The sequence below is a fragment of the Desmodus rotundus genome, chromosome 6 (genome assembly GCF_022682495.2).
Source record: "Desmodus rotundus isolate HL8 chromosome 6, HLdesRot8A.1, whole genome shotgun sequence".
Lineage (NCBI taxonomy): Eukaryota > Metazoa > Chordata > Mammalia > Chiroptera > Phyllostomidae > Desmodus > Desmodus rotundus.
In genome coordinates this window covers 102,152,165-102,423,687 of record NC_071392.1, presented here as the reverse complement: position 1 = coordinate 102,423,687, position 271,523 = coordinate 102,152,165, and the positions used below count along the sequence as shown (strand labels likewise).

The 271,523-nt window shown below is 49.5% G+C and overlaps 5 protein-coding genes, 2 long non-coding RNA genes, 3 other non-coding genes and 1 pseudogene across 11 annotated transcripts; 7 read left to right on the top strand and 4 right to left on the bottom strand.

The window, feature by feature from the left end:
- Positions 1 to 3,492: 3,492 nt before the first annotated feature.
- DDX27 (DEAD-box helicase 27) lies at positions 3,493 to 20,742 on the top strand. The gene is made up of 21 exons (XM_024559636.3): positions 3,493 to 3,660; positions 5,351 to 5,497; positions 7,286 to 7,345; positions 7,596 to 7,758; positions 8,352 to 8,398; positions 8,524 to 8,610; positions 9,256 to 9,361; positions 9,869 to 10,042; positions 10,697 to 10,847; positions 12,868 to 12,967; positions 13,084 to 13,225; positions 14,023 to 14,176; positions 15,017 to 15,098; positions 15,208 to 15,385; positions 16,758 to 16,864; positions 17,057 to 17,159; positions 18,723 to 18,817; positions 18,913 to 19,036; positions 19,574 to 19,661; positions 20,254 to 20,328; positions 20,616 to 20,742. Exons 1-21 carry the CDS (start codon positions 3,568 to 3,570, stop codon positions 20,632 to 20,634), a joined length of 2,295 nt encoding a protein of 764 aa, XP_024415404.1. The 5' UTR covers positions 3,493 to 3,567; the 3' UTR covers positions 20,635 to 20,742.
- A 1,110-nt stretch (positions 20,743 to 21,852) lies between these two features.
- Positions 21,853 to 45,966, bottom strand: ZNFX1 (zinc finger NFX1-type containing 1). The gene is made up of 14 exons (XM_024559355.3): positions 45,899 to 45,966; positions 43,981 to 44,095; positions 39,287 to 41,089; positions 36,087 to 36,218; positions 34,622 to 34,770; positions 33,865 to 34,014; positions 32,461 to 32,575; positions 31,103 to 31,353; positions 29,445 to 29,584; positions 28,074 to 28,228; positions 27,545 to 27,690; positions 26,408 to 26,518; positions 25,987 to 26,082; positions 21,853 to 25,340 (listed from the first exon to the last, which is right to left on the bottom strand). Exons 2-14 carry the CDS (start codon positions 44,039 to 44,041, stop codon positions 22,899 to 22,901), a joined length of 5,751 nt encoding a protein of 1,916 aa, XP_024415123.2. The 5' UTR covers positions 44,042 to 44,095; positions 45,899 to 45,966; the 3' UTR covers positions 21,853 to 22,898.
- A 1-nt stretch (position 45,967) lies between these two features.
- On the top strand, positions 45,968 to 50,160 carry LOC112303935 (uncharacterized). Its single transcript, XR_002974691.4, has 5 exons — positions 45,968 to 46,554; positions 46,889 to 47,002; positions 48,349 to 48,488; positions 48,897 to 48,975; positions 50,028 to 50,160. It is a non-coding gene; the product is annotated as an uncharacterized lncRNA (long non-coding RNA).
- On the top strand, positions 46,724 to 46,816 carry LOC112304260 (small nucleolar SNORD12/SNORD106). Its single transcript, XR_002974712.1, has one exon. It is a non-coding gene; the product is annotated as a small nucleolar SNORD12/SNORD106 (small nucleolar RNA).
- Positions 48,186 to 48,276, top strand: LOC112304258 (small nucleolar SNORD12/SNORD106). The gene has a single exon (XR_002974710.1). It is a non-coding gene; the product is annotated as a small nucleolar SNORD12/SNORD106 (small nucleolar RNA).
- Positions 48,558 to 48,650, top strand: LOC112304259 (small nucleolar SNORD12/SNORD106). Its single transcript, XR_002974711.1, has one exon. It is a non-coding gene; the product is annotated as a small nucleolar SNORD12/SNORD106 (small nucleolar RNA).
- Positions 50,161 to 64,871: 14,711 nt separating the features above from the next.
- Positions 64,872 to 81,639, top strand: LOC123479616 (somatomedin-B and thrombospondin type-1 domain-containing protein). The gene is made up of 5 exons (XM_045194546.3): positions 64,872 to 65,115; positions 71,727 to 71,921; positions 74,612 to 74,690; positions 77,174 to 77,350; positions 80,885 to 81,639. The coding sequence occupies exons 1-5, from the start codon at positions 64,872 to 64,874 to the stop codon at positions 81,000 to 81,002; spliced, it is 813 nt and encodes a 270-aa protein (XP_045050481.2). The 3' UTR covers positions 81,003 to 81,639.
- A 17,837-nt stretch (positions 81,640 to 99,476) lies between these two features.
- KCNB1 (potassium voltage-gated channel subfamily B member 1) lies at positions 99,477 to 185,929 on the bottom strand. Of its 2 annotated transcripts, none has more exons than XM_053926795.1 (3): positions 185,605 to 185,929; positions 183,656 to 184,388; positions 99,477 to 110,023 (listed from the first exon to the last, which is right to left on the bottom strand). In XM_053926795.1, the coding sequence occupies exons 2-3, from the start codon at positions 184,220 to 184,222 to the stop codon at positions 108,014 to 108,016; spliced, it is 2,577 nt and encodes an 858-aa protein (XP_053782770.1). In that variant the 5' UTR covers positions 184,223 to 184,388; positions 185,605 to 185,929; the 3' UTR covers positions 99,477 to 108,013. The 2 variants fall into 2 exon arrangements, with proteins under 2 accessions (XP_053782770.1, XP_045050716.2); XM_045194781.2 differs by lacking the exon at positions 185,605 to 185,929 and adding an exon at positions 185,162 to 185,220.
- On the top strand, positions 136,016 to 140,882 carry LOC123479639 (uncharacterized). The gene is made up of 3 exons (XR_006655311.3): positions 136,016 to 136,117; positions 138,361 to 138,650; positions 140,116 to 140,882. It is a non-coding gene; the product is annotated as an uncharacterized lncRNA (long non-coding RNA).
- A 10,913-nt stretch (positions 185,930 to 196,842) lies between the features above and the next one.
- PTGIS (prostaglandin I2 synthase) lies at positions 196,843 to 235,175 on the bottom strand. The gene is made up of 10 exons (XM_053927055.2): positions 234,833 to 235,175; positions 225,411 to 225,534; positions 223,813 to 223,991; positions 221,455 to 221,598; positions 218,777 to 218,928; positions 210,783 to 210,964; positions 205,174 to 205,342; positions 203,971 to 204,152; positions 202,417 to 202,568; positions 196,843 to 199,599 (listed from the first exon to the last, which is right to left on the bottom strand). The coding sequence occupies exons 1-10, from the start codon at positions 235,042 to 235,044 to the stop codon at positions 199,455 to 199,457; spliced, it is 1,641 nt and encodes a 546-aa protein (XP_053783030.1). The 5' UTR covers positions 235,045 to 235,175; the 3' UTR covers positions 196,843 to 199,454.
- A 5,593-nt stretch (positions 235,176 to 240,768) lies between these two features.
- LOC112303772 (small ribosomal subunit protein eS21 pseudogene) lies at positions 240,769 to 241,542 on the bottom strand (annotated as a pseudogene).
- Positions 241,543 to 271,523: the final 29,981 nt, after the last annotated feature.

Below are 271,523 nucleotides of genomic sequence, written 5' to 3'. Positions count from 1 at the left end.
ATAGCCTCCAGGTGTGAATGCTGTACCATAAACCATAAATAGACAGGTCATACAATAGAGTTGCATCTTATTGGGCACATTGCATAATAAGGTTGCATCTGATTGGTTAATTCTTGTTACCAGAAATCCTTATATACAAGTATAGGCACCTGATTTTTCAAAAAGTCACTGTGGAGTAAAAAGGGTAGGTAATTACTACTGTTATTCTTTGTAAATCAATCAAAATTATACCTAATTTTTGGTCAGGTCAACAAAAAAAATTTTTTTTTGGTGTGTTGCAGAATTCTCATCATTGGTTTATGTGTGCCATGAGATAAAAAAAGGTTGAAAATTGCTGGTCTAGGAAATAACACTCAGTGAAGTGGCAGTAGGTGTTCTTCATTCACAAGAATCTGGGTCTGAGTCCAGGGTATGAAATTTGCCACCATCACAACCACCATTAAAATAGATCGGAGGCTATAATTTTAAAAAAAGGAAAATAATAAGTATTGGTAAGGGCGTGCAGAAATTGGAACCTTCATACCTTACTAGTGGGAATGTAAAATAGTGCAGTCATTGTGGAAAGCAGTCTGGTGGTTCCTTAAAAAGGTAAACATAGAATTGTCCTATTTCCCAGCAATTTCACTCTTAGGTATATGCACAGGAAACATCCCCCAGGAATTTAACCATGCTAGCAATATATACATACAATTTTTTGACCTATGATGATAATTTACAGTCACCCATAGACAAACACGTTGTGCAAAACAGGCCTGCAGGCCCACACCCCTTGGTCTTGTACAGAGACCTGTTGGGGAAGGAAGATAGAAAGGCCCGGTTGAACTATTAACTTGGGGAAGAGGGTATGCTTGCGTTTCCTCTCCAGAAGGACCTTTGGAGCTGCCAGGGAATAGGGTGAAGCCATATCATAGAAAAGGCTTCTCCAGTTGAGACCCACCTCTGCTCCATTGGACTTCCCCCATCCAGACCTCTCTAAGCTGTGTGTCATCCCCCTGAGGTGGAATTCCAGTCAGCATTCTGGGGCAGATATTCGTCATCACCTGCAGGGCATGTTCTCTATCCATCTCAAAGGACAGACTGATCAGCTCCAGCTTGAGCTTCACCAGCAGTTCAGTGACATCAAACACTTTACTGAACAGAAAGTATTCCAGACCCTCCACGATCATCTACATAAGAACTGGTTCGATGGACCGAATTTACGAGTTTGGGTCATGGCAGCCCTTGGGTGCCTCCTTGTCTTTCTCCTTATTTGTGTTTTACGATGTATGTGGAGGTTATTTTCTTGAGATCACATTCGGGAACAGTAAATAGTAGGTTTCACAGGCTTAACAACTACAATTGCATTCACAAACAAAAAAGGGGGAGATGTTGGGAAACCGCCCTGACTGATTTCAGAAGCTGAAAACCCCCCATGGCTGAGGCTGAGTAGAAGACCTTGGGACCATAAGCCCCTAACAAGACAAAGCTTATCTTCCTAGCTTGGGCGTGCCCTCTGCCCTCTTTACTTCACCCTGCTTGGCCCCAGGCGGATCACTGGTTAGCCAACGAAGAGTAAGATTCCTCAAGGGAGAGTCGACCTAAGACAGGCATGGTCACGTTAGAGCCATCAGGGAAGGACTTGGGGGGCTATAGAAAAAGGGGGTGATGGACCCTCACTCCTTGGCTTTGACCTAGCCTGAGTCCTCATTCTGTCGGCAAGAAGTCTCCTAATCTCTTGGCTTCGTTACTTCCCCTACCTGACTTAAGCCTGAAACAATGTCAGAGGGTGGTGCAGCCCTGGGCAGGAACAGGCAGTTCCCTGGGGTGATCAGGCCTAAGAAAGAATGCGTAAAATCCTGTGAAACCTGCTTTGCTAAGAATGCTCTCAATTTTGTGATAAGGGTCCAGTCATAAAATGAGTTGGTTTCCCAGAGTTTCCTGGCCCTTGAGCTAACTGACCCTGACTCAGAATAAGCCCTCATAGTTCTTTGAATGTTATCTATTGTTTGATCCTTACTGCCTGACAATGATTGATGAGCTTTACCTGTATTCCTGAACAAAACTGAACCCAATAAAAGCCCATTGAGGAACAGGCTCAAAGCCCTTCTCCTTTGAGAGATTGGCTACCTTTCCTCCCTAAGCAGATCATGTCTTTGTAGACTTACTCTCATCTGTGGCTGGCCTGGAGGGCTCTGCGGGTGGAGCCCCCGACAAGTGGTTCCTCAAACACGTAAACATAGAATTTTCCTATTTCCCAGCAATTTCACTCTTAGGTATATGCATATACCCAAAGGAACTGAAAAGAGGGACTCAAATATATCCGTGTACGTTAATGTGCACCGCAGCAGTCATTATTCACAACACCCAAAGGGTGGAAACAACCCAAGCGTCCATCAACAGAAAAATGGATAAACAAAATGTGGCATGGACCTACAACAAAATATTATTCAGCCATAATGAAGTTCTGATACATGCTTCCACATGAACCTTGAAAGTGGTATGCTAAGTGAAATTAGCCAGACACAAAAGGACCAATATTGGATATTGCAACTTATATGACATATCTAGAATAGGAAATTCATAGAGACAGTAAGTAGACAAGAGGTTGGGAAAGACTGGGGAGAGAGAATGGGTAGTTATTGCTTAATGGGTGCAGAGTTTCTGTTTAAGCCCATGAAAAACTTTTAGTGGTTAAAAAAAAGACAATTGAACCTACGTTATGGTACAACTACAACTCTGTTGCAAGTAGAAGGTGTTTCTATGGAAGGAGCAAATATCTACTAAGGAGGATGGGCAATCCAGGAGGGCTTCATATAGGAGGTGATATTTAGGGAACATTATCTAGAGGAAATAATTACAAGCGCATTTAAGAGTAGTATTTCCACAAGCAGACACGAGAAGAAAGGTTTCTGGTAAACCCAAGACCTACTTTCCTAAGGACCCTGGAGCCACTGCCTACGTTATGAACTTGGCTCAGTTATTAACTGTCTCTATGACCTTGCTACCCCTCTGTGCCTCAGTGTCCTCATCCAGATGGCGATAGTAATGGTAACTTTTGCGGGGGTTGCTGTGGGGATTAATGTAATACATGGAAAAGAACTTAGCAATACTTGGAACATAGTAAATATTCTGTAAGTGTTTTAGCTATTCTCATTTCTTTTTTATGAAAATGTTTATTGTGGAAAAATCTAAAAAGAAAATAAAAATCACTTATAATTCTACAATCCAAGAGACAATCACTGCTGACGTTTATCGTATTATCTTCCACAATTTTTTGTACATAAATACACACATACAGAGCTTATCCACACACCCCTTAGAACTTTCTCGCCCCTCGCACACTCCAACGTTTCCACCGCTTTCTCAGTACCAAAACAATGAAATTTGACTAAGACAGAGCCCCGCCCCTTTGCCACAAGAAACCACGCCCGGTATTACCGCATGCGCACTTAAGAATTCCGGGCGCGGTGGCTTGGCCGGGACTTTTTCAAAACGGAAGTGACATCACAGCAATGACAGGAAGGTCGCGGAAAAGTAAGGGCCGGCCTGCGCGCCGTGCGGGTTTCCGGAAGTAACCGTTGCAGCAACATGCTCGAGGAGCTGGGTTTAATCGGCACCATAGGCGACGATGACGAGGTGCCCGTGGAGTCCGAGTCTGACTCCGGAGACGAGGCGGAGGAGGTATGAGCCGATCGGGGGTCGGGGCGCAGCGGAGGGCAGTGAAATGTCCTCCACTAGCTCCCCTTCCCTGGGATTCCTCTGCCCCCGCCCCCAAATCCTCAGCATCCCCCAGCCGGCCAGGCCATCCTGTGTCCACAGAAGGGTGTCACGGGGACCCCAAGGTCTTCCTCGGTTTGCTCGCCACAACTTTCCCTCACCTCTGCACCGTGCCTGTGCCATTCCGTGTCGCCTTGGTGAACTCAGTACTCATTCACTGAACTGATATTTAATCCAAGCCTTGTAATAGAGATCCAGAGGTGAAGCAAGGCCTGGTTCCTGCCCCGGGGGCTGTGGTTATCCATTCGTTCTTTACGCCCGTACTTATTCAATATTTCCATTTGTTACACCCAGTATTAAACACTGGGGACATGGCTATGAACAAGATGGACAAGGACATCACTCTCCTGAAGCTTATGCTGCAGCCGGAGTGGGGTTACAGACATTAGGTAGTATGGCAATTAAAAAGGGATGAGTGTCATGAAAAAAGTCCTCGTTCTTCAAAGATCCATCCGGAGTGTTTTCCCCTCTGCGACCTCGGGGTCTACTGACACCGCCATTTGAGTGTCCCATGGCTCCCCCAAATTTAACTGCTCCAAAGCTGGACGCTAGTCTGTCTCCCTTACCCTCCCAACCTGCTCCATCTCAAGCCAGAAACCTTGGAGCCATTTTTGACAACTTCTTCCTCCTCTCTCCCCTCCATTGTTCTGAAAGCTAGTTTAGGAATCTGTCTTAACCTTCTCTCTCTCTCTCTCTCCATCCGCACTGCTTCCTCCTAGTCCAGGCCATTGACATCTTGTGCCTGGGTACCTAGAATACCTGGGTATCCAGGGTGTACTAACATACCTGGTCTCCAGCTCTTTCTCTTGCCCCCCTCTAGTGTATTCTCCACTTAGCCACCAGCATTAATTCTTGAATGGAAAACTGTTATAAAAAAGGAGTAAAGCAAATATGGCAAATGGTAATGCAAAACTCCACGTATGAAGTGCTGTGCAACTATCAGTAATTAAACGAGGTTCCTGAGAAATGATCATCACTAACAAGGAAATCGAGGGTCAGAATTCTTATGAGGTTGTTTAAGTCCGGAATAAAAGTCAGTGTAGCACTTTCTAGTTGTCCAGGGTTTTTCTTCTCAATTTATCCTGAAGCCACAGATCAGCCCGTCTTTCCTTTCCAGGTTCCTAATTTATGGGTTTTTAAAGTTATCCTTTTGTTAATGGTTCTAACCTAACTGAATGGTGGTCGGAGAACAGAATCTATATAATACTGATGTTTTAGAAACTTACTGAAGATTTGCTTAAAGGTCCACTACATTATTCATTTTTGCAACTATTCCATGTGTGCTCAAAGAATGTTCGTTCTCTCACAGTAGGTGCAGTCCTCTCTATGTGTTCATTGAAATGAAGCTTGGTAATTGTGCAGTTCACATTTTCTACAGATGTACTCATTTTTTTGTCTGCCTGATCGATCGTTACTGAGAGAGGTGTGTTAAAATCTCCTCTAACAATGGTAGACCGGTTGGTTTCTTCTTGTCATCTGTCAATTTTTGCCTTGTAGAGTCCTCTTCTCTCATTGGGTCCCCTCATTTTCTTCTTCCTTTTCCTGCATTCTCTCATCTTAGTCCCAGAGTTACCCGTCTTTTCCCTCTTCTCAGGGGCCCATCGTGCTGGGCAGAAAGCAGAAAGCCTTGCAGAAGAACCGCAGTGCCGATTTCAACCCCGACTTCGTTTTCACTGAGAGGGAGGGGATGTACGATGGCAGCTGGGCCATGGCGGATGTCATGAGCCAGCTCAAGAAGAAGGTGAGGCTCATAGCGACAGGCAGTCCTGGACCTTGGGCTGTTAGGGTTGGACAGTGTGTTAAGGAGTCTAACCCTGGGCTCACCGCCTTTTGCCATCTGCTTATATTCAGCAGATATTGCAACTCCTTTGGAAATACATGGTATAGTTTTGACGGGGTAGGGAGAAATCATAAATTGCCCACAGTCCTGATTAAAACCAAACAAGTGCAAAATGTTGCAAAATAGATTTCTTGCAGACTTTAGTTATAAACACATTCGTTGATCCACAGATGATATTTTAAAATACCAATAATACTTGATTGCCTTCATTAAAATGTCTGTGGCAGCTTTTCCTGGAGGAGGGGATGGTGAGCTCAGACTAACTTTAGTGTATATAACAAGAGACCCTTATTGATTTTATAGACATTGGAAATGTGAAAAAAGTCTTAGAGGGAACCTGATAATACTAGTTCAATGGTTTAGAAATACCAAACGTTGCATATAAATTGATGTAAAAAAACCATACAAAGCTATGTTAAAAATGGTCTCTTTTTTTAGGTATTCACTCCTTGTTTTGAAGATTAGAAAGAAACCTTTGTAATGAAGAACAATCTAGCAGCACCCTTGGTAGAGGTGTTTTTTGATAGCTAGACTTTGCCCCACAGATACTGTCATTTCTTTCACTTGCCAGGTAATCTCATGCGACCTTACTGTTTAGAGTCCCTGGTTCCCACACAGGATAGTCAAAGCTCCACAGATGTCCTTGTCATCTGCGTGTTTGCCGAGATCCCATACTTCTCTTTGGGTCTGATTGACAAGCAAGAGGATGCATGAAAGTTGTTTTCTACTTCATGCATTTCAAAGAGAAATAGCGCCTGCTCAGAGCAGTCTAATCCAGACTCTGCCGGTCCTTGTTCTGAATGAAGTAAAACAGCATTGCCTTTTCTAGGTCATCTTCAGAGGGCATTTCTTTTTTTCCTATTCATATGGACCCAGTGTAATGAAAGACTTGGACTTACAAAGCTCACAGTCCAGCAGGGTAGAAAATAACTAGACAAGGATTACCCAGTTAACAGTAGTTGTGGTAAGGGCCTTAGCAGTTCAGGGAGCTTTGAGCACGCATGGAGAGGGCCTTCCATTACTTAACCCTTTCTAAAGTTTTAGCACTATCCAGCATTAGCTGAATTTGCTTGGACTTAAGCTTTTTAAAAAAAAATATTTTATTTATTTTCAAAGAGAGATTTTATTCACTTTTTTTTTTTTTTTTTTTTTTAAGAGAGAGGGGAAGGAAGGGAGAAAGAGGGGGAGAAAAACATCAGTGTGTGGTTGCCCCTTGCGTGCCCCCCTGCTGGGGACCTGGCCCACGACCCAGGCATGTGCCCTGACTGGGAATTGAACCTGTGACCTTTTGGTTCATAGGCTGGTGTTCAATCTACTGAGCCACACTAGCCAGGGTGGATTTCAGCATTTTAATTAATAGGTTATATTATGTCTGATTGGTAAGGGGAAGTTTTTCTAAGTAGCATTCAGATATAATGTGACATCTCTTGGTAGCTGTATTATTCTGAATAGTAAATACCTTCTAAAATGTGGATGTTCTCATTGGTTCTAGGTAATTCAAAGTTTTTTCACAAATAGACTACTTAATTAATGTTTCTTTTGGCTGTGAATAATCTATGGATTGGTTGATCTTCCAAAGGACAGACAACCTTTTCTTATGTTAACATCTGAGATCCGACCCTCAGAGAAATCTTGTTCTGTCTCTTTCCCATATGTATGTTCTCTTCATTTCTGTGTTTTTATCTGCAGAGGGCAGCCACTACATTAGATGAGAAGATTGAGAAAGTTCGAAAGAAAAGGAAAACAGAGGTGAGAAGGCAAAGCAGTTACTTCTCTTCATAGAGTAGCCCGCAGCTGTGCTCTCGACAACACCCCCCCCCCCCCACCGCCCCCCGTTTCTCTTCAAGCCTGAGTTGAAGTCCGGCTGGTGTAGGCAGGTTCCTCCATGTGTCCATTCTTACTACTCACCAAGAATCCACAGAGCATAATGTTGCTCTTCGTAGGTTCTGGATTTCCTGAAGCTTGTAGTTGCCTTGCTTTATTATACACTTTTTTCCAGGATAAAGAAGCCAAGTCTGGGAAGCCAGAAAAGGAGAAAGAAGCAAAGGAGGGCTCTGATCTGGAGGAGCAGGGAGACCTTGAAGGGAAAGATGAGGAAGGCCCTGAAGATGAATCGGAGACCGACTACTCTTCAGCCGAGGAGAACATCCTCACCAAAGCAGGTAGGCGACGCTGTGGTGCTGTTGGAAACAGGAACAGGACATTGGAAAACGTCTGCCTTTACTTTGCAGGATTGCCTATGCTCTTTTACACAGTTAAATTTAAGCTCTCCCTGTTCAAGTCCTTTCTTTCATCTTCTCTTTTTTCTTGCCATCTCGTTACGGTTGTCCCTTGTAGGCAGAGTTGACTCTTTTCCTCATCTCCAGCCTCACACGACTGCCAGCGCCTCTGTGACTCAAACTTACTTGGGTGCTAGGTCTCCCACATCCCACCTCAGATGGGTCCAGCCACGCAGTGGCTACCCCATAAACATCTACTGCAGAAATGAGCGCCAAGGCATCATAACACAGCAGAGTGGCCGAGAAGCTACTCTCTGGGGCTTGGCACGTTTGCTGCCGGTCTGACCTCAGGTGAGACCCTGACTGCGCTGCTGCACAGTGACCTCGTCTTCGAAACAAGGCTCATGACAGTCGCGCCCTCACGTTGTTGAGTGGACTCGGTGAGCTAGCTGCAGAAGGCACTCAGGACGGTGCCTAGCAGATGGTAAATGCTCAGTAAGGAGAAGCCCTGATTGTCAGCTCTGTTTTTCTCACAGACACCCTCAAAGTAAAGGAGCGGAAGAAGAAGAAGAAGAAAGGACAGGTGAGCGTGGGCTTGGAAAACGGTGTGCAGTTTGACTTTGCAACCTCAAAGGATTTTAAGGTCAGCTTGTTTCTTTGGGCCCTTTTTGCTGAGTTCTCATTCTGTCCTTTGACTTTCCGGTGTAGGAAGCAGGAGGATTTTTTGAAGATGCATCTCAGTACGATGAAAACCTCTCATTCCAGGACATGAACCTCTCCCGTCCTCTTCTGAAGGTAGCGGCTCCTTCTGACAACCACGGATTATTGCAGTCGCCCTGTACCTGGGCTCTTTGCCTCCCTAAACTCCGCTGTCCACACAGCTGCCAGAGAACCCTCTTCCACAGAAAGTTCCATGGTGGCCTGTAAGGCCCAGCCCTTTCTGGGTGCCCCTGATGATGTCTCTGAGCACTCATTCTGCTCTGGCCATACTGCCACCTCGCTGGCCCCCAAACATGTCAGGTGTCTTCCTCCTCAGGGCCTTTGCCCTGGCTGTTCCCCCGCCTGGAAGACTCTTTCAGAAGTCTGCTTGCATTGCCCCTTGCTTCTTTCTGGGTTCCGCTGCTCAGTGGGACCTTCCTGACAGCCCCACTGTGAACTGTGCTCCCTCCCTCCCCTCCTGCCTTCTGCATAGCCACCATGTTCATAGGACTTGTGTTCGCTGTTCTTTTTTTATCTATCTGATTTGAAGATTCCTCTTCTTTTGTTTACTACTGTATTCTCAGTGCTTAGAACAGTGCCTCACACACAAGAGGCACAATAAATGTTCGGGCATTGAATGACTGGGAGGGACTGAGATACCCCTTGTTTGGGAACCTGCTTTGTGTGTTTCATGCTGAGACTCCCCCTCTGCCGCTGTCTAACTCTGTCTTTCTTCTTCAGGCCATTACAGCCATGAACTTCAAGCAGCCCACCCCGATCCAGAAGGCGTGTATACCTGTGGGACTGTTGGGGAAAGACATCTGTGCCTGTGCAGCCACTGGGACAGGTGAAAAACACAGGGACTTGGGAGGGGGGAGGCAGGAGGAGGATGTTCAGCCTGGAACAGGTTCTGGGTTGACTCACCAAAAGGCCACTTTGCTAAATACACAAATATAATTTTTAATGTAAAACACCGTATATTCTGTTTGGTAGCTCCCTTTTAAAAAATGCACTATATATTTTTCTATTTCTTTAAATACTCTTGCCTTTTAAAAAAATGGTTGCAGAGTATTTTATTAGATGACTGTTTTTTACTATAAGTTAACTGCACTAATATACAATGTTGCATTCAACATCCCTTTATAAAAATCTTTATTCCTATGACAAGGGTCTATCATGGAAGAGACAGGCGGTCCTGGTCAAGGAGACACCCTGATAGAATTCAATGAAGAGGACCCTCACTATACCTGCTGCAACCAGTGACCCTTAATGTATTTCTGTGCTCAGGTGAAAACCTAAAACCTTGAAGGGAATGAAGCTCTTCTCCTTGCTTTCTTCCTGCCCTTGTCTCCAGGTAAAACTGCTGCTTTTGCTCTGCCCATCTTGGAGCGCCTGATCTACAAACCCCGCCAGGCTCCAGTAACCCGCGTGCTGGTGCTGGTTCCCACCCGAGAACTGGGCATCCAGGTGCACTCGGTTGTCAAGCAGCTGGCCCAGTTCTGCAGCATCACCACCTGCCTGGCTGTGGGTGAGTGTCGGGCTGAGGGCTGCCAGCCCCTGAGATGCCATGATGTGGCGGAGGATGCATTTGCCCCATCATCTGAGGTTGACAGGTGCCGGGGAAGCCTTTACGTGATTGAATCCACTTAAGAACTGGACAGTGTGTTTTTACAGTAGATAGTGGGGAAGGGGAGGGGCAAGGGCTTGATGGAGATTTAACCAGTCTTACAGAATGAACCTTTGAAATTATGAAAAAAAATTTTTCTTGGTACTAAACCAAGAAAATTTAGGATATAATTTCTGCTTTGCATGAATTCTGTTTGGGGCGGAATTTTTCTGATGATGTTATCTAACCTTCATTTCACCCTCCTGCCATGGGACGTCAAAGGCGATGTAGAAAGACATCAGTTTTGCAGCTTCTCTCAATGCTTAGATGTGTGAATCAGAAGATGCCTTTTTAGATGCCTTTTTGTCATTGTCTTCTTTGATTTTTGCATTTAACACAATTATAATTAAATAATCTGTCTCTCTAAGCAGATTGTAAAATACACACACATAGGACCTTTGTCAGTTGTATTCTCTGCTGTTTCCTCTGCATCAGGCAGAGACCTGGCAGGTGGCAGGACTCTGTCAGTAGCAATGAATGGCTGAACTGCCTCCCTGGTGGGGCTCTTCTCCGTAGGCGGCCTGGATGTGAAGTCTCAGGAAGCAGCTCTTCGGGCAGTGCCTGACATCCTCATCGCCACCCCGGGCCGGCTCATCGATCACCTCCACAACTGCCCTTCCTTCCACCTGAGCAGCATCGAGGTGCTCATCCTAGATGAGGCCGACAGGTACTCCTCCGGGTCCCAACGGGCCCCAGCCCCAGACGGGAGCCTGCCACCCTGTATTACTCTACGTGGCTCTCACCAGTTCAGCTGCTCACGTTGGGGCCTTTGTCCACCCTTGGCCCAGACCATCCTGCTCTCTTTCTCCTTCTGTAGTGTGATGGTTAAAAGGGAAGGTAGATCACATCCCACCACTTCCTAACTGAGATTTGGAAACATCATTTAGATCCTCAAAGAGAACGTTTTCTGGTTTGTCAGAGGGGATAAGAATAGTAGCAACCTCATGGTGTTGAGGGTTCAAGTGGGAAGTTGGGTTAAGTGCCAGTGCACACAGAGGATTCCACAAACAGCCTCTGTCACTGTGACGAGGGGCTCGCTCGCTCCCGCCCTTCCTCTCTCCCCTCTGTGTCCCGTCTGCTCACCTCTTTCCTTTAGGATTGAACAGAATAAAGTCGTAAAGACCTAGACTAATGAGGGAGGTGGGGTCAGGGGAAGGAAGCCACAAAAACCCCAAGGCTGTTCAGGTTTACTCTCAAACTGCAGCATCTCCATTAACCAAGCTCTGATCCGTATGCCCCTCCCTCCCTCTTCCCATCTCATAAACGGCAACCAGTTCCTTCCGGTTGTTCCAGCCAAAATTCTCAGCGTCACGCTTGCCTCCTCGCTTCCACACCCACAAGACATCCATCCATAAATCCTGTCAGCGCTCGCCCACTTTGGGGTTTCTGCACTTGCCCTTCCCTCAGCTTGGAGTGACTCCCTTTACCTCCTCGGGTTTCTGCTCCCATTGTGACTTATCTGAGGGGCCTTTGCCGGTCACTCTCCATAGCAAGTCCTGCCCTCCCCCCACACCCCTGCCTCTACCTCCCCTTCCTACCTCACGTTCTCAGAAATGCTAGGCCTTGCCCACCTCCCTCATCATTACCTGAGTGCCGGTGTGGCGCCTGTGTCTCACCTGTCCCCTAGAGCGTCATACTCGTCAAGGCCAGCTTTGTGTGGCTTGCTGCTGCACCTCAGTGCCCAAGGCCACATCTGGAACCTAGCAGATGCTCAGTGAGTGTTGAGTAATTGACTGACTGACAGAAAACAAACCATTCTTGAAGCAAGGAATTAAAGGGAACGTGGTCTGATTTAGGTTTTAAAGGGAAAGGGAATTGTATTCTTCAAGCACATCAGAGTCATTAAAAAAAATAATGTACAAAAAATTAAATTAAAAAACCCCAAATCAGGTCAGCATCTCAAAAGGCCAGGAAAGGCTGTGGAAGTTTCAGGCTGAAGTGACTAAGGAGACAGGACAACTAAATGTAATTAATCCCTGATTCTCAACTGGAGCCTGACCCAGAGGGGGACTGTGTCAGCCAAAAATCAAAGTAATCTCGCAGACTACTGTTACGTACAAAGAGAGAAAACTTCTTTTACCAGTGGTGAGTGCTGGCAGATCCCCCCTTAACCAAGCGATCACATCACATCAGTGGTACTGGGACCCACCAAAGACCTGTGTCTCCTGATGCATATTCTTCCTGCTGAGGGGACTTTTCTAGACTAAGGGGACTAAAGAGACATGTCAACCAAATGCAACACAGGGACTTTGCTTCCTAGACTAAAAAAATTAGAAAGACAACTACAAACTGGTATTTGGGGACAGTTAAGAAAATTTGAATATGGACTGTACTGTACGTGTTATCCGAACACTTCAAATTCTTGGGTGTGATAATGACATTGTGATTCTGCAGGTCATTGTTCTTTGGGAATGCGTGCTGGAGTATTTTGGCGAAAGGTGGCATGGTATATACAACTCTTTGCAAATAATTCAGCCAAAAGAAAAAGAACAAAGATTAAACAAATGGGGCCAAATGATAATTCTTAGCGAATCTTGTTAATGCGAATAAAATAAGTAAATAAATGAGCCTGAAACATAACCAATGACAACATCAAAACATTGCCTGTCTGATGTTCTCTGGCCCTCGCTGCGACAGGAGCGGGCTTAGCCCCCTTCTCTTGATTCCTTCCCTTCCCTGCTCACCAGGATGCTGGATGAGTACTTTGAGGAGCAGATGAAGGAGATCATCCGAATGTGTTCCCACCACCGCCAGACTATGCTCTTCTCGGCCACAATGACAGATGAGGTGGGCTGTGGGAATCTCCGGCCTGGGCTGGGGAAGATACCTGGGGTGAGCACAGGCTTGCCTCCCTCTCTGCCCCCTGGCAGGCTGGTGAGCATCCCTGTCTTTGTGCTTGGCAGGTCAAAGATCTGGCTTCTGTCTCCTTGAAGAACCCCGTCCGGATATTCGTGAACAGCAACACGGATGTGGCCCCCTTCCTGCGGCAGGAATTCATCCGGATCCGGCCCAATCGGGAAGGGGACCGGGAAGCCATCGTGGCAGGTGAGAGCCCTGAGTGGTACTGGGCGGGTGGGGTGCCCAGTGCCATGGCCTCATGAGTGCCACACTGGGGCAGTTGGGTTTTGCCCTGGAGCCTCCTCCATCCAGCTTCCACTGACTCAGTGCATGGTGTTGCCATTCCTTCAGCTAATCATTCTTGACGTGGGCCTTTCCTCCCTTTCTGCTATCTCCTCACCTCCCTCCCACCAGCCAGTCCTGCTGAACTTCCAACCACTTCCCCCCGCTGCCCCTCTGGGCAGTAAAATCTTTAAAAAAAAATGTTTACAGATGAGCATTTGGCCTGTTACTTCCTTATTTAAAGCCCTCAGGTGTCTTCTACTGCTCTTAGACTAAAATCCACACTCCCTGGTGGGGTCCTATAAGCCCCTCTGTGTCTGGCCCCTTCCTGTCTTGTTACATTTGCTCTTGGAGCTGCAGCCACACCTCGCCTGCTTTCACTTTCTCAGACCCACAGGCTTGTCCTCCTCACGGCCTTTTTGTCTGCTCCCTCCTCTGCCTGGAGTCTTCCCACAAATTTTCTGCTGGGTGAGCCTGCCTTGTCATTGAGCTCAAAAGAGGCCAGTGCTGAAGCTACCACCCCATTCGCCCTTCACCCTCTCACCTGCATTTATCACCCTCGGGAGTTGGGGACCTGCTTCTCTATCTGTGCCCTGGAATGTGAGCTTCACGAGGGCAGGGACCTTGCCTGACTCCCTGGTGTCAGGCACCACGGCACTTGGCAAGCAAGGAGGGAGTATGTTTCGGAGATGGCTGCTGGCTCACTCTCCTCTCCCGGCCAGCTCTGTTGACAAGGACCTTCACCGACCACGTGATGCTGTTCACCCAGACCAAGAAGCAGGCCCACCGCATGCACATCCTCCTGGGGCTCATGGGACTGCAAGTGGGCGAGCTCCACGGCAACCTGTCACAGGCACAGCGGCTGGAAGCCCTCCGGTAAAGTTCGGGGTGGGGGCTGGCTCCCGTCCACCCTTCTGTGGGCCCGTCACAGAGTGCGCTTGTCATTCGAAAGAGGGAAGATTCCCCCCCCCCCCCCCAGAAGTTGTGTTAGAGCAATAACGGACGCAGGTAGCACAGTTCCCCTGGAAGGTCACATCTTCGATACGTTCAGAACTCCGACTTCGTGGTCTCACAGAAGATGATACTCAAGCCCCAGGGCTTGCGCGTGGGAGCCTTGGAGTGGGGCCACGGCAGGAGATTCTGAGTGGGGACAATTCAGCCTATGTTGTTCTTTACGGCTGCTCCAGAGCAGTGGACAAACCTGGGCCTGATAGGAGGAGAGCTGGAATCAAAGCTGGCCGCTATTTCTTGACCATTTTCCTTGCCAGGCCCCGTGCAGTGTGCTTGCACGTTGGATTCCTCATGTAATTCTCACAAAACGGAGTCAGCCTGGCAGGCAAGGAGGAACCCTTTAGAGCTCTGCCACGACCCCTATTTATCACAGCTGAGAATTGTTTTTTAAAGAAAAGCTGCTTTGAATGCTGAGATATCTGCACATGCCACATCCTATAGTCTAGCTCTGTGTTTCCCACACTTTCACGGCTATAGGAGTCACTGCATAAGGGGTATTCACAAAACGATACCTGCTGCACTTTATGGACCAAGGGGGAGTGTAAGTATCGATGGGCTGACGTTTAGGATCTGTCCCCGCTGTGATAGTCTGCACTCTGCTGCTTGACTCCAGATGGATTTGTGTTCTTTCTGCTGGCTCAGGCTCCTGCAGAGCATTGCTGGGGCTGGGAGTTCGAATGAACATCTTTTTGTGGCAATTTCCAGGCGCTTTAAGGATGAACAGATTGATATCCTTGTGGCCACAGATGTGGCAGCCCGTGGGCTTGACATCGCAGGGGTCAAAACGGTGAGCAGGCTCCATCTCCATTGAACTTTTGGTGGGAGTCTTTTTGCCTCCTTGTGTCCCTTCTTCCCTATCTCCCAGGTATGATTGCTGATCTACTTTGACCTTCCAGGTAATCAACTTCACAATGCCCAATACCATCAAGCATTACGTCCACCGGGTGGGGCGAACAGCGCGTGCTGGCAGAGCTGGGCGCTCGGTCTCTCTGGTGGGAGAAGAGGAGCGGAAGATGCTGAAGGAGATCGTGAAGGCCGCCAAGGCCCCTGTGAAGGCCCGGATACTTCCCCAAGGTGAGCAGGCGCCACCGCAGCAGTTCGGAGTGTAGAAGGGGCATGCTCCTAGGTCAGACCCTGTGTCGGGGGGGCGGGGCCAGGAGACAGTGGGTCGGAGCGAGAGCTGTGCAGTCAGGAGCCAGCTGTGAATCTCTGCTCTGCTGTTTCCTTGCTGAGTGACCCCAGGCAGGTCTCACCTCCCCCAGTCTCAGTCTTTGTGTGTGTAAAAGAGACTCATGATAGATGTGTGCCCCAAGTGCCTCATTCGTAGGTATTTTCCAACCTTTGGGGAAAGAAGCTCTCCTTGGGCAAAATCCCCACTGATTTCCTTCTGTCCCGCAGTCCTTGAGGGGCAGAGGGTAGGGAGGAGATCAGCACTCATTCTTTTTGGATATCTTGTATACCTTTTGTTCTTCTCATCCTTAGGAGTCATGTAATACACATCCTTTTTTAAATGTTTTTTAAAGTTACAAAGATAATGCATATTCATCATTGGAAATTAGTAAATAAAATAGCAAAAATGTAATTGTATGTCGAGGAACTCACCACTGTGGTATTTAGATATGTATCTTTTTTTTTTTTTAATTTTATTTATTGATTTTTAGAGAGAGGGGAAAGGAGGGAGAAAGAGAGGGAGGGAAACATCAGTGTGTGCTTGCCTCTTGCACACCCCCCCACAGGGGGCCTGGCCTGCAACTCAGGCATGTGCCCTGACTGGGAATTGAACCAGTGACCCTTTGGTTCGCAGGCTAGCCCTCAATCCACTGAGCCACACCAGCCAGGGCCATACATATCCTTTCTGATGTTTTTTCCATTCGTATATGTCTGTCTTTTTCTTTCATTTAATTCATTCAACCAGGAAACAATTAAACAGCTGATCCTTTAGTGGGAGAAAGACATAATAAATAAGCTAATAGAAGTGATTGAGAACTGTGGGGGGAGGTGCCTACTTTAGAAAAACTGTTCAGGAAAGGCCTCTGAACAGATGGTATTTTAAATGAGTCCTGGTTGACAAGAAGGAGGTGGCCATGAGTGGTCTGGGGACAGTGTGTGAAGCAGAGAACACCAGGGCAAAGTCTGTGAGTCAGAAACAGACTTCGTGTGCCAGAAAAAGGGAATGAAGGCCAGAGGGCCCAGGGCACGGTGAGCAAGAGGGAGACAGAAAGTCAGAGAGGTCAGCCAGGGCCATGCTTAGGAGTTTCAAATTTATTTAAGAGCAACATGAAAACTTTGGCTGGGCCTGGGGGCTTGTTAAGCAGAGAAGTCACACATAAAATAAACAAACAAACAACCCAGTTTTCTAAGTCACTAAGTACACATCTACATTATTATCATCAGCTATATAGTCTTCACCCTTATTTTAGAATCTTTTTTGTTCTCTTCCCTTAAGATGTCATCCTGAAATTTCGAGACAAGATTGAGAAAATGGAGAAAGACGTGTACTCAGTTCTACAGCTAGAGGCTGAAGAAAGAGAGATGCAACAATCGGAAGCCCAGGTGAGGCTGTGTGGAGGGCCCTGGTCCCCAGCGCCACTCGGTAAGCACACTGCATCAGCCCCTCTGAAATCTGTGTCTGCAAACAGATCACCAGAGCCCCAAGCATTTGCAGACAGTGGCTTCCTGCAGCTGCCCCGCTCTACGTTACCAGATAGAGGTTCCATGGCAGGCACCCTCTTGCTATCCCCACAGATCAACACAGCAAAGCGACTCCTGGAGAAGGGGAAGGAGGCACAGAACCACGAGCCTGAACGGAGCTGGTTCCAGACCAAAGAAGAGAGGAAGAAGGAAAAAAGTATGTAAGGGAGGGTCCTCAGAAAGCTGAACATAGAATTCGTAGGACCCAGCAATTCTACTCTTAGCTGTATACCCCAAAGAATTAAAAATGGGGACTCAAATGGATACTTATATGCCAGTGTTCGTTGAAGCAGTAATTACAATAGTCAAAGGGTGAGAGCGACCATGTCCATCAACAGATGACTGGACACACAAAATGTGTATACATACAATGGAATAGTCTTCAGTCATAGTGAAGTTCTGGCGCATGCTGCAAGTATGAACCATGAAAACATGCTGAGTGGATTAATCCAGACGCAAACAGACAAATATTAATGATTCTACTTACATTAGGTACCTAGATAGGCAAACTCAGACACAGAAAGTAGAATAAAGATTACCAGGGGTCAGGAGAGGGAGTTATTAATGGTTACAGAGCTTCTGTTTGGGATGATGAAAAAGTGTTAGAAAATGGTTGATGGTTGTACCATATTGTGAATGTAATTCATGCCTCTGAATTGTACACTTGAGAATGGGTAAATTGGCAAGTTTTGTTAGATATTTTGCCACAATTAAAAAGAAAAGTCAGGAAGATATTTTTAGATACTCTGTTCCACTCTATTTTTAAAAAGCATAAATGAATTCACATTGTTCTATACCTTGCTTTTTTCAATTAATTTTATAGCTTGGAGATAATTTTCTACAGGCACATATATAGCCACCTTCTCTTTCTTTCCCTCCCTTCCTTCCTTCCTTCCTCCCTTCCTCCCTTCCTCCCCTATTGAGGGACATTGAGGTTTTTCTAGTGTTTTGCTGTTATTAACAAGTCATGTGAATAATTTTGTACAGATGTCCTTTCACAATTAAGTAATTATATTTGATTTGCAGGATAAATTCCTTAAAGTAGATTCATAGGTCAGAGGTTATATGTATTTATTATTTTGTTAGGGATTGTAAAATTACCCTCCAAAGAGGTTGTACCAATAATTTAAGAAATACTGTCTATATATGATGGGATAAAATATTAGGATGTATGTATGTGTATTAAATTTGTGTTAAAAATAGAGTTATAACTACATTGTGGGAAGGCAGGCAGGGGAATAAGTGAACTAAATCCTCATCTTTCATGACAGATGGTAGATAGATAGTGAATATCTCAAATGGATTAATCCAGAAATAGGGGAATAAGCATGTTATTCAGTGAGATGGAGCTAATTACCAAGAAAGGAAGTGATTGCTGTTTTCATTTTAAGTCCTTATGTACCATATTAAAATATGTGCACTTCTGCCCTGACTAGTGTGGCTCAGTGGATTGAACGCTGGCCTGTGGACCAAAAGGCTGCCAGTTGGATTCCCAGTCAGGACGCATGCCTGGGTTGCAGGCCAGGTCCCCAGTTGGGGGCATGTGAGAGACAGCTGATTAATTTCTCTCACACATCAATGTTTCCCTCTCTTCCTCCCTCCTTTCTCCTCTCTAAAAATAAGTAGATAAAATCTTTTAAGAAAATGTACATTTCTTAGTGTAAGTTTAAAGAAAGATACAAAACAGTACCTGAAATCTCATGGCCTCTTCTCATCCCAGTTGCTAAGGCTCTGCAGGAGTTTGACTTGGCCTTAAGAGGAAAGAAGAAAAGGAAGAAGTTTATAAAGGATACCAAGAAAAAGGGGGAGATGACGGTGAGTGGCTTCCCCTTTGGGGTTGAGTCCTTGCCCAGTGGAGTGGGTCGAGGCTGCCTGGTCTGTCCCATACTCACACGTCATCCTCTCTCCAGGCAGAAGAAAGGTCCCAGTTTGAAATCCTCAAGGCACAGATGTTTGCTGAGCGGCTGGCCAAGAGGAATCGCAGAGCCAAGCGAGCCCGGGCAATGCCTGAGGAGGAGCCGACGAGAGGCCCTGGTAGGCATATGGGGAGCCCCTAGGAGCTGGTAGGAAGGTTCTGTCTGAAATCTGTGCGTATGGTCCGGGAGAAAATGAAAGGGATGATAAGAACCTAGTTTTTGAGTAACGACTATGTACTAGTATATACAGCTATACTTTTATTGGCTCCAAGTGGTAAAGTGACCCTGTGGTCAGTGGGAATAGCTAGGTTTTGAAACCAGGCCTTTTGGACACTGGAGCCTAAGTCCCTACCAATTGCCACTTGGAGGTGCATGCGGGTCAGGGTAGAGTGAGGTGAAGATGGTCTTTGGCCCATTTCATGTGTAAGTGGTCCATTTCACTTTGGACTCTGCAATCATGCTTTGGAGTGGTTCCTTCACATCTGGTATTACTTACTCCTTATTGCTTTTCTCCCAGAATCTGATATCTTGCTTTCATGTCAATAAATCATGAGTCCAGAGCATCCACTGAACTTGTAACCATTACCCTGAGCTTAAGGGGACTTAGGAGCTTGGGCCAAAGAGGACATATCTAACCTGTTCTATCTGTGCACAGCCAAGAAGCAAAAACAGGTGAAGAAATCTGTATTTGATGAAGAACTCACCAACACGAGCAAGAAGGCCCTGAAACAGTATCGAGCTGGGTAAGGTTTTAAGTCATTATGAAGCTCTTGGTATTTTGATGAAAGCTGAGTTCTCTCCCTCCTTCCCCACTCCCAATTTTCATATACCTATAGCTTATAATTTCAAGGGCTTCTGTCTGCCCGCCCACTCACCAGCCCATCTATGGATCCCAGGGTGAGAACAGGAAATAGGTGTTGAGGCCCTTTTGCCTTGGAGGTGAACAAGCACATTTTTGGTTCAGAAATAAGAGCTTTCCCTCAGGAGAGTGATAGAACCCCAGTGGGTCCTGGTTTGCTCTTGGGAATGTTTTGTCTACTCCTCCCAATCCCCTGGGCCTGGGTAGGGGTGGGGATAGACTATGCTTCCCAAGTACTGTTATTACATGTTGTATATGAGAAGGGAGGGCCTCTTCCAGTCTTGTTTTAAAGCTGGGCCCTGACTTCCACAAACCCACATTATCAGGTGGGAACACACAGACCGAGCACCTCAGGACCTGAAAATGATGCATCCCTTGTCCTGCTGCTTCGCGTGGGAGCTGGATGGGGTGGGGGTGAGACCACCCACTTTTCTAACAGCTTGCCATTTCAGCATCTCGTCCTCTTTCACCCACAGCCCCTCCTTTGAAGAAAGGAAACAGTTAGGCTTGCCCCACCAGAGACGAGGAGGAAACTTTAAATCTAACTCCAGGTAATGTTTGCAGTTTTGGAGGACAAAAGTTTATGATTCTTTGAGATTGGAAAAGAAACCTTTCATGGGAAAGGAGCTCCTCCTTCCTCTTTCTGGCCTGGAGGGTTGGTCTCTTACTCTGTTGATTTTTTAAAAATTACATTTATTGGTGTAACACTGGTTAATAACATCATGTTTCAGGTGCACCATCCCATAATACTTGTATATTGCCTTGTGTGCTCACCACCGGAAGTCTAGACTCCTTCTTCCATCGCCATGTATTTGACCCCCTCTAATTTTCTTAATAGGTACAAAAGGAGGAAGTAGCCGTGGTGGCCTGAAGAAGTTCGTGGGGTGGCCCTTCGATCCCTTCCTTGTGGGAAGTCATCCTGGCTTGGTCTTTTCTCTATTTGTAAAAAAATTCTTTAAACTTGAGTCTGTGTCATTTGTTCATTTTTTAAGTCGGTCAGCCAAAGCTCCCTCTTGCTGATTGTTTTTACATAAAGAATATACCAGATGGAAGAAGTATTTTGGGGCAGGGATAAGAAACCAATCTGTTTTATTCCTCTCTTCCCTCAATAGCACAGTCTGCCCCAGACCACTAGTTTGGCCCTTGCCACGTGTCCTTGGAATACATCTTTGTGCCTGTAGAGAAGCTAGATGTGCGGCGAGGAATTCTCACTCTTCTCTTGATGTCCTAAAATGAAAAGCTGTCACTTAGCATGAACTGTGTACAAGACATTCTACGTAGTAAATGAAATGAGCATGGCCTCATTTCATTCACACGCCTCTGTGAGGCAGGTACTAGTACCCCCATTTTGCAGATAAAGAAACAGGCTTGGACAGGTGAATTAACTTTCTTGAAACCAAGGTCTACCTGAATCCATCTTAAAAAAAAAAAATTTACCCCGAAGATTGATGGCTCTTACCCTTTTCTGACTTAGAAGACCCTTTGAGAATTAGATGGAAGCTAGGGGGCACCTCTTGAGAAAGTGGTTTATAATTTCAAGGAGTTGAGAGAGCACCCCCCACCATGCCACCCCGAGCTAAAAAATTGATGTTATCTAGTAGCACATACCTTCACACTGAAGACTGCTCAAAGCTATTCATTTAGGCTGCACCTAACAGTCGCCAACAGAGGGTTCTAACTCAGTAGATAATGGCACACCTGCATGATGGTGTGTGGTTCAGACTCACCATCTGTATGTGCTTACAGAAAGATGCCCAAGTTAGGTCATCAGGCTAAAAAAGCCAAATGCAGAACTGTATTTTTGTTCATTCTTAAAGGCTATACATTGCATATGCACAGATTATCTCTGGAAGGACTCAAAGCTTTAACAAGGTTGCCTCTGGAGAAGCAAACTTTAAGTATACATACATACCCTTTTGTACATGTTGAAAAAAGTCTCTTACCAGGAGTAAAAATGACTCACCAGCTACATAAAAACCCCAAATTGCAGAAACAAAACTGCCCCCATTCCCATCCTCACCATCTCAAGCCACCTGAGCTGTTTCTAACAGTTGAGGACAAACACGGACCACTGATTTCTTGCCATCAATTTTTATTAATTAGCTTTAGAGGCTAAAGTGCATAGTAAAGACAAAAAAGGAAACGCATACATAGGAAAGATATTTTTCTTGCCAACATTAGAAAGACCTGAGATGCCTAAGTGTTCTAGGAAACAATGGATTGACAGACTGTACGCAGGAGGCAGGCCTGGGGGGCTGGTTTCTGGCATGGGTCTGGGGCCTGCAGAAGCTGTTGGCATGCTAACCCTGCACAGGCAGAAGCTGCAACAGATGGCGTTGGGATAAAGGGTCACAGGATAGGTGTGGCTGATACCAAATGTGAATTTAGTTCCATTCAGGACCCCAGGGAACCAGCACTGCTTACTAAACCTTTCCTGTTACATGCAAGGAAAACACCATCCCAAAGTGCAAGTCACAGGAAAGGGTATGGGATGAGGATCACGCCTTAGTTACCCTGGGCTTCTTGCATAAGCACCCAGCTGTGGGTAGTCGCATTTTTCCCACTCTCAGTAAATATGTAACTGGGTCAGAGTTAGTGAAGTCTGTCTTATCACGTGCCTCATCTCCTAGAGTGAGGGTGCCTGAGAAGGGCAAGAGGGATTCTTGTGCTTGTTGAAAGGATAAGCAGTTCATAAACAACTCCTCTGAACTTCTGTTTATTAAAATGAAAGTTAGTCTGCAAGTTAAGGCCTGGCACTTAGAATGCGTCTTCTTCACCGAGCTTACACTCTGTCCCCAGAGCAGTGCAGAAAAAACATCTGATGGAGTCAGGACCCAGAGATACCAGTGTGTAGCCCCAGACATGCTCCAGGGAGTCTGTCCACTAACTTGCAGGAGAGAAAAAAAGATACATCTGTTAATTTTCTTCCCAGTTCTGGAGGTAAAGTGCTTACTCTAGCGCAGGGGTTAATCTAGAGACAAATGAGGGCAAGCCCTAGAAGTGGATCCTTAAGTAGGTGCTAAGACTAAAGGACGATAAAAAACAAACTTCGATTCCTTCATAAAGGAGCCAACCCCAGCTGTACAGCGGTCAGGGCAAAAGGCAGCAGTGTGCCATCCTCCTACATCATCCTGTGGATTTCCTCAAAGTTCATCAGGTTGTTGGCCGTGTCGGACCAGGCAGCATGCTGGGCTCCATCCATCTCAGAAGCAAGCTCGTTGCTCCTTTCCAGAGTATGATTCACTCCCCCAATCACTTCTTTACAGTCAGGACATGTGCTCCTCTGCATGGCTCCCCCGCAGTCGCCAATCACATAGATGTGGCCATTGGGGCACTTGAACCAGTGGCCAAGAGGTAAACCTATGGCTTTGACGATCTGTACACGCTCTCTCTCTGAGATGCCCAGGCCAGAGCAGGGAAGGGTGGCTTTCAGAGCTTCCATTTTTTTCTGCACAAGCTGCTCATCCTCCTGGGTGAATTTACATGTTCTCTCAAGGATTCTGCGGACATTGCAGACTTCTTCTGCTACAGTACCACTCACTTTCCCCTCCGCCATTTTGCAGCGGGTCAGGAGGTCCACCAGGTATGTGAGCCTCTGGATTTCACCTTGGAGGTCATCCAATTCCTGGCTGGTAAAGCTCAAACGCTTCTTGGCTAGCCACTCATGGACCTGGTCTAGTCGAGTCCTCACTTTGCTTTGTTCCGAGAAATGCACCTTTTTCAGGGAATCCCACAGCCCAGCCAAGTAGTCATAGAAGTTGATGTAATTCTCAACAAGGCCCAGGTCCTTCACTGACAGATTTTTCTGGGCCAGCTTCTCTGTCAACAACAGGAAGTCTTCAGGAAGCATCTGCTGGAGGAGACTCTTCCCCTCCAGCAGAGCCTTAAGTTGTTCCTGGCTGGTTGCGATTTCCCCTGCGGAGCCCTGGATCTTTTCTTTGACTATTTCAATCTCTTCCAGCCGCTGTTTGATGCTGGTTCCATATCTCAAGTTTTTACGGATGGGCACCTGGCACATTGGGCAGACTTTCAACCTGATGGCAACTTCATCGTCCTTCTGCTCATTCATGTAGTGGTCCAAGGCCTGTACCTCAAAGATGTGGCTACAGTCTTCTAGCTGTACAAAGCGGGCATCAGGCTCATCTTCAAAGCCAAAGAAGATTTGGGTGACTTCTTCCTGGTGGCAGACACGGCACTTCTTGGGGCACGGCTCCCCACACAAACCAATGCAGGGGTGGCCACAAGCTAGCGGCTTAGTACAAGGCACGTAGCATGGGGGTCGATTGCAGGGCTCAGAGCAGAGTTTGGTGCACTGGTAATGCTGGCAGCGCCAAACGCAGGGTTCCACGCAGGGGCTGCACAGTTCCCCACACTTCTTCTTGCACTGGCTGTGGACACAGCGGTTCTGACAGGTCCGCTGGCAGGGTGGGCACTCGCCAATGCATGGCTCCTGGCACTTGTGTGAGCAGATGAGCAGACGCTTGCAGGGCTGCTGACAGCGCTCATGAAAGCGCCCTTCGAAGCAACTGTGGCAGGAGCCAGGGCAAGGATGCCCACAGTCCAAGATGATGCCACACTTGGTGGTGCACTTGACTGGTAGGTCATACTTGAGGTCCTCCACATTACCGCATTTCACCTGCTGACTGTGCCCACACTTGAGTTTTACGGTGACCATTTCTGAACACAGCCGCACACAGAGCTCACCACACGGGTGGCTGCATCTGTGCCCACATTTCAGGACCTTGGAGCAAGGCTCTTGGCAGCAAAAATCAGACTCAGGCAAGGAACAAGGGACCATCTGTTCATGGCCACACCGAAGAATGATTTTGGGCACCTTCACCTGACAGGGCTGACATTCCTGGAAGCAAACAAGGGGGCACCGATGTCCATCTTTGCAGATGACCTTTTGGCACGGCTTCATGCACTGGAACTTCTTGTGCAAGGGGTCATAAGGGTGGCAGGCACGGGTGCAGACATGCCCACAATCCAGTCGGAACTCACAGGGTAGGGTGCAGCCTCCTTCAGGCACTCTTTGGAAGTCAGAAGCTTTGGATACTAAAGTGTAGGTATCAGGGTGGTTCTGGCAGCAAAGCCGGAGCGTTTGGCCTATCTGATTGTTCTCTCGGAGGGTATGGATGATCTTGCTCCACAGGGGCACCTTGGCCAGCATCTGCATGTTTCCAATGCAGTACATCCCCTTTTTGGCGCGGGACAAGGCCACGCAGATGCGGTTGGATATCTGGAGAAAACCCACCTTGCCTTCCTGATTGCTCCGTACTAGCGAGAGGAGGATGATGTCATTCTCTTCCCCTTGGTATTTGTCCACCACATGAACCTTGACACGAGCAAATGTCTCAGCTGGCATGAGTTTGCGCAGGCAGAACAGCTGCCCAGTGTAGGTGGTGAGGATGGTGATCTGGGAAGGCAGGTATTCCTGGCACAGGAAGTACTTGCACAGCTCTACCACAAAATGAGCCTCATGCTGATTCTGGTGGCTTTTGCCTTCTTGGATTTCCTGCTCGGGAAAGTTGTGTTCTATAAAGAAAAGGTTGGAAGAGACCCCCTAAAAAAGAAAATAAGTGACTTGTTAGAAAGTTCACTCATGGCAGCTTTTTCTTTCTATCTCCACATTCATTGACTACTGACCCTGTCCGGAGAGAGGGAGACCCTGAAGGCTTTCTGTGTACTCTGTACCACAATCTTTGATTCTGTAGTCACCGTGGGCTTTGTTTTGGAGAATTGATAAATAGTGAAATAGATAAAGAATTTATGTGTATTTTAGATACTTGATATTAATATTTATAATAGCCATCCACAATCCAACCATTATAGGTCAGGGAATAAGCAGCAGCTATGATGATGAGAGAGGAGCTAACTTATAAGCATTCTACTGTGCTGATGGCTTTACATACCTCATCTCCTTCAATCCCAGAATGTGATGAGGCAGCAGCTATTATCTCACTGTATAGAAGAAGACCCTAATACTAAGAATTGGTATATAACTTGCTAAAATGTAACACAGCTACTAACTGGAAGAGCTGGGATTCAAAACCCAGGTCTATACTATCAAATTTTATAATATTCCTCCTCTTAAAAACTATTTTTAAAAAGCTGGCTCAATGCCCTTCTGAAAGCCCCTGTTCATCCTAAGGAAAATACAGGCTCTGAAGTTGCTGACAGCAGCATAAGATCAGGTAGGGCAGACTCACCTTAATCTTCTCGTATCTGAGAACAGAGGGATGATTCTCTAGATCCTGGTAAATGTGGGGGGTCAAAAGCTGGGCGATTTCAGGGCGCATACGGTGCTGAAACAGGACATGTATGTCATCAGAAACATGGGCAGAGAATAAATGCAGTTTTTCTAAAGAACAGGTGGAAAATCTGGGGAGGTAACATTTGAAAATAATAATAGGGAAAAAAAGAGCAGAATATAAACAGACTCCTTCATCCAATACAAACTCAACACAAGCTGATCTTGTTGTATTTTAAAACAGAAGACAAAATAGTCTGACAGAGTCATTTCATTACTAAACCAGTTTTATTTTTATGAGAACTTTCTTGCTGGCAGTTGGCAGGCTCCCAGGAGCCTTCTCCTAGACATTTTGTAATAACAGAGGCCCAGCTTCTCACCTGGTAATTCAGACGGACAAAGGGAATGTTTACTTTCACTAGCCGTTCAAAGAGGGACACTTCAAGGCTGAAATTCTTGGCCAGATCATATACGTTGGCACTGGGGCGCAGCTGAGAAAAGAAACATGGCTGAGAATTCTCTACTGAAAACATAATTCATCCATCATCCACCCATCCATCCACCCACTCATCAAATATTTTTTAGGTACCTTCTATGTACAGGTACTGCTATTAAGTACCGAGAAACTAAGGATAAAGAGTGCCAAGGGCCATAGAGGCAAGAAATAATGGCGATGTGACACAGTGCCCAGGGGTGCAGGTTCTTTAGCTACGCCTCTCTGACTAGTGACACCTGAGTTGATGCCAGCATGGAAGAAGTTGCCAGTCATTAGAAAAGCAAGCCATGAGAGGGAGCAGGAAGGATGGGGGTGGTAACACAGTAATCACATGAGACAACGGTATGAAGTGAAGTCAGAAAAGCAGGCTGAACCCTGAGAATATTGTAGGCAACTTTAAGAAACTTGATTTTTAAAAAATTTATTTATTTATTTATTTTGAGAGAGAGAAACATCAATGTGTAGTTGCCTCTCACATGCCCCCTACTGGGGACCTGGCTTGGAACCCAGGCATGTGCCCTGACTGGGAATCGAAATGGCGACCCTTTGGTTTGCAGGCTAGCACTCAATCCACTGAGCCACACCAGCCAGGGCAGAAGCTTGATTTTTATATTGAGTGCAATGGGAAACCATTGGAGAGTTTTGAGCTAGGAGTGACATGATCTGAGTTACTTGTTTGTTGTTGTTGTTTAAATTCATGTTGGCACCTTTATTAAGAATGGATTAGAAGGTGGCAAAAATGGAAGCAGGGGGACAGGAAACGTGGCATTTCAACAGTCCACTTAAAAGGCCATGGTGGATAAGAAATGTAGTAGACAGAACAGATGAAATGGATGATGCTACTTCTAAAATATACCCCAAATTTAAGAGCACCTACTCTTAGATTAAAAGTAGAAGGTAAAGGAAAGAGTAATCAGAGAAAGCCTTAGGCTTAAGAACTGTTGAAGCAGAGAGGCCAGAGTCTTCCTGATTGATTCTACCCCCCAGACAGCAAGCCCATATTCAGGGGCTCCAGCCCTACCTGTTGGTGGTCCCCAATCAGAATGAGGTGCTGGCATGCTTTGCTCAATGTGGCAATGGTGTGGGCCTCAAGGACTTCGGCGGCCTCTTCCACAATGACAATCCGAGGCTCTACTTTCTGCAAAATCTGGCGATATTTGGCAGCACCTCAAGTCAAGAGAGAAGAGGCTCCTCTTAGATGATGTACTGGACCCACCAGGCCACTGGGCTTCTGGGTCTGTGACAACTGAGCCCCTCACATTCATCCAGGGCTATGGTGACTACTGAATGAGAGAAAAAGTGCTGCCGGATGGTCACCAGAGCATCGTACCCATGTCGGTCATTACTGGGGTTCCAAATGCAAAAGGAACAAGTAGATGGATTTCACCAACAGTTCCCTCAATACAGCTTGCTTGCTTCCAATAGCTTTTCATGATATTTTCCCCTAACCTGCTAAAGAAGCTTCACTTTACCTGTCCTACATCATCTGAGAGGAGCCTGGCACCAGGAGTGAATGGCTAGAGCAGGTAAATTTACTTATGTTTTCTTACCTGTGGTCGTCATTCCTATGACCTGGGCGTCTTTCAGAATGTGCAGGTCTTCCTGGAGTCTCAGCTCAGCCAGTCTCTCTGCTGATGCGCGGTACTGGTGCTCATAGCTGAGGATCTTTCGGCGGGTGTCAGCCTGGTACCTCTGTAGCCACAGCCTGAAGAATATGAAGAACCAGGTAGAGGGAGCCATGAGCTCTTTGAGAAAGCAGAAGAACCCTCTTCATTGTGCCCTGTGTGTGAAGGGAAACCTAGACCACTGAGGAGCTTACAAGCCACAGAGAAAAAGAAAGACCCAGACGTGAAGGGACCCAAGAGTCTAAAATGCCCAACAAAAACATGTATAGAGACATGTATTTAAGAGGTGAGGAGCTAAAAAAGGGGGTAGGACAAAGAACAGAGGTTAAATATTGGAAAGAGAGTAAGGGACTTCAAAAGCTTCAAGAAGAGCCCTGGCTGGAGTTGCTCAGTGGATTGAGCGCCGGCCAGTGAACGGAAGGGCTGCTGGTTCAATCTGCAGTCAGGGCATATGCCTGGGCTGCAGGCCAGGTCCCCAGTGGGGGGTACATGAAAAGCAACCACACATTGATGTTTCTCTCCCTCTTTCTCTAAAACTAAATAAATAAAATCTTTTAAAAAAAGTTTCAAGAAGAATTTCTCCAAATTCTTCCCGCCCATCCCTGGCTGAGTCTTCTCCCCTTCCTAATTCTCCAGAGTCTTCTTTTATAAGTAAAAGAGATAATGTCACTACTGTGCTGTAAAATCTTCCAATGGCATTTTGATGCTCTTCAGATAAAAGCCTTGGTCCTCACCTTAGCCCTTTTGAGGTCTTGCACTGTCTGGCCCCTGCCTACCTCTCTGACTTGACTTTGCATTTCTCTGAGCCACAGCCATTCTGGCTGCCTTTTTCACCTTCTCAAACAGATATGCTCCCTCTCATCTCAGAGCCTTTACCTGTGAGGTCCCCAAAACCTCCTCTCCTCTTCCTTCCCTACTGGCCTTACGATGACCTACTCCTCTTTCAGAGCTTGCCTCCAACGTCTTTTTCCTGGATACCTCAGACAGAGCAGCTCAGATATGCATTAATATTACTAGTACTCCTTGCTTTCTTTTCTTAGTGTTTATGCCCACTTGTAACATTTTATTTGTGGAATTAACTTATTTGTCTGCTTGGATAAGACTCTAAACTCCATGAGGAGATAGAGCCAAGTGTCTTCTATCCTATGGCTGCACTCCCCAGCACTCAGCTCGGTGGAGTGGCTCAGTCTATCATTAGTTAGGGGGGTCTGGGGGGTTATATTCTAGGAACAGAAAAGGAACCTCCTGTGGAAATTACATGGGCTAGCTGGGGGAGGCGGGTGTTGCGCACAGTACCTATAAAGCTGCCAGCGAGAATTCAGATCCAGCTGCCAAACATCCTGGATTTCATTGGCCTCGGCCTCGGTCATGGTGTTCAGTTTGCGAAGCTCATCCTTTACTTTCTTCTTCATTTTCTTTTTCTGGTTACGCTGCATCTGTTGACATCAATACCAGCCAGAGTCACCGTATGAGCAGAGGTGGGCCCTGTTCTAAGCCCTAGATGGGGGTCACAGCACATAAAAACAGGGACCGCCGCCTCTGAAGAACTTCTTTAAGTGTCTCACACTTTCTCAATAGACATTCCATTGCCGAGTAGCTAAATGGAGCTCTGGAGCCAGTGTACCTGGATTCAAAGCCCCATCTACCTTTTACTAGTTGTAGGACCTAGAGTAAGTTACTGAACCTCTGTGCCTCAGCATCCCTTCTATAAAATGAGAATAGTAATAGTACTTCTTCATAGGATAGCTGGATTGACTGAAGGGGTAAATACATGGAAAGCGCTTACAATAGTGCTGGCACCAGTTATCACCAAATATCTTTTGACCACAGTTTGTTTCTCATTCCTAAAACACGTGTCACGAAAGTACAGAGGTGAGCCTTTCTTTCTGAATTCCATACAGGGCCTGCTAAAATGGTCCCAACACCATCGTATCGTGATAGTATGTTTAACAAGTGGATTAAAGGCACCATTTTGGAGACACTGCTTTCCCTTGGATGTGTCACTCAATCTGAGGCCATGAACCATTAAAACAATTGGCACGCAAGACAAATGTCACAAATATTATGGACCTTGCCCCACTTCAAAACCAAACAAATTCCTCCTGAGGCCACGTGGCAGAGAGATGCCCAATCCATGTTTCAAAGTACTGGGAGCATGACTCTGTCCATCATTTATAGTGATGTTGAACTGAACTAAGAGATCAGGATCAAAGCCATCAGACTGGTAAAAACTGCATCCAAAGTTACCTTGAGAGTCCCCTAAGTAAACAGTGGGGTTCAGAAAATGGTATTTTGAGTATCTAGTCCTCCATTATCATAGCAATACACGGTACATTCTGAGGACTTCTGGGTCCTAACCAAGGACGGAGCAAAGGGAAAGTCTGTACGCAGCCATGCTGCATTCACACTATTCTGGCTTTAAGAGAAACATCAAATTCCAGGGTGAATGAAGTATCCTATCCAGTTTGTACGGCTTGCTTCTTTCCCTTCTACTTGAATCCTCTAAAGTCTTAATGCACGTTCAGACTTGTTTGTAGTTCTAGTTGGTAGAAGGTTAATATCCATGGAAGCACCAAGCACTAAGACCATAAGCATTTGATCTGACGCATGTACTGCATTTTTCTCAAAGTTCAAGGGAAGCACTTGGCTACCTGATTCCTGTCTTTCTAAATTGGCCAGGGGCCCATTTCTTGCCAGGGCCCCTCTGAAGGGCCATAATTTTTATACTCTTGAGAATTAGACTCATCCTTATATACTGGGGTCTGGTTGTAAATGTGTAAATTCAGCTCATTGTGAGGATGAGGTGAAAACACTGCAACAAAATGAGTGATAAAAACAGGCTGCAGTTCTGGTCAGAACTGATGTTCTCAGGCCTATTTCAGGAAAGTCTAACCACCCACCAGGCAGAACTCCCATTCCCCATTCTGTTAAGGCTTTAAGGGAAGTGAGTTTACCTCCCACTCTCCTTCAGCTTGCTCCTGCCCAGCTGCTGTCCCAGGGCCTTCGTTTTCTAGCCTCATGGCCAGAAGCACTTTAGCCAACTCCTGGATCGCCCCATTCTCTTCCTTCTTCCGCCGCCGGGGCCTCACTACCTCTTCCTCCTCAATCACCCGGTCTGCTTGAATCAGGTCGGCCTCCTCTGCGATCTCAATCAGAGAACCTTCCTCTTCCCCTTCTTCCTCCTCCTCCTCCCCTTCTGCCTGGGCTAAGAGAGGAGAACAGGCAGGACAGGAATGAGGACTCTTGAAGCCAAAGGATGAAAGAAGGCACTGACAAGAGCTAGAGGATGGAAACTTAGGCTTCCTTATACACCTTTTTGTTACAATTTTGTATCACTTATTGCCCCCTTAAAAAAATCTTTATCATATACAGGGTGGGAAAAAAGTAGGTTTACAGTTGTTCATATGGAAAATAATAAGACATAATAATACAAGAATAAACTGTTTCGCATACTCACAACTGTAAATCTGCTTTTGCCCCACCCTGTATATAATGTATATTACCTCTAAATAACACATTGCCTAGTCCTGACTCTTTGGAGCTCTATATAACTGAAATCACGTCGTATATACAGGGTCCAGCAGAAGTAACACCTGCTTGAGCATGGTTGGTAGGGTAATAATATGTGTGTAATAATTTATTATTTTCAATTGAACATTTCACCTAAAATATGATATGGTATGCTTGAGTGTGATATTATTATGTTACAGAATTACATGCTTATGATCTTGTAATACAAAATGGGCGTTATTTGTGCGGGCCCAGTATTTTCCCTCAACTTGCCTTTTTTATTCAGCATGTTTTTGAGATTCATGTATGTTGCCACATATCCTATAATTCCTTTTCACTATTATACAGTATTTCATTATCTGAATAGATTATAATCGATCTATCCATTGTACAAATGTTGATAGACATTTGAGGCCTTTCTGTTTCTCTATTCCATAAAGTAGTTGTGCCAATTGCTATTCCCACTAGCCGTAAGTGTATCAGGGCTCCCACTGCTTTACATTCTTATCAGTGCGGGGTTACATACAACTTTTTATTTCTGCCAGTCTGGTGGGTGCGTAACAGTACCTCATTTTGGTTTTAATTCCTCTAGTTTCTAATAAGCACCTCTCATATGTTTATTGACCATTAGGATTTCCTATTTTGTCACGTGCCTGTTAAAAAGTGTTTTATCCGTTTTCCTATTAAGCAATTATTTGTTTTTTCTGATTCATTAATGCTCTTTACACATCCTGAGTATTTTAAGTTCTGCTCTTCTGGTTTTTACTATATTCCACTTTAGAATGTGACATGTACTTCTTACCTATATTTTCAGGTCCTGCTGGAGCAACACTTTGGGTGAAAGCAATCACACCCAGACCCAGCCATTCCAGCATCATGGAATGCTTCCAGCTTTGGAAAAAACCCCATTCACCATCCTGAGGAAGGAAGAATGATCAGTCATGAGAACTCTATGACAACTGGTGTGAACGAAAAAGTCTCCTTGACAAATCAAAAGTAATTCCTTTAAAATTTAAAGGCTGCAAATTGGCAACTCTTGGGCAACTGGATTATTTAATATGACTTGCATAGATTTGTTAAAAAAATTTTTTTCTTTTATTGATATAGAAAGAGGGGAGGGGAAAGAGAAAGAAAGGGAGAGAAACATCGATGTGAGAAACAATGATTGGTTGCCTCTTCTGCGTGCCCCAACCGGGGACTGGACCTGTAACCCAGGCGTGTGCCCTGACAAGGTAATAAACTGCCAACCCTTTTGGTTTGTGGGACAACGCCCAACCAACTGAGCCACACCAGTCAGGGCTTGCATAGACTTTTAAAAATAAAAATTTCCTGCCTCTCTTAACAAAACCAGGAGCTATGGCAGCAACGAGGCTGCATTCCTAAATGGCAACAAATAGCTAGAAGCGAGTTGCTGCCCCGCCTTTTTCTACTTTGCCACAGTTCTCTCTACTTCCCAAAGTCTCACATCTAGCCTGCTTCAGTCATTTTTATAGAACCTAACTGACCCCCTTTTGGCTTTTGGGTTTATTACCCTGGAATTCCCAACCTATTGATATAACAGGGTACCACTTCACTAGGTTCCTGGCCAGTCACTTTACAGAAATTGTGTTAGTCACTTTTCATAAGATTTTTTGAAGGCAGGCATTATCATTATCCTTATGTGAGTGTTGAGGGATCTGAGGATCACATTAGCCCAAGTCACACAATCAGTCTATGTGACTTAGGTCTGTTGACCCCAGGCTCTCTATACAGGCTAGCTTGTCTTGTTATGACATTTCACTTAACAAGCATTTATAGCATACTTATTAAGAGGATTACAAATATTAACTTGTTTTTCCAAATAATCCTATACGAATTAAGTCGATCTGTTAAAAACTCCACTTCTGCAAGTCAAAATTTCAAACACTGGCAATTTCATATGGTTCAACTTAATGTTGTTTTTATCTCCAGGGTATAAATGAGGAAACAGGCATAGAAAAACCAAGTAACTTGCCCAGAGCAAAATCAGGATTTTAATCCAGCAGGCTAGCTGCGGAGTTTTGTTCTTGACTAGTATACTCAGCTGTCTCTCTTGAAATGGAAATTCTAACATTATGTCAGCATCAATTTACCAAACAGCTAATGCTTTGGATCGCTGCTTTTGCTGAAGGCTCCTTCCAAGTGCTGCATCAAGACATATGCTTGCGCCCCCCAGGACGACCCCTACCTGCATTGGTCCATTCATCAAGCTTTTCCAGTGCTGGGAGGAAATGTACTTTTCCAGGTGCTGTTCCCGTACGACGCCATCCATGGTGCACTCCAGGGTCTGGGCCCCTTGATGCAGCTCTTGCTCTGACTCTTTCATTTGTGTCATGATCTGCTTAGAACAGTGGAGAAGAAATGATCAGGAGGTATCCTCACCCCCCAAACTCAGTCCCAAACTCAGAGACAGAAAACAAAACTAAGGCAGGAACAGCAAGAGTGGAGAATAAACCAATTTCCCAAAGCACATTACCGTAGTCTTAAAACCAAAAGTTTATTATCTAAAATGTCTAAAAGACTCCAACCAATAAACAAGGAAAGAAATAATACTATAGAGAAACAGGCCAAATATCCTGTGGTGCAGACTTCTCTCTTTTTCCCTCGGTAGTAACTCAGAATTTTGGTTGGCATACGGCTGCTCAGCTACAAGGTGGTCAAAAGGCTGTAAGAAGAAGTGCTGTGGGAAGTTTGGAGGAATTAGCCCAAGGTTCCGGCAGGAGCGGGGAGGGGGCAGCATGCCCTTTTTGGTCCTTTCTCCACGTTGGATTACAAAGGCAAAGGTCACACCACAGGATTAGCAGAATGTAGGGCTGGAATGAACCTGGGTCCTTCACAGCTTTGTGGAGCTTCCCTATCTACCTCAGACTGCCTCCCCAGAAAGCCAATGCTATCTGGTTTAGTTGCCCCTCGAGCGACCCCCAATATCCAAAGCCTGGACTCACATTCATGTACGCCCTTTGGAGGTGCATGGGGAGGTTTCGGCGAAATTCCCGCTTGTTCCTCAGCTCCCTCAGGGTGAACTGCTTCAGTATTTCACTGTTGCTCCTCCCACCCACCCTCACGATGCTGGTCTTTTGACACTTGTAGATACCTGCGGAGAGAAGTGGAGCACAGCAGAGTTGAGAGGAGCCATGCTGGGTTCTCTCAGGTGAGAGCTGTATGTGCTCGGGGTATAGTGTCCGCTGGTCCCTGAGGGAACAAACGGGTGCTTACGGGAAATCTGCCCCTTTAATGAGCAATATGGCCCCAGAAATGATATGACCCACAGAGCAGTAAAGTGTGGTGCTTAAGAGTACAGGCTTTGAAATCAGATAATTGAGGACCCAACTTATTGGCTCCGCAACTTACTGCTATGTAACCTGGGCATGTTACTTAACTTGATCCTCAGGTTCTTCATCTGTGATTTGAAAACAGTACTATTTTCCTTATAGGACCACAGTCTGAATAAGCTAGAGAGTATCTTTATAGCTCCTAGGTAGGGCCTGGCATAGAACAAGCTCTTAGTAAATGTTGTCTGTCATTCACTCTCTATATTATATTTATGGATTCCTTTTATGTGCCAGACATGGGCTAGGCTCTGAAGATATAGCTGTGAAAACACAGGCTCAGTTTCTAATTTGTGCTCATGTGTCACAGTCTGGCAAAGAATATACACACAAAATAATTTATACTGTAGTGCAAATGCAGTTAAGTACTATAAATACATGATGCTGCAAGTGTGTAACTGGGGGCCTTACCTAGTTTGGATGAGGTAGGGATCTAATTCTTGAGGATCTAATATTTGAACTGAGACTCCAAGAATAAGGAGATTTAATCTAGGTGAAAGGAGGATATAGAAGAATGGAAAATAATATCCTAAGCAAAAGGAAAATCATAAACTTTTTCACTCATTAATGTAATCAGTATTTTTTCAGTGCCTAGTATGTGCTAGGATCTGTGAATATAGCAAGAAACAGGACCAATTCTCATGGTATTTATAGTCTAGGGTCCAGCTACATAAAAATAAATTGTCTCTGAAGGAAAAATACAAAAGGAGACTTAACTTTGGCCTAGGGCAACATTAAAGTGCACGTGACGAGATATTTAAGGTGAAATCTGAGGAATGAATAGAGTTGGAACCAGCCAGGCTGGATGCAGTCAAGATGGACAGAGGGGTAGAGAGAAAAAGTACATTCTAGGGAGGGGCACAGCATGGACCAAGAAGAAGCTGAGGAATTCAAGGAATTGAAGACAATGGGAAGAGGTAGGAGATGAGACTGAGGGTGGGAGGGTGGTACGGGCGATATATAGCCTTGCAAGTCATGGTGAGAACTGTGGACTTTTATTCGAAGAGCAATAGAAAGCTACTGAAGTTGCTGATGGTTCAACTATAAATGTCTTGCTAGAGAACAATTTTGCATACATTACCTTCCAAAAACTGGTCCAAAGCATGATTAGTGTAACACACAACCAAGATGGGGAACTTCTGGTGGCTAATTTGCCAAACAGGGTAATTGGTTAGAAGGGCCTGAACAATTTTTAGACCCACATAGGTTTTGCCTATGAAAAAGAAAAAAGGAGAGTTAGAGAAATTAAGAGACCTACTAAAAGGAGTAGTTAATTATAGAAAATTCTTATTTTTTAAAAGCCTTCTTGCTCTTCTGTCCCTGAGCCACCCCCTTCCTGTTAAAAGCAACCATGTCACCAGTTTCTTGTGTGACTTTCCAGAGACAGTCATCAATGCATATACGGGCAAACATGAAGACGCATAGTTTTTCCTTCTTTTCTTCTTTCTCTTTCTTTCTTTCAAATAGCAGCAGACTATTTTCACTGTTCTACATTTTGCTTTTTTCACTTAAAGAATCCTCCCTTCTTGTTTTTCACAGATGTAAGGGGATTTTTTAGCATTTCCTATTGATGGGTATATCATTTAAATTATGAATTACCCACACAATGGAATATTATAAAGTCACATAAACGAGAGGGAAATACTACTATGTATGAATGAGAAAGGAGCAAAACAACATGCGGAAGAGTGTTTCTAGCATAGTGGGTTAAAAAAAATGGGGGGAAATAAATGTAAGTATACATTTGCTTGAATATTCATAAGAAAAACTCTGGAAAGATACACAGGAAAATGACACTGTCTGCTTTAGAGAAGGGAAATGAGTTAGGTGGTAGAAGGAGGGAGACATGGAGTTAAAAACTTTTTTGAACCATTTTTTATTAAAACATAAAATTAATAATGGGCCAACATTATTTCTAATAATGAAATAGATTTCTAATCTCTCAGATTAGCAAAAACTGCTGATCAGAAAAAAAAGAATGAAAACATACAATAATGCTGGAAAGAATGTAAGGAAATGGCCCTGGCTGGTGTGGCTCAGTGGACTGAGTGCCAGCCAGCGAACCAAAGGGTCACCGGTTCGATTCCCAGTCAGGGCAAATGCCTGGGTTACAGGCCAGATCCCCAGTGGGGGATGCCTAAGAGGCAACCACACATTGATGTTTCTCTCCCTCTCTTTCTCCCACCCTACCTGTCTAAAAATAAACAAATAAGATCTTAAAAAAATAAAAAAAGAATGTAAGGAAATGTAAGCACAGTCATTTTGGTGAAAGTACAAACTGGTACATTTTTTAAAAACCCTCAAAACATCACTTTAATCATGCATATTTTTCCATCATATAGGTATTTATTAGAAAGAACTTCCCTTCTGTTGCATTCATTTTTTTATCATGAGTTGCCATTACTTTATCAGTGTTTTTTAAAGACCTCTTCCTGTTTTTGTTTTTTTGTGTATCCTTTTGGGAGGCTACAATTTAGTAGTATCCAGTGTAACTATTAATGTGAATTCCCATTTGAGGAAAAAAAAATTACAAGAAATAATAAGCAGAGTACCCAAAAGATAAACACACGCACAGATATAAACATATGGATTCTTATTACATCACTGATGTAATAACAAAATATATATATATGGTACATTCATACCCCACAGTGAAGGCAGGCATAGTAAAGAGTGAGGTACATTTCTAAATGTAACTGTAGCATAAAGAATATAAAAATGTTCATAACATGTATAATTTATATACCTATATATAAATTATAGACCAATAAAAGAGCATGATTCCATTTTTGTTATAAAAAAAATAGAAAAAGTATGGTATGTATATAAACATAAATACACATACAAATACAAAGAAACATCAGTGCTAATCTTGGAGAACATCTTAAAAGATACTTATCAAACTGCTAAGAGTAGTTATTATCCCAGAGTAGGATTAGAGAATGGCACATGGGCAAAAGGGTATAGGGAGGTATATTTTCATGAGAAGCAAGTAGAGGGGAGCCAGGACTCTAGAGTCAAAATGCCTGAGTTCAAGACCTAGGTCTGTCACTTACTACCCATGTGAGCTTCAACATATTACTCAGATTCTTCGCCTTAGTTTTTTCGTGTGTAAAATTGAATGTTTCTACCTCACTGAGTTATTGTGAGGATGCAATGAGTTCACATATGTATGGTATGTAAAACAGTACTTAGCATATAGTACTATTATTATATATAATAAGTCCTTGTTCACAGGTTCTTGGAAACTGAGTCTTTAAGCAAAATGACATATAACGAAGCCAATATTCCCACAGGCTGACTGACAGAAACAAGAGTAAGTTTCTATGGCATATTTCTGGTTATAAAAACATCACCAAACTTCTAAATAAAGAACCCAAGTACTCCTATTAAAAACTGAAATAAATGGGAACTACATACATACATTTAAGAAAGATGAACAAAAACAAGTAAGAGAATTCTTTTCCAACCCACTTATCCCAGTTCAGGGTTGAGGACGGCTGGAGGCGATCCTGGCAGCTCAGGGTGCAAGGCAGGGCCCTCCCTGGACAGGACGCCCTTCCATCACAGGGCGCACTCACACACTCACGCAGACTGGGACAATGTAGACACATCAGTTCACCTCACGTGCACGTCTGTGGGGTGTGGGAGGGAACTGGAGTCCCTGGAGAAAACCCGCATAGACGTGGGGAGACCGTGCAGACCCCACAGAAAGTGGCCCTGACTGGGAATTAATTTTTTTTACTGATCAATATTATTTAAAAAATGATGGTGAATGAAATAACATTATTCCAGGACCTGCTATACTTGACATTACTTAATTAAAAGTAATATAAAAAACAAATTAATATAGCCTTTGATGAAGCAGAGGTAATCTTCTGAAGTTTGTACCCTAACAGTCTTCTCTAACCTTGTAATTTTGGTTTATCACTATGCATTACTAATGGGTCGCCACTGAAAAATCACTATAAGCAGCTTAAGTTTGATGCCCATTTCCTGGGAATGTTTCTTTTTTACAAAATTGAATTTATTGGTGTGACACTGGTTGATAAAATTATATAGTTTTCAAGTATATAATTTTATAATATACCATCTGTATATCGTCCTGTGTGTTTACCACCCCAAGTCTCCTTCCATCACCATTTATCCCCTCCATCCCCTCTTCGACCTCCCCCACCCCATCATGGGAATGTTCCTATTCGAGATATTCTAGAAATCTAGAGTCAAGCATCCCTTCCCTATCTCCTAAGGCAGATGACAGGTGCTCTGAAAAATTCTTACCTGTTCCAGGAGGTCCTTGAATAACAGCCAGTTCTCTCGTGAGAGCAAACTGCAAAGCTTCCATCTGGGAGTCATCCAGCTTCAGGACTTCTTTGGAGGGCCACTGGCTGGGGTCTAAGACATTAACTCTAGAATACCTCAAGCCATCCTTCAGAGACTCCTTGGTTGCTGAGGGATTATTTACTAAGGGAGTGAAATCATACCTGCCTCCCATTACCAAGTACCTTGGCTCCCTCACATGAGAGTCGCATTCCACAATGTTTCTCTGGAAAGGGACATCTTCCTCCTGGATCTCCTGGAGTCCTTCCAGGACATGCCTATAGGCCTCAAAGTATGCTGTTGTCTCCACCATGAGGAATGAGTCAGAGGGCTGGACCTCTGCTAGCAGTTCTTGGCTCTGCTCATTGAAGCAGAGCTGGACAAATCCTTGGCGGAGATCCTCTTGCTCTCGGTTAGACACTGTGGCAAAAAGAAATGTCTCAAAATTGTCCTTGGACATGCACACCAAGGACCCATAGAGCAATCGCTTGGAATTCTGCCAGCGAACATTCTTCAGTGGTTTTGTGTCAAAATGCACCTTATAGACGATGCCTGATGATGAACACACAGGGGTGATAATCCTGGTATCAAAGTAGATTCGGATGTCATCGAACTTTCTCTTCCTCAGGCCTTGGTCTTCAAAGCTCTGCAGAAGTTCCAAAATGCCTTCTCGTAGGGGTCTGACAAAATCCTCTCGCAGCAGTCGGAAGTGGGTGTCCAGATAGACAGCAGTGCTCTCGTATTTTCCAGCAATGATGTTGGGGCGAAGGAATGGCTTCTCATCCAAGTGCACTTCATTGTAGGTAGGGTAAATGGGCATAGTCCGGTAGCTCTCAACTTGGTCTTCTGCCTTAGTCTGTACTAAAGTGTAGGTATCCTCTCTTAAAGTGCCCTCTCGCCTCTTTTCCTGCAAATGTTCGATGATGGTCTGCACCTTTTCCAGGTTCTTCTCAGTGTCCTCTTCTATGTCAACACCAGAGGCTCTCAAAGCATTAAGAGAAGTTGGCAAGAGGGAAATGAGCATGGAAGTTTCCTGCATAGAGCTGGCAGGGAAGACACTTACAAGCTCCTGGAGGAGGGAGATGATGTTGCTAATGTGTTCTGGATACTGGTTTCGAATATCAGCAGAGGGTTCAGTGATCATCCCTACCACATAATTCGGAAGGCAGACTTTGAGGAATTTTGAGTTCTTCAATATGCCCAGGACATGAAGAATGCTCTGGCGATCCATTTTGGAATTGCAAGCCTTCCGAAGAACCTGGCAAATGAGCTCGAGGAGGTTGGGTTTCATGAAAGAATGAGACAGAAGCTCCTTCAGCCCTAAACTCGACGCAAGTGTGATGACCACCTCAGAGGGGTCTTTCTGCAGAAGACTTTCTAGGAACTTATAGCCCAGTTTCTTCACCTGCTGTGGCTGTCCTGTAGGCTTTTGGTAGGGGGTCCGCCGCTGTTGGAAGTTTTCATCAGACCATGGTGGTCTGCGGTTCCTTCCCTCCTGATTGCCATTTCTCTGCCTGGTGTCATTCTCCTGACCATGTCTTTGGCCTCTCGGTTCTTCATTGGCATGTCCCCCACGGTTCCTCCTTTCTGGATGTGGGTTCCTTCCCATTGCTGCAAACCTTTCTTCTCTTTGCCAGTAAGGAACAGGATGGTTGTTGGCCCTAGGATGTCTTCCCAGCAGGTTGGCTCCTCCTCTGAGAACATTGGCTGGTGGATTATTGGCCTGATTTCTAGCTCTTGGTGGCAATTCACCATCAATAGGCCCTAAACACAATGGGAATTTCGGGTAAGTACAAAAATCAAGGTGCAAGGAAATCCAGGAGGACAAAAATGAAGATGTTCTCATTTTCCAAAAAAACCAAGGAGCTAAGGTTTCATTTCAAGAGAACTAAGGTTTTCTACCAAGCCATATAGTAAATGTAAAATCGATTACTATGTTGCTGTATATATTATAAAAATATTGTTGCCTTGACTGGTGTAGCTTAGTGGATTGGGTGTCATCACGTAAACCAAAAGGTTGCCAGTTTGATTCCGCGTTGTGGCACATGCCTGGGTTGTGGGCCAGGTCTCCAGACAGGGGCGGACAAGAGGCAACCAAAAGATGTTTCTCTCCCTCTCTTTCTCCCACTCTCCAAAAATAAATAAATAAAATCTTTAAAAAATATAGTTTTTTCCCCCCAGAAGAAACAAAAGGGAAAAGGAATAAATATTTTTGGATGTCTAGTACATGCTAGAGAATAAATGCTTGTAATGTATCACTTAACCCTCACAAACTGGGAGTACTTCAGAGGGTCAAAAAGATCAGCTTGCCCTGACTGGTGTGGCTCAGTGGATTGAGCGCCGTCCTGTGAAGCAAAGGGTCGCTGGTTTGATTCCCAGTCAGGACACACGCCTGGGTTGCAGGCTGGGTCCCCAGGGGGGCCCACGTGAGAGGCAACCACACACTGATGTTTCACTCCTTCTCTTTCTCCCTCCCTTCCTCTCTCTCTAAAAATAAATAAATAAAAACCTAAAAAAAAAATTAAATGTTTATGAGAATGCTTAGTATAGTGTAGCACCTGACATATATAAAAAGCTCTCATTAATGTTAGTTATTACTATTAATGTTAGTAGTTATTGTTATAAGTTATTATAACTAACTGCTATAACAGTTGTTATAGCATTATAACATTATGATGTTATAATAACAGTTAGTTATTATAATATTAATGTTAGTAGCACTAATAATAATTTTCTATTGGCCCACCCTATTGATTTTAGAGCCATTGGTTCTGCCATTAAACAATTACATCATAGGCAACAGAGGCATCAAGTGAGATAAAACTATAAAAGGGCAATGCTTCCTAAATTTTGCCCAGAGAGCAAAGGGGAATATGGAGTTTCCTTTACTAAGATGTCTTTGAGCTAACTAATAGACTATAAAGGAAACCGAAAACTGAAACTCAAGTGTTCCTCCTTTCTGCAGCACGAGTTCATGTACACAGTATTTATCCATTATTAACACTCAGAAGAGAAAGGATGTGTGCGGGGGCGGGGGGGGGGGGCAGCGGTTAGGTGACACACCCAGTATCCACATGAAAGCTAACACCACGCCATGGATGAAGCCAAACTTGTCTTCCTTGATCTGCCACACATTTCATAAGTGATCTTGGCCCACAAACCCACGCCCAGTTTTTTTCACTTTCCTTTCTTCTAAAAATGATTCTGGAGCTGACCCAACTAGCAGAATGACTTGGAGATTTTAGAAACAAGCAAATAAAAAATAAGACTGTATACAGTAATTTGATGATAAAAAAATTGTAAAAATTTCAAATGCACACCATATTCAAAATGATCATTTCACTTTAAATGTAAGTCTACTTATGTACATTTTTCTTTGTTTTGCATTAAAAAAATATTTTATTTATTTATTTTAGAGAATTGGGGAGGAGAAGGAGAGGGAGAGAAACATCAATGTGTGGTTGCCTCTCACACACTCCCTACTGGGGACCTGGCCCGCAACCCAGGCATGTGCTCTGACTGGGAATTGAACTGGCGACCCTTTGGTTCTCAGATTGGCACTCAATTCACTGAGCCACACCAGCCAGGGCTTGTTTTGCATTTTTCAGAGAAAATTTTAATGTGAAACATACAGGAATATTTGGTAAAATATAAATAGTGTATACTACTGAACGTTAAATTTTTATAATTAGTACTTTCAAATTCCCAAGATATCAGAAGAAAGTCCTATTTCTAATATTCTGATCTGATCAGAAAACTAGACATTTGGGAAGAACGAAAAATTGATTGTTTCTCATTCTTTTCAACATTCATACAGCTCATAAAATAAAATTCTACAGTTCTTCGTCATGTGTTCTACAGCTAAACTCAGATGACATATTGAAAACTGAGGGAAAAGCAAAAATCTACTTGGCTGTTTCGTTTTAGAAAGCTCTTAGCAAACGGAACAATCACGGTGGTAGAGTAATGCTTTTGGAACTAACTTTGCTTTGATGGCTAAGACTCTAGACACAGGTTATCAAATACAAAGCCGCTAGGTATTTGTGGCTATTAAGTATCTTAAGTGTGGTTAATCTGAATTAGGATGTGTAAAACAACACACAGAATTTTGAAGACTTAATACCAGAAAAAGTTAAATATTAAAACTTTTTATACTGATAAAATCTTAAAATAATACTTGAATATATGGAAGATAAATAAAAACATTAAAATTATTAAAGTACTATGATAATACTACATTCAATTATAATAAAACATTTGAATACATTGGCTTAAATAAGTACTAAATCATTAAATTGTATTAAATTAGTATTAAACTTAAAAAGTGGATTTTACCTGTTTCTTTGTGCTTTTTTTAACAATGCTACTGGAAATTTTTTCAGTTATATTTTGGCCTTTATTATGTTTCTACTGGACAGTGCTGCTCTAAACCAGAGCGCTACTTCCATTTCTGACACCTCGTCACTATCTTTGCTCAAGTGCACCCATCCGTCAATTCTCTTGGGGGAAAGCGGAGGGCTATTTCTTCAGAGTCAATCATACTGTAGCTAAGAAAAAAGCCATTCTTTACTTGAGAGAGGCAGCCAATCGTCGGCGGGCCTGCTCCTTCACCGGGAGCTCAGTTTCCTTCCCATTAGCTGGAAAACCTTGCTCACCTCTGTGGTTGTTATGGGGATTCCTGGGCCTGGCATCTGGACAAGGTCTTCTGTCCTCCATGTCTGAGTCACTAGAATTCCTCCACCTTCACGTTCCTTCAAATTGCCTGGAAATCTGTACAGGTCAAAAGGAATTAATGCTCTTGAAACATAGCATGTAGCAGAAAAAACCCAAAACAGCATTAAGTCAATCCTGCCTGTACATCTTAATGATTTGTTAACCAAGAGTGAAAGGCAGATTTTTAATCATGGACAGTGCTCAACTCGGAACACTCAATTATGATATAAAAACATTAAATTCACAGTTTAGGTGACTTCAAGGGGTCACATTCCCCCCTTCTCTTTATCCCTGCACTTTCTCGCGGGAGAGGAAGTGTCGTTAACTCCCATTCAAAACTACTGTTTGGCTTACGTCTTTAGCCCGATCACCTGACCAGTTGTTAGGGTTCATTTCCCTTCCTATAAAGCAGATGAACATGGTTGCCGCGACGGAAAGAAGTACGTTTCTATTAATCCAAAAACTGTGAACGTACCACCCCATTCGGCATTTATACTGCACAGCATTCTACCACTTACAGCGCTCTGTAGTTTGTGAATAATTATTTCGTGGTTACCCCTCATCCTACCCTTCGCAAGGCAGCCAGACGGACTGAGCTCCCCCTTCCAGTGAATCAGAAGAAAGAAAATGACGCGTTTGGACAATCAGGAGGCTTAGCGTCTGCGGACCCGCAGTTCTTTCCTCCTCTTTCTACCGTGACTTTCGGAGGCAGGGAAGCGCCTCTAAGGGAACTTCCCGACCACTCGTGCGCGCCCTGGCGGCCAGGACGAGGCCACAGTGGGTGGCTCCGGGTGCTCCGCAAGGGGATTTTTGAGACTGGCCCTCTCGGTAAGTTTTAAATATTCACGGTTGGAAACTGTGAACAGACTCGGCATTACGTGACGAGTAGCTCTCGTCCGCATCAGAAGGAGGAGTCCCTTTCCTTCCGGCTGGCAACATTTTTGGCCAATCTCCTCCTTCATGGCATCAACCCCCGCTCTCCTGGCCTCGGTTCAACATTGGGCTGTTTGGTTTATGATCATTGTTTGCATCAAAGAAAATTCCCAGGGAGACATTCCGCCTTCCCCTTGTGGAAAAAACACAAACAGAACAGCAACCTACAGCAGAAACTCCGGAATTTTCGGAGACAAAAGGAGAGGAAAGGAAGAGAAAGGCTGGGCACGGGAGGGGCCGAACGAGACCGGAAACGCTCCGGCACCGGCGGAGCGCGGCGGGTTTCTCCGGGAACCCAGGCCTGCAGGGCCGGGAGCGGAAAGCCTCGGTCTGCCAGGCTGGAACGGGGACCACAGGGGAGGCGAGCGGCCACCACCAGCGTGGGACGAAGGAGGCCGAGGCCAGCAGCCGGAGCCGAACTCGGGGGAAGCCTCCAGGGTCCTGGGAGAGAACGCGGAAGGATGGCGGCGGCACGCAGGAGCCCCCCGGGGTCCGGCGGGGACCCGAGGGGTTCAGGGAGAGCCGGGGCGGCGTGGAGGCACTAGGAAGGCCCCTCAGCCAAGCCGATGCGCGGAGTGGGAGCGGTGGTGGGGAGAGCTGAAGGGGTAGGGGGACCTGGAAGCAGGGGTGGGGAGTATAGCTATGGAGAGTGCTCCGTAGAAACCGCGCGATGGCCGCGGTGAGGACAGAGCGGGGGGCGGAGGCAGAAAGCTGGGAGCAGAGGGGCTGCAGAGGCGGGGGATGAAGATGATGGGGGAGCCGAGGGGGCGCCGAGCAGAGGGAACAGGGGCTCCGAGGCGGAAGATGCGGGCGCCGAGAAAGATGGAAGTCAAAGGCAGTGAGAATGGAAAGTGATTAAAGTGACAGGTGCTGAGGAGGGTGACCGGGGGTGGCGGGGGGCCGGGACGCGGGGCAGGGGTCACTCACGCAGCTCCGGCGTGTCCTCTCGCCGCCGCCTCCGCCTGGTGCTGAAGTTCGGGTCCCAGCAGGTCCGCCCAGAACCGCGCACTTTCGGTTTCCTTTCCTTTCGCTTTCCAAACACGGGGCGGGAGGGGCTGGCGGGGAGAGAAGGCCGCGAGGACGGAGGGGAAGGAGGGGCCCTGGCACTGCTGGCTTCCCCGCCCTCAGACCCGGCAGGAGCGGGCTGGCGTGGCCTCAGCTTCCCGCGGCGGCTCGGGCGGGCGCGGCTGAGGGGAGGGGGCTGCGGGGGGCCGGTGATCAGCACCCCAGGCCGTCTCAAGCCTCCGCCGGCCCCGAAAGAGGGGAAACTCGACGGAATTCTTGGTGCGTGTGAAGCGCGACATGGCGGCCCACTGGGTACAAGAAGGGGGCGGTGCTAGCGCGGCCTTGACAACTAAGAAGTACCCTCCGAGACTACATTTCGCGGGCGGCACCTCGGGAGCCGGAAGCGCCTGGGGCCCAGCGCGCAGGCGCAAAGCCCCCTCCGGTTATATAAGGACGGTTCCGGCGCTCCACGTTCTTTTGCGTTTGCAGTTCCTTCCTGGCCACCTTGGTTTGTTCTGCAGCATCGTCCTCATCCGATGTCATCCAGTCCGGAGAACTCGGGGTTATTACCGTGTGTGGTGAGTTTAGACCTGTTTTCTTTTCTAGATCCCCATTTCTCCCTTTCTCTTTTTGCCATCGCCTCTGCCCATGGCTCCTCTTGCCTCTGACTCTAATAGGCCTTCGGGCCTCGTGGGAGATGAGAGGTGGAAAAACCTGTTCCCTATGTACGGACCTGAGGAATTCTTGGCTGGTGAAAATGATGACTTTACTTTTTTTCCCCATCGGATCGACCATGCTGATATCTTTTGAACACTTGCCAGTTAGTTCTGATACACCAGCCTCAAAAGGTCCGGCCGTGTTCTTTACCGACTGTGGGCAGGTGGGGATTGATGCCCTCTCTTTGTTTTGCAGGTTAGCGTGATCAAAAGGTACAGAATGGATCTTGAAGGAGAGGGTCTTTGCCGGGCCTCCAGGGGAACCCCGATGTCGTGTAGACAGGGAGAGCCTTTGGTCCCCTGACCTCTGGTAAGCATGTCTTCTGGCCTACCGTGGGAAGCACGTGCTCTGAGGAGCCCCTTCCTTTGCTGGCCTAGCTCGGAAACGGTTTAACCATAGCCAATTCCTATAAAGCATGTGTTAGGTGATCCTTAAAAGGCACTGAATGCTTTATTGTAATTCCCCAAAGTGTACCTACTATGAGTTTATTGGAGCCAAATTGACTACATAGGCGTGGGAAAGCAAAACCGCAGTGGCGGTGTGGAGTGTGTTTTATACATCGGAGCAGCGACTTTTGACGTTTTTCATCTCGTGGCACACGTAACCTAATTACTAAAATTCTGCGGCACGCACACAAAATATACTTTTTCTGATCTGTTAAAAGAAATGGGTATGATTTTGATGTATTCATACCGGACGGCTGTTGTTGTGTTGGCTCTTGTCATCTTTTTATCTGACAACTTTAACAGGAAAGAGGTCCCTGCTCCTCACTGAGTCGTCAGGTATTACACGTTTTAAAAATTCTTGAGGCACACTGGTTGAAAATCACTGCTTTAGAGTCGGGAGGAGGCAGGAGAAAGCACGACAAGGAAATCTCTGGGATTGGCTGAAAGGCCAAGTGGAGGAACACGTGAGCTGTTACAGACCATGGAGGTGGCCGTGGGGGGGGCAAGGTAACAGTGAGGACTTGTGTGTCTGGTGTGTAAGTCTTTAGTGCCCTTTAAAGCACATTTCAGATTCCGTTCCTTCACTGGTTCTTGATAAGCCGCTTTCTTGTGCGCTTCAATTTACAAATGGGTGGATAGGATGACATTTTAAAGGAAAGTCAAGTATCACATTCTGTTGATCTAGCCATCCACTCACTCTCGGTGCCTGGGCAGGGCTGGGGGAGGAGGGGGGTAGAACATGTTTTTCTTAAATCTTGCTCTTCCAGACTGTCTCAGGTTTTTAGTGATAACACCTTAACATTAAAATGTAACATCCTGGAACTTGGAAAAAAGCCAACCTTTTCCCCACAACTCTTGCTGGCCACGCTGGCCTGTATCAAATAAAAGCTCAGAAGACAGGTATTTGTCTTAACTGCTATTTTCTTACTGCCAACAAATGGGACACAGGAGCTCAAACACTAAAGAATTTGTAAGTGTGAGAAGCCCACCAACCAGATCTTACTCCTGGTTCAGGGCTCTTTATGTGTAGCAGCCAAGAGCTTTGTGCTGGCATGTATGATGACTGAGCTTTTTTCCCCAACAGATCGACCATGTTGATCTTACTTCTCTAAGCCAGTTACTGTCTGATATGCCAGCTTGAGAGCTGCTAACCCCTCATTTCCTTGGGCATCTAGCAGATTGGAGCTCATGTTCTGTGTTTCTTCTCAGGTTTACCGTTGGCAGAAAGCAGACTTGGCATGGACCAGGATGAATCCAGAGTAGGAAAGCACTGGGAAGTGATGTGCACATTTTTCTCAGTGCCCATGCCCTCATGGCTGAACAGTCGTAGAATCTGGAGAATGGAGGAGGTAGTGATTGCTTCTCTTTTAAATATGGGGCTATCCTCCTTGCATTCTATTTTCTGTGACTCAAATATGGCCATTGCAGGTGATGACTTAACTTTTTTCCCCGTCAGATCGACCCTGTTGATCAAACTAAACTACTAGCCAGTTTTTGTCTGATGCATTGGCCCTGGACCCCTGTTTTCCGCTTACTGCTAACGACTTTCTATGTGGGGTTGGTTTTGTTTGGTTTTGTTTTAAGATTAGGGTCCTATGCCCTGGCTGGGAGTCCCCTGCATTCCATCCACTGAGCTACACCAGCCAGGGCCTCTCTGTGGGCTTTTTTTAAGTGAGGATTAGGCTTGCTCTTGGTGCTCCCCTGCCTCCTTAGCGTTCGGGCCATTTATCTCAGTTTCATCTGTTAACTTGGTGCAGGTCCAGAGTCCTGTGTGTCACTGGGCAGAAAGTTGATTGTGACCTGATCTTCCCCTTGGCTCAGTGTGCGCTGTAACAGGTAAGGTCTCTGCAAATGGTGTTTGTAAAATGAATCATTAATGAAAGGATTATTACATGTGCCCAGAGTAGATGGGTTTTGAGTTTGCCCACTTGGGAGTAAACTGGGGACCGAGTTCTAAGTTGGGGATATAAAACAGGAGGGGAGAATTAAGTCCTCAACAGAACAGAAGACTATATTGACCTATTGGTTTGACTAGATCTTAGAAGAAAAAAAAAAAGTATGTCTGCAGCTCCACACCCTGACCTGCGTGGCTCAACTGGTTGGGCGTCGTCCTGCAAAGCTAAAGGTTGCCCGTTAGGTTCCCGGGTCAGGGCACGTAGGAGAGGCAGGTGATTGATGGTTCTCTCCTCTTTTCTCCTTCCCATTCCCTCTCTCTAAATAAGTAAGGATTAAAAATACATATTTTTAAAGATTTTTTTATTTTTAGGGAGGGAGAGAAACATCAGTGTGTGGTTGCCTCTCGTGTGCCTCCCCACTGGGGATCAAACTGGTGACCCCCTGCTTCTCAGGCCGGCACTGAGCCATGCCAGCCAGGGCAAATAACAATATGATTTTTATAAAACCCTTTATCCTTTGTCAATGACCACTCAATACTCTAAATTTAAAATGTTTATTTGTTAGACTGTTACCCCACATAACTGATCTTAGTAACTGAGAACAGAAGCAGTTCCTTAATGTCTGCTTACCTGTTTCATGTTTAAATACCCCCGTCTGTCTCTAAAGTATCTCGTATGCACCAGTACACACTGGTGCTGTGTCTCTAGAATCCACATAAAAATCCTTCGGTTTGCCCCTGGATTTCTCCTGGACTATTTATTCCCTGTAGTTAGAAAGGATCTAGACTAGGCTGGGGTTGAACGTTTCAACATCATAACCACAACACACAGGCTCCAGGGAGGTGCAGAAGAGAGAGGTTGTCTTGAGGTAGGAAATCTTGGTGCATTCCACCTAGTTCCCAGAGTTGTAACCAGATGCTCCCGTATCCCAAAGGAATAGCACTTTAATTCAGAATGAAGTACGGATGGTAATCTATCTTATTTCTTTCTAAGGAGTTTCTCGCCGGCAGAGTTGGGATACAAGGCCTCTTGGAGAAGATTGACCCTGTATTTTCCTGAGAAAAGCATAATGTAGTTTTGTGGCTTCCTATCTGGAGAAGGAAAATAATAAATACTTGAAATCAAAGCGCTCTTGGATTTGGTCATGGGGGATTAAGAGACACTAAACGGGTTATTGATAATAACCAAATGTCTACAGACTTAAACCTCGAGGGGTAGAGGGCGGATCCCACAGCTGGGCTTCACAGGTGATACATATTGATAGGTGCGATTGGGGCTTAGCTCTACATTTTTAGTGTTTTAACTGGAGAATTCCAATGACCTGTGGCTAATCTGATTTCATTTAGCTCTCCCCATGTATATTCCTAACTTCAGTCCCACCAAACACTTGATGTTTGCTGCTTTGTCCTCTTGGCTCAGGTTCCTGGGCAGATTGTTGAATGCCCATAAGCCTCAGTTTCCCTATTTGAAGTGGGGTTCATGACAACAGCTACTTAGAAATTCATGTCTGTAAATTCATGCCTGTTCAGCCCAGGGCCTAGCATGGTAGGGATGCGATTCACAGCCTGTGACTTCCAGTTCTTGCCTTCAAATCTCCCGTCTATAAAAGGGATAAGATAACATTACCTTACTCTTGAGGTACAAGGGTTGAATGAGACGTTAAAATTAAAACAGCTGAGGAACATGGGCTCTGGACTCAACTTTGGGTTAGAATCCTGGTTCTGCTGCTTATTTCATCAGGAAGATTAGGATAAATTACCCACCATATGGGGATAATATTGAGTAAAGGAACTTAGAACTTGGCTTGGAACATAGAAAGCGCTTCTCAAATGCTATTTTTTGGTTTCGTTTCATTTCCACTGCCTCTGCGCACCCACTCCTTTTTACTTTTGCCATCTTAGATTTTGCCTAACTTCCAATGTGATTCACACAATTGGTAGGGAAGATGGAGCCGGGCTCCCTTCTAGGACTTGCAGCTCCAACCTGTGTGTGCAGGGGGCGCCGTGAACACGTCTCTACCCAGTGGAGGGAAGGTTCCGCCCTCAGACAAGGGATGGGGAGGAGGATCAAGGCCTGGCGGGGATGTTGCAGATGGGTGAGCTGTTTAGATCCTGCAGCCAGCACTTCCCGGATCTACTGCCGCCACAGGCCTGAGAAAGGGCAAACCCCAGGCGTGCACTGCTGAAGTGTGACCACCAGACTCATCGTGCAACAAATGAACTAGAAACGAATTACCCCCATCCCTTCACTCTCATGTACCAGTAATCAGTTTCCATTTCCCCACATTCCCTTCTGTCCCCATTATGTTACTATGAGGCAGCTACTACCAGCGTGGTGGGTGCTTCCCATTTTTAAAGGTTGAAAACTTTAAAATACTGGCAACTGATACCAAGTTTATAAACTGTGAAGACTGAGCACCGCCATGGTCACTCCTAAGTCAGATAAAACACACTGTGCCCAGTTAAATAAGAATTTCACATAATAACTCAGTGCAAGTATGGCCCATGCAATATTTGGAACATAGTTCAAATTATTTGCTGTTTATCTGAAATTCAAATTTCACTGGGCTGTATTTTTATTGGCTACATCTGGCAACTTCGCTCCTGGGAGCACTGGGCTTGAGACAATGGCATCTATTAAGATAAAGCCTCCATGGACCTGGTACCTTTTGAGTCACTTTCATGTTCTCTGTCGACTTGGATTTTCCCTCCAAGGGTGTCTGGGAGGAAATTGGGGGTTTGTGGGGTTTCCCAATAGTTTCCAAACTGGCCTCCAAGCCTGGGTGGGTAGATTTGGCAGGTCCCCTGATCAATTCCTCCCACGGTCCCAATGTCAATTCATTGCAGGTCTGTTTCAACTGCCTTTTATGGGTTAGTTCTGGCAGAAACAGACCATCTTGGGCTTATTTATAGCTGTGGCTTCTTTAAAAAAAAAAAGAAGAAGAAAGGGAGAAATCTGGATCTTCTCATTTGGCAGGACTTTTTGCTAAAACGAACTGGCATCGCAGGGCCATAGTGTATAGGTGGGAAGGCTTGGTCCTGGTGGGTGGCAGCATGTTGTGCTCCGATGTTAAGTCAAGGGTGGTGTGTGCAGACTGGGTCTTTGATGTCACTTCTGGCACAGGTTGACCTGATGTGCTTACAGCTGAAGGAGCTATACCTACTGAGTGCGGTGGTATTTGTCACAGTGTATGCTAGGCTGCCTCAAACGTTTCACTGTCCCACTGTCTGAGCAAGTCTGAGCAACCGCCCTAAGCACCATTTCGCCTACCTGAGTCATCATCACCATAACAACAACGACAACAGCAACTGCCTTTTACTGAAAATCCTACCAGACTCCTCACTACGTACTCTATATGCTGTAAGTAATTTATTCCTCACCTCCAACCTCCAAGGGAGGTGATATTATCTTTACAGATGAGGAAATTGAGGTTCAGACGTGAAGTGACTTACCTGAGCCATACAATTAGTGAGTGGCCACGCCGACATCTTCCCATGCCTGCCCAGATCGCCGACATCTTCCCATGCCTGCCCAGATCCCCTGCTCACCTCAGTCCTCCTTGATCAGGGTTCCTGGAGCATGGACCGACTGCACCCACAGCTCTCAGCCCTGGGGTGGGAGCTTCAGCAGGAAATGAAAGGGGCCACAGAGAGTGAGGCTGAGTGAAGCCTATAGTGACAGTACGTTTAGCTTTGTAAGAAACTACCGGAAGTGGCTGCACCATCATGCATCCCCACCTGCAGTGTATGAGAGTTCCTGTTGCTCCGCCCCCTCGCCGGCATTTGGTGGTATCAGTGTTCCAGATTTGGGCCGTTCTCATGGATGGGGGGCAGCATCTCATTGTTGTTTTAATTTGCATTTCCCTGGTGACATGATGTGGAGCATGTCCTCATAAACTTATTTGCCATCTGCGTGTCTTCCGCAGTTTCTAACTTTCTTCAATATTGTGTTATTTATATAATTAAAACACATGATAGAGCCCTGACTGGTGGGGCTCAGTGGGCCGAGGGTCCTGCAAACTGAAAGATTGCCGGTTTGATTCCAGTTGGGGGTGTGTGAGATGCAACCACTCGATGCTTCTCTCGCACGTCAATGTTTCTCTCCCTGTCTTTCTCCCTCCCTTCTCCTCTCTCTAAAAAATAAATAAATTATTTAAAAAATAAGTGTTGCACATATTTTTAAAAACGTGATAGAATAAAAGATGATTCTTAGGCAACAAAAGTAAAAATAGATAAGTTGGACATCAAAATTAAAGCCGACTGTATATCGAAGGACTAGATAAACAGAATGAAAAGCCAATCAATGTAATGGGAGAAAATATTTGCAAATCACACATCTGATAAGGGTTAATATCCAGAACATATAAAGAACTCCTACAACTCAGCGACAAAATAACCTGATTTAGAAATGGGACAAAGGGCTTTGAACAGACATTTCTGCAAAGAAGGTAGACAAATGGCCAACAAGCACATGAAGAGAGATTTAACATCACCAATCCCTAGGGAACGGCAAATTAAACCATAATGAGATATCACCTCACATGCATTCGGATGGCTACTATCAAAAAAGCAGAAAATAGCAAGTGTTGATGAGGATGTGGGGAAATTAGAACCCTTGTGCACTGTTGGTAGGAATGTAAAAGGGCTTAGCTGCTACGGAAAATGGTATGATGGTTCCTCAAAAAATTAAAAATAGCACTGCCATGTGATCTTGCCACTTCACTTCTGGGTATTCACCCAAAAGAATTGAAAGCAGGGTCTCAGAGACAGCTGTACACCCATGTTAATAACGATATTATTCCCAATAGCAAAGGGTGGAAGCAATTTAAATGTGCAACAGCTGAGGAATGGCTTAAACAAACTGCGGTACATACTCGCAACAGACACATTCCGCAACACGGAGAGCCTGGGAGATAGTGCCCTTAAAATAAGTGAGTCACAAAAAGTCAAAAAAAAAAGTATGATTCCATGTATATGAGGTACCTAGAGTAGGCAAACTCACAGAAACAAAAAGTAGAAGGTGGTTATATAACTTAACACTATTGAACCATACACTCAACACGGTTAAGATAGTACAATTCTATCTATAGAATTTTATGTCATGTGCCATCATAATTTAAAAAAATGTTCAAGGGCAATAATAGACTCTGGTGATATGGAAGGAGCAGTACCCACTACAGTGTTAACATAGTTACTTTCCATAGTTACTTTTAGACATAGACATAAAAAGAATTTCACTCAAGTAACTTGTCTTCGAGCTGGTCCCCTCTGATTTTCTGGTGAGTCTACCGTTAGGAAGAAAAGTATTTGCACCGCCTGCTTCATGGCTTGAGGCGTATTTGGTAACTTGTAGCCATCAGCTGCCAGAGATGTACGAGCTACTGGAAATGTAACGATTCTAATGAAGATCTCCCTCCTATCCTAGCCCCATTTTATAGATTCAGGAAACTGAGGCCCAGAGAGAAAGCTTGACTGGTCCGAGGACACATACTGGGTTTCTCCTGGCATCTGGCCCAGGGTGCTTTCTCACTGAGGGATAGCGAAGAACTCTCCAGGAGTGCCCGAGACGGACTTAGCATTAGAATACATCGTTTTTGAAAAAGCTTCCATTCGAAGATAAAGTGACTTTCATGGAAAACTTGAAAGATATAAATAAACCTTTTCATATCATCTTTATAAAATGATTCTTATAGCCAGTCAGGAAGGACATACAAATATTCAATGTTTCAGAGCACAAAAATAATACATGGCTGTTATGAAAAATATGTAAAATTTAGAAAAGAAAACAGAACTAATATTAAAATACAAAACAACTCTTTACTCAGGTTTTCCAGTTACGAAAAGTCCCAGGAAGTACTCTGGGAGCCAGAGTGTTGCTGAGAAGGGAAAGGATATTTGCATGTGTTAGACTCAGTCCCCCACCTCCCACTCCTGTCCCTCATACAGCCTCTCCCGGATTGGCACGCATCCTGGGGTCAGTCACATCCCAGCTGTGTGATCTTGGGGAATTATGTAACCTTTCCTTGCCTCACTTTTCTTACCTGTAAACTGGAACTCACAAAGATGTCTCACGGGCCGGCTGCAAAGATTAAGTATGAAAAACACCTGGCATGAAATCTCAGTAAAGATGCCCAGGGGAGACCTGGGCAATGGATAGACTCGTAGTGCCCACCAGATACATTAGCAAAATTGGAGAGTGAGTGGAGCTGGCACTTTAATGTCACACTTACTTAATTCAACCATGGGTGCTGCCACTATGGCATTTTTTTTTTTTTGAATCTAGAAAGTTCTCCCAAGTGAAAATCTCCTAATTTGCTGATTATGACTGGAAAAGCTGGCCAGTTCATGGACCTCAGCTGAGGACGAAGAAAAGGGCTCAGTCTCATATTATTTGTCCAAGCAATAAATTGTATCTGATACCAAATCCCATGTGATGCTAAGCTCGTAAAAACTCTCTTGATGCAGAAGAAAACAGATCCTGAGCAAGGCGTGCTGAGCCCATAGAAGATGTTCAAGAAAGCTGCCCTGGCTGGTGTGGCTTAGTTGTTTGGGCACAGTCCTGCAAACTGGAAGGTCACTGGTTCATTCCAGGTCAGGGCACATGCCTGGGTTGCAGGTTCTGTCCTGGTCAGGGTGTGTACGGAAGGCAACCGATCGATGTTTCTCTCTCACACGGATGTTTTTCTCCCTCTTTCCCTTCCTTCCCCTTTCACTAACATCAAAAATTTAAAAAAAAAAAAGATAAAATCATCCCTACAGGACCACTGGATTATTTAAATGATTTTTCATCCTGAATCTCTAAGTAGCAGTGCCTGGTGGTTTAGCAGGAGTGTAAAGTCAGGTGATGAACGTAAACCACTAAAAACGAGGCTAGTAGTGGCAAGCACACACACAATAATCTGTCATTTTTATTTCTAAGCTTTAACTTTCGTACAGGTAAAAATGTAACTTATGATCTCTACCTCACAGTCTTGGGAGGATAAAAGAAAGTGGTGTGTAATTCTCAAGTCCTGTGTGAATATTCTCAAGTCCTGGCTCTGCCATTCCCTAGCTGGGTGACTTTGGACGAGTTACTTAACCTCTCTGTGCCTATTTTCTCATAGAAAAATGGGATAATGCTGATTGTACCTGCTTCATAGGGTTGTTGTAAGGACTGTAGGCAACAGTGTATGTAAACCTCTTAGCACGATCTCTGGCACGCAAACACTTAATGATGGTGGTTGTCTTATAACAGGGATTTTGGAGTTCTTAACTCGGGGCGCAAAATGTGGCACGCTAGGTGGCTTCTGCATTCATTCCCAATGATCCTCGGCTCCAGGTATTCACGCCCTTTTCTATTCCCCTCCTGAGTGTGACTTGATTCAAATGAACAGACTGTGGCAAAAGTGACAGAACAGCACTTACGAAAAGGCAGTGACTTTGGACTAGGAGGAATTCGCCTTGTCTGTAACTCCCATTCCCAGACTCTCTCTGCTGGGAGGGAAATTGAGCCGGAAGGTTAACCATGCAGAAAGGGTTGGAAACCAGGCTCCACCCCGAACTCTATCACGCACCAGTGGACCCAGCTTGGACAGGAAATGGTGAAAAATAACATTTTCCTGTGTGTCCAGGGAGTCCTGGGCACTCTGGGTTTGGGCGGTGTCCAAAAACAGCAAAGAAAATTCCCCGTTTATCAGGCGCCTCATCTCCTCTCCCTGACTGTGGCTAGCCACACAAGGAGTCACATAGATACCATCGCTCCTGGAGTTAGCTCTATCCTTTAAAAAAAAAACATTCTATTTAAGATATAAACACACACAAAGGGCAAGAGGGAGGCAGCTTGAGGAAGTGGCTAAATCACCCTATTCGTCATCAGGGGACCTGGGTTTAAGGCCCAGCTGAGGCACTAACTGATTCAGCCCCCCCTCATGTATAACAATGTTCCAGTTTTCTACAAAGTGGCAAGTACTTTCTACTTATGTGGCCTTAGGCAAGCGGTTGTTTACCTCTGAGTCTTGTCCCACTTCTGCAAAAGGTCATGAATAGTATTTATTTGTGGTGGACACTGCAGGTTCCTACGCAATCTGTACCCTTGCCCGCAGAGCCTGTCTCTCGTGACACAGGCAGATGAAGCCAGACACCCACCTTCCCAGCCTCCTTCACATGAAGGCGAGCGACCTACTTCTGACCAATGAGATGCAAGGGTAACCTGACCAGGAGGCTTCTCTATGAGGCGCCCCTGGCATCTTTTCACACGATTATCAATAATACCATGATTTCACGCAGCTATTAGATGGGGGAGGTAGCCCAGAGAAAGGCCCAGAAAATCCAAGGCCTGTGTGCTGCTGTCTAGGTTAGAGCGGAGCTTCTCACCCCTTCCCGTGGGGAGCTCCTTAAAATGCAGAGCTTGCTTCCGTCGGCCGGTGCTGGGGCCCGAGATTCTGCATTTTTAGTAATCAAGTTAATTCGTATGTCAAGACTCACTAAAAGGAGGCCACCCTGGTCACACATCTAAACCTCCATCAACCTACACTCACAGGGAACACCTACCTGTCAAGGAGACCTAACATAACACCAGTCCCAATGCTCCAACTCAAGCGTTAGCTAGCTTACCTTACCCCAGAAAATAGGACCTGTGAGCCAGTCACTGTATCTTGTGGCCTAAGTGTCTGTAAGACTCGCTCTTAGCCCAAGTCCCTCGGGAACCGAGCCCACTGCTGGGTGAGGCACTGCGCTGCCCCGACCCAGGGATTGTTTCCCCTGGCCTGTGCTGCTGGTTCTTGGTCACATTTTGAATAGCAGGGCATCACGTGCTTTTGAACACAAATAAGAGAAAAGCCAGTTATGTGTTGGGAGAGGGGTGGTCATTCAGCCGTTCAACAACTTCTGCAAGGACTCGGGTTCTCTCCAGCTTTCCTCTCCCCCATCCTGGGTGGTAGGTGTTTAGTACTCAGGCTTGTTGCCTCAAGGTCATGAGGCAGCTCCAGGGGCCACACCCAGACACTACCGAACAGTTCAAAGGAAAAGCAGAGCATCCCCTCCCATTAACCTCTTTATCAGTGAGAAAATCCTCCCAGGAGCCCCTTTCCCCGTTCCCCCCTCGGGGGTGCTGATATGCACAAACCAGAGATGCCATTTTAACAGAATTTACCGAAATGCTGCCTCAGAGGCTCCCAGTGGTCTTCTCCTTACGTCTCATTGGCCAGAAGTGCATCATGTGCTCAAGTCTAAACCAGTCATTGGCAGGGGGAGAATTACTGTGATTGGCTTAGACCTGCCGTTCACTGAGTGAGGTCCAGCAGCACCAGCAGCACCAGCAGCTCCTGGGAGCCTTGTTAGAAATGCAAATCTGGGGGCTCCACCCTAGACCTACTGAATTAGAAAGCCTAGGGGTTTCAGCTTTGTTTTCACAAGGCCTCCTGGGGATACTGATATCCCGCTGGAGTCGTCCCTGGATGCACATCAGAGTCACCTGGGGAAACTCTTAAAATTAGCACCAGATAGAAATCAGAATAGGGGCTACCAGGAGGTGGGAGGGAAGTGTAAACCTTGAAGCAGTGTGACTAACTTGTCGGGGCTTGCCCAGAACTTCCTCGGTCTTAGTACTGAAAGTTCTGTGAACTCACTCCTGGACAAATTGGGGTGGTTCATCAGCCTATCTTGAAGGGACAAGAGGGAACTTTCTGGAGTGCTAGAAGTGGTCTCTGTCCTTATCTGGGTGCTGGTTACATGGATGTGCACATGTGTAAAAAAAAATACTAAACTATCCATCTAAAGTTAGCGCACTTTGCTAAATGTATGTTATACTGTAAAAAATAAAAAATACTGTTGTCCACATCATATTCCAGATCGACTGAGTCAGAATCTCAGCAGAGGATCCCAGGTGTTGGCATGAGGAAAAACACTTTCCAGGGGATTCTAACGTCCAGCCAAGTTTGAGAACTGATATGTTCAAATAAGCAGAGATCTCGTTAAAACGAAGATTTTGTTCAGTAAACTGGGTAAGGGCTGAGATTGTGCATTTCCAACAAGCTCTCGGGGGATGCTGGTGCTAGACCATGCCCTGACTAGTGAGGGTTAAGCCCAATCAAGATATGCCATGCAGCATTACTAGTGATAGCCAAGTTATAGAAGCAACCTAGATATCCATCTATAGATGAATGGATAAAGATGAGGTTATATACAAATGCAATGGAATATTATTCAGCAACAAAAAAGAATGAAATCTTGCCATATGTGACAACATGGATGGACCTAGAGGGTATTGGGCTGAGTGAAATAAGCCAGAGAAAGATAAATACCGTACATCTCACTTGCATGTGGAATAAAAACAAATTAATAAACATAACAAAAACAGATCCGTAGATAAAAACAACCAGCTGATGGGTGCCAAGGGGGAGAGGTGGGCAATAGGAATAGTAAATAAATAAAGAAATATTAAAAATCAATAAACATTTTTTAAAAGAAGCTGCATTTTGTAAGTTAACTCTTAACACCAAAAGTTTAAGTTCAAGTGCAATCTTCAAACCCCACTAAGGAACGAGTTTCAGCTACTTATGTTTCCTCACGCAGACTCTCATGTAACAGGTGAGAGGGCACCACCTTCCAGCGAATTAGGCATCAAAAAATATTTACATTCTGGGTCGGGGCAGGGGGTGCGGCAGAGGTTGGGGTGGTACTCCCCAGAAGTATCTTGGTGCTGTTATCGGGGAAGGAAGGAAGCTGGTGGGGGGGAGGTGTGCAGTGCAGAGGTGGACCGGTTGCAGGGTAGCCAACTCCTGCATCACTCAAGGAACCAGGGTTTGGGGTGAGGTTAGGATAACCAGGGGCACACACATGGGCGACTGCACAAGGCAAAGCTCAGACAACTCTTCCCAGCGCCCTGACATGCGAAGAGGTCCATGTTTGCCCGAGTTTTGGGCCTAGTCAAGTCCGAGGACCGCAGTCTGGGCTCAGCTTGCTTTTCCTAAAGTCACCCAGGAAACTGCCCCTCTGGAGAAGCCAAGGGTGACTTCCAGAGCGGCCCTGTTCCTCAGCCCTGCAGACGCCCTGGAGGCTGATACGGGGCTGCCAGTTGGTTTAATTACCCAGATGGGAAGTTGGCAAGGGGAGCCCAGTCTTGGGCAGAGATTAATGACTCCATTATCTTCCTGGGCAATCATCCCATGTGGGCCCCAGCCCGGAATGTAGATATAAGGTGTAAATAAAGTCCCTGTTCTGAAGGAGTACAGTTTTCATTGTCTCCAGATGAGAATTTGCCCCCAGAAACCCTTGGCTCAAATCCAGGAGGTACCTTTGTTTGGCAGAGCGATCTGTTCTGTTTGGGGGCATGCGACAGCCCTCCTGAGGGCTGGGCAGAGGCTGGGGGGCAAAATAAGGTACTGCTCTTTCTCTTAAACTTGGAAGTAATACGTGCTTGTAAATGATTTAAGCTAGAAAGCCGTGTGGAAGGTAACAGGTGGTAGTTCTTGCCCCACTTTCTACTCATTGAAGGTAACTGTTGTTGAGTTTGGTGTGTATTCTCCCAATGTATCTTTTTTTGTTGTTGTTCTTTGTTGTTTTTCTTTTGATTCACTTTTTTCCAACTTTATTGAGGTATAATTGAAGTACACCATATGGGGCATATTTAGTGTATAATTAGATTAATTTTGACATATGTACACACCCATGAAACTTCACCACAATTAAGATAGTGAACGTACCCACACCCCAAAATCTTTCATCCATCCCTGAGCCCTTTGGGAATTGCCCCTCCCTCCTGTTCTCCACCACTGACTTGCCTCTGTCACTGTAAATTAGTTCCCCTTTTTTTATAATGTGTATAAATGGAATTAAACGCTATGCACTCCTTCTTTGGGTGCTGGGTTCTGGCTACTTTGATTCAGCATAATGACTTTGAGGTCCACCCATGTCTCAGGTATCAATAACTTGTTTCTTTTTATTGCTGAATATACCCCTTTGTAGGGATGTACCTGTACCACAAGTTGTCTGTCCATTCATCTATTGATGGGCATTTCAGGTTGTCTCTAGTTTCTGGTGATTGCAAATGAAGCTGTTCTGATTGCAAATTTGCGTGTCTAAGTCTCTGGCGAACAAATGCTTTAGTTTCTCTTGGGGAAAATGCCTAGGCGCGGAGTGGCTGGGTCACTTCATATGGTGGGTACATGTTTAACTTTTCCAGAGACTACCAAACCATATTCTAAAGTGGTTTACCACATTTTGCATCTAACCCCTCCCCCCACAACAGAATGAGAACTCCTGTTACTCCACATTCTTGCCAATACTTGTTGTGATCAGTCTTTCTAATTGTAGACATTCTAAAGGATGTATAGTGGTATCACTGGGATTTTAACTTGTATTTTTCTAGCGACTAATGATATTGTGTATCCTTTCATGTGTAATTATTGGCTCTTCATGCATGTTCTTTTGTGAAGTGCTTGGGAGCAGTGGGTGGAAGGTGGTTCTAGAGCTGCTAATGCTGGGGTCTCTGTGAGACCCCCACGCTGAGCTGTGGAGTGGATGGTTGGAGATGGGAGCCTAGACTTCAGAGGAGAGGTCCGGGCTGGAGATGGAAACTGGGGAGTTGTCAGCGTATAGGTATTTAGAATGGCTGAGATCACTCAAGGGGAGAAGACGCCCAGGGCTGAGTTCTGGGGCACTTGATTAAGTTGAAGCCGAAAGATAAGGAAGACTCATAGAGACTAAGGAATGGCTAGTAAGGTGGAAGAAAGAGAAGAAAGTGTTGAAAGGCATGCCGCATTGTGGGGGTAGGCCTCCAAAGATGGCCCACCAAGAACCACACCTTTGTGTAGCCCTCCCACTTTCATTCTGGGCTGGCCCTGTGTGACCAATGGAATGTAGCAGAGGAAGTGACATGCCTGGCTTCTGAGCTAGTTCCTAAGAAGCCCTGCGGCTTTCACCTTGACCTTTGGAACGCTGCCCTGGGATAAGCCAGCTGCCACTGAAGAAGTTTGATTACTCTGAGATTGCCATGATGTGAGGAAGCCCAAGAGAGCTATGCAGAAAGACTATGTGGGGAGAAATAGATAGCCAGCTAGCTCCCGGTTGTTCCAGCCATCTCAGCTGGGGCAGCTGACAGGTGAGTGAAAAAGCCACTTTGGACTTCCAGCCTCAGCTGCTTTTTGCCTGCAACTGCATGACAGTCCCCCAAGCAACAACTTCCAGCTGAGCCCAGCCAACCCAAGGGACTATGAGGGACAATAATAAATGGTTGTTTAAACCTCTGAGTTCTGGGGCGGTTTATTATGCAGCAATAGATAACAGAGACAAACATGAATGGTGAACGGAGACTGACCAGCACCCCCCGCCCACACCCAGAGCACAGCACCCTGCAGCCCAGACCCATGCAGAGAGGGGTGCCCAAGCTCAGCTGGACAGCTCTGCATTCTGATGCCCTCCCTCCCTGCTGAGAGGAGAATAAGCTTCTCTTTGTGCCCACAGTTGTGGCATCTGCCAAGAGCCCCACAGCCCCCAGGGCCCTTACAAAAGGACAGCAAGGGAGATTTTTCTGGGAACTGGGTCACCAGTTAGTTGAAGGCTTCAAACCTGGAATAACAGAGAGAAACCAGATAAAGGAGGCTGGAAACGACAGGAGGCTGCTGGGCCTTGTCATGGGGACTTTTCAGGGATATGTCATGGTCAGGAGTGGCTGTCTGTACCCACTTGACACTTACATCAACAGAGCACTTCTCTCTCTATCTCTCTGTCTTTCTTTCTTTTCTTCTTTTCTCTTTCTTGGTAATTAAAACATTCGTAAATCAAATATATACAGGGTACGGCACAAATAATGACCCCTTTTTGTTACAAAATCTTTTATTACAAAATCATAAGCATGCAATTCTGCAACATCACAATATCACTCTCAAGCACACCATACAACATTTTAGATGAGACGTTCAAATTAAAACTATAAATTATCACACCCATGTTATTACCCTACCAACCGCACTCAAGCAGGTGTTACTTCTGCTGGATCTTGTATATCCCTTCTGTCTTTCTACTCTTCCTTCCTTCTCCTTTTACTTATGAAAAAAATATTACTGGCTTTGCATTTATAGTAGTGATGTCTTTTCTTCTTTTTAAAAACAGACTTCATTTTTTTATAGCAGTTTTAGATTCACCGTAAAATTGAGGAGTAAGTACAGAGTTCCCATATACCCCACATCCCCCCCTCCAGAGTGGAACATTTGTTATAACCGATGAACCAGCATGGACACATCCTCACTCGAAGTGCATAGTTTTTGCTGAGGTTCACTCTAGCGTTGTACGTTCTGTGGGTTCGGACAATGTTAATGACATATGTGCATCATCATAATACCACGTGGACTGGTTTTACTGCCCTAAAAGTCTTCCGTGCTCCAGCTGCTCATCCCCTCTCCCCCCTTAGGCCCTGGAAACCTCTGATCTTTTCACTGCCTCCACGATTCTGCCTTTTCCAAAATGTCTTATAGTTGGAATCATGCAGCGTGCAGCCTTTTCAGATTGGATTCTTCCACTTCATAATATTCCCTCAAGATTCTTCCATGTGTTTCCATGACTTGATAGCTCATTTCTCTTTGGTGCTGAGTGATAGGCCATCGTCTGGATGTGCCACAGTTCATCCATGCGCTGAGGTGCATCTTGGTTGCTTTCAAGCTTTGGCAACTATGAATGAAGCTGCTATAAATGTCGTGTGCAGGTTTTTGCAGGGACACATGTTTGCAACTCATTTGGGTGAATACCAAGAAGCACGATTGCTGGGTGGTACTGTAGGAGTTTACTGAGTTTTGTAGGAAACTGCCAAACTGTCCTCCAAAGCAGCTGCACCATGGTGCATTCCCACCAGCAGTGAATGAGAAGTCGGGTGTCGTCATCGGCATTTCCCTGATGATGTCTGGTGTGGAGCATCTCTTCTTATGCTTATTTGCCACTTGTGGATCTTCTTTGACGAGGTGTCTGGTTAGGTCTTTGGCCCATTTTCATATTGGAGTGTTTGTTTTCTTGTTGAGTTCTAAGAGTTCTTCGTATAATTTGAACAACAGTCCACTGTCAGATGTGTCTTTTGCGAATGCTTTCTCCCAGACTACGGCTCGTCTTCTCACGCTCTTGAGCGATACAGGTGTGTAAGAAAGAAATCATTTTAAATTTTAGAAATGAGTCAATCTGAAGACAAATATTTAGGACATGGCAGTTGAGATGATAGGAATGTGGAGAAAACGAAAAGAAGGTACAAGGGACTAAGGTTTGGCTCCCACTTGAGCCTGGTCCACAGTTTGGCGTCCAGGCTCCTCATCTGGCAGTTATTATGACCAATCTCAGTATTTTAATAATATTGGCACCTCTTGTTGGCATTATTGCTATTATAATTATGGGTATAGTGGCCTGGTTGAGTGGCTCAGTTGGGTGGAGCACAGTCTCTGCTCCAGCGGGTTTCCTGTTCATGTCTCTCTCTCTCTCTCTCTCTCCCCCCACCCCCCCGCCTTCCCCTCTCTCTGAAACTGATGAAAACATATCCTCTGGTGAGGGTTTTAAGAAATATATTTGTGGTATAGTGACTATTGCTATTATTGTTATAGCAATGCACTATTGTTTTATATTGTTATATATTGCTTTGATGAACTGTGTGGCCTCAATTTCCCTGGAATCTAGGGAAACCCTGCAAAGTTGTTGCGGTTATTACCACCACTATCTTGATACTCACCTGCACTAGCTGTGCAAAGTTTGGATGGGAGGATTGGAGGTGGATACCAGCTCAGTGACAGGTAGGGGAGGGGTCGGGAGAGAAGCCTCCGCCCTAATACAGGGCGGGCCGCTGGGGTCGGTTCCCTGTGGGCGTGGGGTTCCCAGCCCAAGCCCAGCGATGGCCCTGCACGGATCGCCGTGGGTCCTGCCGCTGGCACTCTCCCTGGCCGCAGTGGCCACGGTATCCTGGGCGCGGGGGCCGCCAGGCACTCTCTGGTCTGCGCAGGGCTGCTCCGCGCTGGGCCGTTGCTGCCCCGGCCGTGACCCGACCTGCGCCGCCCTGGGGCCTCCACGCTGCTTCTGTGACCAGGCGTGCAGCTCGGTGCGGGACTGCTGCACCGACTACGCGCGGGCCTGCCCAGGTGCGCTCCCGGGAGCAGGACGTGCGGGTGGAGCGCTCGGAGCTTTGGGGAGCCGGAGTTTGGGAATGCCATGGAGGACCGAAGGGTGCGGGTCGTGGAGGGGGTTCTAGGCCTGGAGGTGCGCGCCAAGAAAGCTGCGTGGGGCCTGGATCTGGGCGCTGAGTCTCCTGGAGCGAAATGGAGAGGGATGCTTGGAGAGCTGAAGGATGTTCGGGAGCGGGCGCAAGGACTGCGCGAGGGACTTGGAGGGTGTCGCGAGGGTGGGGCTCATGGAAGAGGCGCGCCAGCCAGGCACCTGGGTGAGACAGACACCGGGCCCCTGGGGGGCGTGGGGGCATGGAGGGTTGCGAGGGAGGAGAGGGCGCTTGGGTTGGGGTAGAGTGCCAGATTTGGCAAGAAAAATACAGGATTCCCAGTTAAACTTGAATTTCAGATAAACAACCAATACGTTTTTAGTACAAGTACGTCCTATATATTGCGCGAGCCATACTTCTATGAAAAGTTATTATTTTCTGAAATCCAGATCCAAGTGGGCGTCCTGAGTTTTATCTGGCAACCCCAGCTGGGGAAGGGCGTGGGTCACGGAGGGGTGCAAGGAGGACTGGGTGCACACGCCGCATTGAGGGCAGGGAGTTCACGTGGCAGAGAAGGCGTTGAGAAGGTCGAGGGAACCGCTGAAGCCTGGAGAGGGCTTGGAGTGGAGGGACGCAGAGAGGGGAGGAAAAACCCGGGCCGGGTGACACTAGGGGCAGAGAAACAGGGGGTGGGGTGGGGCGAGGAGCGGGTAAAACTTGGGCAGGCTTGTGGAGACGGAAGGGCCGGATCCGATTGCAGGTAACGCCTCCCCGTGGCCCGGTGCTGGCAGTGGCCACCGGACCAGGGTGTAAGCATTTCCTCTTAAGTCCCCGCCAGAGTGGTACCCACCGGCCTCTGAAATCAGGGGCTGACTTCTTTCGTCGGTAGTGGCGAGGATGGCCTTCTTTCAATCCCAGCAGGAAGTTTTGCACACCCACTGGCAATAAAAATCTGCATTCTGTCCCGTTGTAAACTGGATCAAGACCCAACTTTTCTTTGTCAGGGGGGACAGCAGTTGGGCCCTTCTATCCCGAGACATCAATTGACATTTAAAAGAGGGGGCAATTTTTAAAAACTCAAAATCGAAGAGACCCTACATTTATCCATCATTTACCAACTATGTGCCCAAGAGCTGGGCTGGGTGTCTCATCAAACCTGATGACTTTCTCACAGCACGGTGGGGATCCTGCATATAAAAGGTCCCCATTCACAGGTGAGAAAAGGGGGGCTAGGAGAGGAGGGGCTTTGGCCAGCAGAGGTGATCCAGCAGGTTTTGAGCTGGGTCGGTCCTCTGTCTTCTAGTGCCCTGCTGCTTCCCACACGTGAGTGGCTAATGGTGGAAATTCAGGCAGCAGTGAGGGAAAAAGTAATTTGGCGTGTGGTATCTCCCCAATCATAGCAAATGAGACTCCCCCGAATAAACTTGCAGAAGGACTGTCCGGGGAACATGTTTGTACTCTTCTGCTTTCTGAACAGAGGGTTCATGCAGCCATGGTGTCTTTCAGAGTATGGGGCTGCACCCCCAGGGGCTCCCCTGACTTCACCTGGGCCCTGGGTGGGGGGGTGGCCCAGGAAGGGGACCAGGCAGAGGGATCAGTGATACTTTCCCACAGTCTGATCCTCCTCCACAGAATCACATGATGTTATCAGCTCCCCAGTGTTGTCTGTTGTATAAAGAGCTTGGGCCCTCTTTGTTTTGCTCCTTTGGGAAGGTGTCAAAAGGGCAGCAGACCTCGGATCTGCCCCCTTGGCAGGGCTGGGCAGAGCCAAGGTCTTACAAATAGACCAGGGACAAGTTCACTTTTCTACCCCTCCAGAGGAGCAGGGCAGGAGGGGACAGCATGATCAGTTAGGAGGCAAAAGATGGAGAGAAGTATGTTTTTTCATGAATGATTTAGGGGAGAACGTTGACTGACTTCAGTAACTGCGGTAGAAAGAGATACAGAGGATGACTTCAAAACAAAAGCAAAAACAAACCCCTAACATTTACTGAGTACTTACCAAGAGCCAGGGAGGTGCTGTTTTAAGTGCTTGAAATAAACTGTCTCCTTTAAGCCTCATAACAGTTCCATGGAATAATGTTTTCATGTCCATTTTCCAGATGAGGAACTGAGGCACAGAGAGGCAGTGGCCTGCTCAGAGTTGCACAGCTATTACGCAGCAGGTCTGGGATTTGAACCCCAGCAGTCTAGCTCCAGACCACAGTAGTATGTGCTTGCTCATGAGGGGGAGGGACGTAAGCATTTGGGAGGGAGCACTTGCGCCTACAGGTGGAAGAGGAGCGCTCGGCACTGCCCACATTCAGTTCAGTCACACTGCTGGCCGTCTGCTGTGTGCCAAGCTCTGCTAAGAAGCCATGGGGACTGGAAAGATGGGGCTCTGATCCCCCTCAAGCTTATAGTTTATTTTGGGGAGACAGGGTGTCTGTGAAAGAATTTCAGCCAGTCAGAGCAAGATAGGCAGATGAGGCTTGGAAATGATCAATGAGATGGGGTGGAGGCCAGGAGAGGGTGGAGCTGGAGTGACTAGTGAGGCTTAAAGGATGGATATCATTGCTCCATATTTTTCAAATTATTTACTGTTTTCATGTATTTTATATTCTTTAATTCTCACTTCAGCCCTGTGAGGATCAATCTCCGCACTTATGCACTTACATATTCATTGCATTAGTCAGTACTTGGAGGGTTGTGACGCAACTCATATTGACCTAAGCTAGCAAGGGGATTGGCTTGGGAAACTAAAAATCAATCCACGGATGGCTTCAGGCATGGCTGGATCCAAGGGCTCTATCTCTTTCCACCTTTCAGCTCTGCTTGTGTTAGCTTCATTCTCAGGCATGCTGTCACCAAATGGTGGCAAAGGTAATACCCGGTAGCTCTGAACTGGTGTCCCTAGTGGAAGGAGAACCTCCTTTCCCCATTTGTTTGGGCCAACATCCTAGGAATGATTCTTATAGGCCCAATGTGGGTCACGTGCTCATTTATGACCCAATCAATCACTTAGCCCATGAGAAGGAATATGCAAATTGATCATGTTTGGGTCACAAGCCCCATCCCAGGAATGAGGGTGGGGTCACTCTCTCCAAAACAGGTGGACTGCCAGTGGGGAGGATTGGTTCTTCAAAAGAAGACTGAAGCAGTGTTACCAGGAGATGGGGGTAAGGAGGCTGGGAGGGTAGAAATGACAGCGGCCCACCACTGAGCTGTGGGAGACCATGCATTTTGGGGAACTCGAAGTAAAAGGGTGCTGAGACATTAAATAGGAGGAGGAGGTTGTGAGGGACTGAGGGTGTGTTTCAGGAACAACTCAGATTTTTAGTCACTAGGCTTGGGGGTCTTTACAATCCACTATCAAAAAAAGATATTTTGTGAACCACTTCAACAGGATACGAGATGCACTCCAGGATTTCAGGTGACAGGTCAGAACTGCATTCCCGAAAGATCCTTTTTGTAGGCAGTGAGGAGGATGGAGGGTCAGGGGGCGGGGCAATGAGGTTCAGAGAAGAAGGCGGAGTTTGGATTGTCCGGAAAGGCGTTTCCTGATGTGCTCGGGCCTGTCAGTGTGGGGAGGAATCCAAGGGGACTGTTGGAAATTCGGTCTGGCTCCAGCAAGCTCAGTTGGCACGATGTTATCTGGGTCCCTAGGGCTGAACGGGACAACCTTTAAACTTCCCACCTCCTCTCCTCCCTCTTTTTTAGCTGCACTGATAAGCTAGAATTTCTCCTTTCAGCCAAAAAAGGCAGAATGGCCTTTGTTTTGAGAAACACCGCCATCTGGTGGTATCTTTTAGCCATGCCACCTTGTCATATTTCCTTTGTTGGCGGTAAGGCAAGATTTGTTCATTCAGTATTCACTTACTCCTGTACCAGGTACTGTGCTTGGTGCTGGGATTCAGCAGGGGACAAGGACCTGCCTCCGTGGTGCTGATACGAGTGGAGGAGACCAACAAGATATGAATAATCATACGAATGGACTGAGGTTACAACCCTAGACAGTTCCCTGGGGATGTCACATACACATGCTGCTTGGTGTCCTCACAGGTGCCAGCAACATGGAAAGAATACCTGCAGGGGAGCGTCTGCCTAATTTTCTGCAAAAGCTCTCACCTGCCCGACAGGCCGTGCAGGGCAGGGAATCAGGGGTGGACTTTGGTGCTGCCCTTTGGCCCATCCAATAATCATCACAGGCCTGTACACTGTCACTGCCTTCTCTGACATCACCTCCTGCCACTTTCTCCCCTGCTTGTCCTGCTGCAGTCACACTGGCCTCCTCACTGTCTCTCCAGCATCCAGCCTTGACCCTGTCGTAGGGCCTTTACACACCGCCCGTTTCCTCTGCCTGGAACCCCGTCCTCCAGGCACCTACACAGCTCCCTCCCTCCCCTCCTCGGATATTCTCTGCCTTGGAGGCCTCCCTTGACCCTTTCATCTAAAACAGGGTCCCATCTCCCCACCCCTGCCATTCTTATCCTGGCTTGTCTGTTCTCAGAGCACGGATCACTGGTTGAAATGACATCATTGGTTGTGTGGTCTATTGCCTGTTTCTCCTGCAGAAATGTTAGCTCCTCCAGGGCAGGGATGTTTTTTACTTTGCTCATCTCTGTTCCTGGCACTCAGTCCAGTGCTCGGCACACAGTAGGCCCTAAATAGCTGTTAAATAAATGCAGAAAGACTGCTGTTGTACTGAGCATTTACAGTCTTGGTGCTTTGCATTTCTCATGGCACCACTCCCGGGAGCCTGCAGTTTGCATCCAGGTCTGTCCGACTCCACCACCTTGGCTGACTCAGACAGTCTGTCCCCTTAAGCTCCACTTGCCTCCTCTGGGAGGTGACCTGACAATAGTACACATAATATAGGAGTCGGGGTCCAGGCAAGTGACAGATGGTGCACCCAGAAGAATTAAATGGAAGAGAATTTGATGGGGGCTCTATTCACAAGGGGGTACAGGATGAAAGGGCATTATTGGAGCTCTGTGAGAGTAGGATGCATGGCCAAGGGTTGCCCCTCACCAGGAGTGAGGCTGAGTCAAGGGGTGGGGGCAACAAATACCTGGGTCACACTCTCCTCCCTGCTGGAGCCCCCCATGTGCTGAAGTCAACTGGCTTCTGGGGGTCAGGGAGCCTCTGTGGATCACAGACTTCCTGGAGTGCACAGTCTCTGAAGCTCATTGTGATGATTACATGAAGCCCGGTGAGTGACTTGCCTGGCTCAGCACCAGGGACATCATTGATGTCACTATTAGATGAATGATGAAAGCAATCATGATTGATAGGTTGTCATGTTTGATATCTTCCCTTCCTCCTTCCTTCTTCCCTCCTTCCCCTGAGCATTTCAACTCCATTAAAGGTGGAGGTCTGTGCAAGGGCCTGTGACTTCCTGAGGTGCCGGAAGCAACATTGCGTTTGCAACACAATGACCTCACTCCCTCAGTTCAGGGATGTATTTTTTTCTCACGTTTTCATGTTGCCCCAAGCTAGGACGAGTCTCACAGCTGGGGAGTGCTTTTCGTGAGGACCTACCTGTCTTTCCTCTTCACCGCTGGTCTCCTGGCTCACAGTAGTTGCTTGGTAAATATTTGTGGAATGAGTGAATTAATTTTGACAGTAGGAGCCCCCTTTGTGTGTGCACGATTGTGTGTACGTGTGTGTACATGTGTGTGTGTATGTGTGTGAGCTGGGATACAAACCCCATCCAACTGGCCCTGAAGTGCAGCTTCTTGCTCTGCATCTCACTACCCATCCGCCGCCCCCAAACAGTCTTGTTCGACGTCCGCTGTGAACGTGTACTTTGGGCAACTGGAAATGTTTGCTAGGTGTGACTGATGGCAAAGTGTCTCAAGTATTGATTTGGGGGTGACAAATACATGTTAGCAAATAGGCAAATTCATAAACACAGGATCTGTAAATAACGAGGATCAACGATGTATGTTGTGTATAATACCTGCGGGAATTTTTAAACGCTACAAAGCACTGTTTTGCAGGTTTTAAAACTGTATAGATACACGTCACACCGAGTAGCTTCTGCAGGAGGCTTCTTTCCCCTCTGTTCGGCTGGCGGTGTGGCGGTGGTTCATGCCGCTGCCGCCGAGGAATAGCTGTATTTACTGAGCACTTGCTATGTGGCACAAGCATATCCTTTGTAGGTCGAATCTGATCGCACCCTCAAGGCCACCTTATCAGGTGAATCCTGTTCTTATTCCTATTTGAGAAAGGAGGAAGAAACTGAGGCACAGAGAGGTGAAACCAGTTGTCCTCAGTGCTTAGGAAATGTTCATTGAAGGCATGAGTGACGGGAATGGCCTAAATGATCCCCGGAAGGAGGATACAGGAATGAAACATGGAATGCAAAGTTGGGTAGATGTATCCGAGGCGGTCACAGAGAAACCTTTGGGGAGGGCATGGACTCAGGGTTGCAGGGGTCCTGGTGCTCTGCGTGGTTCTCTCGGGGGTCCGGCTTGTGGGGCTGGCGGTGAAGGCCTGACCACTGGCTGCCCGACTCCATACACGTTGCCCTGGAGACGCTGCCTTCTCTTCCAGCGGTCTCCTGTGTTGTGGCGGAGTGGAGTGGCTGGAGTGGCTGTGTCAAACCCTGTCAGATATCCTACCGTGTCCGCAGGAGGCATGTCCTGCGGGAGCCAAGGAATGGGGGTGCTCCCTGCCCCCATCTGGAAGAGCGGGCTGGCTGTGTGGAGTACCGGAGCCACCAGGGAGTGGAGTGCCAGCAGTCCTTGTGTGAGTTGGGGCGGCCACCAGGAGTGACTGTCAGGTCCTCTGGGGGCTCCAAGTTTGGGGTGGGACTTTGCCTTCCTTTAGCCCTGATTCCCTCTCCTCATGTTGCGAATGAGGTAAGAATCTCTGACTTACTCTGGGCATCTCATCTTCTTTCTACTCCATCTCCCAGTGTGAATCAGTCAGGACTTTGCATGCACATGATGGAAGCCCAGCTTAAACTGAGCTGAGCAAAAATGTGTGTTTCATGTAACTGAAATTCCAGTGTCTGCATTCAGGCATGGCTAGATCCAGGGGCTCAAGCCATGTGGCCAGGACACTCTCTCTGTCTCTCAGCTCTGTTTTCCTCTGAGTTGGCCTCACTCTCAGGCCAACTGGGAATGGTTTTTGATAGCTCCAGGGTTCCCTCCAACCGACCTGGCTGCTAGAAGAAAAAGTTTCTTTCTCATAATTTCAGCAAATGTCCTGGGATGATATTTTATTAGCTTGACCTGGCTCGTTTATCCACCGTTGAACCCATCAATATATCCAGATGGAACATGCTGATTGGCCAAGGCTGGGCATGTGCTCCCTTTGAAGCTGGGAGGGAGGTCAGTCCCAACTGAGTGAGAGTAGGAGAGGAGGGTTCTCCAAAGGAAAATTGGGTTGCATGATGCAGGGCAGGCAAAACAACAGGTGTTGGCTACCTTGCACACCTGGACAATAGGTTTTTAGGCCCGTACAGAAAAATGGGCGGTGCCAGTTTTCCAGCTGAAGAGATTGACCAAGAGAATGCAGTGGTTTCCTTGAAGGGGTAGAAGAGCAGGCAGCAGGGCTCAATGGTCCCCTTCCAGTCTCTCCCTGTGCTGCAGACTGGTGGGAGAGGAGGTCATTCTGAGACTACCCCGTACACCTTCCCACGGTGCCCCCCCTCCTGCTTTCAATTCTGAAGTAGCTACCCAGTGCCCTCAGGGTGAAACCCAACTGCCTGCTCATGGTCTATAAGCTCCATGTGTCTGGCTCTTGCCTCCTGTGACTTCATCTCCCTCTGCGCATGTTTTATTTATTTTAAAAAGATTTTATTTATTTATTTTTAGATAGGGGAAGGGAGGGAGGAAGAGAGGGAGAGAAATATCAATGTGAAGAGATACATTGATCGGTTGCCTCTTGCATGCTCCCAACTAGGAGCCCAGCCTGCAACCCAGGCATGTGCCCCCATCGGAAATCAAACCGGCAACCTTTTGGTTCTCAGGCTGGCACTCAATCCACTGAGCCACACCAGCCAGGGCTGCCCATGTTTTAAAGGATCATTCTGATCTTCATGGGGATAGTGGGTCAGAAGGTAGCAGGGAGATGGGGAAAGAGGTGACTGCAGTAGTGACAGAGGTTGGTGGCTGGACCAGGGAGGTGGCAATGGGGTACTGAGAGTGGCAATGTCATTCTTTTGGCCTGAAACCCTTCCCCCTTCCCCCTGCCACCTGCATCAAATCTTGCCTGGCCCATCATTTCCAGCCCCGATGTCAGTTTCCCAGGAAGTCAGTTTCCTGACTGCCCCTACTGTGTGCTAAGCGCTTGGCCACATTCCGTGACTCTTTGAGGCCAGTGATACTATTCTCATTTTTTAGAAGGGGAAGCCAATGCTCAGGGAGACACAAAGCCTGCCCAAGGCACGTGGCTCACTATAAATCATCTCGTTTAATTCCGACAATAACTCTATGATATAAGTCCTGGTATTATCCCCACTTTGCTTGCGAGGAGACTAGGGCCCAGAGATGTGCAGTAACTTGACCGAGGTCACTCAGCTATAAGAGGCAGTGCTGGGACTAGAATCCGGGCTTCTCTGGGGCTCTCCTCACTGTTTTAGGCTGCATCAAAAGAAGCACCATGGATGTTAAAAGAGAGGAGTGAAGGGAGATTGCAAAGACTGAGCTAGGGCAGCAGCAGGGGAAGGGTCCTGGATGCCCCGGTGCGGCCCTCTTCTAGGCCACTAGCTTCAGTCCACCAGCAAATCTGACTTGGCTCCATTGCCAAGTTTTGGACTTTTTTCCCCTAAGGAATCACCACCCTCTCTTTCTCTGTGTGTGTGTTTGTTTTTAATCTGCTCTAAGAAGGGACTTGGAAGTTGATCCAACACAATAATTTTATTAATTCATTTATCTACCCATCCCTCTGTACCTCCTTTCTTCCATCCTTACATCTTCCCACCCATTCATTTATCCATCCACTTCTTTTATTAATTCACCTATCCATCCACCTGTTATCTCTCCATCTATCCTTTCCATTCGTCATCTCTCTGTCTCTTCTTTTTCCTGTCCTCCCATCTTCCCATTTATTTACCCATCATCCATCCATTCTTCCTTTCTTCCATTATTTTAGCCATCTATCCATCCATCCATCCATCCATCCATCCATCTAGTTATTAACTGTTTTATCTACTGTTTTGCTCACTCATCTATATATAAAAGTCATTCACTTGAAAAGCTTTTGAGACCCACCGTGCTAGGCCCTGAGTCTCGGAGATCAATATGATCCTGCCTCCAGCATCAGCTAAAAGGTGCTAGAGGGGACCATCTACCTGTTCCAGGATCCCATAGTCTCCTTAGGGTCACCATGTAAATGACTTGGAGGCCAGGAGGACCTCACCTAGCTTCCTGTGGTGTCATAGCCAGGGGGGGAGCTGAGCTACCTAATTCTCTTTTGTCCTTGGCCCACAGTCCCTGCTCTGACAACCACGGGCAGCTATGGGAAAGAGCGGAGAAAACAAGGTGTCCCCAGGGAGCAGGAGATAGCGGGGTAAGTTGAAGCAAATGAACCCAAGGTGAAACTAAAATTGGTGAACATTTCCCTTGAATTAAATGTTCATCATGTCTTTCTCTTACTTTGACAGCTTCAATATCTCCCCATTTTTTTGTCCTGATACATTTGTAAGCTCATTAACATAATCTTGAAGTCCTTAATGATTGGTCTCCATTTAGACTCATTCATCCATTCATTCGTTCACTCACTCAACGTTTATTGAGTGCCCATTACACGAAAGGCACTGTGATGGGCCTTGGGGAGACAGCAAGGAACAAAAAAGGACAGAAACACTGGTCATCATGGAGTGGACAGTCTAGTGGGATGAGACAGACAGTCAAATCGCATGTCAGTAGTGCTCAGGGCGGTGGAGAGAAATAAAGCAGGGGAGAGGGAGGGGTGCCAGTGACGTCCTCACTGAAGTGATATTTGAACTAAGATCTGGAGGAGGCTTCCTGGGGAAAGAGCATATCTGAGACAGGGACCAGGAAGTACAAAGGTCCTAGGACAGGGCAGGCCTGGTGTGTTCAAGGATCAGCAAGACCAGTGTGGCTGGAGTGCAGGGAGCGTGTGAGTGTAGGAAATAAGGTCAGAAATATATGGGAAGGGGGTGGTCAGATCTCACAGAGCCCATAGGCTGTGGTGAGAAGCTGGACGCTTTCTCACAAGAGATGGGAGTCATGGGAGGGTTCTGGGCAGAGGAGTAACGTGATCTCACTGGAGTTTTCGCAGGATCCCTTTGAGTGACAGTCAGAGACAGACAATGGGGGAATCAGGAGACCAAAGGGGAGGCTACTGCAATAGTCCGGGTGAGAGATGAGGGCGGTTTGGACCAGGGTGGTCGCCCTGCATCTGGTGAAGGATGAGTTGCCAGGACTGGAGGCAGACCAGTGTGTGGGGGAAAGTGGTGATGAGGTCAGTCTCCCAGGACACTGGCTGGCACACGGCAGGTGTTCAATAAATACCAGTGGGAAGAATAAGGTCTAAACAAAAGCAGTGGCAATGGGGATGGAGAGGGAGCTATATTAGGGTTCCTTTCACTGCATGTGACAGAAACTTAGCTCCAACTGGCTCAAGTAAAATGGAGTATTATTGGTTTATATGAGTATAACTAGAAAGGAAGTTTCAAAATAGTGTCATTTCAAGCATGGCTGGAGTCAAGTCAAATAATGTCAGGATTTACTCATTTATCTTCATTCTTTCTGCCCCCCCCCCCCCATTGGCTTCATTCTCATGAAGCGATTCTCCCTGCAGCAGCCAACATGGGAACCAGCAGCCTCACATCCTCCCCGCTTGGCAATGCCTGGGGAAGGAGCCCTTCCTCCCAATCCCAGTGTGTTATTTCTGGAGAATTTGATTGGTCCTGCTTGGATCCCAGACCCATCCTTGAACCAATCACTGAGGTCAAGAGGACTGGAACTCTGATTGGTCTGCTTTAATCATGTGCCCAGGCTAGTGGCAGGTGTGGGCAGCCAGGACCAGCCACCCTGATTTATTGCCCCTCTAAGACCAAATAGGGTGAGGGCAAGAGTTCCCTATAAATAAACTACAAAAAGGGAAGAGAAAGTATGTTGGGAAGATGAAAGTTCCATTTATCACAGGTTTCTGGTAAGGGACAGATTCCTGAGGAGTTCTGGGGGCAGCTCAGATGAAGGGGCTGGGGACAGGTTTGGGGCTGTCCTAGGAGAAAACTATCTAGTCCTTAGGCCTCCCAGAGGCTGCAGCCACCAGGGGGCACACGCCCCATGCAGTCACCCCTGAGTCCTTGTTAAGCTGCATCTCCTCCAGCAGGCGGAGCCATTTACTGCCATTTGTAGAAAAGTTGGGTAGAGGTAAAATTTTGGCCAATTGGCTTTTACTTCAAGTACCCCATAATGGGAACTTTCCCATTTAAGTAATTGTGATGGAGAATCTCTTCTATAAAAATAGGATCTCTTGTAAAATGTAGTGGAGTGCTTCGGAATGTCAGTTTAGGTTTTTGGGGTTTATAGCACTTATTAGCTGTGTGACCATAGGCAAATTAACTCTCTGATGCTCAGCTTTCTAATGTAAACTGGGCCAACACCTACCTCGCAGGGTTTCCCTATTCCATTGGACCAAACGATTCACTCAGCCCATTTTTATTGAGCCAGTACTGTTCTAGGAGTTGCACACCGTGGTGAACAGAACAGACAGATACTTCTGCCTTTGTGGGGCTGACATTCTAGTGGGGAGACAGAAGAGGAATAAACCATATAGTCTTTTGGGTACAGTGCTTGGAAGAGGGCCTGACACAGGGAAGTCCTCCATGGGGTTAACTTAAAAGAGTAGGAGCCAGGTCTTGATGGATGCAACCTGCTTTTGCAGATTGGGTTGCTCCAGAGTTTCCTGTATCAGGCAGAAATTGCATCAGCCTGGGCCTCTGTAGGGCTAGGTGCACTGTAGTGCACCATACATGCTCACAGGTGCTTGGTGGGGGGTGTCTCCCTGTGTGGCTACAGGTACTGCGTCCAGTTCCGTCTGGGGCCCATTCCGGGGAGCTGCCGGCAGGCGAGGGCACCCCATGCCCAGTGGACGAAGTATCTGACCCAGGGCCACACAGTGTGTGTGAGGTGTGAGTGGCCTGCTCAGGATGCCAGGAGCCAACGTTGCCACGGGGACGGCCACGGGGCCGGAGGGTGAGCAGTGAGACCGGGGCATGGGAGGTGTGACTTGTAGAGCAGGGGGTCATCTCTGCTGCTTGGAGATGACGGTGCCACAGGAGTGAGATGCTGCTCCCTGGTCAGGGTGGGGCCCAGGAAAGTCCTGGTCTCCATGTCCAAGGAGAAGCAGCCCCTGCCACTTCCAGCCATGTGACCCAGGCCAAATCTCATAACCCCAATTTCCTTGTCTGAAAATGCAGATAAGAAGAGGAACTCCCCTTGGGGCAAGGGTGAAGGGCAAGCTAGATTGTGCAAGCTGAGGACTTCGCATAGCTCAAGAAAAGGAAGCTGGCCTTATTGTTGAATCCTCAAAATTCCCCAAAAAGCCACGTTTGGTTACTCTTATCTTAGAGATGGGGAAAGCAAGGCTCAGAGGGGCAGGGTGCTGCAGTCAAGGTCACACAGCAGGATTTGACCTAAATATGGCTTATAACAGCCCCCTAGACTGCCTCCCACAAGGGCGAGTGTCTCAGAAAGCACTTAGCATGTAATTAGAGCACTTAGCACATCGCAACTAACATGTATTGGGTGCTCACTATGTGCCGCGCATTATTCTAAGCTCTTTATAGTCATCCATCCGTCCACTCATTCACTCAATAAATATTTGTTGAACACTTACTATGGAGCATGTGCCAGGCAATGTTTTGGGCACAGGGAGATGCAGTGAACAAAGCAGATGTGGCCCCGCCCTTTGGAGACAACGTTCTGCTGTCAGGAGACAGGCATGAGGCAAGTAAGTTTGTAATTTGTCAGACGAGACAGAAGTATGTCTCGAAAGCAAGCAGAATGAGGGGGACGTTCTGGCGGTTGTTATTTTTTAAGGAAGGTGATTCTGAGGAGGTAATATTGGAAGAATCTGAAGGCAATGAGGGAGGAGTCATGTGTGGATATCTGGGGGAAGGTGTTCCAGGCAGAGCAAACAGCAAGTGCAAAGATCCTGGGGTGGGAGCGTGACGCCATTGTGGCCAGAGTGGCATGAATGGCTGTGAGCGTGGAAGGAGGTAAGGACACATGAACACACAGTATGCCATTGAAACATTCCAAGAACTGGTATGGATTCTTTTAGGATCCTGCCTTTGAGATGAGGAGACTAAGAAGCAAAGAAGTGCCCAAGATCATGCACCTGGCAAGTGGCAGAGGTGGGATTTGAACCTGTACTCTTCAGATCCCTGAGCTAAGCTCTAAACACTAGTCTAGACTGTTTCCAATGGCAGTGCTTCCCCAGTGCAGAGATTGTTGCCCTGTAGGAGTGAGCGCTCTCTGGGGGCTCTCTGTTGGGCAGTTCTCCCAATTCAAAGAATGTTAATTTCTTCCCATTCAATTTTGAGCACCCCGCTCACTGCAAACCTCGAGCAGGGAGTGCCAGTGACAGATAGGCTGTTTCAGACAGGTGTATGTGAACAGGAGGCATTGGGACTGCACAGAGCCTGGTTCAAACCCCACCTCTGACCCTTACTAGCTGTGCGACTCTGTGCCAGCCCTCCACCTGACCTTGACCATCCGCACCACTTCAGTTGTGGGAAGGATCCCATGCCCTTTGCACACACAGCTCCTGGCCCCTCATAGATGCTTAGTAGCAGAAGCTGCTATTGTCATGTCTAACAAAAAATGGATATAATAATACATACTTTGTGAAAATGAGACATAATGGATGTGAAGAATTTGGCACATAGTAGGTGCCCAATAAATAAATGGCAAACAGTATATTATCACACTCTAAAGAGGCCCTCTCTGCTTCCCTCTGTTCAACCTCTCTCCCACTTAGACTTTAGATTCTACCATTAGAGATTCATTCTTAGGGCTAGATGCTCTCTTAGAGCCTTGGTTTATCCACCTATCTTCGGATAAGCCTTTTTAGCCCTAAAACTTTGAGTAATCCCAAATTTCTCCTTTTGGATGCAAATATTTCAGGATAAGGGACATGGCACTGTGGTGAGGCCGAGATGAGGGCAGTAGGAACCCCTGGCTCCACCAGGGAGGGGCAAGAACGGAAAGCAGAGCCAGGGCTGTGCCAGGGAGAGCCACCCCTCCCTGCTCCCACCATGCCCAGGCTCACAACAGGTGATGGGAGGTCTGATTGGGGCATGAGCTCACCAGGCAGGGCTGGCAGGGGCGGGGGATCAAAGTGAGGACGAGCCGTCAGCTGGATTCTTTCCGAGGGCAGCTGAGGGCGGGCGTGCAAAGGGCATAGGCCCAGGAGGGATTAGCCTGTCACTTGGGGACTTTAGGAGGGTTTATTTAGCCTTAGAAGGGTCTCTAAGTTTGGGATAAGCAGAAGGAACACCTGCCATGGTCACGCACCTATGGTGTGCTGGGCAGCAGGTAAGGGCTTTACATCCTGCAGGCCTCCAAAGCCCTTCTGAGACAAGAGACCTTAGCTCCATTCTACATAATGAGGATGGCAATAGTAACTGTGACTTTAAGTGCTGTCATTTGTGAAGCCCCTATTTGGTGCCAGGCCCTGTTCTTAGAAGCTTAGAATAGAGCCCCGCATTGAACAAGCGCTCAGTTAGTATTTGTTATTATTGTCATGATGTTGCCTTTTTCAAAGGTTTAAATTATACCTACAGAGAATTGGCTAAAACATATATGAACAGGTTAACAAATGTTTGGAAAGGAGGCACACCTGGGTCGTGGCCGCCGAGGCAAGGAACAGAGCTGAGCCAGACCCCCAGGCCCTCCTAACCTCAGCCCCTCCTCGCTCGGTAAAGCAGACCACGGCCCTTTCGTACTGATCCATTGTACAGTTCTCTTAATAGCTTCACTCGGTGCAGATCCCTAAACATGACAGTTTCATTTTGCTCCCCCCCCCCCGCAACTTTACATACACGGAATGATGCAGGGCGTGCCTTTTGGAATCGGCGGCTTTTGCTTGCTCTGAGGTTGGTGAGGTTCGCCACCCCCACCCCAGCTGCCTTGTAGCGTTAGATCTTCACTCTTGCAGCTGACGTGGTTAGTTGTTACGTCGTGATCGTTTTTATTTTTTCTGCACATAGCCTTGCACAGAACCTCCCAGTGCTCCAGAGAGGTGGAGACATCTGTTATCCACTGAAGGGACCGCAGAGGTTCCTAGGAGCTGGGTCATGACCCGCCTTGATTCCAGAGCCTGCGTTCTCAGGGACTCTCCTGCGTTGCCTCCCAGCAGGAGGAAAAGGGGCGCAGGGAGGTTAAGCAAGTTTGCCAGCTGGGCACCTCACCAGACCCTAAGAGCTGAGCCTGGATTAGCCCGCTGGGCCTCTGGGGTTGGCGCTGTGACTGACTCAGAGCCCAGTGTCCACCCACTCTCAGGGCCCATGAAAATTTAAGAAGTTAAAATTTTTAATCAGAAGAAAAAAAGCTATAATAGTCACAATAATAATGAATTCAGCTTGGGTTATATTCATCTTTATACAATGCCATCATGAACTATGACTTAAAAAAAATATTTTTTGCATGAAGGAAGCCACACAGGCACACACCCCTGGATTCTGGAGATTCCTAATGCCACTGAGCCAAACCTTTCTCTTGCAGGAACCAGCTGTTGCTGTGGCAAGCGGTCGGCCACCCCCGGTGCCGAGGGACCTGGGAGAGGCTCGGTCAGCTCCCGCGCTGTTCCTGCCCAGAGGTCCACAGCCTCGTGTTCATCTAATGCCACGGCCCTAACTGTCCAGACCCCTCCTTTCTTTCTTTTTCTAAGTATATTTTATTGATTATGCTATTATGGTTGTCCCATTTTTTCTCTCCTTTATTCCCCTCTGCCCTGTACCCCCCATTCCCACCAGCATTCCCCTACCTTAGTTCATGTCCATGGGTCATACATGTAAGTTCTTTGGCTTCTCCATTTCCTATACTATTCTTAACTTACCCCTGTATTTTGTACCTACCATTTATACTTCTTATTCCCTGTACTTTTCCCCCGTTCTCCCCCCTCCACCTCCCTGCTGATAACCCTCCATGTGATCTCCATTTCTCTGGTTCTGTTCCTGTTCTAGTTGTTTGCTTAGTTTGTTTTTGTTTTTGTTTTAGGTTCAGTTATTGACAGTTGTAAGTTTGTTGTCATTTTACTGTTCATATTTTTGATCTTCTTTTCCTTAGATAAGTCCCTTTAACATTTCATATAATAAGGGCTTGGTGATGATGAACTCCTTTAACTTGACCTTATCTGAGAAGCACTTTATCTGCCCTTCCATTCTAAATGATAGCCTTGCTGGATAGAGCAATCCTGGATGTAGATCCTTGCCTTTCATGACTTGGAATACTTCTTTCCAGCCCCTTCTTGCCTGCAAAATTATTTTGGAGAAATCAGCTGACAGTCTTACGGGAAATCCTTTGTAGGTAACTGTCTCCTTTTCTCTTGCTGCTTTTAAGATTCTCTCCTTCTCTTTAATCTCAGGTAACATAATTATGATGTGCCTGAGTGTGTACTTCCTTGGACCCAACTTCTTTAGGATTCTCTGGGATTCCTGGACTTCCTGGAAGTCTATTTCCTTTGCCAGATTGGAGAAGTTCTCCTTCATTAATTTTTCAAATAAGTTTTCAATTTCTTGTTCTTCCTCTTCTCCTTCTGGCAGCCCTATGATTCAGATGTTAGAACATTTAAATTTGCCTTGGAGGTTCCTAAGCCTCTTCTTATTTTTTTGAATTCTTGTTTCTTCATTCTGTTCTGGTTGAATGTTTATTTCTTCCTTCTGGTCCCAATGGTTGATTTGAATCCCAGTTTCATTCCTGTCACTGTTGGTTCCCTGTACATTTTCCTTTATTTCACTTTGCATAGACTTTACTTCTTCCTCTATTTTGCGACCATACTCAACCAATTCTGTGAGCATCCTTATTACTAGTGCTTTGAACTCTGCATCTGATAGGTTGGCTATCTCTTCATTGCTTAGTTGTATTTTTTCTGGAGCTTTGATCTGTTCTTTTATTTGGGCCATATTTTTTTTCTCTTGGTGTACCTGTGACGTTGTAAGGGGCAGAGCCTTAGGTATTCCCCAGGACAGGGCAACCCATGTCACTGTGTTGTGGTGTTGTATGTGGGGGAGGGGTCTGAGAAGGAACAATGGCACTTGCTCGGCTCCTGGCTGGCTTTCAGTCACTTCTGCTTCCCACAAGCAAACTGGCCCTTCTAGTTCTGATTCCAGCATGGGTGGGCTTGTATATATTCTAGGACCCTGTGGGTCTCTCCAACAAGTTCTCCTGTGAGGCTGGGAGTTTCTCCCGCCACCACAACCCCCGCAGGTTTTTCCAGTCAGGAGTTTTGAGGCTTTATTTCATGGTGCCTCAACCCTGGGTTGCACAGTCTGTCTCGCTCCCCAGTTGTTCCTTCTGGTTTGTGAACATGGGACCGCCCGGTCTGCCAGCTGCCTCCTCGCCCACCCTTAGACCCTTTCTTCCCAAAGCCTCCCTGGCTGGCAGGGAAACCCCTACCCGACCAGGGCTTGGGATCCTGTAGGACCAAGGAGTGAGCAGAAGTCTGCAATATTGATACCAAAGGAACAAACCTTGTCCTTAGGTTGACACTGAAAATAGCTTTGTGTATCCATGTGGTGCCAGCTGAGCCATAGCCTTACTAACGTGTCCCTGTAGTTCAGAGCTTCCCAAACGTGCTCTCCTACACAAACTTGTGGCTTTGCCCTGTCCTCCTTACCTGACGCTTCCTTTTTATTGACTCTCCTCCCTTGCCTTTTGTACTTAAATAAACTTATTTCAAAAGACAGCTGAAACTTAAATCCATGTGTTTAAAGAGGAACTGTGTTATCAAACTAGAAATGAAAATAAATAGTATAGCCAACATTTATTATGTACCTACAGTGTGCCAAGCACTGCTCCAGCTCTTTACACATATTGACTCATTGGATCCTGAGTTATGTGCAATTATACCCCCATTTTACATGAGAGGCAATTGAGGAACAGAGAGGTTAAGCCACTTGCCCGAGACCACACAGCTAGTAAATGGTACAGCAGGGATTTGAAACCCATGAGCTACATCCGCTAAGATTCCCTATACTAGCAGTACATCAGCACCTTGAGGGCAGGGTTTTGGTCTGTCTTATTCCCTGTTCTGTCCCCTGTGCCTAGAACAGTGCCTGGCACACAATAATGCTCAGTAGATATTTGTTTAATGAGTGAATGAATGAATGATTAGTTGCCATAATTAGAAGACAATCAGAAAAATGAATACAATGGAAACCAAACAAGTGTGGCCAGGTACGGTTGCCTGTCCGAGGAGCTGAGTGTGAAAACTACTCTCTTCGTATTCGAACAAGAAATGTGCACGTGTGTGAGAAATAGTAAGAACACACTGATATCTAATGGAGACTTGGATCCCTGACAAATTAGAGGAGTCACAAGATTTGAAAGGCGGCTAATTTTCTCCCCTTGGGAATCATCTCTTATTGATGTATTTTTAACAGTTTTATTGAGATAACATGTACATACCATACCATTCACTCATGTAAAGGGTACCACTCAGTCCTTTTGAGTATATTCATAGGACTGTATAAACATCACCAAGGTCAAGTTTTAGAACAATTTTTGTCTCCTCCCCCTAAAATAAATCTCATACCCATTAACAGTTACTCCCCACTGGTCACACCTCTCGAGCCCTAGGCAACCACTAATCTACTTTCTGTTACTATGGATTTGTCTATTCTGGACATTTCATATAAATGGAATCCTACAAATGGCCTTCTATGTCTGGTTTCTTTCACTGAGCATACTGTGTTCAAGGTCCCTCCATCTGGTAGTCAGTTATTTAACGTCCCATCTGGGTTGGTGTGAAGCCAGCTCAGATCGAGTTCCCCACTTGGGGAAGCACCACTGTGATGGATACAGAGCTTTGGGGGAGTTGTGACTCACGCATGTGCTGGCTCGGTTTTCCCTGCCTTTGGACCCAGGAGCCCAGAGAATGGAGTTGGGGGAAAGGGTGTATCTTTCACCTGTCCGTGAGGCTGAGCAGGAACGGCCCCACATGTTGCTGCTACTCAATCCTCCTAAATCAGGACTAGGGGTGCTTCTGGGAATCGCGGTCTCTTCCCCCTCTCAGAGAATGAATGAGTCACTGGGTAAGCTTTTCAGCAGCACCTGTGTGTGCTGGTCTGGGGCGAGGTGCTGGGGTGAGGTGCTAGGGCGTGAAGGGGAGAGAGGTGCAGATGGGCTCGGAGGCCAGTGAGGAGGCTGCCCCATGCACATCCAGGCCAGGTTCCCTGGAAGCCAGCTCTCCCTGAGTCTGTACCTACACTTGTTTTGGCCGTAGGAGACCGTTTTATGTGGAAATCATTTTATGTGTGTATGTGGGGTCTTCCCAAGCAGACTAAGTGTTTGAAGTGCCCAGGCTCTGTAGTATGTACTTTTTGGAGTCCCTCATAGCTACCATTTTTCACCCCTCAATAGTAATGCCTGGTTTGATACCCTCAATGGCCCTGTAAGGTAGGAGATATTTCCCCATTAACAGGTAAGGAAACTGAGGCTCAGGAAAGTCCAGTGACTTGCATGAGCTGTCATGATTAGGAAATCCTGGAGCTGGGATTCGAACTGGACCCCAGAGGTTGTGCTCTTGACGGAACAGGAAGACAGAGGCTGTGGTGGGAACAGTTACGGGTGCCCAGAAGGCACAGCCACCCCTTGGGTACCATGAAATGTGACATCTACCTGGGGTGCTCCCACTGGAGTGTGCTGCTGGAGCTAGTGCAGAGTTGGTGAATCTGTGGTAGAGGGGGAGCTACCTCCATCCGGCAAATACTTTAAGAAAAAGATCAGCCACATTGTGAGGATGGAGGTGGGGAGTATGCAGTGGGATGTTCCTAGAACCTAGCGCTCGATCTAAGGACCTCAAGCCAGGACCCTGTAGGGGAGGAGGGACAGAAACTTAACCAATTTTAGCAAAAATGGGAATATGGAAAAATGGTCATGTAGGTAAAATATCCAGGATAGTTCTACCTTCAGGCATAGCTGGACCCAGGGGTTTAAAGGTTGAAGCTGCTGAGTCACTTTCTTTGGGCCCTGCTCTCCTCTGCATTGGCTCCACTTTTAGGCAGGCATCTCATGGTGGCATAGATGGCTACCAGGAACTCTAGGCTTTATTCCTTCCAGTTCAGCATTGCCAAGAGGAAGAGAGCTTCTCATTTCCAAGGACCTCAGCTAAAGTCCCGGGGTTACTGTTAATTGATGTGGTGCATCTTACATGCTCATCCCTGAACCAATCAGGCACTGGGGAATGGACTGTTCTGATTGTCTGGGGTGGGGCCAGGCGCTTGTCCCTGGAGGCAGGGGAGAGGTCAGTTCTACTTGAACCACATAAACCAAGAGCGGGGATAAGATAGTTCCCCAAGGAAAACTCAGGGTGCTGGTATCAGAAACAGCAGGAAAGGGGGCTGGGAAGGTCCCAGACAGCAGACATACTCCTCACGGGAGATGGAAGAGCTACCTTCAAGCTATCTGGCTTTGCCACCAACTTGCCATATGATCGCGAGGAAGTCCCTTCCCCTTTCTGCGCCCCCATTTCCATCTGTACAGCAATGATCTCTATGAACTCGTCTAGCTCTGAACTTCCGAGGCCAGCCAACTTCATGTAGCCGATGGCCCAGCATTCTAGCTGTGAACAGATCTGAGCTATGGCTTAGGAATGCATGGCCTTCACAAACCCCGAGCTTGAACTTGGGACCGGACATCCAGCCTCCTGTTCCTGCCCATCCTGTCATGGTACAACCTGTTATGATGGGAAGAGGGGCCTCTGAGGAGGTTTCTTTGCACATCCCCAGTGCTCTCCATCTATAATTGGCTCCAAATGGAATGATCTCATCCTTGAATGCTGAGAAGGGTGGGGGTGGGGGGATGAGCTCCCTGGCAACATCTGACGGTATGTGACTAACCCATTTATCCTGCAGGAGAGAGAGAGATGGTCGGTTCTCTTGAAAACTATGTAAAAGTTTGAAAAAAGGTCTCGATAATCAGTTGAAGAGGCTCCAGCATTTTGGGCTTTTGGGAGGCTCAAGACATTTCTCCACTCCATCCAAACCAGGTGTCTTCTGACTGCTGCTCACAAGTCAACTTGACCACCCGTCCCTCATGTCAAACCCTGGCTGGGAGGAGGTGGGCACACCAATGAATTCATCAAGTGACTTATCTTGATGGAGTTTTGTGGCCGGCCGAAGCTCACTTCAACGCCCATATATTAATTTTGAAAGACGAGCTCCTAATCAACTTTTAAAAAGCTTGTCACAGCACCATCTGTTTGGCGTGTGTCCCTATTGCATTACATAAGAGGAGAGACATTTTTAAAGAATGCGGCTGCATTTAGTAATTGGATCGCCGGAGAGGAGCCAAACCGGGGCGGGTGGCACCATGATTCAGAAATGCCACAGGCCCTTCTCAGGGGTGCGGTGGCCTCCCCAAATTCCACACGGTTGTGGCAGAGACTGGAGAGCAGCCCAGCTTGGGAGATAGGCCTGCGTGGCTTCTTTTCCTCTTGCTTTTCTCTCCCTCTCTTATTTCACCCCTTCCCGTTTGTGCTCCCTCACCCTGCCACCTCAGGTATTTGTGTCAAGTATTAGCAATAACCAAATGACTTCACTTCCCTAAGCCCCAGTTTCCTCATCTGGAAAATGGGAATAATAGTATAGCGCCGCTGTGAGATTTGAATGTATTAGTACATACAATGCCGGCGCATAGTGAGTGCTTGATAATTGTTATTCATTTTAGTATAAAGCTATGTTTGACACGTTGTATGTACCGAATATATGTCTGTTTTCCTTCTTCTTTCCTTCCCTTTCATTTGATTCAACAAGTATTTAGGAATCCTTAGAGGCAGGGCTGGCTTCGCAGATGTGCACCCTGGGCAACTGCTTGGCTTAATGCTCTGCAGCCGCTGTCTTTCAATTCTTAGTAATTTTTGAACAAGGGGCCCTGAGTTTTTATCTTGCACTGGTCCTGCCTAGACACCTAAATGATGCTATGATTTACTGGATTGCCTGGTGTTTAAATTAAACAGCTGAGTCCACATTTGAACATCTGGAGAGTTCACATACAACTCTGGTGTGTTTTGGAAAGTTAGAACATCTTACCGTAGTGGGTTTACATTCCCAGGTGCCACCAAGGATGGGCCAGAGCTGGGTGCGGTGCTCTCTGCATAAGGCCCGAGCTTCGGTCCAGCACTCCGAGAGGCTTTGGACTGAGTCCCTTTGCTCATTTACGAGCGTCAGGTATGGCAGTTGGGGTCATGGCTTTGCCAGGTATATTTTCAGCTTTGCCACTCAAAAGCCATTTGACCTTGGGCAAGTAGCTCTTTGCCTAAGTTTTCCACCTGTGAAATGGAATTGATGATGATAATAGTAACCTCTCTTTTGCATGTGAAGATTAGGTTAATATATGTGAAGCATCTAGGACATATTATTGTTAGATTTTCAGTCTTACCTGGTGCACAGGTTCAGACTCCAAGTCTGAGAGCTGCGTCTCCAGGAGCGGGAAGCTGGACCTGCAGCAGGTGCCTATGAGGTCACTTCCTCCTACCATCTGAAGCTACATCTCTTGTCGAAGCTCACTCTCTCCACCTGCAGTGTTAGAGTTCATAAGTGGTTCAACCTGGGTTTTCTGCAGCCTTTCCCTAGCTCCAGCAGTGGGTGTGTGACCCAGGTGGCCCAATCAGCATAGTCCATCCCTTGGGCTGCAGAGATTGGTGATGGGATGAGCATATGAAGCAAGATGATCCAGTCAGAGTGAATCCTGGGAATTTTGCTGCTCTGCTAGAAAAAATATGCTTTTTTTGAACCAAGATTTCTAGCTATAGTAATGATATAACCCTGAGAACTCCTAGTGAGGGCCTACTACATGGGGAGAGAGAAAAAAAAAACTGAGCCCTACTGACGTGTTATGGATCCAGCCATACCTGAAGCCATCGCCCTACCACTATTAAATTCTCTGCATTCCCTACTAGTCTTGTTGTGGTGATGTGGTTTCTTCCATAAGTCCTTGGTTAGAAGGCCTCTCTGCAGCTAGTGATCAGTTGGTTATTCAGGATGATTTTTCTATAATTTAGTTGTGATTCCAGTTTGGATCTGGAAGGTTAGTGCTGCTTCCACTTATTCCTCCGCTATCTTGGGTCCTTTCAAGACTATTAAGTTCTAAGAGTTTACTTTTTTCCCCTTTTTTATAAGCCAGTTTAAGAAGGCACCGGAAATCCTGTGCTTGAGATCTTTACACATTATCTCCTGCAATTCAGAGATAAACCCTGTGGAGAAAGGGCTGTGATTATAGAGGAGTTGAGCCTCAGGGAGACAAATGGCTTATCCAAGGTGGCACGGCAGGTCAGTAGTTGGTGCTTGGATTTGAACCCAGGTTTCTTTGACACCAGAGTCTTTCTTTCATTCCATGTTGTCTGAGCTCTGGACAAGAGGGTCTGTGAGGGTTACAGACCTCAGTCCCATTTTGGCCACTATTTTGCTGTGTGACCTTGATCAAGTAATTCCTCCAATATGAGCCTCGGTTTCCCCATCTGTAAAATGGGGAAAAGTGTAGCACCTACCCCCTCAGGTGGTTGTGTGGGTTAAATGAGATAACCCATGTAAGTAAAGTGCTTCAAACAGGGCTGGGCAGTAGCGGTGAGCATGAGCTGTTGTTATCACGGGCTTTACGCCCAGTCTTCAGCCAAGGTGCCTCCCTGTGGGTCACAGGCTCCAGCAGCCTTGGGTGGCGCCTTCATCCATCTCCTGCCAGCTGGGCAGACCTGACTCACTTACCGAGGAAGAAGGCACTTAAGGAGCTGCTTCCCCAGTTTCTCTTTTAATTTTCATTACATAAATTTCACATTTCCCAGAATAGAGATCTTGAGTGGCTGGACTCATTTGGAAATCGAGTCAGCAAAGGGCCTCATTCATATTAATGGGGGCTTGAGTCTGGCTTGCAAGCAGGCTGAGACAAGGATGGATGGTCATGACTGCAGGCTGAACTGCTCCAGGCTGAGTTTGGACCCTGCCTAAATGAGCAGGGGCCTCTGGATTTAGGCTGGGACCATTCTCATTATGTGAGAGGCTCTGGGATGCAAGGACAATGTTGCTCCCTGGCTTAAACCCGCCAATGGAGAGAAAAGTCCACGTTGTTCACTCAGCTTGACCAGGTGCTGTGTGATTGGGCTCCTGCTGATCTCCCCCATCTCCTACCCACCTCTCTCCTCCTCGCTCCTGCTCTCTCACTAAGCTGGCCTGAGAGTTCCCTGCTTCAGGGCCTTTGCACTTGCTGTGCCTTCTGCTTGAATGTCTGCTCTCCCAGATCTTCCTGTGGTTAGCTTCTTCCTGTCAATCAGACCTTGTCTCACAATCACCACCTCTGGGAGGCCTTTCCTGACTGCCCATCCAGAGCAACACTCCCCAGTCCCCCTCTATCACCACCCATTTCATTTTCTCCATAGTGCTGAGCACTAGCCTATGTCTTCTTGTTTACTTAGTTGCCTATTTATTTATTGGCTGTGTCTCCTACCAGAATATAAACCCCATGAGAACGCAGACCAGGTCTCATTTACCTTTATCTCTCTAGGACCTGGCACAGAGTAGGTGTTCAACAAATATCTGTGGAGTGAATGCCAGGCTCCATGCTGGGTGCTTAGCACACAGATAAGACAAGCTCGTTGCCTGCGTGGAGCTCACAGTCTGGTACAGAGGGAACAAGCTGCAGGAACTGACATTTAGTGACTGTGACTAGGACTTTATAAGAGACGATACATTTTATCCTCACTATAGTCTTTGGAGCTATTGCTACTAGTGCCGGTTCATGGAGCACAGAGAAGTGAAATGACTTGCCCAAGGTCACACAGATAGGAAGTAGAGGAGCCAGAGTTTGCATCCAGGCTGTGTGGTTCCCAAATCTGCTGGGTTAACCAGATTCCCTAAGTCACAGGAAGTAAGAGCCTGGTGCCAGAAGGGCTGTGGCAGAGTGACAGGAACCCAGAAGAAACACCCAATCTCACCTTTGATGGGGGAGGGGATCGGCAGAACCTCTGCGGTGCCTTAGCTGTGCCTAGAATTATTTATTTTTAACTTCACATTATAGCTTAAGAATTTTTAATATCTTTACATTATCCATAATTAAAATTTTAAGTCATGCATATTATTCCAACGAGAGGCAGTGCTATTCATCACTGCTGGGCCATTGCAGGCTTGCAGTTTTGATGTTCTCCCTAATGCTGCCAAGACTCACCCCCTATACTTGGTGGAGTAATGAAATGCTTTAGAGCTTGGGCTCTGGACCTGGGTTCAAATCCCAGCTCCTCCCCTTGGCTTGCCTGGTGGATGGAGTGAGAGGGAGATTTTCCTTGCGATCCTTTCCAGTTGGACCACAGGAAATGATTACCTAGTAAATACCTAAACGTTTGAAAAACTTACAGGAAGGAGGCGTGTTCTTTCTGTCTGGCTATGGACTAAGCTTTATAGACTATATTCATTTTCTTTATTCACCTCGACATCACGGGGAAGTAGTTATTCTTGCCCCTGCCTGACAAGTAAGGAAACTGAGGCACAGGCAGGGGCAATGACTTGCCCAAGGTCACATGGTGTATTAATTAGTGCCAGAACTGAGACTCCAACCCAGGCCTCCTGACCTTCTGCTGAGGGAGTCTCCGCCTCACCGGGTGCGTCTTCCCGCATCAGTGGAAGCTGTGTCGAGGTGTGGATCGAGGGGCGGTGGCAACTCTCGGGTGGTCACACATTGCACTTGTGGCATGTGATTGTGTTCAAATCCCAGGTCTGTCACTTGCCTGTTGTGTGACCTTAGGTTACATTATTAGACGTCTGGGAACTCAGTTCTGTGGGAGCTGGGCTCAAAGATCAATCCTAATGATTCTCGCCTCCTGGTATCCACTCCCTGTGTCGTCCTCTTCTGCAGTGAATAGGGCTGACCAATAGGATGCTGTGGAAGTGACAGCGTGTGTGACTTCCAAGGCTGGGTAATAAAAAGACATCGTGACAGTGGAATAGTATCCCGCCTTACAAAGGACAGGAATTCTGACACGTGCTGCAACGTGGGTGAACTTGGAGGACACCATGCTGAATGAAATAAGTTAGTCCCCAAAAGATCGCGTGACTCCACTTACATGAGGTACCTCGAGGAGTCAAACGTATACAGAGAGAGGGTGGAAGGGTGGCGGCCACAGGATGTGGGGAGTGAGGAGTTAGCGTTCCAAGGCAAGGATACAGAGTTTCAGTTTCGCAAGGTGAAAAATTTCTGGAGATGGCCGGTGGTGATGGTTGCACAAGAATATGAATCTATTTAATAGCATGAACTGTACACTTAAAAGAAGGCTAGTGATGGTAACATGTGTGTTATGTGTATTTTTTCATAATAAAAAAATTGGGGGGTAAAGACAGGGCAGCAGCACCCTGGCTGGGTAGCTCAGTTGGTGAGAGCAGCGGCCCAATACGCCAGGATTGTGGGTTTGATCCCTGCTCCAGGCACGTGCAAGAATCAACCAGTGAGCTCTGGCCACGTGGCTCAGTTGGTGGGGGTGTTGTCCCATGCGCCAAAGGGTTGCCAGTTTGATTCCTGGTCAGGGCACATGCCTAGGTTGAGGGTTCAATCCCTGGCTGGGGCACATATGGGAGGCAGTTGACCAATGTTTCCCTCTCACACTGATTCTCTCTCTCTCTCTCTCTCTCTTAAAATCAGTGGAAACATGTCCTTGGGTGAGGATTAAAGAAAAAAAGAGTCTGCCAATGAATGCATAAACCAGTGGCACAACAAATCGATGTTTTTCTCTGTCTTTCTCCAAAATGAATTAAAATTAAAAAAATTTAAAAAAGACATCATAGCTTCTGTCTTTCTCCTGGATCACTCACTCTGGGGGAAGCCCTCAGCCATCTTGGGAGGACACACAAGAACCCCCGCGGCTGGTTCTCGTGAGGACCTGAGGCCACGCGCCAACAGCTTCATGTCAGCTTCCAGCTGTGGGAGGAGCCTGCTTGGAAAGGATCCTCCAGCCCCAGTCAAGCCTCCGACAGCCGTGGCCCTGGTGGACACTTTGGCTGTCTCTCCTCAGAGAACCATGCGGCTAAGTCACCCCTGAATTCCCGAGCCACAGAAACTGTGCGAGGTAATGAACGTTTATTGTTGTCTTAAGTCACTAAGTATTGGGGTAATTTGTTACGAGGCACTAGATGATGCGGTCCCCCATCTGTACAGTGAGAATGATGATAATTTCCCAGAATTGGTGGTGATGATAAATTCATGATGATAATTTCATAGGCTGCATGTCATAGGGTTCCTGCTAGGAATTAATTAGCATGTGAACTGTTACCAGCACAGTAGATAAATAAATGTTAATTAGCGTGATTACATGTTCTCCATGATTTCTGGCACGGTGAGAAGGTCAACCTGGACAATAAATCTGCATTAAGGAATAGACATAGGCACCAGGCCGCAGTGGAAATAATAATGATGGTAACAACGACAGCTACAATTATTGAGTACTCGCTGTATACCAAACCTTGGGCTAAGCACTTTGTACCTTTTCACTGAAACCCTCCAGCAGCAGCTTGAAGTAGATGATATTATTTTCCCACTTTACAGACTAGACAACTAAGGACCAGAGAGGGCAAATGGCTTTCCCTAGGTCACACAGCAAGGAAATAGTGTCAGAATTTGAACTCAGATGCTGCAGACACTACCAACGTTTCTCTTCTGAACCGCTGGATTGTGCTGCAGTTTAACAACCCCCCCCCAAAGCCCCTATTTCCCCTTTAACAACTTCCTCTTTATTACACAGGGTTCGTTGCCTAACATCGGACAACCAAATCATTTGTTCCTTCAGAGCCCATCTGCAGAGCGTTGAACTCTCTCCCCCTTGGGGGACCAAAGAGAAGATTCCCTTAGAAGTTTTGTTTTTCTGATTCCAGTATCCTCTCCCGGACTCTCTCCTTTGATATCCAGGACGGGGAATAAGAAGAACACACACATACAAAAAGGCACAAAAACATCCACCTGCTCTAAGGTCGCTTTAGTGCCTCATCCGAGGCAGTTTAATGAGCCCCAAACCCTTGCAGCCTGACACCTCCGGACGTGCCGCCAGCTGGCTCTTCACAAACAGCTCTCCTAATATTTGCTGTGGGGACATGTGGCCATCAGCAGAGGCATGTCCCCTAGACAGGCAATGAGCTCAGGACATGGGCATCACCACACCTGCTCCTCTCCCCGAGGAGGGCAGAAATAGTTGTGCAGCCATGGACGGCATAGCCTTTTTTGAGCTTGGGTCTGCGTGTCTACTTGTGTGTGGGCTGAAGGTGCAGCCAGGGGCCAGCCAAGGGCGGCTGGGCCCAGAGGGAGGGACAAGGATCTCTGCACCTGCAATGTGGCAGTGGCTGTGCTAGGCCTGCTTCCCCCCAGGCCATGGCTTCCCAGATATTTTTGACCATGAGTCGCAGGAAGTATTTTTGCATCGTGACCTGTAAAGCCCACGCACACACACACAAGTGAAATAAAAGTTTCATAATTCTGTACTCACCTTTATTGTGAGTGACGCATTTTATTCTGCTGACCTATTTTATTCTGGTTTAGTCTCGTCTGTATTATTCATTCATTCTGAGAGGGCTAGCCATGACCCATGAAAAAGATTTCAAAGGCCCTTAATGCAGGGATCTGGGTCTGGGAACTTGGATGGGACAAAACTCTATATTGTTATTTTCACTGATCTGGAGCTGAAATGTAGTCCTGCCTTCAGTTACGAATATAGGCAATGAATCATGGTAGTATTAGCAGCACTTGGGACACTGTCACTAATAAAAATCATAGATTATTTTGTATCTATCTCATTATAGCCATTGTGGATGTCTCGAAACAGCATTTCTGCTCCTCACCAGCTCAAAATTATGGTTACTATATGCACCGCTAGATCTTGTTACCATACTTACTGCTAGGTCTTGTTTTTTAATTTGAAAATAACACATCAATCATTATATCGCATATTTTAAAATATTTTGATACTTGAATTTCAATCGAATATGGTTCCTTTGTAAAGTTTTGTGTTTTATTTTATGCATTTAACATCATTATTCTGAGAAGGGGGTCCGTGGGCTTCATTGGACTGCCCTGGGCATCCACAGCACACGCAATTCTCGATAAATGTTTAGGGACAGAAGGAAGGCATGGAGGAGGGGGAAAAAATGAAGATGGGGAAAGAAGGAAGGTAATAGAAAGAAACAAAGGAGGAAGGAATGTCTTAATTTATCTCAGAATTGCAATGCTTACCCAGAGCTGACATGTAGGTGCCAGTATGTGCTGAATGAGGGTTATTGTAGCTTTAGAGTTCAGTCTTGAAGTCGGGTAGTGCCAGTTCTTCAAGTTGGCTCTTCTGCAACGTTGTGTTGTCTATTCAGGATCTTCCACATCTCCATGTACCTTGTAGAGTCATTTTGTTGATAGCCATAGAATAACTTGCTGGGATTTTGACTGGGATTTCATGGACTCCCTAGATTAAGTTGGGAACACCCAACATCTTGACAATATCAAGTCTTATATCCACAAGCATGGAAAATCTCTTCATTTACTTCATTCTTTAATTTCATTCATAATACTTTTAGAGTTCTCCACAGATAGACCTTATACACATTTGTTGGATTTATACCTATTTGATTCGGGAGGGGGCGCTAATGTAAGTGATACCGTGTTTTTTAAATGTCAGGCTTCCCTTGTTTATTGTTGGTATGTAGGAAAGAGGTTGACTTTTGTATGTTAATCTTGATGAGTTTTTTTCTCTCTTGCTGCTTTCAGAATTCCCTCTGTCTTTAATTTTAGACTGCTTTGTTAGAGCGTGTGTCGGAGACGATCTCTTTGGGTTGAACCTGTTTGGGAACACATAGACTTCATTAACTTAGATGTCCATCTCGCTCCCTAGATTTGGTAGGTTCTCAGCCATATTTCTTTATTTTCTAAAAAAGATTTTATTTATTTATTTTTAGACAGAGGGGATGGGAGGGAGAGAGAGGGAAAAAAACATCAATATGTGGTTGTCTCTCGTGTGCCCCCTACTGGGGGCCTGGCCTGCAATGCAGGCATGTGCCCTGGACTGGGAATTGAACTGGTGACCCTTTGGTTCACAGGCTGGTGCTCAATCTACTGAACCATGCCAGCCAGGGCCTCAGCCATATTTCTTTAAATAAGCTCTGTGCCCTTTCTCCTCATTTCCTCCGGGACTCCCATAATTCATTTCATTTGATGATATCCCATAATTCACATAGGCTTCTGTCACTCTTTTTCATCATTTTTTTTTCTTTGCTCTCCTCCGAATGGATAATTTCAAATGACCTGTCTTTGAGTTCAGAAGTTCTTTTTCTGGACTTGTGTAAGTCTCCTGTTTATGCTCTCTATTGAATTTTAATTTCATTCATTATGTTTTTTTAGTTCCAGAATTCTGTTTAGTTTTTTTTTTTTATGATTTCTCTTTGTCAAGCTTCTCATTTTGTTCATGTATTATTTTCCTGATTGTATTGATTTGTCTCTCTGTGTTTTCTTATATAGCTCACCGAGCTTCCTTAAAACAGTTATTTTGAATTATTTTTCAGGAAGCTGTAGTCCTCTCCATAACTCTGGGGTCAGTTACATGAAAATTATTGTGTTTCTTTGGGGTGGTATCATATTTTCTTGATTTTTTGTTGTTGTTCCCCGAGGTCTTGCCTTGCTGTCCACATTTGAAGAAGCAGTCCCCTCTGCCAGTCTTTATGTCTGCCTTTGGGAAAAAACACCTTTCCCTGTCAGTCCTGCTGGGGATTCAGAGGCTTTCTCAGACCTTTCCTGTGGAATCACCTGCTTCACATTTCCTGTTTCCTCTTGGAGGGGGAGGTCGTTAAGATGAAGGCTCTTTAGATCCTTTGCCCTCTCTGGCTGGCTGGGTGCCGACAGCTTCCCATTTGCTTTCCCTAGGGCAGTGCTGAAGGCTCTAGTTTGTGTGCTTCCTCCCGATCCCGCGCAGTTCGGCCAGCTTTCCGTGTGTGCGCATGAGTCATCTGCACAGACCTGCACTCACTGCCCGTGGCGGGGGAGGGGGGTATGGTGCATGTAGCATTGGGCCTTGCTTTAAAAAAAAATTATATATTGACTTTTAGAGGAGGCGGGGGGAGAGAGAGAGAGAGAGAGAGAAACATCAATGTGAGAGCAAAATATCGATCGGTTGCTTCTCGTTTGTGCCCTGCCGGGGGCTGAACCTACAACCCAGGCATGTGCCCTGACTGGGAGTCGAAGCAGTGACTTTTGTGCTTTGCGAGATGATGCCCGACCTAACTGAGCCACTCCAGTCAGGGCGAGTCTCGCTTTATGATCCACTCTGATAATCTGTCCTTTAACTGGTGTGTTTAGACCATTGACATTCAAAGTAATTACTGAATATTGGATTAACATCTGCCATATTTGTTACTGCTTTCTATTGGTTGCCTTTGCTCTTTGTTCCTACAATATTTTTTCTTCCTCTCTTCTTCTGCCTTTTGTGGTTTTCATGCAGCATTTCGTGATTCCATTTTCTCTCCTTTCTTAGCATATTCATTATACTTTTTAAAACACCTTTTTAAGTGGTTGCCCCAGTGTTTGCAATATCCATTTACAATTAATATAAGTCCACCTTCAAATAACACTCTACCACTTCATGAGTAGCACTTTCTCCCTCCCGTCCTTTGTATCATTTCTGTCCTTTGTATCATTCAGTTCACCTCTGTGAACTGGTTCACACTCAGTTATGAATGTGATGTATAGCATTCATAAACATATACACATTATGTACATAAGATATATACAAAAGCATACATAACCAAACACATTGTATAGGTAGGCACAGACTGTTATTTGTTAGATCAATTAAGAATAAGAAAAGGAAGAGTTTTTATTTTACCTTCATTTATTCCTTCTTTGATGGTCTTTTTTTTTTTTCCTTTAAATGTAGGTCCAAGTTTCTGACCTATATCATCGTCCTTCTCTCTACAAAACTTCTTTTAACATTTCTTGCAAGGCAGTTGTATTGGCAACTAGTTCCTTCAGTTTTTGTTTACCTGAGAAAGCTGTTATTTCTCTTTCACTTTGGAAGGAAATTGTGCAGGGTACAGAATTCTAGGTCAGTGGTTTTTCCTCTCGGCACTTTAAGTACTTCACGTCACTGTCTTCTCGCTTGCTTCGTTTTTGAGGAGCAAATGGGTGTAATTCTCATCTTTGTTCTTCTATAGGTGACCTGTTTTTCTTCTGGTTTCTTTCAGGATTTTTTTCTGATCCTTCCTTTTTCTGTAGTTTGATTTGTCATTTGCTAGGTGTTGTCTCTTTGGCATTTATCCTGCTTAGTGTTCTCTGAGCTTCTTACATCTGTGGTTTGGTGCCCAGCATTAATTTGCTGAAATTCTTAGTTATTATTGTATCAAATATTTTGTTGTTCCTCGCTCTCTTCCTTCTGTCTCTTGTGTTCCAATTATGCTTATGTGTCTCCTTTTGTAGTTGTCCCACAATCCTTGAAAATTCTGTCTTTTTTTTCAGTCTTTGTTCTTTGCTCTTCAGTTTTTGGATTCATGCTCTGCTGGAGGGAGGAACTTACATTCTATTGGAGGGAGATAAGTAATAAAATACATACAATATAGTAAGTCAAAAGATGGTAAGTGTTACGGAGAACAACAAAGCAGAGAAGGGGAAGGATTGTGAGATTCTGTGTGTGTGTGTGTGTGAGGGGGAGGTTGTTATTATAAACAGTGATAAATAGGATTGTCAGATAAAGAGGCTGCTGAGAAGGTGATCCTGAAGGAGGGGTTGGAGCGAGCCATGTGGCTAGCCTGGGAAGGATGTTCCAGGTAGAGGGGACAGCCCGAGCAAGGGCCCTGTGCTGGCAGTATGCTTGGTGCGTTGGAAAATTGACTGGTGGCCAATGTGTCTGAAGGGGAGTGAGGGAGGTAGAGTAATAAGACAGGGGATCAGATGGGGTGGAGGAGTCTGGGAGGGGGGCAGGAGAGGGGTGGCATTAGGTGAGCTCACATGGCCATGTTTAAGGCACATGGAGGAGGACAGTGACAATAGAGCAGGGCATCCTCAGGGGAGAGCAGGGGGAGGCCCAGGAACGTATGGCTGTGCAGACCATGCCAAGGACTTAAGGTCTTATTCAAAATGTGATGGGAAGCTTTGAAAGGCTTTGATGGTGGAGCAACATAATCAGAGTGACAACCTGACGGAATTCCTCTGGCCACTGTGTGGAGGAGAGCCCAAAAGGGTGAAAACAGGGAGCCTGGTCTGCGGGCTGCTGCGGTCATCAGCCAGTCGAGAGCGACGGCCAGGCCCGGAGCTGTGACAGTGGGAGGGGCGAGAGGTGCAGATCCCAGATCTGTTTGGAAGGCAGAGCCCATGGAAACCATCCATTGCAGCTGAGTTTGTTAGAGCGAGGGTTAGGAAGCAACCTGAACGCTCAGCTGTAGGAGACTAATAGTCACGGCGTACAACGAAACAGGACGCAGGCCTACAAAAGAACGAGGATGCTGTCTTTGCATTAATACAGAATGATTTTCAGGGCATGCAGTACGAAATGAGAAAAGCCAAGTGCAGAGCAGTGTATATGGTACATTACTGTTTGTGTGGGTTGAGTTAAACAGAGCAAGACAAATACACACACAAACACCGTCCTTGGATATGAGTGTTCTGTTCTGTTTTCTTTCTTTCAGTGTTTGTCCTCTCTGCTTTTTAGTCCCCAAATTTATGTTCTATTGGAGGGAGGTAGACAATAAACAAAATAAATAGGTAAAGCATATTGTTTCAGAGGGGGTGTAAGTGTTGTGGAGAACAACAAGGCAGAGAAGGGAGGGGCTGTGGGAGTTGAGCATGTGGCCCCTGTAGGCATTGCGAGATATCTTTATGAGACAGAGATAGTAAGGCCAGGGACACCCAGGCACCACTGACACGAGAGCCAAAAGACTAAATTGGGGCTTTGGTGCATCAGCACCGCATGGGGCGGTTTGCCACTTTTTGTACATTGGGGTGACAAGCCAATGATATTTTCATATTCTCTCTTTCAGGTGAAGAGAAACAGCCAGAGCTGCCCCTCTAAGTCCCCCAATTCAGCCTCCCCTGCAGATTTTCATACCTCTGCCTTCCTGCGCCCTCCAGGAAATAAGACAAATTCCACCAAGCTTATTTTCTCCGTACCTTTTTATTGAACTCTGCAGACCTCATTAAGGGACCATTTGCTTAGAAATTCTTAAACATTTGGACATATTTTACAAGACAGGACAGCAGCTGGAGGTCACAGTTTATCTCATCACATGCATAAAAAGACACTGGGTTTTTTGTTTAGTTTCCTCATGTGTGTGTGTGTGTGTCTGTCTGTCTGTGTAATGCTCATTTTCACTTTTACAGGTAGGACTGGAGACATCAACTGACCGGAGATGAACAGGACCCAAGAACATGACCCCGAGAAAAGAGCAGCTAAGGACATTGGTCATTTATGGCTAATGTGATTGGCTTGGCCCCTGTCATGGGCGGGGCGATCAGAATGGCTTTGCTGGCAGAAAAACCTCAACCTCACACCACGGTTCCTTGGAGAGACAGAGGGTCTTAGCTAACAGGATAGGGCACGTGCTACCGTGGGGGGCATTGGGAAAAAGGAAGACCATTGGCTCTAACAGCTGGAGGGCAGGCTGGACCTCTTTTCCAGCTGGCCTGCTGTGGCTCAGGGAAGGTGATCCAGTCTCCAGATGTCATCTCCTGTGTTTCCTGCCCCCAGCAAGTCCCAGACCAGGGAAAACCCTTACTTCGAACCCTTGGCTTTGCTCACTGGAAAACCACTCTGTGGTTTCTGCATGGGCTATGTGTGAGCTAAACTCGAGCATGAGGCTGAAAATGCAGAGTGGGAGAGTAGGAAGGAGGCTGGGGCTGCCCCAGAGGTCCCTTGGAAGGGTAGTTCTGAGAAGGCCGTGGCCCTTAGGGCAGACAAGTGTCAAATTTAGACATCATCTTGGCCCCTGATTGAGTCAAAGGACAGATGGCATTGGTACGGTTACTACAGGCTTTAATCGGAGGGGCCCCCCATTTCTCCTTCCTTCCCCGTTAGCAATACCTCAAGCCAGGTAAGAACTAATAAACTCCTCTATTCACTGACACATTCACTCATCAATTATCCACTCAGAAATCAATCATTTACACAGTCACTCAAAAACACAGGTTGGGTGACCACTATGTGCCAAGGACATATATTGGGGGATAACCCTGAGTTCCTTGTGCAGAAAATGGTGTTCCCAGACCTTGACCTTGGGTTAAAACCAGGACAGGTCTGGAGAAAAAAGGGCCAGTTGCCAGCCCAGCAGCTGCTGACCTTTTTCTTCCCTATCCACCAGGCACACTGAGCTCAGAGGTCAAGGTCATCTAAGAGAGAGCCCAAAGCCCTAGTGAAGACCAGGGTCCATGAGCCAAGCCATGGAGAAATCCAACTCTTGTGGGCATCTTCTCCTGTGCTTCCCTCCTTGTTTTTCAAACCTGGATTAGTTCAGGGAGGCAAATAGGATGGGGTGGTCCATGCATGACCCTCAAGAGCATCTTAATGGGACAGAATTGGGGGTTTACTTCATTTTTCAGGATTGTCATACCATTGCAGCCACTGACTTGAGCTATTCCTGCAGGAAAGAGCCTCAAAGGGGGAAGCCTGGAAACTGGCAGCTGCTCAGTCTATCCATTCAAACATATCCTGCCTTACCTCGTGATAAAGCAACTGGAGACTGCCTCCTCCAACCCACCACATACAAACTAAGGGGGGCTTTAAAACCCCTTTGTCAAATGCTCTCCTTGAAGAATGCAGTACCCAGACCTGGGGAAGGGGCTACAGAGGTGGGAGAAGGCATTGGACCTGGTGGTAACCAAAGCCTTGTTTTGCTGTGAAACTGGATTACGGCTGCCTCTGTCTTTTGGCCTTTCTGGATTTAACTTCCTTGGGTGGGGACTTTCAAAGGATTTGAATGGGATTTCCTATTTTATTTGCCAGGGGAAAAAAAGCCCTTTTGGAATGGTGCCATTTGCTATCGCCTGGGCAGTTTGTTCATTAAGCAGCTGGTTAGTGGGTAAAAGATAATTGTGTCTTTTGTACAGAAATCCACAGGTGTATGAGGGCACGGGGGCTGGGCAGAAGGGCTGAAGCACCGCGAGACAGCCAGCCAGAGATGGGGCTGCTTTGTGGTTGGCCTTGGGGGAGGGTAGCCTGAGCGTCATCCCACCCCACGTGGTTCCTGTTAGGGCACTGAGAATGGGTTGGATGGGTGATCAACAGGGTCATCGACATTTTCCAAGATATGAAACAGGAGGGAACAGGGTATCCTGGGCAGCATTTCCAGCCTAGAACCCCCTCTGAAAGCTGCAAACCCTAACATTTGAGTTCCTGCTAACAGCGCTCCCTGCCTTTGCCTCAGTAGCTTGAGTCTATGTCCAGACATTCAAACCACGTACACACACATACACACTCACACACACACACCAGGAAACAAAGAGAGGGAGAGAGAGAATTTCCCTGGTTGTTCAGTCCTGTTGCTATGCAACTCGAGGGTCCCTCTGCAATCTCCACTTTGTACATCATCTAGCCTCTCTTTAAACACCTATGGTGTCAGGGAGACCATTACCCAGCACGGCATCGAGTTCCATGGTGAGGCGGCCCCACCTATTAAAAGTGCTTTCTTCCTTTGAGCTGAAGCTGAGCACCCTGCTCCTTTCAGGCAAGAGAAACCTTCAGAGACTCGCAGCCCTCTAGCAGGCAGGTAAGTTCTTCCTCAGGTGAGCTGCCCACTCCACTCCGTCCTCGCCAGCCTCTGGTCATAGACCCTTCTAAATCCATTTCTCCAATTGGAATTTGGGGTGTTCCCAAGAAATGCCAGGTTAAGGTCGTATCAGGGACAGTGAATGGGTACCCAAATTATACAACCTCTTTCTAGCTGCAGACAGCCACAGGCAAGGGGGTTTGTTTATCTGGGCACCAAACCCAGCAAATTATTGGGAAATACAATTTTTTAAAAAATGTTCTTGTGAAGAAGTTTGAACAAATCTGGTCTGTTTTGTTTGGCTCTGGTTCAAATCAGATTACCACGAATTTGGGGGCTGGGAAAACGTTGATTAGGGTCTTAGTCCAGAATAATAGATTGGTACGTGGTTTCCTCTGGGGGTGTTTCAGCAGGGTGGGGTGAGGGGTGGTTCGCTGCCATCTAGGAGTCCTGATTTGGCTCGGATCTCTGATTTGGGGCAGAGGCGAGAGCCCTGAAGCCGAGGGTGAGGCGGGTGGGATGTGAAAACTGAAATGAATGCAAGTTGGAGATTATCTGAGCTTTCCTCATCTTCCTGCCTGAGCTGATGGATGGAAAAAATTGCTTTTTGTTGAAGATCCTGCGTCGTGAGGTGTTCTCTGCCCACCCACGGTGGGGGTGGGGGACACCTGGTGGAATTAACGGATTGGGACAGACCAGAAACTCCCTGAGGCCCAGTCAGGCGGAGGCAGCCCCTGCCTCAGATCTCCCGCTCTATGAAGCCAGCAGCTGCAAGAGGAAGGGGAGATGAGATGGCAGATTCTGGGGACGTGTCTTCTCAGGGTCTGGCTGCAAGCCCGTCTAGCTACTGTTTTTTGGTGAGGCTGCTGGCAATGGATTGAAATAAAGAACTGATAAAAAGCTGATGAGATCTGAAGCCCAGCCTGTTCTCAAGAACCAGAACATGCTCTGTCCTTCGGATTCAATTGATACAGCAACAGGGCGCTCGACTTGGCAACAGGCCAGCCAGGAGGGGCCTCGGTATGTTCTGGAGCTCAGAAACGCCCAGTGGGAAGTTTGCCTGAATGAGATTTTTGGGTCCGAAATTTTGGGGGAGGAGAAAACTCAGTCCCCTCAGGTTCCCAAACATGTGTGGGAATGAGCCAAACCAAGCCTACATCCCATCCTGATTTTGAGGGTCACCTGCTCTCAATCCAGTATATGTGTCCTGGATTCTTAAGAACGATGACGAGAAACACAGAGACAGAAAGAAGAAGGTAACAGTGTCAACAGTCTCTAGGCCTTGTGTCAGGAAATGTCTGCCGAGGAAGTCAGATGCTGGCATCTTTCCTCGCTCCCAGAAAATCACAATCAAAAGGAAGCAAAGAGAAAAAAGCAGTCCACGGGACAATGGACGTAAATGAAAAAGACCAGAAGACATCAGCTACGGTAATGACGGACAACAAACCTCCTAAAGTGTTATTCTATGTTACAAAAGAAATTAGACTCAGTGGCCCTATTATAAATTTGCTAAAAATACATTTTATATTTATCCGAACAGAAAAATAGACTACTCTGAGATATGTGGACAACCTATGATGTAGTCATACATCAGATACTTCTAGAGCCAGAAAAATGGCAACAGAAACTGCAGAGGTAACTCTGATTTGTGGGGGTCACCGGGGCTGGCTTGGGTCCCTTTAGAACATCCGGATGCTGTCCTATAAGCAGTGAGAGGCAAGGGAAGTTCAGCTCAGGGCTGGAGGCTCTCCTCTGTCCTGCTGGGGGACTCGGTTGAGCCTTCTTCTTCCCTCCTATCAGCTTTGCAGCCACAGAAAAAGTCCTTTCCCAAAGAATCTCAGAGGCGGTTCACCATGCTCTCATTTGATTCAAAGTTCCTTGATTGGAGGCTGACGCCTGGGACTAGCTGGCAGAGATATAAGAAAAGGAGAGAGCTAGAGACCTGGCTGTAGTGACCCTTGTCCATGGTGGATTTTAAATTTGCCCTTACCCATGGATTAGACACTCCAGCCATGACTTGGAGGAAACAGAAATATACAATAGTTTACAAAAGTCAACAATACATTACAGCTTTACAGAGGAGAATCTGTTTGTTTGTTTGTTTTTTTCTCCTTAGAAAGGTGGGTCTTATTAGGAGAAAGGGCAGAAACGAGGCTATGGTGACTAAGACACGGTGGAGGAGAGGCTTGGGAATCAGTCTGACAAAGTTTGCATGGGCAGCAGTCCTCAGGGGCAAGCCGGGCAGGTTGAAAGGAAATGGCCTCCTCGGGGTTTTGCTGTTTCCATGTCTAATTCTTTCTTCTTGATCCCCAGTGCCTTTAGAGAAAGGGGTTTCACGGGAACAAAGGTTCTCTCCTCTTTTTTCTTCCCCCATTCAGTGTGCTTAAGAGAAAAGTCCTAAAGAAGGCACCGAGAAATCTACTGCATCGAAATCCTGCTGTTTTTCTTTCCCCAGAGAGAAAAAGGTGAGCCAATAGACCCTTCCAGAGCTTGCCCACTTCTCTCTGCTGGTCGCAGACTCTCCCCCCTCTGTGTGGTTGGGACACATAGCTACCTGGTCCCTAGCCCTTTCTGATAATGGTGGAAGTTGGGGGGACTCAAGTTCAGCTGGGTTCTTGACGAGTTTCGCTGAGTTGGCCAAAGGGACCAGGCATCCATCCGCCTCCAGCCCCTAGTTTTATTTCTTTGGGTTGACTTGTCCCCACCACCCCCACACTTTTATTGGTTCAGAAATGGGTGGGACATGGACCACCAAGGTAAAGCAGTACCTGCTCCCAAACCATTACTTTCCTCTCCTCCATCAGTATCAGTTGATCAAGGTTACCTTCTCATGGAGACTCCCAGGGAGATTTCCTAGTGCATGTACACAGGTACAGGTAGGATGTACACATATTAAAAACCTCGGTATATTCCTTTTTGGCAGGCGGGGGCCTGGATAAACTCACAGCACTCTATTTTGAATCGGGCACAGGGTAAAAGCTATATTCCCACAAGACGTACACAGGTAAAAGAAAAAACCCAAACAGAACACAATACTTTCTAAGCATAGTATATGCTGAGTTTCAATTATTCTGTTTCTATAAGAACTCTATAGGGGTCTGGCTATTCAGCCTGAAAAGGTAGGTTCTTCATGATACTTCTGAATTCGTCCTTCAAAAGTGACTCAATAAAATGCTACTTTAAGGTCAGACAAAATGCATGAGGAAGGAAGGGCCAGGCCCTGTGTGACCACACAAGGCAGAAAGGGCCTTTGGTTACAAGGAGAGTTGCACCAATTGGTTCTTAGTTTAAAAAAAAAAAAAAAGAGAGAGAGAATTTCCAATCTGTACACTTCTCATCTGCTTCAACCAACAAATGAAATGCCTCGATTTGAAGAAGGGGTGGTAAGTTCCTTCTCGGTATATATGGCTATATTTAAACATGTTCTCTTTCCTGATATGTAAAATAGACTATATTATTAATTTTTTACAGATAGCATCAGCTCTAAAAATATCTGAATCAGAAATCACAACTATTTACTTTTATCAAAATGCGTTTGTTTGTTTTCCCTGAATTTTCCCATTTGTGCTGATGGAGGACATACACGGTGATGAAAACAAAGAAGAGATGAGCCAGGGAGGACTGGCCCACGGCCATTCCTTGGTAGCCCCCAGCCCCGCCAAGCCCCCGGGGGCGCTGCTGCTGCCTCTCTCTGGTATATCTCTAGCACAGCACGACCTCATTCTCTCTCTGTCCCTTAAGTCCCTTTGCGTTTGCTGTCAAGTACTCTGAAGATGCTTTGGAAGAGTCAAGATACTTCAGCACACATTGTCTTTGCTAACACAGCAAAGAACAGGACTGTCCCCTTTTGAAGGGATCCGTCGTCCTGGGAGATGCCGAGAAGCGGTGTGAGCCAGGTGTGCATTCAGCAGAGGACACACATTTTTTAAGGGCGATGGAATGACCCCACGTCATCATACCTGTGACAGGCAGCCAGCCTCGTGCCACTGTACAGAGGGCGGGCAGCACGACCCTGTGATATTGGTGTACTGAACAGGTGGATCATGCCGTTGTACTAATGGGTGGACCAATAATATTGTATGAAGGACAGCGGAACAACACCACGTTTTGTTCCATCAGGAAGACATACACCTGTCACAGTTGAGGACGGACAGATTATACTGTTGTACTTGGGATACCATCTCTTAAAATTGTGTTAGGAGAACAACATCAGTCCATGGTACCAAAAACAGGCAGATCAATAACATGTTATCTTTACTGACAGATGGGCCAACGGCCTGGCATCATGCTAGCCAGTGGCTCAACCCAATGTCACTGAACCAAGGAACAGCCAGCAATACCACGTGGTCAGACTGAGTTCAAGCAGACCAACGCCAGTGCATCAAACTAGGACAGGAACACCAACACCAAGAGATACACTAGAACCGCTCATGATACACACAAATACTTATTGCTTTTGTCTGTACTGGCTGCATGATGGCTGCAGAAAGGAGAGCTGAGCTTTTAATACAGACAGTGACACCGAAAACACACTGACAGCTGGTTGACAAGAAAGAGAACGAGTACAACACCCAATGCCCAACCGCCTGCTGTCTTCTTTTGAGATGTGCCTGTTTCCTGTACATGTGACTTTATGAGAGGCCCTCCTCAAGGGCCACATACCCTTCCTTGCAAGGGGACTTAGAGGATGCTTCAGAGGGGCAGGGAAGGCGCCCACAGGCTTTGACCTGGCAGACGACAATATCAGCACAATATCACCCACTGTGGCTGGACATAGGCATGTATTGTAGCAACAACCCAACCAGAGTCCCAGAAAGTGGCCCACGGGAAATAGTGCTTCTTTTAAAGTGCAAGATGGTGACACTGTCCCTGGTAGAACCTATTTTTGAAAAACATAAAGTGCTTTTTATTTTAACTTTTTTAAAAACTTGAATACCACAGGAAACAAAAAAGGATTTCTATTATAGTAGATGCTTCCCCTGCCGCAGCAGGAAGTATTCAAAAGTCTGAACGGGGCATTTCAATTGGGGATTTTTTTTCCCTTTCGTTTTTGTAGGTAAAAAAAGTCAGATCTTATTCTGTTCTTCAGGAACATACAGTCTCTTTGAATAAGCTATTTCTTTTGCATATTTGACACTTGCATATCTTTTGAGTCTACACCAGTGATGTACAGAAAATGTATTCCCTCAACAACCCTAAAGCAATGCTCAGCATTCACACTGTTGGCTGAGTGCCCGCCTTCTGAACCCTTCCCAGATTGCCAGGGGGCAATTAGAATTGAGTACAAGTGGTACAACTCACCCCGATGATATCTCAAAATAAAATCTCAGGTACTACGAAACAGTGAAGTCAATGAAGCCATTTGAGTAAGGGTTTTGCATTGGGATCGTGGCTTACAGTGCAGAGATTTCTCCATGACACAAGTGTTCCCTGTAGCCTTCCGACAGCGGGATCCATCCAGGAGGTGATGGACAGGAGTTCCCAGAGGTGGCCAGGCCACACCCAAAGCAAATTGGTCAACCCACTTTTTCAATACCAGCCCCGTGTTCCAATATCCTTCTCCAGCTGAAGCCAGGAGGGATTGGAGATGTTGCCTTCTGCAGCTGTGATGGAGAGCCATGAGAGAAGGGCAGGGAGCAGGTGGTCTTGGTTATGTCTAGAATGTGGTAGTGGCGGCTGTGAGCTCTGCTCATGTCATCTCCTAGAGAGGGCAGTGGAGTTGTTACAAGGAGGCGCCATGTCCTATGGCTTGGCCGGCTGCATTCCGATGGATCTACCATGGCTCTCAAGGTCTTAGGGAGCTTTCTCCAGAGTCTTTCTTCTTTCCGGGGGCTTTGCAGAGCCTTTCTGTTTCAGAGTTCATACAGAAAGGCTCTGTGGCAGGAAAGCTGAGCAGCACTCCTCTTTGGACCTTGCCACAAGCCTGTCCTCCACGTGGGGTAGTTCAGATGGTCGGATCCCGTGTGCTTCCATGGGCCCCTCCCCCTGGCAACACCCGGACCTCGGGGGAGATATGGTTCTCAAGTCTGCATTTTTCCTGACCACTGGGGGCTTTTCCAGTCAATGTTTCTGCAGAGTAAATACAGTTCTGCCGTAAGAACTTAGGGGAGGTGGATAAGGGGGAACTTTCAAAGTGGTTCTTCTCCGATCTTGTCCCGACGCTGAACTTGGGACTGGTGCTCCCATGGAGGCTTTTGGGAGGGCTGGAGTCCACACTGTACAGTACCTGTCCCTCATCATCTGTGTCTGCATCAATGTACTGGTGGATACCTGCTTCAAAGTTGAATGCTATTGCTGCGTGTTTCTCGGGTGACCGGGGGGGTGTCCTAACACTTGCTGTGGTATAGATGGAGGACTCTGGACTCAGCACAGATGTGTCCAAGAGTGTGGCACACTCCAGTCCAGCAACAGCAGCTGCAGCACCCCCCCGGTTCCTGAGAGGGTCATGGTACATCCCCAGAACGGGGAGTAATGGACTGGGTTCGCCTTCCATGAAGTTGACTTTAAGTGCTCGAAGCTTCAAGGGGTTGTTGGTCTTCATGGAACTCTTGGGGCTCTCGATGAGGAAAGTAGAGTGATGATTGGCATCAGGGGTGGGGTTGGCCTCAACAAACCTACCACCACTGGCACCCAGAGCTCCCCGCCACCCTATCTCTGGGGCCATGCTGCCCCCAGTCTTGCTGGGGAGTGATGCCAAAGGGCTGTGGGAGAATCTGGTGGCTTCAGGGAAGTCTGTGGCACAGCTAATGAAGCTATCGATGCTCGACATGCTTCTCATGTCTATGACCCCTTCTGTACGAGCGGGCAGAGGGGCGACGGGGCTGGGGATACTCTCCATTTCAAGTTCTTCCTTTGGTTTGCTCTGTGTTGCTAACTCCTTGGTATTGAGGATGGGCTGACTTTGGGCCTTGGCCATCTTATTGTACATGTCTTCCAATTGCTGGACATTCAGATGCTGAGGACTAGAAGATGACCTGGCCTTTTCGGGGGATCCCTGCTCCTTGGTTTCAAAGGACTTACTTGAGCTGGTTTCAGAGAGTGTCCTCTTTGTCCATTTCCATTTGTTGGGAGACAAGTGGTTATCTTGCACTTTGTCCTTCTTACCCATATTCTCTCCATTTTTCTCAACCACTATGTCCATCATCTCGATGCTCCGGGCAAAAGCATCTTTCATGTTCATGGACACGATGCTGCCATTCCTCTTGGCTCTCTCCAGAGCCTCTCTCCGCTTGATTGCTTTCTCCTGCCTCTTCTGCTCCTTGTAGAACTCAGAGAAGTTGTTGACAATGATGGGGATGGGAAGAGCAATCACCAGGACCCCCGCAATGCAGCAGAGCCCCCCCACAATTTTCCCCAGGAGAGTCTTAGGGTAGATGTCTCCATACCCAACAGTAGTCATGGTAATAGTAGCCCACCAGAAAGAGGCTGGGATGCTTTTGAACTTGGTGTCCTCTTCATCCTTCTCCGCAAAGAAGACAAGGCTGGAGAAGATCATGATGCCCATGGCGAGGAAAAGGATGAGCAAGCCCAACTCGTTGTAGCTCCGCCGCAGAGTGAAGCCCAAGGACTGGAGGCCAGTGGAGTGGCGTGCGAGCTTAAGGATGCGGAGAATGCGCATGATGCGGAAGATCTGGACCACTCGGCGGACGTTCTGGAACTGCAGCACACTCTTGTTGGATTCGGTGAGGAAGATGGTCACATAGTACGGCAGGATGGCCAACAAGTCAATGGCATTGAGTGGGCCCTTAAAAAACTTCCATTTCTTGGGCGAGGACAGGAACCGCAGCAGGTACTCCATGGTGAACCATGCAATGCACACGGCCTCCACGTGGGCCAGCTGGGGGTTGTCCGTGGTCTGGCCAAACTCATCAAGGCTCTGTAGCTCAGGCAGCGTGTTGAGTGACAGGGCAATGGTGGAGAGGACGATGAACATTATGGAAATTATGGCAAGGATCTGTAAGGAGAAGAGAGTGAGATTTAGTTATCAGCCAGTGATGGGATGATCACCCTAATACCCTGAGTCTGCAGGAGGCTCCTCAGCATTCAGGAGCATTTCCCATCACACTGTTCACTTAATGGCTGGATGGCTGAGCCTAACAGATGATTTATTCAAACCCATTTATTGTACAGATGTGGAAACTGGCTCAGAGAATTGAAGTCATTGAAAGCTAATCATGAAGCCCAGGGGTTGGCAAATTTTTTCTATGAAGGGCCAGATAGTAAATATTCTAGACTTTGAAGTCCATGAATTCTTTGTTGCAACTACTCAATTCTGCAGCTGCAGCATGAAAGCAGCCTTAGATAATACATAAATAAATGTGTGTACATGTGTTTCAATAAAACTTTTGACAAAAGGAAGCAGTGGACTGAATGTGACTTGCGGGCCATAGATTGCTGACTCGTGAGCTAGACCTACAGTTCATCATGACCACGGGGTGGGAACTGCTTTCACAACATGCTTCTGATGACAGTAACAATAGACACCCTCCACTGAGTGTCCATGGTAGGCTAGGCACTGTGTTTAGCATTTTCCCTGCGATACCTTATTGCATTCTTACAAAACCCCCAATATTCTATCTATAGTGTATTGTATTCCATCTCCAATGAGTAGGGGAGGAAAGCTAGGGTTCTGAAGCTAGGAAGTGGCAGAGCCAGGGTTTTCACCTCGGCCAGTCTGGCCCCAGAGCATGAGCTCTTTACGCTGTGCTAGGAAAAATTATAGACCCTTTTGCTATACACATGTGACTTGGCAGGCGACTCCAAGGAAAGGCATGGACATCCTGGACCCATGTTATTGGGTCCCAGTTGGGACCATGGACTTTTGGAGGCAAAGGGTCATGGCTTAACTACCTTTGAGTCCCCTGGGTCAAGAAGAGGGTTTGGCCCAGAGAAAGGGCTTACTGGATGTTTGCTGAAGTTAATGGAGCCTATGTTAGTAGGCAGCATATTCAGAATTGCAAGCAGATGTAATAAATTGCTCTGAGGTTCTTTTTCAAAACAAATCCAATCACATCCTCACATCATTCCCCTGCTTAATAAATTTGTAGGACCTTTCAGGTCAAAATCTAAGTCCCTAAAATTGTCTATCAGCCGCCCCCCCCCATCTGACGTCCTGTTCTCAGACTTGTCCCTCCCCTCTGCAGTCCCTGCTGCAGGGCTGGTCTGTCACTGAGCTTGTACAGTTTGATCCTGGCTGCTACTGATTGGCCCAGAGATGGACAGGAAATCCAGGCTTCAACCAGCTTGACATCAAACCCAAGCTCCAAGCAAGTGTGTCCCAAGTTGCAGGGGACAGAGAAGCCATAAAGAAATCACAGAAAGCTGACCCTTTGAGAGAAGCCTGAGAACAAAGGGAAAGGGCAGAGTGAAGGAGCGGTAAGGACCCAGGAGGTTTGAGAGAGGATGCAGAGGGCAGCCGTTAAGACCTTGGGATCTGGTGTCAGATCACTTGGGGTTCAAGCCCCAGCTCTGTTACTTCCTTACTTTGAGCCAGTTATTTAACCTCTTAAAGCCTCAGTTTCCTCATCTGCAAAATGGGATAATAATAGTCTCTATGTCAGAGAGCTGCTGTGAAGATTAAATGTGTCAACACATCCGGAGCACTTAGGACAGCTTCTAGCAGAACACAGTGAGGATCTGACAAATGCCAGCTGTCATCCTGGGGGCGTATCTCAGCCCACACCACCCCATCACCCAGACCACCCAGCCTCCAGGTGGCCTGGTGAGTCTTTGCTTCCTGCTCTTGTTCGGGAACTGCCCGCTGAATCCTGTATGTGAACACCGTTGCTGTTTGGGTGAGTGTGAGGGGCTTCTAATCCCTGCAATGAATCCCCACTCAGGACTCCTGGCTATCAGGTCTCTCTGCATTTGACTCCTCCTACCCCTCTCTTTGGCCTCACCTCCCGCAGGTTCCCAAACTTCACAGTTCTCTAGCTACTCACAACCGCTGGTCTGTAATTCTTCATGCCTGCGCCTCTTCCTGTCTGTCCAGTGAACTGTAAACCATCTTGAAAAACCCAGCCCATGTGTCCTGTCCCTTCCTCTCTGAAGTCATCCCCAGGTCTGGCCACTCCACCCTTGGGGCTCCCTTATTATTTTGCCATACCTTGGGGTACACACCACACACATCACATCACAGGGCAATGTATGTGTCCATCACTGCCCAGTATCTGTGAGCTTTGCGAGGGGGGGGGGCAGGGGCAAGGATCAGTTCTTAGGCTTATCTCTGCACACCCAGCCCCCAGCCCAGGGCATGACACCCACAGGCACTCCCAGTGTTTGCTGGCTGCTGCTCAAGTTCACCGAGCTACAAGTGCAAGGGTCAGGACCAGCATTCAGTGTTACAACTATTTATCGATCATTTACTACATGTGAGGCACTGGGGATACCACAGGCAGCAAAAGGGCCCTGGTGTCTTTCTAGGCCGGCTCAGAATAGGACAGGGAGAGTCATGTGATGCAGAGCTCTCCCAATCTCAGTTGCTTCACCAACTTCTTGAGGTTTTTTTTGCTATAATGGTGTCTTTAAAAAAAAAAGCTTGAGTTTTACTTTCTTGATTTACACTCATTGAACAAGAAAAATTCTGCAATCTCTTTATAAACTATCTGATACGCACAAAAGTAGATCGAATTTATAGATGTTTACGAACCATAAACAAGCGACATCTATGAAGCCACCCCCAAGCTAAGAAACAGAATACGTCACATGACACTTCCTTCTCCACTCCTGAGATAATCAGAATTTCTTCTCATCTCTTTGCTTTTGTGTAGAGTGCTTAATGCAAATGTACCTGTGCCCAGACAAACTGTTTCATTTTGCTCAGTTTTGACATCATATTGCGTATGTTCTTTTGCTACCTGTACTACTCTTTCCTGAGTAGGAAAAAAAAAGCCAAAACCCAAAATGAACAAACAAAATCCACTCACCTTCTTTGTTTTACTTTAGCCTCATCCTAAGCAATAAACCACTGCTTTTGCATGCTAGGGCTGTATGTATTAAATATTCATTAAAATAAATATGTGATCATTGGAATAAAACACTTTGGCAGCACATGTTGGGAACTGCTGCATCGAGGTTAGGAGTGTGCATCCTGGGCCTGGAGGCCCAGCACTGCCGTTTACTGGTTGGGTGGCCTTGGACATTGAAACTTTCCTTGCCTTAGTTTCCTTATTTGCAAAACGAGGGCTATACCACCAGTTCTTTTGGCAAATTCTGCAGAAATTTTTGGTTGCCACAACTTGGGGGTAGGACAACTTGGTGGGCGGAGGCCAGGAATGTTGTTAAAATGTTTTATAATGCACAGGGCAGCCCCACAGTGAAGAAGGATCCCACCCCAAATGTCAACAGTACCAAGGTTGAGAAACCCTGGGGCATGCTGACAGTGAGCCCCTCAAAGGCTGGGGTGGGGGAGATTGTGTATGCATAGCTACCAGCTCAGGGCTAGCTAGGCCCAGAGTGGGTCTGAGCTTACAGGGCAGCCAGCCAGGGCCTTGGGCTGAGCCCCAAGATTGCTGCTGCATCTCTGACTGCAGCCAGAAGGAGCCTGCAGGAGAAGGAGTAGATCCCCAGGGAGCCTGTTCCTTTAAGAGCTGGGAGATCCCATTTCCCCTGAGGGTGGTGGGGAAGCCTGCTCCAGTTTCTAATCCCCGACAACTCCTGGGGAGGCCTACATAATTGATGTCTGCGGACAGGCCCATGAATTATGCACCCAGCTATTGAACAGTCCTCAGGGCTGTTATTCTAAGGCGGGCACCCCCTTTGTACCTGAGAATGTGCCCTCCCCTTTCCCTCCTCTCAGCCTAGGAAAGAAGAAAAGGGGGGGCAGAGGCCCTCTGGGTCCTGGGTGCCTGCTGCTCAGGGCTGGGTTGGGAGGGTGACAGGGCACCAGGCCCCCTTCCCGGTATGTGAGCCCACGGAAGCACCAAATAGAATGTGCACTCATGTAGCCCGAGGGGCTTCCCTGATCTACCCCTCTTGGCCCCACCCTCAAGACTGTTCTCTCTTGGGGGCGGGGGGACCCACTAGAGTCAGAGATGTACTTCCTGGATGGGGAACTTCCTAATGTGAGTTAAAACCTGTGTGCCTCAGTTTCCTCATCTGTAAGGTAGGGATGTCTGTCACGGCCGGGGTGCAATAAGAATTCAGTGAGTTCATAGGCTCTTAGATCAGCTTTTGTTACTCCACAGGCTTATACTTATTTATAAGCTGAGTCCTGGCACTATTATGCCCAGGCTGTGTGGCCTTGGGCAAGTCACTTCCCCTCTCTGAGCCTCCATTTCCTTATCTCTAAAGTGGAGATGCAAGTAATTGAGCATTTATCACATAACAGTCACTTAATATGTGTTATGTTATTAAATTATTATTTGGGTAATTTATTGTCACCCCCACCTTGAACCCCAGACAGGTTGCTTTTGGAGGTCCGGGACTAGGTCTGAAGGTCCCAAGTCCTGGCTAAGGCAACAGACATCCTACAAACACCCTCAAACCCAAATGAATGAACAGTGTTGATCTGGTCTCTGAGATGGGTCTCAGCAGTAGGGGACCAGCAAGCACCCTGAGTCCTCTTGGTCCCAGCTCAGGCCCCTGACCAGGCCTTTGCATTTCTGGCCTTGCTTCCCCAGGATCTGAGCCCAATCGGGTTTGGGCAGGACTCCAGGGACCTGGGGAGCAGAGGCAGGAGCCAGGACCAGGGACTTGGAAGTTATCCCCAAATTCCCTCCCTGCGAGGAGGGTCTGGATTCCGGAGCCCATTGTGTGCACCGAATGGGTGAGTGGGCTTTGGTGCTCTGGGGGAAGAGATCCGAGGGAAGCCAGGCACTCCTCATCCTGTCGGCTCTGGGGGTTGATCGCAGGGACAGCCCCCTTTGGCTTCAGCAATCAGCGCAGACCGTGGTCATGTCCTCTGCATACTCCCCTGCGCTTCCGGGAATGTGGACGAGGCACAGAATGTGCACGCAGAAAAGAGCCCAGGCTCATCTCCGCAATGTGGGAGTACCACACGCAGCAGGGCAGGGACTCGTCCCTGGTCACACAGCCCTCTGGGGTCAAGTGTGTACAGTGACAACTAGAAGCTCTGACAGGCTGAGGGCTGCGACCAGTGTTTAAGGGCTGCAAACTGCTCTTCATACACGTGCACACTCGTGGCAGCATCGCTCATAACGGCCAGAAAGTAGAACCAACCCCGACGTCTATCGACCGAGATATAAATTCACATCCATAAAAAGATGAATTGTGCTAGGCCCATACCATGCCACAGAATATATTCATCCGTAAAAAAGAACGAAGTACGGACCCATGAGACAACATGGATGCGTCCTGCAAACATTATGCTAAGTGGAAGAAGCCAGGCCACATACTGTATGATTCCATTTTATAAAACGTCCAGATAAAGCAAATCTATAGAGACAGGAAGTGGTTGCCAGGGTGGCGATAGGATTACCAGTTAACGGGCAGGCGGGATCTCATTTGGATGAGGAAAACATCCTAAAACTGGCTATGGGTGATGGTTGCACAATTTGGCAAAGTTACCACAAGAAACAAAACAAGAAACCATTGACTTAGTCACTGGAAATGGGTGAATTGTACGACACGTAAAATAAGCCTCATGAAAGCTCTACAGAAGCTTGCTTTCTATGAAGAGCACCTCACTGCTTTTCATCCTCACAACCACGGGGATAGGTCAGAGGAGAGAAGCAGAAATCCGAGCAAGTCACAGTCCTGTGCTGAACCCTGGTCTCCATTCTTTCAGGGAAGTTCCAGCTCCTTTGCATTTAGTTGGCATATGCTGATTGAGTGCCTACTAAGTGCTGTGCTAGTTGCTGCAGATGCAGCGTGGAGAAGAAAGACAGTTTCCCTGGACTCAAGGAGCTGGTGGGGAGAAGCAGACCAACAAACCCAGAAACCAATAAAGGAGCAAGATGACGTCAGATAGTGTTACCGTGCTGCGTGTTACTGGGAACAACAAGCCAGGGGGATAGGGAAAGAAGCACTGGGGGCGTCCACACGAGATTGGGTGGTCAGGGCAGGCCTCTCTCAGGAGGTGCCCTGGTTGCTGGGACTTGAGGAGGAGCAGTGTGTTGTTCAAAGATTTGAGCATTCCAGGCAGGAGGCACGGCATGGGCAAAGGCCCTGGTGTGGGGGTAAGTCTGGCACTTCAAGCAACAGAAAGGTGTTCTGTGCGTGCGGGGCTGAGGGAGCAAAGGGGAAAGTAAGGAGATGAGGTAGGAGGGCCTGGTGAGGCCTGATAAAGAGATTTAGATTTTATATTAAGACTACCTTCCTCCTCTCTCTCCAGACTACCTCCTGCGTTTCCCACCGCATATTTCATACGGAATCCTGGCAGAACCTCTTACGTTTCCCAAGCTTTACCACAATGGTGGCTCCCACCTCCAGACCTCGCCCATGCTGTTCCCTCTGCCTAGAGTGCTCTTCCTCCCCCACTCTTCCTGGGTGATTCCTGCACCCCGTTCAGGCCTCAGCTCAGAGGCCATTTGTTCCCGTGAGCTCTCTCTGACCCCCAGGTCTAGGTTGGGCATGTCCATCTTCTGGACGCCCACGGCCCGAGCTTCTCCCACTCACAGCACTGATCTTGCTGAGCTGAAATGTCCTCCTCTGTGTCCCATAATAGAATGTCAGCAGTCTGGCGCTGCTGTGTCCCCAGCTTGAAACAGTGCTTGGCACAGAGTAGGTGCTCCCTAAATAGTTGATGAATGCATAAACAAGCGAGCAAATCACATGGAGGCTGAGAGAAGGAAGTGACTTTTCCAGGGCCACACGACTTGTACGTGGTAGATCCGGGACTCAGGACTCTGTCTCAAGTCCGTGGGTTTCCCAAGCCTGTTTCAAGGACACAGGAGGAAGCGGCTTCCAGACCATCAAACCTTCCTCTCCTTTTATGGCACTTCCGCTTCCCCCAGCTTTAAGGGCGGGGATTACAGCCAGGGAGTTTTAAATAAAGGGTCACTGGCACTGATCCGATTAAGGGGATTGGGAGCAGACTGGTGATTGTCCCCACCTCCCCTGAGGATGGGGGCCCCTGGTGACGGGTTGATGAGAAGTTGGAGTCCGGAGCCTGCAGGGGGCGCTCCTGGGCACAAAGAGATGGGAATCCAGGGTTCTGTGCCCTTGGACAACAGGATGACGACAGAGGCCTTGGGGTGAGCCAGATACCCGTGGCTTTCATCATGAGAGGGCAACCAAGTCACAAAGCTAGAAAGGAGGGGTAGTGGCATTGCAGGGGATGTCCCAGGCTTTATAAACCAGAGGCCTGGGGATGAAAAAGCTACTTTCACATATTTGCCCAAGTTTCAAAATTGGGAGATTTCACATAAAAAATTCAGATTTTCTGACTGTCTCAGAAAATCAGATGTGTCTACACTCAACCTGCGCTTCTGACAGCAACCATTGGCTGGCACTGAAGAGCCAGCCGCCCCAAACGGCTCCCTAGTTTGCTGCAGGCACCTTCTCTCTTTTCATCATCTATCAGGTCTCTGCAGGCCTTGGGTTTGCAAACCCAGACTGGCGCAGTTCTGAAGACTGAGACCATTTCCTGACCTGCTACAGTATATGAAGAACTTTCTAGACAAGATCTGAATCTGTTTGCAGGAACCTAGGGTTCATGCTTGCCAGGCCCCAACTCCCCGAGGTGACCTGACTTCTGAACAAGCTCTGGGTTGGACGGCCTCTTCCTAACAGTTCAACTACGTTCCCACGAGCTTTGCCAAAGCAGGAATTCTGGGAGCTAGTGGTGTTGCAACTTCTTGTCCATCTGAGGACAATGTCTCTGGTGATGGTGGGGGATTTGACTTTGGTCCCTGCAGAGGGAGGAGCTGATAGGGAGAAATGGAGGGGGAGCCAATGTCCTTTCTGCCTGAGTGATTGATTGCCAGTTCCTTACATTGGCTTAGGGCATTAGGAGCTGAGGAAGGGACTGTCAGTCTTAACAGTGATGAATGGCATCGGTCCATCCCCGCTGCAGAGAGCAGTGGATTGAATCAGAAACAAGGAGCACAGGAAATGTTAGCCAAGGACACTGTCCACAGGTTGTGCTGAGCCAAGCCCTGTTCCCTTGTCCTCTGTGTCTGGCAGGATGGGGAATGGGGAGGGTCCAGGGAAGGGCCCAAAATCCCAGCACTTCTTTGAGACGCACGCTTAGTAGGAGCTTGCACAAACAATGGTTTCACCATTGCCAAGTCATTTTCAAAGCTGCTTCACATTGAAGCTGGACAGAGAGTAAGGGTTTAGCCTGCAAAGCTGATGTCGGACAGAGCTGCAGTCTTAGCTCTTGCCAGCTGGGTGACTTCTGGTCCATTCCTTAACCGTTCTGAAACCGTTTGGTTTCCCCTGGTGTGAAGTGGGCAGGATTGTAAGAAGAAATCAGACAAAGGTAGATGCTCTTAGTTCAGAGTTTGGAAGTTCTTTAGCTTTTGGGCCACATGTAGGCTCAGCCCTGGCATGGATGGTCACATCATCTCTCTGAGCCTCAGTTTCCTCATCTATAAAGTGGGTTCCCCCCTACCGCACTAGTATCTGTGAGGCAGCAATGAAATCACGGGAGGAAGAGGCGTACCCCACAGACTGCCACTGGTGCCAACGAAAGGTGAGTGTGGCTGTGACAAGTGTGAACGGAGGCCACCCTGCCAGCTAGAGGCCTCCACTGACCCGTGAACGGGTTGTTTGGCCCACATGGTGAATTAGTTGCCAACATTTATTTTCCCAACGAATACAGATTTCCAGCTTCTCGCAAAGAAGCTCTGGCTACTATGGGCCTACGTTCCTCTGTGACAGGCCCCAGGGCTGGAGCTGAGCACCGGCTTCTCCAGGCCTGTGCTTTTCAGACCTTACACATGTGTTGTTTATGAGGCCTGCCTGGCCTCTGCAAGGATCTGGGTTTGTGAGCCTAGGAATAAATCATTAGGAGTGCGGCCAGCGATGAGGGAAAGGACTAAACCCTGCCAGGGAAACAGTCACGGGTTCCTCAGGGAATGGTGAGCCTGCCGTTGGGCCCACGGGGTGCTCTGAACCAGGGAGGTGGGACGGAATCCTGTCTGCTCTAGCCCCTTACCCATCTGTACGTGGCCTGCTCTTCCTGGTCCACAGGAAAACTGCGTAGTTGCTGCCTTTGAGCCTCGGGCTGCATTTCTCACTCCCCACCCCCATCCTTTCTGGACTCTCTAAAGCCCCCTTCCATTCTCTATTGCTCACTCTGCCAATTAAAATGATGGAATAAAAAAAAACCTGATAGGGTGGGGAGGGGTGACTACTTTTACTTCAAGTGGCCTTGGAGGGCCTCTCTGAGGAGGTGACACTGGAGTGGAGATTTGAGGGATGTGAAAGAGCTTGGGCATAGGAACATCTGGGGACATGCTGCTCCAGGAAGAGGCAAGTGCAAAGGCCCTGAGACAGACGAGAGATTATCATGTTAGAAGCAGAGATAGGAGAACAGTATACCGGGAGCTGGAAGGAAGGCAAGAGGCGCTAGAGATGAGGTCTAAGAGAGAAGTGAGGAAGGCCTTGAGACCTGAGAAGATGTTTTTATTCTGAGAACCATCCTCACCACAGAGGGCTTCTCAGCAGGTTGGGGACGCGGCCTAACGTGGGTTCTAAGATCCTCCAGCTGCATTTGGTAACAGCCTGTAGGGGGACCGGAAGAGAAGCAGGAATCTAAGTGAGGAGGCCTGGCAGGTGTCCAGGTGAGAGATGGTGAATGTCAAGAATAGAGAAGATAGATAGATACAAGACATACTTTGGAGGTGAAACTCACCAAACCGCTGATGGCTCAGATGTGTGGGGTAAGGAAAAGGAGAGCCTGGGAGGGAATCCCAGGTTTTGCTCTGAGCAACTGGGAGGATGGTGGGGGCATTTCCTGCACTGGGAAGACCGGGAAGGGCACGCTGGGGAGGCCAGGAAAGCTAAGGCTGGGAGAGGCCAGATCCTGACTGCCGTCAATGCTAGCGGAGGGGTCTGAAGGAGACCCTGCAGGCAATGGGCAGCTAGGCAGGGCTTTAGTGCAACAGCAGAGTACTCATTCTGTCATCCAACAAACATTTATGAGGGCAGGGTTCACATTCTGCTCTCTGCCAGAGAACGAGGCTCCCCCAACCAGCCATGGGTTATGGGCACGACCCAGCTTCCCGGGACCAGGGTGTAAATTAAGGCGACCTGACCTGCTGAAGCATGCATTCCCTGCCCCCCTTCTCCATTCCCTGCTTTAAGAGCTGAAGTGCATTTCAAAACTCCTTATTTGCTCACGGAGTGCCTGTCTTCCCCTCTAAAAGCTCCATGAAAGCAGGACCATCTTGGCCATTTCTGTATCCCCAAGGCCTGGACCTGTGCCTGGCACACAGTAGGTGGCCGATCACTATTTATTGAGGAACAGAATTTTTTTAAAAAGCCCCCGTCTCCATCTTGAAGGACCGAGTGAGGAGATATAAAGTGTGAGCTCAGGGCTTCCTGCACAGGAGGCCTTCCATGAATAGTGATGAAAATGCACGGAAACCACAGCCACACTGGCCCAGAGCCTTGCCCAGTCTTGCTCAGTGGGTCTTGAAGCTTCCCCAGGGCAGGATGGGCCTGAGGAGCGGGAGGGAGAGGCAGCCTGTGACCCATCCGCCCAGGCCCCTGTTTCCAGCCTGGACAGGTAGGCGTGATGTCTGCACTAATCCCCGCTAAGCAGCCGGATGTGTAAGGACATGTAATCCGAGGCCTGAATGTCCTGTCCTGCCGGCTTTATCCTGACCTTGGCCGGGATGACCCAAGTCAAGGTGGATGGTCCTCTAAGGCCACCCAGAGCTGAGACCCTCCACAGAGTCAGGGCCAGAGACCAAAGGGAGCTCCCCTCTGAGGGCAGAGGATGGCAGGCTCACCCGAGCCTCCCGAGCCTCTACCCCTGCCAGTTTGGGAGTGCATCTCTGCATCCCTCCCCCATTCCTGCATCTCTGTCCTAGAGGCCTCCCTGATGGGGCCGTGCTGTACAAAACCACCGTGCTGGGGAAGTAAAGGGATTCATTCTCTCATTTAGCAAATGCGGATCACAGGGGTGACAAGACAGACCTTGTCTTCAGGGCTCTGACCTTTGGGTGGGGGAAGCAGATATTAAATGAGGAAACATAAATTTAAGAGGTCACTTCTGATACTACAAAGGCAAGAGAATGGGCTAATGGGATAGAGAGTGACTGGGGGTAGAGGGGCATCATTAGCTCTGGTGGTCAGGGAGGGCTTCTCTGAGGAGGTTCTGTCTGAGCTGAGAACTGAAGAAGGATCCAGCTGTGTGCTGATCTGGGAGAGGAGGATCCAGGCAGAAGGACGAGATTTTTAATCTTCACAAATCATAGGAATTAGCACTATTACTTCTATTAATTGAGCACTTACTTTGTGCCAGGCCCTGTTCTAAGCAAAAAGCTGTTTCATATTCAAAACGATCCATTTTATACATGAGGAAACTGGGCCACAGAGAAGTTGAGTACTTTGTCCAAAGCCACACAGCTAGCAAGTAGCAGATCTGGGATTTGAATCCAGGTCTGCTCTATCATCCACATTATATGGGTTGTTCCCTATCCTCAGAGCACAGGGAGGAGAAAAATAAATTGTTGAGCACCTGCCTTGGACCTCCGTCCTCTTTACCTGGCCCTACCTCTGAAGGTCACCCACTAGTCCCCTGCCATGCATTTCTTTTTCCTCTACTTCTGATAACACCACTCTGTCTACCTCCAGCTTTGGGAGTGGCCATGTGACTCACACTGGACCAATCAGCACACTCCATCCCTCCTAGCCAAAGTGATTGGCCTAGGGGTGAGCATGTGACACAAACTGGGCCACTGGCAGCAAATCCTGGGACTCTGGTTATAACGACCTGAGAGGAGGAGCTGTCCTTTGAGAGGGACTGTCCAGCTAGGAGACTGGAAGCCTGGAAGCTGAGAGAGCTTCCCTAAGAGTGAAGCCCACCCTGGGGAAGGCAGAGACAAAAGATGGAGAGAGACTGAGTTGCAATGACAAGTCCTAACGATACAGTTCAAGGGCATGTGTATCTGGGCCAGAAGCCAGGGCTACTTCTGGACTTTGCAATTGCATGAGCCAATAAATCATCCCTCCCTTTCTTTTCTAGCTTAAGCCAATTTGAAGTGGATTTCCATCACTTGCAACTGAAATCAGAATGCTTTTCCTCCTGGAATGCCCTTCCTTCTCCTCTCTCTTGCTACCAACAGCATCGTTCTGACAACTGCCATGAACATAGCCATCACTGCCATCCGCAATCCATGACTCCTTGCGTTAATACTTGCAGCGCCAGTACCAGTAAGACCACTATGGATGAAATGCCCGCTGGGGCCACTACTGCTCCTGTGATTGGTGCTGGTACTACTATTATAACCTCTATTGACATCACACTGTCCATTAGGAAACTTCTTCCCGGTTTACAAAGTTCACAATGCATGCTGGTATTGTTAGTTCCATTGTAGGGGCAAGGAAACTGAGGGTTACGAAGAGGATGGAATCTGCCTACAGCCACAGGCAAAGCTACACAAATTCATTTCATTCATTCTTTCACTCACCTGCTCATTCGTGTATTGAGGAAACGTCACTGACTGTCTTCTGTGTGAGGACAGGCTCCACTAGAGGCTGGGGCGCAGGGGTGAACACAGACCCAGTTCCTGCCCTAGTGGAGCTGCCACTCCCGTTGGGCTCCAGGACCTTCCGAGGAGCCTCCCTCCCAGGCCACGCAGGAAGCCTGACCAAGGTCATTCTCCCCTCCTCAGGGGTCTGAGACTATAGTGGAGGGGCCCAGTTTGCAGGCAGAATCGAAGGACTGTTGTGGATTTTACCTCTTACCTGGGCTGCCTCGTGCAACAGACTCAGCCTCCGAATCTTTCTCCCCACCAGACAGTGAACTCCTTGGGTGGGGGTGGGGGGAGGGGAATCCCGACTTTACTGCTGTCTCTGCGCAGTGCCTAGCGTGGGGCTGGGCGGACAGTGGGAACTCAGTAGATGCTGATTAATGCCTTGCTTCTCAGAGGCAGAACTAGGCCCCCTTCTTCCACCCACCTACTCAACCATCCATCTATCCAACATCCATCAATTTCTTTTACCTATCTTCCATTCTTGCATTCCTCCATCCACCCACCTCTCCATCATCCATCTCCCTTCCTCCCTCTCTCCTTCCTTCTATTCGTCCATCTACTCAACTTTCAATCTGTCCATTCTTTCACTTTCTTTCTCTCCTTATTTCTCTTCCTTCTAGCTCCTTTTTCCTCCTTCTACTTTCTCCATTTTTTAATTCATCCATCTTCCATCCACTCATCCTGCATCAAACATCCTTTCATCATCTATCATCCATCCACCCATTCATCCTTTCCTCCCTCCCTTCATTTCCTGTTGTGTTTCCATCTTTCTTTTAATCAATTATTTATTCCTCCTCCAGGCATGTCAGGCCCTGTGTCAGCTGCCATGGATAAAGTGACCACCACCTGATCCCTTTCTCAGAGAGGGCACGTTAACCCAGAGCAGGGGCTGCTGCTCAGGGCCAGGCCCGCTTGCTCTGACCTGACAGTCTGTCGCCCAAGAGCTCGAAGGTAAGGTACGGCAGCTCTCACCCAGGCATTTTCTTCTTGCCTGTGTTTGGAACCTTTCCTAGAGTTCTAGCCCATGGACCAGGCAGAACGTATATACACAACCACTTTTTCTGGCTGTTCTTACAGCTCTTCTCAACCGTCTTCAGAGAACACAGCCCTGGGCAGGGTCCAAATTGCTGCACAGCTCTGTACAAAAACAGCACAGTGCTGTTTGAGTGCCTACTGTGTACTGGCATAAGGGGGCGTGTAACAAAAAAGATGATCTCAAATTTCTGAGTCCTAAGGTTGCTTCCTGGTCAGCCCTTTCTTTTCACCCATTTAGGGGGAGGGAAGTGGGGAGGAGGAGGGGAGTGACTAACCAAAGTTACCACATCAGTCTGTGGCAGAACCAGGACTGGATTTAGGGTCTCCTGACCTGGCTTTCTGTCCCCTACCTGACTGTTTCCCCACTCCTGCCAGTACTCCTTGGGCAGTGAAGACTATTCCAGGCTCCAGGTTTTTGCTCCTGCTATGCTTCTTCCCAGCCCCCTTCCCTAGAAGGTTAACATTTTCCTGACCTTTAACAATTTGCAAAGGAGCTTGCAAGATAGAAGAAACAACGAAAGCCTTGATTCTCTCAGCCACTTTTTGAGACACATTGAGTTGCTATAGGATTTACCTGCCTTGACAACCCAGTCCCAATCCCATGTTTCCTTCTAAAACTCTTCCTTTGGGTTTCCTGAGCCTGCTCTGTTCCTCCCCCTTCCAGCCAGCCAGGCTTCAAAACTCAGCCTCTGGAGGGGCCAGGTAGGAAGTGCAAACAATTGCAGCTGGCTGCATGTAAAATTTGGGGTAGTGAGGCAGATGCCTGGCCACCTCTCACCAGTTCCAAGAGGAATAGAGGTGGCTCAAGGGTGGCCTAATTTTCCAGTTTCTCAAGACAAACAAAAAAAATCTATTCCGTCTGTGTGAGATCTCCCAAATTGTTAATGTTGGCAATTAATTAAACTATGTAAATGCAGTTTGGTTCAATCAATACACATTAACAGGCTAGATCTGCTCCTTTCCTCCTGCAAGCTCACAAACTCTGCTGGTAGCTGGTTGCCCCTTCCCCCACAAATTGCCACAAGAGAGCAGGCTCCAAGAAGAGTGTATTGCTTTGAATACAAACTATTGCTTTGAATACAAACATCGTAACAGTTGCAGCTAGTAGAAACTGGAGATCCAAACACTGGAACCACCCCTATGAGATATTACTATTGCCGTTTTACAAATGACGAAAACAAGAGGCTCAGAGAGGTTAAGGAACATGCCCAAGGTCACACAGCTAAAGGACAATCTGGATTTGAACCCAGGTCTGTGTGACTCCAAGACTGTGATCTAGCCCAGTGGTGGCAGCGATGTCCCTGAGGAGGCATGTTGGAAATGTGAGGGTGGACAGGCGTTCCGACTATCGCAGTGCTGGAGTGGGGGTGCTCCTGGTGTTTGATGGGTGAGAACCAGGGATGGGAGAGACATTGTGTGATGTACAAACAGTCCTGCATCCTGAAGTCTTGTCTAGCCCCCAATGTCAATAGTGACCCCAGTTTTCTCCCTTCCCCCCCAATGGAAGCCATTATTGAGTGCCAGCTGTATGCCAGGGACTTTAGATCCAGAAGCCCGATGAGGTAGGTGCTTTTGGTACCCCCATTTTATGGATGGGACAACTATGGCTTGGGGGGATGGGGACTTGACAAAAGTCACAGGCTGTGGCAGTAGGGCACCAGGCTAAGGTGAAAAATTTTTAGGGTGCAAAATGTAAGGGAATCCTAAAAAACCTCAGTAATCAAATAAGTTATATTTTCTTGCAATATTTTTAAAAAGATTTTATTTATTTATTTTTAGAGAGGGGAAGGGAGGGAGAAAGAGAGGGCAAGTAACATCACTGTGTGGTTGTCTCTCATGCGCCCCCTACTGGGGACCTGGCCTGCAACCCACGCATGTGCCCTAGACTGGGAATCGAACCTGAGACTCTTTGGTTTGCAGGCCAACATTCAATCCACTGAGCCACACCAGCCAGGGATTTTCATGCAATATGTTAGAAAATCATGCAAAAAATCTATGGTGAGCAAAATAGCTACATCTTCTATAAAGATAGGATCTGCCATGCAGAGCTACATTGGCGTCTGAGGAAAAGAAAAAAATTAATACTCCTGGTCCTGGGTCTTTGTGCCCTAGACGAGTGCCTCCCCTGCCTTCCCCGGTCCTGCCCCCTTTGGCAGAGTCAGGGTACGTACCTGAGGCCATATGGTACCTTCCTCTCTATCTCTAGCCTCAGTAAGATGGGGGAGTGGCGGCCAGGCCTTGACTGTGACTGGTTAAATTACTGGCCCCGGGAAACACTGATTTTAAAGCAACAAGACAGACAGGCCTTTAATTAGAGCCAGGCGGGCGGGGGACTGGCTAATACTAAGTTCCCTAAGAGGTGCTGTACTGATGAACTCCCTGGCTTGCTCATCCCCTCTGGAGGCTTCTTGGGAAACCTGTTCATAGAAAACTGGGTAAACAGCTATTTGTTCCCTGAGAGAAGGAAAAGGACTTTGTAGCAGGGTGACTGTCACAAGGGTAGGCTGTGGGGGCTGCGGGCCTGGCACAAACCCCAGCCTTGCCACTGACCTGCTGTGTGGCGTTGGGCAAGCCCCAGCCCTCTCTGATCTTGCTTCCTCATCTGCAACATGGGGATGAGAACACCTACCTCGCAGGTATCGAGGAAGATGAGAAATAACACACAGTGGGCTCACACCCCCATGGGCTGGGTTCCAAATATAATCATGTGAGATAGATATTCATCATTTAGTCTTGTAAATCCCTACCTTTAAACTGAGAGGACCTAAAACCTGGAAGCTCAACAGGCCGGAATAACGTGGCTTATTCCAGATGTGGCCTCCGTCTTTGAGGTTGGGAAGCATGTGTCTAATGAGGGGAGCTGGGGTAGGGAACAATGGGAGGGTGCAGGAGTAAATACAGAAGTTCTCTCTGTCTTTCTTCCTTCTCAAGTGAGAAAAATTTGGTTCCCGTGAATTCGATGCTTGGATAGAGAAACTGTTGTAACAAAAAGCCTGTAGCCGGAGAAAGGGCTCGCGATGGTCGTGGTTCGAAGAAACAATCGGCAGGGGTACCGGATTTCAGAGCTGCCGGCTCCTGGCCCTGACCACACATGGGAGCTGGCTAATGTCCACCAGCCGCTAGTGTCCACAGGGTGAGTCTGGAGTGGCCCAGACTTCACAGTGGGTTCAGCCAGGGGCTGCTGACTTCCTTGGGCGTCTTTCGCAAGGCTGGTTCAGACTGGTTGGGAGATAATTTGTGCTGCTGCTGGCTCCTCTACTTCCAAGGATAATTACCAAAGATGTGCGCAAGTGGAAAAACAAGACAAGCTGCTGTGGCTTCTGCCAGAGTCTGATAACGGCCATGTAAATAAACAAACCATTAGGTTGAGAATGGAAAGATCAACAGATACCCAGTGTCCTCTACTCAGAGACTGGCTGGGAGCTGGAGGTTGGGCGCTGTGATTCTCTGCAGGTGGCACTGCCCACAGGACACGTGCTGGAAATCTGGGAGGAAGTCGCAAGGATGGGAGAGGATGCGGCAGGCACTGAGTGGGCAGAGGCCTGCATACTAGGCGGCATGCCAAGTGACCTCGTGATGCACGAGACAGTGCTGCTTATAATTTCCTGGACCTAGGCTCTGGCTCTATTTTATATGTAAACACACCAAATATCTTCTGCCAAGGTCTTCCGTAGCCTGAATTTCCAGAAATGTAACCATCAGAGAAAGCAGGGGAAGAACGGAACTTCCTTCTGTTCAGATCTTTACCAAGAGTTACTTACTCACCACGTCAGAAGAAAATCACGTGGCTGATGGCAATGCTGCCTGTGGCATCCGAGCTGCCAACACACCTGGAGCTCTCTGTTTGTGTCACTGTCACACTCACTTCTGTGTATGGGACAAGCATCTGACATCTTCACGGTGCTCTCTGGTGTCAGTGTCATACCCAGGCATTTGCATATGGAAATGCCCACAAGTTCGATATAAATTATTTCCTTGTAATTCTCCTTTCTATTAAAGTTAGGGCATTCTGTTGATTGGCGGGGGGAGTTCTGTATATTGGTGAGGTGTATTACCTACAGATTTTATTTTAGGGAAGTTAAGTAAGTGGTCACACCAGTTAACACAGTATTTAATATCTAGAAAGGGGACTTAGGGCTGGGGGGTAAGAATGGTCACCCTGAATGGTGTGTGTTTTTACGTCCCACCTGCGGAGGGCTGCCTTCCTCGACCCTCTCCTACCTCCCTGATCAGCCACATCTCTCTGCTTAAATTTTCAGAGCATTTGCACTTTTTCTTTTTAAATCCTCACCCAAGGACATTTTTTCACTGCTCTTCAGAGAGAGAGGAAAGGAGAGAAACATCAGTGCAAGAGTTGCCTCCCAAAAGGGCCGGGACTGGAGACCAAATGCACAACCTAGGTAGGTGCCCTGACCAGGAATTGAACACACAACCTCTCGGTTACTGAATGGTGCTCCAACCAACTGAGCCACACCGGCCAGGGCACGTTTGTACTTTTTCTTTGCAAAACTTATTAGAACCAAAGTGCAGGGCCTGGCCGAGGGTGAGGTATGCACTTGCACAACCCTGAGAGTGAACGCCTTCTTACGTCTTGTGCCCCGGGCACCACACTCGCCTCACTCTCTTCCTGGCCCTGCCAACACGATTTTAGACATTTCTGTGATTCGCTGGGATGCCCGTCTCTGCCCCTATGCTGGGGGCTCCAGTGCAGGACCCAGTCTGCCCTCCAGCTAGAGTGCCCTGCACGATGCCTGATGCATTCTGGTCACTGGTTGAATGAATGAAGGGCTGCATATTTCATATATATGAAAATAAAAATTAATACATTTTAACTTTACGGCAAGGCTAAAAATGATCAGCCCTGGGCCAGGGGCCAGGTCTGCAAAGGTTAGTAGCACAGAGACAGACAAGCAAATTATTGCAAAGCTGAGTGAGGTAGTCAAGGGGTGAGCGGCCAGCCCACTGCCTGGCAAATCCAGGTCCAGAGCGGGGAAGGGGGAGAGGAGACTTCCTGTAGGAGGAACACTGGAGCGTTGGGGAGACCAGTTTGCCAGGCAGCCAGCAGCCAACCGGTCTAACTCTTACATAGATAGATGGGGAAACTGAGTCTGGTTCTAGGTTCAACTCTGCCATGTCTTCTAGTGTGAACTTGGCCAAGTCTTTCCCCTTCTTAGAGCCTCAGTTTCTCCATCTATACAATGAGCGACCTCTAGGGTCAGCCTGACATTCTGGGACAGAGGTCTCACACGGGTGGCTCTCGGGCTGAATGCCACCTGCTGATGGTTGTTGCCTGCCTGATGCCAGGATGTATTCGAGCTGATCACCTACGTCTAAGGCCTGCACAGGAGCCGAAGACTTTGCAGTGAGATGCCGATATTTTAGTCTTTAGATTACACCTAGAAGCACTGGTTCTCAACCAGGGGCAATTGTACCCCCAGCGGGTATTTGGCAAAGCCTGGAGAACGTTTAGGTTGTCATGCTGGCATGGAAAGGGGGTAGGAGTGGGGCCTGCCACCAGCATCTCATGGTCAGGGGTCAGGACTGCTGCTGAACGCCCCAAAGTGCCCAGGAAGACCCCTGAAACATGCAATGCTCCAACCCCAAATGCAGTAGTGCCATGGCTGAGATGCCTGCCTGAAGAATCAAGACCCCTTTCTGGGCCACATCAGCTCCTGGGAAGGTCCCACAGATCTTGTCATCTTTGCACTTGGTGATTAATTGTCATCAAAACTGCTACTGTTGTCCCCTTGGTTGCTTTGTCCCCATGCTTTCTCCCCTGAGAGGCCCAGGCTCCCTGCTGGCCTCAAGTTCCCCGGGAGCAGGGCCTGTCTCTCCGCTCATACTTCGGCATCTCCGGTTCAAATGTCAAAGCACCGTGGACATAACTGCCCGCCTGTTAAGGCCCCTGTCTTCCACATGGGCAAACAGAAGCACAGAGAGTGTCACTGGCTTGACCAAAGTCACACAGCAAAGGAAGTGCTGGGGCTGGAATTTGAACTCAGGCACCCTGACCTCCAACTCGTTCTTTGAAGCTTAGTTGCTGGCAGTTGGCCTCCTTTGGGGTTCACATGTGCTCTGTCCTCTCTGCTCACCACTCTCCATGCCTTCCTGGTTAGACCTGAGCCCGAAACTCATGGTGGGAACAAAAGTAGAAGCTTCTTTGAATTCCCTCCCTTGGTGACGTGCTGAGGCTTTGAGTTAGATCTCAGACGGACTTTGTGACAGTGGCATGTTCGGGTGGACCGGAGGAGTGGCATGAATGGTGGGGCCTCAGGTGGCAGCACCACACGGAGCTGAGCAAACAGGCTGTGGAGTCAGACCTGGGTGCTCGTGTTGGGTTCGCCCCAGACCTAGAACAATTCCTTCACCTCTCCGAGTCTGTTTCCCTATCTGAGCCTTGGAGAGTCACAGATGCTGGCATTGTTCCAGGGCCCTGTGTGCATGGAGTAGGGGGAGAGGGGACAGGCAGTAGAGCCAGAAGACTCTGCGTCTTCTGCTCAAGTCTCAGCTCTGCCGCTTACCCAGCTGGGCGTTCCTTATCGAGAGAGAAAGAGAAGAAACCATTTTGATGGTGTTCAAGTCACTGCTGTTTGGGTCTCTGTCGCTGCAGCTGAGTCTGTGTCCTAAGTGACTCTGAGAATGACTGGGGGCACACTGTGTGGGGTGGTTAATAATGGCCTTTGTGAGAGGAGAGGTTTGAGCCAAGACCTGACTGAGAAAGAGCTGGCCGTGGGAAGAGCCCTAGGCAGAGACCGGAAAGCACACAGGCCCTGGGGTGGAGGACCCCTCAGGGCTGCCATAGGCTTCAGTGCATATCCCACCAACAGGCTGTGTGATGCTTATCCACAGGGTCCTCCCTCCTGTGCCATGTGGCTTGATTTCTCTGAGCCTTAGTGTTCTCATCTGAGAAATGGGATGAGGACTGTATTTTCTTCATAGGGCTTTCGTGAGGATTGATGAAGTTAATACGTGTAAGGCTTTTAGGACGGCGCCTGGTGCGTAATGGGTGGGTGTTCAGTAAATGGTGGATCTGTTCCCCGTCTTCTCTGAAAGAGCCGGCCTCCTCACGCACACTTCCCGAGGTCAGAGGGGGGCCTCACCCACGGCTTGATGCGCAAGAACTGCTCTCTCAGGTGGAAATTTTCTCTCTCTCACACCTTCCTCATCTCTTTTTCAATTCTATCCATCCATCCGTCCCTCTGTCCAGCTGTCTGCCCATCCTTTCATCCACACGTCCATCTGCTTACCTACCATTTCTCTAACTATCCATCCATCATCCACCCACTTGCCATGTACTATTCATCTATCTACCCATCCACACAACTACACATTCATCCACCTATCCACCCATTTATCCACTCACCGCGCATGCACAGCTACCTGCCTATCCGTCCACCCACCTGTCACCCATTCATCTGTCCGCTTGTTCATCCATTATTCATCTCTCCGCCCATCCACATATCCACCCACTCACCCACCTGTCCATTCACCCAGCCATCTATCCAGCCATCCAGCATTTATGGAGAGACTGTGCCAGATTCTGGGGCTGCATAACCTAAATAGACCCAATCTATGCCTTTGAAGAGCCCAAAGTGTCTTAGGCAGAGTAAGTAACTAAGCTGCCTTGTAGAACACGACAGAGTGTCGAGTTTGAACCCCCACTCTGCCCCTTCTCTCATATGACCTAGAGAGAGTGGCTTCACTCCCTCACCCTTAACTTTCTATCAGTAAAACAATAACTTCTACCTCTAAAGATGGGATGAGATAAGAAAGATAAATTACTTTTTACAGGGCTTGGCACGTAGTAGGCATTCAAAATATGGTTCCTGTTATTCTAGAGGCAACCAGGGAAGGTTTCTTGGAGGCTTCCAGGCTTGACATAACAGGAGGGGAAAAATTTGGACATATGAGAGTGGAGGAGGGGAGGGGAGGAAGGCACAGAGGCAGGGAAGTTCAGGTTCACGGAGGGGCCAGTGGGAGAGGAATGCTTTGGTTCCCTCCCTCGGTGTTCTTGGGCAGCAGGGGCCAGAGAACTGAAAAGGACAGGAGGGCGGGACAGGCTCTGAGGGGCGAGGACCTGCGGCCTGGGTGACCCAGATAGCCACGGGCAGACAGGACTGGGTCATGGGAATTAATCTCTGCCACACGGCGGGCTCCCCTCCACCCACGATCTGGGCTGGTGGGGCCTGGCTCGGTGGGAGGACGTTTGTTTTGACACTTGGCCGTTCCATGGGCTTCTCAGACTTAACAAGGTCAAGTGGAGCTCTTGATCCCCTACCACCTGCTTCTCACGAGGTTTTTCCTATTTTGGAAAACGGTGCCTCGATCCTCCTGGACCCTTGGGCCACAGACCCGACAGCTCCCCATGGCTGCGGTCTGTCCATCAGCAGACCCTGTGGGCTCCACCCTCAAACAGGCCCAGAGTCCGAACACTTCTCCCATCTGCACCGCCACACCCTTGTCTGGGCCACGGGCACATCCCAAAGGACTGCTGCAGTGGCCTCCTCATTCGTCTCCACCCTTCTCACCCTGCAGGGGTCAGCTCAGGCGTCACCTCCACCGGGAGGCCTTGCTGCCCACCTTGTTATTGCAGGGCGCTCCGGCAGGGCTCTCAAAGCGCACGGCCATTTCCGTCTTGACCTGCTCGCTGTCTCATACACTGGAATGGAGTTTCCCTGAGGGGACAGAGACTGTGTCTGTCTTGATCCCTGATATATCTCCAAATCCCTAGTACACAGTAGGTGCTTCATAAATGTTTGTTGGATGGATGGATGGATGCCCAAGGTCTTCTCGAGTGGGTAAGTTGAGAAGACTTCTCAGAATCAGAATCATAGACTCGTGGGGGAATTTTTGAAACATGTGAGTGGTGAGCCTCCTAAAAATCATCATTGCCACCATGCCCATTGCACAGATGTGACCTCTGAGGCCCAGAGAGGGGAAGGAGCCAGCCCTCAGGCACACGGCCCTGCCTGCAGCTGCAGAACCAAGCTGGGACCCAGGCCTCCCAGCAAGGGGCTTGTTCTCGGTCATGGTCTCACAGAACCCTGATGGTCCCTGTGGTCTGCAGGCGCTGACACACTGGCTGCACCCCCCCAGCCCTGTGCCAGCCCCCCATCTTCCCCTGCCTCATATGGGGATCTCTTCTAGACTTGTCAGCTTCTGGAAAACCCATTAGGAAGCAGAAAAACCACAGCTTCCTCCCCTCTGGGTTTTCCCTTGTAACTGCTGGGGGTGGGGCACAGTGGGGGTTAGCAAGGCAAGATCAGGAGCTCAGTGCTGCCTCTGAGGTCACAGCCAAGGGTGGCCCAGCCCCAGAGCCCCCACCCAGCCTGTCCCCTAAGTCCTGTCCCCTGAGTCCTGTCCCCTGCAGATGCCAGATGGGAGGGTCGGTGGCACTTAGGCCAGTCAAGCTGATGTTTGCAGCTCAGTTTGGTGGAGTGGCCTTGGTACAACCTCTTTGTTCTTTGACCCTCAGTCTCCCCGTGTGTACGATGGGGTGACACCATGGACATGACAGGGAAATAAGAAATCTTTCTTGTTCTCATTAGAAGATGCCAGCCACCACTGTTTAAGCACCTACTGTATAAACTCTTCTAAGTGCATTTATTATGGCTCTTCAGCCTTTTAGAAGGGTAGCCAAAGTAAGAGGCACATTTACAAAAACAGCCCAGAGAGCAGACTCCCCTAAAACAAACACCCACAACACCCACATCCTTATCACGATAAGCACGCTGGCCCCTTCCCTTCTTGTTTTTTCAGTTGGTGGTTGTGACCCGTTAAATTGATTTTATGACCCGCGGGTTGAAAAGCACTGAGGTATAACTCATTTATACCTCACAAAACCCTACAAGAGAGGAACTATTAACACCCCCACCCCGTGGATCAGGAAAGGCCTTCAGAGAGTAACGCTTGCCTGAGTGAGTGATGGAGCAGAGAGGCCAGGCCAGACCTCAAACCCTTCCCTGTAGTGCTCCATGCCTCTTTAAGGGCTCAGTGAGTACGCTGGGCCCCTTCCTGGGATGGGGCCATGGAAACCTTTCCACAGTCCCCTGGCAACTCATCTTTTGGTTTCCCTAAGCAAGATGTCAGGTTAGTAAACAGATCCCAGAGTTTAATTAAAACAATGACCTGTGCCAGAGGAAGGGCGCCAGGGCCAGCCAGCCTGGGGAAGGTGAAGTACAGTTCTGTTGGGGTGGGGGGGGAGAAGCTGAGTGAGTGTGAGAGAGAATATTATAGGAGAGAAAAGAAAGGAAGGAAAAGAGAGGAGGGGAGATGGGAGAGAGAGGAGAGAATGGAGAAAGAGGAAGGGAGGGAGGAGGAGGAGGAGCAGGAGGAAGAAAAAGGGGGAGGGGGAGAGGAGTCAGTTTGCCTGACCTGAGAAAAGTGAGGCCCGTTCCACTCTCGACTCCTCCAATCTCTCCTACCAGAGAACCCCAAGTAGTTCCACAAGATCTGATCTTGTCACCCTCCGCTCTAGAGCCTTCTGTGGCTCCCCAGTGCCTCCAGAATGAATCTAGACTCCTTGCTATGGCTCTCAAGTCCCGCTGGTCTGGCTCCTGCCCTGCCCTCACTTCCCCTCCTCTCTCTTCCCCAGCTCCTCACATCCCCCAGCCCGAGTTCTCTCCTGGCCTCCCCACACTAGGCTGCTCCCTGGGGCCACTGGAGGGCTATGCTCTCTCAGCCAAGGTCTCTTTAGATATCACTTGGGGGCACCAGGCTGAACCTGATGGGCAACACCCCTTTTCTGAGTTCCTGGTTCAGAGGAGGAGACGACAACAAAGAAGAAAATGAATAAAAGGAGACAGGATTTAAGGCAGAAGTCGGCATCAGGTGGAAGGGCCGATGGCCAACCTTTCTGAGCGCCCTACTTGTGCCAGGCCTTGTTCAGAAGGCCCTGCGTGCCTTCACCTGTCGCGTCTTGCCCCAGCCCTGAAGGTGGGAGCGGTGAAGCGGGCTGCCTGTAGCTCTCAGGGCAGAGCTGGGTTCCACTAGGGCAGTCTGGCTTCTGAAAGCACCAGGCTTCACGGTGGCTCCAAACCGTGGGGGTGGGTGGCTAGGTGGGTCGGGGCAAGGAGGGAGAAGCAACTGGACATTTGGTGGCCTGAGAAAGTGCTCTTTGAGCTGAGACCAAGAGGGGGCTGGCCACGCAAAGATGAAGGAAAGATGGGGTGGCTGATATTCTGAGCCCAGCCCCACCTCAGCTGCTCCCCACCACGAGTTTCCCTCCTTCCTAAAATGTGCTGGCCCAGGCCAGTGTGAGTACTGGGAAAGGCCAGAGCCAAGTCCACCGAAGGCCTGTGACAGGGTACTGGGCTGTTTCCTCTGTGTGGGTGACCCCAGGGAAAGGTCCAGAGGACCCAAGAGGGGAGGTGCCACCAGTCTTTCCAGCAACCGGAGGTCAGGAGAGGGCCATGCCTATCTCTCGGAACGTACTACCTTTTCGGTTGTCATAGATGTGGCTTCATTCATTCACTCCCTTCTGCCTCATCACGGCCCCCTTGCCCCTCTGAAGGGTCCTCTTTTAACCTCATCTCCTACTTCTCTCCCCTTGCATGTTCCACTCTGGTCCCAGTGACCTTCTTGCCATTCTCCTAGCACACTGAGCTAAGTACGCCTTGGGGCCTTTGCATGGCTGTCCCCTCTGCCCGGAATGCTCTCCTCCATTCTGTGATGCTGTTATCAACCCAGCCTCGCTTCCAGGAAGCGGTGGGGGAGTGGGCAACAGGGGGGTCCTTATGTCCAGACCTCCCAATCCCTAAGGGTCTTAAGTAGGGTTTTCATGATAGAAGTGGAAGGTTGGTTATTCACTGCACCGTTGTTTCCTATACCAAAAAACGTGAAAACAACGTCAGTGCCCATAAACAGGGGGGGAAGTTAAATCCACCGTGGGTCCTCCACACAACGGGCCACTATGCAGCTGTCAAAAAGAACTAGATGTAGTTCAATAAGCAAAGATAGGGAACAAACCCCCCAGGGATGCTGTCCAACAACAAAGTGTGATGAGAACAATTATGTGTAAACCAGCTCCCACTCCAGCAAAACAAAGAACCAAAGAAGAGACACATGTAAGGATCTGGATTTACTTCATATGGACGGAGGATTTCTGGAAGAAACTGGCAACAGTGGCCGCCTCTGGGGAGGAGGACGGCGGACAGGGGCGGGAGACAGACTTTTCACCGTGTGCCTCTGCGAACATTTTGACGTTCGTACTAAGCAAATAGATTACCTATTCCAAAAACTGACATTGCAACATTTTTAGAACTTTGGCCTTATCTCTAAATGGGTTATGTGCACAAACAGGGCCACCGTGGGAGCAAGGAGAGAAGACTGCGTTCGTCACACTGCGCCACCCTCCCACCCCATCACAGACTCGCTCCTGGAGAACGCCACGAATTTAAAATGTAAGTACGTAGGTAACCAGAACAAACCCCGAGGTCATCTTGTGCGCCTCATACTTCCACTGCATCGTAATTTCACGCAGGTGGGTCCAGAGCCTCAATTTGTCGAATTTAATATGTTCAATGTATCATAACTTTAGGAATTCTTCAGTTCTTTTTAAGACAAATTAATATTCTGGGAGTGTCAAAAAATAGAAGTCTCTCAGGCTTCTCGTGGCCTGAGGGGACCCCGTCTCAGTTCTCCTTGGGGAGAGACCAGGGAGGCTCAGAATATGGAAACAGCCACTCCTTGGGGACCATGACAAGTTCATTAGGGTGCAGGACAGGGTCAGTCCTGCCCCTGAGAACATGTCCCCTGGTGACTGTGGGCAAGAGGGAATTCCCAGCCTATAAGGCTGGTCTTGCTACAAAGTGAGGGGTCTGTCTGTTGTTTTTACGCTGCTTCTTTTGGAAACGGCCCTTCCCAGCACCGAGCTAGAAGCCCCACCCAGTCTGCCCAGCTCCACTGACAGAGTGAGAGATGCTGATTTCGCCACAGCTGCGGCCTGACTTAATCCAAGGTCAAAATTTCCCTACAGCCTGCATGATGGTGGAAATGACCGAATGGCCCTGCTAATCATGTATCTGAATTTAACCCATCCATGAGCGTCGCCCTCCACGGTCTTCACAGCCCACGGCCAGCCAGCCTCTCGCTTGATGCTCACAGCCACCCAGGAGGCAGCAGAGTGGGTTTCATGAGAGTCAGAGGGGGAGGGACTGGTCTAAGGTTGCAGGGCTGGGGGTGTTATAATCGGTAAGGTGTCTCTCCCCGAGACACCACCTGAGTGGGGTTGGGGGGAACAGGGTGGGCCTGGCCCAGGGCTTCGGTCCCTCGGGTGTGGGTGGGAGAGGCCCCCTTCTCACCCAGTGGGCAGAGCTCGGGGCAGAGGCCAGATGACCCTAGCGAGGACCGTCTTGCTGAGCCTGGTGATGGGGGAGGCATGCTGAGCCACCAGCGATGATCTCAGAATATCTCAGGGCCCAGCAGGACTTTCCGGACCTGTCTTCAAGAGGCGTCTGTAACGTTCCCACCTCTCACCAGCCCCAGAGAGACGCCCTGGTCCAGGCCACCGTCCTTTTCTGCCTGGACAACCGCAATCGCCTCCGCACTATCTTCCTGCTCCTGTCCCAGTCTTTTACAATAAAACGCAGTCCATTTCCCACATTCATCCAGAGGGGTCCTGTTAGAGCCTAGGCCAGATCATCTCCTTCTTCTTTGCTCAAACCCGCACCCCCACATCTCCCAGTGCACTCGGAGCAAAAGGCAAAGGCCTGACCATGGCCCACAAGGCGCTGCATGGCCTGGCCCCTCCTTACCCTCTGACCTCTCTCTCTCCTCTCCTCCCTTTGCTCACTCCACTCCAGCCACAGTGACCTCCTCGCTGCTCCTGAAACACTCCAGGCCCTCCCCAGCCACAGGGCTCTCGCACTTGCTGTTCCCTTTGCCCCCATAGATACACCTCTCTCGTTTCTTTACGTTGTTCAGGTCTCTGCTGGAGTGTCACCTCCCTGCGACGACCCTCCCTGACCCCTCTATTTCAAATGGCACCTACCTCCCATCAATACCTGTCCCCTCATTCCTGACATGTCACATCTTCGATCACTGGCATCTATTCAATTGTGTCTTACTGTTCACTGTTCTTTTCTCCCTTCTAGAATGCAAACTTCATGAGCTGGGGGGGAAGGGGGCCTTGATCCTTTTCCTTGATTGCTGAATCCTCAGCACCTAGCAAGGGGCTGGTGTGTAGCAGACACTAACCAAAGATTTGTTAGAGGGGCAAACGCATGATTCCAGGTCTTCAGACAGTCGCCTTGTGACTCGGACTGACTGGGCCAGAGGGCTCTGAGATCATCATGGATCCTTCTCTCCAGGAAATGCAAACCCAACTTCCTCCTGGGGTTGGACACTTTATCTGACGGCCACACGTCCAAGTCCCGGCGGCGGCAGTACCCAGTCTGGCTGTGGTGCGACTGGAGGCAAAGCACACCCCATTGCCTCAAAGCAGTCAAAGCAACACGGTGATAACTTCTTAGAGCCCACGGTAAAATTTCCAGAGTGAGATCTTGCTCCAAATGCCTGGCACAGGGGTGTCCAACCCACGGCCCATGGGCCGCATGTGGCCCAGGATGGCTATGAATGCGGCCCAACACAAAATCCTAAGTTTACTTAAAACATTACGAGATTTTTTTGTTGTTGTTTCCGCTAGGTTTGTGTATTTAATGTGTGGCCCAAGACAGCTCTTCTTCCTCCAGAGATGCCGAAAAGGTTGGACAGCCCCGGACAAGGAAGCAGAGAAAAACCAGGATGACTTCTTTACAAAGAACAAATGAGATCTTATGGAAAGTTGGCTTTCCTTGGATTGGCTTCCATGTCAAATAAACCTGTCAGCATACAGAAACTAACCATTCACCATGACAGTTACCACTCACTGAGCAGCTATTATGGGCAAGGCACTGTGTGGAGTATACTAGGTACATTGTCTGCTTAATCCTCACAGTATCCTTGAACAGTATCTCTGCCTGCCAGAAAAAGATAGTAGGGCTCAGAGAAATAAAATGCCTCGCCTGATATCCCAGAGTTATTAAGAGGAGTTATTAAGAAGTCAGTACTCAAACCCTGGTTTTCTCACCCCAAATCCAAGAAAAGATCCTCAAAGAACACTGGGCATGGCGATTGGCTGCTAAGACGGCCATGCAGATAAGCACAGTCTTGCAGGCCAGGGCCTGAAACAAATAAGGATTCTGGGTCACGCAAACAACAAAGGCAGTCAGTCATGCAGCACCCGGAGTTCAGTCTGGGGTCACGACTCCCTGCTGGTGTGTTCTTGGAAGACATCCAGAGACTGGCCGTTTTCTCCTAAGAGCTGCAGTGAGAGGTGAGGGAAGATGTGTTTGGGAAGTCTCCTCTGGATTCCATTAAGGCAGGTGCTTAGCTAAGGGCCGAGAGCAGCCACCTGCTCACTGTTCTGCTGAGTTGTTTGTCAGCTGCCCTCCCCTGGTTCTGAGATGATATTGTAACCCAAGGCTGGGCAACAAGGCCTGGACTTCCAAGTACACAGCTCCTCAAGGGTGGGAGGCAGGGACACAAGGGGCACAGAACAAACAGGGTGGGGACTTGCTTCACACTTGGCCCATGAGGCAAGATGAAAGATGGCCCAAAACGACTCTGGCCAACATGAAGCAGTAGGAATATCTTGCTCTGGGATGAGCCCTTTAATAGCCCCGTGAAGCATTTTCCTCCAAAACCTCCTGACCTGGTGACGTGCCACGTGAGTCTTAAAACACCACTCCCACATTCGCCACCACTCCTCCATCAAGAGGTGAGGTTTATGTCCCTTCTTCTTGAATCTGGGTTCTGTGATTGTTTGTTCAGTGGACCAGAGCCGAAGTGATGTGGTGCCGGTTTCAAGACCTGACCCTTGAGAAACCAGCATCATTCACTGCCTTTCCCTTGGTGTGATCCCGCTTGGAACCCAGCCACCAGGCTGTGAGGAAGCTCGAGCTCCTGGGAGCCGCTCTCCCGCCACGTAGGTGGGGCAGTTGAGCTGCCTCAGTGGACGCCATGTGTAAACAAGTGGCAGACTCCTGAACAAATAAGATTTTATCTCAAACGGCTAAGTTTTAGGGGTGGCTTGTTACACAGTAATAGGTAACCAGAACACCTTCCCAACTTGGAAGGAATTTCCTGGGTCTTGCAGGAACCCTAAGTCCAGATGTAGGACTTTAATAATAAAAGGGAGTCCTGGTTATTTGAAGGAATAAATCAGGCCAGAAAACTTCACCTGCTAACTTCTCCCCATCTCTCTCCAGTGTCCTCAATAAGAAGAGCTAAGAATAGTCTTGGACTTCGCTATTTCAATAGAATCCTCTGTTAACCAAACACACCTCCAGAGTCCTCCGTGGTCAGGGGTGAAGGGGGCAAAGGTGGAGAATAGACGCTTTTCCTTAATTCAGGATTTTAGGTATTTTTCCTGGAACATGGAGGTAACCGACAGCTACAGTCCTATTTGGAATACCGACGGAAATAAGGCCACTGCGTGGGAAAGCACCGGAAACCTCTCCTTCTGCTCTTCTCCATAATCAATTGCATGGGGCTGCCATGGAGATGGAACTGGGAAGAGGTTGGGAAAGTTCAGCCTGTAAATTCTTCATCAACACCTCTTTTTCTAGGGCTTGGACTGGCTCCATGGAAGTAGGTTTGCCTGCTTTTCGTGGAAGTGGGTTTGTCATGTGATTTTAAAAGTCACTAAAACTCCATCTGCCAAATTGTCCCTTTCTCTCTCTTTTTTTTTTAAGTTAGCTAGAAGTCCGAAAAGGGCCAGGACAAGGCTCAGGAGTGCCAACAGAGGGGGTCTGAGCAATAAGACTCCATGCCCCCTCTGTAACTGACAGCTTTCATCAGCATTGTCTTGGAAAATACCCTTGGGACCCAGTGAAGGGGGCTGCCTACAAACTGTGGTCTATCCAGACAGTGGGATACTTACTACTCAGCAATGAAAAGGAATGAACTCCTGATAAATGCTACCCAGTGGGTGAACCTCCAAACCATTACTCTAAGTGAAAGGAGCCAGATACCAAAGGCCACGTACTGTATGATTCCATATCCAGGAAGTGTCCAGAAGAGGCAAATCCATTGAGTAATAGTGGGTTGGTGGTCGCCCAGGCCTGGGGGTGGGAATGGGGAGCTGGCGTGAGGTTTCTCTTGGAAATGCCATGGAACTGGATTATAGTGATGGCTGCACAACTCTGTAAATTTACTAAAAAATTATTAAATTGTACACTTTAAATGAATGTATTTTAGGGTATGCAAATTATTCCCCAATAGAGCTTGTTTTTTTTTTTTAAACACAACCCAGGCAAGGCAGCGGGAGGAGATGGGGTGGGGGCTGGGGGTTGTTAAGGAGACAAATGGGTGTGTCCTGGTTGGAAGGGAGAGAAGCTTTGATTTACACCTCATTGGAGAAATAATGGAGTAGAAGGCCTCTGACTTCCCACTAGTCAAAAAGAGATTATACTACGAGAGGGGTAAGAGCTGCAAAGAATAATAACGGCTAACACTTATGAAGTGTTTATTCATGCCCGGCACTGCGCAAAGCATTTTACACGTATGAACGCATTTGCTCCTCTGGACAGCCCCATGACGCGATCTTGGGAGGCGATTCTCCATTGGTCTCTTAATGTCTGCATGCTTCGGAGCAAGAGACACTGAGAGCTTTGATCTGAACTGTCTTCTCAAGGATGTCTGTATAGCAAACAGTCTTGGGAGATAGAGACAGTACCCGCTCTGGTTTGTTTCCCAACCAGTAGAGTGAAGACAAGGCCTCTCTCTGGGGCAAAGGCTGGGCAGGTGCACCAGCAGCCCTCTTATAAGATTGGGGGGTTTCTTAAACTTGGGCATTCTCAGTCATGACAAATCCAGGGGGTGCCGCATCCACCTGGGCCATCTTGCAAGTGCTCCCATGGAACTTGGGGGCAAAGAGAATGCATGTGAACATGAAGTCACGTTGCCTGCTCTGCTGTGAGTAATAAAGTCCTTTGTCTCCGACCCCCATGTCTCGTGTCTGCTGCCAGAGGCCATGAAACAGTGGTGGGCTGGCTCGTTAGCTTGCAGGCCAAGTAAAATCTCAGACCCTCCGCAGTTTTTGACAGTTGGCACACACATGACCCCCATTTTGCAGAAGAGAATTCTGAGGCCCAGAGAACTGAAGCCTCTTGTTCAAGGTCACACAGCCAGCAAGTGACAGAGCTGGGATCGAAACCCAGACAGATTGGGAAAAGCAGGTAATTGGAGCAGGGGATTGGCGAAGGTAACAGCTGGGAGTGACGGGAGCTGAAGGCCCCAGAGATACACAGAAGGTCGTGCCTCTCAGCCTCCCAACTGCACACACCCCCAGATGCTGCCTGTCCCTACATCCGGCTGCTGGGGCTGAGCAGCCAATTTTGGACGGCCGAGATATATTTAACGGTGAGTCACACTCTCCCCCAGCAATCAGCAGTGGCAGGCTCCGGAGGATGCAGGGAATATCTCTGGGAATCCATGCCTGAGGGTCACCATGGCAACCCTACCCAACTCACTTGCCAGCAGCTGGGATGCCAGCACCTGAATCAAAGCAGAAAATACTCTCATAGGCCAAGTGCAGCCAAGGACAGGAGCAGGCCTGCCACATGCCATTACCAGTGGGTTGGACAGGGGTTATTGCAGGGGGTGTGAAGACTCAGTGATAAGGAAATCTTGTGGGTTCATTGGTGAACTCAGAGTCCCCTGTGGAGGCCCATGGGGGTGAGGATGCTGGAGTAGATGGGTGTTTCGGTGAGCACCATCTCTTTCTGCTTTGGTTCCTCTTGGTCTCTTTCATAGGTACCCGCTCTCACAAAGAACCCTCTCCACCTGAGGCTTCTAACCAAGGACCAATACAAGAGCGAGAGACTCACGGCCACGTGGGGACGTTGGCCACATGGGGATGTTAGCCACAGACCCGTCTTTCACGGTAATTCTCAGGACTTCAGAACCGGGGCCCAGTCAGCCACACTACACACCTCCTCCAAATACGAATACTGCAGTGAAAGCAGTTTGAAACTCATTCATTCATTCATCAATTTGTCCTCTCAACTGTGCATTCTGATTTAAATTCAGGGTCCCACAGGCCCTGTAGAGGTCTGGACTTGTCATCTCTCTATCCTCATCTCCTTCCATCGTCCCTCTCTTACTCCGTTCCAGCCCACTAGCCTTTTTAGCCCGCTGCTGTTTTTCCACACACCAGGCTCTTTCCTGCCCCAGGGCTTCTGTATTTGTCCTTCAGTCTGCTTGGGAAGTCCTTCCCCCAGACAGCCGCAGCTGGACTCACCGACTCCCTTCAGGTCTCTGCACAAACCTCATCACCTCAGAGAGATATTATCAAGACCACCCTGAGAGAAGGCACCTAATCCCGCCTCAGAGATAAGGCCAAATAAAGATATAAATATCGTAAATGCCAGATTGTGACTCAGTCCAACCAATCGGAACAAGAAGAGGGAAACTGAGAATGTGTGGCTGGCACATTGACCCTGGCCCACAGACAGACAGGTTTTGTTTGGTCTAAAGAGGGTTTCGAGAAGAGTAAATGAGCCGCTGACAGTTCTAAAGTTCAGGAGGCTTCATTTGAAAATCCCAGTTTTCAACCTCTCTTGAAACAAGGGAAGGTCAAGGTGCACATCCCTGCATAGGCCACAGCTGCTGGTGGGGCTGAGTGGCAGCCAGCCCATCAGACAAGCCATGAGTGTTCAGCCCACCAGGGTCTCTTCGCTCAGTTGCATGCCCACACGCAGCCTTGGGACCCTTTGAGCTTGCGGTGCGGGTCTCGGACCTGAGGTCTCCAAGGGTCTTTGGTTTGGGATGAAGGGGGTGGAGCACAGCCACCTTTTTGCTTTCATCAGTTAGAATTGAGTTTCTGGACTATTCTAGGCATTCTAGGTGAAGGCACTTGGTAAGCCAAGGCCCAGAGGCATGAACATGCAGGGCAAATTCTAGGACTGCCGATAAGTAGTCTGGAGTGGGAAGAGACCAGCAAAGTCATCTGGGGACAGAACCAAGAGGGCCTTGAATGCCTTGCTCAGTCACTTCAACTTCTCCTGAGGGTCATGGGGAAGCACGAAGCACAGGTGATTCTGGAGCAAGGAAAGGCAGAGTGAGCAGTGATATGGGGAAGGGGGAGTGAGAATCACCCTAGGTATCAAGCCTGGCTCAGGGGCCAGACGCCATCCTGGAGTGCATCCAGGGGTGGGAGGGGTGGTGTCTTCCACCAGCACCCGCAGCTCCCTGCTCCCTCCTCTGGCTGTCTTATAATAACAGTGTTTTCGATACAGATGCTCTGGGTTCCCTGCTGCGGATCACTCAGCCACCCTTCCAGAGAGAAAACAAAAAGCCGTGTTTTTCCATGTCTATTTTAGTCTGCTGCCTACATCTTTGTTCTTCTTGAGGAACACACACTCCCAGGGGGCCCTTTTCTCAGCTGTGACCTGGCAGCCAGGCCTGGACCACCAGGCTGGGCTCCATGATGGGAAAGAAGCAGCAGGTGGAATCATGCCAGTTAGGCCAGGGGCTTCATGGGGACGCTGGTGACATTACGTCCCAGAGCCAAGGAGGTGAGGGGAAGGCAGGTCATCGCGGTCCACGTGCTTGTCCTAGATGGACTGTATTTGACCATTCTGAGCAGCTAGGAAGAGCTCACCTTTGTCGTCCCCCTAAGATGCTGCCTGAAATCTGGGAGCCTTTACTGTATGGTACATTTGTGCCCATTTTACGGAGGTCTGGGAGGAGAAATAGGGATTCTTTTGCTCCTGGATGGATCCTGTCTGCCCACTTTACAGGTGGTAAAACTGAGGCCTGAAAAGGAAGCCTGGTTTGCTCTAGATCACAGAGCAGTTGGCCACAGCCTGTGACTGACAGAGCAGAATGTGAAATCTCAGAGGGCCTGTATTTTGTCTGCCTCGGTCATGGCCCTCTCCCCCATCACGTACAGCAGTAGCTGGCAAATAAGAGGCCTTTGATAAATACACTTTGGTTGAATAAATAACATCTTTACAGCTGTTTTCCGGTTTTTACAAGGAACTCTCACACACAGTCCCTCATTTTGATGTTCAGGATTGTCTTGCAAGTCAGGAATAGAGTTTGTCCTCATTTTCCAGGTGCAGAAATGGAGGTTCAGAGAGGTTTAGTCACCCACCTGAGATCACACAGCCTGGAAGTGGCAGAGACAGGATTTGATCCCCAAGAACTGGGGGCTGGGCATCCCTTACAACTTTCAGGCAGAGGAAGAGACTTGGAAATGCCCAGCTGTTAGGTAAAAGCCTTGGTCACACGGGCAGCTCTGGCCTGAATTACACTTACTACACAGTCTGAGGGGAGGAGGGGGACCGAGGGAGCAGCTCCTCCTGACGCTAAACCGAGTCACCATGCAGCCCACCAATTCCACTCCTAGGTATATGCCCACAAGAGCTGAAAGCCACACCCACACAAAAACTTGTACACGGGTGTTCATAGCAGCAGTCCTCCTAACAGTCAAAAAGCAGAGACGACCCAAACGCCCACCAGCTGATGAAGGAGCAACAACACGTGGTCTGTCCAGACAATGGAATCTCGTTCATCCATAAAAAGGAACGAAGTATCGGTCCGTGCTACAAGGTGGGTGAATCTGGAAGACATTTTGCTAAGTGAAAGCAGCCAGACACAAAAGGCCACCTACTATATATGATTCCATTTCTATGAAATTTCCAGAAAAGGCAAATCTATAGAGACAGGAAGTGGATTAGGGATTTCCAAGGGCAGAGGGCAAGTGGCCATGGAGAGTGACTGCTAATAAGCATGGGGTTTCTTTCTGGGGTGATAAAAATGCCCTAAAACTGGACTGTGGTGATGGCCACACAGTTCTGTGAATAGACTAAGCACCATAGAATTATACATTTTAAATGGGTGATTTTTATGCCGTGTAAATTATATCCCAGCCAAACCATTTTTATAAAACACTAAAAGAAGCATTTCCATGACAACAAAATTTTAGAAGGGGGAATGCACAAATGAGAAAATGTCCCTGGCATGGGCAGTCCCACACTGTCTTTATGATGTCTCAGGAAGGATTTCAAGATAGGGTCCCAACCTTGAGCCCCAAGGATTTACCTGAGGGCTTTCTCCTAGACAGTTGAGAATCTGTAGGACACCGCTTCCTGGCAGTCCTCCCAGATAGCCCAATCAGAGATGAGAAAAAGAACCCAGTGTGATGATGGGTCTCACTTGAGGTCCAGGTGCTCTGCTTGGGAGTATCACCTCCCTCCCGCTATCCAGGCAAAGAACAGGAGGCTCAGGGAGGGGAAATGACTTGCCCAATGTCACATAGCCAGTGCCTGGCACTCTCAATGACATTATAATACATGACACTTTTCCAGACTGGGATCTGGCCCACTTGCCAGTCAAATTTCTTGGTCTCTGTGCGCCTTGATTTCCTCATCTGTACTATGAAATCTCAGCTCATCCCCCTTCACTGTCCTGGTTGGGGCTTCAGCCAGAGCATCCCCACCTGCTTCTGATACAATGATTCTCCACATTTCACTTGCACAAAGCCGCATGTCTTTTCTCAGGGCCCCACCTGCCCAGGGATTCTGGGCTAGATCTGCACTGTTTTTTCCTCAATGCCGTCTTTCTAAAACGTGGCACGCGGCTCACGCATTGCACATTCCACAACCACTTCTCAAATAACCCTGATGTTGGGATTCAAGAAAGAAGACAAAGTTGCGGCTTTGTGAAGCATTTGCATGATGCAATTTCATAGGCTTTCTTTCCTCCGCGTTAAGTGAGATGCTTTTTAGAAGCCCTCACTTCACTTCTCAGACTTTAGGTTTGGCTTTGGAGTTTGCAGGCCTGAGAAAAATTTCCCACCAAAGTACACAGGCAGAGCTGCTAACATATGCTTTCACATCTCCACCCACCCATCCTTCCACTCACCCATTCATCTGTTCATCCATCCATCCATCCATCCATTTCCACATTTACTTAATTAATTCTACAAATATTTATTGAGGGCCTACTACGTGCCAGGAACTGTGTAGTCACTGAGTACAGTGGAAGAAAAGACAAAACAAGCTCTGCATCCTCGTGGAGCTCACAGTCTGGAGGAGGAAGACAGGCCTCAGTAGACACACAAAATATCAACATAAATTGGGATGAAGGCCACCCGAGAAAAGTTCGGAATAATAAAGTGGACCGAATTTCTGCTGAGGAACAGGGGAGGGCTCTCTGGGGAAGTTGATAGGAGAGATAAAGTCTGAAGTATGACCTATCAGTGAGGAATGCTCTTGGTTCAAGAAGTAGAAGATGCTGAGTAGAAGTGGCTCGAACAAATGGGATTTATTACCTCACACAACAAAAAGTCCTGAGATAAGGTTACTCCATCATGGAGGGACTCAACAATATCATCTAGAATCTAAGTTCTCTGTCACCTGCTCTACCATCCACAGGGGATTGACGCCATTCCCAGGCTGGCTCACCTCATGAACCCAAGATTACTGCCATTGCTCCAGCCATCACATGAAGACATGACCACATCCAAGAGTACGAAAAAAGATCCTTTCATCCCCCTGTCATTTTTAAATAGAGGAAAACTGTCCCAGAAATGCCCTGGCAGATTTGACGAATGGCATCACGTGTCCACACCTAATCCATCACTAGCAAAAGAAATGGGTCAACCATGATAGTCTCAAAGCCGCAGTTCTTACCCAGGAGTACGTTTTCCCTCCAGGAAACCATCGGAGATATTTTTGGTTGTAATAATTGTGTGTGTGGGCCTACGTGATGGTGGCATCTAGTAGGTCGAGGCCAAGTATGCTGCTACACATCCGACTGTGTACAGGACAGCCACCATGACACAGATTCATCCATATGTCCACAGTGCCAAGGTCCAGCCACTCTGCCTTAGACCAGTCAGAACCAAATCCCAAGTCATGGGGACAGCTGGCAGAAGGGCACGGGCATTAGGGAAGGTTTCCTGAAAGCTGTAATAGCTCAGCTGAGTGTAGCCAGATGGACCTTGGCCAGACCAACCCAGGTAATGAGTCAAGCCTAGTCTCCAGCTGTGAGAATGAGCAGAAATGCAGATGGCCTCCGCCACCTTCCCTGCCTCTTCCAATGGGATGTGAGCCCATGCGGGCAGGGACCTCGCCTGTCTTAGTGCTTTATCCTCATTCCCAGTGCAGTGCCTGTCACAGCAGTTGTTCAACATGCCTTGGTCAAAGAATACATGGATGAAGTGGAGGAGCCCCCCTCCTGACAGTGAAACCCCAACTCTGTAAATCCCTCGGTGCCACACGGAGTGCATGCTGTGTGTGGGCAGTGTTCTGGGAGCTGCACAGGAGGGACAGTCGGTCAGCACTAGCGAGATCCCAGAAAATAGTTCAACTCCATCATGGCACAGTCGAGGAGACCAAGGCACAGAGAAGGCAAGACCGCAGCCCAAGGTCACTCCTTAACGTGGGGGCAGATGCAGGCCAGAGTCATTGGGACCCTGTCCTGACCTTGCATCCACACCAAAGGGTAGATTCAAAGGGTCGTTCAGAGACACGTGATCCGCTGACCACAGTTTCTAGTTCCTAAATCCAAGTCTATTTTGGGAACTTGGGCACATCCCACCTCCCATCTCCTTACAAAGCTGTCTTCCTGGATTCACTTACCTCGGGACCCCAAAAGGATGCTAACTGGGGCCACTATTATTTTGCCAGTGACATGCCCTGCTCAGCTTGCAAAATGGCCACCAACTGGCTAACCAAAGTAGCCAGGTCTTTCCAAATTTATTATTTGCCTTCTCTGCTAACCGTAAAAAGGATTGGGACTGTGTGCATATGGTCCAAATCTCCCACTTCTCTTAGACAACCGAAGGTTTGGCTGCACTCTGCCCATTTTTTTCTGCGTGGCAGCCATTCCCTGGAGCCGGGCAGCCGCTGCCCCTTTAGTTAAGAAACAAGCGCTCCATTGCACCCCCTGCCCTCCTGGCACCTCACTCCTGAATGGGCCTGCCTGGCTCCCCGTGGCATTCTGAGACTGCCACCCAGCCCCAGCTGGTGGGGCACGTGTGAGTGGGTGAGGCCACGTGGGGTCCCCCCACTCCCAGGGAGGACAGTCTCCCTTGGTGGCCATGGGAACATGCTGCCGTGTGTAACACATCTTCCACCTGAAACTGAGAGACGACAAAGTACATCTCTCCCCTCAGCTCAGGCAACTCCAGATCCCCGTGGCCCCACCACTGAAGAGCCAGAAGGGGGAGGGGTGTGAGCTGTCTTTTCCAACCAGGGCCCCAAATGCAGATGCCTCCAAACACCCCCATGTGTTCAACCAACCCAGAGATGGGGCGTTGGGAGGGGCTGGTTTGGATTCCATCTTATGTAAAAAGACCAGAAAATGTTTGATTAGAGATAGAGGAAGGCGTGGGTGTCTGAGACGGAGCTCTGTTTCTGGGCAAACGTTCACATTCCCCGCTGCCTCCCTCCCCTTCACTTCCTCTGGGCAAAAGCGCAGACTTGCCTTGAAGCTCAGTGTAGCCACCTTCCCCTCGGCCGTGAACCCAGCCCTTTACCAATGCCCTGGGGTCCTTCGTGCATGTGGCCTGTTTCTAGGCAGCTTACAGAATCAGAAGGAAATAAGGGAAGGAAGTGGGAGAATCAGCCAGAAATAAGGAAGTGCCCCACGCACCATTTCCCTTCGAAATGAAGAGGCTGAAACCCGGAACAGCAGCGGAAATCGAAAATCTCATTGAGAAAAGAGGCACACGGAGAAGTGAGTGCCAATTAGCACCCAGGCCCCCTCCTGGGAATGCCAGCCATAAATATTAATGGCCATAATCATCTGGTATTAGTCATAATGCCTTGAAAATTAAGGTCATTTTACTGGGAGTAAATAGCTGCCTTAATGGCAGCAAAAGGTAACTGGCGCTGGCTGGCTGGCTGGCTGGCTGCCAGGTGTGGCCCGCCAAGGTGATGATATAGATCAGAAGAGACGGGTCCACTCTGCGAAGTGGGGCAGCAGCATCTAGGGCAGGAGGGGTGGGGGGGCAGGGCTGGGGCCGGCCCTCTCGGGGCACATTTGCTCCCACAGGGCGCAGGGCCCCGCTAGTGCAAACACAGGGGCTGAGGGCAGAGGGCCCGTTGCTCGTCATGGCAGCCTGTTGTCTTTGCTCCATGATGTAGCTCCTTCTCTTCTCCCTCCACCTCCTTTCCCGTCCTCCCTTCATCTTCCTTCTCTGCCTCTCCTGTCTGGCAGACTTGTCCGGGAGGCATGGGAGACACAGACCTACAGCTCGCAAGGTTTCTGGGGTCCCCTCCCCTGTGTTATTTTTTAACTCCTCACCCGAGAATATGTTCATTGATTTTAGAGAGAGATGAAGGGGGATAGAGAGAGAGGGGGGAGAGAGAGAGAGAAAGAAGGGGAGTAAGGGGGGGAGGGAGAGAGAGAGACATAGATCAGCTGCCTTCTGCACGCACCCCAACCAAGGATTGAACCCTCAACCTTTTGGTGTACAGGACGATGCTCCAACTGAACCACCTGACCAGAGCCCCTCCCAAGTGTTTCAATTTCTTTTATAATTAGAAGGATAAAGAAGGAACTTTCAGATTGAGGAAATGTTGTTGCATGTACCCGTAATATGAACACATTTATCTTTCTTGCATGCAGCCAGAATTTAGGGTTCAATGTTTCTTATGGAGAGAAGCAAAAGAGCCTGGAGCCCATGGAATTCAAAGTGTGGTCCCGCTTTCTGCTGCCCCCTCTTCTCCCACTCGGCCTCCTTCTCCCCTTTCTCTGGGTCCTCCCCCTCCTCCCACTAACCGTGGGATCTTAAGTAATTAGCATTGCCTTCCGGAGTCTTAGTTTCAACCTGTGCAAAATGGGCTGATAGTCACAACAGTAACAATTCCATGAAACGACACCAAGTGGTGTGAAGCAGCATTAATCCCCTGCATTCCTGGAAGGTTCTGGTATCCTGGGAGTCAGGGGCGTGATTTATCTGGAAATCTCCGGGGACAAAGCCCCTGGTAATCGTGTTCCACCTCTCCCCTCCCATGCACAATGCACCGTCACGCCCCCTCTCTCCCCACTTCTTGGGCATTCCCATTCCTCTAAAGGGTGAATGCTTTCCTTGACCCTCTGAGAAAACTCACAAGACACTTGATTAGACTAGATAGAACAAATAATGCCTCTAAATTCCAGTGAAAGAAAGCATCCATTATGGCTGGCTCAGGCAAGAGGGGGGTTAGCCAGGACTGGATGTGAAACGTGCCGTGCGCAGGACCCACAACCCTTGTTTAGACACTAAGAATTTCAGGCCAGTGACAGCAGAGGATTAAACAAAGTGTGGGGCCCTTCCCAGCACGGAGCCGGAGCTACTGCATGGGTTGGGCGCCCATGACAACGCCCGCTGTCGGCACAGAGCTGCAGGCCTGCGGGTGGGCGAGGCCGTGGGAGTGGCGGGGGGGTGGGGGTGATGGCAATGACTCTGATTCCCCATCCTCCCACTCCACTGTTGTCTAGCACAGTGCCTGGCACATAGTAGGTGCCCAACAAGTTCACTCACTCACGGTTCACTTGCCCACGCCTCTCAGTGCTGGACCCACAATGTCAGACGAGACCTGTCCCTACCAGGGGGCAGGCTGGACATCTGGGCCAGACTTGCCGTCTGGTGGGTGGGCCGAGGACCCTGGGGTCTGTGCCCTGGATCCTCTCCCTCTTCCAGTTCCCCCCAGATGGAATGATCCCTGCTTCTAAGTTATTCTGGCTATAAGCACCCCCACCCCTGCCAACTGCAAACCTCATAGGCCGGGAGTGAAAATAAAAACAAAATAAGAATAGTCAAAAATAATAAAAGCCAACATTTATTAAGCACTTACTAGGTGTTATTCTAAGTACCTGATATACCTTAGCCTACTTTCATCCTCACAACCACTTCCTGGGGCGGGTCCTATGATTGCCTTCACGTGGTGCGTGAGGCACAGAGAGGTGAAGCTGTTTGTCCAAGATCGCACAGTCAGGAAGTGGCAGAGATGGGCTTCGACCTGGGCTGATGTTGGACCAGAGCAGGGAAGGGAAAGGGGTGGTCTTGCCTGTTCCCAGCCTCGAGGCAGGATGCCCACAGACCCCTAGGAGAGGTCTTTCCCTGGGAGTGGGGCAGAGAGCCCAGGTTACGGGGGAGGAGAGCGTGGCCCCCGAGACAGCACTGGGTTGAGAGTCCTGAGACCTGGTACCATCTGGGCTCCACCACTACGTCAGCCTGAACCGTTACTCACTCTGATCTGTACTCCCCCAAACTTTGCTGGCAAAGTCCCACCCTCTGTTTACTCTACACCAACACACTGGCCTCCCTACTGTTCCTAGAATCTACCCCATTCTCACCGCAGGACCTTTGCCCTTGCTGCTTTCTCATCTGGGGAGCCCTCGGGCAGCTATTCACATGGCTCCTTATTTTTCTGCTTTGAATTCAAGGACCGAGAAGCATGTGTCTGAAGGGAGCATGATCTGTCTTCTCTGTGAGGGGGAGGCCTTCACTGACCCCCTCACCAGGTAATACACATAAATTGCTTCAAATAGCACCTGCCACTAGGTCAACACCAGCAAAGTGTCTAGTCCCCTTACTATCACCTAAGTTTACAGTCCCTCCACTTGCACTCAGCTCCTCTTCTCTCTTTCTCTTCACTGCACGTGTCCCCTCCTGAAATTCTCTTATGTGTTTGTCTGTTTGTCTCTCCCACCAGAGGGTGAGCTCCATTGGGCTGGGACTTTGTCTGGGTCACTATTGGTCCCCAGAGTTAGCACCGGGCTCAGCTGGTGTCCTCCCGCTGTGAAGTCACCTCTCTGAGCCTCGCTGTCTTCCCCATAACAGCCCCTGCAAAGGCTGAGGAGCAGATGGCAGGAGCGGGGGCCCTGCCAGGGTTCTGTGAGGCCCACGAGGGAACTGCCATGATGTCACGATTCCTAGAGCTTAGCCCCAAAAGTCGGCCACTGCAGCCGGTAGGCAGCCCTGGCTCAGCCCAGCATGTCAGGACTTGGAGCCCGCCTGCACTTCTCACACTAGCTAGGCTGGCCACTGGCTGCCTGAGTCGGCACGGAGGGCTGGCCTGTCTGGCCTGATCCGGAAGGCTGCCCAGCCTTGGATAGCATCTAGGGGCTCACCTGGGCTCCAGACTTCAGCCCTGCCTCGGCCTGGAGGGCAGCTGAGGGGACTCAGCCACGGAGACCACTGTATGGACCCTCACCTCACAGCATATCGTTTGATTCACTCCCCCCACCCACCGCCCAAGGTCATGACAGGGAACTGGTAGAAATGGGATTTGAACCACGGTCTGTCTGATGTCAAAGCGGTGCTTGTAAACACTTCCATGACATAGCTTCCCTGGCAGGCTGGATTCCAGAGATTCTCAGTAAGGAGGGAGAGTGAACGCGGCCTGGGTGCTGCTCTGTGCCTGAGAAGGGCCCTCGGGTGGAGCTGCGCAGAGACCCATGCATGTCCCGGGCTGGCTCCCAGCTCAGATCTGCCACTGCCTTGCTGGGTGAGTGAGTCCTGCCCCCTCTCTGGGCCTCAGTTTCCCCATCTGTAACATGGACAGCATGGAGCTGTTGGTCTCTAAGACCGTTTTATGCTCCACTTCTGGAAAATCCCTGAGTCTGAGGATCTGCAGGGAGCTGTTTTTGCAGCCCCCCAAATGGCAACTGTCTTCTGACCAATCAGAGGTCACCAGCATCCAGAAGGTTCAATTTCTATCTGATGACTATAGCCACACTGCAGGGGGTAGGCTTGGCTGTGGGAGCAGGGAGTGGCCTGGCTGTCCTGGGGTCTTGGCAGAGCACGCTTCTTCTTCCAGCTCTCTCTGACACCTGGATTCTCAGGGCAACGATTCCAAGTGCAGGTTCATACACTGAGGGCCTCCCCAGGTCAGGGACCTGCCAGAGGGGTTAAACAGATGGCCCAAGGTCGCTCAGCCAGTAAGAGGCAGGCCGAGTGTGGCCCAGGAAGTCTGGTGTGCAAGTCTGCGCTCTTAACATGAGGTTCCTTCACTAGTGCGGTTGCCTTTTTGGACTGGATAATTCTTTGTCGTGGGAGACTGTCCTGTGCCCTGTAGGGGGTTAAGCAGCATCCCTAGCTTCTACCTTCTAGATGCCAGTAGCACCCATCCCCCTGGGTGTGACAACCAGAACTGTCCCAGGCATTGCCAAGTGTCCCCCAGACAAAAATCACCTCTGGCTTACCCGCCAGGGTAAGTGACAAGCACTGCCTTACCCGCGGCTCTGGAGGAATGGATCCTGCATCCATCTGGGAACTTCTACACTCCCAAGTCCAGCTTAGGCTCCCAGGGGGCACTGCCAAAGGCCAGGGACACCTTGGCAGAGGACCATGCCCTGTGCAGGGCCGTCTTTTCTGAGGCTGGGGACAGGAAGACACAGTGAGGGGCACTGTGGGCAGAAGAGAAAACACTTGGCTGGTGGAGTGGGTTTGCAGGTCTGCTGTGTGACCTTGGACAAGTGCCTTGACCTCTCTGAGGTGCAGTCTTCTCGGCCAAAATCAGAGATAGCTGTTTGCAGAGTTGAGGTGTGAAGCTTAACTAAGGCATTGTCATTACAAGTGAGAAACAATGAAACCCAGAAACTACCTCTGCACAGGGCCTACTTAAATAAATTATGGTACATCCAGGGCATGGAGATTATGTAGCCATTAAAACAAATGAGGTAAATGTCTTTTTGCTGATGTGGAAAGATCCCTAAAGATTTATTAATTTATTAATAGTTAAAAAGCAAGGTACAGAACAGTATGTATGGCGGAATCCCATTGGTATTAGAAAAAAAAAACCCTTGAACTTTCAACTTACCCTTACTGAACACCCACTACTTGCCAGGCGCTGCTCCAAGTGGTGGAAACCAGCAGGCGACACTCCCTGTCTCCACGGATCCGGCGGGATGCCAGATTCCCCGGAAGGTTTTACACGTGAAGGTTTTACAAGGACGTCTGAGACAATGGGTTTTTTTCTGAGCCTGGAGATGGGGTGAGTCTCGATAGGCCATTGTGTGCCTTTCCGTGTTGTTACATCAGCCTTTACTGTGTGCATAGGGTCGTTTTTTTATGGTTCTTCAATTACAGTTCTCCCCATTTCTCCTCAGTATGCTCCCCTGCCCTCCCCACCCCCCACCCCCCATATTTAATCCTCCCCCCCATTGTCTTTGTCCATGGGTTCTTTATACATGTTCCTTGATGGCCCTTCCCCTTCTTTCCATTGTTGTCCCCCTCCCTGCTCCCCTCTGCTCACTGTCAGTTTGTCCTTTATTTCCATGTCTCTGGTTCTATTTTGCTTACTTGTTTGTTTTGTTGATTAGGTTCCACTTATAGGAGAGATCCTACAGTATTTGTCCTTCACCTCCTGGCTTATTTCACTTAGCAAAAAAAATCATCAGTTTTTAAAAGACAGAATCAAAAAAAAAATTAGAAGGAAGAGAAAGCCAGTGCCTGGCCCCCTGTAAATTGTTGCTTTTATTATGATCATGTGTTCAGTAGCCGTTTCTTGAGCACCTACTATGTGCAGGAGGAACTGTGCTGGGGACACAGTGGTGAGGAAGACAGATAAAAAACTTGCCCTCGGGGAGCGGACATTCTTGTTGGGGGGACAGAGCAATTACAGAAGTGACCACAGGCATCGTTAGTGTTGTAGCAATGACGGCCAGGGGGTTATGGAGACATCGGAACCGAACAGGGAGAGACCGACACATTTGGGGAAATGGGCTGGGGGCCAGGAGCCTGAGCTCAAGCCCCCCTCCCCTGACATGACTTCCACCCTGGGCTGTTCACAGGGTGTGGCCCTGTGTCACTCTGGACCTAAAAAGAATGATCAGCTATAGTGGATTGAGAACTTTCAACCAACTAAGCACTCTAGAAACACTTTCCACGTTTCAGCTTATAGAACCTTTACGATAACTCTATGAAGTAAATACTATTTTTATCCTAATACTACAGACAAGAGAGCCAAGGCAAAGAGAGAATGGGTCACTTGCCCAAGGTCACACTGCTTGTAAGTGGAGAAGCAGAACTGAAGCCCAGGTGGTCTGCTCCAACCCCACACTCATAACCACTTCCTCTGTGAATTTCTTATTTTCCTCCTCCTCCCTGCTCATCGAGGGCAGTCCTCTGCCTCCACACTGCACCCCAGACATGAGGGTGGCCCTCGCACCTCGCCTGTCCCATGGGCTCACGGGCACCTTGGCTTTGCCCCCAGCGCCCAGGTAGAAGAGCAATAAGGATGGGCATGAACCGCCAGTAGCACACAGGTCCCTCTGCCTGCTGTCCTGCGGGGGTAAGGACCTGAGATGATTCTTAGAGCCCAAGGACCCAGACTGAATCTAATTCCAGCCCCCAAATGAACCCTGACTACGTCACAAACTGAGTCCTAATCCCGGTCACACTGAGTCCTGACTCTGGCCACAGATTCCTCCATGACCTGTTCCTAGTCTAAGCCCTGACCTTGGTCACCATCTGAGCCCTGGTCCTGGTCGCAGACCTGGTCCTAACCGGAGCCATGACCAGGGTTAGACAATGACCTTGGTCTCAGACCCAGTCCCAATCCTTGTCAAGAATAAGCCCTGGCCCTCGCGAAACACTGAGTCCTAACCCTGGTCAACCCTGCTTATTGGTTGAGCCCTGATCCTGGCCATGGAGTCAACCATGTGACCTTGGTGAACCGTGCTCTGGTCACACTGAGCTTTACATTGGCTTCAGATGCACAGCCACCTCTAAATGCCATTGTCGGCTGTCCAGGTATCTGAAGAACTCTCAGAATGCCCTCTGTCCCCCTCCCCCAGAGAGGCAGGGGCCAGTCATCCTGTCCACCTGTGCAAAGACCGTCCAGTCTGCCATGTCCCCGGGCCAACCTGGGGCACCTGAGGAGCCCTAAGAGAGGCCAGGAAGGCAGGATTTAGACAGAGCTAAATTCTTGGGCGGCCCTGTCCGAAGAGAAGGCTCTCCAATTCCTGTTTCTCCTCTCCAGCTCCTTCTCCCATGTTCATGCACATGTTTGTCCTGAAATAAATTCCCCAGCAGAATTCTGTCTTTAAGGAAGGGAGGTCAGACAGCAGCCCACCCAGGAGCTGGGCAGAATTCTATTAACGGGAAGAAGTGCCACCAGCAAGAAAGGACTGAGCCCTCTCCCTCCCCGCAGAGCATTACTCACTCTCCCCTGGCCGGGCCTGTGGAGCTCCTGGCGGGTGGAGGAGGCACACTGACAAAGGGCGCCTGTCCTCCCACGGCTGGGTGGCCCTCAGCCTGCCGGCTCCCTGGTTCTGGGCTCAGCGTCTGAACAAGAAGAGTGTACAGCTTTGAAAAGGGTCCCCCAAGGTGCTTCCAAGGTTGGCAGGGCCCGGGCAGGGCTTGTCATGTTTGGAGAATGCCACGTGTCCTCCTTGAGGAACAATGTTCCCTCCTTAAGCCCCCTGGGGGCTCCCTGCAGATGGGGGTGGGGATGGGTGGGGAACACACATCCACCGTGCCTTCCTCACTCCCACGAAATGCAGACGTTAGAAATCAAGGAGACTGAGCAGAGGCTGTTTTCCACCCAGTTCCCCTCCCTCCGCTGGAAGGAAAGGACATCGTTAGCTCCTCTGGGCCCGGGCAGGGACACAAGAAGGGGAGGAGAAGTGTGGTTGCTGAGGCCAGGTAGGGGTGTCCCAGAATGCATCATTGGAGCCCTACCGCCACCTCGGACAGTCTGTGGGCTACGTCCGTCCTCGCTGGGGAGTCCAGAGTCAAATATCCGGGGAGCCTGTCAGCGGGGCGTGGAAGTGGAAAGAACAGACGGTCCGCCTGTCAGCCATGCTGTCCGCCGGACGCAGAGAGAGGCAGACGGTCTATCAGTCACTCACCCATTTGATCAGGTGCATGGTCAGATGGCCAGGCAGACGGATGGATGGCCGGTCAGTCCGTCAGACAAGGAGGTGGACAGACAGACCTCTCATCACCATCTGTTGGTCAGATACAACCGGCACCCAGAAGACAGACAGGCAGACAACAGGCTGTTTGCCAGCCATCTGGTCAGTCAGACATGGAGACAGCTAGCCAGGCAGTCAGACCAGGAGGAGGGGCAATAGACTCTAGTCATTCATCTAATCACAGACAGCCAAACAGACTGTTAGCCAGACAGACAGACATGGAGACAGGCAGACCATACATCAGTCACTCAGCACTGGGTCAGCACCGGGTCGGACAGACTAATGGCCCCCCAGCCAGACACTCTTAAAGGCATTTAAACAAGGAAATGGACGGAGGGAAATTGTTATGCATCTGATCACAAGTCCTCACTTAATGTCGCCCATAGGCACTTGGAAACTTAAAGTGAAATGAAACCAATTTTCCCACAGGCTGATTGACAGAAACAAGCGTAAGTTTCTATGGCACATTTCTGGTCATAAAAACATCACCAAACTTTTAAATAAAGACCCCGAGTACTCCTAGTATTAAACACTGGAATTAATGTGAACTACATACACACATTTAAGAAAGATGAACAGAAACAAGTAAGAGAATTCTTTTCCTACCCACTTATTCCAGTTCAGGGTTGAGGACGGCTGGAGGCGATCCTAGCAGCTCAGGGTGCAAGGCAGGGCGCCCCCTGGACAGGACGCCCTTCCATCACAGGGCGCACTCATACACTCACGCAGACTGGGACAATGCAGACACATCAGTTCACCTCACGTGCACGTCTGTGGGGTGTGGGAGGGAACTGGAGTCCCTGGAGAAAACCCGCACAGACGTGGGGAGACCGTGCAGACCCCACAGACAGCGGCCCTGGCTGGGAACCAATTTATTTTCTCATCAATGTTATAACAAGGACCTGCTGGACTTAGTTATGACAGCCAGTCAGACAGACAGACAGGCAGAAAGACTGTCAGCCATCCATTTAGTCAGAGTTCCAATAACGTAGCCAGACAGGGGTCCAGTCCGCTTCCAGTGTTCGGTCAGACACAGAGACAAACAGTTGATGGCCCACTCGGTCAGCCCGGGCAGCCAAAGGGACACAGACAGCCGTTCATCCAGTTGGTCACCCTCCAGTTGGTTAGGCATGGGGTCAGGAGGGCAGGTAGCCAGTCACTCAGACCCCGCCCGCCTGCCGGTGGTGCGGGGGACAGATCACACAGCCGGACACTGTCAGTCAGACCCCCCGGCCCCCCGGCCAGTGACTCAGCTGGTCATGACGACGACACACAGGCTGGGCGTTCCTAACGGGATGCTGTGAGGGATGCTGGGAAATGGCAGAGGTGGACTGAACACTCCTCTCAGACCCTGCCACGGCAACCCGAGGCCATCACTGAAAGTTTCCCGGAGGAGGAGGAGGAGGCAGGAGGACCAGGCTCAACAGGCATGAACGAAGCATTCTGGGTGGGCTAGCTGCCCATCCCCCAGCCAGGATTTAAGGCAGTTTTCCTGTTTGTGTCCCCTCTTGCCCTAACCCCAGTCCTCTTTTAGACACGAGGTAGGGGCCCACACATGTTGCCCCTCCTTTTCACTCTCACTGAGCCCTGTTCCACCCCAGGGGCCTCTGAGCACATGCAGCAGCCTGAGAACATCCCAAAGGCTCCCTATTTTTATAGACCACGGGGCTAGACCAGGGGCTGGCGGGGGTAGTGTTATGTTGGGCCCCCCTCCTTTCTCCAGGCTCTGCCAAGTCCTCCCTCCCTCCCTCCTTGCCTGGAGCTGGGGGTTGGGAGGCCCTCCTAGGCCACTTCCCATTTTGGGAATTGGGCTGAGAACTATGCAAGGAGACAGAAATAATTCCTTTTTCGAGCCTAGCCAGGACCATCTCAGCCCAAACATTGGCACAGAACCAGTGCTGGGGAGGGGTGGGGGTGGGGTGGCTGGGGGCAGGGCTGAGCCCTGGGGCCCAGGCAGGCAAAGACCTGGGTGTCTGCAGAGAAACTTGCTCACTCTGGGTACCGGGTGAGCTGGGTACCGGGAACATGTAAGACGGAGCAGCTTCCACTGGGGACCTGCCAGGCCAGAAAATGTTCGGGGCATGTGGCATGGGGAGCAAGATGAAGAAAGAAAGAGAAAGAAAGACATCACAAGAGCCCCATAAGGCAGAGAGAGCTTGAAAAAGAGACCATTTCTGGAAGCCAAGAAGAGGTCTCTGCTAGCTCCCCAAGTACATGCCCCTTCTCCTAAGGGCAGACAGGCTATCTGCAACATGGAGGCAGACCCACTGATCACTCAAGTCGGGGAAGCACTTAGAACACAGTAGGTACATACTAAATGCAAGGGTCCTTTGGGTTGGAATTCAAACAGAGGCAGCTTCACACCCCTCCTAGAGTAGGACGCTGGGCAAGCCACCCCAGCTGGCTCAGCCTCACATTTTGCATCTGTAAAGTAAGAACAATGACGGAGCCTGCTCCCCACAGTGGCTACAAGGACTGACGGACAAGATGGTGTAGGAAATCTCGCACGTAATAGGCGTGCGAAGCATTGTAGTCCTTCCTCCCTTCCTTTACTTCTCAAGGCACCACTATTATTTCACTGGGGTCTTACAGTGACCCAGACAAAGGCCAATCTCAGCCCACATGGTCTAAGTGATACCCACCTGGAGCCAGCCTCTTTTTTCTGAGCCTCAGTTTCCCCCTCATGTAAAATAATGGCAAAGACAAGAGTAGCTGCTCCTGAGAGCTCCTGCCTCATTGTCATCACCAGAGACCACCTCTAGCGACCTTAACCTTCGGACTGCACCCTTCCCAACATACCTGTGCCCTCCCCAGCCTCTCCCTGGTCTGCTGGGGATCCCTAAGGTCTTAAGAACATGCTCCACCCCTGCCCCACTCAGCACGTTGTGTCCCCAGGATAAGCACATTGCATCCTCTAGACATGGAGATTGCTCAGCGTGGTGACAGGTGACACAAACTAGCCCATCGGGTTGACTCCTGAGACTTTTGCTGGAAGGGTGGGAGTTCTGTTTTCTTCTGGGTGACATGGTAGCAAAAGTGAGACCTTGAAGTGCCTGTGTGGCTCCCACCAGGGAAGCCAGCCCAAGGCCACACTGACTCCCGGAGAAGGGCATGGCAGAGTGGATCACAGAAATGACAAGGACATCTTGACCTCCCCCCATCCCCCTGCAACCCCTGGATCACACCTCCCTGGGACCTTCCAGTTACACCCCCCAATAAATGCCCTTCACTGTCTGTGGAGTTTGGTGTGACTTTGTTTCTCACACTCCAATGCACCTTACAGACCTACCTCCTTCTCCACAGACTTTTTGCCCATTTTAATCCTCCTCATTACCTTTGTAAGTACATACTGCTCTTCTTCCCACCTTAAAGGTGAGGAAAGGAGGCTCAGAGCAGTAAAGTGACTTGCCTCAAATCAGAGAGCCAGAAAGTGTGGGTGCTGGGATTTACACCCAGAAGTGGCTTATGCTCCTCTCATCTGCTATGTGACATCCCTTTACCTACCTCAGAGCAAGCGAAAGGGAGAAAAGCAGGAACCGCCCCCCCCCACTCCATTAATAATTGTCCCAAAGGAGACACGTGTCATCAGGTCAAAGCCTGGAAGATGCTTAGAGATCATTCAGCTTAACCTCCCTCAACCACCCATTTTATAGATGGGGGGACTGAGGCCCAAAGCAGGGAAGGGACACAGGGAGCAGAAGGCAAATTGGGAGGCTGGGCCTGGAAAGGCAGAGGGGGTCATCTGCTGTTTCAAGCATGTCTAGGGGCTTCCTTTACCCTCTCACCCTTTTGGTTGGAACCAGGTGGCTTGGGTGAAGCTGGCTCCAGGCCTGGCCAATCAGAACTGTGCATTCCCCTGGCAACGGTGATTAGCTCAGTGTGGGCATTCCCCAAATTAAGCCAATCAGAGTGAATCCTGGGGCTGGGCAGGGACCACAGTCTAAGGGGTACTCCCCACCCCCGTCCTGACCGAGCTCTCTCTTTGGCACAGAGAACAGGCTCCGAGCTCAGCCTGTGGCGGGCCACGGTGGCCGGTTAGAGTTTAACAATCTAGTTCATTTTCATGGTATTCATTTTTAAACTTGTCTTCCATTTAGGGTGATCAGTTCAAACGGGTTTGTGGGGACCATCCCAATTTTAAAGCTGAAATGTTTCATGTTCGGGAAACTGCCTCTATCCCAGGCAAAAGGGGACGGAAATGGTTGGTCACCCCACTTCAATTTATGGGGATCAGATATTGGTTTTCTATTCACGGCAGGCTCCTTTCAAAATAAACGCACTTAAATTTAAAAAGTGATCTGTATAAGGAAGAATACTAAGAAAATAATGGTACCTTTAGTGAAAGGAAATGGCAAGAAACCATGAAAGCTGCGTGTGGGTGCCGACGGTGTCGGGAGAAACAATGCCTGCAAGTGTGGAAACCCAAGCTCAGTCTCTGGGTTGATGGCCTATGGGCTGTTCGACCCTAGATAAGTTGCTCACCCTCTCTGAGCCTCCACATCCTCCCAAGCTCACAAGGCTGCAGAGAGGACAGAGGCAGGGGTGGCACGGGCAGGCAGGCTCTGTTCAGACCCTTAAATCGTCAGCTCCTCCCAAGACAAAACCCGCAGCCAGCAGCAGCTCACAGATCCTCAGGGAGGCCCGTCATCCCCCTGCTGTGCTTGGCGGCTGGGGCCATGTCTGCAAATTAGTCACCACTCAGCCTGGACGCCCTCTCGAGATGCTCACTGCCTGGTGCCAACGAGTCCCTACTCCTCCATGGCACAGACAGCTGGCTGTCGATCCCCTGCCATTATTGTCTGATAACAGTGCTTGATTTGTCTACACAGACTGCGGCCCTCGCATGCAATTAGCATCAACTACGGCGCAGTGTGTGGAGCGAGGCTCACTGGTGCTTGTGCAGGTCACACAGGCTCATGCAGACGTCTATTCTCGTGGACACCTCTGTAGACACACGTGCACCTTCATGCAAACCTGCTTAGGTCCCTAAGTGTGGAAATGAGTCAGTGTACGTGTATGTGTGCTCTGTAAGCCACTCATAGCCTGCACAGAAAGACCCAAGATAGGTACGCACAGGACCATGTACATGCGTGTACACACAGGCATGCGACTCGGGTTGCTTCCAGGATTAAATGACAGACGCCTGTAGGTACCTAGGACAGTGCCTGGCACGTGGTCAGTTAGCCCTCCATGAACAAGATCACACGTCAATTTCCCCCTCGATATTATCTTCCTCACTGAGGTATAATTTACACATAATAAAAGGCACTAGTTTTAAGCATTCGGTGCAGTGTCTTTGCTAATGGATACACCTGTGTAACCATCACCCTAATTAAGATACAAAACATTTCCCTCCCCCAGAAAGCTCCCTCGGGCCCCCTTCCAGTCCATGTCTCCAAAGGCAGCCACTGTTCTGATTTTTCTCACCACCGTTTAGTTTTGCCTGCTCTGGAAGCTCACATAAATGGAATGGCACGGTATGTTCTTCCCAGCGACTACTATGCATGTCAGATGTGTGCAAGCACACACGCACAGCCACACACTTGGATTCACGTGCCTGGAAGCTCATGGATGTGCCCATGGACACACTCAGAAAGGGGTATTTCCAAGCTGTAAGTCCCAGGCCTCGGTCTGTAGCTCAGAGTAGCCTCCCTAGTCCAGGCGGTGACAGGAGGTGAGGGAGTGAGGGAGCGCCTGGCACCGGGTCCAGACCACACGGAGGCTCCTTCTATATCTCCTTCAGCTCCTCCCCTGGACTGACCACTCCCTATCTGCCAGGCGCTATCCTAACCCACTCCATCCTGCCAGCAACCTTAGAATCCAGATACAGCTATGACCCTTCTCTTATGGGTAAGGCACCTGAGGCACAGAGAGGTCAGCATCTTGACTAAGGTCACAGAGCAGAGGAAGCAGCAGGGCTGGATTTGAACTCAGTCCGGCTCCAGAGCCTCACTCGCCACCATGACAGTCTCCGTGCTCATGGGGAGACTGTGAGGCTTATCGTCTATGTCCCCTCCCCCCCGGCACACAGCAGGTGATTAATAAATGTTAGATGTGGCGACCACCAAAGACATTTGCATCCACTGTTTCTGTGATGTCTCAGAACAACCCCTCTTTACAAATGAGGAGACTGAGGCTCCGCAAAGAATCCAGGTCTTCTAACTTTAAATCCCACGTTCTTTCTATTCTCTCCACTAGGAATATTCTGCCTCAAGAGAGAGGGACACTTTTTTGCTCATTGCTGTGTCCCCAGCACCTAGAAGAGTGCCTGGCACCTACTTAGCACTCAGTAAGTGTTTTTCCAGCGAATGGCTCAGCAGGCAGTTGGGAGGAATCACCCAGCCCAGAGGCCTCCTTTATGATTGCGGGGACCTGAGCCCTAGCAAGGGGGTGTGACTTGTCCAAGGTCACACGGCTCAGCACCATTGAATCTATCATTTTCTCCCTGCCTAGCTCACCCTCTCTACTTCCTGCCCTGAGCAGGCCAGAAGATTTTGGAGCCCTGGAGGCACACTCAAAGCCCACATTAATGGGGAGCTGGCGTGGAGCCTCTCCCAACTTCATTACGCTGTCCAAGGTCGGAGCAGGAGGCTGCCAAGCGAAACCTCAGAAAACGCCGGGGGAAGGCAAACAAGGCCCAGCTTGCCAGAGCTTTCACGCTGGGGCTGGGGAGCGTTCCTGGCACAGAGGGCAGGGAGGGAGGGCCGGGCCAGCCTTTAAAAGCCCTTTGCAAGCAAATGCTTGGACTGCAGCTCACTCTGGCCATGTCCCGACCAAGTCAGCAGAAGAAGCAAAACTCTTCAGCCCAGGGGGACAATGGGGCGTGGTCAGTGATAGTCCATCCTGAAGACGGAGGGAAATGAGAGGAAGGTGGGGCTGCTGGGGTGGGGGCAGGCTGCCCTAGACGGGGCTCACTCTTACTTGTTAGTCTCTAGCACTTGCACATGGATGTAAGTTTTAAACACAACAACCACTTCCTCACATGCCTGTTAGGTGGGGGGTCCCTAGAAGCAGGGCCTGAGATGGGGATTCTTATGCACAAGATGCACTGAGGAAGTACCTTTAGGAGGCAGCCAGGGAAGGAAGCAAGTCTCAGCAGAGAGCTGCCTTCAGCCTGATCCATCAAGCCCAGGAGCGTGAACTGCCCAGGAGTCGATCTCTGTCTCGGTAAAGTAAGAAGGCAGAGCCTTTGTGCCCCGATTCAGTGAGTGGTTGGCTATGGGCTGCCTGACGGGGAGGGAGCTGTAAGCCCCCAGCAGGTGACTCCCATTGGCCAAGGGCAATTGTGAGAGGGGTCGTTGCAAGGAGGGGGCAGCTGTAAGCTATTAGCAGGTGGGGTGCGCCAGCCCAGAAAAGGGGCATGGGTGAGGCACCTACAGCACCCACCGCATCAACCGCTTCCTGTTGCATTCATTCTTCACTACAGAAACCTTCCCAATTTAGGAACAACCCTTAGAAGAAAGACGAGGGAAAGACTGAGTTGAACTGAGGTTATGTTTTCTACTACTCTCCATTGAAGGCCATTGAATCTGTTGTTCAAAAACCAAAAATATAAAACTGAAGAAGAAGAAGGAGGAGGAGAAGGAGGAAGAAGAAGAAAAGAAAAGAAAAGAAAAGAAAAGAAGAGAAGAGAAAAGAAGAGAAGAGAAGAGAAGAGAAGAGAAAAGAAAAGAAAAGAAAAGAAAAGAAAAGAAAAGAAAAGAAAAGAAAAGAAAAGAAAAGAAAAGAAAAGAAAAGAAAAGAAAAGAAGAGAAGAGAAAAGGAAAAGCACTGTCCCACATCTGGGCTAACAGAGTGCAAGCTCAATCTCCTCCGTTTGCAGGGCTCTAGAGTCTGTGAGCCGCTGAGGGCAGCGTGTCAGAGCTGGAGCTCTGGAGCTCTCGGGCTCTCTGGGCTGCTGTGCCCGCTGCGGGGACTCACCGAGGAATGACAGGATGGGGCCGGCTCGAGGACTGGGCCAGGCAGATGAAGTTACAAGGTGAAGAAAGACAAAGCGGCCAGGCCAGGCCTCAGGGGAGGCCCCGGGACAGGCCCTGGGAGGGCGGTGAGATCCGATCTGTGTGGAGGTGGTGTGGCAGAGCAGGAGATTTGGGGCAGAGGGTCCTTGGGAAGGTGAGCGCCTGGCCTGCAGGTGACTTACCCAGGTGCCTTTCAGGTGCCTTTCAACCTCAGCTTTGAAAGGCGCCAGACCTGTTGGCCCTGAGCAGGGAAGGCCAAGGGTCAGGCCACACCTCACCTTCACCCATGGCAAACTAAGGCCGCCTCACCTGGGCACAGCACTCTGCGGTGAGCAAAACACCTATTAGCTCAGCATTTTGAGGTGGGTGAGTCAAGGACTCAATTCCACACATGGGGAAACTGAGGTTTAGAGAGGTTCAGGGGCTTCCTTCATTAACAAATATTCCTTAAGCACTTACTAGGTGCCCAGCACTAACTCAGGCGCTGGGATCCTTGAGCAAACAAAACAGAAACCCCTACTCACATGCAGCCCATATGCCAGGGCGCCAGGAGTGGGGTCAGGAGAAGGTAGTAATTGCCACGGGAAAGTAACAACGCCGGGCAGGGAGAAAGCACACGCGGTGGAAGTTGCCATTTAAAAATGGACAAAGAGGAACACCAGCTCTGGAGTTAAGCAGATTCTGCGTTTGAATCCCAGCTCTGCCAGGTGCTCACGGCAGAGCCTCGGACAGAGGACTCCACCTTTCTGAGCCCCGGCTTCCTCACCTGTAAGAAGGAGGGTGCTGTGAGGAGGGTGTGGGCCATAGGGGCTGGGTCTCTGGAGAAGAGGCTTTAGTGGTGGACACTAAGGCATAGGGTGACATGCCTTAGAATTGTACTTTGAGGACCACCTGTATCAGGATCAACTGAGATCCTTTTTAGAACGCAGGACCTGGGCTGCCTCTAGAGACTTTGATTCCGTGGTCTGGGGGACAGACTTGCTGGGGCCTGAGTGCCCCTGAGCTAGGGCTTGCCTGTGGGGTTAAGGAGCCCGTGGCTGCTCCCTGAGGAAGACCCACAGGTCCCCAGAAGGGAAATGCCCTCGAAGATCACAGAGCCCAGCAATGCGCTCCCATTACACAGACAAGGAACCTGGACAGCAGGGAAGCGCTGAGTGACTTGTCTGAGGCCACACAGCTGGCAAGCAGCAGAGCTGGGTCTGGGACAGGTGACAGATAGATGGAGAGGTAACAGCCAGTTCAAGTAACAAGCAGTCAGACCCAGAGACTAGGGGTAGGAGGAGCAGGGTGAGAGTTGAATTTCATCCCAGGAATCTAATCCTTCTGAATGGGAGACGGATGTGTTTCCTTCCCATTGGAGAGTGTTAAATGATTCTCCACGGACTCCTGATCAGCAATTTTTTTTTTAATGGGACCCTGCTCTTTGAGACACCCTAACCAGCCCAGGACAGCCCAGCCTCCCAGGGAGCCCCTTCCTGCAGCCCAGTGGCCTTGCTAACCCCTGTGTGTGCCAATGTGGGACATGCACTGCCGGTAATAGATGCACTGAATGCACTGAAATCTGAATTTCTCACCCTCGCTGCGCAGTGGCATCACCTCGGGAGCTCTGAAAACTACCAATCCTTGGGTCCCACCCCCTGAGATTCTGACTTAATTGGTCTGGGGGGTAGCCTGGCTTTAGGTCTTGTAAAGACTCTCAGATGATTCCCACGTGGACCCAAGACTGGTTTAGCTGTACAGGGACAAGACACCAAATCACATGGTTTCAGAGTGAGAAGGTACCAGCCTTTCCAATTCTCCTTCCAACCTTCAGATTCCCTGATGGGGAAAGTCCCAGTTTGAAGCAAATGGGATTTTAACACTTCTCCAAAACACATACATCTCCCCTTTTAACCCGGGGAGAGTAGGTGTCGGGCTCCGGCAACCGGCTAGAATTTCCTAGCATGATTCATGGCAAATGGTACCAATTCTTCGTGATGTCTAGTTTCCTCTTGAAACAACTTGATTTAAATAAATGAGTTAATTTTAAAAAAAGAACATTAAGCAAATCCCTATTTTAGGAATTTTCCCTGGGCTCAGTGGTGGTCCCCACACTTATGTTTTCCTTTGACAACAGAGATTGGTTCAGAGATGAGCACATGATATGAGTATGTCCAATCAGAGCCAACCCTGGGACTTTTGCTGGAACAGCTAGGAATGAGGGCCTCTCTTTCTGCTGTCTTTGGTGCTCAGAGGATGGAGTTTGGAGACAATGTCATTTTAGTGAGAGGAATTGGCCTGTCTGAGGCCACAGGCACTAGTGGTGAAGCTGGGATTTGAACCATGTCCACCTGCTCCTGAAGGTAGAGCAACTTCTAAGTAAACCACGTGTCTGGTGAATTCACTGGGATCCTTCATCTTAAAACCTCCCTCAGAACTTCTGTTTTCTGGGTTTAGAGCCTTCCTATGGTGTTTGCTTAAGGAAAATTCAATAGCATCCTATAACATATAACCCAGGAACGTATCTTTAAGAATCTGATAGAAGACACCATTCTGTGGTGTCTTGGGAATGCTATGGAATAGTATTCACCATTCAACACATTGTGAGCATCAGAGGAGACACTTGGCTGTTTGTAAAAAAAGTGGATGTTCCTCTCAGTCTGGGATGATAAGAACCTTCTGGTTGGAGTCCCAGCTAGACATTTCAGACTTTCTAATCCACTCCCCACTGAAAAGAAGTGTGATGTTAGCTTTCCGCCAACTGTGACTAGCCTCTGAATTCATTCAGCCTTCCATTCATTCAACACAATTTTGTGGCGTGCTTACACGGAGGTAGGCACAGAACACAGCAGGTGAGTCCTGCCACCTGGGAGCTCACAGTCCACTGGGGGTCGGGGAAGGTACACAGTAATCACATAATCGCTAAAGGGATGTGAAATTATAATGCAAACAAGCGCCATCCGAGATAGGCACGTAGAACTTTGAAAGCTACACCTGGGGGATTTGACCTATTCAGATATCAAAGAAAGCTTCCCAGAGGAGGAAACATTTGATGTGGGAGCTTCAGAATGAGCGGGCAATAACCAGGTGAGGAAGAGAGGAAAAGCATTCCAGGCAGAGGGAACAGCATATGCAAAGGCCTGAGGCAGAAGGAATTTGTTAAGTCTGAGATGAGTGTGGCCGCAGAGTCAGAAACTGTGATAGGAGATGAAGTCAGAGAGGTTGGGGTGGGGGAGCTGGCCTTATGAGCCTTGCAGGACACTGGGAGGAGGTTTACTCCTTCCCCCCGACCCATTCACCAGTGAATTTGGGAAATCTGACAAATATAACAAAGCATTCACACAATGGGATTGTTTAATACCTTGAGGAGTTTGAGTTACTAAGGAGAAAAGGGAGAAGAGCAAAAAGAGGAAGGCAAGAGCCTAAGAATGAAAGGAAGAAGCAAGTGAGGGGAGAGCTATAGACAGGAGAGAAGAGAGATGTGCTGGTTCAGGGCCTGGGCTTGGGAAGTAACAGCCTGGCTTCAAACATGGCCCTGCCACCTCTTAGCTCTATCCTTGCACGTGTAACTCAAACTCTCTGGGGCTCAGTTTCCTCATCTGTAAAATGGGGATGATAACAGTGCCTTCTTCATAGGGTGACGTGAGGGCTAAATGAGTTAATAACCCCTGTGGAGTGGTAGGTGAGTGTTAGCTATGTGGGTGTCATCGGAGAAGTAGGCTGCATTGTGTCCTCCAAACTCTCAGAGTCCTCAGCAGGGGCAGGTCAAGGGGGAGCCATGACTGAGGGGACAGAGGGTCTACAGTGCTGGGCTGGTATGGGACAGGCTTCAGAGGGTAGCTAAGAAATCTCCCTGGGAGACCCAAACTCCCCCCTTAAGTGAGGAAGTCTCCTATCTGGGAGGTGGTCAGGTTCTGCATTTTTCTAAGTGAAAAGGAAGGGGCTCTGACCACCTGCCTCATAAGAAACCTCCAGTTCAGGGAAGATTGTGCCTACAGTGATGAACATGGGAATCCAAAAGCACTGACCAAGGGCCCATTGTGAGGGGAATGACATCAAGTTCGGGAAGTCAAGGGAAGCGTATTTAAGCAGAGTCCTAAAAGATGAGTTAAGGAGGCCAAGAGGGCCAGGGTACAGCCTGCAAGATCTAGTCAACATAGCACATGCAAAGTATCTGCGGCGAGACCCCAAATGACATCCTGAGGATCTGAGAAAGGAGACAGGGAGCCATCGGATGTATGTGTGATATGAAGGTGGGTTCTTACAGGCCCTTAGTGGCCAGGTAGGGATTTTGGAAGTTATCCTGACAGCAATTAGAAGCTTTTGTTGGAAACCGCCCTGCCTGGTTTCAGAGACTAACCCTCCATGGCTAAGGCTGAGTGAGATACCTTGGGACCCTAAGCCACTAAGGAGACAAAGCTTATCTCCCTGGCAGGAGCACTGCCTCTGCCCGCTTTACTTCACCCTGCCTGGCCCCTAGTGCATGACCGATTAGCCAATGATGGGTAAGATTCCTCAAGGGAGGGATGACCTAAGACAGGCACGGTCACAAGGGGGCCCTCAGGGAAGGACTTGGGGGTCTATGGAGAAAGGGGGTGATGGACCCTCACCCTTCGGCTTTGACATGGCCTGAGTCCTCATTCTGTCTGCAAGAAGTCTCCTAATCTCTTGGCTGCCTTACTTCCCCTGCTCAACCTAAGCCTGAAACAATGCTGGAGGTGGGTGCAGCCCTGTGCTGGAAAGGACAGGTTCCCCAGAATGATCAGGCCTGAGAAAGAATGCATAAAATCCTGTGAAACCTGCTTCACTAATACCCTAAATTTAAATGATAAGGGTCCAAGCATGAAATGAGTTTGTTTCCCCAAAGTTTTATGGTCCTTCAGCTATCTGACCCTGACTCAAAATAAGCCCTCAGAGTTCTTTGAATGTTATCTATTTGATTATTACTGCCTGACAATGATTGATGAGCTTTCCATACACGCCCTGTATTCCTATGCAAAGTAAGCCAATAAAAGCCTGTCAAGGCAAGGGTTGGTGCACTCTCCTCTTGAGAGAGTGCCTGTGTAGTCCCTTTTCCTCCACAGGACTCTGTGGTCCATGTGAATTTGTCTCGCCTCAGCCACAACGCCGTGGACACTGCTTGCCAGTGTCCGTGTCAGCTGTGACGGGATAATGCCCCTCCCCACTGCATCTTTCCCTCACCCCCATCCAAAACCTCTAGAGTGGATGAGATGGGAGGTGGGCTCTGCATGGAGTGAGTTCACCGTATCTGAACGGCAACATTCTTTCATTCGTTAATTTATTCAACAGGTTTTTGTTTGGTACCTACTAGATAATAGACATCGTGTTAGCACGGGGAAGATAGAAGTACAACTTGACCAAGTCGCTCTCTGATGGAACGTACAATGTAGTGGGACAAGGCAGACAAGAGCCACATAAACATATAAAATACCAGGTGGTGTAAAAGGCTATGACCAAAAACAAAAGAAGGCAAAGGATGGAGCATGAAGGTTGCGGGGAGGGTGTAATATCACCATTTACTAGGGGATGGGACCCAGCACATCGTCTCTGCCACCCCCTTTTCCACTAATATAAGTAGAGTTTAAAGATGATTTTTAGCGCCCTGGCTGGTGTGGCTCAGTGGAGCACCAGCCTGCAAACCAGAAAGGTCACTGGTTCGATTCCCAGTCAGGGCACATGCCTGGATTGCGGGCCAGGTCCCCAGAATGGGGCATGTGAGAGGCAACTGATCGATGTATCTCTTGCACATTGATGTTCCTCTCCCTTCTCCCTTCCTTCCCCTCTCTCTCTCTAAAAAAGAAAAAAAAAAGATTACTCTTAGCATCTCTCCACCCCGTGATCAAGGAACCTCCCCAGTTGGCACCAACAATGCATTTGGTGTGACCACAGTGACCAGCAAAGTGCTCCGCTTCCTCATGTGTCGCTGCCAGCCACACATCTCCTGGGCTGCGGAGCCACAAGCCATTGGACCCGTTCTGACCCTTGCCTAACACCGTTTGCCCTTCTCTGGGGATAAGGGTAGGGAGCCTATCCCCATGCCCCCCAGGGCTTGGCAGCGCTGCTTCCCTGGGCCTGCTCCAGGTCAGCCAGCAAGGAAAAGGGGATTTAAATGAAGTTGACAACAGGCTGAAGGGTTTTTAGCAGGGGTGAGGCAGGGGGGCCATTCTTCAGTTGCCTTCCCAAGAATCATGTCACATCTACTGGCACCTCCCGAGTGGGTGGGTGTCAGAAACAGTAAGAAAAAGAGGCATAAGTAACAGAACCCCACTGGCTACAGAGAGGTCTGGGCACCTTCTGTGGTTCATTTCTTCAGAAACTGCTGCCAGGAGCTGTGGAAGGTGAAGTGTTAATGACACTTAAGTGGCGAGACACACAAAATAATGAATTGGGAACAAGAGTTCCGACTCCAAACATCGGTGTTCCAAATGTGCCTGCCAGAATCCCGGTCATGAACACTACCAAAGTGTCCTGACCTTGAACCTCAGAATTCCGACTCTGAACATGAGTTCCAACCTGGAACATCAGCATTCCGACCTTGTCTGCTACAGTTTCAATCACGAGTAGTGAAGCTCTAGCCACATACTCCTTGGGTCCAATTACGGAATTGAGGATTCTGACAATAGATGGCAGTCTTCTGACCTTGAACCCCAGAGTTCTGACCTTGAATGGTGATGCTTCAACAATGGATATCAGAGTGGTGATCCTGAGTGGCAAAATTCCAACCTTGAACTCCAGAATTCCAATCCCCAGCACTCTCATCTCTACCAAGAATTTCTGACTGCCCAAGCGCTCCAGCTTGAATTTGTAGAGCTGAAATCACTCCACAGAAACATGAAGTTTAATTCTATACAATAAAATTCTACCACAGGCCCACAGCCCTTACTTAGAAATAAGCCAAATGTTCAGATGATGAATCAAAATAATAAAAATAACACCAGCTTACATTTGCTGCACGTCAGGCACTTTGCTGAGCATTTTACACGCTTTTATGTTCTTTGTTCCTCCGGAAAAACTCAGGGGATTTATTATTCCCATTGCGCAGATGAGGAACCTGAGGCTCAGAGCCAGTCTGGTTTGCTGACTCAATATCCAGTGCTTTTTCTAACCACTACAGAAGCTTTTTCTTCCTGCTCTGGTTGAGGCTGGGGAGGGGCATGTTGGATCCTATTAGCTAATAAGTTAAGGATTTACCATGAATTTCCCTGACGTGTGTTGGCATCCGCCAGGTGTAAGCTGCCTTGGGTTTTGAAGCTATGTCCCAGCTGGGTGGGACAGTCAGTCATTCACTCAACAAACACTTGTCACCCTATCCTGTGCTTGATGCCAGGAGTAAGGAGAGGGGAGGGGGGCCTGTTGCTTCTGTCACCCAAGCTCTGCTTTCTTCATCTCCCCCTTCCCTATGGGAGGGCCTCAGAAGCAAGAAATGGGGCCCTTCCCCCATTGCCTACCACCTAAAGGCTCACTGCTCCCAGGGGCAAAAACTAGAGCCCCAAGGGCTAACTGTGGTCCCCAGACATGTTTTGTTTGGCCTACTCAAATGCTTTAATTTTTTAAAATTTATTTACTTTTAGAGAGGGGGCAGTAGGGAGAAAGAGAGGGAGAGAAACATCGATGTGCAAGAGATACATCGACCAGTTGCCTCTTGCACACCCCCAACTGGGGGCCTGGCCTGCAACCCAGGCATGTGCCCTGGTCAGGAATCAAACCAGCAACCTTGCAGTTCATAAATTCTTTAATTTTTAAAAATTATTTGCCAACATCCAAGTTGGGATACCGCACATGAAAGTTAAAATTTCTGGCTGGGCCCAGAAAGGAACCCAGCCTGGAGCCGAATAGCAGCTGATTCTTTAGGTGGGAGTGTATGGCCCAGTTTGCCGCAGTCCCCAGCACTCCCTGCTGCCTCCTTGTCACTAAGGCTGAGTGTGACCTGGCTTCCTCATTGAACTTGCCCTACCCCTGTTCTTCCATCCAACTGCTTCACTTGTTAACATCACCTGCCTGGCCCCTGCAGCCATCTGAGTTTGAGGACCCTGCTATGACCTCTGAGTCCCTAGGCACGGAGCTTGAGGAGGCACTATTTCCTTGACAGATTCTCCAGGATGGAGGGGCCTTCTACTCCTCCCCTAGGCCTTCTGAGTCATTCTTCCCAGAGGGCAGGGCCTGCTTCCTGGGGTGCAACCTGCTTAGCGAACAGGGCCCTGTGCTCAGAAGGGCCCCACTAGGCTTAATACTTCACTGTCTCCATGAATTTCTGAACAAGGGGGCTGCATTTTCATTTTGCACTGCACCCCCTCAAATTCCGTGGCTGGCCCTGCCAGTGGATCACTCAGTGCTAGGGGCACACCACACACCATGCACATACAACACACAACACACATGGCACACATCACACACCACACACAGTGCACACACAACATACACACATTCGCCGCGGACTTTTCAATGTGTCTGGAAGACCACCTCTTGGATTGGCGTATTCTCCCAGTCATGAGCCAATAATGGTCTAAAGTTTTTATACAGGGGTAGGGGTTTGGGGGCAGCAACCTACAGGGAGAGAGAGGGCACTAGAGGACTTGCCTGTGGCTGCATTTGCACAGAGCTTCCTGGGGGGGTGAGGGAGACTGGACAGGGGGTTGGGGGAGTGTCTGAGTCCCTCACCCTCACACTCCTCAGCACAGATGCTGTGTGAAGAGTTTGAGCGAGCACCGTGTCATCAGAGGCCAGGTTAAGGCACGGTTTGAGGCAAATGCTCTTTCCTCTCTCCCTTTTGAGAAAAGAAAGGAAGAAGGAAAACCAACAAGCATCCGTGCTTGGCCACACAGTGCTGGACACACACACACACACACACACACACTCTGGCCCAGGTGAGTGAGTGCCCGTCTTTTTTGCTTGGCACAGTTACCATGCCCAGAGAGGAAACTGAGAAAATGGAGGCCCAGAGAGATGAAGGGTCTTTCTCATAGCTCCCGGGAAGCAGGGTGTGGGTTATAAACTTAGGTCTCCAGAGTACTTTCCACTTTTCCTACCAGGAAGTTGGCACATAAGAGGAGGAAAAACACTGGTGAAGAGGAAGGGAAGGATGGCTGCCCCAAGTGGGCCTAATTGCAAAATAAACCAGAGGTATTTTCTCACAGAAAAAGCACAAACAGCACCCAGTCCAAACCGATCATTCGATGTCGTGGAGGGCCTTTCTGAAGAGGTAGCACATGAGCTAAGATCTGAAGGATGAGAAGGGGCAGCTGGCATCGCAAAATATGGAGCCAGAGGCCCAGAGAGGTTAAGCGATGTCCTCAAGGTCACACAGCTATCTTGTGCTTTCCCTTCCTCCCTCCTATCCTGCAACCCCCCTCTGACAAAGCGCCTCCTTGGCATCAGGCCCAGAGGTGACTTTAGAACACAGGTCTGTAAACTTTTCCTGTAAATGCTGTTGTTTCCAAAAGCAGCCTTAGGTAATAGTTAAATGAATGTGGCAGATGTACCAGTGAAACTTCCTCTATAAACTAGGAAGCCCACCCATCCTGCTTTAGAGCACAGAGAAATTAATAAGATATATAGTCCTAGACTTTGAGAACATTCTGCTTTAGTTGGGGAGATAAAACAAGAGGGAATGTGCTAAACAGTGCAGGGGAAGTAGAAACAGAACTTGTAGAAAACAGGAGGTCATTTCTGCAGCTCCGGAAGGAGAAAAATCAAGTGCAGATTCTCAGAAAAGGCCAACTACACTGAAAGGCCCTCTTTGACCATGTTCTGTTATTAGCCATCAAAACACCTTGCTTCTTTCCTTCCCAGCATACATATCACACTGTGTGGTTATTCTTTCACTGATTTTTTTACTTTTTTAAAGTCTAACTCCCTCCATAGGTTATAAACTCCATAATGGCTGTGGATTATTTTTCGCTACCTTACATTTAGTCTTCCCTCTCTGGGAAACAGTACTTGAATTTTTCTTTGGGGAACTCTCTCGTTCCCATTCTCAGTTTCATCTCAGCTCCAGCTATTGGCATGTGACCCGTATCTGGCTAAGTGATTGGCTCAGGGAGGGACCAATGAAAATCGGCCCTGGGATTTTGTTGGAAATATTGGGAAAGAGGCTTGCTTTTCCCCCCCCTAGGATGGAAGCCTGGAGTTGCTGGAAACTATCTTTCCAGCCTTGTTGGTGCACCCTGCTGAGAAGCCACCACAGAGAAGAGTTTAGAGACACTGGAAACCAAGTCTTGATGAACTATTTAAGCCCCTGAATTCAGCCCTCCTTAAAGACTTAATCGAGGATGGATATATATATGTATATATATTCTTTTTTTGCTTAAGTCCCTATCAGCTGCATTTTTGTCACTGCAACCCAAAGAATCCTAACTAATAGACACACAAGTGCTTCTCAAGCACCCAGCATGGTTCCTGGTATATAGTGATAAAATTTTGTCATACAAAGAACAGGTAGCATTGAGGCTGTACCTCAAAACACTCACATACACCCACATAAAGTTCTAAGGATCAGGAAGCCTCGAAATGAAGCTAACTTTGAAACCAAGGGGATTGTCCCAGAAACAGGAAGGAGTGACAGAGTCAAACTGCAGTCAGGATTTCAAGGAACAATAAAGGTTCCGTCAACTCATCCAAGGCATAGGAGATAAAAGAAAATTGATCCATTCAAAGAGACAGTGGGAACTCCAGAGCTGAGAAGCAGATGGAAGGCTGGCTCAACATTATCATCTTATCTCTGCCTTTCGCTCTGCTTCTCACATGCCCCGACAGGGAGATCACGGGCCGCCTCTTTGGTCTGCAAGGACTCTGAGAGGCAGTGCTGGCCAAGGTCAAGGGCCCCAAGGACCATACAGGCCTTGGAAAGACTCTGGGAAGGGCCCTAGGCAGCAATTAGTGGCCCTAGGCAGCAATTAGTGAAAGGTAGTAGTTTATTTTTAGAATCTGTTTGATTCCAAGTCCATTACCTGGCGGATGTGAGTGATGGTGTGGAATTGGCAAATATGACATTACTCTCTCAAAGACACTGTCCGCCTGCCAGGCCGTGGTGGGCAGTTATGGTGGAGACCGGCCTCGCTGAAGAGTGAAATGGAGCAGCCAGGGGTGAGGGAACACCTCACATGTCTAGTTTCGTCCTTTTCCTTGCTGTGAATGGAAGAGGGGAGCTGCCACCACTTCCTGGCTTAGGCAGTGTGGACATGGGAGTGGGCAGGTGGAGACAAGGGAGAGAGGAGGAGATGGAAGGTTATCCCAGGGACACCCTTGCCTTGTAAGGGAGACCCCTCTGACCAGGTGTCATAAGATCATGCAAATTTACCCAGTCACTCACCCAACACATGTTTACTACCAGTGAACTGCAACAACGAAACAACACTAGTTAACTTGTACTGGACACCCGCTGAGTGCCAGGCACTACTCTGAGGGTTTAATATAGAGTTGGTCCCAAATTATGGACCAAGAAGTTAATCAGAGAAGTTAAGTCATGCGCCTTAGGGTGCCCAGCTCGAAAGTACTGGTTTCAGAGCCTGCTGTCCTGAGCGTTCCTGTCTCTCCGTGGGTCAGTCCTGGCATCCCTGGAACAACGCGTAAGCTTGTCTTCACAGTGTTTTGTGCCAGGAAGGTCTGAATGTCAGGTTTCCAGGGCATAGAGGAGGCAGCAGTCAATGCTGCCAGAAGGGGGTGTGGGTGGTGGAGGGAGGGAGGGAGAAGTTGGGCCTTGAAAGGTGGGAAGAGAAAGGCTGCAGGCAGACAAGTGGAAGAAGACGGTGCAAAGCAGAAGAATCAGCTTGGGCAAAGGTGTGGAGCGGGACTGGGGAAGGAGGACTACTCGAGGGAGGCCAAAAGGTGGGTGTGGTGGGGGCAGACCTTACCGTGGAGGGAGGCTGGGAGGAGAGGAAGGTGGAGATGTTGGCTGAGGCCTTGAAGGCCAGGGTGAGGACTTTGGGCTTTATCCTGGGGGCTGTGAGCATGTATCGTTTTGCAAGAATAATACTTTTTTGGAAAGGAGCTTATTTATCCGGCAGGACTGTCAGGAGGATTAACTGAGACAATAACAACTAAAACAACAACGAAAACACCCTCCCTAAGAGTTCTGGAGGGCTTTCCACGCATCAGACCCCAGCTGAGGGGCTCTGCATGCACGGACTCACTAATTCTGGCAGGCGTGCCATGAGGCAGGCCCTGCTACGGCGCCCATTTTACCAGTAAAGGAACCAGGGCACAGGCAGATGCGGTAGTTTGCCCCAAATCCACGGTTAGTGAGTAGAGGCCAAACTTTGAACTTGGGTGATCCAGCTCTCACATCAGGGCTCCTCTCCCTAAGGCTATCGGGTAGAGAAGTAGGCAAGTGCTGGGTATGGAGCTGGTGCTTAATGCATGCTTGTTCTTCTCCCGTTAATGAAGCCTTGGCCACGCTGCTCCTTTAGCGACCGCTTTTTCTTCCTAAGCATTTCCACCTTCTCTAGCCTATCAGGGACTTTCAAAACCCCTGAGAGACCAGCTGCCAAAGTCTCTCATCCCGGACAAGCATCCTGGAGAAATGGAAAGGTCCCTGATTCCCTCTGTCGAATCGGGACACCTGATTGGTGAAGCGCGGCTGCAGTACTTTACGAGCACTGTCATACTCCATCCTCCGGAAACCCTGTGGGGTGGATTTTTATGACCATCTTCATTTACAGGCTAGGAAATGGAAGCTACGGGAGGGGAAAGGATTTGCACGAAGTCCAGAGCTAGGAAATGGCAGGGCTGGGATTCAAACCCAGGCCTCTGTGGCCCCACAGCCAGGATTCTGAATCTCTGGCATATGGTCTCCCAGAAATAAACACAAGCATCCAGGATGCCCGACCTGGGGCCAATAAGAGCCTCAGCCAGATGACTCAGGGCACCGAGAAATCCCATGAATTCTGAGCTGGTTTCCCTCATTTTTTCTCGATGAGGATGCATGGATGTCCCCCAGGTTCAGGCCAAGGAAGCAGAAGCTCCATCACACTAGTGGCATGGAATCCTAACAGGGCAGGAAGTGAACCCCCACAATCAATAATTCTGCAACAGGAGAGGCTGCCAGCCAGGGAGGTAGCTAGACTAGCAGAATTCAGTGATGATGCTAATAATCGCCATTGTCATTTACTGAATGCTTACCATGGGCTGGGCACTGGCCCAGGCTCTTTATGCAGATTGTCCCCTAATGGCCCTACATGGTGGGCTCCCTTTCCTAGATGAGGAAACTGAGACCCAGAAAAGGAAAGGAACCTGCCCAAGGTCACATTCCTGGTGGGACGGAGCTGAGAAATGGACCACATCTGTAGGACTCCAGAGTCGATTATTAATGAAGTCCATGGTGGGCAAACTACTGACCACTGTCCCTAAATCAAGAACACTCCCTCTTTTGATTATAAAAATTCATACTAACAAAGTGCTTTCCATTCGCAAATTACATTTACATCTGAAATCTCATTGAATCATCAAAATAGTCCAAAGAAGTGGGTCACCATTGAGCAGAGGAGTTCACTGGGCTTGAATGATTCCAGGATTAAGAAACACTGGCTTGGGAACCAGACCATCCCGGGTTCAAACTCTGGCTCTGCCATTTTCATTCCTTCGACTAATATTTACTGAGCACCTAGTTGTGTGCACTCTGACAAGTGACTTCACCACTTAGCACCTACATTTATTTCCTCTTTGTAAGAGTCTTAACACTATTCATCAGATCAATTCTCCCCCTCATCTGAGAATGCCAGACATGTGCTTTCCCAGGCTTCCCTGTAGAATGAGCATGTGACCTGATCCTGGCCAACAGGATTTAAGGGGGATCTGGAGAAAGGTTTATCTCAGGGGAAAACATGGCACATAGGATGAGATGTCCCATGTCACTGGTTGGATATCGTGTGTCAACACTGGCAGGCTGGAACTGTGCAGCCATTTTGTGATATGAGGCATCAAGCCTGAGGACCAAGCCATCTGCAGGAGCAGGAGGAGCAGAAGGATGAAAAGAATCTAGAATCCTGATGGCACCGCGGAGCCATTATCCCAAAACCAACTATCCTGGAACTTCCTGTTATGTGAGATGATACATCTTCCTCTTTATAGAAGCCACTTTGAGTTTTTTATTCTGTTACTTGCAGCCCAAATGGGCAGACTGTCTGGATTGTTGAAGGGATTTCAATGAGATGGTGGATGTAAAGTCCCAGTAGTCAGTGCCTGGCACAATAAACAGCAGCAACTCTGGATATTAAGGAGTTATCTTAGGGCTTGGACCCAGAGACTGCCCCGGGGAACACAGGCGCTCTTAGACTGCTGAATTAGCTCCCACTCTCTCCTACTGAGAAAGCCTGCAGTTTTCTGAGAAAGCGGAAACCCAGTGGTGGCCCAGCACTGAAACCCTTTCACTCTGTTGGGGCTGACCCCAGTTCCAAACAAGAATCAATCACACTGCCTTTTGCCTAATGGATTTTGATTTTCCACTCCCCTGACGGCGAAGGCTAGTGCCTGCGCTTTGGTTCGGCTCTGCGTTGCCAGAACAGCCCATCAATTATTAACAGCGACAGCTCAGCCTCCCAGTACGGCTATCGGAAGGAAGGGTTTGCTGCAGCTCAGCCCACCCAGCCGTGCAGAAAGAACTCTGCTCCTTATCTTTACAACAACAGGCCCCCCTCCTACTGTGTGATTCTGCAAACACTCACCATGACCCTGCAAGAGGGGGCCTTTTACTTCCATTTCACAGGTTGGGGCTGGGGCTTGGAGCCTTGAAGAACTTGCCTAAATCCAGAAACTCGAGGGTAGGGTGCTGGAGCTAGGCCTGCACCCCAGGTCTGTCCTCGCTCTTAGACGTATAAGATTCCTGAATCTCACAACCCCCCAGGAATGGTCCTCCATTTTACCCGCTCCTTCTGTGGCCTCTGTGAAGTTTCCACAGGCCTCGCTGTGTGACTAGCAAGGCATCCAAACTGGGGGCGGGGGGTGGTTAAGGTGAGCCTAGAGACCTGGGGTGCAGGCAGGCAATGAGGAAGGCATGACAGATTCCCCAAACCCTGAGACACAGTGACTGACTGATTGCTTGACCCATTCATTTACTCCACATGTAGTTACTTGAGTTTCTCTGTGCCAGGCACCGTGATGGGTGCTGGGAACAGAGCAGTAAATGCAGCTCACGGTGCTCACACTCATGTGTGGGAGAAACAGAGAAACAAAGGAAGCAGATATCATTTCAGATGGGGCTTCAAGCCTATGCAGCACAGACACTGCATGATGGGACAGAGATTAAGGGGAAGGAGGCTGTTTTTGACAGGGCTCAGGGAAGGTCTCTCTGAGGAGGGGATATTTGGGCAGGGGCCTGCTAAAAGGAGGGATGAGAAGTGGTTGGCCATGATACAATGTGAGAAAAAGCATTCTAAGTAGCAGGAACAGCAAGTGCAAAGGTCCTGAGGTAGGATAAAGCCTGACCTATTTAGGCGGGGGCAGAGCGAGTGAACTAGAGGAGAGTAGAAGAAATGAGCTCAGAGAGGTCATAGGCCTGGATTCAGTAGGGTCTGGTATGCCCTGGTGAGGGTTGGGATTTTATTCTGAGTGAGATGGGAAACCTCTGGAGGATTTTGAGCAGATGAATGATGTGATCCGATTTACATTTTGAAAAGCGCACTCTGGCTGCTGTGTGGGCAGTGGATTGCAAGGGGCAGAAGTGGAAACAGAGAGACTGGGAAGACTACATCACTTATTCACGATGGAAAGAACAAGGTCTTTAAAATCATACTTGAGTTTGAAGTTCTGGCTACTGCTGTGCTGCCTGCTGTGTGACTTTAGGCAAGTTACTTAACCTCTCTGAGCCTCCCTATTTGAGAAAGGTGAGATAATAATGGAGAATCAGTATAAGGACTAATTGCATTGTTATACTTCTTACACAGTGGGTGTTTGATCAGTGAGAGTCAGGATTTCTCTACTGCGAGCCAATGAGCTTGCTTGCCTTCCCATTTCAGCTCTCGCTGCAGAATAGCCTAGACTGTCCATCTGCCAGGAATGTGTGCTGGCTGAGCCTGGGATCACAGAGAGGTCACAAAGCTGTCCCTGCAAGTGGATTAACCCAAAGGAGAGATGAGACTGTTTATTCCCAAACAGTGTCTTTTGCAAGCCAGAGCTTCCAGATGCCAACCTACACACTGCCTTTGCTTGTGACCCTCCCCTGCCCTGCCCCTCACTCTCGTGTCTTAGGGGATGGGGCAGGGAGGAGGGAGAGTCACCTCTGGGCCCAAACTGGATGTGGAGGGCAGGGACCCGTGTCAGGCCTGGAAATAGCAAAATAAGTCTGTTGATCCTAAGCCGGTTAAGGGTGAATGACTCTGTCTTAAGAGGGAGGCTTTTTGGACACGAAACCTGGGGCAGGGTTATGACCAAAGACAGCCCGCAGCCTCAGAAGAGGAAAATCAGGCCTCGGAATCTGTCCTCTTCAGGGTTGACAGGGAAGAGGGAAAACCCACAGGCTTTCCTCCACACTCCTACCAGTTAGCCCCTCCTGCATCCCGCCCCCCGCCACCAGAAACATCTCCTTGGGTAGTCAGATCTGGGGAAAGGACCCCACAGGGTCCCCTTCAGACCTGGCCCTGCAACTGAGCCTTTGGCAAGGAGCTCACTGAGCCAGGGTGTCGCACACAATGAGAGGACAGGCTGGGTGAAGGCAGCCCCAGCTAGGACATCATGGCTGCCTCGCAGGCTTCCTTCTTTTTTCCTCTTCTTCCATGAATACATCAACATACCCCCCACCCCCACCCTGCTTTTTGGCTCTGCTCTCAGAGGCCGAGTTATGTTCAACACGTCTTTTCCAACTTGGTCCTCCTGGATTTTGACATCAACACCTCCCTTTTCTGGTCTCCCCGGGGCCCCAGATGAACTCCTTGATAGGGCTGAACGTCCTGTGTTGTGCTTTATTCTGACATCTAACACACTGGCCGCACGAAGACAGGCCCCTGTCTCTTCAAGGCAGCCGGAATCCCTGTAGGACACAGAGAAGCTGCTCCCATTCTGGCCTAGCCCCCACCCAAAGCCTCTCTCAGTCCCTTACACCCTCGGCCTTTACCTGGCAGCACACAGGCCCCCGGCCCCCCCGGGTGCAATCAAAGTCATCCCTGCCTCCTTCTGCTTTGTTGTTCACATTGCCTCATTCTTCTCTCCTATGTTGAAATTTACATCTCCTTCCAATGGCAAAAGCTTCTTTACAACCTGCATCAAACCATTCTTGGAATAAACTCACCACATAAATAAAGAACAAACCAGAGGCTGACCCTTCGCCCACGAGCATCCACAGCCAGCCGCGGGCGTCATGCATGCACACATCCACCCCTCAGAGTCCCTTTGCCTCATTTTCCTTACCTATGTTAAAACTGCCTGGCCCTGGCCTGGTGGCTCCGTTGGTTGGAGCTTGTCCCGTACACCAAAAGGTTGCAGGTTCGATTCCTGGTCAGGACATATACCTACTCTGTGGGTTTGATTGCCCGTCAGGGCCCATATGGGAGGCAACAGATCGAAGTTCCTCTCCCCTTCTTTCTCTCTCTCTAAAATCAATAAACATATCCTTGGGTGAGGCTTTAAAAATAAAAAACTGCCTGATAATATCTCAGTGTCCTCCAAGCAAGTCTGTAAGCTGCTTTCATTCCCTCCTGGAGGCAAAGTGGGGTTATAAATTTAGGGATAAATTAAAATCACAGGGCAACACCCTGCCAGCCTGGCCTGGGACTTCACAAGGGAGCGTTATGTCGAATGGACCAAACTCGGCTCTCTAGGCCACCCCAGCAAGGCTTAATTGCTTCTCTGTGCTCTCTTTCTCATTTGTAGTATCCATCTCTTCCTGTGTGGGTTTTGTAAGTCTCTGTGACTCTCTTTCTTCAACAAAGTCAGGGTATAAAGTATTGAATAATAAAAGGATGGGGTGACCAATACCACATAGGATCAGTCCAAAGGGGTTGGTCCTTAAATCTTCAAGGTCTCTGGTTATAGCCCACCCCCCCATTTCTGGTCTTCCTATTTGAAGACCAGAGTCCCCCAGCGGAAGTCATCAACCTGGGGACACAGGCAGAGTCCCCCAGCCCAGCAGCCCCCAGCCCCCAGGCTCACCTTGGCAGCCACAGAGGAATTGGGCTTCTCCAGTAGGTCCCAGAGCTTCTTCCTCTTTTCCGCGCAGCACGTGTTATCAAACTCCTCGCCCTCCCTCTCCCGCAGGGTCTCAGCCTCCCGCTTGAGCTCCTCGTTCATCTGCTCCTTCTTCTGGTGGTAGCGCGCCTGGCAGCAGGACTCCAGGTAGATTTCGTCGATGCCCCAGTAGTCCAGCTCTTGGCTGAAGCTGAGCGCACACATCTCCTCCATCATGTGCAGCCGCCCCGTGCGGTAGAAGTTGAGGATGGAGGTGAAGGCTCCCGGGTGGCGGTCGAAGAAGTACTCGTTGTCGTCCAGGCTGTAGTCGTCACACACTTCGAGCAACGAGTCGTGCGTGTTGCAGTCACGGAGCTTGCCCAGCCGCGTGCGGGGCAGGCGGTCCAGGGTGCGCCAAAGTACCTCGTGCGCCAGGCCCCCGACGTTGAGGCGGACGCGCCTAGAGCACGCCTTGCTGCGCACGATCTCCATGGGCTCCGGCGGCAGGGAGCTGGTGGAGCGGGAGCCATGCTTCGTCATGCCCGCCGGCATCTCTAGTCCGGCCGCCCCCTCCCCCCCTGCCCCCCCAGGCCGCTGTCACTGGACGGCAAGGCCGGCCGCCGCGGGGGAGGGGGGCAGGGAGCGCTGTGGGCTGTTGAGGGTGCAGGGGGCCACACGGGCTCGCGTTATGGCCGTCTTCTCACCTCCATCCTGACGGCTGCGAGGCAGAAAGCAGATGCGGGTAAGCAAACAGGAAGGCACGGCCCCTCCTCACCTCTCCAGCTCTCCAGCGGGGCCCCAGCCGGGCCCCAGCCGGCCCCCAGCCGGCCTTGACCTTCCCGGCGCTTAAGCGGCTCAGGGGGGCAGGAAGCCTGGGCGCTGTCCCTCCCGCCGGTGCTGAAGTCCGCCCCACCCCATGGATGGAGTGACTGGACACCCTTCGGAGCGGGGAGAGGGCCCCCAAGAGGCGCCCCAGGGACCCGGGAGGCCCCACCCGGGTTTCTGCGGCCCAGGCCTGACCCAGCCGCCTGGGGCGCTGTCCGCCCCTTCGAGTGCTGAAACTAGCTTTTCTCTGGGTATCCCCGTCGAGTCCCGAACCTGGCCCGGAAATGGGGAGAGAGGGGAGCTGCACGAAAAACTTTTTTTTTTAAAGACTTTGCATCTTTTCCTTCCCATGTTCGGGGATAATTAGAATCTGAAGGCTGGGGGATGACAGATGGCAGCAGGTTTGCTTTTTCTAAACCTTAAAAGATTTGGGGGAATTCTGGAGGATTTCAGGTGCCCACCTGTCGGAGGTCACAACAGACAGTGTGGGCACGACAGCCCCGCTGTCCTGGGGCGACCCCTCTCCCCAAGCCTCGGGAGTATCTCTTGAGGTCGCCCCGGCGACGAGATGAGCCCTGAATACGCAAAGCGCGGGTTCCCACACCGCCCTCCCCCTGTGCCCCTTAACCCACCGCAGTAGGAGCACGCAGAGTCCTGGGGACCCACCTGCTCCGTCTTGCCCTCGCTCCTTCCCCGCCCCCTTCTCCTCCTCCTCCTCCTCGCTCCTCTCCTGCGATGGCTTTTTATAACTCCGGGTTCTGCGCCTTTCCCGGGGCTTAGAAGGGAAGGGGTGGGGGAGGTAGGAGGCGGGGAAACGAGCTGAATTTTCTGGCCTTTTCAAAACGTGCCCTCCTCCTGACGCGCACTGGTGATTTCGGGGGGTCCTCTGAGCCCCCTGGCAGTGAAGCTCACGCCCTCTCCCCTCGCCCCGGAATCGTATCGTGCGTCTCCCCAGGCCCCAGCCCTTGTCTGCACGCCCCCCACTCCCCCCCACCCCAGCCTGGAGCCGCGGAGCCTGGGTAGACCAACAGGCCGAGCCGCGCGGTAGGCGAGTCCCCCACTGGCGTCCCCCAGTGCCCTCGCCGCGGGCCGCACGCCCCAGCACTCACCCTCAGGGCGGCCGCCTCCCGGGGCCAGGGACCGCGCATCGCCCCGGCCGCCGGAGCGCCCGGGCCGGCGGGCAGCGGCGGACCCGGGGCCCGGCCGGGCCCGGCCTACGCCGGCCGGCCGGGCAGGCACCACGCCGGGGCTGCAGGCACTGCGAAGCCAGACGCGCTCTCCAAGGCTAGGGGCGCAGGCGGACGCTGAGGGCGCGGGTGGCAGGACCGCGTTCGGGAGGCGACTCCTGTTCCACCTCCTCCTCCTCCTGCTCCCGCTGCGGTGGCGGCGGCGGCGGCTGCTGGGCGAGATCAACAAGTCCGGGCAGAGCTTCGGCTCGGCGCTCGCTGTGATTCTGTCCCGCACTTCAGAGCGCCCGGAGTCTGGCACCGAGGCGGGACGGCGCCACCTGCGGGTAGCAAGCGTGCGCGCCGCTTAACTCCTGCCTGCCCGGCCTGGCGGGCTGCCGAGGTTGGGGGCGGGCTGGGGGTTTGGGCGAGGAGGAGCCTGGCAGTCCTAACCTTTCCACCTGGGCTACCTCCACTGCCTTCCTGGCAATCGCGCCTTCCTTAGTCCTATCAACAGGGTAAGGTGAGTGCCTACTGTGTGCAAGACGCTAGGATAAGCGTCGGAGATACAGCTGTGAACCAAACACAAACGCTGGGCACCTGGGCACCTCGTGGAGCTGGCTAGACACAGAGCAAAAACAAAGGCAAAGGATGTCAGAGAGCCATGCGCGCTCCGGGGGATAATAAAGCAAAGGAGAGGGATAGAGGTGGGGGCTGGGGTCAAGTTGCAATTTTAAATAGCCCTTGCTTTCATGAGTTTCCATTCTAGATCCTAAAATGTAATTCTAAAATAGATTCTAGTGAGGGAATGTGGACAATGAATACATCAACCAATATGCAATGCGGCAGTTGGTGATAACTGCGAAGAAGAAAATTAAAGCAAGGTGAGGGGAAGAGAGAGTGAGGGGTGAGCTGGTTTATCTAGCCTGGTCATTCGTTCGTTCATTCACTCATTCACGTTATGATGGACAGCTAGCTGCTGGAACTTCCTGTGCGCCAGGTACTGTGGCAGGCTCTGTAAAAGAGGTGGCTTCCCCTGGAGCTTCCTGTCCAACGGGGGTGGGGGGGCAGGACTGATCAACAATCCCCTGAAGTGAATATAGAATCAAAGGACTTCCCCGCAGAGGTCAGCAAGCTTTCCCTAAGGATGTCATCATTGCCTCTCCCCCACCACTTACTCATTTCTTCTCTCACAGGCCCATTTACTGCATGACAAGTAAATAGGCCCTGGGACACAGCAGTGAGCGCCCCCCCACCCCGCCTCACCCGGGAGGAGAAAAGCTGTGAATAAGCCACTAGGCCCCAAGGTAAGGCCCTCTCCTCCCGCTGACCCTTTCCTTCATTTGTAAATGTAAAGGGATTTTTTTCCCTATAGAGTTGCACATATTATTGCCTAGTTTTAATCTGTTCACTTCTCATGACCCTTGTCCTAGGCGCCATCATTTTGTGGGCAGAGGCCAGAGATGGGGCTACAACCCCTCCAGCATGTAGCACAGGCCCCCACCATAAAGAATTCTCCAGCCCGGAATGGCGACAGTGCCAAGGCTAGAAACCCTGGATTAATTTAACAGAAGGCGATGGTATGTCCTGGTCTAGAAATGCTATTCTTTCAACCCATAATTAGTGAGCACCTACTATGTGCCAAACACTACTCTAGACACTGGAGATACACTGAGAATAAAAAAAGCAGTTCTTATGCATAGTCTGGTGAGGAATGCAGTTAATAAACAATAAAATCAATAAACTGATCCTTTAGATTATGACAAGTGCCATGAAGAAAGTAAACAAGAGGAGGTGAAAGAGTGTGCTGAGAGAGGTGTCAGCAACTTTAGATAGGGTGGTCAGGTAGGGAGGGCTTCCTGGAAGAGGTGATACATCTAAGCTGAGAACCTGAGGGCAGGAAGCAGACAGCTGTGGGAAGTTCTGAGGAAGGGCATACAGGCAAGGGAAACAGAAAGAGGAAAAGCCCTAAGATGGAAATGAGCTTGGGAGGGGATGTGACCGAGGTGGACAGGACCAAGCCATGCAGAGCTTCACTGGGATTTTTATACCAAAGGTTAAGGAATGAGTTTGAGCTTAGAAATCACAATGAAAAGCCATGACAGAGATTCAAGCAGAAAAGTCCCGTGTGCTGAGATATGCCTTGAAGTGATTCTTCCAGCTGCTGTGTGCATCATGGAGTGTCGGGGGGCAAAAGGTGGTGGCAGGAAGACCCATCAGGAGGTTTCTGCAGTTGCCCAGGCCAGAGGTAATAGGGCCTGGACTCGGATGATGTGGTGGGGATGGCTGGGCAATTTCACAGCCACAAGGCCCTGACAGCAGAGATTCCTCCGCCAAGGCTAGCACTAGATACTCCATTCCATGCAGATTCTTCCCCCTGGGTGGCCTGATTCCTGAAATTCTGGCTCCAGCTTCAGATGAAGAACATCTGGATACTCCTGGATCTCGGAAATGTAGACGATGGGAACAGCTCTGTTACTTTCCAGCCAACAACCCTGTTGCTACAACTTGTCCATTTGCTCAGCGAGGATTCGGTGCAACCTTGCTCAGGAAGGCAGTACCGCCAACCTAGTGGCCCGGAGCGCAAGCTTTGGACTTAGAGTGACTGGTGTCATTACTTACATGCAGAATGGCCTTAGGCAAGAAGTCTAATCTTTCTGGGCCTCAACTTTTCTTTCTGTAAAATGGGGATGGAAATAAAGAGAGTACCTGCTTGACAGGGTTATTATAAGAAAATTACAGAAAGCACTTATTTGGTGCTAGCTCTCATTATCTGGTAAGTTGTAGGTTACCCAAGGGCAGGAGCTGCTCTGTCTTGCTCATCTCAAGTAACGGAATCCTTAACTAATAATAGAGGCCTAAAGAATAAGGATATTTAGTTATCTCACATTAGAAATTCGGAGAAGGGTGGTATGAGAGTTGATTCAGCAGCTCCACTATGTTATTAAGGACCCAGATTTCTTCCATCCTTTTGCTCTGTCTTCTACACTATATTGGCTCTTTATCCTGGGCTTGTTGCCTCAGAGTCACAAAATGGCTGCTACCACTCCTTGCATCAGTCTCCATAAAATTATTTTCCAAGGCAAAAAGGATAAGATGGCAAAGGTGGCCAACAATAATTCTCCTGTCATGCTTCTCTCTTTTTTTGACCATCCCCCCACCCACTGCCAAGTTCCCTACCATGGGTCACATGGCCACTCCTAGACCAATCATTGACAAAAAGAATAGGACTGACCCCCCAGGGCTAAATTCATCACTGCCCTGACAAAACTGAAGTTTGTTGAACAAGGAAGAAATGGAGATAGAAGTTGGGTAGACAACCGACAGTGTCTGCCACACTGTTCTTATACTGCCCAGCACAATGCCAGGTACAGAGTAACTGCTCAATAAATATTTGCGAAGTGAATAAATAAACCCTCTTGTATGAGGGCATATCAGAAACGTATGAATAAGACACACCTCTGACCTCAGGACTGTCCAATCCTATTGGTGGGGGCGGCGACAAGGTATACAGAAATAAAATTGGCAAAAAGCTCTTATTGTCCCCTCCCTGATCCAAGTCTTTAATAAGGAGACTCCCTGAGATGACGCACAGCTTCAAGTCAGCTAAACTGATATTTGTGTGCAGCCTTAAAAAAGAAGGAAGGAAGGAAGGAAGGAAGGAACGCATGGCTAGGGTGTAAGCAGTGTTCTGGTCCCCTTTGCTGTGGCCTTACTCAAAGTTCCGGCAGCCTTAGGGATGTTTCCGTCAGCTTGAACTCCAGCTTGAACCTGCATGGCAGCTAGCTGAGGTCAAGAGCTGGTGATTTGTGGACTTGTATTGTTTGACCACCATGTTGTTGTTCTTTTTTTCATTTAAGTCAAGATTTAAACATCAGAGGAGTTGACATAACAATCTGGATTTCTGGCTTCTCTTGAAAAATTAGAGGAACTAATTAACCCTGGGCCTGCATCCCAGTGTAACATGGAAATTACAGCTGGTACAGAGCAGTGACTGCCCTTGAGTCACAGCTGCCCCCTTTAGGCAGGATGTGGTCTCCAGTTCGCTTCAGTCTCTGCCTCTCCCCACTGCTTCTCATTCAGGACACTTGCTCATTTATGTTACTTGCTGGTCATGGTATGAATTTAGGTCTGTGCTCCTTGCACACAAAGACCAAAGAAGTCCAAACAGGTTGTCTTGCTTCTCTCTGGTTCTTCAAGCTCTGCACAGTGCCCAATTTGGAATTTTTATTTTCTAAATGAAAAGACTATCTACGTTATTTGGAAGCAACAGGTACTCATTTCTTAGAATTTTCTGTCATCACAATTGGAGAGACTACCGAGAAATACAGACAATATGGGGGAAAGGAGAGCCCAGAGACTGAGATACTGAGTCCTGACAATGTCATCAGAGCTCCTGGATCCAGCCGTACCTGAAGGCAGGACCCTCTGGATTTTTCAGCTATACGAACTAATAAAACCCCTTTTTCACTTAAGCCATGTTGGAATGTGATTTTCTCATTTACGTCCCAAAGAGTCCAACAGATACAATGTTCTCTCTATTAATCAGAAGCATATCATCTCTTTATAATGTACTTATAAGAAACAGGGCAAAAAAGAAAAAATGAACTTCCAAGGAACAGGGAAAAGAGAGTAATAAAACTCAGAAGGTTCAATAGAGAAGAGTTCAAGTATAACCACCTCATTTTACAGATGAGAAAACTAAAAGGCTTGGTGAGGGGAACAGCAACCCAGTTGTCTAAGCAATGAGCGGGCTGCTGAGTACCAGCACTAGGTCACAAACCTTCTTCTGCTCAGGCCTCTCAGACTTGCCCCTGGGAAGTGCTGAGACTTCCCTGAGGCTGGGCGAAGTCAAGTTGGCACAATTCATCCATGTAAATACAAGTAAATCCCCCTCTAAATTGTGCTGGCAAGAGACGTGTCCATTTGAAGTCACATTTTTTTCTTGGACTCCATAATGCCAGCCATTACTTATTTATAACCCACTGAGTGTCCTACTCAGGTTTCTCGACACTCTGGGCACCGAGCAAAACTGATTAATCCCCACTTCCCTCTCCTCCATGGACCCCTGGGAGGGAATAATTGCTTTACGAGGGTGGGTATCAGGGGACCCAAAGGCTCAAGGGAAAGCATCGACATCTCTGAGTGGAAGTCACCCAGGACAACTGCCCTTTGCTGTGGCCTTACTCAAAGTTCCGGCAGCCTTAGGGATGTTTCCGTCAGCTTGAACTCCAGTCTTCTTGCCCATCTCTCTTCTTGTCTCACCCCATAATAATAATCATAATCATGGGGGAAATGGGGGTAAAGACAGAATCTGCCTTCTATGGTTGCTGGGAGGACTAATGAGATAATGCATATGAAGTGCTTAGCACCACGCCTGACATCAGTAAATACATGTTAATGTTAACAGTAGTAGCACAATACTAACAAGCAATCATAGCAGCTCATGTTGACTGAGCAGTTACTATATATTAATATCAATACTAGGCACTGTACTAAAGGCTTTGCATGTGTCTGAGTCATTTAAATTCTTTCTAGCTTTCTCACCCTTGGGCTGAATATTCTAATATAAAGAAGACCCATTAGCTGTTGGGTGTTACTTGACTGACCAGATGTCTGATTCTAGCACCTGTTCTATGCTAGTCTGACTGTCTGCTCATCGACCCAACCGTCCATTCACCCATCCACGTACTCAGCCACCAAACTCTCCCACTACACTCCCACCCAGTATCTGCCCACTCACCCACCGATCCATGCACTCACCACTCACTCGTCTTTCTTTCCATGTACTCACATATCCTAACCACTATCATCTTGCTACCCACTCAGTCACCCACCTACTACTCCTCCATCCATTTATCCATCCACACATCATTTGTCTTTCCACCTACTGATCTGCCAACCCCTTCACCCACCATCCATCCATCCATGTACCCAATCACCTGCCAATCTACTGACTCACCCATTCACCCCCCATGCATCTACCTATCTGATCATTCTCCCCCTACCCAGTCACTCATCCACCCCAAATACCCATGCATCCACCCCAAATACCCATGCGTCTATCCACCCGCCCACTCACCCATCCACCCACCCACCCACCTACCCACCCACCCTTGAATCCATTCACTTACTTGGCCATCACCTAACATTTTTGAGTGTTTGCAACCTGTAATGTTCTGTGCTAAGCCTTGAAATGGTCTGTTGGACTCCCTCCCTGGGAGGAAATGTGGTTGCCACCAGAGGGTCCCCACGGAGGGAGATAGGTAAACCTGCATGTAGTCCATTGAGCCCTTTTGTGGCCTGGACTTTGCCAAAGCCATTAATTCCCAGGGTTAGTGGCCAAACAATGATGAAATGCAGGCGAGGATGGACCAAGGCACGGGCTTCCAGCAGAGCAATTAGAGGTAAACTAATATGTCTTCCCCACAGAGGAGCCTGGGAACTCCAAGATGTGATGGAAAAGGAGTGACTCAGCAAAAGGAAGAAATCAAAGCCATATAGATCAAGAGCTAATTAACTGATTCTTCTAAGATAATGTTTCATTAAAATCCAGCTCTTCAGTCTTTGGGGACTGATGTCTCTCCTACCTCCTCTCTGTCGCCTTTGTCCACCCCTTCCTGATCTCACCTGTTTCCTCTCTGATCTCCCTCCCTCAGTTTTACCCTCACTCTAACCCAACCTCCCCCAGCTACCATACTGGACCTGTAAAGGCACAAGGCTGACCCCCACTACGTTCCCCAGCTGGAGAGACCACGTGGGGAGGCCACTTGGAGAGTGAGAAGCCCTGAAATTACACAGAAAGACAGAGCGACTCAGCCACCCCAGCGTCCCAGCTGAGCAAGCCTGTTAGTCAGCCCTGGCAAGACACGGTCTTTGATGTTGCAGGTTCCCCCCTACCCCGACATCTGACTGCAGCTACCTGAGAGCTAACCCAGGTGAGACCAGCAGAAGAACCACCCAGCGAAGTCCCTGTGAACCCACAAAATGATGAGAAATTATTAAAATAATGTCATGGGGGGGTGTTTGTTACACAGCTACGGATAACTGATACAGAGTCTTTGCTCAGGCTGTTTCCACTGCTTAGAATGCTTCCCTGACCCCAACCATCCTTTTTCCCACACAGGGAACTCCTATTCACCCTTTAAGGTTTGTGTGTGTGTGTGTGTGTTGTGTGTTTTTTTTTTTAAGAGAGAGAAGAAGGGAGGGAGAAAGAGAGGGGAAGAACCATCAGTTGGATGCCTCGTGCACAACCCCAACCGGGGACCTGGCCTGCAACCCAGGTACGTGCCCTGAGTGGGAATCGAACTGGCAACCCTTTGGTTCACAGGCCAGTAGTACTCAATCCACTGAGCCACACCAGCCAGGGTTCCTACTCACCTTTCAAAACCCAGAGCCAGTGTCACTTTTCCTGCCTCTTCATGGTCTGGGTCAGATACTACTTCCTCAGGGAAACTGTATTATGAGGCTAACTTAGGATACTCATTTTCCCATCTCCTCTATTGGCTGTGAATGACAGTATTAATGCACTTAAAGCTCACAAAAAGCTTATGAGGGAGATGTTATTGTTACCCATTATCCCTATTTTATAGGTGCAGAGGCTGGGCCCAGAGAGATGCCCCAAATTACCCTGGTATTTGTGGCTCAGCAGACATTCAAACCCAGGCAGAGCCTGAGCTCTGAACCTCCACAGTAGAGCCTCAATTAGAGCCTCAATTAGAGTCTAAACAGTAACGATAGTTATTATTCCTACCATCCCATTTAACACAAATCCACACACATGATTCCAGGTCTGTCACAGCAGCAGCTCAGAGGCCTCGGGATTCTTGGTTATTTCCCTGAGATTTTCTTACCCTTGTGACCGCAAGACGACTGCCATGGCCTCCTTCTCACATGGTAAGTCCAAGATGGGGAGGAAGAAGGAGCTTCTCTCACATTTTTGAAGCTCCCCACAGGCTTCCCCAACCACTTCATTGGCCTGTACTGGGTCACATGACCGCCACTATCCCAATCACTGGCAAGAGGTGCTTGAGACATATCACTGGATCTATTGGGAGGTTGGGCCTATTTTGGCTGAGCACAGGGCTGCCTATATCAGAAGGGTTATTTTAGCAAGGAGGTTGGGGGTTTGGCTCTTGGCCGGGAGATGCACATTTTTCCCCACAGCGGGCAGCCCTCAGAACACCTGAAATAAAGGCATGTGGAGATCCTGACCATTGCAAGGGTCCATTGTCCCAGGTTTGTGAAGTGGGTACAGCAGCCTTGTCCCTCCCAGGCCAGGGGCGGTTCCCAGGGTGAGAGGATAGCACCCTGCCCACTCTCCCCATTCATCGCCCTCCTTCCCTGCAGACACACCCCTCTGGATCACATATCAAATGGCCTTGATTTCCAAACACCAGAGCATTAAAAGTGTTAGAATGTTCATCGGTCCACCATGGAATGAGAAAAATAGGGATGATGGGATGAGATTCTTATAAAGCTAAATTGATTCCATCGAAAGGAAAGCTGTTGTTGACTTTCCTACTTAAACCCTCTAGTGGCTTCCAGGAGCACTTAGTAAAGAGCAGGCTGCTCACCCTGGCTGCCGAGGTGTGCTCCACACACATCTCTCGCCACCCCTTGCTGGCCCCGGCCTCCTAGCCTGTTTCTCAAACTCGCCAAGCCCTGTGCCTCCTTAGGGCCTCTGCAATTGCTGTTTCTTTTCCCTGGAACGTTCTTGACCTGGTTCCTCCCAAGGCTGGCTACTTTTCATTCAAGTCTCAGCTCATCTGCCATCTCCTAGGAGAGAGATCCTCCCTGATCATCTCCAAGGCCATGGCCACCCCCACCTCCATGTCTCCGCCACATCCCACTGTGCTGTTTGCTTGTCTTCAGGGTCCTCTCAGTACCTGACATTGACTTGCTTCTTTGTTGCATTGTCTGTTCTGCCTGCAAGTAAAATCTGTGAGTGCAGAGACCTCCCTGGACTGTCGCAGTCTCCTCCTTGCCTGTCTCCCTCCTTCTTGCCCGCCCCTCCATAGCCCATGCTTCTCACTCTCTCTCTCTCTCTCTCTCACACACACACACACACACACACACACACACACACAGAGGGATCCTGCTCAAATTCAAGTCAGATCATGTCCCTCCTCTACCCAGAACCCTCCATAGCTCCCAGCCACACTGGCTTCCTTCCTGTTCCTGGAAAACGCCTGAGAGCTTCCTAACACAGGGCCTTTGCATCTATTATTCCATCTTTCTGGAACATTCTTGCCTCAGATGCCCACATGGCTTGCTCCTTAGAGAGGCCTCCCCTGCCCACCCTACTTAGAATTGCAATCCCCATCCCTTCCCGCCTTTATTCTTCTCTACGGGACTCACCGTCATGACACACTTTATACTTCACTTATTCTATTCACCTAGCCCACGAGGATGAATTTCGGGGGGGTCTGTTTTACTCACTGCTGGGTCCCCATTGCCTAGAACAGTTCCTAGCAATGTGAGGTACTCAAATATTTAAAAATATATGCATCCATGTATTGTGATATAGTGAACTTACCATAAAATTCACCCAAAGTGTAAAAGGTGTCACTCAATGGTTTTTCATAAATTCACAGAATTGTCCAAACACCACCACACTCAATCTTAGCATTTCATCACCCCCAAAAGAAACCCCCTCCCCACTAGTACTCACTCCCTATCTCTCCCCATCCCCCAGGGCCGGGAACAGTGCTCCTCTGGAGAGAAAGACTAGGATTTCCTAGCCTCCTGCTTAGAAGGGGTGTCATGTGACTAAGTTCTGACCAATGGGAGAGAAGCAGATTTTCTCATCTTTGCTCTTAGCCTCTTCTTGCTGTCTGGAATGTGAGCGGAATGGCTGGAGCTCAAGCGGTAACAGTGGAGGCCGAGGTGGAAACCATAGATTAGCAGCTGCCGGAGGCACCAGAAGGAAGGGGCCTGGTGAGTGTGCAGAGGCCACACCACCTCTGGTCTCCTGCATCTGCCTGGCAAAGAAGCGTCTGCTGTGTGGAATGGAGTGTTTTAATGTGAGAATGTGGCTGTGTTACTCAACGTGCCTGTCACTCACGGCCAAATCCAATCCCAAAGGATGTGCCTGCCTGGCCCCTCACAGACCAGAAAACTGATGTGGGGGACATTGGCCTCCGCACATTATTTCTTACTCAGATATTTGGGAGGAAAAAAAACCCAATTTTCTCTCTGTTTTATTTTTCCCAAATGTAACTCATCCCCCTTGCCTTTTTAAAATTTAAACAAATTCCTACATGTGGTGAAGGACAGAGAACACGCACTGAATTTTTAAGAGAACTTTTTTGCTTTGGGGTTGTGAGCCTCCACCCCAAAGTCCCCTTATGGGTACCCTGTCCCTCTCTGTCACCAGGAGGACCAGTGATGGGAACACAGTCTCAGGGGGCAAAGGGGCCTGCACTTGAATCCTGTATCTACTACTTCCTAGCCACGTGGTCTCGGGCAAGGGGCTTCTCCTCTCTGCCCCTCAGCTCCTTCCCCGCCCCCGTGCGAGTGGAGACAACGATGCATGCCTGGGAGGTACGGCCTGGTTCTAGGAGCCCTGTCCCACAGCTGGGCACAGAGCAGGCACTGCGTGTCCCCGTCCCAGCAGCTAACTCTGCCATTCCCGACTCAGCTCGCTCTCTCGATCTGAATCACGCACGGAGGCAGTTTCACAAACAAGGGTGATTCCATGTATTTCAGCAAGTTTCTGCTCCACAATGTTATAGGAAAGTAGAACTCATTCAAACAGCCAGACATAACAGTCACTGCTACTCACAAAACACTCTTTATTTAAAAAAAGACATAAAATCAATGACTTCTGGCAAGACACTTCAACTCTCACCTGGAGAATGGGCAGGTGGGGTGTCACCAGCTCAGCGCGCTCGGGGCCCACTGGTGGTCGAAGACCCTGGGTGGCACCCAGAGCAGGTGTAACAATGCACAGGTGACCCACGTGGTGAGCAGCTCAGTCCTTTTCACCCGCGATTGTCAAGGAGAAAGTCTCAGGGTGGTGCTGGCCTGGCTTGAACGCCACACTCACATACTTGCTTGTCTCATTTTGTGACAGAGAAGTGACGGATCTCAGGCTCTGAGCCTTGGTGACACCGGCATGGAGACCCCCTCCTGGCCATTTCAGTTTTCACAGTCACTGTGTGTTTTTGACCATGAGCGGTCCATGCGGTCCATTAATGGTAGTGATCAAAATAAAAGTTCCCTTTTCAAACAACTATAAGTTTAAAACAAAAAACAAGTCTGTTTAAAGGAAAATATCTGGCAAACAACATAAAACGTAGCAAAAATAAAATGAATGACGGTGTTAAGGAAACACTTCATTGGGTCAACCTAAGAGTGTCTCTAACACAGGTCCTGCAGTTGGGGGATTCTAAAGCAAAGTGTGGAGAAATACAATGGCGTCCAGGTACCTTCCTAACCAACCTGTAGGAAGGAGCAAACCCACTCAGCTCTCCCTCTTCTTTATATTTTTAAAAAGAGAAGAAAGAAAAGAAAAAGAAAGATTAAAACAAAGGAAGGCTTAAATCACTGCCTCCTAAACTGCACTTCAAGATCTCGGGCACCAGCCGGAACTGCCTGGTGGGAGAATTGTCTCTTCCTAACAACGATTGTGGCTTCGAGGAGGTGCGCCACCTTTACGGGAAATTGGCCCTTTTGTGAACACAGGTGAGAATCTAGTCTCAGTGACAAAGCGTCCCTGATTTGGAAGAGGAGAATCATAAGGGCTTCCCCCCTACCCCTCTGCCACCCTAGGGTAGCAGCCTCGCACAGAAACCTTCCTGCTGCTATTTCTGCTGGCCGGCCTTCTTCCTTCGCTTCCCAGCCAGGATGAGGCAGCTGAGGGTTGCCATGGAAACCGGCTCCATCCTCCCACTGGAAGCCGCCAGCCCTGATTTCCTGCGGAGTTAAGAAGCAGGCAGCAGCAGGGGTCACCCAGGCGTGAAGATGGGTTTCCCTGGGGATATCCTGCCTCCTGCCAATCACAGTATCTGTCTGGGAATCCTGGGGGCGCCTGGAAGCTGAGAGTTAGGGAAGCCCCCAAGGCCCCGTGCTGCTGCAGGAGGAGACTAATGCCTGAGACATTCAGAGATCTCTGGCCCTCTCTTCCCTTTCAGCTAAAGCGAAAGGGACCTAGCTGTATGCACGTATATGTGTCTGCACCTCACCAGATGCATCCACTCACGGGTGTCTCTGGCTCTGATGCCAAACAGAACTGTCCCTCCACCACCCGCCCCCTTGAGCCTGGGGATGCATTTGCTAGTGGGACAATAAGTCCGCTGAGTTCCACCAGCTGATGAGCTACGTGACCTGGCAGCCACCGCGCCTCTCTCAGCCTGTTTCCTCGTCGATAAAAAGGGCACAACCACCCCCTCTTTGCAGAGATGATATGAGAAGTAGAAACGCTATGTCCACTGTGCCTGCTACCACAGACATCTGGAGTGTCCTCAATAAACAGAGCCTAATGTTAACAACACTATCAGCATAAAGATCTCTAGGCAACTTTCCTCTTTGAACTCTTTCTTCCCCCTAAATAGAAACAAAGGCAAGTTTTCATCATTGATCTGCTTGTTCGAAGGGTGGTGCATGCAGGAGGTTCGACCAGTGGACTGAGGACCAGCTAGAAGGTTCCCACCATCTCCTAAAAGGTCACCTGTAAGAGTTAGAACATGGTTCTCAAACTCGAATGTGTTCACGGGCCAGGAGGTACAGTGAATGGAGGGAGAAGCAGAAAGAAAAAATTCCACCAAGTAGAAACCCCGGTGAGCCAGGGCACACAAGTCTCAGATCAGGGAGGCGGCCAATGGGTGCCTTTGGGAATACGGGCCCAGGGTGCCCAGATCGTCCATGTTTTCAAGAGAAGCTGGACACTTTGAATCAACTCTCCCAAACATGGTAGGAAAACAACCGATGGACAATATTTTCTAAGTATAGGCCACACAAAACAGGCCTGCAGACTGGATGGTGCTCACAGCTGGAGCTTCGGAGCTAGAATGGAGAAAACCAAAGCCTCCTCTTTGTTTGGCTTGCCCAGTCTAACGAGCCTGGTTGCTTCCTTCCATCCGCACTAGCCCATGGGGCCTGTGTCTTTCTCATTCCCAACTTGAGTCTCAGCATTGGCAAAGCCTGCCCCCCCACCCCCGGGAGCCCACAACCCCAGAACAGCAAGTTGCACCGCTCAAAGCCCAGTGTCTTGAGGATGCTCACACCCTGAATCTTGGCTGCACCAGCTTCGGGAAAACCCTTCTGCATTTCCTCAAGACTCAGTGTGAATGGAGAGATGAGGGGACTGGGAATGGGTCTGCTGAGGACTCCTTTGGCTGCAGCTAGTTTAATAAGTTGGGGATGAGTTTATTGCATGGGATGCACCGCTAGGTGCTGGCTGGCCTTTTCACAGCCAGCAGCTGCTTTGAGTGGTTAAGGTCCCAACCACACCATTGTCAAGGACTAGTATGGTGGCCCCTCTGGGAGTCGGGGAATGGCAATCAGGGCTCCTGTTTGTCCTCTCTGCCCTAGCTTTGTGGGTGTCATAAGGTGAGAGGATGAAGGTGAGCTGGAAGCAGAAAGAACCTCATTAAACCTTCTCTCAGCTTCCTTTTTTCCCCTCCCCTGGACCAGCCTTCCAGGAAAAAAAGCAGGAAAGTGCTAAAGCTGGAGCCGTCGGGTATTCAAAGCTCTGCACCCAGGCCAGATGTGGACACAGAAAGTTGGGCAATCAGTCAGGCGCCGGCTGGGTGGGGGCGAGCGTGTGGAGCCCCGTCTGCTCCTGGAGCTCATGGCCGGATGCGGTAACGGATGGGCACGTCGTGTTCTGGCTGCATCAGCCCGAAGCCATACCTGCTGAGGTCAAACTCCGGGATCTCCACATCTGGGTTGACCAGCTCCAGGTCAAAGTGCACCAGCACGAGGAGCACGAATCTACAAAGAGACACTGCGTTGAGGACGTGAAGGAGTGGAGGCATGAGGGGCATGTTTGGAATAAGGCAGGACAGCAATGGCTTCCTCTGGAGTCTGACCCCAACTCTCACTTGGGGAAAAGGGCGGGGAGGAGAGCGAAAGAGCAGAGCACAAGAGGCCCAGGAGCTGCCACACGTGGGCCGGTTCTGGCTGGCTGGCGGCTGTGAGCAGAAGGGACGTCTGTCAATTTCACACCAAAGCATTTTGGAGCAGGGGCTGGACTCCCAGCTCTCCCTTCCTCCTGGCAGCCCTGTGGGCCTGGCGTTGAGACAGAAAGAGGCTGAGTCTCTGCACAGAGGGGAGGCAACCCCCAAACCCACAGCCAATGTGTGAGTGGGAACGAAGCCTTTGCTGTCACAAGCCAGAGACCGGGGGTTGTTTGGCGCGGCATAGCCTAGCTTCCCAATTGGTATGAACAATGAGTCTTCCTGACTCCCCTCCCTACCCAACCATACTCATCCTCCCGCGCCCAAACCCCGGGAGCCCCTAGTGCCTGCCCTGGTCAGGGCTGCTGAGAAACCACAGACTGCCTTTGTGAGATTAGAAATAGGCAGCCCTCCCTGGAGACACTTGACTGGGTCTGTGGGAAAACTGTCAGAATGGACCAAGTTTGCAAGAAGGAGCATTCTTGGCTGCCATCTCCTGGAAATGCGTCGCTATAAGTAAAAACGCCGCATATATGATGTAATCAGTGCGTCCGTAAAGGTGGTGGCTGCCCTGCCTGATGGCCATTGCTTCCGGCCCACCTGCCTGTCTCACTTAGCACCACCTGTGTCAGGAAGGGTCAGCACGGGATCTTCACCTACTCTGTCCCCCCACCATCCCCCCACTGAGGGCCAGGTGCCCAGTGTGGGGCAGAGCGCACGGCAAGGATTCGTGAGTCTTACTGAATGAATGAAGAAGAGGGAAGAGGAGGACAGAGCGAAGTCCATGCTCTGGACGGACAGCTGGGCTCTGCCTCTTAAGGACGTGTGACCCTCATCGAGTTTCTTTCCCACTCTAGGCTTCAGTTTCTCCATCTGGTCAAAGAAGCTCAAAAAGGTAGGATGTATGCCTTCCAGCTCTGAAGCTGTAGGATGCTAGAGGGTGAGTTTATGTAGCGTGGGGGCCCTGCACCCACACCTGGATTTGGATCCACGTACCTCCCCACTCACCAGGTGACCTGGTGAATGGTTTGACCTCAATGTTAGACTGACACCTACTTAGGGGTGTTGTCATGACAATTAAGTGAGATAAAAATAACGAATTAGCTAACTTACGGACACACTACGTGCTAGACACTGTGCTAAATATTTAGTGTCCATTACCTCTCTCACCCGTCCGGAAGCTTTAGGAACTAGGAGCTACAGTCGGCTCTGCTGAGACACTTGTTTTGAACCCCTGAGTTTGTTCCAAGGTGGCTGATATGTTAGGGAACGAGGGAAGTTAATGCAAACTTCACGTCAGCTTATGGACAATGTGGTCAGTGAGAAACACAAGGAGAACGCAAAAGCCTGCCCCCAGCCGAGCAGAGCTGAGCTGAGCAGGAATTCACAAAACGCACACACACCTAAACTCTATCCAGCAACGACCTCAGTCCACGGTGTGGGCGTGCGTGCGTGCATGTGTGTGGGGGGGTTACACGCCACGCCATTCACCTCAGCACCCAATTTCAGATCACCCTCCTCCCACGCTTCACAGTAACTCACAGCCGCAGTCCACTGTCCACTTCCACTGCGAACGTCAGGTCATTTTAAGGATAAAGTACCATATTTACTGTAGCGCTTGGATATTTCTTAACAATGTAACGCGTGTAAACCTGTACCACCATTTTTCCCCTAGGTTCTTATCTCTTTCTTCACGTGTCACTGGTGTGCTTTTTGACTGCTGGGCCCTGGCCCCACTGTTCCCACCATCCCCGTGGTGTTTCATGCCTGATTTCCCACGGCCCAGTGATTGTTTGGAACGCTTGTGAAGCGTTAGAGCAGAACCAGCTGTCTGATGATCTCCATTTTACTGCTGAAGAAAAACAGGCCAAGAGGTTCATGCCACGTGCCCGTTCACTTAGCACACTGCCTGCACGTTAACAGTAGTGATACTAGTAATTACAATAATAACTCACATGCATTGCGTGCCGACAACGTGCCAGGCAGTGGGTTAAGTTTAGAAAGATCCCTTTCCTTTGTCCTGACGTCCCTGGGATGTAGTATGACCAGTACCCCATTTTACAGTTGAGGAAACAGGGGCACAGAAGGTCACCCAACTTATGATGGCAAGGGGCTGGACAGAGGGACAAGGCAGATGTCCTAACCCTGGGTCCCAGTGGTTTGCGATCTGGGGGCCAAGGCTCTTGGGGTAGAAGGAAGAGAATAAAGGAGGCACCAGAAGAACCAAAGGGCAGGAGGACACTCGGCTAGTTCCTGCCAAGAAAGAGGTCATGAGCCGCACAGCAGCCACACAGCAGCCACGGTCGGCTGCACAAACGCCATGCTTGGTATTCTGGGAGTTTGGCCCTTGGACACTAGGCTTGCAGGAAGAACCTATTGCCAGATCTGATTATCTCAAAAGAAATCAGAAAGCTGGCTTTTTACGTGAGCTCTTCTGATTCTTACGAGTTAGTACATGTTTTTAAAAACACAAATAAGTAGATTTGTGGGCAAGACATGGCTCAGGGGCTGCCTGTTCGAAGCCTCTGCCTGCCCTAACCCTTCCCCTGGTTCGCCTCACAGTCTCAGGAGAGAAGGGCGCGGGCCCACCGGACAGAGCAGGAGCCCCCCCTCCGCCAGCCCCCACACTCACTGTTTGATGCTGCTGGTGGCATAGCTCCTGCCCAGGCACTGGTTGTGCCCGGCCCCCCAGGGCAGGCTGCAGTTCTTCAGTCGCCTCCCGTCCTTGTAGAAGTCTTTCTTCTCCGACCCGTCAGCGTTCACGAACCGGTTGTATCTGAATGCCTGGGAGAGGAAGAAGGTCCACGTCTGACTCCGAACCCACGACACGCATGCACGGAGAGCAGCTGTGAGGATGCTCACTACAGTCTTGTTTATAAGGAAAAAAACGGGAAACTATATAAAGGGCAATTAAGAGGGGATTGGTTAAAAAATTAGGTGTGGCAGCCATTTAGAAGGCAGGGCTTGGTCTGTGTGGGCTGATAAGGAAAGAATTTTTAAGACTGGTTGTTAGTGAAAAAAGCAAGTTTCAGCATAGCATGCTTTGTAGGGCCCTATTCACACACCTATCTATTCACATGTGTGTGGGCGTGTGTATGTCTCTAAAGGCATCCGACTAGTTTAAAGGACACACTCCCAACCACTGTTAGGGAACTCTGTAGAACTGGAGAGGAAGGGAATGAAGAAAAAATTTTACCTTTAAATATATGTCTACATATTTCTATTTTATAAGTATATGTTACTTTTGTAATTTAAAGAATTATTTTAAAAAAGAGAATGACAATTTGGTTGCGTTGTACAGTGGTAAGGCGAGAACCGTATCTGAGAACAGGGCTGGGCACAGAGTAGGTGCTGAATGAAAGATGGGTGAATGGACCAGTGGATAGACTGATGAATGAAAGGGTTGTGTGTGGGAGGTGGATGGGTGGGTGGATGGATGGATGGGTGGGTGGGTGGATGGGTGGGTGGATGGGTGGGTGGGTGGATGGGTGGGTGGGTGGATGGGTGGGTGGGTGGGTGGGTGGATGGGTGGGTGGATGGGTGGATGGGTGGGTGGGTGGATGGGTGGGTGGGTGGGTGGGTGGATGGGTGGGTGGGTGGGTGGATGGGTGGGTGGGTGGATGGGTGGGTGGGTGGATGGGTGGGTGGATGGATGGGTGGGTGGATGGGTGGGTGGATGGGTGGGTGGATGGGTGGATGGGCAGACGGATGGGTGGATGGGCAGACAGATGTATGTATGTGTATATCAATGAATAGACAGGTGGATAAATTGATGGATGGGTGGATGGGCATTCAGAACAGTACCTGGCACACAGTAAGCACCCAAATCTATTAGAAATTGTGCAAGTTTCCCCATCCTAAAGTCCAGGAAGAGGGAAGAGGGTTGAGAAGCTGGCATTTTAACATTCTGAAAGAAGGAAAACCACTCAACTATCATTTAAAAAGCATCCACCACGTGCCAGGAACGATGAAGGCCTTCCGTGCACGACCTCATTTAATCTGCCTGACAACCCTATGAGGCAGGTGCTATTATGAGGCTTATTTCACAGGTGAGGGAACAGAGACACAGAAAGGTGAAGTCACCTGGACAAGGTCACCCAGCAAAAAGCAGAGCGAGGGAGCCACTCAGACCTGGCTGATCTGGAAGCCACCACTTTCTCTCCACAGTCCCTGCGATGCCACTTACCTCTGGGTCTGTGTAGACTTCTGGGTCCTTCTGGGGACTCAGGAATGGAAAGAGGAGGAGGCGGTCACCGCGTCGCAGGGCGAATTCCCGCCCGTCCGCCATGGGAAGGGCCAGGTCCACCATGACCTCTCGGGTGATGAAGGGCGCAGCTGTGAGCCTGAGGCTCTCACTCAGCACGCTGTCTGCACCGGGCAGGGACAAGGAAGGGTCAGCAGCTGTCCTCTTAGCTACTCAAATGCCACCCCAACCTCTTGTTTTACAGAGGAAGACGAGGAGGCTCAGAAAGGGAGCATGACTTGCCCACCATTCCACAGGGAGGCCAAGAAGGCCCGTTCATGAGGTGTGATTGCAGCGGACCCTCAGAGACCTAAGACAGGAGGGTTATTGCTATGGTCCCTCAGAGACCTTAGACAGGAGGATTTGGGTCTGATCCTGAGAGAAGCTATGCAGAAAGGTGGGAGACAGAGATTATCAGAGACTAGGCAGAGAGCAGGGCTGTTAATATTGGTTGTTTTTGCCTGCCCAGCATCCATTCCCCTTCTGGAAACAGTTTCTTGATTTTCCTCTAGGGACCACCCTTCTCCTACAATCAGGGGTTGGGCTGTTGATTCTATTCTTGACTCCTGGGATTGGGCCATGTTATAGTTGGCCAATCAGAGCATCCCAACCCTCTGAACCCCATGATCGGTTCAAGACGAGCATGTGGCCCAAAGAGAGCCAAGGAGACACATTCCTGGGATTTGGGGTAGGAATGCTGCAGAGAGGCACACCCTCACAGGCTGAGAGCACATGAACTTGGAGCTTCTGGTGGCTGTCTTGCCAGCCTGAGACTGGAGCAGACCCAGTAGACAGTGAGGCTGGGAGATGAAGAAAGACTGAGTTCTGATGGCATTGTTAGAGCACCTGGATCCACCTGTACCTGAAGCTAGTGCCTCTGGACTTTCTAGTTACTTGCCCCAAATAAAGTCTTTTTTTTTTTTCTTCAGCCAGCATAAGTTAGGTTTTTTGCCATTTGCAACCAAAAACCTCCTACTGAGACTATGAACATCTGAGACTGAGGCATGGAGAAAGTAGGAGGCTCGGGGGGACCTTAGACCATAGGACACTGATGGAGCCTGGACAATGGGAGCTCATGTAGTAGAGGGCTCAGGGGGCCACGATGACCTGGGCTTTGGGGCTGTCTGAAGGGTCTGACCATCTCACCGAGTATAGGCATGTTGTCCAAAACCTTTGGAGGTAGGGTGGCCATCTGCGAGACAGGCTGCTCTGCTCGGCAGAGGACTTGCTCGAGCTCTCCACGGACGGCAGCCAGGGCCTCGGGGTTCTTGAGGAGGAAGAGCAGAAGCCAGAAGGCAGCCGGACCCATGTTCCCCTGCAATGAGAAAGAGCCCCTGATACACCATCATGAGGACAATGCTTGGGTGAGAGCTGCCTGGTCCATGGCACGGATGCAGCCCTGGCTGAGGCATAGCGGGCAGGAGGCCTGAGTCCCCACCCCTGCCAAACACCTAGGCATGGCCTATGTCTGTATTCAGCCTCAGAAGATGGCCAAGAACTGCACTGTGGTTTTGGCAGTCCAATGGCTACTACCTCAAGGCCATTCCTGGCATCCCTGACCCTGAACAAAATCACTGGTATGAGGTCACGCAGGTAATCTTCATAGCTAACCAGCAAAAAAGTGTCAATGATAGCAATGAAGTGTGCCAATTTAGGATGACTAAACATCTGAGGATGATTGCATCCTCGGCCCCAATTCTCTACCCCTCCCTGCATCCATCCCCTTACCATTAACTGACTTGGCATTGTCTCCCATTAAAGAGGCAGAGTGTATTTCCCAGCTCCTTGAATTTGGCCTCAGTCATGTGACTTGCTCTGGCCAATAGAATGAGGCAGAATTGACAGAACAGCAGTTCTAAGTCTAGGCCTTAAGAGACCTTGTATGTTTCCACTTGCCTGCCTAGCCCACTGGTCCCAAGGGGAGGATGGCGGACATGCAGAACAGAGCTGAGCTGTCCAGCTGAGCCCAGTCTAGACCAGCTGCCTCCCAGGGGCCCAGAGAGATGCGAGTTAAATAAAGGCGCATCAGTGTATACCACTGCGTTTTTGTGGTTGTTTGTTACGTAACAACAGCATATTGATACAACATCTAAATATTTGCTTTCAAATATGTGAGTATTGTGTATGTACAAAGCAAAGCAACGATGATCAATGATGACTATGGAAACTATGAATGTCTTGAGCAAAAGTTATTTGAAACTTCCCATTAGCTAAATAACTAGGAAAAGACTTTAGACGTGGCTGAACATTTTAATATCCATGTATCCAGCATGTGGCTGAAATGTGTATGGGGTCCCTTTAAATGAGGCATGGGTGAACACCCACTAACCTCACCTGGGGGGGAAGATTCTTGTCCTACTATAAACGACTACCCCATCCAATCGTAACAATGGAATACTAAGCAGCCACTAAATACCATGTTTACCCAGTAATGTTTACGATGTTCTGTCAGACATAATTGCTCACGGACAAAAGGTTATTTGCACGAGGGTATCCACCAGTGCTGAGGTAACGGGCGAGATTGAAAGCAACCTCAATGTCTATCAAAGAGATAAATGGTGACCCGCCCTGACGATGATACAGAAGTTGTTGCAAAGAAGCCGCCCTGTGGATACTGATTCGGGACAGGAGCCAAGGCGCACCGAGGCATGCAAACAGCGAGATGTGGAGCGGCACTCGGTGAGCCCCGTGGGGGTGTCTGAAGAGGACAGATGTGCCAAAGCACAGACCCTCTAGGAGACTCAGGTAACTGGTAACTGAGGGCAGGAGGGTAGGGAAGGGGGGAGACTGGCTTCTTGCTGTGTACATCTTTTTCAACTGCTTGAACTTTAATAAAAACAATGTATTACTTTTAAGCAACACAAAAGTGGGTCATTTTTTTTACCGGGATCCGCAAGGTCACGCAGAAGTACTCATGATACAACATTAGGTCACATTGAAAGTGGGATTTATACTTGAACAACAATAAAAAAATACAATATAAAAAAAGTGGGATTTAAAAAGGCGCATGATCTTAACCACTGAAGAAAAACATACAGAAAAGGCAGTAAACAAACGCACCAGAGTATCAATGATGGAGAAACGGATTTTCTGTCCTTTCTTCCTCTTCAGCTACCCTGATGATTTCAGTGGGATCCCCCCTCCTTGGGGCCACGTTCCCCTGTTCAGCTTCCCCACTGAAGGCACACCATTGGCACACCCTTTACTGAAAAGGAAAACTAAGCACTCTCTAGTCCCTACCCACGGCCCACCCTAGTAGAGGCTCCTTGTATTTGTCAAATAAACATCTGTGTCCCTTTAGGGTGGGGCCTATAAGTCAGCCTGGAAGGTAGACAGGCTGGCAGAGTCCTGAACTGGGATCAGGCAGCGTAGGGTTCAAATCCCAGCTCCCCACTTCCTGTCACTCCAGACAAGTCTCTTCTGGGTCTCAGAACTTCCCTTTTGCCGAAATAACAACATGCCCACTCCTGGGGCGGCCACGAGGGTCCATGGAGACTGGATGCAAGCGACCCCCACCTGCTGGTCACAGAGTAGCCCTCAGAAGAGGTTTCTCCCTCCCTCTGGCCCCTCCCCAGGCTTGAGAACAGGCGGGGACCTGGGACTCCCTCTGAGGTTTCCTCCAGCACCTCGAGTCCGGCGGAGACAAGCAAGGTCAGTTGCTGCTCATCACTTCAATAGCCAGGGGAATGTAGGCGATAAATTATTCAGCCTTGGGTTAACTCGGTGCCAAGGCCATTTCCTCTCGCCAGGATGGCCCGATGGGGGCCATGGCTCATTAATTACCAAGCAGGAGTGGAGCACGAGACTGCTCAGTTGTCTCTACTTTCAGGAAAAAGCTGGGGCAAGTCAGGGAGGTGACAGAGACCGCCTTCCACCCCACCGCACAGACGTGCGTGAGTGTGGACACGCGCATGTGCACACATATGTGCTGTGTGATCACACCACCACAGAGGATTCTGAATTCGCTGCCCTGGAAGTGCAGCTTTCTCCGAGGGGGCCCTGCCTCCTTTACCCAGAAGGACTCCTCTGGTCTAGTCCCACCACCCAAGCCACAGTCCAAGGCCCAGAGTGGGGCAGTAGGGAGAAAGCCTGTGCTGAGATGGGCCTGCGGGGACTCTCCTCCTCTGCCCACCCCGACCCACGTCCCCTGAGAGCCGGCCTCTTCCCCTGCCTGGACCTTCAGCTTCAGGCCACTGCTCCTCCTCCAGGTCCCTGGGTGCAGGAGCCTCCCGCCATCCCCTGCACCAGCCAATTCCAGGCTTTGTGGTTCTGGATTCAGGGAGCTTTTGCGAGGAGCCTATGAGATGATGTCTGTAAAGTACCCAACAGGATGGTTGGCACACGGCACGCATGTGACCGCTTCTGAAAAGATTATTCGTGCCTCCGCTCTGACCTGACAGTAGCAATCACAAGTACCATTTGTCAACCCCTCGGAGTACTTTCCAACCTGACCTCTGGGGGGCGCTCCCTCCTGACTCCTTCCTATCTCCAGGCCACTCCTCCTCTGTTTCCTTTGCTGTCTCCCCCTCATCTTCTCCTCCCCCAAACTGGAGAGGCCACAGCTTGGGCCCCTTCCCCACCCATTCCCACTCCGGTGGTCTCCAGCCCAGTGGTTCCCACTCCATGTCTACACTCGCAGCTCCCAAATGAACGTCTCCTGCCCAGACCTTAACCCTGGACTCCCGACTCTTTTCTTTAGATACCAACCCTCCCCTCATTCTCCATCTCAAACTCAGCACACCCAAAGCCAAACGCCTGGTTTCTCCCCCACCCCCGCACTCGCTGCTTCCACCATCTACCTCGCCTGGTAACGGCAACTCCCTTCTTCCCACAACTCAGGCCCACGCCTGGTGCCATCCTTGTTCCTACCCGCTCCCCAGTCCCAGCCAGCAGCAATCCTGCTGGCTCCACCTGGAAACACGTCCAGAGTCCTACCACTGTCCCCTCTGCCCCCTGGTCTAGCGCCATCCTCTCTTGCCTGGTAACTGCAGTGGCCTCCTCCCTGGTCTCCCTGCGTCCACCTCCCCCCACTACAGAGTTCCCAGCAACGCAGCCAGAATGACCCCTCTTGAGCAGAAGACAGGCCATGCTGCCCCCCTGCTCAGAGCCCTCAAACGGTTCCCATTTCAGAGGAAAAGCCCAAGTCCTCCTCATGGGCCCCAAGGCCTGGCACGGTCAGGCCCCTGCTGCCCCTCTGCCCCGACATCCTCCTCCCCACCTCCAGGCCTTTGCATGTGCTGCTGCCCTGCCTGGATGCCCTCCTCCTGTATACCTGCCTGGCTCGTTCCCTCCCTTCCTTCAAGTTTCTGCTCAGATGTCACCTTCCTGCTGAGGTCTCCCTTGACCACCCTCTCTAAAGTAGGCCCCCCCCACCCCTCTGCGAATTCCTTCCCCAGCTTTATTGGTTCTCCACCAAACATTCCCTCTAGTATACTTTACATGCTTGTTTATTGACAGTCTCTCTTCTCCCACCAGGACGCCAGCTCTGCCAGGGCAGGAGTCTTGGATCTGCTCTCTGCTCTACCCCCAGCTTCTGGAACAGGGCCTGGCATCCAGTGCGCCCTCCCTAATATTTGTGAAATACATTTATTGAGCTCTCATTACCTGCCAAGCACAGATATATTACTCCCTTTCTTCCTTTCATCCCTTTCACCACACCTTGAGGAAGGTGCCACCACCTCCATTTTAAAGACGTGTAAACTGAGGCACGGAGAGTTAAGCGACTGACTTGCTCGGAAGCGGTAGGTTAGTCACAGAGCCCGCGCCTGAAACCCCTGGGCTGTACAGCAGCGTGGCCCGCTCCCGAGATTCGTGTTCTCCAAGGGTCTTCCCACCTGCCTGCACTCTGGACGCTGCCAATGACTCAGCCTCAGAGGATGTCCTGTCCCGAACCCCTGCCCAGTTTTCCTGGCCCTGCCGAAGGCTGCTCGCCGGACTTTCTGTCACTCAAGCCCCCAGGCCAGCATCCAGTTCTGCTGACAGAGGTCATTTCCACAAGGGATTCTGGAAAGAGTTTGGAGCTCCAATCTCTGCCCATAAATATGTTATTAGGCACTAATGGGCCCCAACTGCTGATCATACCCGGCCCCCGCCCCTTGCCAGCCTCTGCCTACAGGGACAGTTAATGGCTCTGAGAGAAAACTAAAAATAAGTTGCCAGTCGATGGGAGAGGAATTACCCTGAAATGTCAGCCCGAGCAACTGTCACGACTGAGGTGGGGCCAACAGAAGGCGGGGGACCCGAGGTTGGGTGAGGGCAGGAGCCAGGCCTGGAGAGGCGGCGCTCCCAGCCCCGCTTCCTCTCCCCCCAGTACCGGGCCCACTCCTAAATCCACGGTGCTGTCTCCCCGGTGTTTCCAGAATCTGTCCACATCCTCATCACTTCCATGGCCACCACCTGGTCCTGCCACCACTGTCTCCTCATCATGTCCCTGCCTCTGCCCTTGATCCTCAGATCCTGTCCCTCCTTTGTCCCCAGGGCTCGCACCTCACCCAGAGAAAGCCCCACGTCTTCACTTACCAGGACTCATGGGCCCTTCGTGGTCTCTTCCCACAGTCCCATGCCCCCTCCTCACTCCGCTTCACAGAGGATCCTGTTCAGGACACTCTTTCCCAGTTAAGGAAGTCAGGGGACTGGGCCTGTGTGCACAGCCCACCCCCCACACTCACAAATGCACACCTTCCTGCACACACACACTCATGTATGCACACCCACACGCCCACTCCCGCGTGCCCCCTCTCTCACGCCATGCCCACCTGTGTGGCCCAGAGCTGCAGCAGCAGCGCCCGCGCCCGCATCTCCTCTGACACGCCCATCTCCTCCAGGTGCAGCAGGTAGCTCTCCAGCCAGCTGCTGCGGTGGGCCCGGGTGACCAGCCTGGCTGGGGACAACAGCTTCCACAGGCGACCTTTCACACTGCATGCACGGTCCTTGTCCCCTGCAGGAACAGAGCACAGAGGGGGGAGGTTACAGATCCATGCCCAGCCCAGGGCTGCCCAGCCCTGACCTCCCATGAGGCCAAAGGTCTTCTGGGCATCACTCCATGGGGGTGGGGGGTTCATGTGTGAAAGAGGCTACAGGAAAGCCCTTTACATGTTAAATTCTTTTTTTTTTTTTATTGTTATTCAATTACAGTTGTATGCCTTTTCTCCCCATCCCTCCACCCCACCCCAGGTGAACCCACCTCCCTCCCCCACCTCCACCCTCCCCCTTGGTTTTGTCCATGTGTCCTTTATAGTAGTTCCTACATGTTAAATTCTTATTGTCTGTCTCACCCCCAGAGAACAGGAGCGAGGGGACTTGTCTGTTTTGTTCACCTCGGTGTCCCCAGCAACTGGCTCATAGTAGGTGCTCAATAAATATGTATTAAATGAATGGTGGTTCTTTACACAGCTGGGGAGGGAACATGAGACAACAAGCAGCATTCCCCAGACTCTCCCCAGGGTCATTTTGGAGTCACCAGAAACAAACTAACTGCCATCAAGAAGGGACAAACGGGTCTGTGCTCTCAAAGTCAACTGCCTCCAGGGAAGGCGGGTAAAGTGAAGGAGGGAGGAGGGGACTGTGGGGAGCAGAGGGTCAGGGGCGGCCTCTACACAGCTCTGCCAACCGGCCCCCAGGGAGGATCTGACCCCGGCCAGGGAGCCTGGTTTTCAGAAGCTGAAAATCCAGGTGTTCACGTGGAATCTTCTCATGTACTCTGAGGTTAACACATAAGCAAGAAATGTTTAATCACTCTGCAGGTCACACAAGCATCTCGAAAGGTCAGCTCTGGCCCACGAATCCCCAGTTTGCGATCACCATCGAATAAACCACAGCCTGCTTTGCTCTGCGAAACCGGTGAGATGCGCCCGCAAGGGCGGACCGCTGAGGGAATGCAGCCAGGTGTGCATCGTTTAAACGCTGTGCGTATAAGCACTAGAAGACGATGCTCTATTTACACAGATGTGCGCGACACTAAGGTTCGGTTTTCCCTAAGTCGCCCCTTGGAAGAGTGGGAGTTACTTTGGGTTACTACGAAATTCCCAAGTTCTAGGAACGCTCTCATGGACTTTTTAAATGTGTTTGAGCCAGGAAACAGTGTTTGGAGAAGACCCATCCACCCAGTGGTTCTAAGCCTGGCCGCATACTACAGGGTGTTTAAAAGGTGTAAAATGTAGGCTAAACATTTTTTTCAAGTACATTAGTTACATTTTCAAATAGCATTCAGTGAGCCCGACTGCTGATCCAAAATGCATTATTTTCCTGTGTTTCCCAACTTTGGGGCACTGGAGAATCACCTGGGCGCTTGTAAATCTCCTGCCCAGGCCCCACCATAGGCCAATCTGGTCAGAATCTCTAGGGACGCGCCTGGGCACGGGCAGATTTGAAACAGGTGAGTGCAGAGTGCAGGGAGCGTTGCAGCCGCTTCCACTGAATGCTAGTTCTGGATGCCTGTAAAAGTCGTCTGATGAGATAGTTCCAAAAAGGAGGCCCGGGAATTTAACACAGACTAACAATGACTGGCATTCTTGAGTTCCGACGGCACAGTTGCAGGTGTTGAATATTACTGTAGATGCTGCCTTTAAGGATGACTCCACAAAGCAAGGCACTGTGAAAAGACAACCGGCAGAGTAGGAGAAAATACTTGCAAATCATCTGATAGGGGTCTAGTACCCAGAATATATTAAAACTCCTATAACTCAACAACGACAACCCCCCCAAAAAAAAACCAAAATGGATAGAGGACTTGAATAGACATTTCTCCAAGGATGATGTACAAATGGCCAATAAGCACAGGAAAAGATGCTCTACATGACTCATTAGGGAAATGCCCATCAAAACCACAGTGAGGGACCATCTCATGCCCATTTGGAAGGCTATTATCCAGAAAAAAAGCTAAATACCACGCAAGGATGCAGAAAAACTGGACGCCTGTGCGTTGCTGGGGAGAACACAAAACAGCACAGCCACGCGGGAAAGTCTGGCAGGTCCTCAGAAAGTTAAAGACAGGACCGCCATACACCCCAGCAACTCCACTGGATGTACGCTCCAGAGAACGAACAGGACCTCGAACAGACACTTGAACACTCACGTCCATAGTAGCATTATTAGCAACAGATAAAAGGTGGGCACAGTCCGGGTAGCCATCAACAGGTGTACAGGTAACAAAAATGCAGTATCTCCATACGATGGGCTATCACTCAGCCTTAAAAAAAGAAGGAAGTGCTGACCCAGGCTGCAACACGGATGAACCTCGAAAACCTTCCACTAAGTGAAATCAGCCAGACGCAAGAGGAGAGATACTGTATGATTCACTGATATCAGGTACCCAGCAGGCAGATTCAAAGTGACAGAAAGTAGAATAAAAGTTACCAGGGGCTGAGGGAGAGGGAGATGGTGATTATTGTTTACTGGATACAAAGCTTCTGTTTGGGACAATGAGAAATTTCTGACAACAGATAACAATATAGTTCCATAACATTGTAAATGTGCTTATTGCCACTGGATTGTATACTTAAAGATGGTTAAAACAGTAAATTTTATAGTATGTATATGTTATCACCATTAAAAAGGGAGAAGTATGTGAATGTCGTTTGGCCAATGAGCCAAAGATGGTGCTGTATAATAAAAAAAATGGACTAGCAAAAAAGTTACAAATGTATAGCAGTGATTTGATTCTCGAATCAATTCCTATTTGTAGAACCCTTAGCACAGCACAGAGCTCGCACCACACATGGGACAGAGTTATTGCTATTCTACATACGTTGTTAGGGAAAGGCGAAGTGCCCATAAAAGTGTGTTTGGTATGCATTTATGGAAAAAAGAGAATGATTAAGAACACAGTCACTTTGCTTGCATTTGCATAAAGGAACTCTGGAAGTTTCCACGTAAAGCTAATAAAACCAGCCAACTGGGAAGGGTGAGGATCGGGCAGGAGATGGTTACGACAGGAAAGAGGGGGAGATGCTTCACTGTTGTGACTTTCTATTTTCAATGAACAAACCACCCAGAGTCACATACCCATCTTCAAAGTCTGGCACCGCCCCCCCACCCCGCCCCAGAGAAAAGACCACAGAGTCACAGATTCCAAGGTTCGGTGAATTCATTCCATATCTCATACGGACAATACTGGGGTGAAGTAAAGGGACCTGGAAAGCCGAGTCTGAATAGAACCATTTCCCGAAATGCGAGAGTGGGAAGAAGGCAAAAGTTCACATTGCATGTGAGCTTAACAACAGATGTTCAACAGAATCAGCGAGGGGAAGTTCAACTTCTTCATTTCCATTCCTAATTATTTTTATATTTGGGTTGACCAAAAAAAAAAAACCCCAACAACAAACCAAAAAAATACCTTCCCACCAGGAAAACGGGGGTTCGCCGTATATTTGGACCACAGTATAATTTGGGCTTGTGCGGGGTTTCAACATGTGGACCACAGTCTAGAGCCGCCCACGCAGTAAGGTGACCACAGGCCATGGATGGCTACCGAGCCTTTAGAACGTGGCTAGCCCGAACCGAGTCAAAGTTTTAGCACGAGTCACGAAATGTAAGTGATCTCATTGATAATTTTTATATCGAGGACATGCTGAAATGCTGATTTAATTTTAGATATACTGAGTTAAGAAAATGTATTATTAAAATTGATTTCATCTGTCTCCTTTTTAAAAGCGTCTAACAGAAAATGTAAAGATAATTCTGTGGCTTGCATTCAAGGAACAGCAGTGTCCTAGAAAGACAACACCAAATGGATAACGATGGTAACCTTGGGAGAAGAATTTCCCTTTTCTGTGATATTTAATTTTTTTTTACAAGACGCAGGCGAGCCCAGAGAAGAGCTGAAATGCTGGTCAGAGTGTCTGGCCTTGGACAAGTCACCTTCCCTCTCAACACCTCAGTTTTCTCAGCTGTGAAGTGGGGTAATAAGAGTCCCCACCCCACAGGGTTATGCAGAAATCGAATGCATTCACACACGACACATAAAAAGTGATCCCTGCAGAAGCCCTAATAAACATTACCTATATTATTAAATAACGCTTAATGAATGTCAGCAAATTATTAGTCCAAGGAGAATGCATTCACGTATTGTTTCTTAATTATTTCTATGATTAAGAAATAATGACAAATTGCTCTGCCCCTCCCTAGAAGGATGATCTTGGGCAAATCACTTTGTATCTCTGAGCCTCAGTTTTCCCATCTGTAAAATGGGGGCGCCCTGGCTCATAGGATCATTAGGAGGATATAAAAAGAACTTACACAGCCCTGACTGGCGAGGCTCAGTTGGTTAAGTTTAGTCCCGTGAAGCGAAAGATCATTGGTTGGGTTCCCTGTCAGGGCACATGCCTGGGCTGTGGGCCAGGCCCCCTGTTGGGACGCATGTAATAGGCAGTCGATCGATGTTTCTCTCCCTCTCTTTTTCCCTCCCTTCCCCTCTCTCTAAAAATAAATAAATAAAATCTTTTAAAATATGACCTTACACAGAATATGCCTGATACTGGTGGGGTTCTGGTAAATCCCTTGCTATATTCTAGCCACTATTATAAGGTACATATTATTTCAGCCACAGTTTCATGACTCAAAGCTGTGAATCAGAACTTCTAAGCCCATGTGGCTGGTCATAGGATTCGAGTCAGGAGAAGCAGGTTCAAATCCCAGACCTCCCACGCTGTGTGGAATTGGTTGAGGCCACGTCCACCTCTGTACCTCACTCTCCCATCTGTAGAAAAGAGGGTTTTTCTTTGGAAGTACCTCTGTCCGCTAGAGACCTGGTGGCACAGAAAGGTCCCCTTTGGGAGACGGGCCTTTAAAGTCTGCATTCTCCTGTCCTGGCAGGTGTGGCTCAGGGGATTGAGCACCAGCCTGCAAACCAAAGGGTTGCTGGTTCAGTTCCCAGTCAGGGCACATAACTGGGTTGTGGGTCAGGCCCCCAGTGGGGGGCACATGAGAGGCAACCACACACTGATGTTTCTCTCTCTCTCTTCTTCCCTCCCTTCCCCTCTGTCTAAAATAAATAAATAAAATCTTTTTTTAAAAAACGTCTGTGTTCTCCTTTTATAATGAATTAGGTTTATGTATTAGACTCTCTGATTCTTTAGTATAAGAATGCCTATTCCCCCAAAACAAAAGTCAAATGAAATAGCTTCCCTACACAGTAATCAGTAAAATGAATGTTTTAGAAAGAAGCAGTTAGCTTAGCTTAGGGCTTTATTTAACTGTCCCTGCCCCCAATGCCCTACTGTAAGAGAAATACCAGACTCAATGGTCTAAGGGTCAGATTTCTTTTAAAATATGTTTATATTTTTTAGAGCAAAGGTGTAATGCATGTAATAGCAAAATAATAATAATAATAATAATAATAATAATAATAATAATAATAAAAGAAACTCTACAAGTTCAAACGGGTATACTATGAAAGTAAGTTTCTCTTCAGCCCATCTAAGATTTCCCAGAAGCAAAAATTTATACATATTTTCACACTTTAAAACACACAGATGTTAACTAAACTTCTTATAGTAATCATTGCATGAAATATGTAAATCAAGTCAGGTACACCTCACACAGTATGCATGGCAGTTATATCTCAATAAAAAAATGATTAGAAAATGAATAGAAAAGATAAAAATAAAAAAGCACAATATACCCACTGTCCACACCTTTTTTGGAACAGTAAGTTTCATCCTGTAGCGGGACACCCCTTTCTGTGAATGCTTAATTTATTCCACCAGCCCCTGTGGTGGACATTCAGGTTATGTCTAGCATTTGCCATTACACGCAACATGGCAATGAATATCTTGGTGTGTCTGTAGACACGTGCAAACACGTCTGTGGAATAATTCCTAGCAATGGAAGTTCAGGATTCAAAGAACGTGCATTTTATATTTTGATAGGGACAGGTTTGCCCACCAGCCTCCAGCCCTGAACTGAGAAACCTTTCCCAACATTGCCACCTGCTGCCTATACTGAGAAATGCAGCCTCCCTATAACCAGTCCAGGTCTGCTCCCAGAGGGAGCATCAGAATGGAGTAAAGGGCAATGCAGAAACCCCTCTTTCCTGGAGAAGTGATAGGGGCTGGGATGTGTCAGGTGGTTTACGCATAGCATTTTGCAGTCAGACAGGCCAAGCTTCCATCTCACTGGCTCTGCTACCCACCAGCTAGCTGTGTCTATGACAAGGGACCTCTCTGAGCCTCAATTTCTTTACCTGCCAAGTGGGTTCAATGATACCAAACTTCCAACATTGACGGCAGGAGTCAGTAAGATAGAGATTTGCCTCTAAACAGATGTTAAGAGACACGAAGAGGCAACCCACATAGAGGAAAAGCAAACGGCTGGGAAAACACAAAAACATGTTTCATCTCAGTCAACAGGGAAATGCCCATAAAGCCAGATGCCCTTTTTCACCCATCAGATTGGCAAGGATTTAAAGGCCGATAACTGCATGTTGAGAAGGTTGTGGGAAAATGCAAATTAAAACACGTGACCCAGCTCTGCCCATCAGATTGGCAAACAAGTGGAAAGATTGATAACATTTGGTGGGCCCCTTCCCTGTGGGTAGGCGTAGAAATTGCTCCATGTTTTGGAAATGATGTGGTAGTAACTAATAAACATTTTAATGTGTATGTCCTTTGACCTGGCAAAACCACTTCCAAGAAAATGTCATCAAGAAATAAAGTCACCAGAGGACCGAAGTGGTAACAGTACAAGATACTATAATAGTCACACACACACACAAAAGGAAACAATTATAACCCTTGGAAGGGGCGTGGCTACCTAAATACTGATGTGTAAGGGCTGGAAGAGTGGGGGGAGGGGTTTGTTAATTTTGTCCTTCCATTTTGCTGGAGTCTTTTTTTTTTTTTTGCTTCAGTTAGTTTTATCTTGGATTTTCTGAGGTTTTCCAGATACAGTAGATCATTTGCAAATAGGGATAGTTCTAATTTTTATAACAGTAATTGATTTCTCTTATCTAATTGTATTGGCTAGCACCTAGAAGATGTTTGCATTGACAGGGGAAAATGTATCTATATCATTAGCTTAAAAACAACAAGTTGCAGGCCTGGCTGGTGTGGCTCAGTGGATTCAGTGTCAGTCTACAAACCAAAGGGTTGCTGGTTTGATGCCCAGTCAAGGCAAATGACTGTGTTGTGGACCAGGTCCCCAGTAGGGGGTGCATGGGAGGCAACCACACATTGATGTTTCTCTCCCTCTCTTCCTCCCTCCCTTCCTCTCTCTCTAAAAATAAATAAATAAAATATTTTTAAAAATAAAATAAATATTATACACTCTAGATATGTATATCTGCCTCTATATGCAAAATAGAGTATTCCTACAAAATACTGTGAAGGGATATATGTTAGCATGTTAACTTCTATCTTTATTGGAAGCTGGGCTTGGAAGAGTGAATGTCACTACTTTCTACTGTCTACATCTATGAATTTTTACCCACAATAATGTTTCTTAATTTAAACAATTTAACGTGTTAAAGTTTGGTTTACAACAATATATAAATACAGGAAATGACGTGATGAGCTGTTGTAAGCACTGAACGAGACAACACTTCATTAACCTGGTATCGGGCACATAAAAAGTGCTTGAAAAGATTTTTTTTTCCTTATTACCTCAGCCAATCCTGACAGCCACCGTCCAGGAAGGTCCTACTCTTCTCCCCATTTTACAGGTGAGACCCCTCACCTTGAGCTGGGTTGCCCCCTCTGTCCCACAGTCTGCCCCAGCACCCACCAGCACCCGTGCCGCCCACCTGGATGCTTACCCACTAACAGGGAGCCGCGCGCCAGCTTGGGAAGCAGCAGCTCGAGCTGGCGGAAGGTGTGGAAGACGTCGGCTGAGTGGGCGCGGTCCTGGGCCTGACTCTGAGGGGTGCGGGGCAGTGCCTCGACTCCGTACAGCGTCAGGTAGCCGGCTCTGGGGACAGCACACAGCAGGTCAGGGGTCCTCCTTGGTCAGCCCCGGCTAGGCCCTCCCACAGCAGCCAAAAGCTTTTCTTCATTCATGCACCCAGTGAGCACCTACTTCTCCTACTGTATGCCTGACTGCTCTGGGCCTGGTGGGGGGTGGAGAAAGGATGAGCCACAGGAGCAAGTGTGCGGTTGGGACGTGTACACACACACACACACACACTCTTTCTCTCTCTTTTTCCCCGCAGGAAGGGTCCTGGAGGAAATGTTTTCTGCCAGCAGTCACTTTCAAATACGTCAGGAGCCCCAGGCCCACTGGCCTCTGTCTTGGGAGGAAAACCGCAGGCTTTCACTTTTCCAGTGGGGTGGGAGGGGCCTCTGCAGAGACACCACTGAAGCCCCACTGCTCCCCTTGAGCGCCTCCTGGTCCCTGCATCTCCCCGGAGAGGGATTTTCCCGAGAAGGAGAGGGGGGACGCCAGAGTGAGGGAGGCTGGGGGCTGAGAAGGGCCTGTCCAGTCCTGACTCTGTCCCTTATCTGCACAGTGCAGGCACATAGTAGGCCCTCAATAAATATTCGCTGGATAGATGGTTGGATGGATGCAAGGAGGGATGGAGAGAGGGATGGATGGATGGGGGGATGGATGAATGGATGGGTGGGTAGGAGGGAGGGTAGCTGGACAGATGGACGAATAGACAGGAGGGAGGGTGGGTGGGTGGACAGGTGGTTAGAACTTAACGCTGAGAACACTGATCTTGGGAGAAAATTACAGGGTCATCCTGATTCTGAGCTCAGTCCACACCAACAAGGCCACAGGGGTCACACTGTGGAAGAGAGGGACCTTCCACATCAAAGTAACACATCACCTGGCTGAGGACAGATAATGTGTGAGGACAGACATGTGTGAATATACACATAACCTGCAGGTGGCGCCAGGGGCTATAGAGAAAAGGCTGGAACGGGGTTAGGTACTGAGAGGGCCACCATATTAAATGGGTGTCAGAAAGGCCTGAAGGAGGTGACACTTGCGATGAGACTTGAATGAAGTGTGGTGGCAGCCATGCAGACATGTAGGGAACAGCATTCTCGGGCACTGGGACAGAAACTGAAAAGGCCTTGAGGTGAGGGTATGCCTGGCCTGTTCAAGGGGCAGCAAGGAGGCTGGTGAGATGACAGGGGAGAGAGCAATGGGGACGCAGGTGGGGGATGAGAGCAGGAGGGGCCAGGGGTGATCACGCAGGACCCTAGAGGCCAGGGTGATAACTTTAGAACTTCAGAGAACTTTAGAACTGAGTGAGGCAGGGTCCCGCACAGGAAGGTTTGAGGGCAGTATCTCACGGTTGGGCCATGTGAACCTGCACCTCCACACGAGGGTGTGTCACCCAAGCCACCCATCCCTTTCCACTCCAGGGGCCCCAGAGGTGACGGAAAGGCCCCAGCTGCCAGGCAAGGAGGCAGGACCTCCAGCCCAGGCCTCAGGTCCTAAAGACACAGGGATGTCTACTTACATCTGACCCCCTGCTGTGCCTGCTGTCACCCTGGGCCTGAACAGACCCAGCTGCCACTACGTCATCCACACTGCCCCCAGCGCCACAGCTTCCTCTCGGACTTCTTTGTCCACACAGGGTGGCATCGGCCAGGAGACCTGGGAGCTGCCTTGTTGTGAACTTGCTGGGTGGTTTTAGCTGCCCCTTTCTGGACCTCAGTTTGCTCCACAATGACAGGGTGGACCAAACCAGCGTCACCTGGACCAGTCACAGCCCTGGATGGTGGCTGCTCCACTCCGGGAAAAAGTGAGAAAAAATGTGGCTCTCTTACACATCCAGGGTCACACTTGAAAGTGCAGGCTCTTCGGCCAGCTCTGCCGTGACCCCACCTGTGGGACGACTCTGGGCAAATGACTTCGGCCCTGCAGGCCTCAGTTATCTCTGACATGGGCAACTGCAACAGGCCCTAATGGGTCCTCCTGCTTCTCTCTCAGTGCCACACACCTGGCCTGTAGCTGGCCTGTAGCCTAGTCTCCCTGCAGGAGCCAAAGAGCACTTTTACTTTATTGTACATACTGATTTGAGAGAGAGAGAAACACTGCTTTGTTGCTCTACTTCTTTATGCGTTCACTGGTTGTTTTGTAAGTGCCCTGACAGGGAATTGAACCCACAACCTTGGCGTGTTGGGATGATGCTCCAACCAACTGAGCTATCTGGCCAGGGCTCAAAGAGCGCTTTTAAAGCTCTAAGTCCAATCATGTCCAGCCCCCGCTTAAACCCCAGCATCACTCATCTTACTTAGAATAAATTCCAAAGCCAACAAGGTCCCCTTTTTTTGGCCTTTGTCTCCTTTGCAACTTGCAAGCTGAGCCAGCGAAATATTTAGGGTCCCAGAGGCAAAAATGTCATCTTGAGGTCTTTGCTTTCAGGGTCCCAAATGGCTTCCCCCCATGCCTAAGTGTCTACGGTTCCCCAGACACTATCAGTGGCTGAGCCAGGTCCAGTGTGCGGGGCTCCCTTGGGGCATGGGGGCTGCCCAGGCTCACCTGAACAGGAAATTGTAGGAGAAATCGAGGAGACCCATCTCATGCCAGCCACTGCCCGCTTCTGTGGCGTCGCCCAGCAGCACGGTGCGGAGGTTGGTGTACATGGCTTCCGTGAGCGCCTGCAGGTCTCTGTGGAGGAGAGTCCTGGGGCAGGGGACAAAGAAATGAGAGAGCAGCTTCCAAAGGGTGATATCCACGTGCAGGCACCTTCCTCCCCAAACCTCAGGGTCCCGGGGCTCCAGTTCCTTGTTGGCAATGGGGGTCTTTGGAAGACTGGCTCTAATGAGCTGGTCTCATTGCTATCACCATCAGCGACGACGACCAGTACTATTTACTGTGCGAAGCACAACGATCTCACTTCATTTTTTGGCAACTCTGATGGTTAACGGTTACCATTATGATACCCATTTTACAGACAGAGAGACTCAGGGACATGGAGGGAAGTGACTTGCCCAAGGTCACCCAGCCAATAAATGACACAGCTGTGACTGAAACCTTGATCAGGCCACCTCCAGAGTCTGGACTCTTTTTTTTTTTTTTTTAGGATTTTATTTATTTATTTTTAGAGAGAGGATAAAGGAAGGAGAAAGAGAAGGAGAGAACATCAATTGGTTGCCTCTCACGCACCCTCAGCTGGGGACCTGGCACGCAGCCCAGGCTTGTGCCCTGACCGGGAATTGAACCAGTGACCTTTGTGTTTACAGGCCAGTGCTCGACCCACTGGGCTACACCAGCCAGGGCCAGAGTCTGGAATCTTCTCCACGATAGTCTATCCCTCCTCGGGGCACACACGCTTGGATAAGGAGCCCTTTAGTCTGAATAAGCCCCTAGTTTCTCGGATAACTCAAGAGTGGAAAACTTCCAGGGGGGTTGCATGAACTTGCAGTAATAAAAGCTTTTGGATGTTCAAGCTGGAACACTGTTGGAATAGCAGACATGACCCATGTGCAATAATGTGTGTAAAGGGCGCAAGAGAGCACCTGGCACATTGTAAGTGCTCCATAAATGGGAGGTTGTGATTGACCTTGACCTTGACCTTGTTTTCCCGACCCCACTCCAGGCACTAGTCCTCAACAGAGACAGTAGATGTGTCACTCATGCCCAGAAGACATCATGCCAACTTGGAAGAAACTTCCAGAAACTCTTGGGGGCAGACCCTGGAAGAAAGTAGGGTCCTCCCCAGGTAGTGGATTAGGATGCAGTGAACCGTGGACTCTTATTGCTAGTGAGCTCTGGAATGGTGGGACCCGGGACACTCAGGCTCAGAAACACTTCTAGCAGCTGTCCCACCAAGCCAAGGTCAGACTGGGCACTGCCTCTCATCCGTGTGCACCTCATAAGGCTGGCCTTTCCTCAGCTTGGCAGTCCTGCAAAACCCAGCCTTCTAGGCACTTCCCTAACTCGGGGAGGTTACCCTTCCTGGAGACAGAGCAATAAAATTAACATCAGACTGTGTGGCTCTTGGGGTGGATGCAGAGTCTCATTTCCTCAGTATCTGGGGTGGAGAAGAATGTGCTGTGGAGTTGGCAGACTTGAGTTCAAATCCCAGCTCTGCCACTTATTAGCAGTAGACCTTGGACAAGTCACTTCACATCTCTGAGCCTCAGTTTCCTCATCTGTACGATGAGAATGAAAATACCTACCTCTTGAGGCTATTGCACAAATGTGAGAGTAAGCCTATCGAACACCTGGCATGTGGTAGGTGTCCTCAGAGGGTGGTTGGCACCCCTCTGCACCCCCGGCATCTAGGCTGGTGAGCAGGGGACAGCAGGTCCTCAGAGGTTTGCTGAATGAGTACAGAGTTAATGTTGTGTGGTTGATGTAAGACTCCCTTATGTTTCTGGACATGCACCCCTTCCTAGCTGCGTGACCTACAGCAAGTCACCTCTTGAGCTCCATTCTCCTCATCTGTGAAATGGGGCTGTAAGTCACTTACCCTCCAGCAATGCCCTGAGGACTAATGCGATCCTGCATGATGCCTGGCACAGAACGTAAACTCAAAAATATCAACCACCCCACCCTTCTCCCTTCATCTTACAGATGTGAAAACAAGCTTGGGGTGGGGGTGGGGGGAGCTTCTCCAAAGTCTCAAGGCTAGGAAAGGGTGAAGCTGGGATTTGAACCTAGGTCTGGCTGACCCAAACCCTGGTCTCCTTCTACTCAAATCAGAGCTGCCTGCTACGAAGTAGAGTTCTTCCTCAGCCCAAATATTTTGGGTTGTTTTTTTCCTTTGTTTTTGTTTCCTTGAAACAAAATGTCTTTACCAGACACCTGTTGAGACAAGCACGACTCGAACTAGCAGATGGAAGCGGACTGCCCACCCTGGCCCACCCGCAGGCACTGTGTTCGGCCACTCACGGTTTCATCTTGGCCTTTTCGTCGCTGGGGTTGTAATTCGGAAGCTGCACATCGAAAATCCTCTCCATGAGGAAGACTGCGTAGGCATGGAAGTCCAGCTTCGTGCGAGGCTCCCACACCACCGAGTCGTAGGAGTGTGGGTCCAGGAGGACAGTGATGTATCTGCCCCCCACCAGCACCTGGGGAGTTGGCAGGTTAGCGTGGAGTGCCGCTATGAACAACGGCAGCTGTCCGTGGTCAAGGGCTCACCCTGTGCCAAGCACTGGCCCCTCCAGGTACCTAACGGACAGTGGTCTTTCATCGGCCCCGCACGGCCACCCTGTGAGGTAGGGACCGCCATTCCCCCACGTATAGCTGAAAGGTGAGGTTTTGAGAAAGCACGAAGTGGGCCCCAGATGGCACAGCTGAAAAGTGGCAGAGCTAGAACTGGAATTCCGCACTTCCGTGAACCAAAGGCTGTGCTCTTAACCACCTCAGCCCAAAGCACCTGCCTCGGCTATCGGGTCATGTCACACCTCCAGCAGCCAGGAGGGAGTCTGCCCACAGGAGGCAGCAGATGGACACATGTGTGTCATAGGTGGATGGACGGATGGACCGATGGATGGACGCACGGACAGGAGGATGTTGTGGGTAAATGCTAGTGGACAGGTTATAAATGGGTGGATGAATCAATAGATGGACGGATACATGGATGGAAGGAAGGACAGATGGACAGGTGATACTTGGGGTAAATGCGAGTGGACGTGCAAGACCCCCTTCTTTGGGAGGCTGAGAGCTCTGCACGCACCGCGCTGCCCCAGAAGGGAAGGAAACAGCACCAGGGGCCGTAACCCTGCAGGCAACAAAGGGAAGGGCCTTTTCCCTCAAGTGTCTGTGCGGGGTCACGCCACGGTCCGTGAGTCACATTCATCAACCCCCCTTATAAGACACAGGCCGATATCTAAGGGAAAATGCTATTGGAGGGATTGTTAGATGGATGGATCAATGGCGGCATAGAGCACAGAATGTATGTTGGACGGAGAGATGGATGGACAGGCAGCTAGAGGTTGGTTGGAACTAAATGTGTGGAAGGGTACAGGGACGGCAGGATGCTATGTGGATTTGGGGAAAATGGATTGAAGGATGAATGTTGGATGAATACAAGTTGGAAGGATCCTTGGAAGATGGGTAGGTGGGTGGTGGTTGTTGGGATGGACACGGAATATATGAGTGAATGCTGGGAGGCTATCAGGAAGCAAGGGTGCTGCCTAGGTAGGCAGAAGGATGGATGTGATAGTGACGGGTGGGTGCTGGATGGATGGAAGTTGAACGAATGGATAGAAGTCGGTTAGATGGGTATCGCAAGGATTGGAGAGATGCTGAATGACTGCCCAGCTCCATGCTGGGAGGATGCTAGAGGGATACCGAAGGGAAGGGTGTTAGGTACTCGTTGGATGTACAGCTGCACAGACGTAGACAGAATGTTGGCAGGACCACTGGGTGGATGTGGAATGAGTGGGTTACCATGTGCACGGGTGTTGGAGGAATCAGTGAACATCAGGTATGACAGCCCCGGCTGCTCATCCCCTTCCCTCCCAAGAGGCACCAGAGATACTTACAGTAAAGATATCACCATGTTTCTCCTTCATCCTTGTGAGGAAGCTGGCAGCATCTTTTCCAAACTCCAAGGCATAGCCCAACCAGGGGATGCTGCCCAGGTCCAGGGGAGGCTCGCCAGGTCGCCTGCAGGAACCACAGTGCTTATCACCACTTGATAAAGCAGGGAAGAGGATAAAGTGGGTACGGAAGGAGGCATGCCTTTAAATGGAGAGGGGAGGGCAGGCTTCCCTGAAGGTGGAGAGAGGGAGCCACGTGGATACCTGGAGGAAGAGCCTCCAGGCAGAAAGAACAAGTGCAAAGGCCCTGAGGTTAGATGGTGCCTGGCATGTTTAAATGACAGTACAGAGGCCAGTGTGGCTGGACTGGAGGGGAAAGCAACAGAGGTTGAGGCCAGAGTGGTAACAAGGCCCAGGTCACGCAGGGCCTTGCAGGCAGCTGTGAGGGCTTCAGCTTTGTCTCAGGGAGGTGGGAGCCATGGAAGCTTGGAGAAGAGTGGGGACGTGATCCAGCTCAGTTTTTGTCATTTTCTTTTTTAACGGATCCTTTTGGTTGTTGAGTAGAAAATGAACTTCAGGGGGCTGAGAGCCGAAGCTGGGGGACCAGTTGACGGAGGTGGTCATCTGTCTAAGGGTGGGAGAGCTTTCCAGAACCCGGTAGCATAAAGATACAGAGCTGTCTGGTTGAGCCAGCACAGCCCAGGCTCTGGTCCTCTCACATTCCCTGTCACGGCCGCAGAGAAAGGATGAGACTGCAGAGCGCTGCCCAGAATCTCAGTCTCTCAGGTGGCTGGAGGCCAGGCCCCTGGGCTGCGGCGATGCCCCCGGGGCACACGCCAGCTCAGCCTGGGGGTAGGAAGGTTGGGCGTGTGATGGTCAAGGTCAGAATCATCTGTGAGAGCAGAGCAACTCCTCTGAGAATCTAATCACAGCATGCGTAACTCACTGTGATAGACAGAATTCTGAGATGGCCCATACCTTTGTACAGTCTGCTCCCATGGAGTGGGGGATAGATGGTACAGCTGACTTTACGGACGAACACTCCTCCTGAGTGGGCCTGGCCTAATCAGGTGGACACAGGGCTTACGAGACACAAAGCTGTTCTGGAAAAAGACTCAAAGCATGGGAGAGACACAGCACCAGGGAGAGTCTCTGTTGCTGGTTTTGAACATGGAAGGGGCCACAAGGCAAGGAATGCCGGTGGCATCTAGGAGCTATGAGTGGGTCTTGTCTGACAGCAGATGGGGACCTCAGTCCCACAACCACAAGGAACTGAACTCAGCCAGATTCTTCACCAAAGGTAGCCTTGCCTGCCCCTTGACTTCAGCCTTGGAAGAGGCTGAACAGAGAACCCAGCTCCACCCTGCCTGACCTCTGACCTGCCAGACTGCGAGCGGATACACGGTGCTGCCGTAAGCTGCTAAGTGTGTGGCAACTGGTTACACGGCAAGGGATCATTAATACCCGCAGACTTACATGGCTCTTGCATGGGCCCTGACCTTGACCAAGCACGTAGTGGGTACGAGGTGGTATATGAACCCCATCTTGTTCTCCTCCCGATCCTTTGAGAGATAGCTAAGGAGAGGTGCCTCAGGGTCCCAAAGGAGCCTCACATTATGGCAGGGCTGGTGCTCACAGTGGGCCCCTCGGAGGTCCCTAAACCCGGGCAAGGACCCATGTTGCCATGTTAGAGTCCTCAGAACCACAGGGAGGTAGAAAGCTCCCTGTCCGCTGAGTGGGTGAGTGAATCCTCCCAGCTCCTCTCCTCACTGGATTCACTCACTCACTCCTTCGCCAAATGGTGACGACAAAGCCGGAGACACAGCAGTGAACGGGACAGACCAGGTCCCTGACCTCACTGGGCGTGGAGAGAGACAAAAGCACAAAAAAGCAAAATCGTTTCAGAGAGTGGGAAGTGTGATGAACAAAATACAGGAGATGCAACTCCACGATGAAAAGAAAAAAAACCCAGTTTAAGAACACACGAGGGATTTGCATGGACGGTTCTCCAAAGAAGACAAAAATGGCCAGTAAACACATAAAAATATGCTCAAATCATTAGTCCTCAGAGAAATGCAAATCAAAACCACCATGCAGAACCACTTCACACCCATGAAGATAAACATCGTAAAATTAAAAAAATAAAAATAAGTAAAAAAGGAAAGTACTGGCAAGGACGTGGAGAGGCTGAAATACTCGTATATCTCTGGTAGGGATGTAAGATGGTGCAGCTGCTTTGGAAACTAGTTCCTTGAAAGGTTGAACAGGTAGCATGCGGCCCAGCACTATAGCCCCAGAGAATTGAAAACATGTGTTTGTACATGAACTTGTACACTATTGCTCACAGTAGCTTTATTCCTAAGAGCCGAAAGGTGGGGCCAACCCAAATGTCCATCGACTGATGAGTGGATACACAACAGGTGGTCCACTCCTGCCTGGGAACATTATTCAGCCACAAAAACGAGAGAAGCGTAATTCATACCACGATGTGGAAGAACCTCGCAGCCGCTGTGCTGAGCGAAAGAAGCCAGACACAGAGGGCCACGTATGGCATGATTCTACTTCTAGGGAAGGTCCAGAAAAGGTGAAGCAACAGATAGGAAGCAGGTCAGTGGTTCCCAAGGGCGGAGGGGCGAAGGATAGGATGATGGGTGACTTCTCATGGGTGCCGCGTTTCTTTTCGGAAGGATGAAAATATTCTGGAGTTAAATAGTGGTGATAGTCGTACAAACCTGTGAATACACTAAAAACCATTGAATTGTCTATTTTAAAAAGCTGAGTTTTATACTACGTGTATTATATCTCATTAAAGAAAATAAGGCCCTGGGTAGTGTGGTCCAGTGGATTGAGTGCTGGCCTGCGAACCGAAAGGTCACGGGTTTGATTCCCAGTCAGGGCATGTGCCTGGGTTGCGGGCCAGGTCCCCCGGTTGGGGGCATGGGTATCTCTCACACATTAATGTTTCTCTCCGTCTCTTTATCCCTCCCTTCCCTCCTCTCTAAAAGTAAATAAATACAATCTTTTAAAAAAGGAAAAGAAAAAAGGGTGATATAAGATAGTGAGGGGCTAGTTCAGAGAAGGTGGTGAGGACCAGCTTCTTCAAGGAGGTACCATGAGAGCCAAGACCTAAGGATGAGAAGGAAGTACAATGGAAGAACGGAGAGAAAAGCAGTACAGGCAGAGGGCACAGCAAGCGCAAAGGCCCTGGGGTGGGAACGCACTTGGTGAGGTTTTCACAACAGAAGCTGATGTGGCTGGAGTGGAGAATTGGGGGGTGGGGGCCTTTGATAGGCAGGAGATGATGTTGGAGGTGACCTGTGGACCACAAGGACCCAAAAAGCAAGGAGAGGGCATCAAGAGCAATGGGGATCCTCTGGAGGGTTTGAAGCGGGAATTGGGAAGTAATGAGCTTTTAAAAGGTTGCAAATAAGAGAGAGGCAGCAGGGATAGGTGTCAGGAGGCCACTGTAACCGCCTAGAGAGCAATGACAGTGGGAGCGCAGGCCACAGTCCCCAGGGAGCCAGCCTGAGCATCGGACTCCCCCGCTTCCAGGACTGTGGGCTTTTGTGCTCCCCTAGCTGTCCGGGGGAACACCACCTTGTCTTCCCCCTTCTTCCCCTCCCTCTGGCTGTTCCCCAGTGTAACCCAAAGTGTGGGACAGGTGGTGATTGGAGAGACTGGTCAGACTTGAGAGCCGGAGTTTGGGAATTACGGGAGCAGAACACAGAGGAGGCTTGGGAACACTGGGAAGTGCCTCCTGCCACCACCTCCTCCTCTCTCCCCGGCCCCCACTCTGCCTCTGAGCCCATCATGGAGGAGACGTGCAAAGTCATGGGTCGGGGGTCCTAAGGGGGTGCCAGGGAGCTACCAAGACCTTCTCTTTCCCCTTGTCTTTTTGTGAGCCCCTGGGTCAAGGCCACTTCTCAGAAGGCTCCCCTGAAAGGTGGGGTGGCACGCTGGCAGAGCCCGGGCCGGAGTAACCCATTAGCCCGAGGCACACCGGCCCAGAGACAGGGCAGGGGAGCAGCGTTTCTGGCAGGAGGGTGTGGTGGTTATGAGCCCGACTTTAGCACACTTTCTGGCTTTAAATCCCAGCCATGCACTTGCTGGCTGTGTGGCTTTGCCTCTCCATGCCTCAGTCGCCTCATCTGTAATACAGGGTTGACCACCTACTGACCACGTCAGGCCGTGGTGCAGATCAAGGGAGTCAGACAGAATGGCTAGTGCCCGGTACCTCATTGCTGGGACTAGTCTGGGGCCTGAGGAGCAGGACCCATAGAATCCCAGGCACCGTTTATTGGGTGAAAACAATGTGTCAGGTGCTTGCATTTTCCAAAGGTGTCCTCGCTTGGTATTAATGGCCAACACTTCATGAGCCCTGGCTGTGCCACCCTATGAGGAGGGAATTGTTACTATGAAGCCCATTTTACAGCAGATGAAACTGAGGCCGAGGGCTGAGTCACTCACCCAGGGCCCAGTGTGGAGGATCTGGGTTTCTAACTCAGGCAGGTCTGGCTGCAGGGAGGCTACCCTGGCCCCCAGTCTCCCCAAGTGAACATCTGCATCTCCACTTTGCAGATGAGGAAACTAAGACACCGAGAGGTTTCAGCAACCTGCACAAATGCAGGGCCTGAGATTTTCCCCTAAGAGGTCTTTGGGGATGCGGGTGGGGCGGGGGCTTCCTTTCCTACCCTTTATTCTGGCTTGAGCTCCCCAGCAAGCCAAGTGTTATTTCTGGCAGCTTTCATCTTTCCCTAGAAAAGTCCCAAGGAGGTGCAGACAAAGGCAGGAAGCTGGGAGGCCAGGCGTCTGACCCCCCTGGTGTGGCGCAGGCTCTGCCAGCTCCCGACCTAACTCAGACCCAGGCCACATTCCAGTGTGACTCAGCCTGGCCAGTGGGGCAAAGGAGGCTCTATTTTGGGGTCTGCGGTCTCTAGCCTCTACCACTGACACTCTCACTGTTTTCGGGTACTGCCAGGCTCCCGCCCACAGAGCTGACTGCCGCCTGCCCTCCCTGGTTTGGATACCAAGGCACCTTTTCTGAGTTTTAATTCCCATCACATGCGGTCCTCCAAAAACTGCCCATTCCTCACTCACAGACAAGGCGACATCACTTTGCTGTGCAATGCTGGTGCATTGCCCAACCTCTCTGTCCAGTATTTTCTATTCAATTCAGGGCCACAGGCTCTAGGAGGATTTAATGGGAGAACAGAAGGGGGCTGGTTGCCATTCACCCACGGCCTCCCTAACCTTCTTCCATTACTCCCTCTCATGGCCTCCCGCTGTGTAGAAAAAGCATGTGGCCATCTTGCTCTAGTTTTGTTTTCCTGTTTTTGTAAATAATAGACACAGATTCAGAGAACTGTTTCTCAACACAAGAAAAAACCTGTATAGTGATAAATACAACAGCTGCATGTTCGAGAGGCAATAGGGAGTGGTGGGGACTATGGCGCGGTCTAGCAGGGACTCTACTACTAACTCCCAGGCAAGTGTTTTTAGATCTTCCTTTTTTTTTTTTTTTTCACAAGAAGCTGGAAATCTGGAATTTTGTGTATGGAGTCCCCCAGTTCTCTCCCCCTGTGCTGTGTGGTACATACCATGCCTGCCTGGGGTTGAATCCAGCCACAGACCACCATTTGGTGACCTCTGATTAGTACATGTTGGAAGGAGACAGCTTGATTTGTTCTTAGAAATTCCATATTCTGCAAGGGCTAACATCAGCCCTTGAACCACCAGGAACCCTCACTCGAGGCCACTTGTGGCCTCTGGTTCCCCAGAAAAGGGGCTTCCCACCCAGGAGACCTCTCCCAAGGCTCCCCACAGCAGTCACACAGGCCCGAAGAGGAAGGGATGCACTCGGCCTGGCAAAGTGGCTGGGGCGTGAGAGACCAGCGACATGAGCCAGCTCAGAGGACAGATGGAAAAACACAGGCTGGGAAAGCAAGAAGGTCTCTGATACTCCCGTGGCAGCCCACGGCCTCAGCAGGCACAGAAGTCAGATTCCTAACTCCCAGCTCACCGCCCCTCCCAGGCACACACTCACAGTTAGTAAGCTGGGCTTACAAATTCTTGCCATAATTACAGAACTTTGAATTTGGATTTGGAACTAGACGACATTAAGAATTATTTTTTATATTCTCAAGATAACAGAATTGCGGTTGTTACTGTTTTTGACATGCATACTGAGATACTTAGTGGTAAGGTAGTCTGACACCTGTAATTTGTTTTGAAATGTTGGCAACTGTCAAATCTAGGTGATGAGTACATGGGGGTTCTTATACTATTCCTTCTATTTTTCTGTTTAGATGAAATTTTTCATAAGTAAACTGTTTTAATTTTAAACAGAACAAAGCCACACGTAGGGAGAGAGCTGCTGACTGACTGAAGTAGTGCTTTTTTCTTTTCACTGGAAAAAGCATAAACTTGGGAACACACTAGATGTGGAATAGAACTTCTGTGTGACCCTAAGGAGGTCACTCAGCCTTTCGAGGCCCGGGGCGATGAGTGTTACATCAGGGGTCAGTCAGGAGAAAGGCATGACCCCAGGGAAGTGCGGGGCCTTGCTTGTTTTGACCCAAACGTTGGATCGCCATCTCTACAGCATCAGCATCATCCGCCTTTTTTTCCAGCACTTGGTTATTTGTCTTAAGAATCTTCTGGTGGTAGCTGCATCTCTCACTATCTTAACATCGTGTGGCTCTAACACTATTTTTAAAGATTTTATTTATTTATTTAATTTTAGAGAGAGGGGAAGGGAGGGAAAGAGAGGGACAGAAACATCGAGTGGTCGCCTCTCACACACGACCACAGCCGGAGACCTGGCCTGCAACCCAGGCATGTGCCCTGACTGGGAATCGAACTGGTGGCGTCTGGGCTTAGGGTACGACACCCATCCCACTGAACCACGCCAGTCAGGGCTCTAAGGCTTTTGAGCATTCAGATCGCAACTATAACGTGTGCAAAGAGCGAGAAGTCATTTTTCCTAGGAATTAAAATTTCATGCAGCCCAGATTTTTAATCCAGGCAGACCTTGGGCAAGTTGCTTGGTCTCTCTGAGCCTGTTTCCTCCTCTGTACAGCGGGGGTAAAAGAGCACCCCTCACTGAGTCAGGAGCAGGAGATGAGATTGGGGCTTAAATTGGGGTCCCCATTGGGTCTCCCCAGGGTCTGTGCAACTGTCCCCCGGCTGTCAGTAACCCCTGCACCCATACTTCTCCCCTGTACCCACTTGCTGACCCCCCTAAACTGCCGACAGATATAAAAATAAACACCCTCGAAGATAAATTAGTTCTCTGGATCTAGCAAGAATTAGCTAAAACAATGTTTAATTGGCATTCCTGCTAACCCAGCAATTCCACTCTCACCTACTATCATCATCAGCAGCCCTACTTTAAAGACTGGGAAACTGAGGCAGAGAGTAGTTCTCACCTTCTTATTCCTAGAGGCTGGAAACTGTCATACACTGAGCACCCAGGTCCCCTGCCTCCCATGGCTGCCGCCATCACCCCAAGAAAAATGCAGTCACCCTGAGAAAAGCACAGACCAGGATGCCCCACAGGAAAACCACAGCTCACTGTCTGAAATAGCAAAAACACGGGCAACAACCTAAAAATCCACCAGTAGGGACAGGAATACAAAGGCAGAAAGAAGCCTGCCACTATTCATACTACGGAACCCTACATGGAAAATCAAAAGGTTGAATCAGATCTCCATGTAGCAACCTGGACAAATGTCGGAACTGAAATCTGGAGTGAAAGAAAAGCCGACATAAAGTCTGAACCCGCCTCTACACCGAGTACCCAAAAAGCCTGACAACTTGAGAAAATAACTCATTTCATCATAGGGAAACGTATTTGTTGTCTTTTTTCCCCCTTTTGTGTGAAGTAACAGGACTATTATTTTTTCTTTTTCTTTTTTCTTTTCCAGGCCAATGATTGAATACCTGGTGTTCAATTTCACCTGGAAATGTGTCTGATTGTTGAAGCGAAATATCATGAACTTCTTGTTTGGAAATTCAACTAACATACTGTTTAAAAATAAAAAGTTTCCAGAAAATTTCTGGAATTTTCGGGCTGTCGGGTTTAAACACACACACTTACACTGCCCTGTCTTATCTGCGGGCTCGCGTCCAATGGCCTAACATGTGTACGAGAAATTGTAAAAACAGCAGGGGAGGCTGAGGTGATATGATATCCTGGATTGGATGCCGGAGCAGAAAGAAGACATGAATGGAAAAACTGCTGAAATTCAAATAAAGCCCGCAGTTTGGTTAGTTGTAACAGGCCAGAGGTGGTTTTTAGTTTTGACAAGTGTATATGACACGGGAAAAATGTTAACAAGAGCAGAAACTGGGTGAGGGGCCTTTGGGAACTCTTTGTACTACCCTTGCAACTTTTTTGTAAATATAACGCTAGTCTAAAGTGAAAAGTGTACTCTAAAAATCTGGAAGGTTGCCCCAAACGAATCAACAGCAGAAGTCCAGAATTGTGGGAAGGGTGGTTAGAAAGGCTCATCTCTCATGGGATATTTGTTTTAAGTCAAGGCATTCAGCTATTCCTTGTGCAAATTAATTTTTTGTGTTCCAGAAAACGAAAAAGGCCTGCTGCCATCTCCCTGGCTTGAGGGGTAAGAGATTTTACTTTTTCTCCTAAACTGCAGATTCTCAATGGCACAGAAAAACCTTTGGGACTAGGAAGCTGAGACATTTCTCCTTGGTTCTGCCGAAGCCGTGGGACCTCCGGCAGGGGAGACCCCTTTCTGGGCCTCAGTTTCTCCCCGGGGGCAGAGGGAAACACCCAGCCCACCCAGCCCCCTCGTCCAGGTCGGGGACTCCCGTGGAAGGCGGTTTCGGGGCTGGTCAGAGGGCCTCCCCCTAGCCCCATTTCTCCCATCTGTGGAATAGGAATGAGGAGGAGGCTACACCACCGGACTGCAGAGAGCAAGGCCGGGGTTTGCACCAACCAAGTAGGTGCTGGATTCAGGTATCGGCTGGAGAGCCGGAGAGGGCTTCCACCGAGCCCGTCCACGCACCTTTCCTGACCCACAGACCTTGGGTCCTCACCTGGAACCCCAGCGCACATCCCAGCGGTCGCGCTCTGGGACAGGCCCGGCCGACCGAGCCTGTGCAGTAGGTGTCAGCCTCCCGCGACCTAGCCCTCCAGCCCACACCTTCCTGAGACGCCCCACCCCCTGCTTTGCAGAGAGGGGGTGGCGCCCGGCCCGACCCCTCCCGGGGATAAGCGCGGGGAGCCCCTTGTGCGAGGGGCCTGGACTCCCACCTCCCAGGGGCGGGGGCGAGGATGGGAGGTTCTGCGGCCTGGCCTTCCGCTGGCTCCACGACCCCCAGCTGCAGCCCGGGCCGGGGAGCGGAGACGCCCCTTTTGTCCCGCCGGGCGGCGCGGGCCGGCGGGGCTTGGGGACACTCACCGCGTGCGTCGGCGGGTCAGTAGCAGCAGCAGCAGCAGCGCGGCCAGGAGGCCGAAGAGCACGGCCCAGGGCATGGTCCGAGGAGCACAACCCAGAGCAAGCCGGCAGCGACCCTGCGCGGGAGACTGCGGGCGGGTTCGGGGGTGGCCCGGCCCACCCAGGTGCCTCTCCCCGCCCCTGCGTCCTCCCTCCAGCCCACAGGCCGGGCCCATTTAGGGGCACGGGGCGGGGCCGTCTATCCCTCCCAGGTCCCGAGGGGTCGCTGTGGGCGTTCTTGGAGACCCCCTCCTCTCGGCTCCGGCAGAGACAGGCCCCCACCCCCTGGGCCAGGAATGTGTGGAGGGGAGGGGCGGTGGGAAATGTGGGATGGAGGAAAGGGGAGACGCGGGAGGGAGGAAGGGTTGTGGTAGGACGTCGTGGGGCGGTGACAGAAAGGGAGAGGATGTGCAAGGAGGCAGAAATTCTGTGAGGGAGGAAAGGGGGTGTGGGGGAAGGGGGAGGTGGAAATACCGGCATAGGGAAGGGAGTACGAGGTTGGGAGGGTGACTGGTGGATGGGTGGGGGGCTTTCCATCACTTTCCACCTAAACCACCTCCACTACCCGCTCCTCGTCCCATCTCCACCTGGACCACTTAGAGACCTTGTGCTGGCTATGCTGTGGGGGGGCTGGGGCGGGGCGGGTTTGGGCTGGACTCTACCCACAGGTGTACTACCTGCATCACTGCAGGGGGGTGGTTATTAGAGCTTCTCGGATGGGCTCCATCTCCCCAGTCCGCACCTGCTGTAAGGGCCCCACCAGTGAGTGTGAAGCGCCCAGCCCTGTACCTGGGCTGTGGCAGGGGCTCAGGGTGTGGGCGCCATTGTCAGGATTAAGGTGGTTAAGGTGCCAGCCTCGAGGCACCGCCATTGGCTCCGCAGGAGACCACATCTGGGTGCCAGTGAGAACCTGGGCTTCTAGCTCCAAGGCCTGGGCCTCACATTAGGTGTTTTTGTTAGGTTTGAGACACGCTCTCCACTCCCTGCAACCGCTGGCCCCCATTCCCACCCTGGCCGACCTCGCACACAGGTAACTCATCTTTTCTGGGGCCAATTACTTATCTGGGACCAGACTGATTGGCGTGTATTCCTCAGGGCGGGTGCGAGGAATTGAGGGGAGCTCATCTGTAAGATGGAGTCGCACACACTGAGTGCTTGGCATGAGTGAGTTTTGTGAGACCATGGGCGGACTGTGCAGCTGGGACCCAGAAGCTTTGCTCCTAGTCCTGTGTTCACTCTCAGTGCTGGAGGAATTTTGGCAGGTTCATGTCCTCTTCCGAATAGCCCTCTTAGGAGCTGTTACTCCTGCCCAGGCTCCTGGCTTCAGCCCTCATCTCTCCACAGCCCATTCTCCCCACCCCCCCCACCCCCGCCAGTAGTCAAAAGGATCCTGTTAGGGATGGGGGAACCAAGAGTTGAAGATTTTAGCCTTAGCTAGAGTTGATAAGCTTAAATGATTGATGCATGTGGAAAGCTGTTATTCCAGGAATTAGAATTACAAGACCTACGTGACTCCAGGAGGTCGACCAGCAATTCAACCTTTGTGCCCCAGCGGGTCTGCAAGCAGATGATATCCCCACATCCCCACGAGGGAGGCATTGCATTCCGGAGAAGGAATGCAGATAAAGAATTGTTGATCGACAGATAAAGAAGTACTAGGAAACTCGACTGCAACTCTTATCCAATAACCTTTTTTCCAGACCCCTTACCTACCCCTTCTCTTCTTATAAAAGGATCGGCTTGAGAGGAAATGTTAAGAAGGTTTCTGAGGGTACACAACCTGCCATCTTCTCAGGTCACTGGCACCTGAATAGCCCATAAAGATGCAGTCGTTGGGAGAACCAAGATGGCGGCGTAGGTAGACACACTGCGCCTCCTCGCACAACCAGAACTGACAGAAAATCGAACGGCAAGGGGGTCCAACACCAAGGAAATACAAAATAAACATTCATCCAGACCGGTAGGAGGGGCTGAGACAGGCACCGGGGTGGAGAGGACTCGCGTGGCCGTGGCGGGACCGAGACTGGCGGGGTGTGGGACGAACGGGGCAGGCAGGCCGAGCACTAGCAGACCCTGCGGCCCCACATTTGCACAGATAAACCGAGAGGGCCGGACTCAGAGTGGCGGAGAGCGGGGCAGGCAGAGCAGTGGGTAGCACCCCGGAGCCCCACATTCGCACACAGATAAACCGGGCGAACGGCGGGGCGGGGATCGAAGCAGGCTGCGCAACCCAGGGCTCCAGCTCCGGGAAATAAAGCCTCAAACCTCTGATTGAAAGCGCCCCTGGGGGTTGGGGCGGCAGCAGGAGAGACTCCCAGCCTCACGGGAGAGGTCGTTGGAGAGACCCACAGGGGCCTAGAGTGTGCACAGGCCCGCCCACTCGGGAACCAGCACCAGAGGGGCCCAGTTTGATTGTGGGTATCCGAGTGAAAGACTGAAATCTGGAGGAAGGTGAGGCGGGCGCCATTGCTCCCTCTCGACCCCTCCCCCACGTACAGCGTCACAGCACAGCGACCAGCGTTACCCCGCCCCGGTGAACACCTAAGGCTCCACCCCTTAAAGTAACAGACACGCCAAGACCAAAAAAAAAAAAAAAAAAAAAAAAAAAAAGGCCCAAATGACAGAACACTTCAAAGCTCCAGAAAAAATACAACTAAGCAACGAAGAGATAGCCAACCTATCGGATGCACAGTTCAAAGCACTGGTTATCAAGATGCTCACAGAATTGGTTGAATCTGTTCGAAAAATAGATGAAAAAATGAAGCCTATGCTAAGAGAAACAAAGGAAAATGTACAGGGAACCAATAGTGATGCGAAGGAAACTGGGACTCAAATAAACGGTGTGGACCAGAAGGAAGAAAGAAACATCCAACCAGAAAAGAATGAAGAAACAAGAACTCGGAAAAATGAGGAGAGGCTTAGGAACCTCCAGGACATCTCAAAACGTTCCAACATCCGAACTATAGGGGTGCCAGAAGGAGAAGAGGAAGAACAAAAAATTGAAAACTTATTTGAACAAATAATGAAGGAGAACTTCCCTAATATGGCAAAGGAAATAGACTTCTGGGAAGTCCAGGAAGCTCAGAGAGTCCCAAAGAAGCTGGACCCAAGGAGAAACACACCAAGGCACATCATCATTACATTACCCAAGATTAAATGCAAGGACCTACATCCAAGATTACTGTATCCAGCAAAGCTATCATTTAGAATGGAAGGGAAGATAAAGTGCTTCTCAGATAAGGTCAAGTTAAAGAAGTTCATCATCACCAAGCCCTTATTATATGAAATGTTAAAGGGAGTTACCTAAGAAAAAGAAGATCAAAAATAGGAACAGTAAAAATGACAGCAAACTCACAGTTATTAACGACCACACCTAAAACAAAAACAAGAGCAAACTAGGCAAACAACTAGAACAGGAACAGAACCATAGAGATGGAGATCACATGGAGGGGTGTCAATAGGGGAGTGGGAGCAGGAGAGCGGGGGAAAGGTACAGAGAATAAGTAGCATAGATGATAGGTGGAAAATAGACAGGGGGAGGAAATGTAGAAGCCAAAGAACTTATAAGTATGACCCATGGACATGAACTATAGGGGGGAATGTGGGAGGGAGGGGGTGGGCAGGATGGATTGGAGTGGGGGGGGAAATGGGACAACTGTAATAGCATAATCAATAAATATATTTAAAAAAAAGATGCAGTCGTTGCTTGTCTCTAGTTACTGGTTCTGGTAGCGACAGTCAGCGCCAACACTGACTTTGCCAGTTTTGAAACCGGAGGGGGTCACTGAGTCCAGGGCTCGTGCTGCCTGTCACCTCTCCGCCAAAAAGCAGAAACAGGGATTGGATTATAATTGCGTTTTTACTAATCTCAGAGGCCAGCAATCGGAGAAGGTGGCAGGTAGAAACCCTAACACCCACTTTACCTTGGGCTTTCAGAGGTAAGTTTATACAGGGGAATCGTGGGAATTTGGGAGGGGGAAATTCCAAGGAGAAGCACAGATGTGCTGTTTCTCTGGACAGTAAGGGGAGGGGAGCTGAAAAGGGAGTCTGCAGCTTCTTCCCGAGCTGGCTCCCTTTGTTCCCTGTTATCTCTCCCTCCATTTGCATCAGCCTTCCTCTCTTCCCCGACACTTGTGGTTTATGGCCAGGGAGGTTACAGTGTCCTCTGGTCAGGGAGGAGAGGTATAAACCATTCACTCTCAGTACCATGGTTAGGGGAGATAAGCTCCTGTGATTCACCAGGTGGTTGTAAATTACTCAAACTGATTGGCCTTGTTTCATTTTCTTGTCTCAGTTTCCCCATTCTACTGGCCTTGGAATTTTCCTAGCTTCTTAGTGTCCTTTCTTAGTCAGATGCTAAGTCACTAGCACCTAAGTCAGATCCTGTCCCTGAACCCCACTCAGAGCCATCCATGGCTCCGCCTCACTCACAGCACAGCCCAGGACCTTACAAGGTGCTACAAGGACCTGGGTGATCTGCCTCTTCCACCTTCACCCCCCTGGCCTCTTGATCCCCCTCCCTCCCCCTCACCCACTCAGCTTCAACCACGCACATCTCTCATCCTTCCGCAAGTGTGCCAAACTCACTCCCACCACAGGGCCTTTGCACTTGCTCTTCTTTCTGCCTGGAATGCTCTTCTGTTGGAGACTTGCACAGAGGGCTCTTTCCTTCCCATCCCTTGTCCCTCTGTCTTTGCTCGACTGTCGCCTCCTCAGAGAAGCCCTCCGTGACCACCTGGTCTAAAGCAGTCACACCATCACTCTCTGTTGCCTTATCCTGTTTTATTTCCCTTGCCAGTACTTAACATTTCCTGCTATCACATTAAGGGTTTACTTATTTCCCTATTTAGTGATGGATGACAAGGCAGCTAGGTGATGCTCATGTGGTCTCAGCGGATTCAGGACATCAAAAAGGAAAAGGAGCTTCCTGAGCCTCTTGTTTATTTATCCAGCTTGTCTGCTGAAGCCAACAACCCCCAAAAGGCTACAGAACAGGCTGGGGGCTTTTCCCCCAATTTGGGGGCCCATGGGCAACCTTCTGGCAGTGGGGCTCACAGCCCGGCTCAGCCTATACTGGGCTGTGGGACCCTGAGCAGTCTGCTCCACCTCCCCAAGCCTCAGCACCTCATTAGGTAAATTGTCATTAGGTAAATGACCTAATCCAGGTGACAGGCCTATCAGAGGAGTGCCTGACGCACAGTTAAGCATTCGTGAAAGATGACCAAGCTCAGGGCTTATCCCAGGTCAGCCTCTCACCTCCTGCGTGAGCTCAGGCTCAGTTTTCTCATCTACAGAATGGGATGAACAAGTTCATTCCTCACAGGGCTACTGTGAGGACAGAAATAAATGAGGAGAGGATGAAATCACCCACTGTGGGGCCTGGCACACAGTAGGTGCTCAATTTCTACCCCACACCCCTCGCTTGTGTGCAGACCAGGGTCCCAGATAGCATGTCCCTCCTTCCCCCTCAACCCAGGGGCAAAATTCCCCCAAGGAAGGAGACCAGTGCTCATACACCAAGGAGAGGATGTTTCTGGGGCCTCCCAGCTTCCCCCTTGCAAACAGAATCTGCTTTTGTTCAGGAATCCGGTAGGTGGTTAGGAAGGTGGCCCCATCCCCTTCCCAGGAAGTGAACTACCATGCATGTGAGCCAGCCAGGGAAATCCCTCTTTGCTAAGGATGGATCCAGGGTGGCTGTGGGGTGCCTTCTGGCATATTTTCCCACCCTGTTTGCCTCTTCTTTTTCGGGTGCCCTTGTATGAGGTTGTGATGGTGGGGGTGTTAGGAGGAAAGGCAAGTAAAATTGCACAGCCCCAAACTACAGCTGCAGAGCAACCCTCCCTGGAACAACCTACCTCTAGACTCCCTTTTTGTGGGTGGGTGGGGGGAGGCATGGTTCACTATTTATTTATGACAAATTTCACATCTGCAATGCTCTCCCGTCGGAAGTCCTTTGAGGTGATGTCATGGGCCTTGACCAGTCTGAGAAGGGAGTCATCGGACTCGCCCAGCCTGCCAATAGCAGATAGCAAAGGTTTTAAACTGGCCCTTGAACCTGTGTGGCCCCTCGTCAACCTTGGCCACGTTCATCATCGGGATGGCCATGTCGTCCTTGGCGCCGGTGATGCGGTGGCTGGCGGAGCGTTTCCACCTCACGTACAGGTTCACAAACTCACCAGCGTCCTTCTGCGGGTCGCGCCTGCCGCCGCCACTGCACTTCCGCAGAAAGGGCTAGACTTGTTTAATGAGGTAATCGAGTAAATACGCCGTGAGTCAGATTTTCTCTTCCATGCAGCCAAAACCATTTCTAACCGAGATGACCTTCCAGTTATGGATGTGGCGAGGACTACATGAGATAATAAATAATACATCTGAAACACCTGTCACAGTGCCAGCGCACGGTGAGCTTTCAAAATGTTGTCTCATCTTATTATTTTTTACTGCCTTCTTTTTTTTCCTATTTTTTACACCTCGGGCTTTCTGCATTATCGAGCTGATAGAGTGTCCAGCTGTCATAGCTACAACATCTTGCAGGGACAGGCAGGGTCTGGGAAGTAACAGACACTCCAAACTCCCCTGACCCATGAGGACTGACAGGGTCCCCGTGGGGGCAAGACTGGTACATCCTCAGGAGTGAAGATGAAAGAAGACCCCCCCACCACCCCGCAGCCCATGGTGAAAGGGTGGGGACCTCCAAGGGCTTGAGGGCTGAACGCAAATCCCAACATTGCCACTCATTTGCCATGTGACCCTAAGCGAGTTGCTTTGCCTCATCTGTGCAATGGGCATGTCTAAGCCTTCATCGGGGTAGGGAAGCCCACCTCTCAGGTGGACTCTCAGGAAGTTCCCTCTTCTGTCCAGCTGTACCAGGGCCGCCAGCTAGTGACAATCATCCAGACTCTCCGGAAGGAGTCTCAGGGTGTCCAGATGTTCATGGTCCAGTAGAGACAAGACATCTGGGCCACTCTCTGATCCTGCCAAACCTCTGCTCTCTTACTGGGCTGCTGGAGGGTCAGGATAATGTCCAGACCCAACTCCTTCAGAAAATGGGGGGCTTTCACTGGGCAAGGGCAGCCCTTTCCTCCCACACTCCTGCCTCGTCTCTTCCGGGAACCAGATCTGGCTCATGTCTGCGTCCTGAAGGCCACAAACACACTGAGTCAGGGAAGGAAAATATTATGCGTGCTGCCTCCTTTGAAGCCGAAAACCAGACCCATAAGGGAGGGGCAGTTTAAAATGTTTTTCTAACTAAAGCTCTAACTTTGTTGGTATCTTAGGCCATCTGAAATATTTTTTCATATTAACTCATCTAATCTGCACAAGACCCTATAAAATGGATACTATTATTATTCCCAATTTTTGGGTGGTGAAGCCAAGACTCAGAGAGGCAAAATTTATTGGGGAAAATGCCAGGGAGGAAAATGAAGAGGGAGCCAGAGGAGGCTGGAAGAAAGGGAGGGAGGGAGGGAGGGAGGGAGGGAAGGAGGGTGGGAAGGAAGGAAGGAAGGAAGGAAGGAAGGAAGGAAGGACGGAAGGAAGGACGGAAGGAAGGAGTTGACCAGCTGGAACCTGGAAAGGTCAGCAGCAGGTCACCTCCAGGGAATGAGAAGCTGGAACCCAGGGTACCGGGAGCAGGAGCCATGGGGCAGAATCTTCAGGGCACCAACTGTTTCCCTGTCTTAACCTTTGTTTCCCTGTCTTAGCCTTCGTTCCCCTTAAGTGTCCGGTTCTCCCAAGAGAGAATTTGATTGGCCGAGTTCGGATCATGTGCCCACCCACTGACCTTGATGGACAAGCGAAGTGGGAGAGTGGATTCCAGAAAGAGGATCAGAAAGCAGGGTGGGCAGGTTGGAAGTTGGGCAGGGATGGCTGCAAGCCCATCTTACAGATGAGAAATGGAAAGCCCAGAGAGGGGCAGGGATTGGCAGGGACACAGAGCCTAGGGACCACAGAATCAAGGCTCCAAACAGAGGCCCCCTCTGCCTTTCCCCTCCTGGGCTCCAGGCGGGCAGGGGCACGGGAGGGCACTGTGCTCCCTGCAGGATGAATGGCTGGCTCCTGGGGGTGTGCCGTGACCAGATGAGGCCTCCCCAGAGCACAGGAAACCACCTCAGACTGAGCCTTGTTCAAGGGTCGAGGCCTTCTCCTCTCCCTCCCCATGCAATGAACAGACCCCCCTTCATACCCAGCCCTGCCCTTCAGCTCCAGCTCTATGTTTAAGAGAAGCCAGGGAAAAAAAGGTTATTTTTCCAATATGTAAAACACTTGCACGGACCAAATGAAACATGTCCAGGTTGGAGGCAGCCTGAGATGGCTTGTTGGTAAGTGCTGGAATGCTCCTTCGTATACACAAAAATCAAGGCCCTATTTACATGGGTACGAGTAGGGTTGCTAATGTCCTCACCTTAACTCTGGCTAGGCAAAGAAAAGCTTCTTATAGTCTCTAGAGAGGTCATCTAGTACAATGGTAGGGAGCAGGGATATCCTGGAGCCAGAGGGCCTGGGTTCAAATCCCAGCTCTGCCACTTACTGACAGTGTGGTCTCAGTTTCCCTTGGGGGGACTCGTGTAACCAGTGTCTGGCATCTAGCAAATACCTCAAAAGGTCACCTACTGTCCCTTGTCCATTGTCTGATCTTTTCATGAACTTCATGTGGCAAGAAATACAAACTCTTAAACCAGGCTAATAACATAAAGCATTCGGGGAAGACCAGCTTCACGCAGGTGCTGCAGGGGCAAGCGTTTCCCTCACCACCCCACCTGCTTCTCTCCAGGAAGGCACCTGCCTGCATCCACCTTGGTCAGAGGGAAACGGAGCTCCAGGGAGACAGACTGAGGTTCGTTAGTGCCACTGACATGAGCTCCTGGAATCCTTATAACCACCTGGGGTGGGAGGAATCACAACTCTCCTAACCAAAGTTGGGAAGCTTGCAAGCAACGCAGGTGGCATGAGACTCCAGGATGTCCCACTCCGAAGCCTGGCTTTTCTCTGTTCTGATCAACTATGTGGTCCCATTCCCAGTGATGGGACAAGATTCTGAAGGTCCTGTGCTCCAATCGACCCTTGTCACTTGATCCTGAAAGGAAAAACTCTCTCTCTCCCTACCTCATGGTTCAGTATGAGAGCCATTTGTCTACAAGTAATAGTTAAGATGTTTATTGTTGCTAGTGATAGGAACGCCACTCAAAATTGGCTTAAGCAAAATAATAATAATAATAATTTATCGGCACTAGCTGGGAAAGTCCAAGGGTAGAATCCTGGCTTCAAGGAGCTGGGAGAAATGCAGCTTCAGGTACAGCAGGACCCAGGAACTCCAAGGATGTTGCTGGGACTCGTTTCACTCCATCTCTCAGCTCTGCTTGCCTCTGTGTTGGCTTCACCCTCAGGCAGCCTCTCCCTGTGCTGTGTAAGATGGCTCTTAGCAGCCCCGGCATCCTGCCAGCTCAGCAGCCCCAGTGGAAGGAGAGTCTCTTCGTCAGTAGTCTAAGTGAAAGTCTGGGGCTGTCTGAGGTTTGCCTTATTTAAGTCAGATGCAATTCCCTTTACTAATCCCTGGAGCCATATGGGATGCTCATTTGGCCAGGCCTGGATCTCCTGCCTACTTCTAGAGGTGAGGGTGGGGATAGGAGCAGTTTCACCGCATTGATCCCCTAATTAATGAACTCCCTGGACCCAAGCCCTGTGCAATGTGTGTTCATTTCACATGCTCTGAGTCCCGGCTGGCCTTGAGACTTTCTCTGGCCGATGGAACACAGGGCAGTGGTGCTGTGCCTGTTCCCGGCATTGGCCTCCAGAGTCCTCACCGGTTCTGCTCTCTCTCTTTTGGACCCTGCACAGCCATCATGAGGATAAGCCTGGGCTAGTCTGCCTGAGGATGAGGAACCACATGAAAGACAGCCCAGCCCCCTGCAGTGGCCATCCTAGACCACGCCGGCTGAGTGAGGGAGCGGTGCTTCCTAAAATGAGAGATGGGTTCTATTCCCAGAATGGCAGGACAAATCTTGGGAAGCTGTTGCTCTATGAATATCATCCCCATGTTACAACAGGGAAACTGGAGAGAGAGATGAATTCGAACCTTGGCCTACTCTCCCAAGTCTCCCAGGACAACCCAACTGCTGACTGATACACCCCGATGCAGCGGGGCGTAGACACAGACAGGTGTCTCCATGCACCTGAGGCAAAACAATCAGGATAGCTGAATGATTTTAATTGAGTTTCCTGGCAGCTAAGATAAAAAGGGAAATGTATTGAGTTGCATCAGCCTGTTCACCTGATATTTAAAGAAGAGGAGGAAGAGGAAGAGGAGGAGAAAAAGAAAAAGAAGCTCTATATAAGTTTGTCTAGAGACAAATGTTTGCCTTGCCTTGACTCCAAGATGGAACCAAGGGCTCATTACACAAGAAAACAAACAAACAAACAAACAAATCGTTGTTAAGGTAGGTGCTATTCATTTCACTCTCCATAAAACCTGAAGGCAGCTGTGAACTCAGGCATTTCTGGGAGGAACTCGGATAATGAGGTTTCTTTTTTCCTTTCCTTTTCCTTCCTTCTTTCTTTCCTTCCTTTTTAACAACATAGAAGTTTATTTCTGCCTGTGTGTAACAATTTAGAGGTCACTTATCCAGGGTAGGTGAGAAGGCTCAGCCACGCCCAACATGCAACCTCAATCTCTGGGTACAAGGTAGCTGCTCCAGCTCCTGCCTTCACACCTGCCTCCCAGCCGCAGAAAAAAATTGTAAAGAGCAAGAATTTACTTTTGAGTAAACACATTTACCATCTTGCAGGACTAGGACTGACAAAAGCCAAAGGAACAGATGTAAGGCTTATCTGTAAAGCTGAAAATTAACAGGCTACCAAGGTTCAAATCCTGGCTTGACCATTTACTTGTTGTATTAGTTTCCTGTAGCTGTCACAAATTACCACAGGCTTGGTGGCTTACAACAACAGAAACGTATTGTCACGCAGTTCTTCAGGCCAACACCAGAAGGGCAACATCAGTTTCACTGGGCCAAAACCAAGATGTGGCTGGGGCTGTGCTCCCTCTGGAGACTCCGAGGGAGAACCATCCCTCACCTCTCCCGCCTCCTGGTGGCCACCCGCCTTCCTTCGTTTGCAACAGCACTGTAATCTCTGGCTCTGTCTTCAGGCCGCCTTCTCCTCTTTCTGTGTGTCTGTCTACTCTTCCTCCGTGGTCCTCTAATAAGGATACACGTGGTGGCATTTACACCCCACTGGACAATCCAGGATAATCTTCTCACCTCAAAATCTTTAATCACATCTGCCAAGATTTTATCATCTACAGTGACATTTGCTGGTTCCAGGGATTCCTTAGGACCTGATATCTTGGAGGTCCCCCATTTGGCCCACGACACTAGCAATTGACCTTGGCAATTGTAGGACCTTGGCAATTGTCTTAACCCTGCGGTGCCTCCGTTTCCTTACTGCAAAATGACAGCAAAGCACCTCATTGTGCTGTTAGGAGGGCTGCACAAAGCAATCTCACAGAGCGTTTAAAATGGCGACCAGCCCATGAAGAGAGCTCTGTGTTAGCTTCGAATGTGATCAAGACTCTTCGGCCACGACTCAAATCCCCACAAGGACAGCTCCCTGCTCTGTCCTGGTCACCGCTGTCTCCCAGCACCTGTCATGGGACTTCCACCAAGTAGGTGCTCAGTAAACGTGTAACGCACGCGTACTACGGGCTGGCTGTGTGTCTTTAGGGAGGTCGTTTCTCCTCTCTGGGCCTGTTTTCTCCTCCCTCCACGAAGGGCTGCTGGTGGGGAGAGTACATTTCTCTGGCTGGGAGGGCACCTCCCTTTCAGGGGCAGAGGGTTCAGGGATCGGGGCCGGCTGTAGCTGCTTTCTCTCTGAGTCACCAGATTTCTCAGCTCGAGGCCAAGTGTCTGAATATTATGAACAAGCGGCTGGAGATAAGGTGGGGAAAAACTGACCTGGCAAAAGAAGTTGCTGTGCGGGACTTCCTTGGAACTGTGCCGCAGCATGGCTTAGCGCTGAGCACCTGCCAGGAAGTGGGGTGGCTCGGACGCCTGGCTGTGGTGGTGAGACCCTCGGCCGGACACCTCTGTTCCCAGAGCCAGCATCTAGTCAAATCCTCATGGCTCCAGTGGAGACGCTGAGGCCCCAAAAGAGTGAAGACCGTGTCCAAATTTCTACTGTGTGATGCTGCCGACGAGGCTAAGACCCAGGACTCCTAACTCCCAGCCCAGCCCCTGCAGAAACCACGGAGGGAGAGGGAAGGCTGGCGGCGCGTTGCAAACAGGGGATGTGGCCCGTGCTGATGCCCAGGCGTGAGAGACAGGCCGCAAACTCAAAAACTAAGGCGAAGGAGCAAGAGTTACGTGCCCCAAACTTTAAATGCAGTTCTCAGGGGGAAAGGGAGCAATTGATGGTTTTAGGAGGAGGAAAACAGGATCTGGGAGTCTTTTTCCAGGTGTGGTGCACAGACCATTAGCCTCAGAATCACCCCAGGCGGTGGGGGTGGGGGAGGGCTGGGAGGAGGTTGTCAAAATGCACGTTCCTGGGGTCCACTATAGACGGGCTCTCCATTTTAACAGACCCCCCCACCGCGAGGTGATTCTGAAGCACATCTGCTATTTTAGTGAGTACAGAGATGATTCCAGTTGAAAGGTCTGGACTCAGTCAAACCTGGTTGCAAATCCCAGCTCTGCCACTTAACTTGCTGTGTGACTTTGGCCCAGTTACTGCACCTCTCTGAGCCTCAGTTTCCCCTCCTCTAGAAAGGAGAGATAGTCTTAGTACTTGCTTTTCAGGGTTCCTCTGAGGATTAAGTAAGATAATACACATAAAGAAGTTAGGACAACCTTAGCACTCAAAAACCACAGGTTATGAGCCCTGGCCAGTGTGGTTCAGTGGATTGATCACAGGCCTGCAAACTGAAAGGTCACCAGTTCAACTCCCAGTCGGGGCACATGCCTGGGTTGTGGGCCAGTTCCCCATTTGGGAGCGTGTGAGAGGCAACCGATGTATCTCTCATAAATACATGTTTCTCTCCCTCTCTTTCTCCCTTCCTTCCCCTCTCTCTAAAAGTAAATAAATGAAATCTTTTGGGACCCCCCACTGGTTGTGAGGGGTTCACTGTGGCTGTGGTGTGGAAGACGCGATGAAGGGCAGCAGCCCGAGGCAGGGAGACCGCTGCAGGACTCTGGGCCAGGGGCCTGGGGTCAGGATGTGGAAACGGGCTTAGGCGAGGTGTCTTCTTTGCGCAGCAGCAGGTGGCACCATTTCTGTACACTACACCCTGAAGGGCGCCCCCTGGAGTTGTGCTAGGAAATGGGGCTGGAGAGAAGAGGAGGCAGTCCGCAGGGAGGAGGATGGTAACTACTTTAGCAGCCATGGATCTGGCACATAGCAGTACAAGCCTCTGCCTGTGTTAACTGTTGTGTGACCTTCATCCTTCCAACACCCCTATGGGGTGGGGGTCACTGTACCAGGTTTCATAACTTTGACACTATTGACGTCTGTCCTGGAGAATTTTGTGTCTTGGGGCTGTCCTGTGCACTGTAGGAGATTTAGAAGCATCCCTGGTCTCTCCCCAGTAGATGCCAATAGCAGCCTCTCCCAGAGGTGACAACCCAAAATGTCTCCAGACAATGCAAATGTCCCCAGGGGGCACAATCACCCCCAGTTAGGACCCACTGCCTTAGCCTCATTCTGCATGGAGGAAATGCAGGCACAGAGAGCCAAAGCACCTTGCCCAGGAGTATCTGGCTAGGAAGCAGCAGGATTCGGACTCAGGTCTGGCTCGGAGCTCCGGGCATTAACCTCTGCTGCGTAGACCAGTGGCAGACCAGGCTGTCTCTATGGGACAGACTTGGGCAGCAGTCTGGTCCAAGGGAGGCCTGCTAAGGAGGTGAACTGCATTCACTTTGACTGTGTGTTTCCTGGGAACAGTTTTGGGAGCAGTGGTGGAGATGGTAGGGGATCCAAATTCATCCACCACCACCCAGCCTCCCTTGGGAGCCACCATTGATTGCTGCGGAGGGTGGGGCTGGGGAGATGGAGCCTTGAGGACAAGCAGGAAGGACCAAGATGGCAGCAACGGGAGATGCTGTGAGGTCAGCCGAGCCTGGAACCCCACTGCCGGAACCTCTCAAGCCTCCCTCCAAGACCTTCAAGCTAAATATTTATACCATGAGCTCTCTTTTCCTTCCTGTGTGGGCAGATGGAAGCTTAGAGGTGGATCCATGAGATTTGGGGAGACAGAATCCAGGGAAAGGTCAAGGCCAGAGGCCAAAGGTCAGTGATCAGGAGAAAATAGTTGAAACCCAGGACGCCTGTCCCCTCAGCTTGACATCCAAAGCCATCCAGCTGAGGACCCAGTGGCAACACCGTCATCTCCTCAGAGAGGCAAGGAATTCAAGTGCGGTTTTGCGTTCTGAAGGGGCGCAGAGTAAAATGCTGTTTCTTGTTTGCGGCCATGACCCTTTGAAGCATGGGGGTTGGAGTAAGGGGACAATTAAGTCAAAAAATCTTTCCCAGAGTAGAAGGCACTTTTCTAGACCCAAAAGTACTTTGTTTATACAGATGGCTGCTGTGAAACTGGGCCGCTAGACAGTGGATTGATGGTGGCCAGGCCTCTGGCTGAGCTGAGGGATCAAAGTCAAGGTCCTGGCAGTTTAAGCCACAGTGACCTTGGCTCTCAGTCAGAACGACAGGCCCCTGCTGCTGGGTTCTTCCCCCAGACGCTGGAGAATAAGAGCCCTCCTCCTTCATCCGGTTTTACTGCTGACTGTCCTTTATGTGTCTGAAATGTCACCTTTGACCTCTAGGCTTGCATGACCCCTAGAGCTTGCACGTCTTGGTGGGAGAATTGCCTGGGGCCTTACGCATGTTTTGGCTACGAAATTGAGTTCATGAAAGAGATACGTGCCTGTTAGCCATCACTTGAACGGTTAATGACATCAGCGCTGTGTTTGCCTTTTCTTTTCCCTCTTTGTTCTTCCACCAGGGTGGAGAGTGTTGGAGGGCGTTTGAGAGCTGGGAACACAGAGAGAAGCGACCATTAGGGCCACTCTTATCTCGGGTGGGATAAAAACCTGTTCCTGGGTGTTTCTAAGCTGAGACTGGTTCTTCTCCATCTTTACTGTGCATCCGAAACAGCTGGGGGTCTTGTTACAAAGCAGGTTCTGACTCAGTACGTCTGGGGCAGGGCCTGAGCTTCTGCTTTTCGGATTTGTCTCCAGGCAATGCTGCTGCTGCTGGTCTGGGGACCGCATCTGCAGTGACCAGGCCGGGCTTATCCCTCACCCCCCTGCCTCTAGACCTTTGCTCTGGCTGTCCCTTCCACCTGGCACCCCTCCCTCTCTCCGCCAAGCCTCTTCCTGAGCTCCTTGCCTTCTCAGAGAGGGCACCTCCTCCAACGGGATTCAGGGACTATCTGAGCTACAGGGTTCTTTGAGATAATCTTGTTCAAGTCTCTTCCGAGTTCCCAGGTGCTTTGTGGCAAGAGCTCAAATCCCAGCTCAACCTGGCTGAAGTGAAAAAAAAAAAAAAAAAAATGAATGATTGGCTCATGTACATGAAAATCCAAACATATTTATGGAAGCAGTGTTTGCGATCATCAAAACCCAGAAATGATCTCCATGTCCGCGGGGGTGGGGCACCGGCTAAGAAAACTGCGGTTGGCTCATCTTCTGGAATGCACTGCTGCTGAAAAGGACGGGGCGGTCTGCCTAGGCTGGCGTGACAATCTCCAAGATTTGTTATTAAGACAGAAAGGCAAACACGGAATGATATAGACAACATGATGTCACTTATTTAAAAACACACCAAAAAAAAATCTGTCTTTCCTGCAAGTCCATCTAAACTGGCGTGGCTGCATAGAATAAGGCCTCAGCCAGGGCACCGTGGACATTCGGGGCAAGAGGGTGCGTTGTCGTGGGGGCCGCCGCGGGCTTTGTAGAATGTCTAGCAGCATCCCTGGCTTCCACCTGTTAGATGCCAAGAGCACCACTCCCCCAGGAGTAACAGCCAAAATGTCATCGGACATGGCCAAATGTGCCCTGGGGGCAAAGTTGCCCCTATTTTCAAGCCACCGGAGTAAACTCTGGACGCGCTCATTTCTAAGATAAATAAGATCGGTTACCTCTGGGGATAGGTGAAGGCTTGGGATGCAGATAGAGGTTGTTCATTCTTAACTAATTCATTCATTCATCTAGCTCATACATATTTATTTATTTTTAAAGTATATTTTATTGATCATGCTATTACAGTTGTCTCATTTTTTTCTCCCCTTTATTCCCCTCCGCCCGGCATGCCCCCTCCCACCAGCATTCCCCCACCTTAGTTCATGTCCATGGGTCATACACATAAGTTCTTTGGCTCCTCCATTTCCTATTCTATTCTTAACTTCAACCTGTCTATTTCGTACCTACCATTTATGCTTCTATTCCCTGTACTTCCCCCCCCATTTTCCCCTCTTCCCCTCCCCACTGGTAACCCTCCATGTGACCTCAATTTCTGTGGTTCTGTTCCTGTTCTAGTTGTTTGCTTCGTTTGTTTTTGTTTTATGTGTGGTTGTTGATAGTCATGAGTTTGTTATCATTTTACTGTTCATATTTTTGATCTTCTTTTTCTTAGATAAATCCCTTTAACATTTCATGTAATAAGGGCTTGGTGGTGATGAATTCCTTTAACTTGACTTTATCTGGGAAGCACTTTATCTGCCTTTCCATTCTAAATGAAAGCTTTGCTGGATACAGTAATCTTGGATATAGGTCCTTGCCTTTCATGACTTCGAATACTACTTTCCAGTCCCTTCTTGCCTGTAAGGTTTCTTTTGAGAAATCAGCTGATAGTCTTATGGGAACTCCTTTGGAGGTAACTGTCTCCTTTTCTCTTGATGCTTTTAAGATTCTCTCCTTTTCTTTAATCTTGGCTAATGTAATTATGATGTGCCTTGGCATGTGCTTCCTTGGGTCCCACTTCTTTGGGACTCTCTGAGCTTCCTGGACTTCCTGGAAGTCTATTTCTTTTGCCAGATTGGGGAAGTTCTCCTTCATTATTTTTTCCAATAAGTTTTCAATTTCTTACTCTTCCTCTTCTCCTTCTGGCAGCCCTATGATTTGGATGTTGGAATGTTTAAAGTTGTCCTGGAGGTGCCTAAGCCTCTCATTTTTTTTAATTCTTGTTTCTTCATTCTGTTCTGGTTGAATGTATATTTCTTCCTTCTGGTCCAAACCATTTATTTGAATCCTGGTTTCCTTCCCTTCACTCTTGGTTCTCTGTCTATTTTTCTTTATTTCACCTTGCATAGCCTTCACTTTTTCCTCTATTTTGTGACCATACTCACCCATTTCTGTGAGCATCCTGATTGCCAGTGTTTTGAATTCTGCATCTGATAGGTTGGCTATCTCTTCATCGCTTAGTTATTTTTCTGGAGTTTTGATATGCTCTTTCATTTGGGCCATATTTCTTTGTCTCAGCACACCAGTCTGGCTGAATGTTTCTTCTTTAACTCCTTGGTTGTCGGACTTCCATACAGTTCGATTTTTCTGGCAGTTTTGGTTGCTTTTTGTTTTTAAATTTGTTATTGTCCTTCTTTTGGTTGTGCAAGGAGGCAAAGTGTATCTACACCTCCATCTTGTCTGGAAGTTCACACATATTTATTAAACACCCACTCTCTGCCAGACACTGTGCTAGACACTAGGGATGCAGCAGCGGGGGGAGGGGGGGGAATAAAAAATATCTGCCCAGGTGGATCTGACATCCTGGAGGGGGCAACAGACAAGAAATAAACAAGACATCAATCAGTGCAGGAGGGTGCTAAGTGCTAAGGAGAAAAACAAGGCTGGGAAGGGCCTGGGGAGGGTTGGAGCAAGGTGAGGGATTCATAGCCTCAAGTATAATGCTTAATTTCTTAGAAGGAGAATCTACCCATGTGTTATTGAGTGGTTTTAAGATTCTTTAGAGGCTGGGTGGGCTGAGTGGGCCCAGCTGGTTCCCAGTGGTCGGGACGGCCTCTGGGAGGCTGCTCCCTGGGGTGTGCGCAGCAGTTGGTCCGGGTCTCCCTTCTTCTCCTAAGACCCCCGAGTTTCGGACAATAAGCTCCTCAGTCACTCATCTGGCAGCTGGCCATTCGGCCACATGTACGGAATGCTCACCGCCTTCCTGGGCCCCTCCCATCCATTGTCAGAGGATAATGGTCATTCTAACGCATCACTGTACAAATAATAACACTAATGTCTCTCAAGGCCCTGGGTGCCTGGCCCCTGCCGCCTCTCTGATTTCATCTATTTCCACTTGCCTCTCACTAGCACCCGCACTGACATTCTCTCTGCTCCTTGGACAATTTGAGCTGCTCCCGCCTTAACCACTCAGTCCATACCCCAAAGTCTTTCTCTATTCTATAGGAAAACATGGCATTGGATCTAAAATGGACCATTTAGTTTCTGACCTATGACTTGAGTGGGATTCCTGCCTCCGTTCCCCACTGTCCCGGCATAGACCAGTGAGGAGGGTGCCAAGACTAACTGCAGGGTGGTGAGGACTCGGGCCTGGAGGCACCCAGCCCTGCTCTGAACTTGGTTCTTTCCCTAGCAGCTGTTCAATAAGCCTCACCTTTCCCACCCCAAATGGAAGCGATATGGTCCCCGCCTTCCAGGCTTCTGGGATGGTGTGTGGTCAGTTCACGTGTCAGGGTGGCTGGGCTTGGGCACCCAGTCACTCAACCAAACACAGGCACAGGTGAGGCTGCTGTGAAGGTGTGATTAACATCTACAGTCTTGACTATGTGCCGGAGATGGTCCTGGACCACCTGGGTGGGCCTGATCCGATCGGCTGCCTCAGAGCCGAGCTGAGGCTTCCCTAAGGAAGACGACAGTGGCATGTCCAGCCCAATCTTCCTGACGGCCTGTCTGCAAGTTTCAGATGTGCCAAAATAGACCCCACTGTCAGATAAGCCAGTCCTCACAATCTCTGCCTCTCTCTCTCTCTCTCTCTCCCCTGGTTCTATTTTTCTGGTGACACCTTGACTGATTCAGGAAGGATAAATAAGATAATACTTAGAAAGTCTGGCACATAGTAAATGGCCAGGAAAGCCTAGCGCCATTTTTCTTCCCTCCCCCAACAGAGCAGCTCTCGTCTTGAGGCCACCCTGAGACCAGCGGTTATGGTTGAAAAGGCAGTGGCCCAGGAGCCAGAGGACACGGACTCAGGCTCAGAGCCACCCCTGTCCCTTCCTAGCGGTGGGTCTCCCATCCTCCATCTGAAGGATGACAGTAATCTACAGGTTTGCTGTGATTTGATGCCATCCCGACTATGGCACGCCAGAGGTATTTCATACAGCCTCACGGGCTTCCGCTGTGTATGGCTGTTTGCTCACAGGGCACAGGCACGACCGCATGGCGCTGGGCACTGTGGGGGTGGAAAGCTACACAGACGCCAGGGCATCGCATGGTTTGTCTCTGTGCAAGATACACCCTCTCCCTGGAGATCCCTGGACGTGAGGGAGCCAAGAGGGAGGGAAGGTGGAGCTGGCCCGTTCGCCTCTGAGCTCAGAATCATGATGACCCAGTAATTTTCCTCCAAGAGCAGCATTCTCAGGATTAAGTCCTAGGCATCCATCCATCCCTCCATCAACCACCTCTCCAGAGAACATTTGTTGAGGGCCTACTACGTGCCTGCACTGTGCAGATAAGGGACAGAGTCAGGACTGGACAGGCCCTTCTCAGCCCCCAGCCTCCCTCACTCTGGCGTCCCCCCTCTCCTTCTTAGGAAGATCCCTCTCCAGGGGGAGATGCAGGGACCAGAAGGCGCTCAAGGGGAGCAGTGGTGCTTCAGTGGTGTCTCTCTGCAGAGGCCCCTCCCACCCCGCGGGAAAAGTGAAAGCCTGTGGTTTTCCTCCCAGGACAGAGGCCAGTGGGCCCAGGGCCAGGCTCGGGTCCTGGAGCAGCCAGAGCGGCCAGGAGGTGAAAATGTTTCCTCTGGGAGACTCCCATTTCGGAGTGTGTGTGGCGGAGGGGGTTGGGGGGAGAAAGTATGCATGCCTTGAGGCGGGAGAGGGGGAGATGGAGACAGAGACACATAGACTGGGGTGAGGGGGGAGAGGAGGAAAGAGATAAAAAGACAACACAGAGATAGACCCAGAGATGGAGAAAGTAGGGACAGAGAAACAGGGAGGCTGAAATGTAGAGACACGAACACCTGTGGACTGGGAGGCTGTGCAGAGGACCCTGTCCCTCCTGGTCTCAGACCTCCCAGAACCCCCACTGCCCACAGAACAAGCCTGTGAGTGGGCCCTGGCACCCTCTCAGACCCTCCCAGACCCCTCCCGTCCCTCTCCCCTCACACTGCAGCAACATTCTGACCAGGCCAGTCTTTCCCTAGCCTCCAGGCCTTTGCCCAGGCTGTGCCCTCTACCTGGAACCCCTCTCCCCCTCCTCTGGTCCCTGCTCACTCTGCAGGTCTCCGCTCAGACCCTGCCTCGCCCAGGAAGCCCACCCTGACTCCCTGTCCAAGGGCAGGTGGAATGAATGTAAGAAATCAGAGCTGGAAGGGCCATTAGCATCCAGGGTTGTCCGCTTGAACACCCCCACCTCCCAAGACGGGAGCCAGAAATGACTTTGTGGGCTGGGTGGGGCTGCGGTTGTTGCCGTTCAGCCCAGTCACCATATCTTTTGATTTCTCAAGAAAAGCCAGCAATCTAGTGTATTACAAGAAGTTTCCTAAATTTTACGTGTTGGCAACTGATTTAAAACCTGTAAACATGCCTGTGGGCAGGATGTGGCTTCAGGCTGTCGGTCTAAGACCCCGATGAATCCAACCTCTTGTGCCGCCTGAGGCCCAGAGAGGTGAGCCTCCAGTCAGGTCAGAGAACATAGCAAGTGGGGCGGTGGGGGCTCAGTGGCAAGCTTCCCCCTGCCCTCTGCCGCAGCCCAGCTGCCCGAGCTCAGGGTGCCCTGATCCCGAGGGAGGATGTGCCACCGTCTCCTGCCAGGCCTGACGGTTCTGGAGTGAGAGACAGGTCATGATACCTCTGCCCACCCCGCCTGGACCAGGCTGTATCAGGCACGGAGACCAAGAGAATAACTTCAGGCTGGCCCAGGAAGCAAGAGCGGGGGTGGGGTGGGGAGGAGGGGTACATTCCCTCCTCATTTCGGTGACCTGGGCACGACCTCAGCAGGGCTGGGCAGAGCAAGGAAAGGGATGGACCTTGGGTCAGTTCAAGTCGGAGCAGCAGGCTCTTCTGATGGGGCTGGCACTCCAGCCCAGAGCATCCCTCAAAGATCCTGTGATGCCGGTGCCAGGCCCCTCTCAGCGGAGCTCATTGGAGCGCTCCCCACAACCTCCCTGACCTCACCTCTCTCCATCCCCCCCGCCCTGTGCCGCCCTGGCTGCCCTGCTGCGCCTAGGACACACCAGGCACCCTCCCACCTCAGGGCTTTTGCACTTGCTGTCCCCTCTCCTGTACGCTTGCCCATTATCTAGGTGGCTCATGCCCTCGCCTCCTTCAGGCGTCTGTGAAACGTGGCCTCCCCAGGGAGGCCCGCCCTGCCTGTTCACCCTGTTGAAAACTGCAAACCGCCCCAAGGTGTGCGCTCTCCCATCTGCCTTTACTCCCCCACCTCACTAAGCACCATGTACTGAATGTCACACCTGTTCATCTGTGCCGTATTTCCTGCTGCCACCGTAACAAATCACACCTTGGCAGCTTCAAACAGCAACTATTCATTATCGTATCGTTCAAACTGGGTGTCCTTAGGCTAAAATCAAGGGGCAGCATTCAGTTCCTTCTGAAGATTCGAAGAGAGATTGCCAGGTGCCTGGCACTCAGTGGGTGCTCAATAAATATTTGGTGACTAGGTGGGTGGATGGGGTAGAATGTGGTGGCTGGAGGGAAAGGAGGCATGAGAAGTGACTCAGACACCCCAGGCAGCTCGCCATCTCACTGATGAGGAGGCCTTGGCTTTGAGACACCCACCAAGCCTAGGGCTGGGGAGCTATGCGTAGCTGCTGGCCTCCCCATGCGGGCCAGAGCACTTTCAACACGGTTGTCCCGTGCCCACAGAGAAAGGGTGGGGGTGGGTAGTCTCACTCCCTCATCACTTAGCTCAGCCCATCCCTGGGAGGCACCGAGCATCTTGTTTTTCTCACAGGCCCTGGGCTCTGTGGGAGGAGCAGAGAGAAGGACGGAGGCCTGGGCAGCTCAGACAGGGGAGAGTCCCAGCTCGGACCCCTCTCTGTGCACTCGCTGTGACTCCCAATAAATCCTCGCCCCACGCCATGCCAGGCTGCGTGTGCAGACAGACCGCTGCCCAGGCCCGGCCTGCCCATCAGGGGCCTCAGCAGTCACCAGGCATTAGTCAGTAGCAGCAGCTAGAGCTCTGTCCCTCCCTGCCCCAAGTGTCTTCCCAGCTTCAAAGGCGACAGGCCCAGGCCCAGGTTTCCTCATGACTGAAAAATGTTCCACCCCAAAGGATATGAGCAAACAGTCTGCTGGAAACGAAGTGGAAATAAATGTCTTTTCAGCGTGGCAAGAGATGCTTGGCCACGTGGGCAACCTGCCGAGACCTTGGAAACAGATGGGTGAACGAAAGAGATGATGAGAAACAGGAGAACTTATCTGTGACTTAGAGACACCAGGCACAAAATAATGCTACACCCAGGGACAGATGGCATGGACATCAAGAACGAAGGGAAATATAAAATCAAATATTAAAAGAACATGATAAAATAAAACACAACAATGACGGTCCTTAACATAAACCAATGAGAGCTTGTTGAACTCAGCCAATAAGAGGTGTCTGGTCTGCCTCACTCTCGGTTTAAGAGAGAGGCTTAAACTATACCCAGGTACTGGGTGGCCAAAAAGTCCATTTAGTTTTTTACAGAAAATAAAAGATACATTTTCCATTTTTACCAATAATTTTATTGATGTGGATATTCTGAGTATGTCGGCTATCTCCCACGTGGTATAATGTTGATTGCTCTCAATTAATGTCTCAATTCAGCCGCCATCAACCTCAACTGGTCTACCCGACCGTGGAGCGTCGTCCAGCAAGAAATCTCCAGCACGAAACTCTGCAAACCACTTTTGACACATCTGATCAGCCATAGTACTTCCTCCACGCACCGCGCAAATCTTTTTCTTTTTGCGTGTCAGTTGCATTTTTAAACGTTCTTGAAATAATAACGCTTAAAATGCCAAAAAATGTTGCATAGTTTGTTCCATCTTCAATATTAAAATGGCTACCCCCAAATTCACCAATTTTGAAAAGTTTTTTTAAATGCACACTGGTAGGACAGCTGACACAATACAGTCTAACAAAATTGTTTTGAATGAAGTTAAAGATAATTAAGCATTACCAGAGCCATCTTATGGAAAAAAACCAATGAGTTTTTTGGCCAACCCAATACATGTCTCACCTATGTGTTTAAAAATACATAATTTTTAAAATGTAATCTTGAAGTAGAAAAGCAATGCTCATTTATCACAACATTTAAACAATGAAATGCAAACAGTAAAATAAAACCACTGCTATTAATCATTGAACAAATTATCTTAAATTTTGACGTGCTTCTGTATTGCTTGAACTTGTATGACAGACTGCGTGACTTGAAGTTAAACAAAAAGCTCTTTTTCTTTTTAAGTCAGAGACAAGCAGGGAGGCTGGTGTGTTTGTCAAGGCGAGCAGCCGGGACAGGCCATGGAGACGGGGAGCAGCCGGTTTCAGGAGATAAGACAGGAGACCGGAGACAGGGAGGGTGGAGGGGCCATGAGCTGCCATGTCCAAGTTCACACTGGGCCCATGTGTCTGGCTTGGCCAGGACAGGGCTGGGTGTGGGGGCCTGGACAGGGGAGTCTGGAGACTCGGTGAGAAATGCAATAATTGGGGTCCTGGAGCATCAGGAGTCAGTCCAAGGGTCCCAGATATTAGGGGCTGGGACCCTCAAGGTCAGAGTAAGATTAATGGATAATGTATTCCATTTCAAGAACTCCAGATATACACGGAGTTCTGGAGCCTGGACTCACTGCTGAGGAAGAAGATGATGATGATGATGGCGAAGCCGATGATAATGATACTAACAATAACAGTAGTAACAGTGGCCAGCACTGTGTAGCACTTACTGGAAGCCAAGAGCTTTACACGTGCAAACTCATTGACTCGCCTGGACGGGCGTTGTCATCCCCATTTCACAGGTAAGAAAACTAAAGCCCAGAGAGGTAAAGTCACTTGCCGAAGATCACACAGCTTATGTGAGATGGAGTAGGTCAGGGAAGAAAGGAAGAAAGGAAGAACAGAAAGGAAGTCCCTTCACCCAGCGTCCCAAAGCCCACCTTCCTCAGTCGCTCTACCTCTCCTGCCCCTTGTGCAGGGACAACTGTAGCAAAAGGGGGAGAGACGGCTCCGTTCCCCACACCCACGCCCCAGCGGATGTTATGGCTCCTGCCAACCTGGCGAGTAAGGGAGCCCCTCCTTTCGGCCACAGGAAGGCCCTGACCCCTGAGAAGGGAGTTATGGTTGGATAAGTGATCTTGGGGATGTGAGAGGAGTGCCTGGCATGGGACAGGGGCGAGGGGGGGGGGCAGACAGCCCCCCAGTGGTAGCCCACACCATTCGGGGGAGCCCATGTGGCTTGACCACAGCTCAGCCAGCTGAGACATGCAGTCTCAACAGCCCATCTGGGCTTCTCTCCCAGACTCGGGCCCCCCTGCCCCAGCTGGGGAAAGTTCCAGGGCCACGGCTTGCTTGTCCCATTGGGAGCTGGCAGCAGAATAGCCCATAATTTTAGCCGTCCTCTTCCCTAAAATTATTTTCCATCTCAACATGGTTTTTCCAAACCCTGCCCAGGAAAGAGTTGGTGGTGAAGGGAACATTTTTCTATTAAAAAGAAAAAAAAAAAAAGATAAGCCCAACCACTGATTGCTGAGTCCCTGCAGCCCGGGTTTTGGAGGCCCAACAAAGGGCCAGCTGTGCACCCTGCCCGGAGAGGTGTTCCCGGGGCGGGGGGGGGGGGGGGGGGGGGGGGGGGGGGGAGTGGAGGGCAAGAGGGAAGGTCAGGGCTCTGCTCCCAGGGTTGCCCATCCCATCTTAGGCATGGATGGGGTTTAGATGCGGGGTCGGGGTGGGCCTGGATGAGCTGGGGAGCAGGGTTTGGCCTGGGGTCAAGAGGTTTGCCCAGCCACTGAGGGCTGTTCTAAGTCACGTAGGACACGGGATCACAGAGGGCCTGTTTTCTCTGCAGGGATTTCCTGCAGCTGCCCTGAGCATCTCAAGGAACAAAGGCCCCACGCTGCCAGCGGCTCCTTATCGCTCGCGAAGTCCCTCTTGAACAAAGCTCCCGCAGCCCTCAGTTTCCGCACTGGGCGAGCAACATTGGCTGGCAAAATGCAGCGATGCTGTTTTGCTCGCATTGTATTTATTTCCATCCTTATCTTCCATTTGTGATCAATGATATAGGTTTTCCATTTCCGCTAATGGTATAGTATAGTTTCCTTTGCACAGAAACAGGTTTAGTTTAAAAAAAGAAGAAGAAGAAGAAGAAGTGGGCCCTGGCTGGTGTGGCTCAGTGGATTGAGTGCTGGCCTGTGAACCAAAGAGTCACCAGTTTGATTCCCAGTCAGGGCACATGCCTGGGTTGTGGGACAGGTCCCCAGTTGGGGGTGTAAGAGAGGCAACCACACATTGATGTTTCTTTCTCTCTCCTTCCCTTTCCCTCTCTCAAAATAAAATGAATAAAATCTTAAAGCAGGTGAGAAGTTCATTTAAAATACAGATTGGGGAAGGCAGAGCACAGATAGCAAAACTCAGAGCCAACTGGGTCTTGGGAGACGCAGGTGCCACGGCTAAGAGGGCAGACCCCAGAGCCTGTGGGCCTGGGCTTGAATCCTGGTTTTGAGCCTTGTAGGTTGTGTGCTGTTGGGCAAATCACTTGCCCTCTCTGAGTGTTGGTTCTTTACCTGTAAAAGAAAGGCAAATAATAGCACTTCCCTCCTATAGTTATCTCCGAGGATTTGATCAGACAGTGCTGGGAAAACACTCCACACAGTGCCAGGCACACAAACTCATCAAGCGTCTCTCTCGAGTTCATGGCATTTCCTCAAAAACAGCAAAGCATGGCGGTTCCAGAGCAGGTTCAAATTCCAGCCCGCCACTTACTGGCTGTCTGGGCGAGTTGCCCCCATCTAAGGAGGACAGCGATTGTCCTGTGAGCCTCCTGCAGAAGGTGGAGGGCCATCTGCTGAAATCCTGCGGCATCCTGTGTGTGCTGTGCCTGACCCCAGCGGTCAGTCCTGCCCCTGAGTCTCCAGCTGAGCCCTATCATCTCTCTGCCTCATCCTGCTTTCCTCCCATCTTTTTATGCCGTTTTAGCCAGACTCATCTATTGCGATGCCTTGAGCCACCCCAGGGCCTTTGCACACACTGTCCCTTCAGTCTGAAATGTCTCCCTGCTTCCACCTGGGTAACTGTTGTTCCTCCCTGAGAAATGAGGTGGGCTTCCTCCCATCCCCCTGAGGCTGGGTCATGCTTCACCTCTCTGGGCTCCTGCCCACCTCCCAGTTCTCTGATGTGGTCTCATTCTCTGATATGGAGGGCCTATGAATATTTTACACAGTTACCTCCTCTGAACAATGGGGCAGTAACAGTGCCTGCCTCACACTGGCTGTTGTGAAGGCTGGTGAACATCTGGGGGAAGTCCTTAGCACAGAGCCCAGGACAGCGTGATGTTTGAGGTAGGACAGGAGAAAGGCACCTCCTGGTGGGATGGGGCCCCTCCGACCAGGGCCTGGACTAGGGTGAGACATGTGAGGTGCCCAGGACGCAAAATTTGAGGAGGTGCTCCCGCTCTGCTCCAGACTGGGCAGACCCAGATTTGTGAGACAGAGACGTCCCAGGTCTCTTTTGCCCCCTGCTGGCCACTCTGTGGAATGACAGCCCTTTCCTCTGCTCTGCTGTTTCTGACCCTCACCCCCAGAGCTCGCTGGACATAAGTCACCTGACTGGGTTGGACAGACAGGTCCTGCCTCTGCCAGTGGAAACCTGGGTTTTCTCACCAGGAAACTGGGGTAGAAGAGCCTACTTCACAGCACGTGAGGAACAGGAAGCCGTCCTCAACCATCAATGTCCTTCCAGCCACTCCAGCATTTAATGATCACCTACTATGTGCAAAAGACTAAGGAAGATGACTGAGACATGAGCCCTCCCATCCAGGGGTTTAAGAAATGGAGGGGGTGGGCGGGAGGCAAGGTGACTGAAGTAAGGCACTGACCCTACTGAGCACCTATTAGGCACCACATACATATAATGAGGTGGGTACCATATACATATAATGAGAAATTTTTAATTCCTGTTAGAAATCTGAGGCCTGGCGAGGTTAACTAACCTGCCCGATGTGGAGCAGCCTCGGTGGTGGAGGTGGGATCAGAACCCACAAAATTCTGGTGTGAGGCCAGGGCGTCCTGCAGACCATCCATCCGTTTAGTCAGCAGATGGAGCACCTGCTATGTGCCAGGCACAGAGCTAGATGCTGGGGAGAGAGCAGTGACCGACCAGACACAGCCCCTGTCCCCAGGGAGCTGTTGGCACGGAGGAGATGGATAGTCAGCAAGATAAATGAGCCAAATACATACACTTGGTGTCTTGCTGTATAAAGAAAACCAAACAGAGTACAGAAGAAAAGGAGGGTTGGAGCGTGCCTCAATTTTAAGTAATGGAATAAGGGCCTTGTGGGTCATTTAGAGACTCGGTTTTCGCTGTGAATGTGAATGAGGTGGAAGCCATGGGGAGTTTGGTTCTGAGCAGGGGGATGAACATAGGGGTGAACGTAGGGTCACCCAGGAGGGTGGAACTGGCTGGGGGATGGTGCCGGGGTGAGGTGGGGAGTGAGATCAGGGGTTCAATTTCAAATGCATCCATTCTGAGTTGCCTGCTAGCTGGATGTGGCATTTGGGCTTATCCAAATAAGACATCTCGCGCTGGCCTGGCACACAGTGAGCCCTGCACCAGTCCACAATCGCTGCTGCTGTTGATAGTATTACATGAATTCTGGAGGGACCATTTCTGAAGTCTAGGCCCCTTCGAGGGCTGCTGCATTGTGTCATTCAGCCACCAGGTGGCACCAGCGCACAGAGGGCCGACCCTTGGCGATTGGCCAGCAGGTACCTAGGCCTTCAGGCCAGGATCTCAACTAGCTGCGTTTGGACAGGATCATTCCCTGTGCTCGGGCCTGTCCTGTGCATTGTAGGTTGTTTGGCAGCATCTCTGGCCTCCACTCACTTCATGTCAACAGCACACCCCCACCTCTCAATGTGACAACCAAAATTGTCTTCAGATGGTGCTAGAGGGAAAATCACCCAGGACCCTGCCTGCTGCCTGCTAACTATGTCCATTTGCTGAGCACCCACCGTGTGCCCCAGTCTGCTCTCCTCCCCGGCTCACAGCCCAGAGGACCTCATACCAGTGGATCACACCCAGACAGAGTGGCCCCCAGATGATGGCCAGCTAACCCTTCAAGACAGTGAAACGCCAAAAGTCAAGTTCATCCACTGCTCAGGGGAGAGAAGCCCTGGGTGCAATCCAGGTTTTGCCATTTGTAGCTGTGTGACCTTGGTTAAGTCCCCGTAACTCTCTGAGCCTCAGTTTCCCCTTATGTAGAATCAGATAGGAGTCTGTTTTAGAGCCAAGTCCCAGGCTGGGATCCAGCCATGGCAAGGTCACCGTCACCTCCAAGAGCTCACAGGCCTGGACAGATGGCATCCGCAGTGTGAATAATGTATGTGCCAGTGCATACATGAACCCCAATGCTTCCGGAAGCTTCCCTGCCCACGTTGTCTCCGCATCATCCCCTGACGTACTGACTCTTGCTCATTCTGCTGGTTTATCATCAGGCTCCCTGCTCAAGCACGTGAGCTCCCTGAGGGCAGGGATTTGTGTTCACTGCTGCGTCTCCAGCACCAGGCCTGTGCCAGGCGCATAGTAGGGACTCCCTTTGGTTGAGTGAATAAATAAATAAATTCCCTTCTTCCCTTTTTGCCCCCATATAGTCCGTTCTCCACAGGCAGCCTGAGGGATCTTGTGGAAACCTACCTCCGATCAGGTCCCTTGGGACTCTCCTCACTCAGGGGAAAAGCTAAAGTTTTCCCCACGGCCTACAAAGCCCTCCACCCCCCACCCCCCACCCCCCACGCCAACTCATCTCCTTCACCTCATCACCCTCAGTTTTCACTCAGTTACTCTGCCAGACACACTGGCCTCCTTGCAGCTCCTCCTACACATCAGCCTATTCCTGCCCCAGGACCTTTGCACTTGCTGCCCCCTCTTCTTAGAACTCTCGTCCCCCCAGATATCGTTATGGCTCCTCACTTTCATCCAAGTCTCTGCTCAAATGTCGTGGCCTCCCAGAAGCCCCCATTCCAGACACTCTCTAACCAATTACCTGATTATTTTTACACCACATATCACTAGCAGAAAGGATCTTGTTGAAATGTTCACCTCTTCATTGTTGGTCTCCCACACACAACAGAAAAACCCCTGCCCTCTTGGAGCTCACATTCTAGTGAGCCAGACAGTCAGGAAGGGCCTCTTTGAAGCAGTGACATTTGAGTTGTGACTGGAGGGATGACAAGGGGCTGGTTGGGGGAGAAACTGAGGAAAGGTCTTCCCTCGCAGAGGGAATAGCAAGTGCAAAGCCCCAGCAGCTGCTCAGCCTCCGGGGCCTGCCTTCGAGCAGATGTGTGGCTGGGGGTGGGGGCCCTGCTTATTCAGGTGGGGAGCCCCCAGGCCATGCATAGCTGCAGGACAAGAGCCCATGAATCATTGGGAAGCCACACAGTGGGGACAGGAGCTGGGCTAGACCTGGCCACACAAAGGCCCATTGACAGACACACGGAAAGGGTCCGGGGCAGTCCGAGCGGGTGGCTGCCTCTCATCAGCTCCCAGGAAGCTCTGGCTGAGAATGATTGATAATCCGAGCTTCCCGGGAGACGTGAGTTTCCCTGGGTGAGGGGGAGAAACTCCGGCAGCCTGGTTGCTTGGACACACAGGGCAGCTGTGTAGGGTCTGTGGGGTCCCACAGCCCCATTATAAACCCATCACCACGCCTTGGTAATTCAGTGACCTCGGCCACATCACCCTACTCTCTGAGCTTCAGTTCTCTCATCTCTAAAATAGGGTGGAACCCCAGACCGACCTGACCAGGACAGGGTGTGGCCACCCCGTGCAAGAGCAGTGGGAGCCAGGTGGCCAGCTGAGGCAGTCAGCCACGGTGACAGCTGCTGTGGTCAACTACAGTGCCAGCTGTGGTGGCTGGCTCTGGTGGCACCAAGCAGAAAGACCAGCAGGGGCGCATGGGTCAGCTTTCTAGTTCAAAGAGCCTGCTTTCCAGCCTGGGCAGGTCTGAGCTCCTTGCTCTGTGCCTCAGTTTCCCCATCTGTAAGTCAGGCATACTGAGAAGCCTTACATGGGGAGGACTGTGAGGCATGGGGGTCTGGCACTGAGTTTATAGAATAGGGGTCTGGCACTGAGGTTATGGAATGGTCCAGGGCTTTGGAGGGGGGCCCAGGAGGACAGGCGGGAAGTGTGGGGGCATGTTCCCCACAGGCTGGTAACAGGAGGGTTTCCGGAAGGGCCCAGCTAAGACAGCAGAGCAGGGACACAAAGAACGCACCTGGGCTCAGCCTGCTGAGCTTGAGTCCCTAGTACTAGCTGTGTGTCCTTGGGCAAGTTACTAAACCTGTCTGTGCCTTGGTGCCTCTTCCTGTGAGACAGGGATAAGATCGTCCCTGCTAAGCCATGGGGCAGGCGTGCAGCCCTGATGAGAGAAAGTACATAGGAAGGATGGCTGACAGGCTGAGGGACAGTCTGGTGACAGAATTGAAAAGCTCACCAGAGCGGGGAAGACGGTGTGAAGGTGATGGGGCCTGGAAGGGCCAGGAGGCCCATAGGCGACCCTGCGTGTGCTGGTAAAGGATTTACGAGCTTGGCCACAGGGTAGGATGGGAAGGAACAGGGCTGCTGGGAGTGGGAGACAGCATGGTGCAGGCGGCTTTGGCCTCGCGTGCCCTGGGAGGTGCTGCTAGACAGGCCAGCGGGATCCAGGTAGAGTATGGACCTCAGCTGGGGCACTAGGGAGCCAAGGAAGGTTTAGGATCGAGGGCCAAGCCATCCTTCCCATGAGAGCTGGCACAGCTCGCCTATTCCACAACACAGCTTCACCCCCGGCCCCCAGCCTGGAGCCCACCACACAGTAGGTACTCAGGGAAGTGGCTCTGGAGGAATAAAGGAAATAATGAGTGAGCGAGAAACCAGCCACAAATGTCCCGCCCATATCCTGCTGTTCACCCACATAGCTCTAGGTACCTTGAGGGCCTTAGAAATCATTCTAGAAAAAGTTACTGTAGCTAGTATTTCTAGTGCACCTACTATGTGCTAGGTATCAGGAAGAGCCAAGAACTAAACAGATCTAGCCCCTCTGTTTGCAGAGCTCGAATTTTAGGGGCAGATAGGAACAGATAAACAACTAACTATGATTCTTTCTGATAGCATTCAGCACCACGGAGTAAATAAACTGGGAGTGTGAGTCAACGAGCAGGCGACCTGAAGGAACGGTGGTGCAAACAGCTGAGGGAGGGGCAGGACAGGCAGAGGGACCAGCAGGAGCACAGGTCCTGAGGTGGGCACGAGCTCAGTGCAACGAGTAGCAGGAGGACACCTGAGTGGCCGAAGTAGAGAAGATGGGGGAGAAAAGGCATTGTGCGATGAGGGGGCAGCACTTCCTCCCAAGCGCAGTGGGCACCTCTGGGGGGGTTTGAGCAGCAGTGTGGCTTGATCTTATTTACATATTATCCCATTCCACAGATGGGGAAACTGAGGCTCCTGAGCTCCAGTGATTGACCTCAGGTCACAGAGCTACTAAAAGGCAGAGCCAGGACCCAGCCTGTGTGTCTCTGGGACCTGCAGGGCGGGAAGCAAATTGGAAGATGCCTGCTGGACCCAACACAGGCCCCCTGAGTCACAAGGTTGGGCCCAGAGCTGACCTCTAGAAGGGAGGAGGCACCCTGGGGAGCTGCCCCTCCCAGGGTCTGTCCTTGGCATTCTGCCCTAATGGCCGCTAAGTGCATCCGTGCCTTTCCACTCCCCAGGCAGTTCCGGCCACTGCCACCTGGGCTGAATGCCCCACAGGGGACTGCGTGACAAGCTGCCACCAGATATGCCCTCCTCCCTTTGCCCCGTGACTTCAGAAAACACCCAGCTGACTCTGTACCCACAATGTACCTGTTATCTGGCCCCAAGTTTGCAGTGCCTGTCCTCCCTTTGTGTAAGACTATGCGGAGCCCCGGTCCGTTGCTGATTCAGGGCCCAGGAGCGAGGGCAGAAGGGAAAGACAGATAAATGCGGGCAGTGAGAGATCTGTGGGTCCCACCAGCCCAGACTCCCGTGGGTGGGGCAGAGGCGGAGGAGAGCCCCAGGGGCCCTGGCCCCACCCAGATGACGTGACCCAAGAAGAGGGAGACTCCAGCAGCAAAACCTGGCTTCTGTAAGAGAAAGAGAGGTAAGGGGGAGGGAGGGAAGGAAGGAAGGAAGGTAGGAAGGAAGGAAGGAAGGAAGGAAGGAAGGAATTCTAGAGCCTGTTTAGCATCTCATTTAACCCCCATAACAACCAATTTTGATGATGATACGCACTCTGCAGATGAGAAAACTAAGACCTAGAAAGGAAAATGCTTGTTCAAAGACCCCAAGCCAGGAAGCAGCAGAGCCAGGATCAAATCCAGGCCCATCTCATTCCAGGGGCCCTTTGACCCAGCCTGGCAGCCCCTCCTATTGTGAACTTTCATTTCCCCTCAAAAAAGTGCAGCCATCTGGACTGAGCCTCCAGTCAGTCCTGGTTGTGAACCTTGGAGCAAGGTGGGCCTGGTGGAGCTTGGTGGTCTCCCTGGGGACAGCCCAGGACACTCACAAACTGAGGCATCAGACATCAAAACTGCCTGCTCTGTCCCAGAGACCTTACCCAACCCAGGACGAACCCATTGCAACATACAAGCCACCTGGGGCCGGGGCAGCCCCTTTGGAGATGTAAAAACGGAGGCCCGGTACGTCCCTGTAACTTGCCCAGAGGTTTTGGGGAGAGAGCAGACACGGATGGTGATATCCAGGGGACCAGAGGCCTGGCTCCTTTCCTCCCTCCTGCCTACTCAGGGACATTTTCCTAGCATTTGTCTCATTGCATAGCCTCAGTTTCTCCCGCTCAGGGCCCATCACCTTCCCACAGGCGCCCCATCCCTCCAGCCGGTCCCATGTCAAGTTTCTGGTGGACGTGTCCGCTCTCCTGGACCCTCTTCTCACCCCACCCCCTCCTCAGTGTCCTCCCACCAGGTTTCCACGCTGTGTACCCTCGCATGGCCCCTTGGTGTCACCATCTTTGCTGCCAAGTCCAGTCACGTGGCATCCTGTGCTTGTGGTCACCTTTTAGCAACGTTTCCGCCCAGCTCTGGCTTTGGGCCCCCGCCGCCATCCTGGCCACGCCCTTGGCAACCTCACCCAGTCTGCTGCGGCTGTTAACAGATGTGGGCGAGGAACCTCACATCCCCGTCAGCATCCTGGCCTCTCTCCTGGGCTGGGGACTGAGTTTCTAACTGCCTATTGGAAACATCCTAAAAAGACACCTTGATTTCCCCAAATACTTATTCCTCCCTCCCTCCCTGCCCCCAACTAAGTTAGGCTTCACTCTTGAATTCCTTTGTTCCCATCACTGCCACCTCCAAATATAAGTCCTGCGTGGTCCACATCTGTCCAATCCCACTGCCAGTACTCTGGTCCCAGACCCCAGCACCCTCCCCTACGGCCTCCTTGCTGGCTTCTCTGTTGCCACATTTGCTGCTTACACCAGCCAGAGAAAACCTTTAGAAACTTAAATGAAAATATGGTGCTCACCTGCCAAAAACCTTCAAGTGGCCTCTGGCTGCCCTCCCCAAAACCTCTGGAATTCCCACCATGGCCTGCAATGCCCCATCTCTTCCTCCTCCTCTCTCCTTCAGCCATACTGTCATCCTTTCGTGCTCTCTAACAAGCCAAGTTCTTTCCTGCCTCAGGGCCTTTGCACTTGCTCTTCCCTCTTCCTGGAACTCTTTCCCCTGTTCTTGTCATAACTGCCTATAGAGCGTCGCCTTCCCTCCCTGTACTTCATTCATTTGCAACCCCATCACTCTGTGCCTTCACAGCCCTTAGCACGTCTGGGACTCACTTGTCCGCTTGTTTATTGTCCATCCACCCCTTCTCCCCAGAACGTCTTGCTGTAGATGGAAACCAGGTACACAGAACAGGGCCTGGCACAGAGTAGATGCTCAATAAGTATTTGTTGGATGGCTACATGCATGCATCCATGGATGGATGGATGCATACATGAATATGCAACCAGGTAAACAAATCTAAGCCTCACCTTAAATTACGCCACACCCACTCTCAAGAACCTTCCTTGGCTCCCCACTGCCTGTAGACAAGACAGCAAGCTCTTCTTTGTGCATTCAAAGCTTTCTGATCTGGTCCCAAATAGGGTGCTCTCTGCACCCTCAGGAGATAAACAAATCACTCACACTGGACCATCAAGCAGTGGGTCAGTTAGCCGTCTGCCTCCCCCAGGTGGCCATGGGCCACCTGAGAGCAGAGTGTCCACCACCTTCATCTCAGCGTCCGGGCCCTGAGCAGCATCAGAGAGCTTTGATGAGTGACAGTCGGTGGTGGGGTGAAAGCAGCCCTGCTGGGGTCCGAGAAGCCAGCCAGTGAGAAGGCGCAGAAGCAGGAAGCTCCGGAGACCTAGGTTGCTGAGCTTTTCAAATTCAGAATCTGGGAGTAGTTTCATGGCTGCGAGTCACTGCTCCTAGTTTCGAGGTGTGTGAAAGGGGGGTGCTTTGTGGCAACTGGAAACCACCAGAAATCAGGCTGGCGGAGCCCCTCGGGAGCAGGTGGTCTGAATAATGGCTCGACTCTCCACTCTCCAATTGTAAGAGTTGTGAGTGTTGGGTTAGTAAGAAGACATTCACGCAATTCCCGTCGAGGCCACGAAGACCCACAGCACTGGAAGTGAAGGTTGGGGGGGTGGGGCTTCTGGTCTTGCCCAGTCTGTCGGGTCTTTGCACACCTCTCAGGCCCTTCCAGACCCCAGTGTCTGGGTTTGCAGGCAGGACAGAAACAGACCTGCGAGGTAGAAGGGGCTGTGTGGCCTTGGGTGGGGGTGGGGCTCTCCCCTGAGTCATCGCCTCAGGAGAACGAGCTTGTCCCCACAGAGTGATGTATGTTATTTTTACGGTTTTTCTAATTGGTCCCCATCTTTGGCGGGGTTCACTGGGGAGCGTACTCAGAGACAGCTTTGCAGGTGGTTTACCGGGAGGCCCTGCGAGGAGTTGAGGGCAGCGAGGTGGCACAAGGGAGCCGTTGGGCTGGTTTTGAAGGGACTCATAAACATTTCCTGATTCTGTCATTTTATGTCTCCGTACTTATTCCCAGTCTTGCTCTCTCTACTCTTTTCCTGATTCAGATTTGCCAGGAGTTCTCTATTTCACACCGCTTCCCCGCCAAAAGAAGCCTTTAAAAGCTATTTTAAATGTATCATTTCTACTCATTTGTTAGTTAGTTATTTCAGTTGTCGCAGAATTTACCTTTAATTCCTTACTCTTACTTTTTAAAGAATTGTGTTTTCTATGTTTTAAGTTAAATATTTAATTCATTTGTTCTTCTTTTTCATGGTAAAAGGCGCTCAGGCTTCTGTGGGAAGCAGTAGCTGCCTCTCTCACGCTTCCGTATGAACAGCACCTGCGTTTTTAGTCTCAATAATTTGCCATTTCAGCTTTGGTTTTTTTCCTGACTCTGGTTTTGCTTTTTTTTTTAAAGAAGTTAGGAATTTGATGTCTCTTCTGAGAATTCATCTTAATTATCCTGGGCTGTGAAATGAGAGCGTGGCTTGCAAAATTCTCTGCTGTGAATCTTGACCTTGCCACTTGCCAGCTCTGGCCAGACCAAGTGACTTTGTCTCTCTGAGCCTGTTGCCTCCTCTGTAAAGTACACGCAACAAGCAATTTCTCTGTAAGAGGGACCTGTGGCCACTGGGTCAAAAGTGAGGCCAGGCCACTTGTTCTGAAGCCACCGTTGCTTAGCAACTCTTGTCTTATGTTGTAGGTTTATCGGGGGTAGCTTTGGGGGCATGGAGACTATAGGGCTGGCCCCGAAGGCACCCTGTACAGCCCCGGGCCATCCTTGATGCTTCCAGTGACCACCCTGACAACACCCAGGCCTGACATGACGTCCCTGGTGTGCGACAGACGCAAATGTTCCCTCCTAACTGGGTCTGCATAACGCCTCAGTGGCGTGGGGGTCACGGCTCCCCCGCAACCGTGGTCGCTGAATAAGGTTCATATTTATCATCACACGAGAATCAGCTGTGAAGGGTCATTTATGCCGCTCGCGAAACAAATTTCACTCGCGGCTGGCAGCCAGCTTCTCTGAGAGGTCAGGAGCCGCTGCCTCCTTCGCTCGCCACCTCACCCTGTACCCCTCAGCTCCTACTGCTGCTAGACCTGGCACCCACGGGCCCTGCTCCCTTATTTCCGGGACAACGGTGGGTGGCTTGGTGAAGCAGCCAAATAAGGATGAGGTCCCCGCTCTGTGGGCAGGCTGGGGGTGAG

Excerpts from the sequence above, each read along its gene's own strand:
- DDX27 (XM_024559636.3), top strand. The coding sequence starts at position 3,568 with ATGCTCGAGGAGCTGGGTTTAATCGGCACCATAGGCGACGATGACGAG. Across the intron at positions 15,386-16,757 it reads GGCCCGGATACTTCCCCAAG|ATGTCATCCTGAAATTTCGA; the intron begins GTGAGCAGGCGC and ends TCTTCCCTTAAG. Across the intron at positions 17,160-18,722 it reads AGAGAGGAAGAAGGAAAAAA|TTGCTAAGGCTCTGCAGGAG; the intron begins GTATGTAAGGGA and ends TTCTCATCCCAG.
- ZNFX1 (XM_024559355.3), bottom strand. The coding sequence starts at position 44,041 with ATGGAGGACAGAAGACCTTGTCCAGATGCCAGGCCCAGGAATCCCCAT. Across the intron at positions 36,219-39,286 it reads TCAAGGACCTCCTGGAACAG|GCAAAACCTATGTGGGTCTA; the intron begins GTAAGAATTTTT and ends TCTTTTTCATAG. Across the intron at positions 27,691-28,073 it reads CATAGGAATGACGACCACAG|GTGCTGCCAAATATCGCCAG; the intron begins GTAAGAAAACAT and ends TCTTGACTTGAG.
- LOC123479616 (XM_045194546.3), top strand. The coding sequence starts at position 64,872 with ATGGCCCTGCACGGATCGCCGTGGGTCCTGCCGCTGGCACTCTCCCTG. Across the intron at positions 65,116-71,726 it reads CTACGCGCGGGCCTGCCCAG|CGGTCTCCTGTGTTGTGGCG; the intron begins GTGCGCTCCCGG and ends CTTCTCTTCCAG. Across the intron at positions 71,922-74,611 it reads GGAGTGCCAGCAGTCCTTGT|TCCCTGCTCTGACAACCACG; the intron begins GTGAGTTGGGGC and ends CTTGGCCCACAG.
- KCNB1 (XM_053926795.1), bottom strand. The coding sequence starts at position 184,222 with ATGCCGGCGGGCATGACGAAGCATGGCTCCCGCTCCACCAGCTCCCTG. Across the intron at positions 110,024-183,655 it reads ATTCCTCTGTGGCTGCCAAG|ATCCTTGCCATAATTTCCAT; the intron begins GTGAGCCTGGGG and ends TTCTCCTTACAG.
- PTGIS (XM_053927055.2), bottom strand. The coding sequence starts at position 235,044 with ATGGGCCCGGCCTGTGGGCTGGAGGGAGGACGCAGGGGCGGGGAGAGG. Across the intron at positions 210,965-218,776 it reads GCGCGGCTCCCTGTTAGTGG|GGGACAAGGACCGTGCATGC; the intron begins GTAAGCATCCAG and ends CTGTTCCTGCAG. Across the intron at positions 202,569-203,970 it reads AAGTCTACACAGACCCAGAG|GCATTCAGATACAACCGGTT; the intron begins GTAAGTGGCATC and ends TTCCTCTCCCAG.